The following is a 210,836-nucleotide window of genomic DNA, read 5'->3' as shown; positions in this document are numbered from 1 at the left end:
TTTTTAAACATATTCCAATTAACTATATATTATTATATTGGTATGTCACAAACAATGAATGGTTTGTTACTTGGAATGCTAGCTTTGTATCACTGCACCATGATTTATGGTACTAGGAAAATCTTAGGGCATTTGGATTAATAAAAAAGAGTTATTGAAAGTAGAACTCCAGACAGAATTTTTTTTTTTTACATTTTGAATTTAGTTTTAGAACCTTTGTTAGGTTTTTATTGCATTCTTTGTCCAGATGGGGGGGATTTCCCTAATTTTCCCCTAAGACAGACATAGAAAGCAACTGAAAACTCCCATTAAAGATTTCCCTATTCCAATAGCAACTGCAAAAATTCTAAATTTCCGGTTATAAATTTTGTCACTAGTACAGAAAGTGGGAGTAAAACTCACTAGTAAGGACACAGTGATAAAAAACAGACAGATGATTTAACCCCTGCCCACTCTATCCAAAAAACAGAAAATATAACAAAAAATATTTCATTTGTAATTTAATTAAAAAAACAATTCAATGCCATCCCTGACTATAAAGCTAATGCTTTGTTTTTTTTATATCAGCTTGAATAGATATTGCCTTATGTATATATCAAATAAATGTGACGCGCACTCAATTAAGTTGTTTCAAATGAAATGTAATAAACTATGCCTTCTACGCTTTCCTAAAGGGCATCTCACTTGATTTTTCTATTACCAAAATATATATGTAATATAATTATAAACTATTAAAGGTTTTTCCAATTAGGGTACATATCCCCAATGACTGTGACTCCCTTCCCCTGTGTAGTGTCATGGAAAGGGTTCCTGTTTTATGCCACCCTTGTAAACACCAAGACCCAATGTGAGGAATGTGGATGTCAGACCCTTGCCCTTCTCACCAACTTGTGACAAAGGGCTGACCAATCTCACACCACATTGTCACTTACATAACAATGCCACTGTCAGCTGTATCCTGCACTAAGATTTTCCAGTCTGCGGGACCACAATCTAGGTGCCAGCAGCCTGACAGCGATCGTCACTGGGTTTAGCTTACAAAGCAATCACCACCACCTTTTTATTGAGAAAGAAGAAACTCACTATCTTAGCAATAACAACTATGACTTTAGAAAAAACGTCTGTAACACACTGTCACTACAGACAGGTATACTCAGAGGGTTGTACTACAGTAGAGCTCTTCAAAAGACAGAGATTCTTTTAGTTTGCATTAGCGCACTTAGAGACAATTTCAACACTTTTCAAAATAGGGTTTAATAATGAAAAGGTCAAAATGGTTCAAATAATACATTAACAAAAACAAAAATATCACAAAGTAGCAAAAAAAACAAGCAACAGCAAGACAAAGAGATGAGAAAGGAAAATACTTGCAAACTCCTTGATGTGACGGACACAAGATCGTTGCCACCAATATGTGACGATCCCACAATCGCTGCCACCAATATGTGACGAATGCGGCATCAGACCCCAGCCCTTCTCACCAAACTCGTGACCGAAGGACTAGCCAATCTAAAACCGCGATGTCATGTGCGTAACAATGCCACACCCAGCTGTACCCTGCACAACGATTTTCCGGCTAATTGGACCACAATCTATGTACCAACAGCCCGAGCGATTGTTACTGGGTCAGGTTAATTATGCAATTAACCCTTCACACTGCTACCACCTCCTTTTGTACAAAGAAAGAGGAAACTCGGCAATATCAGCTATAACACTATAATGGTTGAGATAATCGTCTGTCACCGCAGGCTGGTTATAAAGAGGGTTAAACAAACACAGTAGCGTTCTTTTTAGAGGCAGGAATTCGTAAATTGCAATTAAGAGCTATAGAAACAGTTCAATACTTTCAGAAGGAAAGATTTATTACTAAAAGGTCAAAAAGGGTACAATAAAAATATTTACAGAAAAAAGATGTAACCAATATATATATAAATATGCAGAGAACAACAGCACAGCGAAGAGGTAACAGAAGGAGGTTAAAGGGTTAAAGTACTTGCCAGTCAGCCTTGGGTTTGCAGATCAAGTTTCAGAGCAAAAGGGCACGGGTTTCCCCAGGTGGTTCTGATGTTAAAATGGGAGACTTCTTCAACTTAACTTTTCTTAGGCCTGATAACCCAATTTGTAGTTCCCCAGCAGGGGGTGTCTCTGAAGTCAAGGACCAATACCCCGTTTAGGGCGGGAAGGTCTGGCCGTAGACATAAACTAGAGCCCACATCTCTTTAAGTTCATATTTTGGCTCACAACTTTTCATATGCACAAGTGACACTCCGCCTGCGGGGAGATTATTATGCAGACACATCTGAGGATTGATTAGATATTAAATATGAAATTCTACACTGAATGGTTCACGAGATCTACTTTTCTGCTTTCCTATGTATTCCAGCCAAGGAGAGTGACCTACCAAACTGTTCGTCTTCTCTTGGCCAATCTGAAGATATGCCTGGTTTTTATGTAAGTCTCTCATATTCCAAGATATGAGACATAGGGAAAAAATGGATTTTTAAAAAGGTTATCTGGTTTCCTGCTTCTCTGGAATGCCTTGAACTCCTGGGAAGGTTTGCGTTATCTTTTTACGAGGTGCTAGGTTGCACAGGTTCTTTGGACAGCTAGGCCCCAGCTCCCTTGGGGGTCTTATAGCTCATAGCCCCCTGCTGGGCTTAGGCCTCCTGTGACACTTCCAACACACATATGTCCCTGTGAATTAACAGAGAGGGAAGGGGGAGAATGAGGGGGAAATATGTTTATCAGGATGGTTAACCCCTTTGCCAAGATGGAGGTTGAAGCCAAAATGATTGAACCGCGTCCATCTCTGGGTGTACGCCTGCCACACCTCCCCCCTCAGGTGGTTGCATGGGAGGGAACTAGAATTTCCCTCCTGACGCAACCGACCTCTGCCCAGAGGTTTACCTTGGGTTGACCTGGTACCACTGCACTGCAGGAGAACCTAGTTCCTTGTGACAAGGAAGCTGTTCTCCCCGGCAACACTGCTGTGCCGACCACGTAAGTGGTCACGGGTGAGCCCCAGTCGGCTGTGACTATTCGGATATCGTGGCAACTGCCGGGGTGCCCACCTGTTCACAAAACACTTCGGCTCAGGGGTGTCATCTGCTAACATATTGATATGTAGCTTCTTGTCAAGGTAGAGAAGGAGATTTCCCTCTTCCATCTTCGTCCTCAGGCCTAGGACTACATCTGGCCTGAAGGTAGTAGCACCTGTGTGCACCACAACAAATTCTGGAACTCGCCTGCCAGATGTTTCCACAGGTACCTTCATCCAAGATGAACAGTCCTCTTTACCTGCTAGCATCCAGGACACCAGTTCCGCCAGTTTCCTGTCTGCCAGGTCAGTCACAGGTCCAGCTGAGCCAGGATAGTTGCACCCAGGTGTCTTACCATAGCCAGCTGCACCCACGACTGACGTAACCTGCTTTTTGGGCTGGGGAGTAGGCCAGGCCACAACTGCCTCAGTCTCCCCATGCCCAGACCTCTGGGGGTATCTTCCTATCGGTGGTTCCCAAAGTGGAACCACTGACATGCCCCTCTGACAGTTATCCTTCTCGACTGTCAGACTAGGCACGGGTAGTTGGTTCCTGACTAGTGACAGGGGCTCAAGTTCCCAGACAGGGCCGAACACCACAAGGCCCCTACAGTTGGCAACTGCACTGTCAGGAATGGACTTGCCAATAGTGGAGGGACTCACCTGCCTTGTGGGCTGCAGTACCAGGGCTGGCCAGCGGGTGCTCTCAACAACCAGAGGTTCACTTCGGCAATTAGCCATCACCTGGGGCTGATTGCAGGTGGTGTATTTAAGGGATGGCCAGACCTGCAGTCTGTGCCTTGGTGTGTGTTTTTCCATGGGCCCCTGTATCTTGTAACCGGCATTCCTGTTCCTGTTTCTGCCTGACTTGTTGCCGACCCTGTCTGATCCTGACCTCTGCTGACTTCTCCTGTTTGATCCCTGGCTTGTGACCCTGACCATTCTCTGCCTGACCCCCTGTACCTACCTGTCTGTTAGTTGCTGTACCCGGCTCGTGACCTTACTACTCTCCGCCTGCTCCTCCTGTACCTACCTGCCCGATAGTTATCGACCCGGCCTGCCTAACTACGTTGTGCTCTATATGTGTATGTACCTGTGTATCTATATCAGTTTAGGTTTGGGTTTGTTTCACCTTGTTGTATGTATTTGTGTTAGCTTGGGGTTTGGTGCACTGCGTTTATGTTTGTATTGTTAGTCTTAATAAATTGTCTTATTTATACCATATCTGAAGCTTGCGTTTCCCTGTGTCAGTCCACACACTTCTGGTCACACCCACATCCCTGACATGCATCCAGTTCCACTCTGCATTGCAGGTCATTCCTGACCCCTGGAGAGACAGTTGGTGCATTCTCAACCCCAACTAGCTTTCCTGCGAATTCAGGCAAGCCACATGGGGTAGTGAAGGCTGGATCGTCCTGAGCCTCTTGGGTTAGAGATGGTGGCCCATACCCCCTGCTCAGGTCCATGATGGTTAAACAGCGGGCACCTTCCGGATGCTTCATTACCTCGTGGCCCCTGGGCATGGGGTGTGCCACACCCACAGGGCTGGCGCTCAGTTTTCCAAGGTCCTCAAAAAGCCTGGTCATCTGATCCTGTTTGGGGATCAAGACTACCGGGGATGCCCAGACTCTAGCTGACCCCTGGATTCCGGACTGCGCCATTCCCTCTGTCTCTTTGGCCCATTCAGCCTGCACCTCCTGGGAGATAAGGTTGGCAGAAGGCAGGAGGGAGGCATGTATTCTGCCGTCTACCTCCTGAACCACACGGTGAGCTCTGCCCGGGTTTCCCAGAACCCAGACACCATCAATCATAGGCATTTCCAGCAGCTCCTGTACCTGAATGGAAAGGAGAGGTGATTGGAGCTGAGGGCCGCAGCCCCCTCTCTGAGTTGCGCTGATCAGCTCCAATGATGTCCCTTTCACTTCCAATCCAGGTGTGTTGTCACTGCCTAGGACACAGGTTTGTCTGCCTGATGACACACCAAGACAGATCAGATCAGATGACATGCTTTCAGGCTCCCAGCCCCCTGCGGATAGGCCATTCATTCCATCCTCCCTGTCAGGCCTTTGTTTACTCTTCCCAGCTGGGAAGCTCACATCTAGCCAGAGGCTGAAATCCCCATATAAATGGCTCTCCAGGGCTGCCTTACAGGTGGAACTACAAGGCCCAGCCGGCTGTTGTTTACGCTTCTCAGCAGGGCAGCTCACAGCTAACTGGCCTCTGAAGTTCCTTTGTGGATCGCTTTTCAGTGCTGCCTTATGCGTGGAACTACAAGTCCCAGGCAGCTGCCCAGTACCATGCAAGGCCAACGGCTGGGCACTTATCAAGGCACAATCTTTTGGGCCTGGGCAAGGAACAGGCCTATCCAGACTATCCCTTTGCTCAGCCCCCAGAGATTGTACCTCTGCCCCCTTCACAGCACTGTGGTTGACCCCCAACAATGAAAATGCATCATTTGTTTTATCAGGACCATCATCATCATTAGCATTACCAACATTATCATCAACATTACTGACATTACCATCATCGTCATCATTATCATTGTCATTGTCAACAGTCACATTTATAACATCAATGACACATGAGTCCGATACCTCCCCAGGCAAGGGGATTTCTTCTCATTCTCCAGCTAATGGAGAATCCAGTAGCCCCGCTTCATTCCCAGCCCCCTCCCTCTGTCCATCCAGAGGTTGCCCAGACATTACCCCAACATCTGCACACAGTACCTTGGCAGGTCCAGAGAGTTCCAGGGGGCCCTTCCGGGTATTCTCGGCAGGGGCATAAGGCACAAGAGTGCCTAGATCAGCACCCAACAAAACAGGTGTGGGAATTTCATCCGAGACCCTCATCTCCCTCATCCCCCTTCCCGCACCCCAATCAATGAATACCTTTGCCCAGGGTATGCGTGAACTCCTGTGAGGGTAAGGAACTTTCCTGGGATGAGGTTCCTTTGCTCAATCACCTCTGGCCGGATCAAGGTGACTTCTGCCCCGGTGTCCCGGAAACCAGTTACAGACCGGTTGCCCACAGTGACTAGCTGCAAGTTGGCGGGGGTTACCCGCATCTTCATGCGGACAAACAGCACGGAAGAAGAGTGGCTGGCCGGCTGGCCAGATGATGTCGTCTGCTTCTGCTCAGGACACTGCGTCCTGAGATGTCCGTCTTTCCCACAGGTGAAGCATCTGTGGTTGCCAGGCAGGGATGGCTTGGCTCCAAGTGCTGCAGGTGTGGACGGAAGGCAAGCTTGATTCACCGACGTAGGGGGGGTTGCTAGGGGCGATTTCCCTCCTTTCCAGCCGTTCAGAGGAGCCTTGCAAGGGTCAGACACCCGCGTATGAACGTAGGTATCTGCCAAATCAGCTGCCGCGTCGGCAGATGCGGGTTCTCCCTCCAGTACAAACTGTCTGACGTCTGCCGGGCAGATATGCAGGAATTGATCTCGTATCATGAGATCCTCTAAAGACTCATAGGAGTCAGCGTTCAGTTCTCTGGTCCACTGCCGGAATGTGGAGCGTAAGCGATCTACCATATCCATGTAAGAGTCCTCAGGTCTCTTTTGCGAGGACCTAAACCGCTTGCAGTACATTTCCTGGGTCATCTGGTACTCCCGGAAAATGGCTTCTTTTAGAGCTTCGTAATTGTCGTCCTGCTCCACTGACAACTCGATATACGCATCCAGGGCCTTGCCTCGTAGCCCTGGCCTCAGGTACCGAGCCCATTGTGCTTGGGGCAGCTGGTACTGACGGCAAGTTTTTTCAAATGACAGTAGATACGTGTCAATGTCACCGCCTTGTTTAATTGCTGGAAATTTGGCTGCTGGGCCTCCGGTCAGAGAGGCGTCCTTGTGCTCTAAGGACCAGAGGTTCTGAACCTGTCGCTGCTGGAGCCTCACCATCTGCAGTTTGTGCCGATGATCGGCTTCCCTCTGCACCGCCTCTCTCTCAGCCGCTGCCTGGTGTTCCATTCTGTCCGCCGCTGCCTGGCGCTCCACAGCCTCTCTGGCCGCTGCTGCCTGGGGTTCCACAGCCTCTCCTTCAGCCGCTGTCTGGCATTCTGCTCTGTTTGCCACTGCCTAGCGTTCCACAGCCTCTCTGGCCACCTCTGCCTGGCATTCTGCAGCTTTTCTCTCAGCACGTAAATCACTTTTGCTCATTTTCTTGTATTCTTGTATTCTGCGTCACCAGGCATAATTGCAAGCAAAGATAGAATAGAAAGTAGAAAAAGGAAGGAGCTGTTGCTATATGTCTCTCTCTCTCTCTCTCTCTCTCTATATATATATATATATAGCAAATATGCACCGCTTGTTTCTAAGGACTGTTTCCACAAAGGTTACAATCCAAAGCAAATTTTTAACACTGCACTGAAGCTCTTAATGCAACTATCCCACGTACGCTGCCAGACAATATGTGAAGGAAGCAAGATTGCTGCCACCAATATGTGACGATCCCACAATCGCTGCCACCAATATGTGACGATCCCACAATCACTGCCACCAATATGTGACGAACGTGGCATCAGACCCCAGCCCTTCTCACCAAACTCGTGACCGAAGGACTAGCCAATCTAAAACCGCGATGTCATGTGCGTAACAATGCCACACCCAGCTGTACCCTGCACAACAATGTTACTGGGTCAGGTTAATTACACAATTAACCCTTCACACTGCCACCACCTCTTTTTTGTACAGAGAAAGAGGAAACTCGGCAATATCAGCTATAACACTATAATGGTTGAGATAATCGTCTGTTTAACCTGGTCACCGCAGGCTGGTTATACAGAGGGGGCGTCTCTGAAGTCAAGGACCAATACCCTGTTTAGGGTGGGAAGGTCTGGAGTAGACCTAAACTAGAGCCAAAATCTATTGTAGTTCATATTTTGGCTCATAACTTTTCATATGCACAATTGACACTCCACCAGTGGGTAGATTATTATGCAGACACGTCTGAGGATTGATTAAATATGAAATTCTACACTGAATGGTTCACGAGATCTACTTTTCTGATTTCCTATGTATTCCAGCCAAGGAGAGTGACCTATCAAACTGTTCGTCTTCTCTTGCCTGGTTTTTATGTAAATCTCTCATATTCCAAGATATGAGACATAGGGGAAAATGGACTTTTAAAAAGGTTATCTGGTTTCCTGCCTCTCTGGAATGCCTTGAACTCCTGGGAAGGCTTGCGTTATCTTTTTAGAGGTTCTTTGGACAGCTAGGCCCCAGCTCCCTTGGGGGTCTTATAGCTCGTAGCCCCCTGCTGGGCTCTGGCCTCCTGTGACACTTCCAACACACATATGTCCCTGTGAATTAACAGAGGGGAGAATGAGGGGGAAATATGTTTGTCAGGATGGTTAACCCCTTTGCCAAGATGGAGGTTGAAGCCAAAATGGTTGAACCGCATCCATCTCTGGGTGTACGCCTGCCACACTTGGTTTTAGCAGAGTTCAGTCAAGGGTGGACAAGGTGTTATTGGCTCCCATAACTTGACAGATTTTACCTGTTTGATTGTATACAAAAGCTGTCAAAATATCCTGGCATTCCCTTTTCCTGTGGTATCAAAGGGGTGTTGACAGAGACTATCTGACCAATCCCCCCGGTTTAAGGGGTGGTTCCTGGGAGGTCACCACATTTATGACCAAGTCGCAAATACAGCTTACTATAAGTATTCATATTTCTGAATGCCTACCGTTTACAGACTGCTAATGTCCAGAATATTGTCCAGCATGATATTACCTTTGAATTGGATATACATATGACAGGTCTCGGATATCTATATCTCAGGAAGGGTGAAGAGGCCTAATCCATTCTGGTACCTCCTAGCACAGGGGTGTTTAGGTTAAAAATGCTAGCCAATAACTGATGAAGGGAAGCATGACTTTATTCTTGTGATACTGTCATAATTTCAGAAGTTACAACATATGATGATGATGGATCGAGAGACAGATATGCGTGTTCTATGGAATCAGGATAAGGTATTTATGACCCAACGTCTGGTAACTTTCTGGTCACTGAAGCGGCTAAGTCAGACACTTTTATGATCCTGCTAGTCCTATTACAGACTGATAAGGCTTGTCTCACAACAGCTAACAGTTTGTGGATTGTATGAGCTGAAAGGAGGAAAGGGGAGAGAGGAAAAGATCACTGCACTATGCCTTCTTATGACAAAATGGCAAAGGAGACTTATGACGTGAACAAAATGACTGCTACCCAAACAGCTATTCAGGTGCCAAATATGCATGACCATTACACCCTATATTTGATGGACTGAATCTAATCAGCGGTTTGATTGTTTTCTACAAGAAAAGTATACTGAGAGAATATGAAAGCTGCTCTTGGCTCCTTCTGAAAATGGTTGTTGACTGGTATCTCGTGGTGATCCCCTTATCCTTGACCTGGAACAATTATGGAAATGATTTCTGACTTTACTTTTCTTGCTGCATGGTTGTTTCTGATTTTGACTGAGAATGTATTCAATGTAGCAAAGTAGAAGACCAGGACACCCTGAGCTCCAAATTCAATTTATTGTTCCAGAATGCAAAGATTTGTTCGATAAAACTAAGTTACCTGTCCAATGGCCCTTTTGTAGTGTATTCTGACAATTCCCAAGAAATGCAGGTAAAACTGGCATGGCATCTGTGAGGAATGTGGCTCAAGTATGTCTATTTAGCCTACTTGTTGCATATTAAGCCAGGTTGAAAAAGACCATCTAGTTCAACTAAAAGAAAAAAAAATAAATAGAAAACCTCCCTATACAGAATCCTATACCCACCAAAAAAGTGGTAAAAACAGATACCCAACAACACATCCCCACACTATGAAACATAATATCATATAGCATGTATCATATAAACATGTGAAGAGATCCAAAAAAGAATACCACACTTGTAGACTTGGTTCTACAATGCTAATATTCTGTTGCTAGTGAGAAGAATTTTTTTTCAAACATAGATGATCCATATATGTAAATAAAGTTATCCCCTCAATACAGACCTGAATAATTAGGGGTGGTCTCAAACTACACATAGGAAAAAAAAGAAACCAACCCAAGTGCCTAACATTTTATAGAAGAAGCAGAACAAGTAGAAATATGAAAATTGATAAAAGATGAAAATATAGAAACAAAGAGAAAACACAGTGGAAATTTATTTAAAGCACCAAACCCCAAACTATGAGTGAAAAATAAAAACACCATAAAAAACTATATTTTTTTCTCAAAGTTTGGGGTGAGGTCCCTGAAGCCTAGATGTCCAGATCAAGTTTAGTAGTACCAGTATGCATTAGTTCAGTTGTGGCTAGTAAATGACTAATCCACATACAATACAAAAAGAAAAAGAGGCCGGGGAGTCCACCAAATATGTGAAATATGGTGAGGTGCCACCAGATGTAGCTGGTAGGATGTTGCCTAAAGCAATACAGAAAAAAAACAAAAGAAAAAGAAAGTAGGCTACACACCAATAAGGCTTCCCTCAAATTATTCTTTATTGTAGATCAAGAGACATAAAAAGTTAAAATACATTGCATCGGAGATACAGAACCCATTCCCGACTATGTCACATCCCCACCAACACAGGAGGGAACCTCCCAAGATGTGCAACCCTAAGATGGCAACCAGGCAAGGTGCCAAATTCACCCTGGTGGATTGGTTTTCTCTAATCCACATACATATCTTTAAATGCACATTATTTATTGGGTACCTATGCAGCCAGTTGCCAAGCTCCAGAACTGACACTTGGGAGGAAGAAGGGTTGGGTCACATGCTTTCCCAGGCAAACAGATCAGCAGGGACTGAAGGGATGATAAATATATATGCAACGGTGGGGTCCACTATTAAAGTGAGTCTGTTGCATGGCCCTACAGGAGCACATTACAGGCGCCCTTTAACCAAGATGTATTACTCAACTGCTGCAGAGGTAAGTGAGGTATGCTGTCTAAGACAGATTTGTAAGTCTGGAAAATAACAGAACAGAATTAAAAACCTACTTGTAGCTAAAACACCTGTACTCGAGTGTATGATGGGTATGATGGCTTATGGAGTCTGGGAAGAATGGCCCAGCATGGATGAGGCATGAGATGAGTAGAAGGTCAGTCTGTCCAAGATAGAACCACAAAAACTAAGCCATGAGGTCAAACCATATACAAGGAAGGTCAAACCAGTTGGGTGTAGGCTGTAACAAAAAGTGAGGCAGAATCATAATACCAGGAGTTGTTATCTCATAAAACAACTGCATCAAAGCCAATAAATGCAGCATAGTCATAGCCAAAGGTCACTGGTGAGATCAGGCAAACACTGCATGAGCAGAGTCTGCAAAATGGTAAATTTAAAAAGGTCAAAGAGAACAATACACACTGACAAATAAACCACACCCTAAAACTGGCCATACAAGATGAAATCATTAGAGCAAGGAAATATCTGATTGATTGAAAAGATTGTTTAGGCAGGTCGTCACATTACATTAGATTAGAGTGAAGACAAAACAAAAGGGTGCAGGAATGTGTTAGTTGTGAGTAAATTGTTTGAACAACAAAAACAGTATCCACTCATATGACTGGTATTAGAAGGCAAATATGATGATCTTTGGCTCAGTACTGCCAGAAAACTGTCCTGCAGTCTTATATGGAGTTGGCAAGCTATCACACCTGAAGCCAGCACTGGTGCACTGTACCTGCTCAGCTTCCAAAAGAAGCAGTGTCTGCAGCAGATGAAAATGCACATGGAGGAGAGAAGTCAATGGAAAAACAGGCAACGTGTTTCAGAGCCCCTGCCCCTTTATCAAGCCTGCCAGCTCCCAGCTATGGATTCATAACAGCTTTATCTGGGGAGGGGAATTAAAGGAACCAGATTGATGGAAAACCAGACTATATGAAAAATTACAAAATATACTCTGAAAACTATTTGCTAGTACATAGAGAACCATACTCTAACAGTTCTATAAATAAAATAAAAAGGGGGAAATAAAATATTAAAAGAGAAGTATGCAAATCTGCACTGAATAAAAACTGGAAAGAAAAAAAGGGGGTCCGCAGGGAGAATAAAGTGCATTTGCAGTTATTTAGCCACAGATTAAGTCAAAGCATCAACCACTATAGCGGCCTTGAATACCTAGCTGTATGAATTTACAATAACACCTCCATATCCTATCCTCTTAAAATTTTAATAAGCTCAACAGTATGGATGTGTCAGGTAGAAAATGGATCAGGTGTTGGACAGTGAGCATTTGTAATTATTCTCTGCTCTGCTGCTTCGGTGGTTTGCTACATAAAATGATTATTTTGACCAAATTATAGTGCATTGTTTCCATATGCAACGTAAGACACATGCATGTATACTATGTACAACAAATATATAATGTGAAAACAAAGGGAATGCTCTGTTCCAGATAATTATCCCCACAGCTACTCAATCTTGGGGCCACACTTCTGTTCAGTAATACGAGTAGTATATTGAACAAACTCCTAATACATGGATAGTTCACTTGCACTCTCACTCTGGGCTCTACCTCTGATGTGCTTCTAAGGATGAGCTCTACAATTAGGCCTTTCTTTCCTGTATAATAACAATAGTTTCAATGTGGAAAGCTGGAAAAAAACAATCTGCAATTGCCTTTCAGGACAAGGTAGGTAATACCTCTGGCACGACACTATCTTGGTACGTACAGCAGATGAAAAAAATAAAAGGACATCCCTTGCTTTCAGTAAAGTAACAGGTGGACACCATCAGTTCTGCTTACAGGTCCAGGTACTGACTATGCATGACACATTGATTTCTTGATATGATTATATACTTGTATTCTAAAATATCATTACACTGGGGTGTCATTGTAAGCAGTGGTGTATTTAGGCTTTGTGCTGCCCTAGGCAACACAAAAATCGTTTGCCCCCACGGACGCCAACCCCCAGCCTGACATTGACCAACAACACCCCTACCCCCCATCTGGGAGAGCCTTCCACTACCCTAACCCCCCCCCCCGCCCCGCAATAGAGAGAGACACTCATCTTCACAGCTCCAGACATCCCCGGGAACGAGAGTCGGGCTCTACATACACCATCAAGCAGCATGCAGCCTCTCTCGGATCCCACCTGGTTCCCATGGCACAGGTGTCCCTTTTTTCATCCTTTCTTCTGGGGGGAGGTGTTGTACCCCTGAAAAATGCCGCCCTAGGTTAGTGCCTTGTTTGCCTTGTGGTAAATACACCCCTGATTGTAAGCAATGCAGATCAGTGAAGCCAGTGAGACCTGAAAGGTATCTGCTGACTTCCCAATAAAATAAAACCCCAAAACCTATATGAGATATTTCGAAAGATAAAACATTAATAGATTCTTGTACTTCTAGCCCAGGAAAATGGAATATTTATATTTCTGATCTGCCAGGTGACAGATTCACATCTCCCATTAAAGTAATTCTACTTTATCATGTGCCAACCCCCTTACTACCAGTACCCTTTTTATATAGTTCAAAAGACAATGGAAAAGCCATAGACAGCGCCCAAATTGCAGTTTCCCATAGGAATATATAGTCTCTTAAAGACCAACAGAAATACACCATGTCATTTTATACTGGAGAAACTACAGCACAGACTACTCCTTCTTTATCATGGGCAAAATTTCACTTTCACAACATAATTCTTACCATGGCAGGGGTAAAACAACAGAGAATAACTGCAATTCTGATATAAAGGTCTTGGTCCTGATGATAATTTACTCATTTGCGATGCCACAGGAACACAACACATCAGAGCCAATGAGACCAGACCGATACTTTCTGGCTTTTGTTGTAAATTGTATCACAGAAGAAGAAGAAAATCTACATGAGAGAAGAAAAAGAAGACTTGAGGGTTAAGTTCACCTTTTTCAAACAATAGCTTATGCAGTCAAGGGGCCCTAATAGATATCAAAAGCTGTGCACGTCCTGCCTTGTTTCTACGATGTGAAGACCTTTGGATGTTCACTCCCAGCATTACAGGAGTACAAACCAACATTTTTCACATCTTAGCATTATGGCAGGACATGGGGAGTTACAACTCTGTTTTTCAGCCAGGCTTCCAGTGGGACCCAGATGTCCTAAGGGTGTGATAATAATATTAAACCCTAAGTACAGCCAAAATAAAAAACACAAAAATCAGTACAAGGGGTATAACTTACAATCAGTAGGGTGTGTCCCTTGTGCTGATGCCTCTTCCATTAGGTGAAATCCTCCTCTGTCCATGCAACCCCTCTGCCATAATCTTCTGGTGCAGCGGGGATCAATAGGATTAAGGGACGCCAAAGACACTTATCAAGAGAGTGTGACAATGCCTTCCCTCTCCACCCAGCTCTGCCATTCATAGACGCTGTATTACAGGAGGCGGATTTCACCTTATAACATATACCATGTTACCTTAAATGGCATACACACCATTTTAACTTATTTTTCCAAAAGTTTATTTCTTCTCAATCTGACCGTGGAGATTTTTCCCATTTGGCCTCATGTTAAAATTGTATGTAAACACTGCTGTGGGATTTGTAAAGTTTATTTTACTACATTGCTCATATTCTGGCATAATGTCCATATGTGCTAACTCTATAAAATCCAATTTGAAGGAAACTTCTAACAGAAGGTACAACACAGCATAAAGATTTGCATGTCATTACTTCCATCCCAAACACATGGTTGAAGAAGATCTTCAGTCTTAGGAAAAAAAAAAAGTAAAGTCAGAAACTACAAATACTGTGGCTGCTGACTTAAAAAGAAAGGACACTTACTTGCCCAAGGAACCAGTGCCATCCTCACCCGGGTCCATTCTTCACAGGCCTTAGGGTCCCTGGCGCAGGCAAGTTTTTCGCCACTACCCATGCTCAAGCTGTGCTGGGCTTTGTGAATGGTGCCCCAGCCTTCTGGGTCCTGTGACAAGTCCCAGTAGGTTGCGGGCCAGAGGAGGGAGGGAAGAACGTGCTCTCAAATCTCCTAGGCACCTAGTTTTGTCAGGTACCCGCTCCCTCTCCCCCCCTTAAAACAAAACCCTCTAAAAGTGGGAGAGGAGGGAATTTAAAAAAAAATTAAAAGTCAGAAACTGCAAATACTGTAGCTGCTGATTTAAAAAAGAACACTTACCTGTCCAATGAACCAGCTCTGTCCTCACCCTGGCCCATTCTTCACAGGCCTTAGGGTCCCTGATGCAGGCAAGTTTTTCGCCACTACCCATGCTCAAGCTGTGCAGGGTTTTGCGAATGGTGCCCCAGCCTTCTGGGACAAGTCTCAGAAGGTTGTGGGCCAGGGGAGGAAGGGAAGAACTTGCACTCCAATTGCCTAGGCACCTAGTCTTGTCAGGTACCCACTCCCCCTCCCCCCCTAAAAAATAATCTTCTAAAAGTGGGAGAGGAGGGAATAAAAAAAAAATAAAAGTGAGAAACTACATATACTGTAGCTGCTGACTTAAAAAAAAAGGACACTTACCTGCCCAAGGAACCAGCACCATCCTCACCCGGGTCCGTTCTTCACCGGTCTTTGAGTCCCTGGCGCATGCAAGTTTTTTGACCTGCAAAAGTAGGAGAGGAGGGAGGATGGGGGCGTTAAAGCAGAACATCCCTATTAGGCCGAAGTTCTAATTTTATTCTCTTTTTAGGATAGTAGCTATTCCTGTATGCTTCTGTGTTCAACTGGATACCTAGAATTGCAGCCAAGGCCATTTATTTCCGAAAACAGAATTTTTATGAAAAATAGTAAATAGCAGGGCACAATAACCATCAAAATTTCACCTGGAGCAAAAAAAAAAAAAAAACACCTGCCAGTTATTACACAAGATGCTTTTATTTTAAATTTAACTTTTATTTGATTTTCCAATATAAAAAGAACAACAAATTTACAAAAATAATTCATATATACCTATTCCATAATACCCCTTAATACCCCCCTTCCCACACCCTTCCCCCCTTCCCCCTCCATCCCCTTTCCCCCATCCTCATCCTCTTCCTGACCTATATCCTCTCTCAAGTTTATCTACTTGTCTCTGTATCTCCAACATTGCTCTCCCTCAAAACCACGATTAAGACTGTCTCCTGGCTTCTAATTTTCTCCACCAATACCCACCAGTTCCATATATCTTTCAGAGGTTTTAAATTTCAACCAACTACACCACGTTTTCCTGAATTTTTCCATTTTATTCTCCTCTATATGACATAACTCCTCCATCCTATAAATATTTTCAACTCTATTTATCCATTTATTAATTTTTGGTGCTTTAGGAACCTGCCAAAACTTGGGAATCAGACTCTTAGCAGCATTAATTATTATTATTATTAATATACAGGATTTATATAGCGCCAACAGTTTGCACAGCGCTTTTCAATATAAGGGAGACAGTACAATTACAATACATTTCAGTACAGAAGGAATATGAGGAATAGATGATAAAGTTCCCTGTTTTTATATAATTTCACTGAGGGCTCAAAGTTATAGAATAAATAACTCCAGGGATCTCTGTATAATTATCCCGCATATCTCCTGAATATAATGAATTATTTCTCTCCAGTAATCCTGTATTTTTGGATAACCCCACCATATATGTGCCATTGTACCCCTTTCTCCACATCCTCTCCAACACAAAGCTGATGTGTCTACTTGTTGTCTGGGAGCTATGTTTGGTGTAATATACCATCTAGTTAAACATTTATAGTTCATCTCCACTGTTACACAAGATGCTTTATCTCAGTTCATTAGCAATCTTCTAGTTCCCTCTAGCGGAAAAAAGAGATTGCAGTTTTTCAATGAACATCTGGTGACAGGAGGGGAAAGGGAATGCTGACGTAGCCTAGCAGAATGCAGGCCAAGCGGGGAGTAACTGTTCAGTCTGACAAATCTGCTATTCATGTTTCCTCCCAGTAGGTTGCGGGCCAGAGGAGGGAGGGAAGAACGTGCTCTCAAATCTCCTAGGCACCTAGTTTTGTCAGGTACCCGCTCCCTCTCCCCCCCTTAAAACAAAACCCTCTAAAAGTGGGAGAGGAGGGAATTTAAAAAAAAATTAACAGTCAGAAACTGCAAATACTGTAGCTGCTGATTTAAAAAAGAACACTTACCTGTCCAATGAACCAGCTCTGTCCTCACCCTGGCCCATTCTTCACAGGCCTTAGGGTCCCTGATGCAGGCAAGTTTTTTGCCACTACCCATGCTCAAGCTGTGCAGGGTTTTGCGAATGGTGCCCCAGCCTTCTGGGACAAGTCTCAGAAGGTTGTGGGCCAGGGGAGGAAGGGAAGAACTTGCACTCCAATTGCCTAGGCACCTAGTCTTGTCAGGTACCCACTCCCCCTCCCCCCCTAAAAAATAATCTTCTAAAAGTGGGAGAGGAGGGAATTAAAAAAAAATAAAAGTGAGAAACTACATATACTGTAGCTGCTGACTTAAAAAAAAAGGACACTTACCTGCCCAAGGAACCAGCACCATCCTCACCCGGGTCCGTTCTTCACTGGTCTTTGAGTCCCTGGCGCATGCAAGTTTTTTGACCTGCAAAAGTAGGAGAGGAGGGAGGATGGGGGCGTTAAAGCAGAACATCCCTATTAGGCCGAAGTTCTAATTTTATTCTCTTTTTAGGATAGTAGCTATTCCTGTATGCTTCTGTGTTCAACTGGATACCTAGAATTGCAGCCAAGGCCATTTATTTCTGAAAACAGAATTTTTATGAAAAATAGTAAATAGCAGGGCACAATAACCATCAAAATTTCACCTGGAGCAAAAAAAAAAAAAAAAACACCTGCCAGTTATTACACAAGATGCTTTTATTTTAAATTTAACTTTTATTTGATTTTCCAATATAAAAAGAACAACATATTTACAAAAATAATTCATATATACCCATTCCATAATACCCCTTAATACCCCCCTTCCCACATCCTTCCCCCCTTCCCCCTCCATCCCCTTTCCCCCATCCTTATCCTCTTCCTGACCTATATCCTCTCTCAAGTTTATCTACTTGTCTCTGTATCTCCAACATTGCTCTCCCTCAAAACCACGATTAAGACTGTCTCCTGGCTTCTAATTTTCTCCACCAATACCCACCAGTTCCATATATCTTTCAGAGGTTTTAAATTTCAACCAACTACACCACGTTTTCCTGAATTTTTCCATTTTATTCTCCTCTATATGACATAACTCCTCCATCCGTTAAATATTTTCAACTCTATTTATCCATTTATTAATTTTTGGTGCTTTAGGAACCTGTCAAAACTTGGGAATCAGACTCTTAGCAGCATTAATTATTATTATTATTAATATACAGGATTTATACAGTGCCAACAGTTTGCACAGTGCTTTACAATATAAGGGAGACAGTACAATTACAATACATTTCAGTACAGAAGGAATATGAGGAATATGAGGAATAGATGATAAAGTTCCCTGTTTTTACATAATTTCACTGAGGGCTCAAAGTTATAGAATAAACAATTCCAGAGATCTCTGTACAATTATCCCGCATATCTCCTGAATATAATGAATTATTTCTCTCCAGTAATCCTGTAATTTTGGACAACCCCACCATATATGTGCCATTGAACCCCTTTCTCCACATCCTCTCCAACACAAAGGTGATGTGTCTACTTGTTGTCTGGGAGCTATGTTTGGTGTAATATACCATCTAGTTAAACATTTATAGTTCATCTCCACTGTTACACAAGATGCTTTATCTCAGTTCATTAGCAATCTTCTAGTTCCCTCTAGCGGAAAAAAGAGATTGCAGTTTTTCAATGAACATCTGGTGACAGGAGGGGAAAGGGAATGCTGACGTAGCCTAGCAGAATGCAGGCCAAGCGGGGAGTAACTGTTCAGTCTGACAAATCTGCTATTCATGTTTCCTCCCAGCATACCCTGCCTGAAGAGGAAAACATCTCGGCCCCCATCTGCCTATTTAAAGATCTGACCGGTAAATAAATATTCTTAATAGTCTGTACACTACCGCTTAGTATGAAAGAGTATGGATTTTGATGCATTTGGTATTTAGGATGTCAAAAGAAGTGCAAAGATACTCAGCAAATCAAAGGTATTTAGTGTGATAACTGTTTACTTGTAGGGCCTGATTCATTGTCTAGTATCTGAATTCTGTGTTCGCTCTGAGTATCCATTCATATTTTGGGGAGGTTTCCTTGCACTTGATTGGATGCCTGAAATTAATATTGCTGTGCTGTACAAAGATCATGTGCTGAGATTAACTGCTGCTCATGAGGTTCAGTGAGCTCAAGGCTAAAGCCACATTCACAGGGCTGTACTACAGCGCATGTCTGTGCAGGGGCCGGGCTTACCTACACACAGATGCACAGGTGTTCAATGCATCTCTATGAAGGGAGTCCTATTCATGTCAGTTAGGACGTAGCAGCTGTACAGCTGTCACTACTGGGAGCGGCAGCTGCGTCTGTGCAGGTGCTGCATCCCACTTAGCATGAATGGTCTGGTCTGCTGGAAAATAACAGGTGAAAATAAGAAAAAAAGCCAAAAAGAAAAATAATGCAGCCATCAGATCCAAAAACTGATAAGCTGCAATGTGATACATTTTTGTATTTGGGTTTACCAGAACTAAAGTTAATGCAAACACTATCAAGTTAACCGCTTCCCAACTGCCCTATAGTAGAACTACTGCTACAGGGCTGAGCAAAATCATATATATATATATATATATATATATATATATATATATATCTGTGTGTGAATCTGTATTTCCAGGTAGGGGGCGCCACCCTACCCGCACCGCCATTGGCGGCTACAGCTGTCGATCACCGAGTCCCGGACAGAGACTCCCCGCTGGCAATCGCCGAGAAACACTGGTAGGGGAGAGGTCTGTATGTAAACAATACAGTTCTCTCCCCTGTCAGCACCAACATGCAGCAGAGAAATACATAGCAGCATGCTTACACAGTAAAACAGCACACAGCGCATAATGTGAAACACACACAGCACACAGTTAACCCTTTGATCGCCACAGATGTTAACCCCCTTCCTGACCAGAGTCATTAGTACAGTGTCAGTGCTTTTTATTAGCACTGATCACTGTATTAGTGTCACTGGAGATGTCAGTGGCAGTTAGTCAGTTTCCACCCAGTGTCAGAATGCCTGTCATAGTTGCTGATCGCTGCCATTACTAGTATTTTTTTTTTTTTTTTAATTCCAGTACATACACTGCCATTTGTAGATGCTATAACTTTCACGTAAACCAATTAATTTACACGTAGTGTGATTTTTTTGTAGCAAACACATGTACAGTAGCAGAGTACACTTTGGCCTACATTTATGACAGAATGATTGAATTTTTTAAATTTGTTTACTGCATATGTTTTATAGCAAAATGTCAATCAAAACTGTCTTGGCAGTGTTGATTGGCCCTGTGCTGATCACATGAACTCTCCAAAGAGAAAAAAAAACCTCTCTAGCAATACACACTAAACTGAGCTTGTGCAGTGTTTCCATGTGATATGTCTTATCAGGAGATAAGAGGGGGACACTGGAAGAAAGGAAGGATCAGAGAAGACAGGATCAAACACAATTTTTATATAATGCAGAAGATTAACCCTTTAGGTTCCACAGTGAGTATATGAAGCATGCTTTACTGCATATACGGATATTACTGTTGTGGGTTTAGTAACACTTTGGAGGAGATTTACTAAAGCTGGTTCCCTCAGAATCTGGTGCGCCTGTGCATGGTAGCCAATCAGCTTCTAACCTCAGCTTGTTCAGTTAAGCTTTGGCAACAAAAACCTGGAAGCTGATTGGTTTCTATACTGAAGTGCACCTGATTTTGCACTCTCCAGCTTTAGTAAATAAACCTCTTTAAATCTATTGGGCCAAAATTGCACTGCGACTGCACCCAATTAACACAGGACCCTTTTGCAAAAACCATCATGCTGTCCCTCATTGATGTGAACAGGCACCATAGAAAAGAATGTGATTTCCATTGTCATTTGATTCTGTGCAGCCTAATTTGCAACTGAAATCGCACTAGTGTGGAGGAGGACTTATACTTTCCAGATCACTTCTATAGAGTTTAGAAAAGCTAAACACATGAGCGAATGTGTGAATGTAGATGAGAGTTTGCAGAGCTCTGACCACCTCTTTTAATAATATTCTATTTTCCAGAAACAGTCATGGACCAGTCAATAGCGATCCAAGACTATTTGGACAAAGGAGAAAACTGCTCTGTAGTATCCTTTACATGCTGACTATTATGCTCAAGTGCCAATTCATTCTAAGGAATAGCTGAACAACTTGTAACATTAGGGTTTTGTATATATTAGATCATGTGTTACATGTTAGAATTACAAAGATTTTCATAGGATCGTCAACTGTTGCAAATCATGGATACATTTGTGGTTAGATGTTGATAAAGATCAAAGATTATGTATATAAAAGTAAAAACACACAATATATTAGTAAAGTGGAACAGTAAGGTGCAGCATACATATATAACCTTCACAGACAAACATCCATCTCTTTTTCTAGAATAACAAAAGGACAAGGGACTCCCCTTTCATCTTTACCCGGATGAAGCAGTAGGATTAACCCCTTGGCTGCCTCTTCACCTCCTGATGTGACATGTTATAATAGATGACTAACATTGTATATTTTCTGGTGAGAGTACATTAGTTCAAGGTGGTGGATTCCCTTTGTTAATATTCACACGTTCACACTCTGCACTTGGCAATATTGCACATGATTAACATAAGGACATTTTTAGGAATATTATTCACTGGATGGATAACATGTATTAAATTGATATATGCAATCACGGACATTATTATTGATTCACTATATTACACTTTATTGCTGTTTTCTTAAATTTCTATAGAAGCAAGGTTATATATATATGCTGCACTTTACTGTTCCACTTTACTAATATATTGTGTGTTTTTAGCTCTGCACTTTTATATACATATTCTCGTTGGGATTGTTACCTGTACCTTAAAGCGGAGTTCCACTCACCCTGTTAAAAAATAAAAGTCAACAGCTATAAAAACTGTGAACTAGTAAACACAAATGCTCCTGCACTTGGGGATGGACTCGATGCAGGCTACAACCACATTAAGAATGTCCTGGAACATGCACACCTTGCTTCCCTCAAATAGACCGGGGAATCCAAATATACTGAATGAGAAAAGAACAAACAGAGGGCGCACAGGCCTAGTGCATTACCATAAAAAATGTTTAATAAGAAATAAAGTAGGTGTTGTACTCACAAACGACAATAAAGTCAAGGCACATCATAAAGAACAGCTGGGTCAACATCGCGCTGAGTAACAGTCCACAATAGGGAGTGTAGACATCTAATAGGCTGACACGTTTCGAGGACTTGCCTCTTCCTCAGAGCCCTGACAGTTACAGCTGCCGGAGGGAAGGAGAGGAGGAAAGCCGGCACTGTGGGCCAGGTAGCTGGGTGAATCAGATGTGCACAGGGAGGGTGATTACTGGAACTGATCCCCTGTATGGCTCTCTCTGTTGCAGATGAAAACCAGTTGGAGGGAGACAAGAAGAATTCAGCTTTCAGATGCTGCAGAGAGAGCCATAGAGTAGATCCGTTCCAGTAATTGCAGCCTGACCCCCAACAGTGTCAGTCACCCTCCCTGCCCACATCTGATTCACCCAGCTGCCTGGGCCCCCCTGCTGGCCTGGACCCCGTACAGGTGTACTGGTGGTACCCCCTTATCCACGGCCCTGCGTGCGCTGCTATTAATATCAGAGCTTACTGAGCCTCTGTGACTGAAATTGCCATTTTACAGTATTTGCCGTGTCGCAAGGTACAGTATCAAAGATTATGACTAGAGATGAGCGAAGAAATGAAAAATTCGATTCGACTGATTCGGCGAATTCGTGGACAATATTCGATTCGAGTCGAATAAATTCGCTGTGAATTTAACTTAAAAAAGGGTGTTTCTAGGCTTCAGAGAGACTTAATATTAGTGCAGAACACTGTACCTTTAATTTAAATGCCCTTGGAGTCTGCTGGGGAAGAGAAATAATACTGTCTGTCAGTATGACATGCAGATGAGTGCCGTCGATCTTAGAATCACTGCACACTTCACTCCTTTGGCCAGTCACGGGGCCAAAACCAGTGTTTGGAGCCACAGTGTGGCGGTGGAGGCAGCAGCAATGGGAGGCCATACAGCAACCTATGACAAAATGGAAACCAGCAGGAGCGTGAGGAGACCTGAAAGTGGCACATGGCAGAGTGGGAGCAATGGGAGGCGGTACAGGGACCCAGGTCACACTGTGGGCCCAGCAGCAGCGTGACCAGGCGGTACGGGGGCCCATGGCCGATATGGGGCTTGGTGGCACCTATGGAAGGCCTGTAATCTGCCAGCAACCTATGACAAAATGGACAACCGCAGGAGTGTGAGGAGATTTCAAAGTGGCACATGGCAGAGTGGAAGCAATGGGAGGCCGTACAGGGACCCAGGTCACACTGTGGGACCAGCATCAGCGTGAACAGGCGGTACGGGGGCCCATGGCCGATTTGACCTCATTCATCCCATAGTCCTGCCGACTCACGAATAGCGTGGCCTCCTCAAAGGGCCTGAGCAAGCGCAGGTGTCACACATGAGCTGACAATGGCTGACATCTAAGTTACACAGGGAGTACCTTTATCCGCTTTTAACATCAGGAAATCTGTGATGGCCTTTAGCTGTTCGTAAAGGCGGTCTAACATATGTAGGGTTGAATTACACCTTGTTGCAACGTCACAGCATGAGGAGTCGGTACGGGGGCCCATGGCAGATTACATGTCTGGCAGCAGCAATGGGAGGCCCGTAATCTGCCAGCACCCTATGTCAAAAAATTTAACACACCAGCAGTGTGAAGAGACCTGAAAGTGGCACATGGCAGAGTGTGGCGATGGAGACAGCAGCAATGGGAGGCCGTACAGGGACCCATGACAGACTCTAGACTTGGCAGCAGCATGAGGAGGCGGTATATAGGGGCCCATGGCAGATTAGGGGCCTGGCAGCAGCTATGTGAGGCCCGTAATCTGCCTGCACCCTATGTCAAAAAATTTAACACACCAGCAGTGTGAAGAGACCTGAAAGTGGCACATGGCAGCAGAGTGTGGCGATGGAGACAGCAGCAATGGGAGGCCGTACAGGGACCCATGACAGACTCTAGACTTGGCAGCAGCATGAGGAGGCGGTATATAGGGGCCCATGGCAGATTAGGGGCCTGGCAGCAGCTATGTGAGGCCCGTAATCTGCCTGCACCCTATGTCAAAAAATTTAACACACCAGCAGTGTGAAGAGACCTGAAAGTGGCACATGGCAGCAGAGTGTGGCGATGGAGACAGCAGCAATGGGAGGCCGTACAGGGACCCATGACAGACTCTAGACTTGGCAGCAGCATGAGGAGGCGGTATATAGGGGCCCATGGCAGATTAGGGGCCTGGCAGCAGCTATGTGAGGCCCGTAATCTGCCTGCACCCTATGTCAAAAAATTAAACACACCAGCAGTGTGAAGAGACCTGAAAGTGGCACATGGCAGAGTGTGGCGATGGAGACAGCAGCAATGGGAGGCCGTACAGGGACCCATGACAGACTCTAGACTTGGCAGCAGCATGAGGAGGCGGTATATAGGGGCCCATGGCAGATTAGGGGCCTGGCAGCAGCTATGTGAGGCCCGTAATCTGCCTGCACCCTATGTCAAAAAATTTAACACACCAGCAGTGTGAAGAGACCTGAAAGTGGCACATGGCAGCAGAGTGTGGCGATGGAGACAGCAGCAATGGGAGGCCGTACAGGGACCCATGACAGACTCTGGACTTGGCAGCAGCATGAGGAGGCGGTATATAGGGGCCCATGGCAGATTAGGGGCCTGGCAGCAGCTATGTGAGGCCCGTAATCTGCCTGCACCCTATGTCAAAAAATTAAACACACCAGCAGTGTGAAGAGACCTGAAAGTGGCACATGGCAGAGTGTGGCGATGGAGACAGCAGCAATGGGAGGCCGTACAGGGACCCATGACAGACTCTAGACTTGGCAGCAGCATGAGGAGGCGGTATATAGGGGCCCATGGCAGATTAGGGGCCTGGCAGCAGCTATGTGAGGCCCGTAATCTGCCTGCACCCTATGTCAAAAAATTTAACACACCAGCAGTGTGAAGAGACCTGAAAGTGGCACATGGCAGCAGAGTGTGGCGATGGAGACAGCAGCAATGGGAGGCCGTACAGGGACCCATGACAGACTCTGGACTTGGCAGCAGCATGAGGAGGCGGTATATAGGGGCCCATGGCAGATTAGGGGCCTGGCAGCAGCTATGTGAGGCCCGTAATCTGCCTGCACCCTATGTCAAAAAATTTAACACACCAGCAGTGTGAAGAGACCTGAAAGTGGCACATGGCAGCAGAGTGTGGCGATGGAGACAGCAGCAATGGGAGGCCGTACAGGGACCCATGACAGACTCTAGACTTGGCAGCAGCATGAGGAGGCGGTATATAGGGGCCCATGGCAGATTAGGGGCCTGGCAGCAGCTATGTGAGGCCCGTAATCTGCCTGCACCCTATGTCAAAAAATTTAACACACCAGCAGTGTGAAGAGACCTGAAAGTGGCACATGGCAGCAGAGTGTGGCGATGGAGACAGCAGCAATGGGAGGCCGTACAGGGACCCATGAGAGACTCTGGACTTGGCAGCAGCATGAGGAGGCGGTATATAGGGGCCCATGGCAGATTAGGGGCCTGGCAGCAGCTATGTGAGGCCCGTAATCTGCCTGCACCCTATGTCAAAAAATTTAACACACCAGCAGTGTGAAGAGACCTGAAAGTGGCACATGGCAGCAGAGTGTGGCGATGGAGACAGCAGCAATGGGAGGCCGTACAGGGACCCATGACAGACTCTAGACTTGGCAGCAGCATGAGGAGGCGGTATATAGGGGCCCATGGCAGATTAGGGGCCTGGCAGCAGCTATGTGAGGCCCGTAATCTGCCTGCACCCTATGTCAAAAAATTTAACACACCAGCAGTGTGAAGAGACCTGAAAGTGGCACATGGCAGCAGAGTGTGGCGATGGAGACAGCAGCAATGGGAGGCCGTACAGGGACCCATGAGAGACTCTGGACTTGGCAGCAGCATGAGGAGGCGGTATATAGGGGCCCATGGCAGATTAGGGGCCTGGCAGCAGCTATGTGAGGCCCGTAATCTGCCTGCACCCTATGTCAAAAAATTTAACACACCAGCAGTGTGAAGAGACCTGAAAGTGGCACATGGCAGCAGAGTGTGGCGATGGAGACAGCAGCAATGGGAGGCCGTACAGGGACCCATGAGAGACTCTGGACTTGGCAGCAGCATGAGGAGGCGGTATATAGGGGCCCATGGCAGATTAGGGGCCTGGCAGCAGCTATGTGAGGCCCGTAATCTGCCTGCACCCTATGTCAAAAAATTTAACACACCAGCAGTGTGAAGAGACCTGAAAGTGGCACATGGCAGCAGAGTGTGGCGATGGAGACAGCAGCAATGGGAGGCCGTACAGGGACCCATGACAGACTCTAGACTTGGCAGCAGCATGAGGAGGCGGTATATAGGGGCCCATGGCAGATTAGGGGCCTGGCAGCAGCTATGTGAGGCCCGTAATCTGCCTGCACCCTATGTCAAAAAATTTAACACACCAGCAGTGTGAAGAGACCTGAAAGTGGCACATGGCAGCAGAGTGTGGCGATGGAGACAGCAGCAATGGGAGGCCGTACAGGGACCCATGAGAGACTCTGGACTTGGCAGCAGCATGAGGAGGCGGTATATAGGGGCCCATGGCAGATTAGGGGCCTGGCAGCAGCTATGTGAGGCCCGTAATCTGCCTGCACCCTATGTCAAAAAATTTAACACACCAGCAGTGTGAAGAGACCTGAAAGTGGCACATGGCAGCAGAGTGTGGCGATGGAGACAGCAGCAATGGGAGGCCGTACAGGGACCCATGAGAGACTCTGGACTTGGCAGCAGCATGAGGAGGCGGTATATAGGGGCCCATGGCAGATTAGGGGCCTGGCAGCAGCTATGTGAGGCCCGTAATCTGCCTGCACCCTATGTCAAAAAATTTAACACACCAGCAGTGTGAAGAGACCTGAAAGTGGCACATGGCAGCAGAGTGTGGCGATGGAGACAGCAGCAATGGGAGGCCGTACAGGGACCCATGACAGACTCTAGACTTGGCAGCAGCATGAGGAGGCGGTATATAGGGGCCCATGGCAGATTAGGGGCCTGGCAGCAGCTATGTGAGGCCCGTAATCTGCCTGCACCCTATGTCAAAAAATTTAACACACCAGCAGTGTGAAGAGACCTGAAAGTGGCACATGGCAGCAGAGTGTGGCGATGGAGACAGCAGCAATGGGAGGCCGTACAGGGACCCATGAGAGACTCTGGACTTGGCAGCAGCATGAGGAGGCGGTATATAGGGGCCCATGGCAGATTAGGGGCCTGGCAGCAGCTATGTGAGGCCCGTAATCTGCCTGCACCCTATGTCAAAAAATTTAACACACCAGCAGTGTGAAGAGACCTGAAAGTGGCACATGGCAGCAGAGTGTGGCGATGGAGACAGCAGCAATGGGAGGCCGTACAGGGACCCATGACAGACTCTAGACTTGGCAGCAGCATGAGGAGGCGGTATATAGGGGCCCATGGCAGATTAGGGGCCTGGCAGCAGCTATGTGAGGCCCGTAATCTGCCTGCACCCTATGTCAAAAAATTTAACACACCAGCAGTGTGAAGAGACCTGAAAGTGGCACATGGCAGCAGAGTGTGGCGATGGAGACAGCAGCAATGGGAGGCCGTACAGGGACCCATGACAGACTCTAGACTTGGCAGCAGCATGAGGAGGCGGTATATAGGGGCCCATGGCAGATTAGGGGCCTGGCAGCAGCTATGTGAGGCCCGTAATCTGCCTGCACCCTATGTCAAAAAATTTAACACACCAGCAGTGTGAAGAGACCTGAAAGTGGCACATGGCAGCAGAGTGTGGCGATGGAGACAGCAGCAATGGGAGGCCGTACAGGGACCCATGACAGACTCTAGACTTGGCAGCAGCATGAGGAGGCGGTATATAGGGGCCCATGGCAGATTAGGGGCCTGGCAGCAGCTATGTGAGGCCCGTAATCTGCCTGCACCCTATGTCAAAAAATTAAACACACCAGCAGTGTGAAGAGACCTGAAAGTGGCACATGGCAGCAGAGTGTGGCGATGGAGACAGCAGCAATGGGAGGCCGTACAGGGACCCATGACAGACTCTAGACTTGGCAGCAGCATGAGGAGGCGGTATATAGGGGCCCATGGCAGATTAGGGGCCTGGCAGCAGCTATGTGAGGCCCGTAATCTGCCTGCACCCTATGTCAAAAAATTTAACACACCAGCAGTGTGAAGAGACCTGAAAGTGGCACATGGCAGCAGAGTGTGGCGATGGAGACAGCAGCAATGGGAGGCCGTACAGGGACCCATGAGAGACTCTGGACTTGGCAGCAGCATGAGGAGGCGGTATATAGGGGCCCATGGCAGATTAGGGGCCTGGCAGCAGCTATGTGAGGCCCGTAATCTGCCTGCACCCTATGTCAAAAAATTTAACACACCAGCAGTGTGAAGAGACCTGAAAGTGGCACATGGCAGCAGAGTGTGGCGATGGAGACAGCAGCAATGGGAGGCCGTACAGGGACCCATGACAGACTCTAGACTTGGCAGCAGCATGAGGAGGCGGTATATAGGGGCCCATGGCAGATTAGGGGCCTGGCAGCAGCTATGTGAGGCCCGTAATCTGCCTGCACCCTATGTCAAAAAATTTAACACACCAGCAGTGTGAAGAGACCTGAAAGTGGCACATGGCAGCAGAGTGTGGCGATGGAGACAGCAGCAATGGGAGGCCGTACAGGGACCCATGAGAGACTCTGGACTTGGCAGCAGCATGAGGAGGCGGTATATAGGGGCCCATGGCAGATTAGGGGCCTGGCAGCAGCTATGTGAGGCCCGTAATCTGCCTGCACCCTATGTCAAAAAATTAAACACACCAGCAGTGTGAAGAGACCTGAAAGTGGCACATGGCAGAGTGTGGCGATGGAGACAGCAGCAATGGGAGGCCGTACAGGGACCTATGACAGACTCTAGACTTGGCAGCAGCATGAGGAGGCGGTATATAGGGGCCCATGGCAGATTAGGGGCCTGGCAGCAGCTATGTGAGGCCCGTAATCTGCCTGCACCCTATGTCAAAAAATTAAACACACCAGCAGTGTGAAGAGACCTGAAAGTGGCACATGGCAGAGTGTGGCGATGGAGACAGCAGCAATGGGAGGCCGTACAGGGACCTATGACAGACTCTAGACTTGGCAGCAGCATGAGGAGGCGGTATATAGGGGCCCATGGCAGATTAGGGGCCTGGCAGCAGCTATGTGAGGCCCGTAATCTGCCTGCACCCTATGTCAAAAAATTAAACACACCAGCAGTGTGAAGAGACCTGAAAGTGGCACATGGCAGCAGAGTGTGGCGATGGAGACAGCAGCAATGGGAGGCCGTACAGGGACCCATGAGAGACTCTGGACCTAGCAGCAGCATGAGGAGGCGGTATATAGGGGCCTATGGCAGATTAGGGGCCTGGCAGCAGCTATAGGAGGCCCGTAATCTGCCAGCACCCTATGTCAAAAAATTAAACACACCAGCAGTGTGAGGAGACCTGAAAGTGGCACATGTTTGAGGCATGATTCATGGCGGATTTAGTCAGTTGTGTCAGGAACTGGTGGTTTGAAATCCAGACTAATCCACGCCTGATTCATTTTCACAAACGTGAGTCTCTCCACACTTTGGGTGGACAGTCGTGTCCTCCGCGGAGTTACAATACCTCCTGCCGCACTAAACACGCGCTCCGATGCCACGCTACTGGCCGGGCATGACAGCCTTTCAAGGGCAAATTCAGCTAGTTGGGGCCAAAGGTCAAGTTTCGTTGCCCAGTAGTCAAGGGGATTGTCTACCTCGGTTGGCAGGGTGCTGTCCAAGTAGGCCCAAGCCTGTTGTTTGAGCTCCTGCTCCAGGTCCACCTGATGCTGCTGCTGCTGCTGCGGCTGGTTAGTAGTTTCCTCACTGCGCTGGTGAAGAAAGCTACTCATCATCGACTGCAGACTGAGGCAGCCACTGCTGGTGGAGCTGCCACTGCTCCTACCACCCCACCCCTCCCCTGCTGCCATGCCAGCGGAACGCGAGCGCACAGGGCCCACAGTGTCTGAGGATGGACGTTGGCGCACAAAGGCAGAGACCAACTGACTACATAGGTGGTTTTTATAGTACGTAATTTTGGCCTCCCTCTCAGCAGGTGTGAAAAAGGCCACCATTTTGGATCGGTAGCGAGGGTCCAACAAGGTGGACAGCCAAAAGTCATCCCTCTGTCTGATGGTTATTATTCGGCTGTCGCTACGCAAGCAACCGAGCATGCTATGGGCCATTTGTGCCAAGGAATGCGAGGGACTCCCTGCCTCCATCTCCACAGCATACTGCCACGGTGCGTCTGGGTCCTCTGTCTCCTCCTCCTCCTCCTCTACCAGATGCTCCTGCTCCTCCACTCCTGTCCGCTGAGTGGAAAAACCACCCATTTCACTCAATAATTCCTGAGCACAAATGTCCTCCTCTACCTCCTCCTCTTCTTCCTGTCCTGCCCCCACAGGGGTCATGTGGCGTTGAGATCTGTGCGCCACGTCTACCGCACCCTGACCAGCCATTGTTAACAGCATTTGTTCCAGGACGTGCAACAGAGGAATGACGTCGTTCATCCCATAGTCCTGCCGACTCACGAATAGCGTGGCCTCCTCAAAGGGCCTGAGCAAGCGGCAGGTGTCACGCATGAGCTGCCAATGGCTGACATCTAAGTTACACAGGGGAGTACCTTTATCCGCTTGTAACATCAGGAAATCGGTGATGGCCTTTCGCTGCTCGTAAAGGCGGTCTAACATGTGTAGGGTTGAATTCCACCTTGTTGCAACGTCGCAGATCAGGCGATGCTGTGGAATTCCGTTCTGCCGCTGCAGCTCAATGAGGGTGTTCTTTGCGGTGTAGGAATGGCTGAAATGCATGCACAGTTTACGTGACATTTTAAGGATGTCTTGCAGTGGGATGGTGGATTTTAGGAACCGCTTGACAACCAGATTGAACACGTGAGCCATGCATGGCGCATGGCACAACCTTCCTTGACGCAGAGCAGACACCATGTTCTTTCCGTTGTCAGTCAACATGGTTCCGATTTTTAGTTTGCGCGGAGACAGCCATCTGTCGATTTCTCTGTTCATTACACTCAGCAGTTCCTCCCCTGTGTGACTACGTTCGCCAAGGCATACCAGGTGCAGCACAGCGTGACACCGTTGCGCCCTGCACATGTGATATGCCGGTCGGGTAATGGGACTTGGCACGGGGGTGGCGGCTGAGGACACGGCGGAAAAAGAGGTGGTAGAGGCGGACATGCTTGCTGGACCAAGGACGTGCAAACGTGGAGGCAAAAGCGTCGTGACCTGTCCAAGTTGCTGGTGCGGCTGTGCCGGCACCACGTTCACCCAGTGGGCCGTAAATGACATGTACTGTCCCTGACCGTAGTTACAGCTCCACACGTCGGCGCTGCCGTGCACTTTGGCAGAGACCGACATGCTCAAAGACTGGCCCACCATCTCTTCTACATGTGAATGCAGGGCTGGCACTGCCTTTTGGGCAAAGAAATGACGGCTTGGCACTCTCCACCGCGGCGCGGCACAAGCCATCATTTCTCGGAAAGGTGCTGAGTCCACCAGTTGGAAAGGGAGGGACTGCAGCACCAGCAACTTGGACAGGAGGACGTTCAGCTTTTGCACCGTCGGGTGCGTGCTCGCAAACTGTTGTCTCTTGGATACGGATTCCAAGAAAGACTGTTGACGGAATCCGAGAAGAGGAGTAGCAGGAGAAGGAGCATCTGAACGAGCGGAAGATGCCAATGAGCGACAACTCCCCTCAGCAGAGGTGTTGGAGCCTTGACTGGCTGATAGAGGGCGATTGACGACGTCGGGTGACGGAGCAAGTAACGGAGCGGGTGATGGAGCGGGGGCTGGGGCAGGCAGAACCGCCGTATGTTTATCACGGTTTTCCCAGGCCACCGAATGGTGACGCTGCATATGCTGACGCAACGCTGTAGTCCCAACATGGGCCCCCTGGCCACGCTTGCATTTCTGGCCACATAGTCGACATACGGCTACGTTTACTTCCTCGGGCGGCTTGAGGAAAAATTGCCACACCACCGAGTAGGAAACTTTGCCCCCGCTACTCTTCACTGGCTGACTGCTACTTCCTCCGTGCGCACCGGCACCACTACTGGCCGTGGTGGTAGGCTGCAGTGGAGCTGGTGCTCTACTCCGTGGACGTTTGGCTCCACTGACACTGATGCGACCCTGCTGCTGTCTCCTGGGCAACCCACCGACTGTTTTGCTCGCTGCCAAGCTGCCACCCTCTTCTCCTGATGATGCGGAAGAAATTGCCTGATGACGACGAGGCTGCCAAGTGCGATCAACCTCCTCATCATCAAGTAGGGTCTCCGCCTCACTACTAGCCCCCTCGGCTGCGTCTGGGTCAGGAGACAGACCTGTCTCTAGACCGGCTACCGAGCCACTCTCCTCGCCAGTACTTGTTCGCTTGGCTGCTGAAAAGGCCGATGTCTCCCCCCGTTCCTGACCGCCCTCTGTTAGCTCTTCCTCACTGTACAGTGGGGCTGAGCCCACAGCATGCGATACTTCGCTTGGTGAGGGAACAGCAAAGGACAGGGGCAGGTAGAGGACACGTGATTTCAGTGGGCTTGGTCCCGGGCCATGCCAACTAACGGTTGTGTCTGACGTACCCACCGACCGTTGGCTGTAGGTGTCAGAGGTGACCTGGGAAGAGGAAGACGACCGAGCCAACCAATCAATGACGGCAGGGTTGTCGGTGGAGACACGACCGCTGGATGACACCGGGAGCACTGGCCTCTGGCTGCGAATACTGCTGCCTCGACCCCTTCCTCTGCTGCCACGTCTGCTCGCTCCTAAAACATTGCCTCCTCTGCCACTCCTCTGCATGTTGTCTGACATACTATTTAATTCAACGATTAGGTGTCCCTGAGTAACAATTCTCTGGCACTCAGTAACAATTCTGTCTGTCCCTGAGTATGAATTCTGTGGCCCTGAGTAACAATTCTGTGTCTGTGCGAGTAACAATTCTGTGTCTGTGCGAGTAACAATTCTGTGTCTGTGCAAGTAACAATTTTGTGTCTGTGCGAGTAACAATTCTCTGGCACTCAGTAACAATTCTGTCTGTCCCTGAGTAACAATTCTCTGGCACTCAGTAACAATTCTGTCTGTCCCTGAGTAACAATTCTCTGGCACTCAGTAACAATTCTGTCTGTCCCTGAGTATGAATTCTGTGGCCCTGAGTAACAATTCTGTGTCTGTGCGAGTAACAATTCTGTGTCTGTGCAAGTAACAATTTTGTGTCTGTGCGAGTAACAATTCTCTGGCACTCAGTAACAATTCTGTCTGTCCCTGAGTAACAATTCTCTGGCACTCAGTAACAATTCTGTCTGTCCCTGAGTAACAATTCTCTGGCACTCAGTAACAATTCTGTCTGTCCCTGAGTATGAATTCTGTGGCCCTGAGTAACAATTCTGTGTCTGTGCGAGTAACAATTCTGTGTCTGTGCAAGTAACAATTTTGTGTCTGTGCGAGTAACAATTCTCTGGCACTCAGTAACAATTCTGTCTGTCCCTGAGTAACAATTCTCTGGCACTCAGTAACAATTCTGTCTGTCCCTGAGTAACAATTCTCTGGCACTCAGTAACAATTCTGTCTGTCCCTGAGTAACAATTCTCTGGCACTCAGTAACAATTCTGTCTGTCCCTGAGTATGAATTCTGTGGCCCTGAGTAACAATTCTGTGTCTGTGCGAGTAACAATTCTGTGTCTGTGCAAGTAACAATTTTGTGTCTGTGCGAGTAACAATTCTCTGGCACTCAGTAACAATTCTGTCTGTCCCTGAGTAACAATTCTCTGGCACTCAGTAACAATCCTGTCTGTCCCTAAGTAACAATTCTCTGGCACTCAGTAACAATTCTGTCTGTCCCTGAGTATGAATTCTGTGGCCCTGAGTAACAATTCTGTGTCTGTGCGAGTAACAATTCTGTGTCTGTGCAAGTAACAATTTTGTGTCTGTGCGAGTAACAATTCTCTGGCACTCAGTAACAATTCTGTCTGTCCCTGAGTAACAATTCTCTGGCACTCAGTAACAATTCTGTCTGTCCCTAAGTAACAATTCTCTGGCACTCAGTAACAATTCTGTCTGTCCCTGAGTATGAATTCTGTGGCCCTGAGTAACAATTCTGTGTCTGTGCGAGTAACAATTCTGTGTCTGTGCAAGTAACAATTTTGTGTCTGTGCGAGTAACAATTCTCTGGCACTCAGTAACAATTCTGTCTGTCCCTGAGTAACAATTCTCTGGCACTCAGTAACAATTCTGTCTGTCCCTAAGTAACAATTCTCTGGCACTCAGTAACAATTCTGTCTGTCCCTGAGTATGAATTCTGTGGCCCTGAGTAACAATTCTGTGTCTGTGCGAGTAACAATTCTGTGTCTGTGCAAGTAACAATTTTGTGTCTGTGCGAGTAACAATTCTCTGGCACTCAGTAACAATTCTGTCTGTCCCTGAGTAACAATTCTCTGGCACTCAGTAACAATTCTGTCTGTCCCTGAGTAACAATTCTCTGGCACTCAGTAACAATTCTGTCTGTCCCTGAGTATGAATTCTGTGGCCCTGAGTAACAATTCTGTGTCTGTGCGAGTAACAATTCTGTGTCTGTGCAAGTAACAATTTTGTGTCTGTGCGAGTAACAATTCTCTGGCACTCAGTAACAATTCTGTCTGTCCCTGAGTAACAATTCTCTGGCACTCAGTAACAATTCTGTCTGTCCCTAAGTAACAATTCTCTGGCACTCAGTAACAATTCTGTCTGTCCCTGAGTATGAATTCTGTGGCCCTGAGTAACAATTCTGTGTCTGTGCGAGTAACAATTCTGTGTCTGTGCAAGTAACAATTTTGTGTCTGTGCGAGTAACAATTCTCTGGCACTCAGTAACAATTCTGTCTGTCCCTGAGTAACAATTCTCTGGAACTCAGTAACAATTCTGTCTGTCCCTGAGTAACAATTCTCTGGCACTCAGTAACAATTCTGTCTGTCCCTGAGTATGAATTCTGTGGCCCTGAGTAACAATTCTGTGTCTGTGCGAGTAACAATTCTGTGTCTGTGCAAGTAACAATTTTGTGTCTGTGCGAGTAACAATTCTCTGGCACTCAGTAACAATTCTGTCTGTCCCTGAGTAACAATTCTCTGGCACTCAGTAACAATTCTGTCTGTCCCTGAGTAACAATTCTCTGGCACTCAGTAACAATTCTGTCTGTCCCTGAGTAACAATTCTCTGGCACTCAGTAACAATTCTGTCTGTCCCTGAGTATGAATTCTGTGGCCCTGAGTAACAATTCTGTGTCTGTGCGAGTAACAATTCTGTGTCTGTGCAAGTAACAATTTTGTGTCTGTGCGAGTAACAATTCTCTGGCACTCAGTAACAATTCTGTCTGTCCCTGAGTAACAATTCTCTGGCACTCAGTAACAATTCTGTCTGTCCCTAAGTAACAATTCTCTGGCACTCAGTAACAATTCTGTCTGTCCCTGAGTATGAATTCTGTGGCCCTGAGTAACAATTCTGTGTCTGTGCGAGTAACAATTCTGTGTCTGTGCAAGTAACAATTTTGTGTCTGTGCGAGTAACAATTCTCTGGCACTCAGTAACAATTCTGTCTGTCCCTGAGTAACAATTCTCTGGCACTCAGTAACAATTCTGTCTGTCCCTGAGTAACAATTCTCTGGCACTCAGTAACAATTCTGTCTGTCCCTGAGTATGAATTCTGTGGCCCTGAGTAACAATTCTGTGTCTGTGCGAGTAACAATTCTGTGTCTGTGCAAGTAACAATTTTGTGTCTGTGCGAGTAACAATTCTCTGGCACTCAGTAACAATTCTGTCTGTCCCTGAGTAACAATTCTCTGGCACTCAGTAACAATTCTGTCTGTCCCTGAGTAACAATTCTCTGGCACTCAGTAACAATTCTGTCTGTCCCTGAGTAACAATTCTCTGGCACTCAGTAACAATTCTGTCTGTCCCTGAGTAACAATTCTCTGGCACTCAGTAACAATTCTGTCTGTCCCTGAGTAACAATTCTCTGGCACTCAGTAACAATTCTGTCTGTCCCTGAGTAACAATTCTGTCTGTCCCTGAGTATGAATTCTGTGGCCCTGAGTAAGAATTCTCTGGCACTCAGTAACAATTCTGTCTGTCCCTGAGTAACAATTCTCTGGCACTCAGTAACAATTCTGTCTGTCCCTGAGTAAAAATTCTGTGGCCCTAATAACGTTTCTGTGGCCCTAAGTAACAATTCTCTGGCACTGAGTGAAAATTCTGTCTGTCCCTGAGTATGAATTCTGTGGCCCTAACTAGCGTTTCTTTGTCCCTAAATAACGATTCTGTGGCCCTCATTAACAAGTCTGTGTCCCTGAGTAATGGTTCTCTGTCCCTAAGTAACTTCTCTCTGTCCCCAATTCTCGTTTCTGTGGCCCTAACTCTGTCCCTGTCCCTAGTACAGAGCGGTCTGCCTCTGTTCAATGACTGCAGGCAAATGAAGATTTCCAAAATGGCCGCTATATATACCTCGACCATTACACAGTGCTGGCTGGCTGGCTGCTGATTGGCTGATGCGATCACATGTCGTTGAGGAATGCATTATGGGGCAGCGCGCCTTGTCTGCGCGCCTTCCCCGACATCCCCGCTCCGTCGCCGCACATGTCAGCCGCCATTTTCGGAAAAATTTCGATTCGCGCGTCCGAATTAGGCTGTTTTTCGGATTCGGCACGAATCGAAATTTTTCCGATATTCGACTCGAATTCCACTTCGGATACTTCGATTCGCTCATCTCTAATTATGACGACACATACAGATTCTGAAAAAAAGTCTTCTGATAAGCATAATCGCAGTCAACATGGTAAACTGACTGAAAGAGACAAAAAGGTCATTGCGTATGATTGTGACTCAGAATAAGAAAACAACTGCTGCAAAAGTGACTGCAGAGCTCAATCTCAGTCTTCAATATTCTCTATGGAGATGGTTCTCATCTTCATTCCATGCCATCTGAAGCCCAAAAAAAGTTTTGGATCTACTTTTGTAACTTGATTCGGGCAGATTGGTGCATTTTTAAAGTTTTTTTATCTATAGAAATGCATTGAAACACAAGACTTGTGTGTTCAGAGCATTTTTGCGCATTTTTTTAGTGCATTTTTTGAGTGTTTTGTGCTGGTTGTAAAGGGGCCAGCACCTGCAGGCATCCTAACAACCAGTGCCAAACCTCATTCCAACTATATTTTATTAAAAAATGCCTATTATACTGGATTCTCTACCAAACTGTCCCACCAAAGCAATGACAATGAAAGTATCTATTTTTCAGTTTTGTTAAAAGGTTAATATGGCAGATGTAAGTAACCATCAAAATATGCAACAAAAATGTGCAACATGCGTAATCTGAATTATATTCCTTCATCTAAAATTCTATGCTGTACAAGGAATCTTAATTACCAACAACAGTAATGAAAGTAGACTGGTGGGACTGGTGGAGTGCAAGGAGACAGCAGCGTAAGTATAAAAGCAGAATTTTTAAAAAGATGTTTTTTTTCTAGTTGTAGCTTTATTGGGATTTTATCAAGCTAGTCAGTCTATTCTTTTGCTGTAATCAGTCTTTAATGCCTTAAAGGTACAGAGATTTTGTGGCATATTATACCCAGAATAGAAAATAATAGACTACGTAGATGAATAGTTTAAATGCTATATCACCCTTACCATGAACATTCCTACAGCCTAGCTGTGTGATAGGGTTTAAAGGTGAATAAATAATTTTTCCGCAGAGACTAGGCAGGACCATGTCAATTCTAAAGAGGAATGTACTATTTTCAGGTTAGTGGTTTGTACTCCAAGGATGTATTGCATTTTGTTAAATATTTTTAACAATAAATGGGAAAAAAACATAGTTACTGTAATGATTGTGTGCAATAGAGACATGGACACTGTACGTGACAGCCATCTTGTTAGGTCTCAGCCATGTTGTCTCTCCTGTCCTCCCCCCTCCCTCTTGAATGTAATTTATAGCTGTAAGTTGAACGGAGGTCAAAAGGGCCTCTTATCCTAAATAAAACACAACTAGATAAAGCTCCAGGGCTGTAAATCGCTAATTAGTCTGGTTCAAGGGGTCTGCTTTGAAAAGCACTTTCCTCTTTCCACTTTCAGTCAGTCATGACCTGTTAGGTCATTAGAGCTAGAACGTGGCATAAAACGTACATTCCACATTTAGACATTTTGCACAGAATAAATAAAGTTCAGCAGGAACTGGGCACATTAATATTAGGTATATATTTGGATAGATAATTTTAATATAAGTCAAACAAGACCTTACATGGCTATATTAGCACCTACAAGAGAGAAGAAAGCAGTCTCTTTCCTCCTGGGTGACAAGGGTACGCTGTGTTTGGTATCCCTGAGTTTAAATATAATTCTGAATATTAATCTGCCAGTTGCTAGGATGCTACCTGTACCTATTGAAGGTTATTAACCTTAGTATGAAATTGTAAGGCGACTTGATCATAACCTTAGTTACCTCCTAGCACCCCATCCCCAAATTAGATGATTGGTCATTTGTTCTCAGGCGACACCCCTTTAATATGACAGAAAAAGACTGAGAGGCTGGAGAAAAGGCAGCTCTCGTTTAACATCAATCAGGAAACATCTAACAGACTTGAGAGCCAAGGCAATCTTTTTGTTCGGACAATTGGACTCTGCTCAAACCAATGACATTGCAAGAGTTCTGCCTTCTCAATTCCTTTCTTTTATTTCTCTGTTGTTTTATTGCTTTTTATATCTTTGTAACATCTTTTTCTGTAAATATTTTACCTTTGTAGTAATAAATCCTATTTTGAAAAGTGTTGAAACGGTCTCTAAAGCTTTTAATGCAAACTAAAGAATCCCTGTCTCTTAAAGAGTGCTACTGTATGTAATAATCCTCTGAATATATCTGTCTGTGGTGACAGTGTGTATTACAGACGCTTATGCTAATATCATAGTGTCACTGCTAAGATTTGTGAGTTTCCTCCTTCTCTGTAAAAAGGCGGTGGTGGCAGTGTAAAGGGTTAATTGCGTAATTAACCTGACCCAGTAACAATCGCTCTCAGGCTGCTGGCACATAGATTGTAGTCCCGCGAGCTGGAAAATCTTTGTGAGATCGGCTGGTCCTTCGGTCACGAGTTGGTGAGAAGGGCAGGGGTCGGACACCGCGTTCCGTCACAGGGACTAATGGGTCAACATGCTGTTACTGAGAACCTCAATTGTTGTGCAAAAAGAATCTGATTGGTGGCGTCAGAGGTGTTGGTGATGGGTGAAAAGTAAACTCCAGTTTTTTTGGAACTATTTAGTGATACATAAGACCCAATAAACACTGGATTCTTGCATTTAAAGTGTATTTCCACTTTGCATACAGATTGGTATAACACCTGTTGTATATTTGTTACATGTTCTCATTCAAACAACATAACTGAAAAAAAAATTTAAAAATTGCTGCACACCATTTTAGATGCTCTTTTATGACAATTCTAGTTGTGAAAAAGCCTACTTAGTTCTCTTTGTTTATGAGCAAGCTGGAGAGCTGTGTTTGCCATAATTAACCCTGTATGTACTGCACTGGCAGATCTGGTTATCAGTTGTAAAGTATTTCAATACTGTCTGTCCTAACCAGGGGCAGACTGACAACTCATAGGGCCCCCGGGCAATAGGGGATCATGGGGCCCCTGTGTCCTTGCCCACACTCAAAGCACACCCAAAAAAGCCTATAAAAAGGTACTAGGGGCATTTCATGGGGCCCCCTTCTGACCCCGGGCCCTCGGGCAGTGCCCGAGTGCTCGAATAATCAGTCCACCCCTGGTCCTAACAAAGGATTACAGATTTGAATCCTACTGCATGTATGTTAATGAGAGGGAATTCAGTCTGTCCCTGAGACAGACTCACTTTGCATTTCTTCAGAAATGTTTGAAATCAGCCATGAGATCTTATGAAAACATCCAAAAGGTAAGAAATATTTTTCAACATTGTTTGAGGTGTTTTGTGTGAATGGGAATATATAACAAACATACAGTGAGTTTTTTTTAACATTTACTACAAAAGTGGAAATACAACTTAAGATGATATTAACCGCTTCCGCACTGCCCTATAGCAGAAATACTGCTACAGGGCGGCACAGTGCGCAAAATCACGTATATATACATGATTTTGCAGTTCCAGGTATTTGCGGCCTTGGCTATCAATCACCGGGTCCCAGCCGGTGATTCCCGGCTGGCACCCTTCGATCTCCAAGGATTTCTGACATGGGAGAGACCTGTATGTAAACAATACAGATTTCTCCCCTGTCAGCTCCTGCACACTGCTTTTTATGGCTCTGCATAGCAGAGGCATACAAAGCAGTGTGCATACAGTGTAACACACATACAGCCACCAGTAAAACAGCACACAGTTAACCCTTTGATCGCCCCAGATGTCAACCTCTTTCTGCCCAGTGCCATTAGTACAGTGTCAGTGCTTTTTGTTAGCACTGTATTGATCAGGAACACCAAGTCAGTTCCCCCCAGTGTCAGAATGCCCGCCGCAGTCCTGGTATAAGTCACTTATCCCCGCCATTACTAACAAAAAAAAAAAATCCAGTATATATACTGGCATTTGTAAATGCTGTAACTTTCACGTAAGCCAATTAATTTACACATATTTGGATTTTTTTTTTTAGAAAAGACATGTAGCAGAATACATTTTGACCTAAATTTATGGCAAAATTTGATTTTTAAAATTTTTTTGCTGGACATGTTTAATAGCAAAAGTCAAAAATATAAGTTTTTTCAAAATTGTCAGGTCTTTTTTTGTTTATGGCGCAAAAAAAAATGCACAGGCGATCAAATACCACCGAAAGAAAGCTCTACTGGTGGGAAAAAAGGACAAATTTAATTTGGGTGCAGCATTGAATGACTGCACAAATTTTTTTAATAACAAACATTATACTTACATGTTCTGTGCAATGGTTTTGCACAGAGCAGCCCCAATACTCATCTTCTGGGGTCCCCTGTAGGTGCTCCTTGCTCCTCCCCCCTTCTGATTACACCGCTAGCATGCGGCCTCACAGAACTGGGCTTTTTCCGTGGGGCCGCACTGCGCGCTCCCAGCACAAAGACACGGGTGTCACTGAGATCTAACGATCGGGACTCCCGATTCCAGGTCACATGATTGCTGTGATAGCCTCTGATTGGCTATCACAGTGATCAGTTGCTGTACAGCCCGGTCCCCTTGTTTTTTTTTTCTCTATATGAAGGAGGAGAGAGATACATTGTATAACTCTAAGTGCTGGCATAGAGGGAAAAAAATGTTTGTTTAAAATAAATAAATAAATATTAAAAAATAAAAGAAAAAATACCTAGCTCAAAGTTTGATCTAGTTCAGTGCCAGGGTAAGTGTTTGGGTCAAGGTCAGGGTCAAAGGTCAAGGTCAAAAAGGTCAGGGTCAAAGGTCAGGATTTTTTTTTTGATTGGTATTAGTGTCAGCTAGTGTCAGTGTCAGTGTGTTTTAGGTAAACAAAAAACAAAAAAAAGTGCACGATTGTTTCTGGGCTGTACTATGGGTACAAACAACAAATAACATAAACATCTATGGTATTGCTGCAATCGCCAAGAGCTGAAAAATGTATTTTGGGTTGTTCTTTGGTGGTAGGTTATGGTAGTAACAAGAAACATACAGCAAAATTAAAAAAATATATATTTTTTTTACTATTTTGGGCCAGTTTTCCTTTGATAATAAAAAAAATCAGGAGATATCCATTACCATTTACCACCAAATGAAAGCCCAATTTGTCCTGAAAAGAACAAGGTATAATTCACCTGGATGTACAAAGTAGTTGTGATGATATGTACAGTTTTACGAAAATACATGTCAATGTTGCAAAATTGTACTTAGGCATTAAGATTTGTTTTACCCTTAGGCATGAAGGGGTTAAGTAAACCTGTACCAAGGAAAATAGAGGGGTTGCCCTTTCTGTCCTACTTCTGAAATTCCTAGTTACCTGGCTTCAGTTACTGCCAGACAGCTAGTATTTTTAGAAGCAGAGGTTGCCATCAACAGCCCACCTATTTCTCCAAATACAGGTCCTAATAAAATTGAAATCTGACTGTTGGGAAATACTGTTTTTTGATTCAACTAATCCAAAGTTTTGTACTGGAATTACCAAAACAATCAGTTCTAAATGATAGTGACCTCATTTTTAATGTGTATACACAGATAGAGAAACCTGCAACCTAGACCCTGCCCCTGTGTAATTAAGACCCCATTAAAGACAAAGTCTCAGTATATCATTCACCAGTGATCCCCTCACTCATATCCCTGGTTTGATTAAAAAAAAACAGCAGCCTGCATTCAGTTGAAAACAGCAACCTGAAATTACAGTTTTGGTGATTATAATTTATTTAAATTGTGTGAATATGAAATATTTCATATTAAGCAATCTTGTATCTAATCAGCAGATGAAAATTTTTACAGAACTCCAGTGAGTTATGAGAGCAGTAACTTTTCCCTTATTACACTTCTCATTGCAAAGTTTCTATCAGATATAGGGATATGCAAAGCAAGCTGTGTCTGCTATATTGTCTTTAGCTGAGCCATAGTGCTCTGACAATCCTTTTCATGTAGTAAATGTTTCTAAAAACAAAAATGTATATATAGTTGAAAGTAAAGTTTATTTTAAAACATTTAAGTAAAAATAAATCTAAATCAAATTTCACCCAAAACTATTATAGTTTTCCTTTAACCGCTTCCCATCCACCCTGTAGCAGATATACTGCTACAGGGTAGCACGGGTGCGCAAAATCACGTATCTATACTTGATTTTGCATTTCTGGGTAGGAAGCGCATGCCCTACCCACACCGACATTCGTGGCCGTGGCTGTCAATCACTGGGAGATTACTTGCTGGCGCGCGGTGATTGTCGAGCATCTCCGACGGGGGGGGGGGGAGAACTGTTTGTTTTGAAGCTCGTGCACACTGCTTTGCATGGCATGGCACGTTGGGCTTTTTTTTTGCTATAGCGCAAAAAAAAGAAATGCACAGGCAATCAAATACCACCGAAAGAAAGCTCAATTCGTGGGAAACAAAGGACGTAAATTTCATTTGGGTGCAATGTTGCATGACCGCGCAATTGTCAGTTAAAGTAATTCAGCACCGTAATGCAAAAAATGGCCTGGTCAGGAAGGGGGGTAAATCCTCTGGAGGGCAAGTGGTTAATGTCTGCCTACTCCATAGTGCACTCAGCCTCTGCCTCAGTGCCTGCCCTCTGGCAGGCTGGCTGGCATATTGGGTGAACGGACCCTGTCTGTGAACTCTTTGGACTCTTCTCGAAGCTGCCTACAGACATTAGGTCGGTCTTTCTCAACCTTTTCAACACAGAGGAACCCTTGAAATGACTTTTTGGTCTCGGGGAACCCCTGGTAAAAATGACTGTATTACATTCGTGTGATGGTCAGTGGGAAGAATGTTCCTTACACTTGTGGTCATTGAGAAGAATTACCCCCTTATAGATAGCTAAAAATATCAATGGTGTCAGTGGGAACTTATCTGAGAGGCGGATATTGCTAATTGCTCAAGGAACCCCTGACAACCTCTGGAGGAACCCTGGTTGAGAAACCCTGCATTAGGTGAGTGTCTCCTGATCCAGCCTTCATTGGTTGGAGTGGCTTGGTTGGCTAGCTTTATAAAGTCACTTTATAATAATAGCAAGACAGTGGATTGTCACTGAAGCAGAGGACAAATGAACATCAGGGTGTGCACTAGTGTACATGCCCAAAGAAGTTTTTTTTTTTATTATCATGATATTATTGCAAATCTGCAATACAGTCAAATCATAGAGGATGTAGTAGGGGACAGGTCTGGCACATACCCTGGACCATCCCCTGGTGAGTCATTTGCACTGAATATTAGCCATTTAAATAGATAAATACCCGGTCTGATTTTTTTTTGTCTTCTGCAGGATCTTCTTATATAAGCACAGAAGAATGGCTATAAGTGCAGAGGATGTGTCCCTTGATACAGTTATCCCATTAGTAGAAGGAACCATGATTGAAGAAGGTGAATATATATAAATTACCAATATAAAGTGCAGATGATTGCTACTGTCACTAGATGGCAGAGTTTAGTTAAAGAGACACTGTTGTAAAAGCAGTACTAATCCGTAAAGGATAAATTCACCTTTCATAACATGTTACATTACATCCATATTCAGGATGTAACATGTTAGGAATGCACCGACCCCTGCTCCTCAGCTTGGACAGCTAGTGGGGGATCTTCTCTCCCCCCCCCCCCCCCCGCTAGCTGTCAAATAAAAAAAGTCCCGATGTGGAGCGCCGTGGTAGTTCATTGATTCTTCCTGTCCAAATATCTGCTTGTACATCTTGTATGGGCCAGCAGATATACTGACAGGTCTCTCCTGCATGGCAACAGTGATCTCCTTTAGTACGATGCTTTATAGGCTCCTGCAAACAAAAATAATAAATGTACATTGTTTTACCTGCAAAAAAATGTGCATTTATTGTTTTTGGTAAAAAGGTGAACTTATCCTTTAAACCAGAGGTCTCCAAACTGTGGTCCGTGGGCCAGATGTGGCCCTTTGCTGGCTTTATTCGGCCCTTGGGACAATAATCCTTCCACTGATACAATGCATTATTCCTTCCACTGACACCAACAATGGAGCACTATTCCTCCCACTGACACCAACAATGGGGCACTATTCCTACCACTGACACCAACAATGGAGCACTATTCCTCCCACTGACACCAACAATGGGGCACTATTCCTACCACTGACACCAACAATGGAGCACTATTCCTACCACTGACACCAACAATGGAGCACTATTCCTCCCACTGACACCAACAATGGGGCACTATTCCTACCACTGACACCAACAATGGGGCACTATTCCTACCACTGACACCAACAATGGGGCACTATTCCTACCACTGACACCAACAATGGGGCACTATTTCTTCCACTGATACCAACAATGGGTCACTCTTCCACCCACTGACGCCAACAATGGGGCACTAATCCTTCCACTGACACTAACAATGGGGCTGTAAGGGATTTCCAGCAAGAAGAAACGCGATTAGGAATGCGCATGCGCATAAAGATTCCCGCAGGAGAATTGCCAGTTGTGGGCATGCGCACAGAAATGCACGATTGCGCACACGCACGCATACGTGCACACGCACAGCGAAGATTGGCGCCAGATGGCCAGGTGGAATCTGAAAGAGGCTGCTTGATGGTGTATGCAGAGCCTGACTCTTGTTCCCGGGGATGTCCAGAGCTGTGAAAGTGAGTGTCTTTTCTGTCACCAGGGTGGGGGGGTTGCCAGTGTGTATGGAGTGGTGGTAGTGGAAGGCTCTCTCGGGTGGGGGGGGGATGGGGTGAGTTGTTGTTCAATGTCAGGCTCTTATTGTGGGGGAGGGGGTGTTTGTCAGTGTCAAGGTCTCTCCGTGGGGTGGAGACGATTTTTGTGTTTCCTAGGGCAGCACAAAACCTAAATACACCACTGCTATAGTGATGTAGTAGGTAGTAGGAAGAACAACAGTTAGCGGCAGAGACACATCATACAACACACCTTGTAGTGTCAGATAGGAGCAGTATCAACATCTTTAGAAGGATATGAAGATTTGACTTATAATTTATTTATTACAGGTACTTATATAGCACTGTCAATTTACACAGTGGTTTACATACATATTGTACATTCACATCAGAACCTAACCCTCAAGGATCTTACAATCTAATGTCCCCAACTCATATTCATACATACACATACTAGGAGCCAATTTTGACAGGAGCCAATTAAACAACCAGCATGTCTTTGGAATGTAGGAGGAAACCACAGTACCTCAAGGAACCCCACACAGGCACAGGGAGAACATGCAGACTCCAGTCAGGTAGGGCGGTGGTTGGGATATCTGACTCTTTTTCAGGCTAGCCTGCTTAACGTTCTCAGCAAATAACTAAAATACATACCAGGGGCGGACTGACAACTCATGGGGCCCCCGGGCAATAGGGGATCATGGGGCCCCTGTGTCCTTGCCCAAACTCAAAAAAGCCTATGAAAAAGGTACCAGGGGCATCTCATGGGGCCCCCTACTGACCCTGGGCCCTCGGGCAGTGCCCGAGTTTCCAAATGGTCTGTCCGCCCTTGATACATACTTTTTTGTGAAGGTACATGCTCTAGAATTGCTGTCCTGCCCTTGACGTCTGTCAATCAGAACAAGCATGAAGAATGGAAATTCAGACATTTCACATTTAAACCAATACATGCTTGTTCCATGTCAGTGACCCAGTAGGTGGAAAAGCAAAAATCAGGATGGCAGCCCTGAAACCAGTATAATTAAAAATAATCAGAAATGTCAGCTTCTAGAATTCTACCCTTGTATGAAAAGCAAAAGGAAAATGGCAAGGAAAACGACAAGATACTGTTGTTATCAAATCTCTGGTCAGTGGTGAAAGGGTCAATGTGAACAACAGAGGGGGATATTAATCCTGCAGACAGTGGAATGAGTGATGACCAGGAGATGTGAAAAATAAACCAGGTAGCATGAATAGACAGTATCAGTTTCTAAAACTCTCTAAGTGAAACACAGAAAGCAAGGGTCCAGGTATCAAATCTTTGTGGTTCAAACAGAGAAAACCAGGTTGCTGTGGTGGGGAGCAAAGCCAGGGCACTCAAAATGATTGTTGCAAGGTTGCTGCATTGTAACAGTCTTTCCTATTCGGGAACACTATGGATCTTTATTTTATTTTATTTTACTTTTCAGTCCTTTCTTCTGTTTTATTCTAATTGTTAATAATGCAATGTGCCCCTAATTTCCCTTACTTATGAATGATGCAGCTCATTAATAATTTTTCCCAAAATAATTGTTTACATACTTTCTCATATAATTTTTTTGCCGTTATGTTTAGCACAGTGTTATTAGACGTTTTGAACTACCTCCATTCTATGTGCGTATATGTATGAAATCCCCCAGTCTCCCTACAGTATTGAAAAAGGTGCAAATCTCTAAAAAGGCATTGCCTAGCAACCCCTGACAACACCCTGCAACCTGGAAGAACCTCTCAGTATCATAGTATGCATGCTGAAGATTGTCACTTTGCCCTACTGCTGTCTAAAATTTTTATCTTTCCCTGCCAGCTATTTGACAGCTTTCCCTGTTATTAAATCTGACTTTGGTCCCCGCCACAGTGAGCTGATTATCTGTGTTTGGACCACTAATATTTGATTCCTGGACCCTTGCTTACTATGTGTTTCACTTCTAGTAAGTAGACTTCTAGAAACGGTTTGATACATTTTTCTTGAGCAATCCACTGTCAGGGCACTGCCTATTCATGCTACCAGAATTCTACCCATCTTTACATTACTACTTGATTGAACATCATATCTTGTCTTTTAAAGATTGTTTTTACTTTGCAGTAGCGCCTTGTGACCGTTTTCAGGTTATTGGTAAGTACATTTTTTTAAATTTTTTCTGACTATATAGGCTACAACAAACCATAAATAGATAGGTGCTTGCTCAATAAAATATATATACTGTGACATAAATGTATAACTACAAAATTAAATATATAGTGCTCTCCCAACACCACATGTAACAATTATGTAAATACAGGGTATAATATAGTCCAAAGGCTGTAAATGAAGTCCCATAGCAGGGTGTCACATAAATCCAGTGAATTCTTCTCCACCACTCTTGAGTAATATGTGAATTTTCCACTCACCACCAGAAGGTGTTGACCCACACTTTGGGTGGTCAAATCACGCTAGATAATCAAATGGTGTATGGATTCCCAACTGCAGGCTCTCATACGATGGATCTCCAAACTCCCCTTCTTATAGTAGCTCTCAAGGAAGCTCAAATAAAAGCATGTTTCATAAAAATGTTCTAAGTGTAATATTTATTAAGAACCATGGTTCAAATAATGAGTAAAATTGCACTCACATATTATGGTGCCTATGTCCCGGCACCAGTCTGTGCAGCCGATATGAGAACATTGGTATCAATGTGGAAAGTCATGACATGATGGCATGCCATGACATGATGGACGCTCCAAGCTCCAAGCCCTATATATTTTATTTTGTAATAATATATTTATGTCACAGTATATATATTTTATTGAACAAGTGCCTATCTATTTATGGAGTGTTTCTGTTACTTAATAGGGGCAGCTGCCATTACTGCCTGAATATGGCAGAAATTACAATTTTATTCTAGCACATACCTACACTAGGTTTTACAGGCGCCACAATATTGCTTATTTTGATTCATATATTGGCTACAAGTCTAGGCTGATCACCATATCAGCAAATGTGCTTAAAGGGTAACTATCATGTTTTTGGGTCAATTTTTTTTTTCTTTTCTTGAAAGTTATACATTTTTAAACGAAAGAGACAGTGCAGCACAAACACAAGCTTCCTTTTAGACCCTTTTATGGAAACCTCAACTGGAGCCATATGGGAAGAGGGAAATGTGGCGAATAAGACACTGTTGTGTAATTACTAGATTTTTTTTAATGTACTGCAAAACTTGAAATGTGCGACAAAGACCCTAAATCGCCACCAGTTGGCTGAAAATGAGAATACATAATATTTATAAGCAAACTGAATTGATTTTCTTTTTCCTTTTCCTCTTTGTTCATTCTTTGAAACAGTGTATCACTGCCTTACTATGTGCTTCTGCCTATACAGGGCAAGGTTATTGGTTCAATTTATAGTAGCCATTGCCAGCAGCAAATACCTTCACTTTGTTCCTTACTGCCCAGTTCAACCACTTGGAGCAAAAAACACGCCTATGTAGGTAATAGCCTAGTGTGGCACATACTCATCCATGTCTGGATGTATGGGGTATATTTTTCGGCTTCTGTGGGAAAGTAAAGGAAAAGTAAGTGTATGCTAGGTATATTAAAGGGATTTGACAAGCCTGTTGTTTAGCTTTAAAACAATACTACCGTACCTAAAACCAAAAATTGCCTGTCACCCCTTCCTCATTTTTCTCTCCATTTGGTCACTCAGGTTCTGACATCACAGTGATGATAAAATCTGCAGATACAGAGCTGGTGATGAAGCTTCCATTTGGTTCTCACACACAAGAATTCCTGCAAAAAGTCAATCTTTTACTTGAAGGTGAGGCACAACAATTACACCAAAATGTTGCTTCTTCTTCTAAGTATCATTAACTATGACAACCTGATTGCTCTACAGACAATGCCTATGTCCCTGTTTCACTTGGCACTAGGGAGTTTATTTGCCCCAACACAGATTAGACCCCGAATTGTAACCTTAAGGTTTTAGGTTAACCTACACTTTAACAATAAATTTGTACTGTTGATAAGTTTCCCTTAGGGGCAGAAAAGCTCACTGTGTGAAAACCTAAGCTAACCTAAGTCGGGTAGCAGCAAAAAAAAAAAAAAAAAAAGAAAAAAAGATTAAAGGTAATTTCATTTTATAAAGTGCATGGTCATAAAATGTTTATCTTGAAAGCTGCCAAACTGAACTGAATGGCTTCTGAAATAGAGATAAAAACATGTATTGCCATCGGCAGAATGATTTTAGTTGAGCGCTGTTTGTTTCTGAATGTGGTGTTCTCAAACATATACTTTTTTATTGTGGATTGTACTGTATCTTGTTAATTTAAATTCAATAGAAGTGCAAGTTAGAAGAATAGAAACCCTGGGAGAATCTTATAAACTGAGATCTTTAAAATCCTAAGAATGTTTCATATTTTATTATTACACTGGTCCAGCTTTGCACAATGGAAGTATGCATACCTAATGCGCTACTACAGTAATAGTTTTGATCTTCTGGGTCTTGTTCAGGTTCTATGCAAGCAGCTTCCCCTCTGCACACTGGCTATAAGGGCTTCACTCACTTGGCACTGCTGCCAATAAAAGACCGCCTTGTGTTTTCCTGTGAATACAGGGCACTCTCTGGTTTGATTAGGTAGAGTGGAGGGGTGATGACATCACCATCTCCACTTCGTCCAATCAAAGAATGCTTTATATTCTCTGAGGAAAATCCAGGGAGTTCGGCAGAAGTGCCAAGTGAATGACAACTGTGGTCATTGTGCAGAGGGGAAGCAATTCACACAAGACCTGGAAGACTGTATTAACGTTGACTACTACTGTAAATGTCAGCTTCTCCAGCAACCCATCTTTGAGATAGTCATACTTAAATTATTTAAAGTTGGATCAATGTAATATACAGTGGTACTCAAAATGTTGCATTCCCTTGGAGAATTGATAACAGTTTGTACCAAAGAGAACATGAGTGAGCAGGCAAAGGAAAAATAGAAAGAGGTTGCCCAACTGCCGCACACCTCTGCCGGGCCAACTGGTAAGAAGGTAAAAGCAGCCTCAGCTCAATTCATCCAGGCTCATCCATGTCTCCAACATGTTTTGCCACACCCCTGGGACTTAATCATAGAGATCAGTGAGCAGACAAAACACGTTTCTTTTATTTCTTGTGGGATTCAAATTCAGCTGTAGGTCATAACAGAATGGCACAATCATAAAACAAAACATGGCAACAAGTAAACAAATTAAATGACTCCTGTTCAAAAGTCTGCATACTCTTAGTTCTTAATACTCTGTATTGCCCCCTTTAGCATCAATGACAGTGTGTAATCTTTTGTAATAGTTGTCTATGAGGCCCCTAATTCTTGCAGGTGGTATAGCTGCCCACTTGGCTTGGCAAAATGGCTCCAGGTCATGCAAAGTCTTTGGCCATTTTGCATGAACTGCACATCTCCCCAGAGTGGCTTGATGCTACTCAGGTCAGGAAACTGGTGTGTCCATTCTAGAACCTTCACCTTTGTCTTCTGTAACCACTGGAGGGTCAACTTGGTCTTGTATTTAGGGTCATTGTTATGCTGGAAAGTCCAAGAGCATCCCATACGCAGCTTTTCTGCAGAAGAATGCAAATTGTCTGCTAGTATTTTCTGAAAGCAAGCTGCATTCACCTTGCCATCAATTTTCACAAGATTCCCTGTGCCTTTAGAGCTACCACACCCCCAAAACATCAGTGAGCCACCACCAGACTTCACAGTGGGGATGGTATTCTTGTTGCTGTTGACCCCTTTCCAAACATAGTGCTTATGGTTGTGACCATAAAGCTCTATTTTGGTCTCATCTCAGATTACACTGTGCCAGAAGCTGTGAGGCATGTCAAGATGTTGTCAGACATATTGTCACCAGGCTTGTTTGTGGCACTGGCTCAGTAAAGGCTTCTTTCTGGCAACTCTGTAGAGTTCCTGTAGATCCCCAAATTTTCCATTTCAAGTGATTGAGCAGTACTGATTGGCATATTCAAGGCTTTTCCATCTTTATAAAGTTTAATTACTTTGTTACGCAGGTATTATTTTTTTCATTCTGTTTATTGAGTTTGCAATAAAGTACTAAAAGCGCCCATGCAGGGCAACAATTACCTTTGTGTGTGTGGCTCATGTAACAACCACAAAACTGTAGTAAGGAAAGGAAATGCTACCCCTCAGAGAGAGGCCAACCTGGCCACGGAGAACCCTCCCCCCCCAATCATCAAGAAACCATATCAATATGAAACAAATGGAGACAGCTTACAATCTAGCCATGAAATTATTATGAAGCCATTTGGACCATACTTTGGTAAACATTTTAGGACATCCTCTGTGAGAATAAGTATATTTGTATAAGGGAAGGGTTGTATTGACCAGCTGTTGCCAAAACACTACTGTTGGGGGAATGGGCTTTTTCCAGGTAAGGGTAATGGCCTTTCTGGCATAAAACAGGAGAAGCCCAAATAAAGTTCGCTCAGCTAATGTAGGGGCAAGATCTTCAACTAAGCCCAAAAGACAGATGCATAAAGAGGGAGAAAATTCAATTCCAGAGATGGAGTCAATGATGCTGACAACAGATCCCCAATATTGGGATAGTTGGATCTATTTTGTGAACTCTATAAGGGGTGCAGTAGGCTTTATGTACTATTTTAACCACTTGCCTACAGAGCACTTATACCCCCTTCCTGCCCAGGCCAATTTTCAGCTTTCAGCGCTGTCACACTTTGAATGACAATTGCATAATCATGCAACACTGTACCCATATGAAATTTTTATCATTTTTTTGAGACAGATAGAGCTTTCTTTTGGTGGTATTTAATCACCTCTGAGTTTTTACATTTTTGCTAAACAAACCAAAAACTGAAAAATTTGAAAAAAAAACCTTTTTTTTAGTTTTTGTTATAAAATTTTGTAAATAAGTGATTTTTCTCCTTCACTGATATGCGCTAATAAAGCTGCAGTGATGGACACTGATAGGCTGCACTGATGGGCACTGATAGGTGGCACTGATGAGGAGGCACTGGTAGGTGGCACTGATGGGCATTGACAGGTATCACTGATGGTCACTGAAAGGCAGCACTCATATATGGCACTGATAGGCGACACTGATAGGCAGCACTGACTGGCACTGTTAGGCGGCACTGATAGGCAGCACTGATGGACACTGATTGGTGGCACTAATGTGTACTGATAGGTGGTACTGACTGGCACTGATGATCAGTGTACGTGTCCCCTCTGAGGAATGCCAATTACCGGCTCTCCTCTCGAGCTGTCAGCATGACAGCTCGAGAGGAGAGAAATGCCGATAACCGGTATTTCCCTATTTACATGTGATCAGCTGTGATTGGACACAGCTGTTCACATGACTGAGCCGACATCTTTGGCTCTTTCCGTTGATCCGCTGTGTCTGAGGGACGCAGCGCACTCCCGGAGCCGCGCACGTGTGGTTGCAGTGAGAGGACATCATATGATGTCCTCCCAGAATGAGAGAACCGCCTTGCGCCTGTCATTTCCTTATATGGCGGACAGGAGGCAGTTAAATTGAATAAACCCATCCCCAAGGGAGACAAGCTGTTTAAATGGAAAATCCCAGATGTTCAATCAATTGTCCCCATCTAAATCTGGTATATTGGCCAGCCATCTATTTCAGAGGGAGGTTAGGTCTGTAAGAGTGACCATACACAAGTGTTTATACAAAACAGACACGGGTTTATCAGAACCATATGATCTCAAAACATCCTCAAGGGCAGATATGTTTAAAATCACCTGAGAATTAGAAAATTGACTACCAAAAGCAAGGGATAGCTGCCACTATCGAAAAAAATGTGTCACAGGGACATTGTATTTCATGTGAATACTTGGAAATGAAAGAAGTTTGCGCTGGTTGTTACGCAGTTATTTTGACAGTTCTTTTCTGATCCCCATGGCTTAGTATCTAGCCTGCTCAGTGCATCCATGTGAGAGCAAACAAACTCATTGACTATTTATACACAGACACTAATTGCAATTTAAAAAGTCACAGATGTGGGAAATTAACCTTTAATTGCCATATAAACCTGTGTCTGTCACCAAGGCCAAACATTCCAGGGTATGTAAACTTTTGATCATGGCCATTTGGGTGATTTGTGATTTAAAAAGAAGCCCAAATAACTATGTGATAATAAATGGCTTCATGTGATCATTAACCTTAAATAAAAGACAGTTTTTGGCATGATCAGTCACTGTTTCAATATCAAGGCCAAAATTTCACTATTTCTGCCAGGGTATGCAAACGTTTGAGCACAACTGTACGTCACTACTGGAGTTCAGCTTTAAAGGAAACTAGTGCTGAAGAAATGCATAAGCTTCTACTGCTAAATTCTACTTTTCAAAATTCAACATAATCTCAGAGTCACTTACCTGGAACACATGTGAGATTAGGAGTTGTGACTATACTGTCTGCATGCTTGTTCTAGGTCAGCGACTATTGAGGCTAGACAGCCAGGCAACTAGCATTCTCAGAAAGAGGTCAGCAATGACCTGCTCCATATTTCCCTTGGCACAGAGCTCCTTTAAAGGATAATCAATTTCTGGTAGGGGAAGGGCTCCACTGCCTGGCCTGGACCAACTTAGTGTATCTAGGCACTGACATACCGTACATAGCGGTACGGTCTGCACTGCCATTATACCTAAAGGACCATTTTAGCACAGACCTTGGGCCTATCAACTCAGCATTTAAAACTGCAATTTTCCTTTCAGCACTCTAGAAAGTTTGTCGTTCTTTGCTAAGAATCAGTAAGTTGCAACATATGAGCTTTGTTCAAGATCTAAATAAAATTACATAACAGTGTAAAATGTTATAGCAACTTCAGGATAGGCTGTTTGGCTAGGTGTTTTGTGTGTATAGTCTCATAATAACAAATTCAAGGATTCCTCTAGTAATGATTTCATTATGTCATTGAAATACACTGCTCAAAAAAATTAAAGGAACACTTTGAAAATACATCAGATCTCAATGGGAAAAAATATCATGCTGGATATCTATACTAATATGGACTGGGTAATGTGCTAGGAACGTAAGGATGCCCCATCGTTTGATGGAAATGAAAATTATCAACCTACAGAGGACTGAATTGAAAGACACCCCGAAAATCAAAGTGAAAAAATGATGCAGCAGGCTAGTCCATTTTGCTGCAATTTCATTGCAGCAACTCAAATTGGTACTCAGTAGTTTGTATGGATCCCGCATGCTTATATGCATGCCTGACAACGTCGGGCATGCTCCTAATGAGAGGACGGATGGTGTCCTGGGGTGTTTCCTCCCAGATCTGGACCAGGGCATCACTGAGCTCCTGGACAGTCTGAGGTGTAACCTGGCAGCATGGGATGGAGAAAAACATGATATCCCAGAGGTGTTCTATTGGATTTAGGTCAGGCAAGAGTAGTTGCCATTCAATGGTATCAATTCCTTCATCCTCCAGGAACTGCTTGCATACTCTCGCCACATGAGGCCGGGCATTGTCATGCACAAGGAGGAACCCAGGACCCACTGCTCCAGCGTAGGGTCTGACAATGGGTCCAAGGATTTCATCCCAATGCGTAATGGCAGCCAGGGTGCCATTGTCTAGCCTGTCGAGGTCTGTGCATCCCTCCATGGATGGATGGATATGCCTCCCCAGACCATCACTGACCCACCACCAAAACGGTCATGCTGAATGATGTTGCAGGCAGCATAACGTTCTCAATGGACCCTTTCACTTCTATCACATGTGCTCAAGGTGAAAAGCACAGGGCGCTAGTGGTGGACCTGCCAATTCTGGCGTTCAATGGCAAATGCCAATCGAGCTCTATAGTGCCACGCAGTGGGCACAGGGCCCATTAGAGGACGTTGGGCCTCAGACCACCCTCATGAAGTGTGTTTCTGATTGTTTGGTCAGAGACATTCATACCAGTGGCCTGCTGGAGGTCATTTTGTAGGGCTCTGGCAGTGCTCATCCTGTTCCTCTTTGCACAAAGGAGCAGATACAGGTCCTGTTGATGAGTTAAGGACCTTCTACAGCCCTGTCCAGCTCTCCTAGAGTAACTGCCTGTCTGCCTGTAACCTTCTGGCAATGGCACGTATTGATGTGCCATCCTGGAGGTTTTGGACTGCCTGTGCAAACTCTGTAGGGTCCAGGTATCTCCTCATGCTACCAGTAGTGACACTGACCCTAGCCAAATGCAAAACTAGTGAAAAACTGTCAGAAAAAGATGAGTAGGCCTCCAACTGTAAAACATTCCGATTTTGGATGTGGTCTCATTTCAGTTCATTAATTTCATTAACACCAAAGCAGCTGAAACTGGTTAACAACCCCCTCTGCTACTTAACTGACCAGATCAATATCCCAGGAGTTTAATTGACTTGATGCTATACTCCGATTAAAAAGTGTTCCTTTAATGTTTTTGATCAGTGTATATGCTATTTCTATGAATTACTGTGGAAAATACCAATAATGAGAGTTTTATAAATGGTACATACATAAAATCAGAACACAATGGCAATTATTTGAAGAAATAAATGTGTTACCAGTCAAGAGTTATCTAGGAATTACTTATAGCCATGCAATCAGAGAAACATCTTGCGATTTATAGAGCACAAAGCCAAAAGGTCAAAGAATTCCTTATTAGTTAAGAAGGCTGTCCTGTATTTTATTCCCAAGCCTGAGGGAGGGAGGGGGATCTTTCAGTCAACTCCCAAGTGGCTCTAGTAGCTATGGAATGCAAGTGTTTAACACTTTGATTGCTGTATGTCTTTTTTACATTTTACTTTTTTTTATAACATGACATTTAAATTTTTTTATAACATGTACATATCTGTGTTTAAATATAATGTCGGAAAACATTTCCAATTTATTATCCCCAAAGCACTTTCTTAAGTCGGCCATAAAAGAATATTGCTCTATTTCCCCTCCCTCCTAGATTGTAAGCTCGAAAGAGCAGGGCCCTTGAATCCCTTGTGTTTTGTATTATTACTGTATTGTCTCTTGTTCTGTCCCCCACTATAATGTACAGCGCTGAGCAAACCTTTTAGCGCTATATAAATGCTGTATAATAATAATAATAATTTCCCCATCAGCACAATCGGTGTTGATGGGGGAATCCCTCCTGCAGAGCGGAAGGGTGGGTGGGGAAGCCATCCCTACCGGGAGAACACAGTGATTACTACGAGCTAGCAATAATCACACATAAAATCTGTCAGACTAGTTGTACTTTCAGCCTGCCCATACATGTTCGAATCTCAGCCAGCCCCTACTGAACCGGCCAAGATTTAAACCAGCTTTAGATTTCAAGTTTCCCTCTGAACTATTTCTATAACATGACACATATAAATCAATTTACCATCACTTCCTGTCGAGTGAAATCATTGTCACAGGACATAAAGTTAGGAAAAATCTCAGAGCCCTAGATCACAGTTAAAACCTAACAGGGATTTTAACCTATCCCCTTCCTACTGGAGATTAGCTCATGTTCAGATGGTCTTCTGAATCCATATGGACAACCATATGTGGCCAAGGAATTACTAATTTAGCCATACATTAACACTCCCCTTGTATATGTGCAGCTACAGGGTGGGTAGTGCCTTCATTGCAGATGATTGGCCCATTACAGGTGACAGCTTCTTGGCAGGCTCAGCCATGTGGGTTCAGAAGAGCATCTGAACATGCCCAAGCACATCCCTACTCCCCACACCATGCAACACTATACAAAAAAAACAGTTTTTGCTGGACATATACTTTGAGCCTAGGTTACACTAGTGCTGCTGCACAATCACACATTATTTGAAGCCCGTTTATCACATGTTTTGAAGGACTTTCATGCAAATAGTCCTTAAAGTGAAATTTCAACCCTAATAGTTTTCTCCAGTTTTGGATAGTGTAGTAGAAGTAGAAACAAAATCTCACTTTGTTGTCTGTTGACACGGAGACAGAATGTGGAAATCCAAAATGTTATATTTCTCACTGGATCATGAAGAACATGATTAGAGGGGAAAATCTTCCAATGGAGACACTTGTTTTATTCATTACAGGCACTTATGTAGCACCGACCATAAACACAGCACTTTACATTACATTATATTGCCAAAAGTATTGGGGCACCCCTCCAAATCATTGGATTCAGGTATTCAAATCACCTCCATGGCCACAGGTGTATAAAATCAAGCACCTAGGCATGCAGACTGCTTCTACAAACATTTGTAAAAGAATGGGTCTTTCTCGGGAGTGTATTCAAGCGTGGAACTGTGACAGGTTGCCACCTGTGCAATAAGTTCATCCATGAAATTTCCTTGCTACTAAATATTCCACAGTCAACTGTTAGTGGTATTATAACAAAGTGGAAGCAACTGGGAACAACAGCAACTCAGCTACGAAGTGGCAGGCCACGTAAAATGACAGAGGGGTCAGTGCATGCTGAAGCGCACAGTTTTGCAGAAGTCCCCAACTGTCTGCAGAGTCAACAGTTAAAGACCTCCAAACTTTCTGTGGCCTTAAGATTAGCACAACAACAGTGCGTAGAGAGCTTCATGGAATGGGTTTCCATGGTCGAGCAGGTGCATCAAAGCCTTACATCACCAAGTACAATGCAAAGCGTGAGATGCAGTGGTGTAAAGCACACTGCCACTGGACTCTAGAGCAGTGGAGACATGTTCTCTGGAGTGACGAATTATGCTTCTCTGTCTGGCAATCTGATGGATGTGTCTGGGTTTGGTGGTTGCCAGGAGAATGGTGTAAAGTGTAAAGTTTGGTGGAGGGGGGATTATGGTGTGGGGTTGTTTTTCAGGGGTTGGGCTTGGACCTTTAGTTTCAGTGAAGGGAAGTCTTAAGGTGTTAGCATACCAAGACATTTTGGAATATTTCATCCTCCCAGCTTTGTGGGAACACTTTGGGGATGGCCCCTTCCTGTTCTAACATGACTGCACACCAGTGACAAAGCAAGGTCTATAACGACATGGATGAGTCCTGACTTCAACCCGCTAGAACACCTTTGGGATGAATAAGAGCAGAGACTGCGAGCCAGGCCTTCTCATCCAACATCAGTGCCTGACCTTACAATTGCGCTTCTGGAAGAATGGTCAAACATTCCCATAGACACACTCCTAAACCTTGTGGACAGCCTTCCCAGAAGAGTTGAAGCTGTTATAGCAGCAAAGGGTGGGCCAACTCAATATTGAACCCTACGGACTCAGACTGGGATGCCATTAAAGTTCATGTGCGTGTAAAGGCAGACATCCCAGTACTTTTGGCAATATAGTGTATATGTTGCACATATCAATCAGTCCCTGACCTCAAGGAACTTACAATCTAAGGTCCTTAACTCACATTAATACATATACAATGGCCAATTTAGACAGGAGACAATTAACCTACTGGCATGTCTTTTGGAGTTTGTAGGGAGAACTCCATGCAAACTCCAGACAGTTAGTGCCATGGTTTGGATTCAAACTGACGACCCTAGTGCTGCCAGGCAGAAGTGCTAACTATTTAGCCACTGTGCTGTGAAATTGTGCAATGTGGGATTTCCACTCACTTTGAAGACAGAATCCCTACACAAGCAGCAATAAATATCTAGAGGTTCTAGATCTTTCTCTACTTTATCTAAATCTAGAAAAAAAACTTTTTTGATGGAGTTCCACTTTGACTAATAAGGGTTAGTGACAGTTGTTTAACCTCATATTTCTAATAACTTGGTTTGTAACATATCAGAATACAGAAACTCAGAGTTAGCACAAGTATGCATAAATACATCATCACAGGTTATTTCACTTAAAAGGCTAGTAGGAAACAACAGAGCAGAGTTTTTTTTCTGAATAAAGACTTTTTTATCCTGAGTACATTCTGGAGATCTAATTACATAAATATAGAATACACATACACAATATTTTCCCCAAAGTAATCTAGAATTATATGTTTTAAAATGAGAGTTTGTAGCCTAAACTAGCACTAAAACACTGAACAAATCAATATACTGTCAAAATCAATTTACTACTACAAGTGCAAACAAGTGGTATTTACATTGCCAGGAATGTTTTTGAGTGTGCAGTGTGTGAGGAAGGCAAGGGATAGACATCAACTCTTGCCAAAGTGTCAGACAAAATTACAAATGCTAAAAAAAAGTGGGAAATATAAACCCTACATACAGTATATAATCCTGTACAGGTATAAATAAAAGATCAGAGTGCATTTAGGAGAGTGTTTGCAATAGATTTTAAAGTAAAACTATAGGCATTTTTTTTTCATGTTGGATAGAGTAAGCAAGTTATAACCTCTGTCAGATTATTTTTTACCACCTGTGTCCCATTGGGGCGATTTCCCCTCACTTCCTTTCTAATAGCCAAAACAGAAAGTGAGGAAAATAACTGAAAATTAAGGGAACGCCTTGGGGAACCCAAGGTCACCAGAACTAGTGTCCCCATTAGATGATTTCCCCTCTATTACTTTTCTGGGGGCAACCCAATATTTGGGATTTTGTTTATCTTTCAATTATAACAGGGCAGCACAGTGGCTAAATGGTTAGCACTTCCACCTGGCAGTACTAGGATCATTGGTCTGAATCCCAACCTCGACGCCACCTGCCTGGAGTTTGCATGCTCTCCCTGTGCCTGTGTGAGTTTCCTTCAGCACACCAAAGACATGATGGTAGGTTAATTGGATCCTGTGTAAATTGGCCCTAGTATGTGTATGTATGAATGTATATATTTATGTAAAGCACTGCATAAATTGACGGCACTATATAAGTACCTGTAATTAAAACAAATAATGATAAACAGGACAAAAAAGAGGGTACATTTTCCTAATGGGATCACAGACAGCAATGTAAACTGACAGGTGCTGTAATCGATCTCCACTCTGTCCAAAACTAAAAAAAAAGTTTTGCCTTTAGTTGTTCTTCAATAGTCTACATTCTAAGTACTGTCTGTTTTTTGCCCATGAAATTAGTTAATAGTAGTTGTTGTAAATTGCATAATCATAGCCTTCACAATAATATGTCAAAGAAAATGTTGCCAAAATGTCAGTTTAAGTGTCTACTTATTAAAGTAAATTAGTCATTTTGATTATTTTCAGCTTCTTAGTGTAGTAGTATTTGATATGATAGGGAAATATCATCCTATAATGCCGTTTTGCTCCATCAATAAGGAATGCATGGCACCTATTTCAATTAGTACAGATCTGGACTATGATCATGGGTTATTAGTATAAAAATGTGCCATTTTGGTGTTTCATGAACTAGCAAGTGATCCTAATGACCAAGTTACCTGTCCATTATTTAGAGTAGCCTTCCTCAGCTTTTTTAACACAGAGGAACCCATAAAATATGTTTCCTGTCCCATGGAATTCCTGTTAATATATACTACATCTACAGCTCATGGTACATTAGTGTGATGGTCACTGGGAAGAATGTCCCTTACATTTCTGGTCATTAGGGAAAAACTCAACCTTACAGATAGCTAAAAAATCATTGGTGTCATTGATTACTCGTGACACCAATAATCGCAAGGAGCCTCTAGCAACCTCTGGAGAAACCATAGGGTTCCATGGAACACTGGCTGAGAGGCTGATTTAGAGGAAACCTTTCAGACATTACAATACATATACACCATGGTAAAACAGACATTGTTGAATTTTAATAAAGGTATCTCATGTCAAACAAGTAAGGAGTCCAAAGGACGCCATTAATAGATAATTCTAACGATGAAACAATTTCTCTATTTTTATTAAAGATCTCAGGATCCATTTATTAAAAAAAAGAAAAAAAAGCTGTATTTAGCTGAAAATCCATTAACACGTTAATGTGAAAAAAAAAATATTTTCACTTTGCTTTGATGGCTTTGACTTTGATATTTAATAAACTACTCAAACCAGCACTGATAAAAGCGAAGTGAAATTTTGCAATCATAAGAATGCTCAAAGCTTTATTAATAGGGCCATTAAACTAACAATCTGAATATATGTGTTTCATAGCTTTCTCTGTTTTAATGTCTAAGCAGAAGAAGCTAATGGGGTTTATAAGAGCGTTCATTTTGAAGTGAACTGAAAGGCACTGTGTATTTCTTGAGCAGCTGAGAGGTTAACAGAGGACTGACTATCTGTAGCACTGTTTCCTTTTATTTATCTTAGCAGAGACAGGAGGGTAGGGAGCACTTTCTGTAAATACTCCACATTGTTGAGTACTTTCTATCTTTCCTTGTACTGCTACCCAAGGCATGATTCTGCTTGCATTGCACAAAAAAGCCTTCATGTCTCCATGCAAGGTGTAAGGATACATAGTTATTATTTTTTACAAACTTACTTGCTTTGTTCATCCTGAAAACAATGTTGAAGCCTTCAGAAAATGACAAATCTCCAGAGGGTAAGTTTAGAGAATGCCTAATAGGCAATGGGTAGAGACTTCTACTGTGAGGCTCTAATTAGACGTCTGTCCTGCTTATATTAACATGCACTAATATATGAATCGGATTTTGTTTTAAAGTTGTCTTTCTGTATGTTGCTCAACTAGTTTATAATGTAGGTCAAGTAATTTATAGCAAATTGTAGGTTATTTGGAGATGCAGCATCCTGTTGATATACAGCAAGTGGCAAAAACAAGGGGTTTGTGATAAAAGACTGTGTGCATTTTTTCTTTTCTTTAGATCATTTGGATCATTTTTCTTTTTAATTTCTAGGGCAGGTCAGAAAATAAAAGGGACAATGGAACGGATTGCAGTAGGCATCCTAAGCACATTTCTGCTTTCTGAAAGCTGAGCTGTTCATTTTGAATTAGGAAATTTTAGCACTTAGCAGTAATAAGTGGCAAGTGTGTCCTATTATTAATAGGCAACACACATGTCGTGGACAAGTCCAGAGATTGTTAATCAAGATGGCAGACAACAGTGTTAGTATTTGCATGAAACAGTGTGTCGTAATGAATTTTCTTGTGAACGAAGGCGTAAAACCCATGGATATTTATAGAAGACTTCAAGCACAGTAAGGTGATGAAGTGCACAGCCACAATAAGACATAGAATGGTGTTAACATTTCAAAGTTGCATATGATGACCATCAGTGATGATTTCAGCCATAGTGGTTTCCAGATCACAGCAGTCTTTCCTGTGAAAATGCAGCACGTGGAATGCGTGATCCTGGACAATCAACGCATAACCTGTCATGAAATTGCACAAGAGAGAAAAATAAATGCAATTTCCACTCCTTGAAATTTGCTCTTCTATTATATAAACTCAAAAGTCCCGATTTGACTAGAATGGCACTCGTATAAAGCCAAAATGTTTCCTCTTTTTGGAAAATGTCAGGTTTTTATTCCTGCCTGTGTTTTCTCCCTTCTTATTTGTCTTGGTGACTTATCACAAGGACAGAAAGTGATAGGAAATTCAAAATGGTTCAGTTCAATGGAGGGGCCATGGAAGAATCTTTCCATGGGTACACCTGTTCTGGTGATGCCTATCTAAAGCTGGCCATAGATGGGTAGAATTTTGAATGAAAAATTTTAATTTTGTTCAACCCTGTGGGCTGACCGAAAATACCTGAGAGATTGTGGTACTAGCACAAGTGATGATTGTGCAGCAATCTCCCTGCTGTGCTATTGTGTTCTGACATGGGGACCTTCAGTCGGATGCTGGTTTTCCAGCATGCTCGTTCAACAGAATCTGGTCATGAGATCAGCTTCTGTCTGACACGCAGCTGTAAACACGGGCCGAAAGTCGGCTAGCTTCTACTGTACTGGATGACTTTGGCCGATATCCGGCCTGTGTGTACCCTGCATTTGAAAAGTTTGTTCTTTTATCTAATCATTAGTGGGTCAAATTGACGTTCCTTTTCAACTGCTTTGATGAGAAAATTCGAAGGAGCAGGATGGGAAATCTTTCTTGAATGAACAACATTCAATAGTGAATGTGGTTTTCATTTAGTAAAGTCCAGTCATTCCAAAATTGAATGTTGAAAGCAAACAAAGTAGTTCAATGACAAACGAATGTTCTGAGAATGTTCTGTGAATTTTCATAAAATTTTTCCTAAGACTTTTCCTAAGAATTTTCATTTGAAATTCTATCCATCTATGCCCAGCTTAAGAGGGTATTTCCCTTCACTATTGTAAGATTTCCTCTCACTTCTTGTTTTGTCTCAAATCATTGTTAAAACCTCATCTGGAATATGCAGTTCTATTTTTTGGACACCAATTCACAAAAAGAACATTGGGGAACTGGAAAAATTACAGAGAAGGGCAACCAAACTGATAAGAGGCATAGAGGAGCTCAGCTATGAGGAAAGATTAGAGGAACTGAATTTATTTTCTCTTGAGAAGAGGAGATTAAGGAGGGGATAAGATCAACATGTATAAATACATCAGTGGTTCATATAATGAACTTGGTGTAGAGTTATTCACCCTGAGGTCATCATAGAGGACAAGGGGGCACTCTTTATGTCTGGAGAAAAAGAAATGTAATCTCCAAACACAGAAAGGTTTCTTCACAGTAAGTGAAAATGTGGAATAGACTCCCTCAAGAGTTGGTTCTGGCCAGCTCAGTGGATTGCTTTAAAAAAGGCCTGGATTCTTTCCTGGATACAAAGAATATAACATTTATATAACTAACATTATAGGTAAAGTTGATCCAGGGAACATCTGATTGCCTCTCGGGGGATCAGGAAGGATTTTTTCCCCTGCAGGAGCAAATTGGATCATGCTTTGCTTGTTTTTTTTCCTTCCTCTGGATCAACTGTGGGTTTAGGATTATAACTTTTTTTTTTGTAACGGTTGAACTGGATGGACTTTTGTCTTTTTTCAGCCAGACTAACTATGTAACTATGTAACACTAGTGAAGTAAATCTTGAGTAAACCCAAGACACAAAGCAAAAAAAAAAAAATGACATGAGTTTTTACCCTTTTTGAGGATTTGGAAATGTCTACACCAAAATCAAATGATCCAGCCTGATCAGTGATTATTTTTTTGTTTTTGTTTTTTACTTTTATGACACTAATGGTACAGTGTGTATATTACAAAGAGATAATTACTTCATGGCAAGTATGGATTGCATGATGATTAGTAGACTTGTTAAATGCATTACCTGCAGTGGTGGTGTAACATGATTTTTAAAGAATGTTGCTCTTGGTTTCCATGAAGATGATCTTAGCCCCTAGGAGGAATCGTGAGAAAAGATATAAATAAACACCATCCGTTTATGCTCAAATAGCTGCCTTCTATGACCATTCAGAGGTATCTTTGAAAAAAATCACATTGATGTCAAATGGTTCTCTAGTTAGGTTTTTAGCACTTTTTTACTGTGTATTAGCCACAGTGTGTCAGTAAAGCTAATTGTAAAAATCGAACATGCAGCGCTAATATAGTTCTATAATTGAAATAAAATGCAATGGTCAGAATATGAACACTGCTTAATAGTAATTAGTAGAGGGATATAGAAATATCTAAACGTCCAACATTATACTTATATTAATGAATGAGTATATCCAACACAAGTGTTCTGCGGTGCACAGTGCAAACTCTCAAAACAGGATGGTGAGAAAATCAGTGACTTCTGTGATCATGTTCATCCTACAGAGATGAATGTAGATTGCACTAACCAGAAAGCGCAATGGTAATGCGCATTTGAGTGTTAACCAACTCCTGGTCATCTGCCTATGGGAACTGGATCACAGCGAGGGTCATCTGGCCTGTGTCAGCTGGGCAAGTGTCGCAACCTCAGGGTCTCCAGGTACCAGGGGAAGTTTATTTCACCATGCATGTAGTGGCCACCAGATCATCATAATATGCCTTGAAGGAGGGGGGGATGCAGTAGTAAGAAGCTGGGCCCTTTGAGAACGTGCTAGCGCACAAAACGCGTTAGGGAGGTGCCCTATATCCTGTAACATCACACCGCACAGCCCTCGTGGACGGCCGGCGGCCATTTTTTGGATTTCTCTATTACCAGCTTCTACTTCTTACTACTGCATCCCCCCCTCCTTCAAGGCATATTATGATGATCTGGTGGCCACTACATGCATGGTGAAATAAACTTCCCCTGCTGGTGAGATGATTACATATCCCCTGGTACCTGGAGACCCTGAGGTTGCGACACTTGCCCAGCTGACACAGGCCAGATGACCCTCGCTGTGATCCAGTTCCCATAGGCAGATGACCAGGAGTTGGTTAACACTCAAATGCGCATTACCATTGCGCTTTCTGGTTAGCGCTCGTATCTTTTCTGTTTTGAGTAAAGCTAATTGCATTGAGCACTTCTTTTCTATTTCACTTGGCTCACACCTTGTGCTTCATGTGATGTCGTCATTGTTACACATCATACACAGGATGAGAATGTCAGACTAATGATCGTCCTTTTTTTACATGCTAGTCTCATAAAAAAAATGAAAAGGCTACTAAAGGTGTGAAAAATTCTCGTAGACAGAACACAACTTTAGAAATTATGTAATGTATTATATTGTAATATATTATTTCGTTTCTGAGCATGCGTGGTCTGGGTAGCTCAATTTTTTGTGGACGAATACTGTACTGATTAAACGAAAATTGTTTGTTCTGTTATTATATGAGAACATTTTTGTGCTTGTCCCTTCGGGTACTTTCACATGAACTGTTATCGCCTCTCAAAAGCTGTGTACTAAAGATCAGATTATCGGATGATCACTCAGAAAGCGGTATTTTTCTTCAGATTCTCTCATTGTGTGTACTGGGAATTTGTTTACAGCTTACTAGCTCTAAGCCTTGTTTACATGGACAGCAAAGGGGCAGTAAGGCAGGCCATAGGTTATGTGATTTTCTTTAGAAAATTGCTCCATTACCCCATCAACACAGTCAGTGGTTATGGGGGGAATCCTTCCTGTTAAGCTATTGTGTTCTCCTTGTGGTGGGGGGGGCTCCCTGCCAGGAGAGCATAGTGATTACTGCTAGGTGCTATAGCCACTGGCAATGACTACATGCTAGAAATCCGACATGCTGGTTGTACACAAGTCGGACCATCAATCGCCTTGGGTACAATTAGCATGCCCAAAGATGGATCAAATCTTGGCCAGTCCCTTCTAAACCAGCCAATATTTGAACCATCTATGGCCAGCTTAAAAACAGGCGAATGATCTTTTTTTTACCACCTCCCGACTGCCCATCTACAACCTACCCTGGCAGCTGGAGGAGTTTGTACACGTCATGGCAAATTTAACAGTGTGTCAGGGTTGACAGGTGGAACCACTGAAGTCAATAGGACTGTGGTTGCAGTAAGTTTGACTGGCAATGTTGGTTTGCAATTGCACAGTATTTAAATGCAAAATGCCCCTTCAGCTGAAAAAAAAATAGCATTCAGGTGGCATCAGTATCGCCTCCTGAATGCCTGGAAGCCGCTGCTCTACCACCCTCTGAAAAGTGAAAGCTTTTTTAGAGAAGCAGTACTGCCACCCATGTAAACAAGGCCTAACGAAGATACTCTGCATCATCTGGTATTTATATGTTTCATCTTCTGTATCCAAATTCTACATCATGTTTAAATATATGGCAGGTAATGCAGAGACTTATATAATGCTGAGGAAAGGTCCGTTAGCACCAAAGACAAAAAGCTTACTGTAAGTGCCCCATCCCCTGCCAATGCATAGGCTGTGAACTACGTCAGCAGCATAGGTTGAAGGTTCTATCCTTTGTGTGCCCATGGCCTGCTAAAGCTCTCAAGGCCACCTGTTCCACCTACCGCTTGACCTGGTCCTGGACATATACATCCACTGCTTCAGGAAAGCGACAAGCTGATTGAGATTACTTCACATTGTAAAGAGCTGAATACAATTAGTGTTTATTATCTGCATCTGTGGCTCTATGTCAACAACTAATTCATGGTCCATATGTTTATCTCCTTCAGCAAGACTTCCTGGGCTTACTTCGCCTCAGTTTTTGTGGCTACGAAAATACTGGCAGAGAAGCCTTCCAAATCTTAACAGTTTCTTCAATTTACCTCAGACAGAAGAGTATGAACAAAACCACATTTCCATAAGGCACAGCAAATCAGATGCAGGTAGGTTTTATGTTTTGGTAGCAAGCTTCACAGCCTGTAGCCACTAGAGATTCCTCTGTTCCAAAAGATGCTATGGATTCTTTGAGTTGTGGCTGATTTATTTCCTATTTATTTGTGCCTGCATAGTTCTGAACCCAATACCACTTGGCAAAGCCAGCTGACCTTTTTAGCTTTTTGTAAAGGTGGCAATCAGTCTGCCACTGTAAGAGGAGCATTTTTCCAACTGACCAGTAAGTAAACTGTTTTTTTCAGGGGTTCCCCAAGACCTAGAAATCATTTTAGGGTATCTTTGGGATAAGAAGGTTGAGAAAAGCTGGTTTAATTATAAAATCATATATGTAATATAGGCTCCCTATATCAGTAACACTAAGCTCTGTTTTTTCAAGTACCACCTGAAGCATTTTGCAAAAATCTGTTGATTCTGCCAGCAGAACAATAAGTAAGGACTTTCTTTGATATGGTTACAGCTCTTCTTCTACTGCCATTCTTCTACTGCCATCTACAATACTGTCATCTAATGGATGACGCATTGTCATCCATGCTGCTGCTATAGTTTCACAGATACTGGCTTCATTGACAGCCCTATCAATAAGAATAAGCATTTTTGCCCACAGCCCTTTAGATGGATAGCATATTGCTCTATCTGCAGAAGATTAGGCATATGATGTAAAAGTTCTGCTCAGTTTCTCCCAGCCTCATACAGCACTGATACACAAGAAATCCAACTTCTCAGGTACAGTATGCATACCATTAAAAAGAAGTAAATTCAATTCTTCTGAGCCATGTAATATGCATATTTGCCTTAAAATTCTGAAAATAAAAATGTGAGGATTTTAAATATTGGGCCTTACTGATGTGTTAAAGGAAGCATCTACTACTGACATTCCAGTTTTTTCCTATGAAAGGATCAGTGATTTAAATGGTAACTCCACTTTCATGGGTATAAAATTAGCAAAAAAAAAGAAATTGCATGTGCAATTGCTACACAAGTCATATTGTAATTAAATGTTTTTAAAAATTAAATTTCCTTTTCAATCTGCGGCATTGTAATTTTCTTTAAAATGCAATGCAATATGGCTACCTGGAGGTGATCTGTACTCCAGAAGTAAATCACATCTAAAGGGATGCAGACCTTGCAGCTTTCCTTAAAGCTCTGCAGTTACAGCAGCTGATTGATAATTATAAAACCACTCCCATACAGATTCACTCTGCACATGGACACAGAAAACAAACAACAAATTTCTTCAGAATAACAAAAGGTAGGAATCTGCAACACAGTTTGTTAAAATCCTTGCAATGCACATAGAACACTCAGAGGGGAATTTTTTTTTTTTCAAGCGTGAAATTACGCTTTAACCACTTCCTGACCACCCTATAACAGAAATACTGCTACAGGGTGGCATGGGTGCACAAAATCATGTATATATACAAATCACATATATATACGTGATTTTGTATCTCCGGATAGGGGGACCACGCGTCATGGCCATGGCTGTCAATCATCGGGTCCCGGACGGTGATTACTCTCCGGTGCCCGGTGATTGCCAAGCATCTGCAACAGGGAGGAGAACTGTTTGTGAACAAAACAGTTCTCCTCCCTGTCAGCTCGTGCACACTGCTTTGCATGGCTGTGCACAGTGACATGTTACAGTGAAGCACACGGACCCAGCTTATAGTAAAACAGCACACAGTAAACCCTTTGATCGCCCCACTTGTTAACCCCTTCCTGCCCAGTACCATTAGTACAGTGTCAGTGTTTTTTTTAGCACTGATCACTGTATTGGTGTCAATGGGGATGTCAGTGACACCAAGTCAGTTCTCCCCAGTGTCAGTCCCGCAGTCCTGCTATAAGCCGCTGATCGCCGCCATTACTAGAAAAAAAAATATATACCGCCATTTGTAAACGCTATAACTTTCACTTAAACCAATTAATTTACATGTATTGGGATTTTATTTAGCAAAGACGTGTAGCAGATAACATTTTGGCATACATTTATGACAAAATGTGATTTTTAAAAATCTTTTACTGCACATGTTTAATAGCAAAAAGTCAAAAATATTGTTTTTTTTCTCAAAATTGTCAGTCTTTTTTTTTATAGCACAGACAATAAAAAACGCACAGGGGATCAAATACCACCAAAAGAAAGCACAATTTGTGGAAAAAAAAGAACATAAATTTCATTTGGGTTCATGATCGCGCAATTGTCAGTTAAAATAACACAGCACCATAATGCAAAAAAATGGCCTGCTCAGGAAGAGGGGTAAATCCTCAGTAGGACAAGTGGTTAAATACCCTGTTATTGTATTATTATTATTATTATTATTATTATACAGGATTTATATAGTGCCAACAGTTTGCACAGCACTTTACAAAAATGACAATCTTTGCTGATTGACAGTAAACATAACATAGCAAACATACTTGTTGGTGTAATGCTTACTAAGCTGGTCCATATTTTGCACAGCCTACAGATCTATGGGCAGGAATAAAAGGAACTCCAGAAAAAATATGTTAAATATGGATAGAGTGGGGGAAAGTTACTTGCTCCATCACTGATTATAGTCTACATTCATCCAGCTGCTAAGGCACGTTAAAGCCTAGGTTTAGGAAATGTTGTTAAAAAGTCAGCACAAGGGACGTTACTTAACACTTAGTGCAAAGTATCCCTTGTGCTGGTGTCAGCTGTCATAGTGGAAATCTGAAGTCCTCTGCCCTTCTACCACACCACACAACTATAATCTGCATGGGGCAAAGTACTTCAGATTTCCACTGTGACAGTCGGCACCAACACAAGGGACTCGATGCACTAAATGTAAGTACTGTCCCTTGTGTTGATTGTTTAAAAAAAATGTTTTTAACTAAACTTAGGCTTTACTGTATACTTCATGTACGTTGTATTTACAAAAAGGTACTACACCAGTATAAAGCTTACCTGTTTTTATATGTGGTCACTGCATTAGGTTTTTTTTTATTTAATTAATTCATTTTTTTTTCTTTTTGTTTCTTTATTTTTTCATATGTGATTCCACCAGCAAAACATTTCCTGTCATAGGATGACATCATTCATTCACTGTACCGTATCTATTGAGAAGCAGAGTTGTTTACCTACTGTAGAACAGGCAGTGTTTTAGGACTACTCCTCTCCTTATCTTGACAGTGTTAACTGATAACAGTCAGCAGATGTAGAATGTAAAGAAAGCTCACTGAATTTTAGTGTTATTTTTTTTCACTTACCGTATTTTTCGCTCCATAAGACGCACCTGACCATAAGTCACACCAAGATTTTAGGAGGAAAACAAGAAAAAAAATTCTGAACCAATGGATTGCAGACATAGTACAGGAAATGACCAGAGACTGCCGACATAGTACAGGAGATGACCAGAAACTGCAGACACAGTACAGGAGATGACCAGAGACTGCGAACACAGTACAGGAGATGACCAGAGACTGCGGACACAGTACAGGAGATGACCAGAGACTGAGGACACAGTACAGGAGATAACCAGAGACTGCGGACACAGTACAGAAGATGACCAGAGACTGCCGACATAGTACAGGAGATGACCAGAAACCGCAGACACAGTACAGGAGATGACCAGAGACTGCGGACATAGTACAGGAGATGACCAGAGACTGCGGACATAGTACAGAAGATGACCAGAGACTGCGGACACAGTACAGGAGATGACCAGAGACTGCCGACATAGTACAGGAGATGACCAGAGACTGCGGATATACTACAGGAGATGACCAGAGACTACGGACATAGTACAGGAGATGACCAGAGACTGCGGACACAGTACAGGAGATGACCACAGACTGCGGACACAGTACAGGAGATGACCAGAGACTGCGGCCACAGTACAGGAGATGACCAGAGACTGCGGATATACTACAGGAGATGACCAGAGACTACGGACATTTTACAGGAGATGACCAGAGACTGCGGACACAGTACAGGAGATGACCAGAGACTGCGGGCATAGTACAGGAGATGACCAGAGACTGCGGACATAGTACAGGAGATGACCAGAGACTGCGGACACAGTACAGGAGATGACCAGAGACTGCGGACACAGTACAGGAGATGACCAGAGACTGCGGACATAGTACAGGAGATAACCAGAGACTGCAGATACAGTACAGGAGATAACCAGAGACTGCGAACATAATACAGGAGATGACCAGAGACTGTGGACATACTACAGGAGATGACCAGAGACTGCGGACATAGTACAGGAGATGACCAGAGACTGCTGACATACTACAGGAGATGACCAGAGACTGCGGACATAGTACAATAGATGACCAGAGACTGTAGACACAGTGCAGGAGATGACCAGAGACTGCGGACACAGTACAGGGGATGACCAGAGACTGCGGACACAGTACAGGGGATGATCAGAGAGTGCAGAACTTTGGGGGGGCAGGTACCCAAATTTGACAGCTACCCACTCCCACTTCCGCAGAGTTGTCCTCCCCCCTCCCTCCCCATAGTCTTGTGGGACACATGACAGGTCCTACAAGACTACAGGGCCATTCACAAAGCGCAGCGCTTCTCACCACAAGCTGTCGCAGCTGGGTGCCCACGCTGAAGATGCTAGCGCCAGGGAGATAAGACGGAACCAAGACACCGCTGGACCGAGGAACAGGTAGTACGGAGGAGCGGGTTCTTCTGCACAGTAGGGCCGAGCAGCCAGCCCGGTATTCTAACATGGCGGCGGTAGCTGGAATACCAGGATGGTCGCTCCATAAGACGCATAGACAAAAGTCTAAGACGCATGGGGGAAAAAAGTGCATCTTATGGAGCAATAAATACGGTACTAAATAGATGTAAATAAACCTTTCCAACTGTATATTTAGCCTTTAAAAAAAAAGCAGACATTTATTATTAGGGTTTATATACACTTTAAGGCATGCCAAAGTAGACTGATGAATAAGGCTCAAAGCTGGGGACCTGAAAATAGCCCTGCCGGTATGCACATGGTGGGAGCTGGAATCGTGACATCGATTCACGGCAATGGAGAAGGCAGACGCCGCATTGACTTCCTCAGTGTGAATAGCGGTGTTGGCTTCAGCTGCAGCTCCAGCCACACTCCCTGATGTGTTTCACCCCGACTTGGTCACAGAGAGGGACACTACCCTGCTGATTCCTATACACTGTGTTGCTGACCCCCTGTCCTCCACCATGCTGACCCCAGTTCTACACCCCACCAACTCCCTGCACAATTCCCTGTTGACCCCTTGCACATTACCTTGTTAACCCATGATTCTGCTCCCCTGATGCCTGTTCTCTGCTCTGCTGACCCCTATAATCTGCCCTACAAACTACTGACTCCTGTAGACTATCCTACAAACCATTAACCTCTGGACACTGCTCTACAAACTACAGACCCCTGGACACTGCCCAACATACTACTTACACTGGCCAGTGTCAGGCCAGCCAGTCGGATCAATTACTCTCTAGACATGAAAAAGATGTAAATGAAAGTGACTGCACAGGCTAAGTTTATATTTTTACAGTGACATTTGTTTTAATATATTTTTATCAGTTTTCTTCATGCCATCTTTATGCCTCACCCACATGGAAGAAAAACATATTTGAAATATATTTTAAAAATATTCTTCTCAAATATAATGACATATATTTGAAATGCTACAATTTTGGCCATATTCAACATATTTAAAAATATATTTCAATAAATATATATATATATATACACTGCATGTTGAAGTGTGTTTTTATTACAAAATATATGAAAAATATTTTTAAAAATACATTTCAAATATACTGTATGTCTTTAAAAATACAAACCTACATTTTTGGAATACATTTACAAATATATGTAAAAATATATGTTAAAAGGACTTTTGTATATGTTAAATAAAATCTGAAGAATATATTTAAAAAAAATATATAACATTTAACAAAGTCTATAGAAGCATAATGAGTCCAAATAGCAAATGTAATGTCAACAATATGTGAAATTATAGTAACAGTTACACTGTGGGGAGAATAAGGAGGTAAAGGTAAGTGGAGGTTAGGAGGTGGGGGGAAGAACTACTGTTCGCTTGCCTGAGAACATAAGTAAAGTCAGAACTGCATAAGGCTCCAAAGACCTCCTAAATCAATTTATTTTATGTAATAAGAAAGGGAGAAAAAAAGAAGGTGAATGACGGAGGAAGAAGGAAAAAAACAGAGTGAGGAAGAAGAGAAGGGTCAGCCCAGGACTCACTAAGGGACTGATATACAGTTGCAAGAAAAAGTATGTGAACCCCTTGGGATTATGTGGAGTTTTGCATGAATTGGGCATAAAATGTGCTCTGAACGTCATCTAAGTCACAACAATAGAAGAACACAGTCTTCTGAACATAATACTACACAAACATTAGATGTTGCCATGGTTTAATTGCACATAACATGTAAACATTCACAGTGCAGGGAGAAAAAAGTATGTGAACCTTTGGACTTAATAACTGGTTGACCCTCCTTTGGCAGCAATAACCTCAACCAAACGTTTCCTGTAGTTGCAAATCAGACCTGCACAACGATCTGGAGTAATTTTGGACCACTCCTCTTCACAAAACTGTTTCAGTGTAGCAATATTCTTGGGATGTCTGGTGTGAATCGCTCTCTTAAGATCATGCCACAGCATTTAAATCGGGTTGAGGTCAGGACTCTGACTGGGCCACTCCAGAAGGCGTATTCTGTGCTGTTGCAGCCATTGTTTTGTTGAATTACTTGTATGCTTTGGGTCATTGTCCTGTTGCATCACCCATCCTCTGCGGAGCTTCAGTTGGTGGACAGATGGCAGCAAAGCAGCCCCAAACCATGATGCTCCCTCTGCCATGTTTTACAGTGGGGATGAGGTTTTGATGTTGGTGTGCTGTGCCTTTTTTTCTCCACACATAGTGTTGTGTGTTCTTCCCAAACAACTCAATCTTGGTTTCATCTGTCCACAGTATATTTTGCCAGTAGTGCTGTGGAACATCCAGGTGCTCTTTTGCAAACTTCAAACGTGCTGCAATATTCTTTTTGGACAGCAATGGCTTCCTCCGTGGTGTCCTCCCATGTACTCCATTCTTGTTTAATGTTTTCCTTATTGTAGATGTGTCAACAAAAATGTTAGCATGTGCCAGAGATTTCTGTAGGTCTTTAGCTGACACTCTGGGATTCTTCTTTACCTCATGCAGCATTCTGCGCTGTGCTCTTGCAGTCATTTTTACAGGACGACAACGCCCAGGGAGAGTAGCAACAGTACTAAACTTTCTCCAGGGCCTCACATACTTTTTCCTCTCTGCACTGTGAATGTTTACATGTTATGTGCAATTAAACCATGGCAACATCTAATGTTTGTGTAGTATTATGTTCAGAAGACTGTGTTCTTCTATTGTTGTGACTTAGATGACGTTCAGAGCACATTTTATGCCCAATTCATGCAAAACTCCACGTAATCCCAAGTGGTTCACATACTTTTTCTTGCAACTGTATAGCAGACCCATGGATCCCATATCCTATCAAATTTCTTGGTATTATTATGACAAATACAGGTGAGTTTGTCATTGATAATGATCCAGTTAAGTTTAGTCTCTACATAGTTAAGTGGGACCACCAACTGTTTCCAGTATTCAGCAATAGTAATTCTTGCCGCCAAAAACATATATGTGATTAATTTCACTGATTTGTTAGCAACCTTGTCAGGAAGTTTTTGAAAAAGGGTCGACTCTGGGGATCTGTGGGTGTTCACACCCATCACTGAGTAGATAAACGTAAACATCTGAATCCAAAATCTAATCACTATAGGGCATTGCCACCAGTCTCCAGCTGGCCACAACTCCAGAAACAAGTGGAGGAAAGGGGGATTTTTGCAATTCAACTGGGAACCAGATACCAACGTAAAAGCTTTTTATAATTGCCTTCTATTAATATTAAATTAATTAATACTTTAGATAGAGCATAAGCAGTATTTTGCAACTCTGACAATTCAATTGTAAAATTCAGGTCTCATTCTCACCGGTTCCTATAGGTGTAGCACTACGTCCTTAAGGGTTGCTTAGTAATTTGTTTTGCATTACCTGCCTATCTGAACCTCTTGTTGCAAGACCAACCTTTGCTGCACCACCGTGCTCCTGTGACCAAATAAATCACAACTTTAAAATGGACTCACACACAGGTTAGGATACACCAACATGAAGTTTATATTGGAATTAAAGATAACTTGGTCAAAAAGAACAAAATGACACTGATATACTGTATGCAGCAAATATAATCACTCTTATCAGTTGTGAGCAAAAGTAACAACATTCACAGTAAAGTAACAATAATTGTTAGCAGGCCTGCTTTCAGAAATAATCCACTGCCTCCAATCTGAGGGGACTGCTGAATCCCCAGAATAACTATTAAGAAACAACTATCAAAAAACAAGTAAGCTCGCTGTGGGCCCTCAGAACTAGATAACAAGGATTAGATGTGAAGGAAAGAGAATTCTCACTTGTGATTGAGCACTGTCCCTTTAAAAACTCTAAAATGACTTATGTGCACTTGTTGGGGCCCAACTGGTATGAAGTTAAGCTGAGGTGTGGAATATAGTTCCTTGGGATGGCAATACAAAGATAGTGAAGGAACATGGGAGATTTAACACTTTTCCTCTTGGTGGTAGCAAAATAGTGTGGGGTCCCCTTTAAAGCACTCAACATAGGCAGGCTTGGGGTAATGATAGCAACAATTGGCATAAATGTCTATAGGTAAATACAGCTCCCTTTGTACATCAAAGGCAAACATTAACAGTAATAGGAATCCTGCTTTATTGAAGAAGGGAAACTTCTTGTTTCAGCTGGCACTTCTGTATCCTGGCCTGCAACTGTATGTCCTGCGGTCAGGTTGTACAATAAACTGCAATGTGGATGTATCTCAGCTATGGCAGCTGTGAGAACTAGGCCGAAAACTGAGGCAACTATATGTAATGTTCACAACTACATGTAGGCAGATAGCTGAGGTGACAAACTGTCAGTATTCACTTTATTAGTGGGTGCATGGGTCTCTCTCCCCTGATCAAAGTAATCCAGTAGATCGTAGCGGTCTGTCTTTTTCTGCAAATGAGATCAGTCCATGGACTGTCCGGCTCAGAATCAGCAACCTGTCTGGTCCGCTGCTGTCGGATTATCCTGCTGGGCAGCATGGCAGACCAGGTGGTCAGTAGGCTTTTTCCGCTCTTCTTCTCTCTCCAACTGCGGCTCCGTGGCCTAGTTCAGCACTGCAGCCAATAGCACACCTCTTTTAGTCTCTCCCCGCATTCTCCTGGCCAATCTCCTGGGCTTTGATACCGTCCACATGCTACCTCTCTTGGGAAATGTAGTCCCTGACATAGAAGTTCCTAAATGGCAGACCACTGCCATCTAATGTCCATTTTAATGTACTGCGAGTAGTAACATTTCAGTGGGCTACACAGGGAAGCTTAGATTTCAAGTCAGTGAGGGAAGCATACGCCACAGATACTCTGCCCTTCAAAGGGTTCCATGACTGACAAGATCATTCAAAGATCTTCAGCATAAGGGGACCATTTAGCAATTTAAAGCGGAGTTCCACCTACCCTGTCAAAAAATAAAATTCAGCAGCTACAAACACTGTAGCTTCTGACTTTTAAAAAAGAGCCACTTACCTGTCCCTCGGTCCTGTGGTGTGTCCCCCGCAGCCCGTTTCACCGGACGTCTTGTAATCCAGGAGGCCGGCATCTTCAGTGGTGGCACCCGCCTGTGCAGCTTACAGCTGCACAGCCGGGTACCCACTGTGCATGCGCGAGTAGCGCTGCGCTTCATGAATGGGCCTGTAGTCTTCCGGGACCTGTCACATGTCCCAAAAGACTGCAGGGAGGGAAGGAGGGAGGACACCTTCCGCTTTCAATCGTCTAGGCCTTGGGTAGGCAACCTGCGGCTCTCTAGCTGTTATGGAACTACATTTCCCATGAGGCATTGCAAAGATTACAAAACTGACAGTTACAGCTATGACTTGCAGAGGCATGATGGAACTTGTAGTCCTGCAGCTCTCAGGTTGCCTACCCCTGGCCTAGGCGATCAGACCAAAAGTGGGAGCGGGTACCATTAAATTTGGGTACCCGCACCCCCCCCACCCCCAAAGGTGCCAATCCTTAATGGGGAGCGGGAGAGCAGTCCTAAAAGCGGAACTTTCCCTTTTGGGTGGAGCTCCACTTTAAGTTTAGAGAGTATAAAAGAAAATCTTTGGTTGTACTGAAAAGATTCACTAGGGGGCATCTGTAATTTGTTTCTAAAATGCTGCAGGGAGTATGATTGGTCATCATTAAAGGATAACTTCACCGTTGGGAACATGTTGGGAACCATTTTTAGGGCGAAACATGTAACATGTTCCCGATACTACAGCCTCCGCCTGCTGCCCCCCTCTTCCTATGACAGAAGTACGGGGAGAAGTTCCCCGTACTAGCTGTCACTTTTCAAAAACAGCACGGCCATGCGGGGCTCCACCTATATGGCTGCTTCATTCTTTCCAGTGTTCTGTGACTGAATGGACTGCAGGTCTCAACAGCCTTAGCGGCTTTAAGCTTGTAGTCCTCAGTGAACTACCACGGTGCTGTGAGCCCTGTGGTAGTTAACTGATTCTTCATGTCACAAGTATCGACTTACTTGTATGGCATGTATGAGCAAGCAGATACATTGACAGTCTGCAGGAGACCTGCATGGCATCAGAGATCTGCTGATCGCTGGTGCAATGCTTTAGAGGCTCCTAACACAAAAAATATTAAATGCATGTCTTTTACCTGCAAAAAAAGTGTATTTATTATTTTTTGTGTAAAGGTGAACTTATCTTAATCACCAATTGTCAAAAGCCCCTTATTACTCCACCACTGGAATGATGTATGTACCAACCCTGGTGGGAACTCAGGATTACAAAAGATAGGTGCTAACGGTTTGTACGGAGATGATAAGGATGGTGTGCCCTATCCCAGATGGCTAATGACTGCAATAAAGTGGAACATAATATAGGATGGTGCACATGGCTAGGAAGCCACAGCAATGACCCAATGGTTAAGGAAAGACATGGGAAAGCTTCAATAGAGACCCAGAGGGGTTTAGACACTTCAGCCTTAGTGTATGCAAGTTGTGCAATTTGGGCAGCTTGAATATAGGCTTGTGAGGCCTTACTTTGGGACCTAGCTAGTTCATTTCTTTTTTTAAAAACGTGTCCCACCCCGGAGATATTTGAACTGTTCCATGTTGTTCAGGTAGATCGCCACCTCTCAAAGGTTGCCTACCCCTACTATAGGTGATATTTAGTACACTGAAGTGCTATTATAGTTTGATTACTTCTTCATACTATGCAGAGGGGAAACGGGAAGAGCAGCTCACAGCAACGCCCCAGAGCTCCAAACTTTTGAAATAAAGGGCCAATTTAGTGTCCTTCAAACTTTAGGGGGGCCGGGATGTGATCACTGGGAGTAAAAAATGCCCTGGCATTGGTGTGAGTAAACAATGCCAAAGGCTTGGTGGTCAGCAGGAGTAAAAAATTACACCGTTGGTGTCAGAGGGAAAATTAGTTCCCCATTCCCGTGTCAGTGGGAGGAATAGTGTCCCATAGTTGGTGTCAGTGGGAGGAAAAGTGCCCCATTGTTGGTGTCAGTGGGAGGGATAGTGCCCCATTGTTGGCGTCAGTGGGTGGAATAGTGTCCCATTGTTGGCGTCAGTGGGAGGAATAATGCATTGTATCAGTGGAAGGATTTGTGTCCCATTGTTGGTGTCAGTGGGTGGAAGAGTGTCCCATTGTTGGTATCAGTGGAAGAAATAGTGCCCGATTGTTGGTGTTAATGGGAGGAATAGTGCCCCATTTTTGGTGTCAGTGGGTGGAATAGTGCCCCATCGTTGGTATCAGTGGGAGGAATAGTGCATTGTATCAATTTAAAGGATTTATGTCCCATTGTTGGTGTCAGTGGGTGGAAGAGTGAACCATTGTTTGTATCAGTGGAAAAAATAGTGCCCTATTGTTGGTGTCAGTGGGAGGAATAGTGCCCTATTGTTTGTGTCAGTGGAAGGAATAATGCATTGTATCAGTGGAAGGATTATTGTCCTAAGGGCCGAATAAAGACAAGCAAAGGGCCACATCTGGCCCGCGGGCCGAAGTTTGGAGACCCCCTGCCCCAGAGCTAAAAAAACAGGAGCTAATCCTTTCTCCTTTCCCACTATGAAAACTAAAACCAGCATTTTGGCTGTATTTTTACTATAAGGTGACTTCACAGTATATGTGGTGACAGACATTTTACAAACTGGCAAAACGTATCACTACAGCAGTGGTTCTCAACCTTCCTAATGCCGCCACCCTGTAATACCGTTCCTCATGTTGTGGTGACCCCCAACCATAAAATTATTTTCATTGCTACTTCATAACTGTAATTTTGCTACTATTATGAATCGTAATGTAAATATCTGATATGCAGGATGTATTTTCATTGTTACAAATTGAACATAATTAAAGCATAGTGATTAATCACAAAAACAATATGTAATTATATACTGTGAAATGTTTCTTTCTAATTACAAATAAATGAAATTTTGTCTTGAATCATGGTGTAGCATGGGTAACAGTCTTAATATAACAACAGTAAACTTCATTTTTTGCAGTAGTTGATGATTTTACAGTACATGATTTTACATTTACCCAGTAATTATAATTCATGAAGTGTTGTTTTACCTCCAATACTGCTGCTTTCAACACAGTAGCTGCTTTTAACAGAGTAGCTGCTTTCTACACAGTAGCTGCTTACTACACAGTAGCTGCTCTTTACACATGTGTGACTGGTCCACATAAGTACATTATGGCGCCAACCCTGTCACATGCACCTGTATTTGTACGGGGTGTATGTGGTGGGGTTGGCGTGATAATGTCATCACTCCAGGTACTCATATGTGGGCGTATCTGCATGTGGGCGGACCAGCCTGGAGACGGATAGAGGAGCGGTGTCTCAGTTCCTAAGACAATCGGAAATATGTGTTTTCCGATGGTCTTAGGCGACCCCTGTGAAAGGGTCGTTCGACCCCCAAAGGGGTCGCGACCCACAGGTTGAGAACCGCTGCACTACAGGGACACATAGGAAATAATAGTTTCCTATTTATTCCATTCACACTGCAGGGCAGCCTAGCACTGCAATAAATTTACCACAGCGCACCATCGCACGTCAACGTACAGCACGCAGCATCCTGCACTGCTGTACATTACTGTGAATGAAGTGTATGTTTTGTGTATGTTTTGTACACTTCAAACAAAGTTCGTACAAAACATAAAAATAATAAAAAAGGGATCCATGTGATGTGCTGAATTGTGCACCACACTGCCCCCTACCATAGCCAGCAAGGGAGACCAGCAGGAGCTATGAATGGCTGTCTCTGTTGCAGTGTGAATTCAGCCTAAAGACCCAAGACCAATAATGAATAAGGCATCCTACCAAGGTGTGTTTGACACTTGCATGGAGAACTTTTATAACTACTGAAAGGTGTGAATATACATTCCAATGTGCAGTCCATTCTTGCACCAGGTCACAATTTAAAGGCACACAAGCTTGTGCATTCAAACCTGCAGTGTCACGTGAAAGTAGGATTGTGTACACAAGTGTATATATTTACGTGGATTGTAAACTTCTTATTACCAGACTGTAAATTCCAAATTTGATTACAGTAAATAGACTGAAGGCAAACACATTGATGCTCAGTAATAATGCGTTGCAAAAACACTTTTTGTAAAAACAAAAATCCATCTTCCTCAACCAGTTAGGCTAGGTTTGCACTAGAGCATGGTGCAGGAAACCGTGATGCGTGCGCATTTCCTACACTGCATTCAAAACACACTGCAGTTGCGATCTGAAAATTTTATGTTAAACTAATGACACCCCAAACACAGGTTGCAAATGCAGTGAGCTTGCCTGCATCAGATCACATGGTATAAATGTACCATGTGATCCAATCAAAAAATGAAGCAGCTCGGCATGCGTTCCAATGCTCAGACGTGACGTCAGAGGAACCCGTAAGTGATGTGTGCGGCTTGAGCTTCGATGCATTTTGCACATAGCGCGTCTTCAGGAAGCTTCCGGACAAAATGTACCATGTGATTCAATCAAAAAATGAAGCAGCTCCAAACCCAACCAAATAGTGAACTACAAAAGTTTAGCAAATTTATAATTAAATGTCTAATATTGAATAGGTAGCTGCCCTTTTAAGTGAAACAACACTTATCATAAATGTGCGATAAATAAAAGTAGGCACTCACCAAAAATGTGCAATTATGATAATCATAAACAATAATTATAAATAAAGGGAGTGCTGCTGATCTCATTTTGTTACCTGTATAAAAGCCACCTGTCCACAAGAGCAATCAAACAATCAGATTCCAAACTCAACCTGTGTTTGGGGTGTCATTAGTTTAACTTTCATTTTTCAGATCGCAGTATTTTTTGGTGAGTTCACATTTCAGCTATACACGGTGGTGGAACACAATTTTGGAGCTGCAAGAAGTAGTCATCAGTTGGGCTGTCACGTGTGAATGATTTTTGTGATTTTGGATTTCATGTTTTTATGACACATTATTATATGTTATGTTGATGTATAATTATTGTTTTGATTATCAGGATTGCACGTTTTTGGTGAGCATCTTCTTTTATTCATTGCACATAAATGTACCATGCAATTGGGTCGCAGTGCATGCACTACTTTTGGTGCAATGCAGTGCGTTTTGAGCCCATCCAAAATTAATGGACCCAATTTGCACCGCACTGAATTGCATGTTAATTAAAGAGGAATGAGCAGCTCATGTCTGTGCAAATCATAGTGTGAACCAAGCCTTCGAGTAAAAAATAAAAAAAACAAACACTGATTGGAATTATTATTGTTTCAAAAACACAAAATACTTTTGATCAAGAAAAGGTTAAGACTGTTTTACAATTCATTTTATCTCAAGAGCAGGGTATGCTTTTATTAACATGGAACTGGCTGAGTGTAATCATCCTGAAAGAACTTACTCCAGCCAACAAATATTATCTGACAGGCCAGCCCAACATAATAGTGCCATATATGGATAAGCTGAAAATAGTCTGCAATCTATTTATGCAGCATCATGCTGGAAAACAATACTAACTGCAACATATTCAGTATGTGTTTTACTTGAGCTATGAACACTAAGCACAACTTTTCAGAAAGTTAGTGGAATCTCACACAAGGAAGAGTAGACTTTGACACAGGAATTTAACATGACAGATACTTTTCACACTGGTAACTGTCTGCTTTCTCCACTTGCTTTGCAGCAACCATAGCATGGCCTGAGCCAACCTAAAATTGCTACATCTCTAAAAATACATAAGTAGTATAAGAAACCAATGTTGACACTTGCTGTAAAAGTTCTGGTAAATGGTTACAAAATAATAAAAGAGAAGAATGTAACTAGTAACGTGAACATTCTGTCAGACTTAATTCGTATAGCTTGTTTTCTTGGAGCTACAGTCTAAGGCAGCCTTTCTCAAGCAGGGTGCAAAGGCACCCTGGTGTGCCTTGAGGTTTCTTCAGGGGTGCCTTGGCAAAATGTCTAACAGTTGCACAAAACTTGTATACAAGCCAGCTGGTGGAACAAGCCTGTATTTTAAGTCACGGTTTTCATTGTGTGCCATTACGACCTTCTAGCGACCAGCATCCTGACAACCAATGACATCATCAGTTGATAAGGAGGATGTCAATTGACTGCACAGCATCCTTGTTTGACCCTCCTCTGCCCCTCTCCATCAGTGCTGGGTCACATTAGCTCAGTGATGGAGTAAAACTGAGGGAGAAGAGACACACTGAAATACTAGTCAGGACCAGTGTGAAAAAGTGTATTTGATTTGGAAGAATAAATTAGAATAGTTTTTTACATTTCAGGATGGGGTTCCTCGGAACTGTCCATAATTTTAGAGGGTGCCTCGGGACTGTCCATAATTCTAAAGGGTGCCTCGGGACTGTTCATAATTCTAAAGGGTGCCTCGGGACTGTCCATAATTCTAAAGGGTGCCTCGGGACTGTCCATAATTCTAAAGGGTGCCTCGGGACTGTCCATAATTTTAGAAGATGCCTCGGGACTGTCCATAATTTTAGAAGATGCCTCGGGACTGTCCATAATTCTAAAGGGTGCCTTAGGACTGTCCATAATTCTAAAGGGTGCCTCGGGACTGTCCATAATTCTAAAGGGTGCCTCGGGACTGTCCATAATTTTAGAGGATGCCTCGGGACTGTCCATAATTTTAGAAGATGCCTCGGGACTGTCCATAATTCTAAAGGGTGCCTCGGGACTGTCCATAATTTTAAAGGGTGCCTCGAGACTGTCCATAATTTTAGAGGGTGCCTCAGGACTGTCCATAGTTCTAAAGGGTGCCTTGGGACTGTCCATAATTTTAGAGGGTGCCTCGGGACTGTCCATAGTTCTAAAGGGTGCCTCGGGACTGTCCATAATTTTAGAGGGTGCCTTGAAATTGTCCATAATTTTAAAGGGTGCCTTGGCTGAAAAAAGGTTGAGAAACACTGGTCTAAGGCCTCTTTCACACAAGCAGTTGTTCTGCCGCTTGTAAATGCATGTTCTCACTTCTGGCACAGAGATCACTTGCATTTATTTATTGCGTTTATGTGCATTTACATGTGGCTGCATTTAGCTGCGGTAGTAAATTCTTGCCCTTTATATTTCAACTGTTTACTTATTTTTTCTTTGTACTGTGATTAACTGCGGTATATCGCTCCTGGACGCTGTCAACTTTATTTTTCCTTCACGCATAAAACTGCATGCTATGAAAACGTTGCTAAATGCAGTGTGTGAATGGAGCCATAGAGATGCATTGTCTGCATTTAGCTGTGGTAAATAAGTTTCTCTAACCACAGCTAAAAGCTGAAATCTAACCACCTGTGTGAAAGGGGCCTAATCATGTTTCTGCCATTCTCTTGTCAGGAAGCAATAAATCAAACAAGCAGTCACTGCCTGAACTTGGCCTCAATGCAGGGCCATAGATAATTTCTTTTTTGGGGGGAGGGGGTCAGCCTTGGGCACCCAGAAAAAAAATAGGAAGATGGTGTGCGCAGCACGCCGTGGTAAACTGTGGGTGTGACAAGTGTGCTAACACTGGAAGGGGCTTAAAATTTGAGACTACCTACTGCATACATAATAATATATACTGATGTGAATGCACAATATATATGTAAAGTGCTGCATAAATTGATGGCGCTATAGAAGTACCTGTAATAAATATATGCATAATCCTTGTACTCAAAATATATACTTTAATTACAGTGCCGCAAGCAGGAGTCTAACATACATGTACTGTACTGTATAAACCTTAGCACAATCACATTTTAAAATTACACTCTTCCATTATGTATGTTTTTCTTCACACAGCCTACCTTGAAGAAGAACCTATTAACATAGTCACTGAATACTGAGCAACTAGCAACTTTTATAAAATAAAGCATAATGAACATAGTGCAGGAGTTAGGAGTATGTCATATACAGGCCAGTGTCCAGAGGTCAGGAGTGTGTAATATACAGAGTGCAGGGGTCAGGTGTGCATGAAGCACAGAGCGCAGGGGTCAGGAGTGTGTAACGCACAAAAGACAGGGTTAGAAGTGCATAACAAATAGAGCGCAGGGATCAGGAGTGTGTAATGCTCAGAATGCAAGGGTCAGGCACGCATAATGCACAGCATCAGGATCTAGGAGTCTGTAATGCACAAAGAGGTCAGGAATGTGTAACACACAGAGCATAGGGGTCACGAATGTGTAATGCACAGAATGCAAGGGTTAGGATTGCCTAACGCTCAGAATGTAGGGGAGTATATATAGCAGAGAGCTCAGAAGTGCATAACTTACATAGTACAGGAGTAAGAAATGTGTGATTCACAGAGCACAGAAGTTAGGAGTGTGTAGTGCACAAAGTACAGTGGTCAGGAGTATGAAAAGAACAGAGATCATGATTCAGGAATGCATAATGCATAGAGCACAGACGTCCATTACACCCAAAGAGCAGGGGTCAGGAGTGTACAACAGTGCACAAATGCAAAGGGCAGATGTCAGGAGAGCATAATGCATTGGTCAAGAGATGGACTATGACTAAAAAAATTACCTCCTCCCAAGCCAAAGCCAAAATCCCCATTTCCAGTGCAATCCCCTCCCCCAATACAGCTCCCCCCATTAAACACACTCACCAGACCAGGTAGTTTAAAGCAAGCAGAAGTCCTCCCTCAGCTGTATCAAGTAACTGGAGCCAGAGAGGAACTAAGGAGAACCTAATTCGCTCTGAAATTCAGCTGCCTGTCTCTGAAGTCTAACAGGCAGCAAGGATGCTGATTCCAGTGCTTCAGTGTGTGGTGGATGTCAGCACTAGTTGCTGCACCACAGACATTCTGGTGGAGATTTGGACCCCCCTTCCCTATGCCCCTGCCTGAATGTTATCTGCGGGATTTAGGGCACACCTCCTCTCAACAGCTCGGATGTGTATAGACCAGGGATGGACTGACAACTCATGGGGCCCCCAGGCAATAGGGGATCATGGGGCCCCTGTGTCCTTGCCCAAATTCAAAAAAGCCTATGAAAAAGGCACCAGGGGCATCTCATGGGGCCCCCTACTGACCCTGGGCCCTCGGGCAGTGCCCGAGTTTCCAAAGGGTCAGTCCGCCCCTGGTACAGACCCATTCAGCTCCATCACTCAGGAGGTCTTGCCAAGCACTTATTCTGGCCCATGAGAACAGAGCCGTATTGTATCGTAAAGCCTATCTAAACCCAAGAACAAAAACTGAAAGTATTGCAGCTTACTGGCCCTTAAATATAGCGGTGTGATGAATGCGGTGCCCAACCCCTGTCCTTCTCACCATCTCGTGACAAAGGACCGGCCAATCTCACACACCGCTACCACTTACGTAACAATGCCACTCTCAGCTGCACCCTGCACAGAGATTTTCCAGCTCGCACAACCACAATTGATGTGCCAGCAGCCTGAGAGCGATTGTTACTGGGTTAATTAATTACACAATTAACCCTTCAAACTCTAAACTGCCACCAGATAGCTTTGGGACTATCAACCCTTCACAAGAACAAATGTGAACAATAAACATCTGTAACACACACTGTCACCACAGACAGGTATATTCAGAGGATTATTATATACTGTACAGTAGCACTCTTCCAGAGAAAGGGATTCTTTAGTTTGCATTTAAAGCCTTAGAGATAATTTTAACGCTTTTCAAAATAGGGCTTATTAATGAAAAGTTCAAATGGTGCAATTAAAATAGTTACAGAAAGGGATGTTACAAAGACATAAAGAGAACAGTAAAGCAACAGAGAGATTAAAGAAACGCAGAATACTTGCAAAGTCCTTGGTTTTAGCAGATTCCAATTATCCAAGCAAAAACGTTGCCTTAGCTCTCAAGTCCGTTAAGATGTTCCTTGGTTCATGGTAAACAAGAGCTCCCTTACTAGATCCGGTCAGTCCCTTTTCTATGATATCAAAGGGGTGTCGCCCGAGAACAACTGACCAATTATCCAGTTTAGAGGATGGGTGCTGGAGGTCACCAAATTTACGACCAAGTACCAACTACAGTTTCATACTAATATTAACAACTTCCAATACATGCACGTGGAATTCTAGCAACTGGTAGATCAATATTTAGAATTGTATTTTGAACCCAGGGATACTAAACATAGCATATTTTGTCACCCAAGAGGCAGAAGACTTTCCTATGTGCTAACATAGTCATGTATGACCTTGATTTGTTCTGTATGATATTCCCTATTCAAATATATACCTAATATTAAAGTTCCCTGTTCCTGTTGAATTCCATGAATTGTATGTGGAATTGTTACATTGTGGAAAAGACGTTTTATGGCACGCTCTGCATTCATAGAGCCTTAATGGCCTTATAGGTCATGTGTGAAGGCTTGACTGAGTTATTATTGTTTTACCATAGGGCAGAGGAAAGGGTTTTCCATGGTTAGTGGAAACAAACATCCTGCCAAGACTAATTATCTGTTTACAGCCTGGCCAGCTCTGTGTTTTAATTAAGATAAGAGGTTCTTTTGAAGTTTGTTAAAAGTTACAGCTACAAATTCCACAGTTTTCAGGAGGAGAGAGGGGAGGAAGGTCATTGCTCATGAAAAACAAAAATGACAGTTGCGTATAGCTTCTATGTCCCTATTGTGCGCAAACTTTACAGCTGCATTGTTTTTTTTTTTTTTTTGTTTCACGTATATTACACTTTTTATCCTACCATTAATTCACTTGCTGTCCTATTGTGACAACCGTGCTGAGGACTACTTAGCACTGTATAAGGACTACCTAACATTGCTCTGTCTTCTCCATAACAGAAGGGGGTGTTTTGTAGTCCACAGAGAAAGCAGGGAACCGTGCATACAGATAAGTGTGCAGATTAGTCAGAAAGCACAGGAGAGCATAGTGTTTTTGGCAGGAGCAACAGGTATTTTCAAGAGAAATACAAAAATTTGGCAGAGAATACAGGAAATTATCAGCTCAGAAGATGACCAGCTATTTTTTTTTTGTACTTGTTGAACAGATATAATAAAAAGCTTTTGATGGTGTATTTAACAAACCAAAATAGAACAAATAAGAGAAATGTATTATTAGAATTTACATACACTTTTTATATGGGTTGCAAAAAGAAAGACAATGTAGCATGGAAGTGATAGCTTTCAGGCTAGGAGGTGTGAAACATTTATGCATTTCCTTTGAGAACCCATGTCCATAAGTTAAAGAAGATCTAAAACCTTTAAATGTCTTAGTTAAATGTGTGAAAAATATCATTTAAATGTAAATAATCTTTTTAATATGTGTTATTTTAATATGTTGTATTTTGGCTGGTACCTAGTGAACTGGAGGAAATTCGCTTTATGGGTGGCCCAAAATCTTGATGGAAAATTGAAAGGAATGGGTGGAAAATTGTTGATCAAATAGCTCTCGGATGTCAGAATACAATAGTTGCAGTGAGAGATTTTTCTATCCATGCTGTATATGTATAGCCAGTGGTGTATTTAGGTTGTGTGCTGCTCTAGGCAGCACAAAAATCGGTGCTGCCCCCCGCAAAGAGAGCCTGATATTCACCAACAACACCCCAGCCCCCTACCAGTGAGAGCCTTCCACTACCACTGCCCCCCAACACCAGCCATCATCCCCCATAGCGAGAGAGAGACACTGACCTTCACCGCTCCGGACATCCCCAGGAATGAGAGTCAGGCTGTGCATACACCGTCCTGAAACCCACAGTCTCTCTCGGAACCCACCAGGTCCCCATGCTGCATGTGTCCCTTCTTTCGTCCCTTCTTCCAAGGGGCAGTGCTTCCCCCCTGAAAAATGCCACCATAGGCAAATGCCTTGTTTGCCTTGTGGTAAATCCACCCCTGTGTATAGCGTGGATGGAGGAATCTGTTAGATTTTTGCCATGCGTATAGACAGTTTTTTCTCCATTCACCCAATTTAAGGATAGAAAATGGAAATGACAGAAGAAGTGATGAGAAAACCTTTTCTGCTAAACTGGAATTTGCAGCAAATATGGCTAATATCAAGGTTAGCTGATTTGCTCCATCAGGCACACTGATCTTCTCTGTGAACCGTTAAAGGAATTGTTTGGACACCTGGCTTGAGCAAAGCGTGGGTCCCCTGCCTATCCTGAATAAGCCAACAGGTCATCATCTATCCCCTAATGATGGACTTGGTGCATGGCTTTAAGGATGTCCACATAAAGGAATTTAGATCATGGTGGAAAATGACACTTCATTTCTTGTTAACTTCCTAAAAATGTATAAGGTACTTCTTTTATTTCACAAGTACATCCAGAAAAGATAAAGTAGACACAAGTAAATAACTGTTTACTATGCTTTTTGTACCTCCTCTTGAATATGACGGAGTTTTATACTTTAACTGTGACAGGACACTGGCCAGCCTTATCCATAGATTTTTAGTATATACTGCATGTGCATGGGGCAGCCACATTTTCTCATGAAATGTACAAGCTCTGCTTCCTCTGGATAAGACCTGTTTGTATGAAAACAATAGACTCTGCTCAGTCTCTAATTGAATCAAACACTCAAAATGCACTTGCTAGCCAGAGGCCATGTCATGTTTGCTTTGAATTAGGCTATAAGTGATTGAGTGCCATGTTTTTTTTAAGCTAGGTACTTTGCTCAAAATTATAATGAAGGAAATGTATTAATAAAGTTGCATCAGTCACATCCGGTAATGTGCTGCAGTGTGCAAATCTGTCACAGATGTGCCATTGATATATTATTATTATTATAATACAGAATTTATATAGCGCCAACAGTTTGCGCAGCACATTACAATATAAGGGAGACAGTACAATTACAATACATTGCAGTACAGAAGGAATAGGAGGGCCCTGCTCGTGGAGCTTACAATCTAAAGGAAGGGGGAGGTGATAAAAAAGGTGATAGCTGCGGGGGATGATCTGGTGGAGGTGATTCAAGTACAGTTCTTAGGTGGAGGTGGGATAGGCTTCCCCAAAGAGGTGAGTTTTCAAAGACTGCCTAAAGGCAGACAGGGAGGGGGATGACAGGACATGCTCTGGTAGGGAGTTCCAGAGGATGGGAGAGGCTCTGGAGAAGTCCTGGAGGCGAGTGTGGGAGGAGGTGATGAGGGAGCTAGAGAGGAGGATATCTTGGGAGGAGCGGAGTGGGCGACTTGGGCGGTATCTGTGGATGAGGTTGGTGATGTAGCTAGGGACAGTGTTGTGGATGGCTTTGTAAGCTATGGTTAGTATTATGAATTTTATACATAGGGTTAGTGGAAGCCACTGAAGGGATTGGCAGAGAGGGGCAGCAGTCGCTGATCGGTTAGTAAGGTGTATGAGTCTAGTAGCAGCATTTATAATAGACTGAAGGGGGGATAGCCTGTGTAACGGTAGACTAGTGAGGAGGGAGTTGCAGTAATCGAGGCGGGATATAACCAAGGCGTGGATAAGTTGTTTTGTGGTGTCATTGGTCAGGAAGGGGCGGATTTTGGAAACATTCCGGAGGTTGAGGTGGCAGGATTTAGCCAGTGAGTGGATGTGGGGCCCAAAGGAGAGGTCAGAGTCTAGGATTACACCTAGCACCCTGGCATGAGGGGAAGGACCATTGGTTGTGCTGTTGATCTTAATGGTAAGGTCGTGAGTGGGGGACCAGGGAGGAGGAAATATTACAAGCTCAGTTTCTGAAAGATTGAGTTTAAGGTAGTGATGTGACATCCATGCTGATATGTCGCTTAGTAGATTTGTGATACGTGAGGAGATTGAGGGGGTGAGCTGGGGAGTGGAGAGATAGATCTGGGTGTCATCAGCATAGAGGTGGTATTGGAAGCCATAATGTAATGTTTGATATAATAAATGTGTCATATCACTTTGCATTCACTATGCAAATCTTTTTGGGGTGAGCAGGTATCTGGTTTTGACAGGTACCTGCTCCCACTGCCAGCTGAGTTTGCCATGGCAAACTCAGCTGGAAGTTCGGCACCCCCCGCAGCCCTCTGCAACATTTCCAAGGTCCCAGAGGAATGCAGCCTATTCACAAAGTGCAGTGTGCTTCGCGCATGCGCTGTTGGAAACTGGCACTGAAGCCACAAGGCTTCACTGTTGGTTTTCCTTAGTCAAGATGGCGGTGCCAGCAACCAACAGTTGATTAAAGAATTGGCTCGGGGTGAGGACACCGCTGGATTTCTGGACAGGTAAGTACCCTACTCATAAAAGTCAGCACCCACTGTATTTGTAGCTGCTGACTTTTAATTTTTTTTATGGGAGGTGGCAGAGGCCGGAACTCCGCTTTAAGTTATTTGAATTGTGGTGCTGGGGTACATTTTCTTATGTGCTCTGCCTATGTGCACACATCTGTACACCCTTCCTGCCCAGGCCAATTTTCAGCTTTCAGCGCTGTCGCACTTTGAATGACAATTGCGCAGTCATGCAACACTGTACCCATATGAAATTTTTATCATTTTTTTTTAGACAAATAGAACTTTCTTTTGGTGGTATTTAATCACTTCTGGGTTTGTTATTTTTTGCTAAACAATCCAAAAACCACTGAAAATTAAAAAAAAAATATTCTTAGTTTCTGTAATAAAATTTTGTAATTAAGTGATTTATCTCCTTCACTGATGTGAACCAATGAGACAACAGTGATGGCCACTAATAGGCTGCAGTGATGGGCATTGATAGGCGGCACTGATGAGGAGGCACTGGTAAGTGGCACTAATGGGCATTGACAGGCATCACTGATGGGTACTGAAAGGCAGCACTCATATATGGCACAGATAGGTGGCACTGATAGGCAGCACTGACTGGCACTGATAGGCAGCACTGATGGGCACTGATAGGTGACACTGAGGCGGCACTGATAGGCGGTACTGACTGACACTGATAGGTGGCACTGACTGGCACTGATAGTTGGCACTGAAAGGCAGCTCAGATGGGCACTGATATGTGGCATTGATGTGGCACTGATGGGCACTGACAGGTAGCATTGATGGGCACTGACAGGTTGCATTGATGGACACTGACAGGTGGTACTGATGGGGCTACACTGATCATCAGGGCATCTGACGATCAGTGTGCATATCCCCTCTGAGGAATTCCGCTTACCGGCTCTCCTCTCCTCACGAGCTGTCAGCATGACAGCTCGTGAGGAGAGGAATGCTGATAACCGGCATTTCCTTATTTACATGCAATCAGCTGTGATTTGACACAGCTGATGACATCACAGAGCATATGTCATCGTGGACACAGCTGATCACATGACAGAGCCGATGTCATCGGCTCTTTCCGCTGATCGGGTATCCACTGTGTCCCAGGGACACAGCACACCACCGATCGCTGTGCTGCACGCCCCTGGGGGCGCGCACACGCAGTTAGAGTCGTCATATGACATCCTCCCAGAACGAGAGAACCACTGCCTGCCCATCATTTCCTTATATAGCGGGTGGGAGGCGGTTAAGGACCTATGGGGTTGATTTACTAAAGGCAAATAGATTTTGCAAGTGCAATTGCTGTTATTTTCCCCAGTTGTTATTGAATGTGATAAAGCTCTGCTGATTTTCATCATCCAACCATGTGCAAGCAAAAATTCAGTTTTTTAAAAATTTTTCCTTGCACCTGACTAGGTATTTTTTATAAAGTGAAGCTTCACCGCTATCGCTAAGCTCTGGGAAAAATGAGTGCAACTGCATTTGCAAAGCGCAGAGTCTATTTGTCTTTAGTAAATTAACCCCAAATGTCTGTCCGCAACAAGTGACTGATCGCTAGCTCTTCAATTGTCAACACCTTAGCTACTTTTTTTTATTAATTGATGTTGTTTCCCTTCTTTTCCCCATACTTTGGAGAAAATTTAAATTAAGTGCAAGAACAGCGTGCAGCTTAACAACTCAAACAACTCTTGTCACTCACAACTCTTGTCACCACACCCCCATATCCACATAGCTATGATAACATTTAGGAATACACTGGTTAGTCCTATCATCCCTGGTTAAAAGTGTCACTTTTTCTGTATCCTATATCTTGATGTAAAGCCCCAGCTTGTGTTTTTCTCTTTTTGGGCTTAGGCTGGCCATACATTATATAATTTTCTTGAGACTTTTGCTTTAGATTTACCAAAAACCATATAATATGAGATCAGATCTAAACAACACTTTCAATTGTATCCAATTAGGCAGGCTCTTGCTCTATATAGTTGAAGGTAAATCTAAAGGAAATTGGGCAGAAATTGGACAGAAAATTGTATAATGTATGGCTAGCCACAGGCGGGGTGAAAACCAGCGTTTTTTATTTTTTTTTTTATAAAACGAAAAATCGGTCGTCCAATCGGCCGACGTTACCACAATTGGTAAAAAAAAGTCGGCTGATTTTCATCCCGTCTATGGCCGGCAAATATAATAGCGATGTCCCTGCAGAGAGCTCCACTATTATATTTGACATTTAAAAGTATAGTAAAGTTGCAATATTGTATCAATTTGTATCCATATCGGATACAGATGTTTCTATTCAGATACAAATAGATACAATGTTGCAACCGCAATACTTTTAAATGTCAAATATAATAGCGGAGCTCTCTGCAGGGACACTCCACTATTATTTTTGACATTTAAAAGTATTGCGGTTGCAACATTGTATCTATTTGTATCCGAATAGAAACATCTGTATCTGAAATAGATACAAATAGATACAGATGTTCTTCTTTTTCTTTGTCTTCATCTTCTTATTCTTTTCCTTCTTCTTGCAGGTCATGGCTCATGTGCATTTTTTTTAATCGATAAAAAGATCGGCCGATTTGCCCATCATTGCCGTGAAAATCGGCCGATCTACAAAATCGGCCGTTTTTTTTCCAACATAACCGATTAAAAAAATGTGTCAAAATCACGAAAAACGGCCGACAAATTCACCCACTAACAATCTGAAAATCGGCCAATTATTCTTTTGGACGAATTTTTGGCTGATTTTGACCCATCTATGGCCTGCATTAGTCCTGTTATTTAAATTTGTCCTGCTGATAGCCAATTTGACACTGCTGTGTCATCTGCAGTCTCCTAGTCTCACCTCATACTCCTTGATTAAGACCCAATCTGTGTCACAGATCAGCATCAAAGCTGATCTGTTACTTATTCTCCTGTGGCCTCTCCTTCCTTGCTAGGATATGCTTTTTTCCACGCCTGGGAGGTATAAGTGACACTGGATAGTACCTGCTGAGCCTGTCAATCAGACTCACTATTTAGCTGTGTTCAGACCAACACTTGAGCAAAAGGAGATACTTCACTGTGTATGGAATACAAACTTGCCTCTAATACTAGTGGGCAATAACCCAAACTCAAAAGGAAAAGGAAAAAAAAGAAGCACTACATGTACACTGCTGTTTTCTGATATCTCATAAAAGTTTATATATTATTTTTATAGTTTTTTTCCAAAACCTATATATTTTACAAAACCTATACATTCACAAAACTCCATGTATTTTTTTTTTGAATGAATACAAGGTGCTCCTTCATTAGATATGGAGAGACAGGGTGGTGACATCACAATCTCCACCTTGCCCATCTTAGAACACCTTGTGTTCATAAAAAAATAACAAGGCATTCTGTGAATGGCAGCAGTGCTGAGCCAGCAACTTCCTATGGTCACTATGCAGAAGAGAAACTGATCGGCGAGGAATCGGAAGATTGCAGCGATCTCTGTAGTAGGTATAACTTTATGCATATTTACATTGGCCCAAGCTGTACTGAACTTAAAACAATGTGATTAAGTTTATCAACAGATAACCTTGCATATTGCTGCTGTCATCCAAAGGCCAATATTCAGAAAGTTCCTCTATCTATAGATTGATGCACTGCCAGAGGAAGGAACCTCACTTTACAGCTATTTATTTGTCCTTGTTAGAACCACACACTGATCCACTGTGGTTTGTAACAGGAATCTGCATGCAGGACATTTAGTGCAGCTTCAGAAAAGACACAAAATTCGCCCAATGTAATAGAAGTCTATGGCAAAGTACAGGTAACCTGCACAAAAATGCTTGGGTACACTGTGCTACAGCCACACTGCGGTGAAACCGCAGCAGATCAGTGTGAAAGCAGTCTTGCTCAGGTCATTTACAGGATAGGTTTCCACAAAATTGCTCTACCTATAATCAGCAGCACGTCAGAATTCACCATGCAGCAAGTTCTTTTCAACTTTTTAAAGCAAATGTCATCTTGTTACTTCGTTTCAGGATTCTACCTGTGCATTTCCTAAAATCCAAAGCTAAAATCCATATTAGTTCCTAAATTCCTGAGCTCCTGTTTCTCCGATTATCAATTTCAGCTGGTTTCCAATTATGCTTGTTCCCCCATCTTTTTGCCTGCCATTGTTTCTGATATTGTTGATTGTGTACCATGTTCTAGTTCTGTTCCTGGTCAGCTGCCAATTGCACAGGTGTGTCTGAGGGCCACAGTCTGGTACACCTAGCAGTAAAGTCCATCACATCTTGCAGGGTGCATTGGTGAAGCTCTGGTGCATTTAGACCCTTTTAAGGGCTGGTTCACACCGAGAATCACACAGGAACATGCTGTGCATACCTTTGTGATTCGCATGTGGTTCAGTGTGGTGCGATTTGAGACCAGTTAATTTTGAATGGGCTCAAATCACACTGCACTGCACCAAAAGTAGCTTTGGAAACTCACTGCAACCTAATTGCATGGTACTTCTGTACCATGGGAGATACATAGTAGGCAATTACATGGCAACCGCAGATCGAACAGAGGCTAAGATGGCAACTCGCTTGGCTAAAAAGCATAGAAGGGTTTAAGTGATTCATTTTCTACAATAAGGTAAAAAACCTTCTGTGTTCAACCCCCCCCCCATACGTTCCTAAACCGGATCTTGATCCAGCGATGTGTATGAGAGCAGCAGTTCTCTCCACTCTCTCCATCCTCATTGGCTCTCAGACCCAGCAGCGGGAGACACTGGCTGTCAATCACAGCCAGTGAGAAGGGAACGGGGGGTTCTCCAGATAATTGGCTACCTCCTGTCCAATATTGGATAGACACCTTTTCCATGAACCTCCAGGCGGGATCCTCCCTTGACTTGGCTAAAAACTGCTTCCAGAAGAAATAGACCTCCAGCTCCCACTGAGCTGGGACCTCGGTGAATTTCCTACAGTAGGCTTCAACTACCCTGCCCAAAGGGCAGCAGCCCTTAAGGCTGGGATCTTCACTTCCTGGACAAGAACCCCACTGCTCCAGGCAACAGACTATTTATCTCCTTCACAGCCACCTACTGTTTTATGTTCGAGTCGAACGTAAGTTCAGCAAACACACGAATGGTAAGGGCATTTGGTGGGCTGTTTGCCCGCTGCGCCCCACAATGCACTGCACCCTGACAGTGCATTGCGATTGGCTAACCACAGCGCATGATGACATCACAAGTGGTGGGGTAACCTCGCCCCCTTGTGGTGTTATCACAGTATTTAAGAAATGTCATCATGGCGCAGCTGTCAGATGGCAACGTCCAGAGCAGATCGTTTTTTTTCTTTTTTTTTTCAGGTCAGCGGTGGCGGCAAGCATAGTGATTGATGTTGGATCTACTTCAGGGGGACATTTTTTAATTTTTGTTTTTATTAACCACCTCCCGTCCGGCCGTTGTATATAAACGACCGGACGGTGGCAGTGCAGGGTCGGGTGGCCATTTATAAACGGCCTCCCCACCCCCTGCTTGTGCGTGCTCCCTGGGAGCACGCAGCACCGAGATCCGGTGCCCGCTGTGTCGTCGGATGGGACCTCTGTGCGAGGTCCCAATCATGTGATCACTTATTGGCCACTTCTGACATCATTGCTTACTACGTGTGAAATCTGTGAATGATCACAGAGGTCACATGGTACAAGGTTATTCACAACAGCCTTGTACCATGTGACAAGCTGTGACCAATCACAGCTCACTCAGTAGTTCTCAATGGCTGCAAAAATGCAGCCAGAAAGAAGGAGAAATTGCTTTTACAGCCTTTATGGGTCTAAAAGCAATGTGTAAAAAAAAAAATCATCACCCCCCACAAGTAGTACAGTGTCACCATGGTGACACTGTACTGCTAGGGTGACAGTATGTAAAAAAAACCAAAAATAATATTATAAAAAAATAAAATAAAAATGTAAAACAAAATGTTTAAAAATTATAATTTTTGGTTATAAATTTTTTTTTTACATAATATGCAGCGGGCGATGTCGAGGCGCCCGCCTACACAATGTGCAGCGGGCGACGTCGAGGCGCCCGCCTACACAATGTGCAGCGGGCGACGTCGAGGCGCCCGCCAACATAATGTGCAGTGGTTGACGTCCAGGTGCCCATCTACATAATGTACAGTGGGTGACGTTGAGGCGCCCGCCTACATAATGTGCAGCGGGTGACGTCCAGGCGCCTGTCTACATAATGTACAGTGGGTGATGTTGAGGCGCCCGCCTACATAATGTGCAGCGGGTGACGTCCAGGCGCCTGTCTACATAATGTACAGTGGGTGATGTTGAGGCGCCCGCCTACATAATGTGCAGCGGGTGACGTCCAGGCGCCTGTCTACATAATGTACAGTGGGTGATGTTGAGGCGCCCGCCTACATAATGTGCAGCGGGTGACGTCCAGGCGCCTGTCTACATAATGTACAGTGGGTGATGTTGAGGCGCCCGCCTACATAATGTGCAGCGGGTGACGTCCAGGCGCCTGTCTACATAATGTACAGTGGGTGATGTTGAGGCGCCTGCCTACATAATGTACTGTAGCCATGGTTGTAGAGCTTTCCCATTGACTGTTATCTCTGGAACATCAACATGGCAAAGGCTAGTGAGGCGGTCACATGACCACGCATTCGCCAGAGCTAAGGCAAATAAATCAGTTTTCCGGGTTAGTGCGGGCCACGCCTTCTCAGTGTTGATTGGCCGAGTGCAATGACTGAGGCGGGGTTGTGTTGTGGCTGTGAGGTTGCTGTGACAGCCCAGGTTGACAGACAGCAGGGCTCAGTGTCAGTTCTCCAGGAAGAGGTGCGGAGATGTCTGCTCAGAGCACAGGAGGTAGGATTACAGGGAGGAGATCGCTGTCTGTGAGTGTACACTGTGATCAGACGTGTGTTCTCTGTGACAACTATTCTCGGACAACTTTCCTGTCTTCTCTGATCAGTGAGATTAGATTTCTATAATCTGTGTGAGCTGGCTGTACCTGCATGTAATGATTTCTGGAACGTGATTTCATAACTGTAATCTGTTTTTATTTCCTTTTTGCTGTTTGTATTTTCTTGTGTGTTGTGTATGAGCAGCCCTGCTGTGTTTACTGTGCATGTCAATCCTGATCTGTTTTGGGTTGATGTGTATGCGGTGAGCTCTAGCAAAGCATACAGGTTGCCTGTGGTGGCACTGAAGTGCATGCTAAGATATCTACACACATCATATAGCTGGTTGATGTCAGGGATTTCCACAGGTTTGAATGGTGACAGTGTATCAAATCTCTATATGAATATGGAGGGTCATGCCAATGGAAGGTTCAGTCATCCCTCTATTGTTAGGCCCAGTTGACACTACCTGTGTTTTAGTTGCTTTTTTTCTGCTTCCAAAACGCACAGAAAGTAGGTTATATGGTTGTCAATGTCATAGTTCACATCAGTGCTTGCAGTTCTAGTGAGTTCCGGTTGCAGAAAAAAAAGTAGAACATGACACATTTTTTCTGCACAGAACTGTACTGGAACGTGGTAAAACGCACTGGAATGCACATGTCCCTATTTAAATTGAAGAAAAAGGGGAGAAAATTAACTGGAATGCATAAAAACGCACTGGAATGCGTAAAATACGCACATGTTGGAACGCATCTGGACTGTGTTTCTATAGTGTGAACTGGCCCATAAAGTTGAACGCCAGAATTCAAATAATACTAGTGTGATACCCTAACCTGCCCGCTAAACATCAAAAAACTCCCTTAGGGCCAGTTCACACTACATACGTTTCAGTTGCTTTTTTTCTGCATCCAAAACGCACAGAAAGTAGGTTATATGGTTGTCACTGTCATAGATCACATCATTGCTTGCAGTTCCAGTGTGTCCGGTTGCAGAAAAAAAGTAGAACATGCTACATTTTCTGCACAGAACTGTACTGGAACATGGTAATATGCATCAAAAAGGCACCAGAACGCACTGGCACACATCAAAATGCATCAGAAATGCACTGGAATGCACATGTCCATATTTGAATTAAAGAAAAAGAGAGAGGGGGGAAATGGACTGGAACGCATCAAAAATGCACCGGAACATGTAAAAAACGCACATGCGGAAACGCATCCGGGGCTCATCTGGACTGCTTTTCTATAGTGCGAACTGAGCCTTTAGTGCTTATAGATTCTCCAAAAAAAAATTGGTGGCTGCAACCAGTTGACAGTGTTCCCACAATCACTAAGTGTACCAACAAATTATTATTTTGGTTGCGCCTTCCCTAAAAAGAAAACAAGTGTAATTGCTGCAATGTGCATTAATATATTCACTGACCAATAAAATTAGGCATACTCTAAACCAAGGGTATTGAATTAAACTTCAAGGAGGTCCGGTCACTAAAATCTTCTGGCCAAGGTCCGCAAATAAATTTCCCCATTAGTGTTCCACCTTACCTCAGGTTTCCCCCCCAGAGTAATTTATTACATTGGGTGCCAGCATCAAACTTGCCCCATAAATCAGTTGCCACCATCATAGTACCCCCCTATGTCAGCCATCCTCATCAGAGTGCTCCATTAAGTAATGTGTTCCCATCAGAGTGCCCCCATACATCGGGCATTCCCATCAGAGTGCCCCTTTACATCGGGCATTCCCATCAGAGTGCCCCCTTACATCGGGCATTCCCATCAGAGTGCCCCCTTACATCGGGCATTCCCATCAGAGTGCCCCCTTACATCGGGCATTCCCATTAGAGTGCCCCCTTACATCGGGCATTCCCATCAGAGTGTCCCCTTACATCGGGCATTCCCATCAGAGTGTCCCCTTACATCGGGCATTCCCATCAGAGTGTCCCCTTACATCGGGCATTCCCATCAGAGTGTCCCCTTACATCGGGCATTCCCATCAGAGTGTCCCCTTACATCGGGCATTCCCATCAGAGTGTCCCCTTACATCGGGCATTCCCATCAGAGTGTCCCCTTACATCGGGCATTCCCATCAGAGTGCCCCCTTACATCAGGCATTCCCATCACAGTGCCTCTTTACATCAGGTTTCTGCATCAGAATGCCCCCTTATATTTGGTGTCTCCCATCAGTGTGCCCCCTTACATCAGTTGTGCCCATTAGAGTGCCCCATTATATAAGGTTCCCCCATCATGGTGACACCTTACATAGGGTGTGCCCATCAACGTGCCCCCTTACATTAGGTGTCACCATCAGAGTGCAACTTTCCATCATGTATCCCCATCACGTCAGGTGTGGCCATCAGAATGCTCCTTTACATCAGTTCCCAGAGTGTCCCTTTACATCAGGGTTCCCCATCACAGTGCCACCTTACATCAGGTATTCCCGTCAGAGTGCCCCCTTACATTCAAAGTACCCCTTTCCATCATATTTCCCCATCAGAGTGCCCCTTTCCATGATATTCCCCATCAGAGTGCCCCTTTCCATGATATTCCCCATCAGAGTGCCCCTTTCCATGATATTCCCCATCAGAGTGCCCCTTTCCATCATGTGCCCATCAGAGTGCCCCTTTCCATCATGTGCCCATCAGAGTGCCCCTTTCTATCACGTGCCCATCAGAGTGCCCCTTTCCATCATGTGCCCATCAGAGTGCCCCTTTCTATCACGTGCCCATCAGAGTGCCCCTTTCCATAGTATGTGTCCATATCAAACATGTGTCTTATGGCCAAAGTTAATAACGCTATAGATAACAAGAAAAGAGCTTTTATTAAATATAAAAATGAAGGAACGCTAACATTGTTTTAACATATACAGAATATGCAAAAAGGAAATCGAGGCCGCAAAAATTGAAAACGAACAACAGATTGCAAAAGATAGCAGGACCAACCCCCAATTATTCTTCAAATATATTCATAGTAAAATGGTCCGGTGCAAGCATGTAGGCCCTTTACAAAATAATCTAGAGTGGGTGACTGGGGACAAAGAGAAGGCAAATGTATTACATACCTTCTTCAGCTCTGTGTATACAAAGGAGCATGGGGGAGCTCTTGTCCATAATGGGCATGGTATTGACACCGCTCCAGATGATCCACATTGGCTCACAATTGATATGATCCAGAAATATTGAGAAAGAATAAAGGTGAATAATGGACCTGGACCGGATGGCATACACCCACGGGTCCTTGAAGAATTGAGCTCTGTCATTTCAAAGCCATTGTTTCTAATGTTTAGGGACTCTTTAATGACTCTCATAGTACCACTGGATTGGCGTAAGGCCAATGTAGTGCCTATATTTAAAAAGGGTCAAAATCTTTATCAAGTAATTATAGACCTGTTAGTTTAACTTCTATAGTTGGAAAGATACTGGAGAGCTTAACCACCTCCCGCCTGCCATATGAGGAAATGACGGGCTCAGGGCGGTTCTCTTGTTCTGGGAGGACGTTATATGATGTCCTCCCACTCTAACCACGAAAGTGGTGGTGCGCTGTGTCCCTGGGACACAGCAGATCACCGATCAACGGAAAGAGCCGAAGGGACACAGTGGATCACCAATCAACGGAAAGAGCCCGAAGGGACACAGCGGATCACCGATCAACGGAAAGAGCCAAAGGGACACAGCGGATCACCGATCAACAGAAAGAGCCGATGACGTCAGCTGTGTCCAATCACAGCTGATCGCATGTAAATAAGGAAATGCCGGTTATTAACATTCCTCTCCTCATGAGCTGTCATGCTGACAGCTCGTGAGGAGAGGAGAGCCGGTAATCTGCATTACTCATGTACATTGTGGACATGTACACTGATCATCATAGCACTGATGATCTCTGTTCCTTGTTGATCAGTGTAGCCCCATCAGTGCCACCTGTCAGTGTCCATCAATGCCACTTGTCATTGCCCATCAGTGCCACCTGCCAGTGCCCATCAGTGCCACATATCACTGCCTACCAGTGCACATCAATGCCGCATATCAGTGCCCATCTGAGCTGCCTTTCAGTGCCGCCTATCAGTGGCAGTCAGTGCCGCCTATCAGTGCCCGTCAATGCAGCCTATCGGTGCTGCCTATCAGTGTCAGTCAGTGCAGCCTGTCAGTGCCCATCTGTGATGCCTGTCAATGCCCATCAGTGCCTCCTCATCAGTGTCCATCACTGCCTCCTCATCAGTGTCCATCAGTGCCGCCTATCATTGCCCATCAGTGCAGCCTATCAGTGCCCATTGCTGCAGCCTCATTAGTGCACATCAGTGAAGGAGAAAAATTATTAATTGATAAAATGTTATAACAGAAACAAAGAAAAAAATTATTTTTTCAAAATTTTCTGTTGTTTTTGGTTTGTTTAGCAAAAATTAAAAAACCCATAGGTGATTAAATACCTCCAAAATAAAGCTCTATCTGTCTGAAAAAAAATATAAAAAATTCAAATGGGTACAGTGTTGCATGACTGCACAATTGTAATTCAAAGGGCGACAGTGCTGAAAGCTGAAAATTGGCCTGGGCAGGAAGGGGGTATAAATGTCTGGTAGGCAAGTGGTTAATAAAAGACCACATAGATGAGTTCTTGCTGGAAAAAATATTTTAAGCAACAGACAGCATGGATTCATGAAAGACAGAAGTTGTCAAACAAATCTGATTTCTTTTTATGAGGAGGTGAGCAAAACCTTGTACAGAGGGGTGGCAGTAAAGGTAAGCTGCCAAGCCATTGTCAAAATCTTCTGAGCTGGCCTGCGCATGCACAGTACTCTCTTTATTCAATACCAAGGAGACTTCATACTACACTGAAGTACTGAGTATAAACTCATGTGCAGGCCAGGCTCACAAGATTTTGAAAAACGATTCTGTGGCTCTGTGGATGGGGCAGGCAAACAGAAAATTTGACTGGGGACAGTGCAATGTATGTGTATCGCACCAAAGATGCAGTTACAGTATTACGTAGTCATGGCCCATTCACACCTTATGAATTGCGCTGCACTGTGCAGCCTTGTCCAACGCAGTCCCAGTGCATAGTCGAGGCAATTTTCCTTATGTCCGATCAGTTCAGTGGTCTGTGCTGAAAAAAAGTAGGACTTGCTGTACTTTTTTTCAGTGCAGCGTGTTGTGACGCTGTACACCATATTGCAACTTACTGCTATGAATGAATATAAATTAAATGTCAGTTTGTGACATTTTAGCTCTGGTTCACACTGATGCAGTACAGAATTTGCAGCGTTTTTCTGTGCGAATTCCACACCGCATCAGAATCGCACCCCGTTCATGCTAACCGATGCGGTTGTATGTTAAGTTAACAGCACCCCGAAATCGGTCGGCAGAACACGGTGCAGAATTGGATCGCATAGGTGTGAATACCCATGCGATCCGATTCTAGTGTGGACCCAAAAAAGGGTCCTGCACCTTTTTGGTGCAGTGCGATTTGAGCCATACATAATGTATGGCTCCGATCGCACCGCACACAAATCACATGTGATTTGCACAGGAATGCGGTGCGGTTCCTGTGCGAATCACATGCGATATACAGAGCAGCACAAGTGTGAACACAGACTAAAAGAAGATGAAATGGTGCAATGCATCATTTACAACACATCAGCAGGTGTGAGAATAGTGGACTGGCAGTGAAAGGATTAAATACAGGATTAAAGTTAACCTCTTGGCGCTGGCTCCTCCCGGCCCTTTAAGAGTTTCAGAAGCTGGGGGGCGGGGTTTTAGGGTCACATGATCGGAAAAGGTCCTGATCGAAAGGGGAGATAGGGACCTTTCCGGGAGTCACGGAGACATGTGCTGGGAGCGCGCAGGGCGCCTGCTGTCAGCACATATGTATTTTCTAATTGCAAGCAAATATGCGGCCGCTCGGCGTCAAGGCCCAGGCGCCGAGAGGCCGCATATTTGCGTGTGATCAGCGTCAAGGGGTTAAGTTAAATTAACTTAATTAAAGATTAAGGCTGGCCATACACTATACAATTTTCTGTCCAATTTCCTTTAGATTTACCTTCAACTATGTAGTGCAAGGGCCTGCCTAATTGGATACAGTTGAAAGTGTTGTTTAAGTTTGACCTCTTATTATATGGTTTTTGGTAAATCTAAAGCAAACGTTTCAAGAAAATTGTATAATATATGGCCAGCCTAAGTTAAATAGACCCATTTTAAAGCTATTCTTAGTCCCAAACCAAGGCATATAACATTTTCTTTGTGTTATATATTATTATGGGAACTATTACAGAAATAAAGACTGGCTTTTTTTTCAGTTTAGTAAATGTGTGAAACATTTCCAATACCAAAAACAACAAAATGCTTTTAGGCTGGCCAAACAATTTTCTTGTACAATTTTTCTTTAGATTTATTATTATTATTATACAGTATTTATATAGCGCCAATAGTTCGCTCAGCGCTGTACATTACAATGGGGGACAATACATGAGACAGTTCAATAACTATACAGTGCGATACACGAGGGGTTCGAGGGCCCTGCTCCTTGGAGCTTACAATCTAGGAGGGTGGGGATAGTGGTACAGGAGGAAAAGCTGTGGGGGATGGAGTGGTAGGAAGAGTGGAGGAGATCAGCAATTAGCAGGGGGTGGGGTAGGCTTCCCTGAAGAGGTGGGTTTTTAGGGTGCTTCTAAAGGAGAGGAGAGTGGGTGATAGTCTGATGGATTAGGGTAGGGAATTCCAGAGGATGGGTGATGCCCTAGAGAAATCCTGGAGGCGGGCATGGGAGGGATTGAATTTGATCCGTTGGGCAATCGGAAGCCAGTGGAGGGATTGGCAGAGGGGGGTGGCGGAAACGGAGCGGTTGGTAAGGTGGATGAGTCTGGCCGCCGTATTCAGGATCGACTGAAGTGGGGATAGCCTGTTGTGAGGCAGGCCACTGAGGAGGGAGTTGCAGTAATCGAGTCGTGATATGATGAGGGAGTGGATGAGTTGTTTAGTGGTTTCTGGGGTTAGGAATGGGCGTATTTTGGCGATGTTGCGGAGGTGGAGTCTGCATGAGTTTGTTAGTGATTGGACTTGGGGCTGGAAGGATAGATTGGAGCCAAGAATGACACCAAGTACTCTGGCTTGTGGGGCAGGCTTGATGGTGGCATTGTTGGACGTGATGGAGAAGTCAGTGGGGGGGGGGGGTAAGCTAGGAGCTCGGTTTTGGAGAGGTTCAGTTAAAGGAAGTGGAGCGACATCCAATCTGATATGTCACTCAGTAGGCTGGTGATTCCGGCGGAGACTGAAGGGGTGAGGCGAGGGGTCGAGAGATAGATTTGCTTGTCGTCGGCATATAGGTGGTAGTTGAAGCCGTGAGAGTGTATCAGTTGGCCAAGGGAGGAGGTGTAGATGGAAAAGAGAAGGGGCCCGAGGACAGAGCCTTGAGGGACCCCAACAGAGAGGGGGAGTGAGGGGGAGGTGGTAGTGTTATAGGTAACGCTGAAGGAGCGTTGTGATAGGTAGGATGAGAGCCAGGAGAGAGCGGAGTCTCTGAGGCCAAGGGAGTGTAGTTTCTTGAGGAGGAGGGGGTGGTCGACTGTGTCAAATGCCACGGAGAGGTCGAGGAGTAGGAGCACTGAGTAGTGGCCATTAGCTTTGGCGGTTAACAGGTCGTTTGTGAGTTTGAGTACGGCGGTTTCGGTGGAGTGTAGGGAACGGAAGCCGGACTGTAGGGGGTCGAGGAGGTTGTTGTCGTTGAGGTTGAGATTTACCAAAACCATATAATATGAGGTCAAACCTAAACACTTTCAATTTGTATGAAATTAGACAGGACCTTGCACTGCATAGTTGAAGGTAAATCTAAAGGAAATTGAACAAGAAAATTGTATAGTGTATGGTCAGCTTTTCATCTGAAGGGTGTTCGGCTCTCAGCGCTACACACTCTTGCTGGATTGACCATAGTAAACCAAAAGGCTATGTGTGACATGAATATGGCCTCAAATTATAAATACAGCAATCAATAAACAATGGGAACTACTGAGCCGGGAGCCCAATACCTAGACATACAACTACTACACGCTAGAAGTGCTGCTGTGTAATCAGGGAGAGAGAACTTCACCTGTGAAGACAAAAGAAGGGAGAAAACAGCGCGGACCTCTAGTTAACCACTTGCCCTCCGGACGATTTACCCCCCCCCCCCACTTCATGACCAGGGCATTTGTTGCTGTGTGGTGCTGTACTACTTTGACAATTGAGCAGTCATGCAACGCTCCACCCAAACAACATAATTACAAGTATCCTCCTGCGCTCAATACAGGCAAGGTCCCTATCTCAACAGCTGCTGTCACTTTACCTTAAACCATTAAGTAGCCAAATATATACTATAAAATAGTGAAGCGCTAAATAAATAAATATATATATATATATATTAAGGTGCCAACAGTGAGTGTAAGTGCTATAGTGTTAACAGTTCCTTGTTAAACACTGGAACATTATAACCAATAGTGTATATTAAATAGAAAAAATCAAACTGAATCCATAATATATCAGTGACGATAAATAAATAAACAAACAAACCAGTGACAAATAATCTTATATCTCCAAAAAATTCCTTCTTCTCATTCACTATTTAGAGTGAAGAGTGCTCATCAATAATAAAAAGTGAACACGTGTATACAAAAAAACTTTTTTAAGTGCATATATAGAAAATATATATATGTATAAATAATATATCATATATATATATATAAATAAATAGAGTCCATGCAAGTGTAACTTGTGATAGAACGGTGGTCTTCACTTCTAGTGCTCAAACACAAATCCTCAAATGGCAGCAGTGCCTGCTCACCTCCCCGCACTGACCCTCAAGGGGCCAAAAGGCTACTGATCTCCTCTATGGCCAATCTTTTTTTTTTCTCCTCCTCCTCTCGGTAGCTCAGCAGGTGATCACAGGGTCTCCACTTCTCCTCCACTCATATGTCATATAGGACACAAAACAGAGCTTCCCATAGTGTAATATTGTTTAATATAAGCCACTTCTATTACATATCGGTTGTACTCACATTCGATTTCCTGGTTACAAAAGCCTTCCACCTCATCCCATAGGTGTATCTCATGAACACAGGGGGAAACCAATATGGCCGCTCCGTTCGGACATGCGTCCCACGTGACCGGAAGTGACGTAGTTCCAAACCGGATATGGCGTACCCATATTAGGTACGCCATATCCGGTTTGGAACTACGTCACTTCCGGTCACGTGGGACGCATGTCCGAACGGAGCGGCCATATTGGTTTCCCCCTGTGTTCATGAGATACACCTATGGGATGAGGTGGAAGGCTTTTGTAACCAGGAAATCGAATGTGAGTACAACCGATATGTAATAGAAGTGGCTTATATTAAACAATATTACACTATGGGAAGCTCTGTTTTGTGTCCTATATGACATATGAGTGGAGGAGAAGTGGAGACCCTGTGATCACCTGCTGAGCTACCGAGAGGAGGAGGAGAAAAAAAAAAGATTGGCCATAGAGGAGATCAGTAGCCTTTTGGCCCCTTGAGGGTCAGTGCGGGGAGGTGAGCAGGCACTGCTGCCATTTGAGGATTTGTGTTTGAGCACTAGAAGTGAAGACCACCGTTCTATCACAAGTTACACTTGCATGGACTCTATTTATTTATATATATATATGATATATTATTTATACATATATATATTTTCTATATATGCACTTAAAAAAGTTTTTTCGTATACACGTGTTCACTTTTTATTATTGATGAGCACTCTTCACTCTAAATAGTGAATGAGAAGAAGGAATTTTTTGGAGATATAAGATTATTTGTCACTGGTTTGTTTGTTTATTTATTTATCGTCACTGATATATTATGGATTCAGTTTGATTTTTTCTATTTAATATACACTATTGGTTATAATGTTCCAGTGTTTAACAAGGAACTGTTAACACTATAGCACTTACACTCACTGTTGGCACCTTAATATATATATATATTTATTTATTTAGCGCTTCACTATTTTATAGTATATACCCAAACAACATGTTGGAATTTTTCCCACACAAAGAGCTTTCGTTTAGTAGAATTTGATCACCTTTGTTTTTTATTACAAAAAAAAGACCAACAATTTTGATTAAAAAAATCATTTTTGCTTTCTGCTTTAAAACCTATCCCATAAAAAATAAAAATTTTCTGCTACATGCCTTTCATTAAAAAAACAAAAAACCCCAATAAATGTATATTTATCAGTTTTGTCAAAGTTATATCAACTACAAACTATGGGATATGCACTGGAATTTTTTTTTTTTTATACTAGTAATGGCAGTCACTCTTTGGACATTCTGACAGTTGGGGGTGTTGGCTGTCAGCGCTGTGTGGCGCTATGCTACTTTGACAATTGCGCAGTCAGGCAACACTCCACACAAACAAAATTTGGGGATTTTTCCACACAAAGAGCGTTCTTTTAGTAGAATTTGATCACCTTTTTGTTTTTTATTTTTTTATTACAAGAAAAAAGACCAACAATTTTGGAAAAAAAATCATTTTTACTTTCTGCTTTAAAACCTATCCCATAATAAATAAAAATTTCTGCTACATGTCTTTCATTAAAAAACCCCAATAAGTATATATTGATCGCTTTTGTCAAAGTTATATCAGCTACAAACTATGGGATATGCACTGGAATTTTTATTAATTTTTTTTTTATACTAGTAATGGCAGTCACTGTTTGGATATTCTGACAGTTGGGGGTGTTGGCTGTCAGCGCTGTGTGGCGCTATGCTACTTTGACAATTGCACAGTCATGCAACGCTCCACCCAAATAAAATTTTGGTGTTTTTTCCACACAAACAGCTTTCTTTTGGTAGAATTTGATCACCTTTGTTTTTTTTATTACAAGAAAAAAAACCAACAAATTTGGAAAAAAAATCATTTTTACTTTCTGCTTTAAAACCTATCCCATAAAAAATAAAAATTTCTGCTACATGTCTTTCATTAAAAATCCCCAATAAGTATATATTGATCGGTTTTGTCAAAGTTATATCAGCTACAAACTATGGGATATGCACTGGATTTTTTTTTTTTATACTAGTAATTGCAGTCACTGTTTGGATATTCTGACAGTTGGGGGTGTTGGCTGTCAGCGCTGTGTGGCGCTATGCTACTTTGACAATTGCGCAGTCATGCAATGCTCCACCCAAATACAATTTTGGTATTTTTTCCACACAAACAGCGTTCTTTTGGTAGAATTTGATCACCTTTTGTTTTTTTATTTTTTATTACAAGAAAAAAGACCAACAATTTTGGAAAAAAAATCATTTTTACTTTCTGCTTTAAAACCTATCCCATAATAAATAAACATTTCTGCTACATGTCTTTCATTAACAAAAAACCAAAACAAATCAATATAAACTATGGGATATGCACTGGAATTTTTATTTTTTTTTATACTAGTAATGGCAGTCACTGTTTGGATATTCTGACAGTTGGGGGTGTTGGCTGTCAGCGCTGTGTGGCGCTATGCTACTTTGACAATTGTGCAGTTATGCAACGCTCCACCCAAATAAAATTTTGGTATTTTTTCCACACAGCTTTCTTTTAGTAGAATTTGAACACCTTTGTTTTTTTATTTTTTATTACAAGAAAAAAGACCAACAATTTTGGAAAAAAAATCATTTTTACTTTCTGCTTTAAAACCTATCCCATAATAAATAAACATTTCTGCTACATATCTTTCATTAACAAAAAACCAAAACAAATCAATACAAACTATGGGATATGCACTGGAATTTTTATTTATTTTCTTTTTATACTAGTAATGACAGTCACTGTTTGGATATTCTGACAGTTGGGGGTGTTGGCTGTCAGCGCTGTGTGGCGCTATGCTACTTTGACAATTTCGCAGTCATGCAATGCTCCACCCAAATACAATTTTGGTATTTTTTTCCACACAAACAGCTTTCTTTTGGTAGAATTTGATCACCTTTGTTTTTTTTTTTATTATTACAAGAAAAAAGACCAATAATTTTGGAAAAAAAATCATTTTTACTTTCTGCTTTAAAACCTATCCCATAATAAATAAACATTTCTGCTACATGTCTTTCATTAAAAAACCCCCAAAACAAATCAATACAAACTATGGGATATGCACTGGAATTTTTATTTATTTATTTTTATACTAGTAATGGCAGTTGCTGTTTGGATATTCTGACAGTTGGGGGTGTTGGCTGTCAGAGCCCAATAGCCGACACCTGAGATTTCTCCATCTGTGCTCTTTAGAGTTGATGGAAGAATGTGATAAATTACCGTCTGCAGGCTGAACAAAAGAAATCTATAAATGTATGGCCAGTTTTGGAGTTTGAGTATCAGAACAGTGAAACTGTCTGTCACTTGAATTTATCAAAACAGGAGCAGCCATAATTTGCAGCCAACCAATCAACTTCTATCTTTAATTTTCAAAGCTTAACTGAACAAAGTGAAGCTAGAGACTGATTGGTTGCTGTCACAGCAGCTCCACATTCTGTCTGCTCTAGTTTTGAAACACTCCCCATCCCCCTGTATTTAAGGAGAGCCCCTTTGTCTTGGTAGAGGATAAGAAAACGGCATGCTTCCTATAAATCAACAGCTTTTGATTCACACTGCATAAAACACATTCAACACTGCACAGAAAAGAGAAGGTTTCCTAAACACAAAACCCATAGCCTTCACCTATCCTGCATTTGGAGGGACTGTCCCTCTTTTAAGTCCAAATATCTCTGCCATGCAGCCTCAGTTTGGTCTGATGGGTACATCTCTATGAAAATAAATTGATGCCCATTCTGCATGCAGACTGTTTACTATTGTGCCTGCATCTGACCCAGCTGTGTGCAGGTAGATGTGGAAACAGCAGGTGCAAGGGTGCAGTTGCATGTCAAAATTTCACATGCGTGCCAAAGTAGGCACATGGATCCATGCAGCCACTGCATCTGCATCCACCTCTACATACTGCCTGCAGCAGCAAATGCAGCCTGCATGCAGAATGGGTTTCAATGCTCGCCTGAATGAAGCCTTAGGCTAGGTTCACACCTATGCAGTTTGCGCTTGATCTGTCTCCACATGCGTTTTTGCCACGTTTTGCATTTTTTAACTTGTTGCTGGGTAGATTAAACCTCAAAATGCGCCAAAAACGCATAAAAAACGCACTACATGCTTTTCTGCAGCGTCCCTATTGAAATCTTTAGAACCAAAAACGCAACATTTTGCGTTTAATAAAGGCCCTGTCCCTTTTCTAAAAAAACGCACTGGGTGAAAACGCAGAGATGTGAACCTGTCCCATAGGAAATATATTAAATGGCCTGCTGTGTGTATACGCAAAATGCATAGGTGTGAACCTAGACTTATGGTGCACTAAACTTTTTATCCAATTGGTATTGTGCATTAGTTATATTGAAAAGACAATACACAGTGGATATGAAAAGTCTACACACCCCTGTTAAAATGTCAGGTTTCTCTGATGTAAAAAAAATGAGAACACTGCTACATCCCCAGTGATAAGAGGGTGTGCACACTTATGCAACCACATTATTTTAGTTTTTTATTTTTACTTCCCTTTTTACTTTTATGTCCCTCCCTTGTTGTTCAAGTTGTACAGTTTATAGGTTACATTAAAGGTGGAAAAAGTTCTGAAATTATTTATCTTTGTCTCATTTTTTTACATCACAGAAACCTGACATTTTAACAGGGGTGTGTATTATTCAGGGGCGGACTGACAACTCATGGGGCCCCCGGGCAATAGGAGATCATGGGGCCCCTGTGTCCTTGCCCAAACTCAAAAAAGCCTATGAAAAAGGTACCAGGGGCATCTCATGGGGCCCCCTACTGACCCCGGGCCCTCGGGCAGTGCCCGAGTTTCTAAATGGTCAGTCCGCCCCTGGTATTATTATTATTATACAGGATTTATATAGCGCCAACAGATTGCTCAGCGCTTTACGATATAAAGGGAGACAATACAGCAACAATACAGTTCAATACAAGAGGGTTAGGAGGGCCCTGCTCCTTGGAGCTTACAATCTAAGAGGGAGGGGCTGGTGGTACAAAAGGTAGTAACTGTGGGGGATGGACTGGCAGGAGGAATAAAAGATTTCGTTATTAGCTGAAGGCAGGATAGGCTTCCCTGAAGAGTAGGCGATAGTCTGATAGATTGGGGTAGAGAGTTCCAGAGGTTGGGGGAGGCTCTGGAGAAGTCCTGGAGACAACCATGGGAAAAGGAGACAAGGGAGGTCATGCGAGGAGCGGAAAAGACGGTTTGGGTGATATTTGGAAATAAGATTGGTGATATAATTGGGGCATAAAGTTATAAATGGCTTTATATGTTATTGTTAATGTTTTGAATTTTATTCATTGGGCAATGGGAAGCCAGTGGAGGGATTGGCAGAGAGGAATGGCAGAGAAGGAATGTTTAGTAATTTGGATGAGTCTGGCAGCAGCATTCATGAAAGACTGAAGAGGGATAGTCTGCGATGAGGTAGGCCAATGAGGAGGGAGTTAAAATAGTCAAGGCGAGTGAATCAGTTGCTTAGTAGTTTCCGAGGTTAAGAACGGGCGTATCTTGGAGATGTTGCGGAGGTGTAGACTTTTTATATCCGCTGTAACACCCCGGTCACATTGGATGTGACTTGGGGACTTGCAAATCGTATGCCAAATCACACCCTATTGTCCGCAATTAGAGCTGTCAAATCGTTAAGATTCCGACTTGGTCGGAGCCGCACCGATTTCTAAAGTAATACATGCACTACTTTTGGTTCCATTTGCATAGACATCTGTATCAGATGTCTTGCAAATTGCACCTGAAATCAGCATGTCGTCCGACTCTGAAATCCTGTGACTTTACTGCAAGTCGCATGATTTCAAAGTCGGGCTTGATGTGACCCAGGGATAAAGGAAACAATAGAAATAAAACAAGCAATCATTTTTTGCATATCGGATCTTTGTGGTCCCTGTAACCTGGCAGGGACATGTCCTTTGTCCTCCTTTTTATCATTTCAAAAAGTTGAGAAGTATGCAAAATCCATGTAGAGAGAGAGGGACTATTCATTCAGCTGAATATTTGTTTTTCTTAGCAAGTTTGTTTACATGTGTAGTACATTTGATGCTGTCATCAGTGCTGTTTCATGTTTTTAGGAATTTATAAGCCTTTGCATCATGGCAATTTCCGTTGTACGTCTTTATGTACATTTCAGCTGTAGGAAACTATTTTGTTTTGTTCTCAGTATCTGTTGTTTCTTTCCATTCTTTTGTTCGCAAAACTAGCTTATTCACACAGTAAATGGTCCATTTGGCATGTGTACATATACACTCTCCACATATACACTCTCCTGTCAGGTTGATCTCACCTTACTAATGCACAGTATACAGCAGTTTATGTATACCTCTTGCATTCACTGAACTTATATGCCCTAAAATTCCAGTAGCAGTACTTTAACAGTCAAGCCTTCTAGGAAACCTGTCAGCACAGAAAGCTAGGAGCTGTCATTGCTGAATTGTTTTTGAAGGTGGAGACTCCAGGCTGTCATCCTTCTCTTTGCTTTGCTGCGTCGGTGATCGGACAGCTGATATTTACGTGCTTGTTCCAGGTCAGCGACTCACAAAGGGTGATGGAAAGATAGCAAAGATGGAGCTTGCCCCTTAAAAAACAATTAGCAGTGACAGTTTCCATGTTTTTATTTTGACAGGTCCCCGTGACAGATATTCTTTTTTTGTTGCAATATTCAATTGGCCAATTGACCACAGTGTTCATTGGAAGGTCCATAATAGGCAGTATAATTTTTGGCTGATAATTAGGGTTGCCACCTCATCACTTTAAAATCAAACACATTATTTACACAGGTTCTGTGGCTGATTAAGGCGGTAATTAAACTCACCCAGTGCCTTATATGCATTAAATTAGCCTTAGAACCTGTGTAATTAATACAGTTCGGTCCATATATGTCCCCCTTTGTAATGTACAGCGCTGAGCGAACCATTGGCGCTTTATAAATACTGTATAATAATATATATTTGGACACAGGCACAATTTTAGTTTTTTTTTTAGGTATTTACCAAAACATATTAAAGCAATAAATATGTAATGATATGGACTGAAAGTGCACACTCAGGTTTAATTTGAGGGTATTTACATCCAAATTGGAGGAAGGGTTTAGGAATTACAGCAATTAAGAGTACCTGCCCCCCCTTTTTCAAGTGACCAAAAGTAATTGGACAATTGAATCAAAAACTGTTTCATGGCCAGGTGTGGGCTACTCCTTTGTTATTTCTTCATCAATTAAGCAGGTAAAATGTCTGGAGTTGATTCTAAGTGTGGTATTTGCATTTGGAATCTATTGCTGTGAACCTGCATCATGCATTCAAAGGAGCTGTCCATGCAAATGAAACAGACCATTGTAAGTCTTTAAAAACAAAACAAATCCATCAGAGAGATAGCAGCAACATTAGGAGTGGGCAAATCAACAGTTTGGTACATTCTGAGGAAAGAAGAACGCACTGGTCAGCTCAGCAACATAAAAAGGCATGAACGTCCACGGAAGACAACAGTGGTGGATGATCGCAGGATCCCCTCTATGGTAAAAAAAAAAACCATTCACAACAACCAGACAAGTGAAGGACACTCTCCAGGAGGTGGGTGTATCATTGTCAAAGTCTACAATCAAGAGAAGACTTCATGAGAGCAAATACAGAGGGTTCACCACAAGGTGCAAACCATTCATAATGCTGAAGAATAGAAAAGTCAGATTAGACTTTGCCAAAAAACATCTAAAAAAGCCAGACCAGTTCTGGAAAAGCATTCTTTGGACGAATGAAACTAAGATTAATCTGTACCAGAATGACAGGAAGAAAAAAGTGTGGAGAAGGCTTGGAACAGCTCATGATCCAACGCACACAACATCATCTGTAAAACATGGTGAAGGCAGTGTGATGGCATGGGCATGCATGGCTTCCAGTGGCACTGGGTCATTGGTATTTATTGATGATGTGACAGAAGAGAGAAGCAGCCGGATGAATTCTGCAGTGTTTAGAGATATACTGTCAGCCCAGATTCAGCCAAATGCAGCAAAGTTGATTGGATGGCGCTTCACAGTACAGATGGACAATGATCCAAAACACACTGCAAAAGCAACCCAGGAGCTTTTGAAGGAAAAGAAGTGGAATATTCTGCAATGGCCGAGTCAATCACCTGATCCAATTGAGCATGCATTTTACTTGGCAAAACTAAAGGCAGAAAGACCCACAAACAAAGAACAACTGAAGATAGCTGCAGTTAAAGCCTGGCAAAGCATCAGAAAGTAGGAAACCCTAGTCTTTGGTAATGTCCATGGGTTCCAGACTTCAGGCAGTCGTTGCCAGTAAAGGATTCTCAACAAAATATTAAAAATGACCATTATATTTTTGATTATATTAATTTGTCAGATTACATCTGAGCTCCTGAAAATGGAGGGACTGTGTATAAAAATGGTTGCAGTTCCTAAAATTTGTACTTGATATTTATGTTCAACCCCTTGAATTAAAGCTGAAAGTCTGCACTTCAAATTCATTTGGATTATTTCGTTTTAATTTATTCTGGTGGCATACAGAGACAAAAGTATGAAAATTGTGCTTGTGTCCAAATATATATGGACCTAACTGTATGTGTTCAGTTTTAAAGAGATGAGGTGGCAACCTTGATAGTAGCCAGTTAAATCAAACATTTGTCTCTTGGAAACTCTAGCAACATGATCTCAGCTCCCTAAGCTGACCATAGACCAGAATTGTGTATGGACATTCGGAAAAACTGTAATTGGAGTTTTTGATCATACCATCATTGATTCTACTCATTTTGTTCAAAAGCCCCCAAAATTTCATCCAGACGTTCACGCTATTTGTGGTGTCCAGCGTTTTTCCACACTGGGTAAACGTAGGTCACCGCTAGGGAGCATAGAAAATATGTGCCCTGTGTATGTGCCCTGTTCTCACCACAATGTTGGTGTGATGTGCAGTGTGGAAAAATGAAGCATGTCTGCATTTTTTCACACTATGCTGGATGGCACCTCAAGTCCCCAGACAGCAGAGTAGCACGCTACACTGTGGTGCAGTGACCTGAATAAAGTTGGGGAAAAAAGAAACAGTGCAATGCACTGGAGCACACATTGTACAGCTCCCAGTCGGAAACCATCATTGCACTAGCCAGCCTGGTGAAACGCTGCATTTTACAGTGCAGGCTAGTGTGAATGTAACCTTAACCACTTGCCCTCCAGAGGATTTACCCCCCTTCCTGACCAGGCCATTTTTTAATTAAATTAAATTTACGTGCTTTTTTTTTCCTCATGAAGTGAGCTTTCTTTCTGTGGTATTTGATCGCCTGTGCTTTTTTTAAAAAATTTTTTTGTGCTATAAAAAAAGACCAACAGAGTAAAAAATTTTTAAAAATCTAATGTCATAAATTTACACCAGAATGTATTCTGCGACATGTCTTTGCTAAAAAAAATCCCAATACATGTAAATTAATTGGTTTATGTGAAAGTTATAGCATTTACAAATGGCGGTATATATACTGGGATTTTTTTTCTTTCATTTTTACTAGTAATGGCGGCGACCAGCGACTTATAGCGGGACTGTGGGACTGCGACGGACATTCTGACACTGGGGGGGAACTTACTTGGTGTCACTGACATCCCCAGTGACACCAATACAGTAATCAGTGCTAATAAAAAGCACTGACACTTTATTAATGGCACTGGACAGGAAGGGGTTAACATGAGGAGTGATCAAAGGGTTAACTGTGTGCTGATTGTGTGCAGTCGCTGATCACCACCATTACTAGCAAAAATGAAAAAAAAAATTCCCAGTATATATATCACCATTTGTAAACGCTGTAAGTTTAACATAAACCAATTAATTTACACATATTTTTTTATTTTTTTTTTAGCAAAGACATGTCGCAGAACACATTTTGGCTTAAATTTATGAGGAAATTAGATTTTTAAATTTTTTTTACTGGACATGTTTAATAGCAAAAAGTCAAAAATATAGTTTTTTTTCTAAAAATTGTCAGTCCTTTTTTTTTTTTTTTTTTTTTTATAGTGCAAAAATGAAAAAACACACAGGCGATCAAATAAATTTGGGTGCAGCGTTGCATGACCACGCAATTGTCAGTTAAAATAACACAGCGCCGTAACGCAATAAATGGCCTGGTCAGGAAGGGGGGTAAATCCTCTGGTGGACAAGTGGTTAAAGTGCCCCGTCCCCCCGTGCTCGCACATAGTGGTGAACGCATACGTAGGCCACACCATGTAAACAGTGTTCAAACCACATGTGAGGTATTGCCATGAATGCCAGAGTGATAATTCTAGCACTAGGCCTCCTCTGTAACTTTAAACTAGTAACCTGTAGACTTTTTTAAAGCGTCACCCATGGAGATTTTTAACCAATGGCCGTTTGGTGGCCGGCAAAATCCCTCAGCGTTCCGGGTGGATGCCATATGGTGTCCTCCCGGGCATTTGTAGTTTGTGCGCCTGCAGAGCTGCGCAGCGGCACGATCTGTCACCAGCCGTGTACCTCGGACGTGGCCGATGACAGATCTGAGTACCGCCCCCCCCCGTTGCCGGTACCATGTGACCTGCTGTGACCAATCACAGCAGGTCACCAGACAGTTGTATACAATGGCTTCATTCATGCCATCCATTGTATACTAGTGTGCCTAGCTGTGAATGGTCACAGCAATCACATGCACAAGCTGGGTCAATCACAGCCCAGCTGTGTCATGTGATTAGCCGTGGCCAAATCACAGCTAAGTACAAAAAAAAAAAAACCCTGAATGAATCGATGTCATTCAGGTAAACGCTTGCTTATAGCAAAGTAATTCTTTGCTATAAGCAAATTGTCTAAAAAAAAAAAAAAAAAAAATACTGATCACTTCCCCAAAGTAGTACAATGTTACTATGGTAACATTGTACTACTTTAGTCATAGTGAAATATGAAAAAAAAATCTTAAAAAAAAGAAAAAAAATTTAATAAAAAAGTTAAAAAAAATTAAAAAAAATTATATATTTTTTTTTCATACTGTCAGTGTCCCTGATCACCGCCATGCCAGTTATATGATGACGCTGTACTGCACTGGTGACAGTATGTAAAAAAAAATAGTGAAAATAATTTTTTTAATTTTTTAATTTTCTGAAAAATTATGACAAAAACAACTTCAAAAAACTCGCCATGCCTCTTATGAAGTACGTCGGACTGTCTACTCTGCAAAAAGGGGTCATTTGTGGGATATCTGTACTATTCTGACATTCTTGGACCTCAAGAAATTAGATTGGCTGTCAGTACTTCAGGATTGATCAATATTCAGATCTATACCATAGTTTGTGAACTCTATAACTTTCCTACAAACTAAAAAATACATCCTAATTTGGGTTATTTTCCCCAAAGACATGTAGCAGAATACATCTTGGCCTAAATTTATGAAGAACAATTATTTATTTGTAAACTTTTATAACAGAAACAAAGAAAAACGTGTTTTTTTTTCAAAATTTGTGGTCTTTTTTTGTTAATTTAGCAAAAAATAAAAACCCCAGTGGTGATTAAATACCACCAAAAGAAAGCTCTAGTTGTGTGAAGAAAATGATAAAATTTTAGTTTGGGTACAATGTTGTATGACCGCGCAATTGTCATTCAAAGTGTGAGAGCGCTGAAACCTGAAAAATGGCCTGGGCAGGAAGGGGGTAAAAGTGCCCGGTATGGAAGCGGCTAAATACCGTAGTTTGACGCCATTCCAAAAGTGTGCACAATTTTAAAGCACGACATGTTGGGTATCTATTTACTTGGCGTCACATCATCTTTCATATTTTACAAAAAAATTGGAGTATATATTGTGGGTATTTTTTTAAGTGTTAAAGTGTATTTTTTTCCAAAGAAATAGCGTTTGAAAAATATATTAATTTTTAAAAACTGTTTATTTCTGTTTCGGTTTTCGGCACCAGAATTTCGGTGCACCACTAGTTTACATTGTGCATATTTCTTTTAAGCTCCATGCACACTTGCATTTTTTTAAGCATAAAAAACGCTGGGAATAGCATTTTTTTGTAGCGTTTAGGAGCATTAGCACTTTATTAGCATTTTTACAGGACATGTAGAAAAAAAGGGAAAAAGCTACACAAAAGCTGTTAGTAACATGTTGGTAGCATTTAGAAGTGTTTAGCATGTTTTTTCTGCTGGAAAAATGCTCTAAAAGACTACAAAAACATTTTTTTTTTCTGCTCCAAGAAGCTGAAGCTCAAGAAAACGCTAATGGCCTAAAGTAGTGTGCATGGACACATAGGATAACACTATTTAGATTCTAGGAGCAGAAAAAATGCTAATGACAGCTTCTAGGAGATTTAAAAAATGCTAGTGTGCATGGAGTATACATAGTGCGTTGAAGAACATTGTTAAAATGAGTGTAAAATGAGCTTTGTTAACAAAAGAGGATATTGTGTGCTTCTGCAGTTTTCAACTTGTGGTGTATAAATTGGGCTACGGTTTATTAAAACATCGTTTGTGGGTTTGTCTGTTTTTTGTTTCCTTTCCAACCACGTGAGATACCAGAAGCTGTAACTTTGTCTGTGCGAAGACTTCCACTCTCTTCTTCTTCTGAGAATAGGGAGTCCCAGGATAGCCGAGACTCCAGTGCACATTGCTGGATCCAGAGGGGGCTTAGGTAGTATTAGGGGGCAGGCCCGGATTTAGGGGGGTGATTTTAGTTGTGCCCAGATTTTAGTTGTGCCCCCCAGGCCTCTGAGAATGCATCCACAAATCCATGAGACCTGATGGGTACATTTGATGTAAGGGGGGCACTCTGATGGGTACATTTGATGTAAGGGGGACACTCTGATGGGGACAGTTGATGTAAGGGGGACACTCTGATGGGGACAGTTGATGTAAGGGGGACACTCTGATGGGGACAGTTGATGTAAGTAGGACACTCTGATGGGGACAGTTGATGTAAGGGGGACGCTCTGATGGGTACATTTGATGTAAGGGGGACACTCTGATGGGTACATTTGATGTAAGGGGGACACTCTGATGGGTACATTTGATGTAAGGGGGACACTCTGATGGGTACATTTGATGTAAGGGGGACACTCTGATGGGTACATTTGATGTAAGGGGGACACTCTGATGGGTACATTTGATGTAAGGGGGCACTCTGATGGGGACAGTTGATGTAAGGGGGACACTCTGATGGGTACATTTGATGTAAGGGGGACACTCTGATGGGGACAGTTGATGTAAGGGGGACACTCTGATGGGTACATTTGATGTAAGGGGGACACTCTGATGGGTACATTTGATGTAAGGGGGACACTCTGATGGGGACAGTTGATGTAAGGGGGACACTCTGATGGGTACATTTGATGTAAGGGGGACACTCTGATGGGTACATTTGATGTAAGGGGGACACTCTGATGGGGACAGTTGATGTAAGGGGGACACTCTGATGGGTACATTTGATGTAAGGGGGACACTCTGATGGGGACAGTTGATGTAAGGGGGACACTCTGATGGGGACAGTTGATGTAAGGGGGACACTCTGATGGGGACAGTTGATGTAAGGGGGACGCTCTGATGGGTACATTTGATGTAAGGGGGACGCTCTGATGGGTACATTTGATGTAAGGGGGACGCTCTGATGGGTACATTTGATGTAAGGGGGACACTCTGATGGGTACATTTGATGTAAGGGGGACACTCTGATGGGTACATTTGATGTAAGGGGGACACTCTGATGGGTACATTTGATGTAAGGGGGACACTCTGATGGGGACAGTTGATGTAAGGCGGAAACTCTGATGGGGACAGTTGATGTAAGGGGGCACTCTGATGGGGACAGTCGATGTAAGGGGACACTCTAATGGGGGACAGTCGATGTAAGGGGACACTCTAATGGGGGACAGTTGATGTAAGGGGGCACTCTGATGGGGACAGTTGATGTAAGGGGGACACTCTGATGGGGACAGTTGATGTAAAGGGGACACTCTGATGGGGACAGTTGATGTAAAGGGGGCACTCTGATGGGAACAGTTGATGTAAGGGGACACTATAATGGGGACAGTTGATGTAAGGGGGACACTCTGATGGGGACAGTTGATGTAAGGGGGCACTCTAATGGAGACAGTTGATGTAAGGGGGCACTCTGATGGGGACAGTTGATGTAAGGGGGACACTCTGATGGGTACATTTGATGTAAGGGGGACACTCTGATGGGGACAGTTGATGTAAGGGGGACACTCTGATGGGTACATTTGATGTAAGGGGGACACTCTGATGGGTACATTTGATGTAAGGGGGACACTCTGATGGGGACAGTTGATGTAAGGGGGACACTCTGATGGGTACATTTGATGTAAGGGGGACACTCTGATGGGGACAGTTGATGTAAGGGGGACACTCTGATGGGGACAGTTGATGTAAGGGGGACACTCTGATGGGGACAGTTGATGTAAGTGGGACACTCTGATGGGGACAGTTGATGTAAGGCGGAAACTCTGATGGGGACAGTTGATGTAAGGGGGCACTCTGATGGGGACAGTCAATGTAAGGGGACACTCTAATGGGGGACAGTCGATGTAAGGGGACACTCTAATGGGGGACAGTTGATGTAAGGGGGCACTCTGATGGGGACAGTTGATGTAAGGGGGACACTCTGATGGGGACAGTTGATGTAAAGGGGACATTCTGATGGGGACAGTTGATGTAAAGGGGGCACTCTGATGGGAACAGTTGATGTAAGGGGACACTATAATGGGGACAGTTGATGTAAGGGGGACACTCTGATGGGGACAGTTGATGTAAGGGGGCACTCTAATGGAGACAGTTGATGTAAGGGGGCACTCTGATGGGGACAGTTGATGTAAGGGGGACACTCTGATGGGGACAGTTGATGTAAAGGGGACACTCTGATGGGGACAGTTGATGTAAAGGGGGCACTCTGATGTGAACAGTTGATGTAAGGGGACACTATAATGGGGACAGTTGATGTAAGGGGGACACTCTGATGGGGACAGTTGATGTAAGGGGGCACTCTAATGGAGACAGTTGATGTAAGGGGGCACTCTAATGGGGGACAGTTGATGTAAGGGGGCACTCTAATGGAGACAGTTGATGTAAAGAGGGCATTCTGATTGGGACAGTTGATGTAAAGGGGCACTCTAAGGGGGGAAATTAATGTAAGCAGGCACTCTGATGAGGCAATTAATGTAAAGGGGCACTCTGATGGGGCAATTACTGTAAGGGGGCACTCTGATGAGGCAGTTAATGTAAGGGGGCACTCTGATGAGGCAATTAATGTAAGGGGGCACTCTGATGAGGCAATTAATGTAAGGGGGCACTCTGATGAGGCAGTTATTGTAAGGGGGCACTCTGATGAGGCAATTAATGTAAGGGGGCACTCTGATGAGGCAGTTAATGTAAGGGGGCACTCTGATGAGGCAATTAATGTAAGGGGGCACTCTGATGAGGCAGTTAATGTAAGGGGGCACTCTGATGAGGCAATTAATGTAAGGGGGCACTCTGATGAGGCAATTAATGTAAGGGGGTACTCTGACTTGGCAATTGGTGTAAGGGGGTACTCTGACTTGGCAATTGATGTAAGGGGGCACTCTGACTTGGCAATTGATGTAAGGGGGCACTCTGACTTGGCAATTGATGTAAGGGGGCACTCTGACGAGGCAATTGATGTAAGGGGGCACTCTGATGAGGCAATTGATGTAAGGGGGCACTCTGATGAGGCAATTGATGTAGGTGGGCACTCTACTGTAGACATTTTATGTAAGGGGCACTCTGTGAAGACACCTGATGTAAAGGGGCACTCTGACAAGGCAATTGATGTAAGGGGGCACTCTGATATAGACATTTTATGTAAGGGGCACTCTGGTGAAGACACCTGATGTAAGGAAGGATTCTTATAGGAGCTTTAATCTAAGGAGGAACATGTTCTGTTTAATCACCCTAAACTAATGGCAGCATTCCCATTTCACTCCTGCACTACCTGTCAGACAATACTTCTGGGTACAGAAGTGTGCCAAGTGAACAGGGAGTATTGGTTCCATGCATCCTTGTCACACTACTGACATTATGCCCCCTGACTTTATTGAAAGCAGCACCAGATCAGATAGGCTAGATCCGGCCTTGTTAGGAGGGCTGAGGGAGCTGCTGTACACAGAAGGTTTTTTATCTTCATGCAAAGAATGCATGAAGGTAAAAAAAAACCTTGAGCCTTTAGAACCACTTTAAGGCCTCCTTCATTCCTGCATTTAGGGCTGACTACGATTTCCTACATGAGACTTGGTGGGGTTTCCTGGGGGTAAGCCACATCTAAGGCTGACAGTGGCCACAGCCATTCACAGTCATTCGCATGCAAATGAACATGTACAGCTATTACCTGTGAAAGACTGTCCCTGAAAGCAAACTGTCTGCATTCAGGGCATATCATCCACAGATAGTCACATGTGAACAGCCATGAATGGCTGTGGGTGCTGCCAGTCTCTCAATGCTTTCAGTAGGGCTTCCCGCCCGTAACTGCTCACAGCCTGGTTTACACTGAATGCGATTTCAGAGTGGTTCAATTAGGTTCCCTTTAAAGAGTGGCTTCCAAAGTAGTGCTGATATAAACACAGGTGCGATTTCAGTGCCATTTACCTTATAGGCTATGAGAGTTAAATCGCACTGAAGTGGTAAAAAAGTAATGCAGGTACTAATTTTCAAATTGCTCTACTTGAAATCACACCTGTTAAGACGGTGCCATAGATATACATTAGATGTGCCTACAGCAGGGGCGGACTGACCATTTGGAAACTCAGGCACTGCCCGAGGGCCCAGGGTCAGTAGGGGGCCCCATGAGATGCCCCTGGCACCTTTTTCATAGGCTTTTTTGAGTTTGGGCAAGGACACAGGGGCCCCATGATTCCCTATTGCCCGGGGGTCCCATGAGTTGTCAGTCTGCCCCTGGCCTACAGATGAGATTTCTAAATCACATGTTTCATCTGAAGTCGCAGCGGTGTGAACCAGAGCACCGTTCAGTCTCCCACAGGGATTAGCAGTTAGCCCTCAATCCTAAAGGAAAACTCTAATGGTATTGTGTATGTACAATTTTCTTTTCTTTTGATTTGTTCATTGTAAGACATTTTGGTGAGTTTTCCCCCTCACATCCTGTTTTGACAAATTTCCTCAATGGATACATCAGCAGCAGGGAAAACCTAACAGAGGCTGTAATATTTCACCACTCTATCGAAATCTAAAAAAGAAAAGATTTTTTGCTGAACTTGATATTTGAAGGCAAAAGGAGGAATCTGATGGCCTTATGCAGGCCATAGGTGGGTCGAAAATCGGCCGATTTTTCAGCCGAAAATAAAATCGGCCAATTTTCGAATCGTTAGTGGGCTATTTGTTCGGCCGTTTTTCGGTATTTTGGCCGTTTTTTTTAATCGGGAAAGTTGGAAAAAAATCGGCCAATCGGCCGATTTTCGCGGCAATAATGGGCTAATCGGACGATTTTTACCGATAAAAAATCTGCGCATGAGCAGTGACCTGCAAGAGGAAGACAAAAAGAAGAAGAGGAAGAAGAAGAGGATGAAGAAGAAGAAGAGGATGATGATGAAGAGGATGATGAAAAAGAAGAAGAGGATGATGATGAAGAAGTAGAAGAAGATGAAGAAGAGGATGATGATGACGAAGAAGAAGAAAAAGAGGATGATGATGACGAAGTAGAAGAAGATGAAGAAGAGGAGGACAATGAAGAAGTAGAAGAAGAAGAGGATGATGATGACGAAGAAGAAGAGGATGATGATGATGATGAAGAAAAAGAAGAAGAAGAGGATGATGATGAAGAAGAAGAAGAGGATGATGATGATGAAGAAGAAGAGGAGGAGGAGGATGATGATGAAGAAGTAGAAGAAGAAGAAGAGGATGATGATGAAGAAGAAGAGGATGATGATGAAGAAGGAGAAGAAGAAGGATGAAAAATAGGAATTCCAGTCCGGCAAAAAGTGTCCCTGCAGAGAGCTCCGCTATTTCTTTGACAGTTCCTTGACATTTACAGCGGTTGCAACATTGTATCTATTTGTTTCTGAATAAAAACATCTGTATCCTAAATGGATACAAATAGATACATTGTTGCAACCTCTGTAAATGTCAAGGAACTGTCAAAGAAATAGCAGAGCTCTCTGCAGGGACACTTTTTGCCGGCTGTAGACAGGATGAAAATCGGCCGATTTTTTTTTTTTTTACCATTGATGGTAACGTCGGCCGCTTGAACGACCGATTTTTCATTTTTTAAAAGAAAAATCTGCCGTTTTTCTCCCCGTCTATGGCCTGCATTAGGCTCATACATGCAGAGATGTTAACAGTTTATATTTTCTTCCTACCATATCTAATGAGCTGTGTATTGGGCAGGGTAAAATTATTTTTTTGTGAATCATATTCATATCATAACATCCTGCAATGCACTGCAAAAAAAAACAAAACTCAACGTGTCTACATTTTTACACATGCGTGTCATCGCACTGCAGTGCATAGACCTGAATGGAGTGTCACTTTGTAGCACGTCAACCTCCCCTACACGTCATACACCAGCCAACATGCATTTTAGGCCTCATGCACACTGCAAGCTCAAAAAAAAAAATTTTCCCCTGAAGGAGTTTTCCTTATTTTTAAATGTGTGCTAATATGCATTAATGCTCATTCACATGTCTACTGTCAATGCATTTTGCTGGCCAGAATTCTGGCCATTAGAATGCATTAGGGCAGGAATGCATATACTCCACTGTACACATGCCACAGAAGAGATGTTTTGCTTTGCAGCTGCAGCAAAAATGAAAGTGTTACTAAACCCAGGACCCTTCATTCACTATATCTGGTCTCCCACAGTACACACAACAGGGAAATTCAATTATTTTAATAAATATAAACTGCTAAATTAAAAATACCTTTTCTCATGAGCAATTAGAGCTATCTTGTGACTTCTATCAGTGTCCAGCAGAGCACTGGTTAAAGCTTGTAGGAAGAGTTTTCATTCTGCCCTGATTGTACAATGAGGCTGCAGGACCCCTGGCCCACTGTCTGGACAGTGCTGATTGGCCCTGTGCTGATCACATGCACTCTCCCAAGAAAAAAAAACTTTCTAGCAATACACACCAACATTGGCATGTGCAGCTTCTCCCCAATGCTCTGCTTTACTAGCAGATGAATTGGGGACAGTGGAAGAAGGGGAGGATCAGTGAAGGCAGGATAAAACATCCTTTTTAACCACCTCCCGTCCGGCTGTTGTATATAAACAGCCAGACGGTGGCAGTGTAGGGTCGGGTGGCCATTTATAAATGGCCTCCCTGGTCCCTGCTTGTGCGCGCTCCCCGCGATCCGGGGCCCGCTGTGTTCTCCGGACACAGTGGAACACCGATCGTCGTACAGGACCTCTGTGTGAGGTCCTGATCATGTGATCACTGATTGGCCAATCAGTGATCACATGCAGAGTAGTAAGCAAGATGTCACTTCTGACATCATTGCTTACTACATGTGAAATCTGAGAATGATCACAGAGGTCACATGGTACAAGGCTATTGACAACAGCCTTGTACCATGAGACAAGCTGTGACCAATCATGGCTCACATAGTAGTTCTCAATGGCTGCAAGAATGCAGCCAGAGGGAAGGAGAAATGATTGCTTTTACAGCCTTTATGGGTGTAAAAGCAATCAGTGTAAAAAAAAAAAAAATCATCACCCCCCACAAGTAGTACAGCGTGTACTGCTAGGGTGACAGTATGTAAAAAAAAAAATAAATAATAATATAAAAAAACACAATAAAAATGTAAAAAAATGTTTAAAAATTATAATTTTTGGTTATAAACTAATTTGGGTTTTTTTTTTACTAAAAAGATAATGGAATACATTTTGGCCACCATTTATGATGAAATATTTATTTGCAAAATTTTATAAGAAAAATACTTTTTTTAAAAAAATTTGGGACTTTTTCATTTACATAGCAACAAAAATAAAAATCCACAGTGGTGAATAAATACCACCAAAATAAAGCTTTATCTGTCTAAAAACAAATGCTAAAAAATTCATATGGGTACAGTGTTGCATGACCGCGCAATTGTCATTCAAAGTGTGATAGCACTGAAAGCTGAAAATTGGCCTGGACAGGAAGGGGGTAAAAGTGTCCGGACTTGAAGTGGTTAATACAATGTGGAGGATTAACCCCTTAGGTTCCACAGTGAGTATAACAAGCATGCTTCACTGCATATACAGACTGATTTTACTGACTGTTGTGGGTTTAATAATACTTTATACCCCTTTATCAGGTTGAGTGGGCAGTACCACCACTGAACACAACCCATTCAAGCGAATAGGGCCATGTTGCGGCTGCCCCTCAACTGAGTGTAATGTGCCAGATTAAAAACAGGCAGTGAGGAAACACCCTCTGAAAAGCAAGTTACCACGTCATTTTTCAGAGGGGCAGCAAGGGATGCAACATTTCTGATTAAGAACTTTCTATGAAATTGTGGCTCTTTGCTTTACCTTGTGGGGCAGGGGGTGCAGAAATCAAAATTTGACAGGAGTAAATCTCAGCAATATATCTTCAAAGATGTGTAAAGTCATCAAGTAATGTAATCCACCATTACTACTTTCAAATTGTAATATCTGATTTGGGTGGAGTTGTCATTTTCAGAATGCTGGATATTTCTGTTTCCGGAGCTTGTACTTTTTGTAATTGTTTAATTTGTTTGCTTTTAATTCTTTGTACAAGCGCTTGGTTGTTATGTGACAGTGCAAGAATTGCTTAGAATTGTGTTTTAAGTGGTTAGCTGTGAATCAGGACAAGAGATTACTGTCTATATGAAAAAATGAGTCAATTGTTCTCAATGCAGTTGGGCTGATTCACAAAAACTGCGGCAAAAGTGGAGCCGTTACCTAGAGCAGTCTTGCTTCTTTGAAAATATCAAACCTGATTGGTTGCTCTGTTGTTGATCATAAGGGCACATGCACACAAAACTAAAAAATGCTGCGTTCAGAGCCACAAATTGTGTCGTTTTTTTACTGGTCTGAACACCTATATTGTATTGTAATCAGTAACATTGGGCTGGGTAAGGATCGTAAAAAAAAAAAAAGAAGAATAATCTGCATCCATGCCAATTTCTGCATGTAAGCATCTAACTCATGTAAATACATAGACATGCATCTAAATTTGAACTAGTGAATGGTAGAAGAATTTTAATGTCTAAATGCAGGGGTAATCAGAAGCACGGACCACTGGATGAATGTTTTTACGTAGGATTTTGCTGCAAGACTCTGCCAGCCAGATCTTATGTAGATATCAGTAAATTAATTATGGCTATGTACATGGGCCCTAAGTGCCCGGTCATACAAGTATGATTTGGAAATTGAAATCGCATCTAATGAATGTGAATGTCGGTGTCTTAACATTTGCGAATTGCTGTAGCGGGATTTCTAAAGTAGTTCTTGCATTACTTTTTCTGCAGTTTTGTTGCAATTTCACATACATAGAATATAATGGAAATCGCACTGCAAATTGCAAAAAATTGTTGAAAATCTTCGCTAGTAGCAATAAAGTTCTCTGAAATCGCACCAGAAATCGTGCTAAAATTGCACACAAATTGTGCGATTTTAAATGTGTGACAGGTTACTAATGCCCCGTACACACAATAAGAAAATCGTCTGAAAAATTTCGCGGAACCACGATTTTCTCTTCGTTGATGAGCAGGATGTTTTAACTGATATTGTGAATTAAAAAATCCGGTTGAACAACAGTGAAAAATTGTCGTTTCGCATACGAGCGACCGATTTTCTATGTGGTGGTATGACAGTCATATGAAAAAAATCTATCAAGCGCTATCACGCATGAGCAGAAACAGGAGATGACTCAGATGTTTATGTCCAAGGAATCTTCATAAACACGAACGAAAAATCCAAATGTTAAAAGTAGATTGGCCTAATGAGATCATGAAACCAGAATTATGAATAATATATTTTTATGTATCACTATTTATGCATATAGGTAATGTAGTAAACTATATTATACTCATTGCTGGTAATTATTGTGTATATCTCTCCTTCTGGCCGGAAGGGCGTGGCTACAAGGTCACACGCACACTGCATCACTTCCACTTGTACGGAAGACGTCAACACTACTTATTGCCCGACGAACGATTTTTTTAGATTGGTTAATGTGGGCCACGATTTCGACCAACGAATGAACGGATCTCGGTCGTCGGATGACCGATCGGTCGATTTTCTAATTGTGTATTCCCACCTTTAGTGTGATTCTTCAATAGTGGAACATCAATCACCAACACATTGAATGCTCATTCAGGAGCCCTTGTATTGATTATAGAAGATGCTTTCTGTGAAAAATAGAAGTACTCTTGTGTGAGCATTCAAAGTTTCAGTGATGCTTCACTATTAGGCTGACACTTGTAAAAGTATGTACTGCGTTTACACACATTTTCCAACGTCAAGCGTTTGGCCGTTAATTAATTTAATTGGCCAGAATAATTTTTTTTTAAATCAGAAATGCCGTTTATTAATGGTGAAGTCAAACAAATCTCAAAATGACAAAGCATATATAGAATGGTGTCAAAGACTCAATCGTTAACCTCCCTGGCGGTATTCCCGTGTGTAGCTCGGGGTAAAGTTTCAGTACCACAAGCAGTAACCCCGAGCTACACTCGGGCTTACCATGCGGCGCTCCTCCGTGATCCCTTGGTCACTTACCTTGTCCTGCGCTCCCGCGATGTCCCTCCTGCAGTGTCCCCGGCAATGCCGACATCTGTCATCTGGGTTCCGTCCCCTGCGAGCGTCAGGACGTACGGGGATGGAACGGCGGGAAATTTGAAAATGACAAAAAGTGACATTCACTAAAATCACTAAAATCACATAGTAAAACATTACTGTATCAAACCATTTCACATACATTTTGTCCCTACTGCTTTGTCCTGTGCCCTGCCTGCATTTGTACTGTTCTTTCTACCTGGAAACTAAGAATCGTCCATGGCATCCAAAAAGTGTTCCATTAGGTCAAAAGCGGTTTTAGACCGGCTAGAGAACAGCGATAGTAAATTAGAACTACTTGCAGAATTGAGTGATAATGATTCATGGGGAAATTTTGTCATCAGACACTGAAAACGATTTTGCGACTTTGCTCAGTGATGTGCGAACTTGGCGCTATATTTCAAATTTCAGTGTTTTTGGTTTGAATTTATTATTGAATTAAATTTATTATTATTATATTATTTTTTATGATTATTTATTAAATTATAATTTATGATTTTGTATTTCAAGTTTTTTTCTCCTAGCCGGGATGTTTACTAGACTCTTGCTTGGACAGATTTCAGTGAGTTATTCCTAAGAATTACAGGCCTACAATATAAAACGCCAAATTTCCATGCAAAATAATGGTACCGCTTTCAGCACCAAAAATCTGAAATAATCATACCGCCAGGGAGGTTAACAAACCGAACAACGTAATAAAGAAAACCGTCCAGAGCAATCAATAAGACAAAGAATAAATATTTTTATTCTGGTCATTGAAATAAATTAACGCTCAATCTCTAAATGCGCCTAAGACGCATTGGCAGTGTTTTTTTTTTTTCTTTCTGCCACTAAACTCTCCTGCAACAAAACGCTGCCAAAAGCCTGTGTGTTCATGGACACATAGAATAACGTGTGGGAGCTTAGAGGCAGTAAAAAAAACACCTGAAGCCTCTAGCAGTAGCTTAAAAATCGCTCAGCGTACATGAGGCATAATAAGTAAATATAGCAACTCTTATTGATAATTACATATTATACAGAGAAATTAGGTATTAATTACATTCATGTCCACAGAAAGGATTATTTACACAAAGCTACATTCTCGTTCTGTGTTTAAGACCTCGGTCACACCAATCCGACTTTGAAATCTTCCGACTTCGCTTGAAGTCACACAATTTCAAAATTGCATGTCTGTGCAACTTCAGGTGTGATTTGCAAGACACCTGTGCACATATGTCTTTGCAAGTTGCCCCTGAACTTGCAAAAAAGTAGTGCATACACTACTTTCAAAATCGATGCGACTCGGATCAAGTCGGAATGGCACCAACACAACCACTTTAATTTTAGAAAAATACAGTGCGACTTCTCCTGTAATTTGAATCCATCAAATCGCATGCCAAGTTGCACCGGTATGACCGAGCACTAAAAAAAAAAACAATTAAAAGACCTAAAGCTTTTTTTCAACCGGTAGGTTAAATGATGGAAAATTAATCGATTCCCCCATCCATGCATTTGAAGTGGATGGGGCCTATTTTCGTTGTAAAGGCTATTTCAGGAGTTACCGTGTGCCTTTTTCACACCTATGCATTTTTAGTTTTGCAGAAACACACTACAGTCCATGTAATATAATTTCCTATGGGACATGTTCTCATCTGTGTGTTTTTCAGCCACTGCGTTTTTTGAAAGGGTCAGGGTTTTTTTTTTAAACGCAACACAATGTGTTTTTGGTTCAATAGACTTCAATGGACATGCAGCAGAAACGCATGTAGTGCGTCTTTGATGCATTTTGTGTTTTTAGCCTTCATAACAAGAAAAAAAAAAAAGTAAAAAAAAAACACATGAAAAACACGTTTGCAAAAAGTTAAAAGCACTGCAGTAATGGATCAGAAGCAAACTGCATAGGTGTGAACTAGGCCTAAGGCTGTTATCCTTCAAAGACAGGTGTACCTCGGTTTACGAATTTAATGTGTTCTCCGGGACTTTTTGTATTGCGAAAAATTCATCAAATGAAACATAGGAATGCATTGAAAACCAATTAATCTGTTCCGGAGGTCAGAAAAAAGTAAAAAAAAAAAGTATTTTATCTGTTCAAAACTCTTTATAAAGTGCACTTTAAAGGCATAAATACTATACAGGGACATGATTAAAAATTTCCAGAATGGCTCCAATGCGCCATGCAAAAACCGCTCCAGAACCTCCACACTCAATGCCACGTGCTACCCACAGACTCCAGCATACACAGGGCCGGTGCTATAAACCTCCCAGGTGCAATTTATCTTATGAAAACTTGCTCTGTATTGCAGAAAAAAAAATTTAAATGCATTGAAAACCAATTAATCTGTTCCGGAGGTCAGAAAAAAGTAAAAAGTCTTATCCCTTCAAAACTCTTTATAAAGTCCACTTTAAAGGCACGGGGCCAGCGCTATAAACCTCCCAGGCGCAACTCATCCTGGGGAAACTTGCTTCGTATTGTGAAACAAATTTGTAAATGCATTGAAAACCAATGAATCCGTTCCGAAGGTCAGAAAAAAGTAAAAAGTCTTATCCCTTCAAAACTCTTTATAAAGTCCACTTTAAAGGCACGGGGCCAGCGCTATAAACCTCCCAGGCGCAACTCATCCTGGGGAAACTTGCTTCGTATTGTGAAACAAATTTGTAAATGCATTGAAAACCAATGAATCCGTTCCGGAGGTCAGAAAAAAGTAAAAAGTCTTATCTGTTCAAAATTCTTTATAAAGTGCACTTTAAAGGCATGGGGTCAGCGTTATAAACCTCCCAGGCGCAATGCATTCTGGGGAAACTTGCTTCGTAGTGCAAAAAAAATTTGTAAATGCATTGAAAACCAATTAATCTGTTCTGGAGGTCAGAAAAAAGTAAAAAGTCTTATCTGTTCAAAACTCTTTATAAAGTGCATTTTAAAGGCACGGGGCCGGCGCTATTAACCTCCCAGGTGCAATTCATCCTTGGGAAACTTACTTCGTATTGTGAAAAAAATTTGTAAATGCATTGAAAACCAATTAATCCGTTCCTGAGGTCAGAAAAAGTAAAAAGTCTTATCTGTTCAAAACTATAAAGTGCACTTTAAAGGCATGGTGCCGACGTTATAAACCTCCCAGGCGCAATGCATCCTGGGGAAACTTGCTTCGTAGTGCGAAAAAAATCCGTAAATACATTGAAAAACCAATTAATCCATTATGGAGGTAAGAAAAAAGTTAATAAAAAGTCTTATCTGTTCAAAACTCTTTATAAAGTGCACTTTAAAGGTACAGGGCCGGCATTATAAACCTCCCAGGTGCAATGCATCCTGGGGAAACTTGCTTCGTAGTGCGAAAAAAATTTGTATACCGAGCCATTATTTTCAATGGATTTTCATTCGTAAACCGAAAATTCCGCTAACCGAGGCGCTCGTAAATCGAGGTACGCCTGTATATCCAGTACGTACTGTATCTGGTAGCCACATAGCCTCCATTCCAGAAGCCTCTTCTTGCAGAAGAAACCCTATTTATTCCAAAGTAGAGGCTGTCTATTATGCATCCCAGTGGCACTGTGGACAACCTCTGCAAAAGGCTGAATAACCAGTTTTTTTTTTTTCATTTGCCATTATTTTTCTTTTTCTCCAGATTGACATGCAGGCCAGTCTATCCAAATGTAAATGTGTAAGGGAGTGGTGCAAAACTTGACACTGCATATTGTATCCTTATTGAGATTTTTGTAAATTGAACAGAGACCTAGTAATTAGAATGCATAGAAAAGCAGGCACAGCAGAAAAGTACAAATGATTGTCTGAGTTTTTTGTTCTCTTTTAGTTACCTTGTGGCAGACATTGTTTACTGCTGCTACATTGGATAATCCAGTGTGATAAGAAGGTGGAGCTATCATGGTCAATAAAACTTCAGTTCACCGAAAGAGAGTGTCAGATGAGTCTGGGATCCATCATGTTTGCTGCACATTCACAGATTCTTTATTTCTTCACAGTGCCCAGTACAGATCACATCCAGCAGAATGGACAGTGGCTGAAGCCTGGGCACAGACTGGACCCATCACGATCACCAAAAGCTGCTCACAGGTAAATGAAACCGTCAGAGCAAACAAATGGAATATTTATTAGGACCTGTTATGGCAACAATTCTAAATATTAGCCAGTTGGATCAGTGACTGCTGATTGATGGCTGCAGGCTACTTTACCCTTCACTTTGTTTTCTCTAAATACCACCATGTGACTTTTCTAATAAGTGCATATTTTATAGCTACACTTTATTGGGTTTAATAGGTTCACAGATCACTGCTTCCTAATAATAGGCAGGTGCAGATTCAGTAAGGAAATGCAAAGGGCAATGATGAGGTACAATGTATGGTACCCCCAATCAATGTACTGTATTATCATGATTGACCGCCGGTTCACATATATGTGGCCGTGCGGGGCGCGTTTTGCGCAGGCATGAGAACCCATTCATTTGAATGAACTCCCGTGCCCCGTGACACGCAGAGAAGAAGTCCCTGCACTTTGGAAAACGCAGCCCACACGGGAATCTCGGTTCCCAGTACGGTTGCATTTTCCAGTGTGGGGGCGTGCCATTAGAACCAGGGTGGATTTGATTTAAATCAAACTGATTTACATCACGATTTAAATCACTAGTCAGTAAGGCTTGATTTAAATCATAGTTTTCCACATAAAGACTAATTCTTGCTGGTATAACTTTAATATGCAAGTAGATGAAGATTTTGAGAATAACAACTTTTCATATTAGTTTTTTTATCCCCAGTTTAATAGGTTAATGTTAATCATTCATATTTGGACAACTTTTCTGTTGTGCTTAGGAAGGAGAAAAATAATCATTACCTTAATAATAACAATTTAAATAGATTTATTCAACTGAAACAATAACATTCCAGCATATGTTATTTGCTTAAACAAACATCCATGTTTGTTAACTAATTTGGCTAAACAAAATATATATATTTTAAGAAACTTAGACTGTCAGCCCCTTCCTCCTCACACTTAGTTTCACTTTCTTCTTGTGCAGATCTATTCCACTCCAAACAATCAGAAAAATATTGTTTCTATTCTATTCACTGAACTTCTTGAAACTTAGCACTGAAGGGGTTGATTCTGTATTCATAAGTTTGTAGAAGTTAGGATTAAGGTCTTTTTCTTAACTCTGTTCATGTTATAACATTTTTGCTGTGAAGAAGAGGCATGTGATCTCCGCTGAGTCAAATTCAGTTTTGAGAACTGCAAAAGTACACCAAGCATCTGTGATAATATCTTGTAGGCAGAGAAACTGCCCAATAATCTTACAAAAACCTCTGGAAGAGCATGACATTGTGAATGGATTAATGGAATTTATTTACCAAAAAAATTAAACATATACAGCCTTATTCTACATAATTAAAAAACTAATCTTTATTTCATGATGAAATAACCTTTGGATGGTAATATATTTTCCTCAAAAAGCATTTTATTTTAAAAAAATCCAATTTAAATAAAAATCCGATTTAAATAAAAAAAATCCGATTTTTTTTTTTTTTTTTTTTTTTTTTTTTTTTTTTAAATCATTGATTTTTATCCACCCTGATTAGAACTAATGGCACCCGCCCGTGGGTCTGTAGTCCTCTGTGCGGCTGCATGGATTTTCGTGCGGATCTGCAGCGGTACCACCCGCACAGAGGACTGCGGACCCGCAGGCGGGGTGCCATTAGTTCTAATTGAAGGCTTGGTTGGTTGAATTTTGAAATCAATGGTGGCCCCATTGGATCACAAAACGCACAAAATGTCCAATTTTCTAAAGAAAATTTGTTTGGAATTCGACCCATGTGTGGCCTGCATAAGTTGCAGAATAAAATATTTTACCTTTCCACGGGTTTGATGTTTTCTATCAGTTATTGCAATGTTTTTTTTTCTTTTTTTTCCATTTTGATAAATATAAGGCTCTAGCTACATTTCACTGTCATTCTTTATGCTTATAAAAAAAATTGAGACTTGTATATTTCTTGTGGTAGTAAATTGAGCAAAACTGGGCTTGAAGAGAAGCAAAGATTGTTCTGCTCTGAAAGAAAATGTAAAGACATGCCTTTCTTGTACTTGAAATGACCATGCAAAAATATTTTTTTTCAATAGAAAATGGTTAAGTACAGTGACAAATTGCTGTTAAAAGGATGATTGGAGGTTGTGTTTCTGATCAGAGCTGGTTTTTAAAGTTTTTTAACAAGCTGAAAAGCAAATGTTAGCCTCTTGCAGATGAATGGTAGTTTGCATACAGCATTTGCATTTGTGTAGACCTTTGCTCTTCTGACCTAAAAAAAGAATTTTCTAATGCTAACTAAAGGGTACATCCTGTTTAGATTGCCACAGTGTATTTTGTTGACATTTTTAATTAGTCGTCTAATCATTTAATTAGCACAGCTTTTGAATACACATCAAGGGCTTACATATGCCTGTGCATCAAGATTTAAAGTGATTGTAAAGGTTTTTTTTTTGCACAGAGCAGTTCCTATCCCCTTCTGGGATTCTCCTGCTGGTGCTTCTAGTTACTCCTGCCTTCCAAGTGACCCCATAGCAAGCTGCATGCTATGGGGGTACTCATGCAGGCTTGATCCCACATCTATTAACACACACAGTGAAGCTCAGCCCTGCCCTCCACTCTCTGTACACAGGATTTGATTGGCAACAGCAGGAAGACAATGGCTACTGCTGCTGCCAAGCTTCCTATGAGAAGAGGGGAGAGAAGCAGATGTGCACAGTGCTGGATCGACATTGGGTCAGGTAAGTAATTAAGGGGGCTGGGGGAGCTGACATGGAAAGGTTTTTTTACCTTATTGCAGAGAATGCATTAAGGTAAAAAACCTTTTACCTTTACAACCACTTAAGATGTAAACCAATAAGCTGTCATTTTTTTTTTTTGCTGCCAGTCAGGCATATTAAGATATGTGTGGAGGTCCAGCTACAAATAACCAAATCAACTAGAAATTCTTTTTTGGCTCAATTGACTTCACTCATTGTGCAGTTTATATTATATAAAAAGTGAAGGCTTGTTCTAGTTTGGTAGTATGTGTAGATGGAGAACACCAGGATCAGGAGCACCAGATTAGATTTGGGCTTTTATTCTTATTAATTCAAACGCAAACTCTGTCTCTTGGGATCTTAACAATAGCAATGCAGTCTCAAATATACACCTCATTGACATTTAGGATCCTATTATAAAATGCTTGTTCTTTCAGCTGGATCATGCTTTATACCATTCAGCATATTGTATTACTATTCATGGTGTGTTTGTATAACAGTCTATGCCAGGGGACCTCAAACAAAAGGGCAGTTCACTGTACTTTAGACATTAGGAGAGACAAACTGGGGGATATTTATTAAAGCTGCATGATGCAAAATCTGGTTCAGCTCTGCAATGAAACCAATCAGCTTCCAGGTTTTATTGTGAAAGCTTAATTGAACAAGCTGAAGTTAGAAACTGATTGGCTACCATGCACAGTTGCACCAAATTCTAAGTGCTGAAGTTTTAGTAAATCTCCCACACTGTGACCATTGAGCGTAAACAAATTTCCCAGCATCAGTTGTCAGTGGAAGTAAAGACCTCCTCAAGCTTGGTAGACACTGGGAGTAAAACGTGCCCCATGGTTGGTGATCAGTGGGAAAAAAATAATCTATCACCTGTGGTGGGAGGAACAATGGTGCCCAATCAATGGTATCAGTGGGGTGGAATAGTGCTCCATCATTGATGTCAGTGGGAGGAATAGTGCCCCATCACCTGTGGTCGGTGGGCGGAACAATGGTGCCCAATCAATGGTATCAGTGGGGTGGAATAGTGCCCCATCATTGATGTCAGTGGGAGGAATAGTGCTCCATCATTGATGTCAGTGGGGTGGAATAGTGCCCCATTATTGATGTCAGTGGGAGGAATAGTGCCCCATCATTGATGTCAGTGGGAGGAATAGTGCCCCATCATTGGTGTCAGTGGGAGGAATAGTGCTCCATCATTGATGTCAGTGGGGTGGAATAGTGCCCCATTATTGATGTCAGTGGGAGGAATAGTGCCCCATCATTGATGTCAGTGGGAGGAATAGTGCCCCATCATTGATGTCAGTGGGAGGAATAGTGCCCCATCATTGGTGTCAGTGGGAGGAATAGTGCCCCATCATTGATGTCAGTGGGAGGAATAGTGCCCCATCATTGATTTCAGTGGGAGGAATAGTGCCCCATCATTGATGTCAGTGGGAGGAATAGTGCCCAGTCATTTGTGTCAATAGGAGGAATAAATCCCAGTCATTGGTATTAGTGGGAGGAATAAAGCCCAATCATTGGTATCAGTGGAAGGAATAGTGTCCAGTCATTGATGTCAGTGTAAGGACTAGTGTCCCATCATTGGTATTAGTGCCCAATCAGTGGTGTCAGTGGACAAATAGTGGATCATTGTTGGTATCACTACAAGGAATAGTGCCTAGTCATTGGTGTCAGTGGAAAAAAAATCTACAATTGTTGGTGTTATTGGGAAGATTTGTGCCCCAATTTTTATGAGACAACAATGAAGGGCATACATTGTGTGTGAGGGAGTGCCCTTTCTAGCTGTAGTTCAGAGACCACTGGTCAATGTTTACCATTACATATTCACAGAATGTTTTTCAGTTACAATCTTATTTTTTTGTTTTCAGACTTCATAAAACAAAATCTGACATTACAGGCATGGTGCGGTCAGCAGATGTGATCTCCGTTAACAAGGCAGAAATGCTGCCTATCTCTAAATTTGGATTACGGGATAATTTAATTAAGTCAGAACTCCTGAGAAAAGAACATACGTACACCTACATCCAAGAGTTCCGGTAATTTGATCTTTTTCATTTTCTTTCTGAGGGAGATAGAATGCTTTTCCATGGATAATATAGGCTTTGAAAAAGTCTGTTTATGTGGTTCCATTTTAATGGATTGATCGCAAACAAATGTAGGACTAGTACTGAAAATATAGTATGTATATCCTATTTTGATACTATATGTTAAGATTTAGCAAGCTGTTAAATAGATGAACTACAAATAGCGGAGCTAATTCACCTGCCAAAGAACTGGTATCTTTGTCCATCCAGTTTTAAGATTTACAAAGCTCTGCCACACCATACAGCCCTGTCTGCTAATGAATAAAGAGCTCCATTTAGTTGTCTTTTCTATGTGCTGAGAATTCGGCTTTAAGACCCCTTTCACATGAACGGACGGATCGGGCCTGTTTTTTAAGTGGACCTGATTGGATGCTCCATTGCTCTCTATTGAGCAGTGGGTGTAAACGAACAAGTGTCCGTTTACACCCACCTGCATCTGATCTGATCCTGTCCTCTGAAAACATACAGATGGGGATCCGTTCCCCATCGTTCTTGTTGGTTGGATGACAGTCGGATGGAAGCAGACATGTGGTCTGTTTCCATCCGACAGCCCATAGAAGACCGCGAGCTGTGGCTATGTCCGCTTTGCATAAGTGGAGTCGACAGGGACCTTTCATCTGCTTGCTCAGCGGAGATCAGCGGGCAGAACCCCCACTGAGCAAGCGGATCCACTGACGGGGCCACCCTGTGAGAAAAGGGCCTAAAAGCCCAACTGCAGTTATATTTGTTGTTTTGGATCCATTAGGGAAGGGTTAAGCTGGTCATACGTGGATAGGAATTCAACCAGTTCAGCATGGACTGGCTGAATTTCTATCCATGTATGGTGTCTGTGGTTGAACAGAAGTTGATCTACCAAAACATAATTTGTGATAAAATATTGCATTGTGATAAAGCATCACAAAGCAGTAAACAGGCCCTAAAAATTAAATATGGCTTTTTTTAATGCAGCACACTGCAATGCACAGCATGTTTGTTGTAGTAGGTATAGTTTAGATGTATTGACTGCTAATATACCAGTAAATTGAGGTGCCATTCATAATCAATAGCATCGCAAGGTGCACACAGCAGTGGATGCAATAACAGTTTGCACAGATAGAGATGCATTGCAATGCAGTGTATTAATATTTGCACAATTGTTAAAATTAGGCCATTATGCATCCCTCTGAACATGTTGGTGGCCCCTTATATTTGCTAAGTTGACCACTACTGATTTAGACAAATGTGGTCTTCAAACTTGTAATAACAGTTTGGGGAAGATCCCCTTTCTGTTCCAGCAAAACAAAGCTAAAAGGTCTACAAGTACATGATTTGTTGAGGTACAAGAATTCACCTAACATTAGTACTTGACCTCAAATTAAAATAAGCGGATAAGTTGGCGCGTTTCGGGAGCTGAACCCCCTTCCCAGAGGAAGGGGGTTCAGCTACCGAAACGCGTCAGTTTATCCTCATCATTAGACACAGTTGTTTTGTGACTGTCCTTGTGGATCACCTATACTGCCTATAATCACGTTGGTTTGTGAGTATACATCCTTTTTATTCAATAAATTACGTGGTGTACCACGGTAATGCACGATGAGAGTGTTACCTTGTGTGTCTGTACCAAGGCCAAACGTTCCAGGGTATGTAAACTTTTGATCATAGCCATTTGGGTGATTTCTGTTATCATTATGATTTAAAAAGGAGCCAAACAACTATTTGATAATAAATGGCTTCATGTGATCATCATCCTTCAAGAAAAGAGAATTCTTTGGCATGATCAGTCATATTTTCAATATCAATGCCAAAATGTCACAATTTCTGCCAGGGTATGCAAACTTTTAAACACAACTGTATATATCTAAAAGTGCATCAAAAGTATATTTGGTGTTTATATAAATTTACTTTGCAGCTTTTTTTGTCTTTACTATCACAGGCTAATGGTAACCTACAGTTAATGTAACGGTTATCTTTTGGTTTGCTGAGCAGGAAGTCAGTGGTGTCAGAGAAACTCACTCTACCATATCATGTTTATATGGGTTCCGTTTATGAAAGTTTACTAGACTGATTTAGCCATGAATATTATTAATGAATACTGTTAAAATTGTTTTACACTAACATACTGTATATGTAGTTTACATGGTCACATTTATAATGCGTTTGTATCCCATGCCCAGTTATATAGTGAAATGTATTTAGATCAAAGATCTCAAAGGTGATATAATAAAAATATCTCACTGCTTGCCCTACTGGGATCCTGAACACAGCAGCAGGAATTGTACAGTTGTGCTCAAAAGTTTACATACCTGGTAGAAATTGTGAAATTTTGGCATTGATGTTGAAAATATGACTGATCATACCACAAAATTCTATTTTATTGAAGGATGATGATCATATGAAGCCATTTATTATCAAATAGTTGTTTGACTCCTTTTCAAATCATAATGATAACAGAAATCACCCAAATGGCCATGATCAAAAGTTTACATACCCTGGAATGTTTGGCCTTGGTACAGACACACAAGGTAGCACACATGGGTTAAATTGCCAATTAGAGGTTAATGTCCCACATCTGTGGCTTTTTAAATTGCAATTAGTGCCAGTGTATAAATAGTCAATGAGTTTGTTAGCTCTTACATGGCAGCACTGACTAGGCTATATACTGAGCCATGGGGATCAGAAAAGAACTGTCAAAAGTCCTGTGTAACAAGGTAATGGAACTTTATAAAGATGGAAAAGGACATATAAAGATGTCCAAAGCCTTGAATATGCCAATCGGTACTGTTAAATCATCTATTAAGAAGTGAAAAGTTTGGGGATCTCTTGATACCAAGCCAAGGTCAGGTAGACCAAGAAAGATTGCAGCCACAACTGACAGAAGAATTGTCCGGAATTCAAAGAAAAACCCACAGGCAACCTCAAAAGAAAAACAGGCTGCTCTGGAAAAAGATGATGTGGTTGTTTTTAAGGAGTACAATACGGTGATACTTGAACAAAAATGAGCTGTTTGGTCGAGGTGTCAGAAGCTTTTACTGCACCAATTCCAAAAAAAAGCCCAGTTACAATATGCCTGACAACAACTTGACTTGCCTAACCAGGCCTTCTGGCGTCATTGATGCAGTAAAGGCTTCTTTCTGGCACCTCGACCATGCAGCTCATTTTTGTTGAAGTGTCATCATATTGTGCTCCTTCAAAACAACCACACCATCTTTTTCCAGAGCAGCCTGTATTTTTCTTGTAGTTACCTTTAGGTTTCCCTTTGTATCCCGAACAATTCTTCTGGCAGTTGTGGCTGCAATCTTTCTTGGTCTACCTGACCTTGGCTTGGTATCAAGAGATCCCCAAACTTTCCACTTCTTAACAGGTGATTTAACAGTACTGATTGGCATATTCAAGGCATTGGACATCTTTTTATGTCCTCTAAATGGCATTTTAACCCGTGTGTGTCACCTTGTGTGTCTGTACCAAGGACAAACATTCCAGGATATGTAAACTTTTGATCATTACCATTTGGGTGATTTCTGTTATCATTATGATTTAAAAAGGAGTCAAACAACTATTTGATAATAAATGGCTTCATATGATCATTATCCTTCAATAAAAGAGCATTTTTTGGCATGATCAGTCATATTTTCAATATCAATGCCAAAATTTCACAATTTCTCCCAGGGTATGCAAACTTTTGAGCACAACTGTATGTAGCCACTGTGTGCAGAAACCCTATGACTTAAAGCATTAGAGCCATAGGTAAACCTCATCTACCATTCATTGTATCTTTAACCCCTGGCATGTAAAGGCTATTGTTGAGTGGGCAGAGCATATCCAATGTGTTCTCCTGAATCTCTCCCCCAGACCTGTGCCAGTACTACCATTGTGCTGTCTTGAAAATAAATTGTAGCCAGAATAAGGTAAAGAATTAACATATATAAAAATGAGTTCGCTGTACACTAAAAAATCATAAACAATAATAAATCAAATAAATACTGCTCCATAAAAAATGTGCATAAATTAATTGAAATTATATAAGTCCACATTCATATATTAAATAATTAAAAGTCCCAAAATCCAATAACCTAGTGCTATGTGCTAAAGAAATCCTCCAACGGAAAGTGCATAGGTGTCCACAAATGTTTGACACAAAAGAAAAAATCAGCCTCTTACCAGACACTTTGATTTCCAATCAAGAGATCAAACGAGCAGATGGTGTTCAGATCCCACACTGACACCCTAGTTAGCAATATCAAGGAGATGAATGGACAACTGCAGGTTCACTTGAACGAATCCATGACATCAGACAGCTCTGCACATCATGCAAGGAAAGGTTTAAAACAGAAGAAGAAAACTTCATAGTGCGACCCGATAAACCAGAAAAGAATTTATTAAAGTAGTGCACTTACACAGATACAGTGCATATGTTTTCTGGTGTTCAGGGAAAGAGTAGCAGTAGTTCACTAATTGTTTCACTATTGTTTCAGAATATATATTTTTTCACACATTTATTCACGTATTTTATGTATTTTTCCCCCTTTTTTTCTAAAGAATTAACATAGTGAAGACCTTTAAAAATAAAAAAACACTAGTCCATTTACATTACCTTGTATTTTCTGGATGGTTATAGTTAAAGCGGAGTTCCACTCATCCTGTCAAAAAGTAAAAGTCAGCATCTACAAAAACTGTAGCTGCTGACTTTTAAAAAACAGCCATTTACCTGTCCCTCGGTCCCGTGGTGTGTCCCCCGCAGCCATTTCACCTGCCGTCCTGGGTTCCTGGAGACCGGCATCTTCAGTGTGGGCACCCGGCTGAGACAGCTTGCAGCTTCACAGCTGGGTACCCACTGCGCATGTGTTAGTAGCGCTGCACTTTATGAATGGTCCTGTAGTCTTCTGGGACCTGTCACGTGTCCCAGAAGACTACGGGAAGGGAAGGAGGGAGGACACCTTCCGTTTCCGATCGCCTGGGCGGTCCGACCGCATTTGAGAGCCGGTACCTGTCAAATTCAGGTACCTGCTCCCCCCCCGCCCCCCAAAGGTACCAATCCTTATTGGGGACAGGGGGAGCAGTCCTTAAAGCAGAACTTCCCCTTTTGGGTGGAGCTCCGCTTTAAGGATGCATATTGACTGAACATTACAAGGGACTTCACTACTTCTGTAAAGTTGTCAGTAATTGTTACCATGTAGCACCTAATTTGTATACTATGGCTTAAATCTCAGTGAGCTTACATGATGACTAATATCTGTTCTTCAGTGGATTGTGCAGTTTTGTTGATAATTTGTTAGATTCTCTACCTTACTAAATATTCCATGGCTGTATTGTCTTTTTCTAGGTTTTTTGCAGGCACATACAATGTGAATGGACAGTCACCAAAAGAAAATTTGCAACCATGGCTAAGTACAGATGTTGAACCACCTGATGTATACTGTATTGGGTATGTATTATCAATTGCAATTTTAGTGAGGTAGCTGTTGACTAAATCTCAGTTGTACAGTGTATGCTACATCAGTACTGTAAAATCAATGGCAGACACTAGTTTGTGCAACAAAAAACCCAACCAGTCTTAGCGTATAGCTCTTACTGGACTGTTACTGAGACGTTTTATGGCTATCAATTTAACCACCTCAATACCGGGCACTTTTACCCCCTTCCTGCCCAGACCAATTTTCAGCTTTCAGCACTCTCACACTTTGAATGATAATTACTCAGTCATGCAACACTGTATCCAATTAAATTTGTGTCCTTTTTTTCATACAAATAGAGATTTCTTTTTGTGGAATTTAATTAGCACTGTGTTTTTTGTTTTTTGCGCTGTAAATTAAAAAAGACCGAAAAATGTGAAAATAACGCATTTTTCTCTGTTTCTGTTAGAACATTTTGCAAATAAGTAATTTTTCTTTATAAATTTGGGCCAAAATTTATACTGCTACACTGCTTTGGTAAAAAAAATCCCAATCGGTGTATATTATTTGGTGTGTGGAAGTTATAGAGTCTACAAGCTATGGTACCAATCATTGAAAATGACGGTGTATGACGGTGTATATTATTTGGTGTGTGGAAGTTATAGAGTCTACAAGCTATGGTACCAATCATTGAAAATTGATCAAGCCTGATGTACTGACGGTCTATCTCATTTCTTGAGACACTAACAAGCCAGGACAGTACAATACCTCCCAAATGACCCCTTTTTGGAAAGTAGACATTCCAAGGTATTTACGAAGATGCATGGTGAGTTTTTTGAACCTGTAATTTTTTTCCCCACGATTCTTTGGAAAATGAAGTAAATAAAATGTGTTTTATTTTGTTCATACAACTGTTATATTAACAGGTTATTCCTCTCAAACAGCATATGCATATTTGCATCTTCACCCCAAAACACATTCTGCTGCTCCTCCTGAGTATGGGGATACCACATGTGTAAGACTTTTCCACAGCCTGGCCACATACAGAGGCCCAGCATCCAAGTAGGACCTACAGGTGTTCTGGAGGCATAAATTACACATCTCATTTCCTGACTACCTATCACATTTGTGAAGGCCATGGAGCACCAGGACAATGGAATTATCCACAAAATGACTACATTTTGGAAAGCAAACACCCCAATGTATATTCTACGAGGCATAATGAGTCTTTTCCACAAGTTTTCAGAAAATCTGGAAAGAAAATGAAAATCTTTTTTTTTTTTTACACAAAGTTGTCCATTCATAAGATATTTCTAACACATAGCATGTACATACCCAAAATTGCACCCCAAAATACATTCTGCTACTTGTCTGAGTATGGGGATACCACGTGTAAGACTTTTCCACAGCCTGGCCACATACAGAGGCCCAACATCCAAGTAAGACCTACAGGCGTTCTGGAGGCATAAATTACACATCTAATTTCCTGACTACCTATCACAATTTTGAAGGCCCTGGAGCACCAAGATAATGGAATTACCCTTGGATGCCTGCCTATCTTCTGGGAGTGCTGCGCTGCTTGTACTCGCCACTGTGCTACTGGTGGGTGCCTGCTCCTCCTCAGATCTCCTGAACCTCTTTGTTTGAACTCTCTCCTCCTCAGAATCCGTTGCTGACCCACTGCTTTCAATTGGCTCATACTCAGAATCTGAGTCTAACAAAGAGAGTTTCCCGCTACTCTCGTCGTTCAAACTCAGTATCTGGAAAGCCTCTTTGCTGGTTTATAATTTTTTGACATTTTGATGTTCACTGGTACAGATGTTGATCTGACACTGGTACACTGTGACAGATGTGGATTTGACCCTGGAAGGCCGTGACAGATGTTGATCACTGGTACAGAAGTGGATGAGCACTGGTACAGTGACAGATGTGGATCACTGGTACAGATGTGAATTTTACACTGGTACACCGTGACAGATGTGGATCACTGGTACAGATGTGGATCACGGTACAGATGTGGATGACCACTGGTACACTGTGACGGATGTGGATCATGGGTACTGGGACAGATGTGGATCACGGGTACTGTGACAGATGTGGATCACGGGTACGGTGACAGATGTGGATCACGGGTACGGTGACAGATGTGGATCACGGGCACGGTGACAGATGTGGATCGCGGGCACTGTGACAGATGTGGATCGCGGGCACTGTGACAGATGTGGATCGCGGGCACTGTGACAGATGTGGATCGCGGGCACTGTGACAGATGTGGATCGCGGGCACTGTGACAGATGTGGATCGCGGGCACTGTGACAGATGTGGATCACAGATGCGGACCACTGGCACTGTGACAGATGTGGATCACTGGCAATGTGACAGATGTGGATCACAGATGTGGACCACTGGCACTGTGACAGATGTGGATCACTGGCACTGTGACAGAGTGATGTGTGGGCGATGTGCTTTTGTGTAAATTGCAGATCGGCTCTGCTTCTCCTCACTCATGGGCTCTGTGTGAGCAGAGGCAGAGCCGTTCACCTGAATGGCAGCTTTGTTGACATTACATGATGGCTGTGAGTGAACACAGCCATCATGTGATCCAAAGGGCCAATCAGGGGGCCTTTCTGCCGAGTGGTGTTGCGCTGTGTCCAAGGGACACAGGCAGTCTGAGAGCGCGCAGCTGTGCGGCCACATGTTCTGACGGACGTTCCTGAACGTCCACTCAGAACAGTGAAGCTCCAACCTGCCCATTTATGTGTAGTGGCCAGGTGGGAAGTGGTTAAAAATTTTCTTTTTTTTTAATGGTACATTTTCTCAGTTTAAACATTTGATATGTTCTCTACTTTCTATTGTGAATAAAATATGGGTTTATAAGATTTTACACAGCGTACCAACTTTTTTGGAATTGTGGTTGTATATCTATTAGGGAACAATAGCTCTGCTCCCACTCACTTTCACATTGTACTCCTGCTACATAGTAATGTGTCCTAGTTGTTCCCACACCTCCTGCTGTAGCCTATATAATGTAAACTAGATTAAAAACACATGTACAAATAAAATGGGTAATTTAAAACAATTGGGTCAATGCAGAAAAGATTTTCACCCCTCCAAAAATCATTGCTGATCTCAGCAATAGATAAAGAGTTCACAAAAATAGTTGTCTTTTCCATCAGTAGATCCTGCCATCTCAGTCTTGAAGCTAAAACTAAAATCTTTGATACTTACCTCAACTCCAGTGGTCTGATGCCCACGAGGTCTAGCATCAGTGTTGGTATCTTCTCCCTGGCTTTTTCTGGGTGCCGTTCATCATCCCGACATCTTCAACTTGGTATGTCAGAGATGGGAGACCCCAGATGTAGATTTTGTGGTCAGAACCAGGGATCCTCCAGCACTTTGATAATTCCCTGGTCTCAGTTTTTACTGATCTATGCCTTTCTTCCAGCACACAGTTTGCCTCACCTGCTGTACAAACTAGAGCAAGAAAAAAAAATCAAACTGGCACTGGAGAACCTGGTACACAGACATACTCAAACTATTAGGAGATGGCCCCTGGCCAGACCTGCTGTCTCATGGCACCCTCTTCCATCCTGCTTCTCAGTCACTGGTTTTAATGGCATGGCTGTTGCAGGTGTTAAGGGACAGAGGGGTCTGTGAGTATGTCATTCCTACTTTGCTAAAAGCAAGAAATGCCACTTACAGAAGAACCTACCTTCAAACCTGGAAATCCTTCTGCTATAAACACAGGCTCTTCAGTCTCAGAGATTACCTTCTGCCTCATATTGTGGCCTTCCTACAAACAGGACATGACCAGAACTTGAAATTAGGCACCCTGAAAGAACATGTTTTTGTCCTTGTCCATTCTTTTCCAAAAACCTCTGGCCTCACTCTTCCTTGTCAAAACCTTTATTTAAAGTGTATCTCGAATCTGGCCCTACGTAGAGTTTTGAAACCTCAATCTACTGGTCTCTGCCGCAGAAATCACCATTTGAGCCCATCAGGGAAATTCCTCTAGATCAGGGGTCCTCAAACTTTTTAAACAGGGGGCCAGTTCACTGTCCCTCAGACCGTTGGAGGGCCGGACTATAGTTTAAAAAAAACAAACTATGAACAAATGCGGACACAGTACAGGAGATGACCAGAGACTGCGGACACAGTACAGGAGATGACCAGAGACTGCGGACACAGTACAGGAGATGACCAGAGACTGCGGGCATACAACGGCGGCAGGAATACTGGGCCAGCCACTCCATAAGACGCACAGACATTTCCCCCCAAGTGTGTCTTATGGAGCGAAATAGTGCCCCATCATTGGTGTCAGTGAGAGGAATAGTGCCCCATCACTGGTGTCAGTGGGAAGAAACGTGCCCCATCATTGGTGTCAGTGGGAAGAAACGTGCCCCATCATTGGTGTCAGTGGGAACAATCGTGCCCCATCATTGGTGTCAGTGGGAGGAATAGTGCCCCATCATTGGTGTCAGTGGGAGGAATAGTGCCCCATCATTAGTGTCAGTGGGGGGAGGAATAGTGCCCCATCGTTGGTGTCAGTGTGGAGGGGGGAATAGTGCCCCGTAATTGCTGTCAGTGGGGAAAGGGGATAGTGTCCCAACATTGGTGTTAGTGGGAGGAATAGTGTCCCATCATTGGTGTCAGTGGGAAGAATAGTGCCCCATCTTTGGTGTCAGTGGGAGGAATAGTACGTCATTGGTGTCAGTGGGGGGGAATAGTGCCCCGTCAGTGGGGGGGGATAGTGTCCCAACATTGGTGTCAGTGGGAGGAATAGTACCCCATCATTGGTGTCAGTGGGGGAAGGAATAGTGTTACATTGTTGATGTCAGTGGGGGATGGAATAGTGCCCCATCGTTAGTGTCAGGTGGGGGGGAGGAATAGTGCCCCATCGTTGGTGTCATTGGGGGGAGGAATAGTGCCCCATTGTTGGTGTCAGTGGGGTGAGGAATAGTGCCTCATCATTGGTGTCAGTGGGAGGAATAATGCCCCATCATTAGTATCAGTGACACCAATGATGGGGCACTATTCCTTCCACTGACACCAATGACCCTTAACTTGCTGACCCCTGCTCCAGCATGGTGCTGCTGCAGCCAGCATACCTGGTTGCAGCAGCACCATCTGCACGGCACTTACCTGTCAGCTGTCGTTCTTCACTCCGGCCTCTCCCTCACTCGATGTTCGCGGGGCCGCTCGGCTCCGCCTCCTCGCAGGTGATTGGCCGCATGTGTGCCTTTCCTGAGCTACAGTTCTGGTGTCCAATCACCGGTGAGGAGGCGGAGCCGAGCGGCAGCGTGAACATCGAGTGAGGGAGTGGCCGGAGTGAATGAAGGAGCAGCGCTTCCTGGACTGGATCGTCGTGGGACTGGGACACGGAGCCAGGTAAGATACAGCAGCCCCCTGCCCGCCCCTGTACTTAGTGTCCCTTCCTCGCGGCAAATACGCCCCTGCCAGCGGACCGGATAAATGTCCTCGGCGGGCCGTAGTTTGAGGAGCCCTGCTCTAGATGATCCCTCATGCAAAGTAACCTTCTTGGTTGCTGTCAGATGTGTCTCTGAGTTAGCGGTTCTCTCTTGTAAGGAGCCATTTCTCATTCTTCACAAGGACATGGTAGTCTTACACTCTAGAACATCATTTCTTCCTAAGGTGACATCAGCCTTCCACCTCAAGGAATACATACAGTGGGGATCGAAAGTTTGGGCACCCCAGCTAAAAATTTGTATTAATGTGCATAAAGAAGCCAAGGAAAGATGGAAAAATCTCCAAAAGGCATCAAATTACAGATTAGACATTCTTATGTCAACAAAAGTTAGATTTTATTTCCATCATTTACACTTTCAAAATAACAGAAAACAAAAAAATGGCGTCTGCAAAAGTTTGGGCACCCTGCAGAATTTATAGCATGCACTGCCCCCTTTGCAAAGCTGAGACCTGCCAGTGTCATGGATTGTTCTCAATCATCGTCTGGGAAGACCAGGTGATGTCAAGCTCAAAGGTTTTAAATGCCCAGACTCATCTGACCTTGCCCCAACAATCAGCACCATGGGTTCTTCTAAGCAGTTGTCTAGAAAACTGAAACTGAAAATAGTTGACGCTCACAAAGCTGGAGAAAGCTATAAGAAGATAGCAAAGCGTTTTCAGATGTCAATATCCTCTGTTCGGAATGTAATTAAGAAATGGCAGTCATCAGGAACAGTGGAAGTTAAAGCAAGATCTGGAAGACCAAGAAAAATATCAGACAGAACAGCTCGCAGGATTGTGAGAAAAACAATTCAAAACCCACGTTTGACTGCACGATCCCTCCAGAAAGATCTGGCAGACACTGGAGTTGTGGTACACTATTCCACTATAAAGAGATACTTGTACAAATATGGTCTTCATGGAAGAGCCATCAGAAGAAAACCTCTTCTACGTCCTCACCACAAAAATCATCGTTTGAACTTTGCAAATGAACATATAGACAATCCTGATGCATTTTGGAAACAAGTTCTGTGGACCGATGAGGTTAAAATTGAACTTTTTGGCCGGAATGAGCAAAGGTACGTTTGGAGAAGAAGGGGCACAGAATTTAATGAAAAGAACCTCTGTCCAACTGTTAAGCATGGGGTTGGATCAATCATGCTTTGGGGTTGTGTTGCAGCCAGTGGCACAGGGAACATCTCACGAGTAGAAGGAAAAATGCATTCAATAAAATTTCTGCAAATTTTGGATGGTAACTTGATGCCATCTGTGAAAAAGCTGAAGTTAAAGAGAGGATGGCTTCTACAAATGGATAATGATCCTAAACACACCTCGAAATCCATGGGGGATTACATCAAGAGGCGTAAACTGAAGGTTTTGCCATGGCCTTCATAATCTCCTGACCTCAACATAATTGAAAATCTATGGATAGACCTTAAAAGAGCAGTGCGTGACAGACAGCCCAGAAATCTCAAAGAACTGGAAGACTTTTGTAAGGAAGAATGGGCAAAGATACCTCAAACAAGAATTGAAAGACTCTTGGCTGGCTACAAAAAGCGTTTAGAAGCTGTGATACTTGCCAAAGGAGACAGTACAAGATATTAACTCTGCAAGGTGCCCAAACTTTTGCAGACGCCATTTTTTTGTTTTCTGTTATTTTGAAAGTGTAAATGATGGAAATAAAATCTAACTTTTGTTGACATATTATAAGAATGTCTAATCTGTAATTTGATGCCTTTTGGAGATTTTTCCAACTTTCCTGGCTTCTTTATGCACATTAATACAAATTTTTAGCTGGGGTGCCCAAACTTTTGATCCCCACTGTAGTCCTTTGTGCCCTGCTCTAAAGTACCCAAAAGAAATTACTCTTCATTGCCTGGTTGAAGTCACAGCCATCAGAGTCTACTGCAAAGCAACAGCTTCCATCAGACAGTCAGACTCCCTATTTGTACTATACTTGGAACCTCACAAAGGACATCTTGTTTACAAGTTCATCATTGCTAGTTGGATAAGACAGCTCATCGCCAAAGCTTACACTTTAAAAGACAAAATTCCTCGCTTTTACACACTCACTCCAGGTTGGTGGGGTTTCCTAAAATATCAAGCCTCTGTGGCCCACCTTTGTAAGGTTGCTGCTTGGTCCTGTGTACATTCCTTTTCAAAATTCTAGTAGGTGGACGTCCTGTCCTCTGCTGATGCAGATTTTGTATGCAAGGTTCTTGCAGTGGCACTCTGAAGTTGGGTCTGTTGACCCTTGTTGTAGTTGGGTCTGTTGGCACAGTTTCTGTTTGCCTAGTTGTTGCCCACCTTTCACATTCATTGCTTGGGGATGTCTAAGGGTTCATGAATAATCAGCTTATGACTTGAACTGTACAATTAAGATAAAAGTATTTTTGACTTGCCCTTAAATACCACATTTTGGAGTACAGTACAAGACACGACACCGGAAAAGCTTGCCAATGTCCAGTCACCTGAAGAAACCATAAAATAACCCATAGACTATAAATAGTCAGCCTGTGTCCTGTACTGTGCTCCAAAATATGGGATTTACAAGCAAGTCTTTAAAAATCCACAAGGTAGTAATGTAAAAATAACAAAGAAAGAAATGTCAAATACAGCAATTCATTACAGAGCAAAAAGGTTGAACAAGGATAACGGAAAAAAATATAAAAAATGTGGAGAAAAGTAACACAGCTAAAAAAGAGAATAAGGGGAGAGGTGAAAAAAGGAACAATAATAAATAGAGTGATGCATTATGTAGGGTGAAAGTTACTGGGGGTGTGGGTGCTGCACAAAACAGGAAGCCCATAAAGGAGATGGGTAGCCCACTAAACCAGTTATTGCTCACATATGAGTAGTATACATTGGTTCCGGGGACATGGAGAATCACAGTGCTGTCCTACTCTGAGCAGGCCAGGAAGCCTGAATAGGGATAAAGTCCTGCTTTTGAGGCTTCTGCTTATGAAACCATAATTTATTCTTTTTTTCACAGGTTTCAAGAACTTGACTTAAGCAAGGAAGCATTTTTTTTCAATGACACTCCCAAGGAAGAAGAATGGTTCAAAGCAGTATCTGAAGCATTACACCCAGGAGCCAAATATGCAAAGGTGTGGATGTTATACACTTCAAAATCTTTATACAGAATTGCACCTTTCTAAGCATGTTTCATGGTCAGAAACTGCAGCCTCCACCCCCAGACCACCACCACTTCTTATAGAAGCCTGGGGGGCTTCTCTTCGTCAGCTCCTGTCACATTTGAAATTGGTGTGGCTGTGTGGGGCCCACAAAACTGAATAATTAATTCACAGGAATCTGTGAATGAAAAAACTACTTGTACTGTGATAGAGGAACTCATAGTCCACAATAGAGCACAAGTGCAGTAACGTCACTGTACTTTTTAGTCCATTGATACTTCCTACAGTCGTGCAACTGAAGGCTGTACCTCAGTACCAACCAGCAGCTGCAAGAGCCAGAGCCTTTCCAGGCTCCTATCCATAAATAATAATACACTTTTTAAAATTGAAATATGGGTGCATTTATTTATTTTTCAGAGGTTGGACTTAGCCTTTAAAGTACACCATGCCATTATTCTTGCTAGAATCTGAGTCTATTTAATACTTGCAACTTTGCCTAGTGCATACCAAAGTATTAGTATGAACTGGGCCTGTTGGAAACAATGGATTTTGGCCTTGGTGTGAATGGACCCTCAACATTAATTTTACATAGAATTTGTTGTAGCTCTTTATTGCTCTCTCTGCTCCCTGCTCATCTTTGGATGGCAGCTGTGAAAACTCACCGAAAATCAGGTTTTACACTGTTTTTCCTTTTTTTTTCCTGACTGGATTAACTATTATTTTTTCTATTGGCTGAGGTCAGCCAGTAGAAAAATTTGGTAATTCAGTCAATGGGGAAAATAGGAGCGAAGGAAGCTGAAGTGAATGTAAGTAAATTAGTAGAAAAGTTTTATCTCTACTTGTAACAGTTAGTTGCAGTATCATTTACTAAAGTGCAAAAACACTTTGCATATTCTTTTTCAGATCAAGCTGATAAGGCTTGTGGGAATTATGCTGCTGCTCTACATTAAGAAGGAGTTAGCTGTTCACATCTCAGAGGTAGAGGCAGAAACTGTAGGCACAGGAATCATGGGTAGGATGGTAAGTAGAGTGCATAAAATGCCCCAGAGTTTTGTATTGCTGAATGACCGTTTTACTGAATGCAAGCCAGCCTGCATAGGTTGCTTTTATTCATTCCACCAAATGTTTTAGCTGATATGTTTGAACCTTCATTTTTAAAGCAATCATTTTTGACTACATCTGTATTTGTTTGTTTATTACAGGTACTTATATAGAGTAGAGCCGTCAATTTATGCAGCGCTTTACATATATATTGTACATTCACATCAGTTCCTAACCCTTAAGGGGCGTACAACCTAAGGTCCCTAACTTACAATCATACATACACATACATACTAGGGCCAATTTAAACAGGATCCAATTAACCTACCAGCTTGTCTTTGGAGTGTGGGAGGAAACTGGAGTACCCGGAGGAAAACCACGTAGGCACAAGGAGAACATACAAACTCCAGGCAGGTGGTGCCGTGGTTGGGATTCAAACCAACGACCCTAGTACTGCCAGGCAGAAGTGCTAGCCATTTAGCCACTGTGCTGCCCTATAATAACATTTTCTACTGCGTATGAAATTGCTGGCTTTCTTAATCAAATTAGCACTTTTCTTTTACATAGCAAATAATCATCATTGGTTAGCTCAAGAGCCGCTTTTCTTTGTATTTCTGGTTATAAAAAATACAAATGTTTCTTTCTTGCCTAAAAGTGTAAGACTTACGGTATATGATCTAAAAATAGGTTAATGTTTTGGCCCCATGCACACTGGACATTTTCTTTTTACACTGATTTTAGGGGCCTCTGGCTTTTTCATTCTGCCTCTAAACACCCCTGTATGTTAGCCTATGAGGTTGATTTACTACACGCAAATATACTGTGCATTGAAATTACTCCAGAGCTTAGTAAATGAGGTAAAGCTAATGCAAGGAAAAAAAAAAACAGCATGTTTATTTGCACATGATTGGATGATAGAAATCAGCAGAGCTTCCCTTTATTTCAGAGCTTCCTCAGATCTAGAGTGCACTTGAAGTACACTTGTAGTACACAGACAATTTGCCTTTAGTAAACCCATGCACACACAGGCGTCTATAGGAGTTTAGAGGCAGAAAAAAAATCCCACGGCCAGCGCATCCAGGAGCTGCAGCGTTTTGGCAGATAAAACAATTGACAAATGTTATTGCATCTAAATGCACTTTAACGCTAGGCACTAAATTGAGTTTTAAATTATGTTAATGACCATAGTGTCACTATACTACTGTGGGGAATCGGGGGCAGGGATTTTTTTTTTTTTGTTACACTTGATTGCTTGTTACAGTAATGATCACTGTAACAGCAATCGTTTGAACTGTCATGAATGGCTTTCATTCTTGACTCATTGTTTACAATATGATGCTATAATTGACCCACAGCTATCACGTCGTACAGGGTGTACAGGGTGCTGTGATTAACCCAGGTACCATGTGATCAAGGGAGACCAATCAGAGATCATATACAGTATTCATAGTGTCATGACTGAATTCTATTTGTTACTCTTGTTTACCAGGTGACGTGATCACACAGCAATCACGTGGTATCTTAGCTGCTCACAGTTTGCTTTTAACATTTGATTTTGGAATGAAAGGAGTTTACCAAATGAAAACCACACACACTGTTTTTTTTGTAAATTTTAGGAAAGCTTTCCATTTTGCTTCTTTGAATTATCTTGTTACTGCAGTCGAGAATGAACATTGATTTATTCTTACTAATGATTAGAAAAACAAATGTACTTACAAAGAAAACTGTAGAATAAAATTCTACTAGTGCTTACCCAGCATTAGTGAGGCATAAATTGGGGAATTTTCTACGTATACATATAAACTGATATGATAAACAATTGTGAAAATGTGATTAAAGTAGTAAGTTCTGTTCTTGAAACCAGTAGTTTTTTTTAATTGACATTCTACTTATATGAGGATCAGTCAGGTTGCAATGGTAATAACAAGGAAAGGAGCAGCATAATCCAGCACATGAAGGTAATGCACATGTTACAACAGAACAGGAGCATAATACTGAGAACATAGTAAAAAGTATGAAAGTCAGCAGGAAGAAAGCCAGTCTTGGTAGTATCACACCCCTTTAAAAATTGAAAAGCAGAACCGTCTCATTGGGTCTTACGGGCCATCAACTAATCACGAAATGAGAAATTTTAGTTAGTGATCACACAAACACATTTTAAAAGGAAATGTTGGTGTACTTTCAGTGAGCACATAACTTTGAATTATTATTGCAGTATTGATGATACAACATTTTAGATGCTTTTTGTTTCATAGATTATGTTAATGTCTTTAATATAGGGATTTGTAGAAAAGCTATTGAGGAAAATTAGATTAGCTACTACAGCCACATTGTTTCATTGATTAACAACTACTTATCAGTCACATAGGAATGGCATAGTTATTAATGGATCATCTGACTCCTATACATTGTCTTACAAGAAGTGGCACTAATGCAGGGTACACAATAAAAGTTTTTTTTTTTTCAGCCCAGCACACTGAACAAAAAAAAATGTACAGATTGCCGTACTTACACAAGCATTGTTAATGCTCTGATCTCCCTGCTGAGCTATTGTGTTATGAGAGGGGGACTGTCCCGCCAGAACACGCTGATTAGCACTTGCAGCCGTCTGATACTGGTTTTCCTGTATGCTCTTTCTACAGAAGCCAGTTGTTAGACTGGCTTTTGTTGGACAGGCTGCTGTATACACTGGCCGAATGGCAGACAGTTTCTGTTGAAGCCTTAAAGCACAACCATTGTTTAGCACTGCAGAGCAAGAAACAGAGTATACATATGTGCTACATGTACAAAACAGAAACAAGGTGTTAAAACATTAACAGGTTTGTTATTTATATGAAGGCGCTTTATTTTATGTAAAAAAACCAAAAATGCTTTGTATTGTTTATTTAAAGGAGTGTCTATTTTTTCTTTACAGTAGACTTTTAGTTTTGACCCCTCCAAGAGTAAAATAAAAAGACCCCTTCTATCTTTATCTCCAGTCACTGCTGGCAGGCTGTGAGATTATATAATTTGACCAGCTTCAACTCCACATGATGTCGACCATAGGAGCGTATTCAGACCCATGTAATTGGGAACTTGTAAACGTTCTTACATCAACATGGACAGACATAACCCTTCATGCCAATGTAAACCGCTGTAGGACCAACAATCCACTTCTTCTTCAACTGCGGTTGCACAGAAAACAGAGAATTTTTAAAAACATGGACTTCATTCATTTGTGTAGAAGGCTTGCTTTTCCACTCTGACTATGTGACATATCTCAATGCTGTTTGTCTTTTTTGGGTCATTTATAGCACATTTGTTTTGCAGGGTAACAAGGGAGGTGTAGCTGTTCGGTTCAGATTTCATAACACTCACATTTGTGTTATAAATTCTCACTTGGCTGCCCATGTTGATGAGTATGAAAGGAGGAATCAGGACTTCAGAGACATCTGTTCCAGAATGCAATTTCCAGAGGTGGATCGATCACTTCCTCCTCTGACCATTCACAAACATGAGTATGTGTTTCTGTTCGGATATTTCATTGCTTTTGCTGTAAATATGTTTTAAAGAAAGGAAGGACATTAAACTAAAGCCGGCCTTAGATGACTTGAATCGCATCCTGTTCAGCAGAAATCAGCAGAGATTTGATCCTTGTATGGGCAAGCTGATTGTACCCAAGTCAGTCCATCGGGTATAACCAAAATGTTGGATTTTAGGATAAGATTATTGCTGTTGCCTCTAGCAGTAATCACTGTGTTCTTCTGGCAGGGATGGGTTTAACTGATGAGCTCACCCCTGAGGAGCTGCAGTTCCTGGCTATTGCTCCTAAATTAAAGAAAGGCTGTTCTTGAGTAATTGATGATGTGCACCACTGTGAAACTAAAGGTTCAGCCTGTTGCTTCGACCAGTGCTGTTTCCAGTCATGGGTCAATTCAAACTCTAGTTGTTCCCACTATGGGGATTGGAAGCATTCTGATAAACTGATATGGAGGTTGGATGCATCTGATAAGCTGTTTGAATGGTAGTGGATGGATGAATTAAAGGTCTGCCTCCTTCATTTATAGATTGTATTCATCCATAGAAACTATAGTACAAAGGAGGAGGAATATGAATAGAGGAGGGGGGCAGGCATTTTCAGCACTGTTTAACCTCTTTTTCACCAGAGGATTATGTATGTGGGGCAGGAGAGCATCAGAGAATAAAAAAATTTATTGAAAGCAGGTGCCAGCACCAGGGAACATCACAATGCTTGTCAGTAATGTCCCTTGTGTTTATTTTTTTTTTTTTTACTAAATTTAGGCTTTTAGCTCTGTGGAGGATTTCACTTATTTCTGCTGATGATGAGCACTATATGCTAGTCAGTGTCCGTATTAAATGACCTTTGGGTGTATAATATGTTAATAATGTAGCAACTTTTTGTTTTACATTTTATAGTGTTGTGTTATGGCTTGGAGATCTAAACTATCGGTTAAAGGACATAGATGTGGAAAAAGTAAAGAAACTTATTGAAATTAAGGACTATAAATCCATCTACGAGTTTGATCAGGTATGAGGTGATTCTTTATTACTTTAGTTCTTAATGCAAAAAGAAGATGTGACAGGTCAAAAACAAGGAAAGCAAGTATGTTTTTGAAATTTCAGTAGGTGATGTAACCAAATGTGAATCTGGTCAGCTATTTTGCGTTAGAAGTCCTGTATAAATTCAGCCAGCAAAATGTCCCTGTTAATACTTATGGTAGAGAGAAAAGCTTTTTCTGTGTCTCCCTCCAATCTTAAGCAGGGTATACTTGTACAACTGACAGATACCCGCATCATCACAAGTGATGTTAATGCAGGGTTCTTCCTCGCTGTGTTTTTGTATCCTGACAGGGAGACCCCCCCCCCCCCCCCCGCCAGAATACACAGATCTCTGATTGCAGCCATTGGCATTACATCATCAGTAGATTGGCTTCTGTTGAACAGTCAGTGGTACACACTGACCAAAAGTGGAACTGGCTGATTTTCAGTCTGTTGCACTGATATCTAGATCCATTCCTACAGCTGGGATGTTAAGATGGATGGTACTCAAGCCCCATTACGGTGGGATTGTTGAACCCTGTGTATATGGAACACTGTGCAGTTTTTTTACTGACCAAGGTGTTTCCAGTAGGGTACTGTACAGATTCAAGACAGTGGACCACAAAAAGGGGGGGATCGAGTACCTGGGGGTGTGGTGTGACATAGCCCACTGTGATGAGATGTAAGATTGGGTCCTTGTTCCATGAACAGGATTTTGTGGCAAGATATGGTGAGTGTCCTGGCAGTACGAGGGCCCTTTAAGTGCATTTTTATTTGACAGGTAGGTATTGAGTGTGGTTCAGCTCTGGGGTACAGGGTTTAGGAAGTTAAGGAAATCAAGCTCTTAGTAGCAAAGCAAATGGAGATCAGGAGGCTTTTCTGGCTTGAAAAGAAAGTCACAGACACATTGTGGAGCCTATTGTAGGCAGAACTTATAGAAGTTTATTAAATCTGATAGGTTGGCATCAAGTGATTTGTAATGAAATAATTCTGTTAGTAAGTGTCAGCATTATCTAATGTCTTGTATATTATATCAAGTTTTGCTTGAATGCCTTGTAACTCTAATCAGTTTCGCACTCATTTGAACTAACGATTGGTCTGTTATCTCAGCTGAATCAGCAAAGGGAAGAAAATGCAGTGTTTGATGGTTTCACGGAAGGAGAGATAAACTTTCAGCCAACATACAAATATGATACTGGTTCTGATGAGTGGGATACAAGGTAAATCCTTCAGACGGTAATTTTATTTTTTTCCTTGTACTCATCTATACAGTATAGTTTTTTTCATTTTCTGCCAGTACGTTGCTCAAGTTTAATTATTGGCTCCTCCCTATAGGGCCCCTTCGTTATTAATACCAATATTCAAATGAGTTTTGTACCCTGTCCAATCGAACTCTGGCAAGTAAGCTATAGATTTGATAAGAGAGTCATCTGGTATAACCTAGGGTGTGGTTGCCATCATCCCTATTTTTCTAACAAAGAGATTTATACTTTACCTTTGGTGGGATTTTTAAGGCAACCTTAAAATATATAAATCAGACAATTTTTTTAAAAGAAAATTTGACATTTTATTTGACACATCAGTACACATTTGCGCCATAAAGTATAACAATTCTCGAAAGCATACTTGCTTGACAATATTAGTAATTATTGCATAGAAAAATTAGTGATATCTCTTGAAGCTGATATTCATCTTGCAACCTCATTTGAGGGAACTACAAGTGCATTCAGCCTATAACCAACGCATTTCGAATACTTTAATGCAGATTCTTCCTCAGGCAAGGGATACCGCTCTACAACAATTGTCAATAGTTACACTTTTTGTACATATTATTTCTAATCCAAGAATTGGAAAACCAACTTTACAAGTTTTACATACCCCAAAAAACGATCAAACTGAGAATGCTTTGCTGTGTTTTTGGAGAATGAGTCCCCCCCCCCTCCCCCCTTCATATGTAGGATGAGAGATTGGAGAGATTTTCCCTTTCTTCCTGTCTGGTAAAACATTTGTCAGCGGGACAGGAAGTGAGAGGACATCTCTCTAACAGCTCTCTGGATAGCCGTAAAAAGCTGACAGAGGTTCTAATCCTACACCACTCTGTCCAAACCTAAGAAAACTGTTTTGGCTTCACATAAACTTTAAGAATTGTACTTTATAAATAGTTGGCCGTGTTTATAGTCTACCACTCTGGTAAACATCGCCGTGCTTATTGATAAATCAAATCAGAAACTTGTACCATTCATTAATAAATCAACCAATTCAGATTCTAAGTAGCAGTTATAGCAAGCTGCTGTGCTAAAAATGATTGCACAACATCACCCGTCCCTGTAACGACAGAGGAAATGAAAACAATAGATTAAATATTTTTGCTTAAATATAATGGCCCTTCCCTTTTTGCAATCTCATTTATCTTTTACTACAAGTTTAGAGTTGTTTTCCATACATACTGTATAACCCCGCTATTGTAACATTAGACTCTGACAGAATTGCATTTACAGCAATTACATCACTAGTTACATATTGAGGTTGTTCTCATAATTACTATTCACAGAACTACTTATGGTTGGATGTTGTGTTAGATCTTGTTTATCCGTTAATTCTTAAAATGCATGAATTGTATAATGCATTGAGGTGTATTTTAATGCATTTAAACAAGTGCTTCTATATGTGTTGTACAGTCATCTGTGCAGCTGTGGGCATTAAAACACGTATATAGTATATTTACAAATGAATTTTGCACATGGAACTATTCATTCCTGTAAGAAAAAAAAGCATTATGGAAAGCATCAGCAAGCAGGATTTTTTTAAAAGGCCCCCTACACAAGAAACAGAGAAGACCTGTATACATGTTAACAATGGTGCAGAACTCTCTACTTGTTTTAGATGCAATTCCAGGTGCAATATTTAGGTGTTTTAAACTTTTGCACCTAAGAAGCAGAAGCATAAATGGGCCCTTAAGGCCCTGCCACACCTTTGTGTGCACCAGCTAAGGTATGTTTCGTTAAGGCAGCCAGTTCACTTGAATGGGCTGCCTAATACATTAAAGCTCACCATAAATAGTGCATGTATCATTTCTGGCAGCACACTCTAATGAACGTCAGTACTGCAACAGATCTCCGTCAGCATTTCGGCGTTGGGGTGCCTTTCAGAAGGAATGGTGCCGCATTGCACAGCTGCATTTAGCGTACCCTATTGCAAAGCAGTAGTGTGAATGGGCCCTTACCATAATTGTTCCTACTCTAATAATATCATTATCTTCACTCCTTTTCTGTCTCTGTAGTGAAAAGTGCCGTGCTCCTGCCTGGTGTGATCGCATACTCTGGAAAGGCAAACACATAAAGCAGCTGGATTATCAAAGTGTTATGAGCTTAAAAACAAGTGATCATAAACCAGTCAGCTCTGTTTTCAATATTGGGGTGAGGCTGTTTCTAAAACTTATCTATAAAGTATCCTACCATCAGTAATTACCAGTATGTAAAAGCAGTGCATAGCAAGTACTGGCTTGTTAAATAAATGCATGTACAGTACTTTCAGACAGCAAAAACATTTACACTTATCTGGAGCCAATGCAGTGAAGTCAGATTTATACCGCTTAGGTAAAATGATATTGTGACATTTGTGAATATTTATTACCTTTGGATTTCAAAGATTTGTATGTAAATATGCTTGCCACTTTTCCTAATGACAACTCATGCAGGGCAATGGGGGAATATCTGTGGCCACTATGTACACATCTCCTGTGTACACAGAGCACCCACTGATACTCCGATCATATACAGTTGTGTTCATAATAATAGCATTCAGACATCACTAACCTGATCAATCACTGTTTTTGGTAGAAATGATATTTCTACATGGCAAATAATTTACTAGCAGGTGTAGTAGAGTAATAGAAATCCAACAGACACAACAGTCATGACATGCATGCTGCTGATCCTGTGTAATTGAATCACTAATTGAAAGGGGCATGTTCAAAATAATAGCAGTGTGGAGTTCTATTAGTGAGGTCATTCATTCTTTGAAAAACAGGTGGCAATTATTTCCCTTATTTAAGGAAGGAAGGCAGCAAATGTTGTACATGCTGGTTACAGTGCATTTCTCTCTGAAATTCTGAGGAAAATGGGTCGTTCCAGACATTGTTCAGAAGAACAGCGTACCTTGATTAAAAAGTTGATTGGAGAGGGGAAAACATATAAAGAAGTTCAGAAAATGATAGGCTGCTCAGCTAAAATGATCACAAATGCTTTAAAATGGCAACCAAAACCTGAAAGACGTGGAAGAAAGTGAAAAACTACCATTCAAATGAATAGAAGAATAGCCAAAATGGCAAGGACTCAGCCAACAATCAGCTCCAGGAAGATCAAAGAAGGTCTAAAGTTACCTGTGAGTACTGTTACAATTAGAAGACGCCTATGTGAAGCCAAGCTATCTGCAAGAAGCCCCCGCAAAGTCCCACTGTTGAAAAAAAGATGTGCTTAAGAGGTTACAATTTGCCAAAGAGCACATTGACTGGCCTAAAGAGAAATGGCGCAACATTTTGTGGACTGATGAAAGTAAGATTGTTCTTTTTGGGTCTAGTGGCCAGAGACAGTTGGTCAGACGATCCCCAAACACTGAATTCAAGCCACAGTACACTGTGAAGACAGTGAAGCATGGTTGCGTAAGCATCATGATATGGGGATGTTTCTCATACTATGGTGTTGGGCCTATTTATCGCATACCAGGGATCAAGGATCAGTTTGAATACATCAGAATACTTGAAGAGGTCATGCTGTCTTATGCTTACGAGGAAATGCCCTTGAAATGGGTGTTCCAACAAGACAACGACCCCAAACACACCAGTAAACGTGCAACATCTTGGTTCCAGACCAACAAGATTGACGTTATGGAGTGGCCAGCCCAATCCCCGGATCTTAATCCAATAGAAAACTTGTGCGGTGACATAAAAAATGCAGTTTCTGAGGCAAAACCAAGAAATAGAGAAGAACTGTGGAATGTAGTCCAATCATCCTGGGCTGGAATACCTGTTCACAGGTGCCAGAAGTTGGTTGACTCCATGCAACAAAGATGTACAGCAGTTCTCAGAAACAGTGCTTATACAACTAAATATTAATTACGTGATTCAAAGGAAAGCAAAATCTTCAAACATTTTTCAGTTTATATAGTGAATGTTTGCGTTCGTAAAGAAGAATACAAACACTGCTATTTTTTTGAACAGTCTAATATTCACTTTTCTTAAATTTTTTTAGAGGAACAACACAAATTTGATATATTTTTCTTCCTGTTTTGATTTGGAATAGAAAGTGTAGTGTTCCCAATGCATTTGTGTGTATGGAGATAAAAGCAGTTAGAAGGATTTTGAGCTTTATTCACTTTTTTCAACACACTGCTATTATTTTGAACACAATTGTAAGTGAATGTTACTGAGCATGGTCTTCTGAATCCCTCCCTCCCAAAGCAGTGTCTGTATTACTACTCTGCAGCCACACAGCTTGACAGCAATAACTTTTGACCAGAATTGAAGTCCGAATAGAAGGTAAACAAATTAACATTAGGGTTACGAAAAATTGGCCAGCAATGGCTTTTTGTAAATGGCTACAAATCACCTTTAATATGTCATACAACACTTTATCCAATGCTCTTGAGTAGTACTGAATCTTCAAAGTAACTTTACCCCTACTTTAGGCCTTGACTGTCTTATGTTGTATACTTATTCTATGGCATGCTATATTTCATCAATAAACAATCTCAAGTAACACTTAGGCCATGCCAATTTTCTCTTGCCGTTATGGTATACTTGCATATAGACGTGTGTGATAAATGGGTTGAAGCTTTCTTCTCTACGAATACAAAGCAAGCATTTCACTTTATACATTTACCCAGGTTGTCACAGTGTGGATCATTGTCGGTGTTAGGAAATGTAAGACACATCATATCTCTTTCAATCAATTTTTAAAGTGAAACTAAACCCTCCTATCTTTCTTAGCCAAGGAAGCTGTCATCTTAGCCTCTGTTTGATCTGCAACTGCCATGGTGCTGCACATGTGATCAGCTATGACCTTTTGATAGTTTGACAGTTTGGTTGAGAGCACCAGCAAATCTGACAGTTACATTCTGGGCACATGCTGGGAATGTAACTGTTTTTTGAAACTGGTAAATAAATGGGTTTAGTTCCACTTTACAGCTATTGGCATTTAACTGACCTTCATCCCTGTGGCTTTATATGAATACAAAACTCATTTTAAACCCTAATGTCCTTATAAATTACAATAGAGAAGTACACCATCCAGTGTATTATTCTAAACAGTCCATTCTATATAATTCAGTCACCATTAAGGTTGACACATGTATTGATATGGTCGTACAATTTGACTAAAATGACACAATTGAATAAAAATTGCAAACCAAAGATCCTTTATTTGATCGATTTGGTAAGGTCTTGATCAATTTTGACTCTACCAAGATGATTGGCAGAGTTTTGTCGATTTGTGTCACATTTGCATGTTTCGGGATAGCTGATCTAGACTCAGATTGGTTAAGTGATCATTTTCAATAGATCATTTACAATTATAACTGATTTATTGTATTTCAATATTTTCAGTCAGTTGCAATGCAGAATAATACCCTTTTGTTTGACAATTTAATCAATGTTCCATGGCTTGTTTGCAATCGCTTATATCTTAATTGATCACTTTGTGTGTGACCATCTTTAGATATTTGTGGTAATTACTATACAGAATATTCCTGTGATGATTGTAAGAGGAAGTCTTCTACTACTTCATTCCTTTCTCTGTTTCCTTTTCAGGTAAAAGTGGTTAATGAAGAGCTATATAGAAAAACATTCGAGGAAATTGTCCGTTCCTTGGATAAAATGGAGAATGACTGCATTCCTTCAGCTACACTTTCTCAGAGAGAGGTAAAGATGCTTCTTTACTGATGCTGGGTTGTGTTGTATTATAAAATGTCATTTTAAAGAGAAAACATGGTGTATTTTTAGTGAGCACATATTTTGAATTATTGTTGTTGTGTTTTACAATATTATATGCACCTATCGCATTATTTACTTTTCTGCTCCTCCGTATTTTCCTTATTACATTAAATAGAGTGCTTTGTAGATTAACTGCAGAGGGGAGAAGACACCCAATTTCTTTACCGTACATCACAGGACACAGAGCCTGCCGTGATGGGTGAAGGTTAGACTCTTTGTGTAATGCTGAGTCCTGCGGAGGGAATGGTAAGGTACCACCTCTTTTTCTCCTTTTTGATGAAAGAAGGAAAAGGAAAATGGAGGGAAAACAAGCGTAGTGATTGGTGAAGGTTGCCACTAGGGGGAGTGCTTCATTGCTTAGGCCTGGGTGGTGTTTTTTTTTTGGTGCCTCTAGGGTGAGCAGCCTGGTGGAGAAACGGCCAGCAACAGCTACAGGGCGTGCATGGGCAGTAACAGCTGGAAGAGGAAGTCAGCCATATTTATTTACAGTCAGGTCCATAAATATTGGGACATCGACACAATTCTAACATTTTTGGCTCTATACACCACCACAATTGATTTGAAATGAAACGAACAAGTTGTGCTTTAACTGCGGACTGTCAGCTTTAATTTGAGGGTATTTACATCCAAATCAGGTGAATGGTGTAGGAATTACAACAGTTTGCATATGTGCATCCCACTTGTTAAGGGACCAAAAGTAATGGGACAATTGGCTTCTCAACTGTTCCATGGCCAGGTGTGTGTTATTCCCTCATTATCCCAATTACAATGAACAGATAAAAGGTCCAGAGTTCATTTCAAGTGTGCTATTTGCATTTGGAATCTGTTGCTGTCAACTCTCAAGATGAGATCCAAAGAGCTATCACTATCAGTGAAGCAAACCATCATTAGGCTGAAAAAACAAAACAAACCCATCAGAGAGATAGCAAAAACATTAGGCATGGCCAAAACAACTGTTTGGAACATTCTTAAAAAGAAGGAACGCACCGGTGAGCTCAGCAACACCAAAAGACCCGGAAGACCATGGAAAACAACTGTGGTGGATGACCGAAGAATTCTTTCCCTGGTGAAGAAAACACCCTTCACAACAGTTGGCCAGATCAAGAACACTCTCCAGGAGGTAGGTGTATGTGTGTCAAAGTCAACAATCAAGAGAAGACTTCACCAGAGTGAATACAGAGGGTTCACCACAAGATGTAAACCATTGGTGAGCCTCAAAAACAGGAAGGCCAGATTAGAGTTTGCCAAATGACATCTAAAAAAGCCTTCACAGTTCTGGAACAACATCCTATGGACAGATGAGACCAAGATCAACTTGTACCAGAGTGATGGGAAGAGAAGAGTATGGAGAAGGAAAGGAACTGCTCATGATCCTAAGCACCTCATCAGTGAAGCATGGTGGTGGTAGTGTCATGGCATGGGCATGTATGGCTGCCAGTGGAACTGGTTCTCTTGTATTTATTGATGATGTGACTGCTGACAAAAGCAGCAGGATGAATTCTGAAGTGTTTTGGGCAATATTATCTGTTCATATTCAGCCAAATGCTTCAGAACTCATTGGACGCCGCTTCACAGTGCAGATGGACAATGACCCAAAGCATACTACAAAGGCAACCAAAGAGTTTTTTAAGGGAAAGAAGTGGAATGTTATGCAATGGCCAAGTCAATCATCTGACCTGAATCCGAATGAGCATGCATTTCACTTGCTGAAGACAAAACTGAAGGGAAAATGCCCCAAGAACAAGCAGGAACTGAAGACAGTTGCAGTAGAGGCTTGGCAGAGCATCACCAGGGATGAAAGCCAGCGTCTGGTGATGTCTATGCGTTCCAGACTTCAGGCTGTAATTGACTGCAAAGGATTTGCAACCAAGTATTAAAAAGTCAAAGTTTGATTTATGATTATAATTCTGTCCCATTACTTTTAGTCCCTTAACAAGTGGGAGACACATATGCAAACTGTTGTAATTCCTACACCGTTCACCTGATTTGGATGTAAATACCCTCAAATTATAGCTGACAGTCTGCAGTTAAAGCACATCTTGTTCATTTCATTTCAAATCCATTGTGGTGGTGTATAGAGCCAAAAATGTTAGAATTGTGCCGATGTCCCAATATTTATGGACCTGACTGTATGTATCTGGCGTTCCTGGGCACACGTGGCGCTGCTGCAACTGGAGGTGGCCGGGACACAGAGCAGGTTATTCAGTGGGCATGTGAGTACTCCCCTGGGGCAAACATTGGTCAGTTCAGACAGGAGGCTGTACCTTTTTGATGATCCCGGAAGTCAGCATTTGCAGTAAGTTTATTTGGTCACACTAGCTGGCATAACTGTATCACAGGGTCTCTGTTTTTAATTCAGATTGAGAGCTGTAGGAAGGGATGTCTTCCAGAAAGCGGGGTGGGGGAGGCACAACAGGAAAAGGCACATGTGCACCACCATCAGGTCTGGAGGAACGTAGTTGCAGTTCTGGTCGCAGAGTCTGCTTTGACGTATGTAACCAAGACGGATCTTGTTTCAGCCTTAGCGGGTTTAGAAGACAAGATCGCAAGAATGATTGCATCTGCTTCTCAGGTGAATAGGAAGTGGGAGAGATCCTTTTTGCCGGATCCATTGGTCCTTGACCAGGAATGGATGAAACCAGAGGATGAGGTGGCATTAGAGGACCTGGAAGAGGGTCAGGCAGTAAAGTCTCTATCTGCAGGGTTTCAGCCTGAGGAGAAACTGGTGGTTTTGGTTTCTCGGTCTTAAAGTTTATTAGTTCAGGACCTTACTGATCTGGTCCGTTTAGGATTCAGGTTACCTCCCATTGAATCCTCTGAGGTTACGTATTCTTCTCTTGGCTCTTTAAGGCCTCAGCAGATTACTCAGGCTTTTCTGGTGCATCCTTTCTTGGAACAAATTATGTATGCTGATTGGGATCACCTGGATAGGATTTTTGTCCTGCCAAAAAGATTTTCTCTTATATTCTATGGAAGAGAAATTTGTTTAAAAAAAATGGGGCATGCCTGTGGTTGATGCAGCTGTTTCATCCCTGAATAGGGCATTAGCATGTCTTGTGGATTACGTCCAGGTTTTGAAGGATCCAGCAGATAAGAAGCTGGAATCCCTGTTTAAGGCCTCCTTCTCTCTGGCAGGTTCAGCCACACAGCCAGCAGTAGCAGCTATTGGTATTTGGCAGTGTCTTTCAGACCTTGTCAAACATTGCAGGAAAGGCCATCAGTGCAGGAAGAATATTCAGCCAAGGATTTGGAGGATATTCTACATTCTTTATATTTTGTGGTGGATGCTCTTAAGGATTGAATTCAGCAAATTTCTCCCATGGCCCTCTTATGAGTTCACATGCGCAGGGTTTTGTGGCTGAAGAGTTGGTCAGCGGAACTGCCATGCAAGTAATTGTTGGCAGGTTTTCCCTATCATGGGGAGCTACTGTTTGGGAAGATTTTTATAAATATATCCAAAAGATTTCAGGAGGAAAGAGTTCTCTGTTGCCTTAAAAAGGAAATCCAAGCACTCTTCTTTTAACAGATCAATGGCTTTGGCGGCTGAACCCTCCTCTACCAGACAGTTGTTTCATTACACACAGGCCCTAGCCTCTGCGGATAGGACGCAAGGTCAGAACCCAAGCAGACCCTGGGTGCAAAAATCAGCCAACACAGAACCTAAGTCTGCCTCCTTACGAAGGAGCACCCCCAGTCGTTCGGGTAAGGGTGGGGAAGGCTTTTGAATTTTGCAACTGCCTAGAAAACTCTAATCCAGGACAGGTGGGTCATTTCTACGGTTTCTCAGGGGTACAGACTAGAGTTTCGGGCCTTCCCTCCTCCCTGGTTTCTACAATCAAATGTACCTAAGAATCCAGAAAAAAGAGCTGTTGCAGGCACTCGATCGCTTGTTGTCAGGGGTTGATCATGGAAGTTCCAGCAGACGAGAAGTTTCAAGGTTTTTATTCAAACCTGTTCATAGTCCCAAAGCCAAATGGGGATGTAAGGCACCATTTTGGACCTCAAGGCTCTAAATTGGTTTCTAAATGTCCGATCCTTTTGTATGGAATCCGTTCGGTCAGTAACGGCCTCGTTACTCAGGAAGATTTTTTTGCATCCCAAAACATCAAGGACACATACCTGTATGCACCATTATTTTATCTTTCACCAACATTTTTTGCGCTTTGCAGTAAGGGTTCGGCATTTCCAATTCATAGCTCTGCCATTTGGGCTGGCCGCGATAGTTTATGAAGGGTCTGGCTCCAGTGTTGGGGCTGCTCAGAATTCGAGGGATATCAGTCGTAGGTTTTCTAGACTATCTGTTGCTCAGAGGTCAGGCGGTGCCAGGTCTGGAGCAGGATGTGACCCTTACGGTTCAGGTCCTGGAACAACTGGGCTGGGTGCTCAACTTTGAAAAGTCAGCTCTGGAGCCAGTACAGAGCCTGGATTATTTGGGGATGATTCTAGACATGGTTCAGGCAAAAATAATTCTGCCTCCAGGTAAATGTGCCCTGAGAGACCAGGTCTGCAGTTTAAGGGCCAAGAGGTATCCTTCCATTCACCTCTGTATGAGATTGCTGGGGAAGATGGTGTCCTTATTCGAGGCGATACCCTATACACAATTCCACTCCAGACCGCTGAAAAAGAACATTGTGACTGTTTAGAAGAAGAAGGTTCCAGCCCTGTCTCTGTCTCCCAAGGTACTGCTGAGACAAGACTGGTTGAATTACATTTTGTCAGTGGTTTTCATTCAGGGCGTAGTGATTTGGCAGGGGGTTATCTCAGCCATCGACGGTTGATTCTGGGGTAATGGGCTTTGCTTCCCGAGGTTTTTTTGGCAATCTCCCAGTGAAGGGCTTGCCTGGACGTAGATCATTTGGAATACAGGTTCAACAACAAGGTCAACCTGTTTGTGGCCAGGATGAGAGAACCTCGTGCGGCAGGGGTGGATGCTTTAGTGGTTCCTTGGAGTCAGTTTTCCCTAATCTATGCCTTGCCTCTGGTTCAGCTGTTGCCATGTGTCCTACACAGCAATCAGGAGGAGTCTGTTCCAGTGATTCTGATCCCCCTGCCTGGCCCAGGAGGGCCTAGTGCGCTGACATAGTGAGACTGGCAGTAGTCGGGCCTTGGTCTCTGCCGTTCAGGCCAGACCTGCTGCCTTAACGTCCTATATTGCACCCAGCTTTACGGTTGCTAAATTTGATGGCATGGCTATTGGAACCCGGATTCTAAAGGATAGGTGGGTATCGTTTCTGTCATTCCCATTATGTTGAGTGCTAGAAAGATAGTTTCTAGGAATATTTATTACAGAACTTAAAAGGCTTACATTGCCTGTTGTGAGGTCCAGAAATGGCACCCACGGAAATATGTGATTGGTAGGATCCTGTCGTTTCTTCAGTCAGGTCTGGAAAAGAAATTGGCCGTTAGTACTATTAAAGGCCAGGTTTTAGCTCTGGCAATTTTTTTTCCAGAGGCCCATTGCATCTCACTCCCTAGTTCGTACCTTTTGCAAGGAGTAATGTGTTTAGCTCCGCACATACAGAGAAATCTAGAGGTGTATGTTTATGTTTGTGGGAATTGAACTTGGTCTTGGAGATTTTGCAGAGACCACCGTTTGAGCCTATTAGGGAGATTCCACTAGTCCTGTTGACCTGGAAGGTTTTTTTCCTAGTGGCAATCACTTCTGCAAGAAGGGTGTTGAAACTGGCAGTAGTATTTGTGAAACCGCTCCAGGAACGGCATTTTAGCAGGCAATTGCATTTACAGAGGAGGGCCCGTGCTTTGCCTTACAATACATTCCGTATGGTGACAGTTTTCCGAGCTCATACAGGACTCTGCTGTTCAGATGATACTGCCATCTTGTGCTTAATCGATATATTGCCAGATATTCATCATAGGTGGTGCAGATATGCACCTCCAGTACGTGAGTGCATTTCCTATGTTTTATGCTAATAAAAGTTTAAAAGGATAAAGCACTCTGTTGAGTTCTTTTTAATGAGGAATAAGGATTACACCAAGACGTTTATAAGGAGGAAGCATACTTTGGAGACCTCATTTAACAAGCTGATATTCTGAGTCCAATTGGGACCAAAAGTGCAGTTAGACCGTAACATTGTACAATGTAAGGTCACACTGCGTGAGGTGAGCAGATATATGGTGGAGGATGTTTTCTCACTGGAATTTGTGACAGCTGCACATATTTTCATTATCCACAGGAGGGTTTACAGAAGAACACTATTTTGATTAGACTTGAGTTTATAATGACTTTTTTTAGTTGATTCAAAATTATTATTCTTTGTTTTGGTTTGGGTGATTCTTGGTTTTCGTATTTAATTTTTATTTTTCACATTTTTTGATTCATATGTATTGTGCATTTTTTTTTTGATGTAGCGCAGCATTTTTTCTTCACCTTTATTCTTATTGTTTGCCCCACTGAGACATGGGTTGTGTGCACTAGCGGCTACAGTATTTATATTTATATATGTGTATTTTTTGTTTTTTATTCACCATAGTAAGTTCTTGAGTTATTTAATTCATATTGCAATATATGTTTAGGCTAGCCAGCCACATCAAAGTAATCCCTCTATGTCCAGTCCTACTTTGCTCTGCCAATGCAAATGTTACTGTGGACACAATGCCAACCTGGGACAAACAGACACAAAGTGGAGGAGAGCTACTAGGTTTAGGTCTGGCTACTGACCCACTGTGCGACAGAAACAAGATATACCTGTGGTTAAATCCCAAAAGCTTGTACATGCATTTACTGATCAGGTGCTAAAGGGGTGTAACCACATGTTAACACTAGAAATCCTGAACTTTTGCACATATACCTTGGAAATCAATAAAAATGTTATACATTCCATTTAATGTAGAACTAACCTGCCTCTGAGCACCAAAAACCAAAAAATGCTATTTGGTTATTTTATTTTACTTTCCTATCAATTTACTAATGCTAGCAGCATAAGGATTAAAAATATTCAATGTTGATTGGGTGAGTGAAGTTTAACTGAGAGAGTGAAGTTCTGCTTTAAGTAGCTGACTGGTTGGTGGAATTGATCTAGGTAGATAGACTGGCCAGTTGACCCATATGTCTTCATTTCTCTTGTATTTAGTATTTAGGGCCAAATTTCTGCTGCCTTTATGTTCTTTGACTGAGCTAAAGAACAAGATTGAGCAAGATGTACTATATACACTCACCAGCCACTTTATTAGGTACACCTGTTCAATTGCTTGTTAACACAAATTGCTAGTCAGCCAATCACATGGCAGCAACTCAATGTATTTAGGCATCTAGACGTGGTGAAGACAACTTCCTGAAGTTCAAACTGAGCCTCAGAATGAGGAGGAAAGGGGATTTAGGTGACTTTGAATGTGGCATGATTGTTGGTGCCAGATGGGCTGGTCTGAGTATTTCAAAAACTGCTGATCTACTGGGATTTTCACGCACACCTATCTCAAGGGTTTACAGAGAATGGACCGAAAAAGGGAAAATATCCAGTGAGTGGCAGTTGTGTGGACAAAAATGCCTTGTTGATGTCAGAGCTCAGAGGAGAATGGGCAGACTGGTTTAAGATGATAGAAAGGCAACAGTAACTCATGTCAATATGGACCAAAATCTCTGCAGAATGTTTTGAACACCTTATTGAATCCATATCATGAAGAATTAAGGCAGATCTGAAGGCAAAAGGGGGTCCAACCTGGTACTAGCAAGGTGTACCTAATAAAGTGGCCAGTGAGTGTATATGGTTTCCTTTAAAAGATAATTTGAACTTTGACTCCAAATACAAATCACCAAGTGCACAGTGTAATCTGGCAGAGCTTTTCTGAGTCCCTGTGTGCTCACAAAGGGGTTTATTGTTCTCTATGTACTGTACATCTGACTGTATGCTTATGCAAGTTAAAAGAAAAATAATTTGCTGACTATTTCCAGCTACACCTCTAGATTTCTCTGTATGTGCCAGGCATACAGTGAATCATCCTGACCAATACAATGCTAAAAGGTTGCAATAGGCTCTGTAGTCTGCAAATTACAGTGGAAGGATGGAGAATCTTGGTAGTGTGTGAGCTTCCCTTTTTCTAGACATGGCCCAAGCTGTATTGTACCGCTTTTGCCTTTATTTATGTCTTGCATAAGACAACCACAGTGTGATGTAGCCCGATTACATGGAAATTCGAGTCTGGGTAGATTGAATTGGCAATTCAGCGATAATTACAATGGTACTTGTGAAATAATATTGCATAAGTGTGTCATTGTCCTATGTATTATACACAGCTAGACAAGGGGAAAGTTTTTGTGTTTTATGGGTTACTTGCTAGGCAAGCTGAACGTGCTGATGTTTGTCTCTTTCTTAGTTTCACTTCAAGGATGTGAAGTACATGCAGCTACAGGTTCAGACATTCACCATTCATAATGATGGACAAGTGGCATGTCAGTATGAGTTCATAAGTAAGTTGGATGAGCCTTCTTACAGTAAACAGTGGCTCCGAGCTAATCCAAGCAAAGGATTCCTAACACCAGGTACACCTTTATTTATATTGTTTTTTTGTAAAATGAGTCTTTTTTGTGCGATGGTTCTGTCACCTTGAAACCGCTCCCATTGCTCATTTGTAGAGGCCACAGTACATGCATTGATTTGTGTTGCATTTTTGAAAGGTTCCGTTGGGCCTGATCTAGATGGCAACATGCAGGTTAATACCACAATGCAGCATACAGAACTTGCTTCTAATGCACTGCAATGCAACAGTGTGAACAGATTCTAATCAAAACAATAAATGTTCTGCAAATGCTGTACATGGAAAAAAAACTGTATATATGCAGTGCTCAGCATAAATGAGTACACCCCAGCAGATTTGTCAGAAAACCTTTACTTTCCTTTCAGAATTTTTCTATGGGACACTATGTTACAAAATACTCTCACAAATGCAGGCCATTGATTGCAAACAAGATTTGTTAATTTGCATTCACAAAAAAGTATTTTTCCTAACAAATTCATTCAAGACCATGTTGCAAAAATGAATGTACCCCAATGAAAGTCTTAAGAACAAAGCTAAATTTTAGACAACAAAATCTTTGCAAACAAGAATTCAACTATAGGTGAGTCTAATTATTCATTAAACAGGTGTCCAGCAGACAGTTGATTATTAAAGGGCATTATTTAACAAAGAAAACCCCTTCCCATTTCATGCTGTCAGCAATGGCACCACATGGAAGAGAAATGTCACAAGGCCTGAGAGAAAATAATTTCTTTACACAAGAAAAGTGAAGGCTACAGGAAGATCAGCAAAGCTTTACTTATCAGTCAGAATACTGTAGCAAAAGTGGTACAAAAATTTAACAAAGATGGAACTGCAACCATCTCACAGAGACGTCCAAGGCCGTCCACGGAACTTAACACCTCGACAGGAGCGTCTTCTGATGAGAATGGTTGAAGAAAATCACCATGCAAGTTCACTGCAGTTAGCTAAAGAAGTAGAAAACCAAACTGGGGTGATTGTTTCCCGTGACAAAATACGGCTTACTCTGCAGAGGAATGACATGCATGGGTGTCATACACGAAGGAAGCCTCTCCTAAAGCCCATGCACATAAAAAAGGCCACCTAGAATTTGTCAGGGCTCATTCTGAAAAAGAAGAAGACTACTGGGAATCTGTACTCTAGAGTGAAGAACCAAGATAAATGTTTTTGGAACGGATGTCTTCAAAACTGTACGGTGTTGCAAAGTTGAGGAGTACAAAGAAAAATGCATGGTGCCCACAGTGAAATGTGGTGGCAGTGTCCTTCTGTGGGGCTGAATAAGTGCTGCTGGTGTCGGGGAGCTGCATTTCATTGATGGTATCATGAATTTGCAGATGTACTATTGAAACAGAAAATGCTACCATCACTCTCTGGTCGTCGTGCATTTTTCCAACATGACAATGATCCAAAAACCCATCTAAGGCCACTGTTGCATTTCTGAAGAAGAACATGGCAAAAAGTGATTCAGTGGCCAAGTATGTCTTCTGATCTGAATCCATTCAAACACCTATGGGGAATTCTGAGGAGACAAGTTGAGCACCATTCTCCACCCAGCATCCAGGCTCTAAAAGAGGTGGTTCTTGAAGAATGGAAAAAGATAGATGTTGCAATATTTTGCCAACTTGTTCATTCTATGCCTAGAAGACTTAATGCTGTTCTTACAAATCATGGAGGTCATACAAAATACTAGATGTAGTCGGTTTTGTTGTGGGGTGTATTCATTTTTGCATCATTTGGGTAAAACTGAGATTACTAATATAATAATAATTAATATTATATCTAAGATTTTGTAATCTAAGTTATATTATTATCCTTACTGTCATGTAATGAGCTAAACAAATATTCTATAAAACTCAGTTTTGTCAAAATTTTGAAAATTGCTGTTGTGTTCATTGAGATATTGATTAAAATCTTACTTTTTGGGGGATGGTGGCGAAATGTTCATTCAATACAGTCACTCTTGAGGCAGCCTACAAAGTTCTCCTGCGGTGGTACTGGGTCCCGGCTCGGATTGCTCACTTTAATCTGACTGGCGGAGATAGATGTTTCTGGAACTGTGGTTTACGCGGGGACGACTTACACATATGGTGGTCGTGCCTGCGATTGACAGGTTTCTATTCTAGGGTTTTTGGTTTGCTACAAATGCTATTTCACATTACGGTCCATAAGGATGCAAGGGTGGCCCTTCTGCACTGCTCAATTTTGGGTCTGTCTAGATCTCAGCAGAAATTGGCATCCTACCTATTTATTTTGGCCAAACGTGCCATAGTTCAAGCTTGGAGAACCCCTTCGGTTGTCTTCCAAGGGGTGAAGACCCAGATGAATGATATTTTGATCAATTAACAGATGTCTAGCATCCTTCATGATTCTCACCTGAGATTCCTTAAGGTTTGGGAACCTCGGATACGATATTCCTTGCCATTCCTACCCCCTACTAGTTATGGCCCCTTGTAGTTGCTGCCTGTGCTAGCTCTGGATCCGTGATTCTCCTAGTTTCCCTTTCCTCTGTTTTTCTTTCTGATTTTTTTTTTTTGTCATTTTTATTTTCTTTTTCCTTTCTTCTAACCTTTTTTCCTTCCTCTTCTCTTTATGGTATTATGTTGGACTACTGCTGATAATATTCGATTCGGCTTTTTGCCATCCTCCCTTGCTGTCATTGGACATTTTGTTATTTGGCTAATACAAGTCAGCAGGATGTATCTGTTTCTGTGTTATTGTTATGATTGGCCCCTGCGTGGGAGTATATTGAGCTTCTTGTGTTCCTAAAACAAAACTTTCTTAATAAAAATATTGAAACAGAAAATCTTACTTTTTAAAAGAAATGTACTCATTTATGCTGAACACAGTGTGTGTGTGTGCGTGTGTATGCATGTGTGTGTATGTGTGTGCATATGTGTATATATATATATATATATATATATATATTTAATTTTGGAAATAGAACATGGGTTTGAGCCTAAATGATGTGATACTGCAGACTACAGAACACATGCCATGGAGATAAAGAGAAGGGAATGCGTTCTGTAGTCCTAGCACACTTCCAGGCTTAGGGAGACAATATTGATCTTCCATAGACACAGTATAGTGAGCGAGTGTTGTCATCCTAGGACACAAAGGGTATTATGGGCAGAATCAACCAGTGCCATGTACCATGTTCTCTAAATTGTGGCTATTAGCAATTGGTAGTTTTCATGGAAAAGCAGAAGCGGATTTATATCCACATGAAATCTATGTTTCTGCATTTCATGAAGTAACGCTCTTTATAGTTTGTATGGCTTCGCTCTTTTGTTACTGTGGAACTGGTGGATAACAATAGACGGAATACAAGTGGGCGTTTCAGAAATGTAGATGGAAAGATATTGACCCATGTTAGAGTAAATCAATAAACTTCTGTTTCGGTATCTTTGTAGCTGTTAGGAATTTATAGTCATTCCTCCAACAGTAATTGTGTTTGAATTTGGTTAAGCTTCAATTGTAGATCCAGTCACAAAGGTTGAAAATTCAGTTGAAACCTGTTGACAAATAAGTAGTGATGATCTGCACATACTTTTCACAGAAATGACTGAACTACATCAGACTAACATCTGGTGGTTGCTATTGGTTAGCACATTTTGCCTATCATCTCTGATTTCTCCTATTTTATTGAATACTCTTAATGCAATACATATTTACTATCAAATCCAACCTATATTCTTTTGTTTGTTTAGGCTCAGAAGCGCAAATAGAACTGGAGTTGTTTGTAAATAACCAATCAGCTGCCCAACTCAATTCTGGTGAAGAAAAATTAGAAGATATTTTAATCCTCCACTTGGATAGAGGAAAGGACTTTTTTCTCTCGGTGACTGGAAATTATCTGCATAGTTGCTTTGGATCCTCCATTCAAATGATGTGCCATATGAGAGAACCTATCAGAGATATGTCTCAAGAGGCAATCCATGAATTGGTATGATCACATAACATTGTAACAGCTTTACATTACCATACACTAATCAACATTAACATTATGATACCCAACAATACCTGTCGAGGCATGAACTCCACTAGACCTCTGAAGGTATCCTGTGGTGGTATCTGGCACCAAGCTGTCAGTACCAGATCCCTTAAGACCTGTAAGTTGTTTTACCAGTGCATCCCACTTGACCGGAATAGAGATCTGTAGTATTTGAAAGCCAAGTTATCAACTCATACTCTTGTTCCTCAAACTTTCCTTGAATTCATCAGACCAGGCCACCTTTTTCCATTGCTCCGTGATCCATTTCTGATGCTCACGTGCCCATTGTAAGCATTTTTGGTTGTGGACACAGGCCAGCAAGGGCACTCTGACTGGTCTTCAGCTACTAAGCCCCATATGCAACAAACTGCAATGCACTGTGTGTCCTGACACCTTTCTGTCGGACCCAACATTAATTCTTTCAGCAATATGAGCTACAGTGGCTCTTCTATTGGAATACATGGGCCAGTGTTCCCTTCCCTTCCCATGTGCCTTAATGAACTTTTGACCACCCATGACCCTGTCGTCAGTTCGCTGGTTTTCCTTCTTTGGACCTCTTTTGGTAAGTCCGGACCACTGCAGACCTGGAATAACCCACAAGAGCTGCAGTTTTGGAGATGCTCTGATCCAGTTGTCTAGCCATTACAATTTGGCAGTTGTTAAAGTCACTCAAATCTTTAAGCTTTCCCATTTTTTTCTGTCTTCAACACAGCAGCCTCAGGGACAACATGTTTACTTGCTACCTAATATATCCCACCCACTTTCAAATGTCATTGTAACGAGCTAATCAATGTTATTCACTTTACCTGTCAGTGGTCATAATTTTATGGCTGGTTAGTGTATATTAACTTTAGTGAAATAGGTATCCTAATGTTGTATGATTTTCCCACCTTCAGGCACGTATGCCTCTTCAAATGAAGGATAACTTTGTTGGTGCAGAAAAACCATTGGATATTCCAAAAGAGCTGTTCATGATGGTTGACCATTTGTATCGGAACGCATCACAACAGGTCAGACTCCTCCTTTCTTCTCATTCTAAGGAAATATTGGAAGTTCAAAATAATGGATGTTTGATTTAATTTTTTCAAGTATTTACAAATAAAATGGTGTTGATTGGGTAGCCTGTGTTAACATCATAGTATTTTAAATATTAAAGTATTTTCACTGTTCTCTCTATGCTGTTTTCCCCTGGTTAGGTGTGTGAGTATCATGCAGAAATTACAAATATGTTTGGAAACCAAATTGTAATGGGTGTGATCATTGTAAGGGTCCTTTTCACACGGGCGTTCTTGCTGTCTGTTTTTCATCCATCCATTGACGGATTAAAAACAGGCAGCAAATGCATATTAAAAACAGGCAGCAAATGCATATGGACAAATAGTTGTAAACGGATGATCATCCATTTCCATCCACATCCATTCAGGGTTGTTTTTTTTAAATGGATTAAGTCTTTATTTTATTTCTGTTTTATAAGATGGAAGTGTACCTAAATGTATGTAAACAGGCATATGGTCCATTTTTACATTGGTTTCTGCAGTGGTTGTTAGGAGCCAGCACCCTGCTGGCATCCTAACAACCAGTGACTCATCCCAGTGAATGTAAACAAAAGAGCTGAAAATAAAAAAAAATGGTGTGAGGTCTCCCCCCTCCAATCCATACCAGGCACTTATCCAAACATGCAGGCTAGGAAAGGAGGGGGGGGTGCACATGCCGCATACCAGGCCACATGCCCTCAACATGACCCTGCCCCCTTTTGACATTACATACAGGTCATGACATCATAAGAGGCAGGGGTCAGCCCCGCGGCTGAAGTAAACAATGGGTCAGAGTCTCCGGGGGACTCCTCATACTGCAATGTCATCAAAGGGGCGGGGTCACTTGGTGAAGGCACCAAGGGTTAGGGTTTTGGTTGTATTCGATATGTGCAAAGAGAGATCACACAAATACCTATAAGTATAACATTTATTACAAGTAATGACAGATATAGATGAAGAAAAAGAAAATATAACAAGAATACTTCACTAAAGATGCTGTTTCTGTCGTGGGTCCCTCCATTATATGGTGTGATTGATGATCAGAACAGACGCATGCTTAACGCCAGCTCTGGATTGAGAAAAATATTTCCAGTCTAGCTGTGTGTTATATACTGGACTTGGGTGTAAGCAATTTACAACACACCTGTCATTCAAGTAATCTGACCTTTTAAAGACTTGGTCAGTATTCAGTAATATTCCTTTGGTGTGAGTCATCTAAAGTGACCATCCTTGTCTCTTTATTAAATATTGTGAGCCAACAATAATAAGGAAATATAAAATATACAATTTCCCCATCCCACCCCCCCTTTTGTTTACTTTAGTGGTTGGGAGAATGGGAAAAGTTATGTGGCACTGGCAAGCAACAGGGGCTGTGCAAAATCACTATATATATATATATATATATATATATATATATATATATATGTGTGTGTGATTTGCATTTCTGGGTAGGGGGTGCCCACACCGCTATTGGCGGCTACAGATGTCAATCACCGGGTCCCGGCCAGAGATTTCCCACCGGCAGCCGGCAGTCCCCGAGTAACACTGAAGGGGAGAGATCTGTGTGTAAACAACACCGGTCTCTTTCCTGCCAGCAATAACATGGTGCTGTGTATTTCTCTGCACAGCATGTTTCCCTAGTAAAACACACACACACACAGCAGATTCTTAAAACAGCACACAGTTAACTTTTTGATCTCCCCAGATGTTAACTCCTTCCTGCCTAGTGTCATTAGTACAGTGTCAGTGCTTTTTATTAGCACTGATCACTGTACTAGTGTCATTGAAATGTCAGTGGCAGTTAGTCAGTTTCCACTCAGTGTCAGAATGCCTGCTGCAGTCCCACAGTCCCGCTATAAGTCGCTGATCGCCGCCATTACTAGTATAAAAAAAAAATTCAAATTCCAGTAAATTTACCAACATTTGTAGACACTATAACTTTTACATAAACCAACTAATGTACACGTATTGGGATTTTTTTAGCCTAAACTTGTGACGAAATTTGTTTTTTTTAAAAAACATTTTACGGGATATATTTTATAGCAAAAAAGTAAAAAATATAGGTTTTTTTTCAAACTTGTCGGCCATTTTTGTTTTTAAGTACGAAAAAAAAAACTGCATAGGTGATCAAATACCACCGAAAGAAAGCTCTATTTGTGGGAAAAATAGGACATAAATTTAATTTATGTACAGTATTGCAGCGCCGTATCACGAAAATTGGCCTGGTCAAGAAGGGGGCTAAATCCTCTGGAGGACAAGTGGTTAATAGATGAGTTATCAAAAACTGTCTTCTGTGTTTATTTACACTTGACACTTTTTTTGTGAATGAGTAGGAGTACTGTGTATCCCATACTCATTTACTTGGCGAGGGCCTGTATCTGGGGGCGCCCTTGTTAAAGGGGGCTTCCAGATTCTAATAAGTCACCCCAACACAACCACAACTTCTGGTCCAGGGTCCTGGGGAAAAAGGCCCTTGTTCTTACCAACAGGGGCCCCCCCAAAAGCACCCTCCTATGTTGAGGGTATGTGACCTGGTATGCTCTTTCCCCCGTCCCTTGTTGGCCTGCCAGACCGCATGCTTAGATAAGGGTCTGGTAAGGATTTTTGGGGGGACCCCACATTATTTTTTTTTTCGGTAAGAGACCCACCCAAAATCCATACCAGACCCAAAGGGCCTGACATGGATTGGTGGAGGGACCTCACACTATTTTTTTTCAGCTCTTTTCTTTGTGTGTACTGGCTCCTTGGCAACCAATCACTCATCTCTGCTACTGGCAGCTCCAATACACTCTTCCTCACAACTAAAACAATAGATGACATTTCCTACTGGCTGCAGTGCAGATCAAGCAAAAATTTTCCAACAAGCCCCTCATTTGTAGTTGGTCACTAGATTAACTGCTCTCAAATGGAAACGGGCGTAGAGAAATCAAAGTTTGGTTGGTTCAGCAGCAATTTCTGGCCATTTTAGGCATTGTCACCCTAGGGCAGGAAGTGTTTTAATGGCAGGACCTTGATGTTAAAATTAAAGGTAAAATCCTGAAAAATGGAAACTAATACATCCAAGATGTGATGAGAAGGTATAATATATTACATATTTGGGGGTTTTAAGATCCACTTTAACTGGTCGTGTAGGTGTAGAAGATAAAAAAGTACATGTTTCTAGTAATTTTATATAGATTAGAGGAATTAATTGCTTTGTCTGTCTTTAATAACATTTAAATGTTGCCTGATTATGATGTTGATGATGTTTTATGTTTAATTTTCATACATTTTATTGTTAAAATGAAATCACAATTTTTTTTTGTTTACTAAATTTTTAGGAAGACTTGTTCCAACAGCCTGGATTAAGATCAGAATTTGAAGCCATCAGAGACTGCTTAGACACAGGATTTCCAGAATCTATTCGTATCCTTAAGATGTAGAATTTGTACTCTAGGCAATGTTGCTGCTGAAATACAGGAAAGAATAATGCAGCACAAAAAGGTTTAAGTTAATTTTACCATAACATCACTTGTAACACACAGTACTGCCATAATGGAGCAGTCTATTCAAAACTGAAACTTCAGATCTGGGAGGGGGTAGCAAACTGAGGCTCCATTTACACGGTGCGTTTGGAGAACTCTTCTGAATGCTGAAAATTGATAGCAGGAAAACGCAGGTTTAAAAAACGTCAGTTTTGACGCGTTTGCATACCGCGTTTATGTGCGTTTAGCCGCGTTTATGAGTGTTTGCGTTCAGAAGCTTTTTTTAAAGATAAGCACAGGAGAACCTCCCAAATGTTCAGAATGCACTGGAAAATGGTAAATTATTAACTATTTCAGACTGAGAGAAATACAGAGAGTAGAAGCAGAGAGCAGTATTTGTTGAGATTAGCCGTCTTTTTTTTTTGTTTTTTTTTGTGGTGTTTGGATGTGATCCAGCTCATTTCTGTGCAGAAATTATTGCAGCAGTGTCTAACATATTTTCTCTCATGCGAAACCTCAAAGTGTGGTGTACCAGGTCCATTGGAGTACCGGGAAAACGCTTTGCATGCATTTTTCATGATAAAAAAGGCTCTGGACAGCATCTGGAAATGGAAGAGTTAAAAAAAATTTCCAAATGCTTATAAACGCTGTTAGCCATGTTTACAAGCATTTGAAACGCTGATAAAATCTACTCCTGAACGCAAGTTTGGTGCATTCAAAAAAACTACTGTAAACTCAACTGCCTGTAAACAACTGTAAACGACATATGTGCATGGACACATAGGAAAACATTAGGGAGAGTTCAGGGGCTGCTGAAAAAAACGCAGAAAAGCTCCTAAACGTGAGTTTATCAGCTGCAGTGTACATGGAGCCTAAATCCTATACCTCATTCTGATACATTTGAGGGATTTTTGCTATGAAATACAAGGTCACAGCTTCCCTCTTGCAGCCATAAGGACTTCCATTCTCCCTGCTGGATTTTTTAATTTTTAAAAAAGTGTACCAAGATGCAGAATGTGAAACGGCTAGCATACCCAGTACTAGTATGTTTAGCCCGCTATTGTTTTAACGTAAATGAAATATCACTTTTGGCTCAACCAGCACCTTATAGGGAATCTCTACTTTGGCCCTCAACTTCACTTTCTTGCCATCCCATTTTTGCTGAATGAAGTGAACAGAAACAGCTTTTTGTAAGCCTCCAATCAGTCTGGTTAGTGTTGACACAGGACTAAGGACACTCTCCAAGTCTCCATGTGACAGTGCTGGTGATTGGCCAGTCGAGTACCCAGCCCAGAATTATGGGAGGAAGGAGAGAAAGTCACATGTTTGAGACATTATACATATGGTAGTTTTGTTGGTGCAGGATTATGTCAGATGTAGAAAATTGGTCTTTGGAGGGTTTGGCTTCAATTTAGGTAGCTTTCAAGGAAGGTATAGCTTCACAAGCAGGGGACCTTCATAACTCAAAGTCTGTGCACCAGGTGCAGACAGTCTAGAAATTAGTGGTGCACTGAAATGAAAACTCTGGTGTTGAAACCTAAACCGAAAATTCAGAATGAACTTGGCCATAAACCAAAACGTAAAGTTTAAAAAAATAAATTATTTATTGTGGTTGGTGTTTTTGCATTGAAGTCATCATGGGGTGATTTTGCATTGAAGTCAATAGGATGCGGTTTTGCATTGAAGTTTATGGGACGCAATTTTGCATTGAAGTCATTAGGGGGCATTTTTGCATTGAAGCCAATGAAACACAATTTTGCATTGAAGTCTATGGGACTCAGCATGCCACTATCGGCACCTTTTTTTTCTGTCGGCAAAATGCCAATAACCCTATTTGTAGCCGATACTTTTCGGCGGCCGATATATCAGTGAATCAAACTGGAAATATTATATTTGGCACTAACAGATGCCTTCTGAAGTTCTGGCTTTGTTTCAGAAGGCATCTGTTAGTGAATGGGTTCCTTTCTCATCTAAGGGAGTGCTCCTGATTGTAAGAGGAACGGTGAAGATTGCATTAGGCATATCTGCAAGGGGAAAGCGACACATTACCCTAGAATTGTTGGAGATGCCTTTATAAGCTGAGAGAGGGTAATAGTGTGTAATCCTACCAGAGTGGTGGCAGTTGTTTTTGGGATTAGTGCACACAATCACAAGTTGAATATTTGCTGTGAATCTTATCTGTTAGAGTGGTGGCACAATATATTGCATATAATCACAAGCTGAGTTGTTTGCGGTGAATTTCACCTCACGAGTGTGTTGTGTAGCTGTATTCACCTATAGTATATTTATACGTGAGATTCACACTATAGAGTTGTAATATACATATTATATATATATATATATATATATATTTTTTTTTTTTTTTTTTTTTTTTTTTTTTTCCTTCTCTTCGTCACGAGTGTTTTGCATGGTATCACAAATATTGCTTTGAAATATTGGTTTAAGAAGTTAATGCACTATATTTAGTTTATATTTTTTTGAGGTATCTTGGATTTGAAGATTTTTTCAACGTTTGAAGATCTAATAGTGTGGATTTGTGGTGGACTAATTTTGAATTTATGCAGGACATTTTTGAGATAAGAAAGGGGAATAATTTTTTCATGAATGGTTTAAAGAAAAGGTTTTTTTATATTTGTACTTTAGAGGGTGAAAGGTTTACGTTTCTTCAGGAATATTTAGAGAATTTGAATTTGTGATAATAATAATAAGCAGGGCTCTGTGTGGGCCAAACAATCACTTCCAGGACTCCTTGTTCTTTACAATGAAGATAGTTCTTAATGACATTGGTTGGATGTTTGGGGTCCTTTTCCAGCTGCAGAATACATTTGTGGCCAACCACAATCCTCCCTGACGGTTTAGCATGATGGATAAGTATCTGCCTGTATTTCTCAGCATTGAGGACATCATTGATCCTGACCAAATATCCAAATCCTTTTGCAGAAATACAGCCCCAGACTTGCAAGGAACCACCACCATGCCTGCAGACACTTATTATCGCACGCTCTCCAGCCCTTCCACAACAAACTGCCTTGCTGCTACAGCCAGATATTTCAAATTTTGACTCATGAGTCCAGAGCACCTGCTGCCATTTTTCTGCTCCCCAGTTCCTCTGTTTTCTTGCATAGGACATGGAAACAAGGCTAAGTGACTTAACTATGCACAAAAAAACATAGGAACTGGCTGCAGAAAAATGGCTGAAGGTGCTGTGGACTGATGAGTCCAATTTAAAATATTTGGCTGTAGCAGGAGGCAGTTTATTCGCAAAGATATAAAGCAGCTACATCATTTGAAATTAAAAACTAGCCATAGTCTATCCTTATTACAGACTCAAGCTAAGCTGCTGATCAAGATTTTCTGATCAAGGTCTAGTCATTTGCATTTATTCGTGGTAGACGTAGTTTAAAATTGCTTCTGATTATGTCAATGATCTTTTCTGTTTGACTGAAGAACTTCTGAAACATATATATTCAAAGCATATACAGCGCGTACTAATCTACAGAGGTGCCCCTGTAAACTTTTAATGGGACAATGTTCTTGCTTGATCAGCTTCTGTATCCTGTCAAAATGCTGTTTTTCCTTAATGTACTGCAAAGCTGGAAGCAACCATTCTGTTGTTGAGGCCTTACTGCTCTACTTGGAGGGTCTTCCTGAGCCTGTGGTTTGTTATCATTTATATAACACCTGTCTGCAGTTCGCTGGAGATTATAGCCACAGTAAAGAGGTAAAGTGTATAGATCATTTATATATTTAATAATTTAGTAACGCATTAGAATAGTAGAGTGTTTCTTTTGGGATATTATGTAGTTTACTAGAAGATATAATATCTGTTTGCATTAAAAATGTCATGTATTGTATGTTTTCATTTTAAAAAAAAAGTTTTTAAGCACTTCATCCCTCACACCTGTACACCCACTATGGACCAAAGCAATTTTTACATTTCTGCTATGGGCCTGTTTATTCTGCAACAACTTTGTCATTACGTATGACAATAAATAATACATATATCAAGATTTAAAGGCTTTCTTCTGGTGATATTATCTTGCAGAAATTATTTTATTTTTTATGCAATCCATAAAATGCACATTTTCTCCACTTTGATCAGTGTTTAAAAAAATTTGTATTAATGTAGTTAAACGTATACTGTAAATGTCACTTTATATTTTGTCAGGTTTCTTTAAAGATGAACTCCAACAAATATTTGTATTGCTTATTTATATTGGTCCAGCTTGGCATATCTCATACCCGATGGGCCACTGGGGAAGCTGACAATCATTACAGTAGTTAGAGCTGCTGTAGTGATAGTGGCGATATTCTGGGTCCTGCTTGGGCTCTGTGTGAGTGGTATCCCCTCAGCACTGCCACTATTCACAAAATACCTTTTAATTTCTCAGTGAATACAAGGTGTTCTGTGATTGAGCGAGGTGGAGAGGGGCTGTAGGGAAAACTCCAATGGCATAGCAATCTTGTCCAACAACGGAATTTTATTAAAAAGCCACATGCATCATGTATATTACAAAAAAAACTCATCTCATAACATCATCATGTGGTGTACATGCTGATATAATATTCCCACCCCCCTCGGAACGTTTGGGTAGAATGAGATTACTTTGCCATTGGAGTTTTCATTTTTTCTTTTCTATATGAATATTGAGTTGGAGACAATATTTTGTATCTTTCTATCTCACATCTGGACAATGTTAATAGTCACTGTGTTGGACTGTCCATTTTTTTGACAGCAGCTGCTAAAATAGCTGCTGTACTTTCACGGAAACTCCCGGCTGTTATTTTGAAAGCTGCGAATTGCAGCCAAATATAAAGAGGGGAAGTGGAAACAAAAGAAAGACAGGGCATACTATAAATACCCTTCTTTTGGATGTGTTGAAAGCCCATAGCCTACAACTGGTTACAGTGGATTGATCATTAACTACAAATTTGTATGAAAAAAGCACCTATATTATACAGCAAGCGTATTGTAAAAAATGCCATGACATGGCAGAGAGGTGCAGATGTAGATATATTAATATCATTATTTTCTTCTTCTTAGGTTATTTCCAGGTTACCACTGCACCACAGAAATGTCTTCAACTACCTGATATCTGTCTTGCGAGAGCTGCTGAGCAACTCATTACAGAACCATCTAGATATTAACATTTTAGGTAACATGTTTATTGTCAGTGTTATTTTGTTTTGTTCAGTGTAATAGGAAAAACCATACACTCATGATGTCTACATAGGCAAAACGTTAATCAATCGACAAGCTACAGCACATGGTCCCACCCTCAGGACCACTCCTCACCAATGAAGACATAATTGATGTGTGGCATTTCCCTTGCTATGTGTTGAGGATTGACCAACCACAGTGATTTCCAGCTTCCATGGGGAACCCATATGCATAACACATACATACTTACATTGGTCCCAACTGGCCCAAATAGTGTAATAACAAAAACATAATAATAATGTAAAATGGGCCATACAAGGAATTGAACTGTAACTATATTGTGTGTTTGGCCTCTTGTCACTGGTTTTGTTTTGCAAAATGTGTATTTAAGTTTGTATGAAAAGTTACAAAGCAGAGCCTCTGGGCATTCCCTAGCTCAACATAAACAGTTAACAAAATATCCCAACAACAGTGGCTCAGGTACACCTCATGGTCAAAGAGAAAAATAATATATATGCACATGTAGCAGTTAAAGCAGTAATCAGAGTAGACCCTGTCAGGTAAGTGCATTGGCACTATAGGCAGGCATCAGAAACCAGGCAGGTACTACTAAAATGCAAGATGCTCTGATACAGCCTAAGTGATTCACTGAACCCAGCAGACATACAGCAATGGTTTGGGGAATTGATATCCTGGTTAGTGAGTCGATAAAATGAACAACAGCAGCCCAGAACTCTTGAATATGGGGGCAGGACCAACAAACATGGAAAAAATCAGCAGGTGTGTCGCCACACAGCCAGCAATAGGGTGCCACCGCAGGGCAGATTTTTTGAAGGCGTTGAGGAGTAAGATAAGCCATATGCACTATTTTAAATTGCATCGGCCTATCCGTTGTGGCAATTAATTGGGTAAACTGGTATTCACAAGCATTCTCCCAGTCCTCGCTATCTACTTTACGCAACAGGGATTCCAAGTCCTGCAGTAGTTGAAGTGACTGGGTACTAAATTGTGAATGGTAAGCATGGCAGAGTTGTAGGAGCCTGAAGAACAGAGAATTGGAAGTTCATAGCTATGTTCTGACCTATCAAAAGTGACCGAAGAATCCCCTGCACAAACATCTTTCAAATATTTAATGCCTTTCAAGCTCCATACAGTGGGGTCTAGAATTGTCATGAACTCTGGGAGCTGTGTGCTAAACCAAAGAGGATCGTGTGGAGACTATTGAGCAGAGGCCGAAGAGCCAGGAGGCATAATGATTTGCCAAACTTTAACCACTTGCCTACCGGGCATTTCCTCCCCCCCCCCCCCCCCCCCCCTCCTGGCCAGGCCAACTTTCAGCACTGTTGCACTTTGAATGACAATTGTGTGGTCATGCAACACCGTACTCCCAACATTATTTTTATAATTTTTTTGAGACAGATAGAGCTTTCTTTTGGTGGTATTTAATCACCACTGGGTTTTTTTTTTTCTAAACAAACAAAAAAAAGGCAAAACGTTTTGAAAAACAAAAAGGTTTTTCTTAGTTTCTGTTATAAAAAATTCCATAATAATAATTTTTCTTCTTCACTGGTGGGCACTGATAGGCTACACTGATAGGCAGCAATGATGGATACTAAGAGGTGGCACTAATAGGCAGCACTGATAGATGGTACTGATCAGTAGGCACTGGCAGGCAGCACTGACTGGCATTACTGATTGGGCACTGAAAGGCAACACTGATGGACACTGAAAGGCAACACTGATGGGCACTGATAGGCAGCACTGATGGACACTGATAGACAGCATTGATGGGCACTGAGAAGCATCACTGACTGGCACTGAAAGGCAGCACTGATGGGGCTGCACTGATAATCAGAGCACTGATGATCAGTGCCCTGGTTATCAGTGTAGATGTCTCCTGTGTGGACTGCCTCTTACCTGTTCTCCAATAACCAGCAAATCCTGTTTACAATGAAATCAGCTGTGACTGATCACATGGTAAAGGGCCACTGTGATTGGCCCTTTACACCGGAAGACACACCGATCACAAAGCGTGCCACGGGGGGTTCTGGGAGGATGACAATAGACGCACTCCCAGAACTGGACATAATTCGGCGTGGTTGGCAAGAGGTTAATCACAGACTTGATAGACAAAGTGAGGGTGAAATAAGAGGTCTGAGGACCCCGATATGGCAACTTGCGCAGGGATTCAAAGGAACCCAGATTTGCTGCCTCCAGGACCACAGACGCATTGGAGTCATCAGAGATAACCTAATTGTGTGCGTGATTAAGAAGGGTTACCAAAAAATATGTGTGCAGATCCAGACACGCCAGACCACCCTGTGTCCAGGGCCAGCAGAGAATTTTCATACTAAATTGAGAAGGGCAGGGATGCCATATGAATGAATTGACAAGGGAACTAAATTGAAGGAAAAATCACTAGGGAATCCAAACGGGACTGTCGTAAGGTATAAAGAAGAACCGGACGTATCTTCATTTTTACCAGATTAATACGTTCAATAATGGATAGGGGAACATTGCCCCAGGCTCCTAGCCTTTGCCTGACAGTCTGCACAGTGCATTCCAAATTAAGTCGGCAAAAGTTATGTACATTTGGAGAGCTAATGAGGCCCAAATATTTTATAGAATCTGCCCACTGTAGAGGAAGATTCAGATCAGCTAGCCCTCTGACATCCGTGTCTATGGGCATAATAAGGGATTTTTCCCAATTAGTACGAAGACCATAGAAGGTGGCAAAGGACAAGAGTATATCAAAGGCAGTCACAAGGGAAGGGCCAGGGTCATGCAGAAACAACATTAAGTCAGCATTAAGGTTTTTAGAGTTTTATTTGACCAAAAAAAAAAAAGTCCAAAAACGCTGGTTTGCCGCGATTTACCGCGTTTTTCAGTGTTAGAGCATTTTTACAGCTAAAAAACTCCACTAGAAACCCACTAGTTCTGGGGGGTTTTTCCAGCCAAAAAATGCCCCTGCCAAAAACGTTGATTATAGTCTATGTGTAGATGGACACATAGGATAACTGGGGAGTTTACTGGCTGTAGAAAAAAATGTGAAAAGCCAAAAACAGCCGCTGTAAAAACGTCCAGTGTGCATGAGGACTGATTGTCCTAGAAGGATGAATCTTTTCTTCAGCTCTCTTTACCACCATTCAGCATATAGAAAGCACAATCCTGCTGCTGCTCCTGCTTTGCAAAGCCCTACTTTGAACTCCAGTCTCTGGTCTGTTTATAGTACCTGCCAACAGTGAAATGGTCAGCTCTGACGGTCTGATCCTCCCTAGCAAGTTGGGTTTATGAGTACTTAAGGCCTTGCCTTGCACTTTTGGTGTAGTGTGATACTGCTACATGGGCGCAACTTGTCTGCACAAATGTTGGACATTCCTGCTGATATGGGTGAGCCCAGCTGATACTCTGCTGGGGATCAGGGGCATTTACTGGGTATCCTCTGAGGGAAAAGATGTCTGTAACCTGAATCCCATGACCCTGTAGTTATAGGGTCTACATCATCAGAGCCTCCTTCAGCTTCACTGGGTGAGTTTAAGTCCCCTTCCCTGTCAGGGGCCTCCATGTCAACTCAGGACAGCAGGGAATGATGCTGGGGTGAACTTACAGCCTGTATGGTTTGCATCCATGAGGAATTTAGTGAATTTGACTACAGAGTCTGTCTCTGGTCTTCCCAAAGCCTCAGTACAGGCTGAGCCACTAGTCTCTGGGATTATCTCTGACTCAGATTCAGGTCCCAACTGTCTGTCTCTGAAAAGACTGTTCTTAAGGCACTGCAGTCTCCTATTGTCACCTCAGAAATATAAGGAGACGTTTTGGTTAATGCAATGTGCAGTATCTGCATTGGGAGGATCAGCCTGCTTTCTCCAGTCTTGGGTCTTTCAGAGCTCCTACAGCTGCAAAGACCTTTGGTGAACACAGTGGAAGCATGTGCAGCATTATTTGAATCACCTGGATGTCTTTTAAGAAAATAACACTGTTACTTAACTCACTGAATACTTCACGGACCTTTAGATAGTGTTTATTATTTATTACTTATTTTAGGGATGGATTTTTGGTTGTTATAATCACATGGTTTCATTACTTGTCATATAGTATATATCACTTTATATAAATGTTTTTCTGGAGTTTTTGAACTTCATGCAATTTTCGCACTATTATATATAATTTGAAAGGGTTTGGCGTATTGACCTTTAACTGCTAGCTGCTATATATCTTTTGTCTGCAGAGCGCTGGTTCTATACATTTACTTGTCAGCTATTATTCATTTAGCAAATACATATTTGCGGCACATTTATTTGGTGTGTGTTTTCCTTGTAAATGCTCCAACTGGTCAAGTTGTAAAGGTATACCATCAGATGTAAACCATCTTGACCGGTTAAGCCATTGTTTCCATGTTTTTACAGATATAAGTGTAAAAAAACTACATTTTGCATAAATGAGAAAAGATTTATTGATCTTTTGATTGATGCCAGGTGCCTTAAAATATTAAAGATTTTTTCAAATTAAAATAAGAAACATGTTATGCTTATCAGCTCTGTGCAAGGGTTTTGCACTGAGCTGTCCCGATCCTCTTCTTCTCGGGTCCAACGTCGGCGCTCCTGGCTTCTCCCCCCTTTCAAGTGCCCCCACAGCAATCCTCTTGCTATGGGGGCACTCATGCATGCTCACCCCCAAACCCTGCTCAAGACATACAGAGCTGGGCTCGGCCCCACTCCCAACCCCGTCCTCATTGGCTGTGATTGACAGCAGCAAGAGCCATCTGAGCCAATGAAGCACATTGATGTTGGATCAAGAGAGGGCTCAGGTATGTTATTAGGGGGGCTGCAGGGGAAGCTGCATAGAATGCAGTAAGGTACTTTCTGCCTTTACAACCTCTTTAAATGTACTTTGTTACCCTTTTAATGGCCTTTAATGTGGTTTACACCACACATATTTGTTAATCCTAATACGGTAAGATTCATTTACAGTGCAAACACAATACAGCTTTCACTGGGCACTAATCATATTTATTGAAGTGTGAAATCCTCCAAACAAAGTGTTCCAGCTGGGAACTGCAAGAAGTTATTGAATTACTATGTTTGCCTGTAAAGCTAAGAGCTGCCACTTTTTTCTTAATGCTGGATATCAGAATACCTATGCGAGATGCATTTGTAAACTGCCAGTCAGTAAGACTCCCACTCCTTACAAGTACCCTGAACAAAATTAAATCACTGGGTCCTATACACAGTATTTACCTGCATATGTATTTGATAGTTTTGCTTTATGTTTTGGTATGTGTTTTTTATTAACTTTAAATTCCCTAAGATCTATTTTTTATACATTAAGTTATTCTAAAGCAGATAGTAACATGAGCATCGTAATATCTAGAGAACATAGCAAGTCAGGGACCAGAAATCACAAATCAATATCATATAGTGTAATAGATTTGTATGCAATGTAATATCTTGTAATGCACTTCTGTCTTATGGCATTTTTAGGTGGTTTTGGACTGCCCATAGTTATTACTGACACTTGGCATATTTAATGTATTTAGATCCCAGAATGGCATTATTTTAATTACAGTACTTGCTGTGTGCAAATGTATTTCAACAGTGAAGTGATCTGGGGACAGCAAGACTGTACTCTTACACACTTATTTAAACATGTTTTAGCTCTTGAAGGCCCAAAAATATTGATGTACACTGACTCTTGCATTTCATAGACCTACAGTTTCTCTACAAGATTTAACCCCCAGTTTGTAGCTTTCATGGTCAGAGCCTCCACCTCCTAGCTTTTCTGTCATGGCCGCATACTTATTGTCTCCATTTTGGTTTTCTACAAAGAGTCCTGTGAAATTCCAACTCTGCCTCCTTTCTTCACATTTACTTTCTTTGGATTACGAGTCCAGCAGGAACAAATTTCTATCAGTGTATGGCCAGCTTAAGTAGGATAATAATCTGCAGCCATCAATGTATTCTGACAGTGGTGTGTTCCACTGTCAGAATACAATGTCCCTGCAGGTGGATTCCTCCAACCACCTTGTTTGTGTTGATGGAGGAAACTAACAGGAAGAGCAAATGTGGTGCTGAGCAGAAAAAATTATGAGCTGTGTGGTAGAAATGGAAAGCAGTACCCTTTCACATTTTGGTTTTAGCTTTGACCAGTTCAGCCCCAGTTCATATGTATATGGCAGCACTGCTACTCAGTACAAGGTTAGTGCATAAGAAAATGCCTAGTTGCTGGTTATTTCTGTGGGTACTAGCATGTGTTATGAAACCCGAGGTTTGATTTCTCTTTCTTGTTCACAGCAAGTATATTTGGGAATCTTTTACTCCGACCTCATCCTGATGAACCAAAAGCCAGCAACTTAGAGAAGAGGAAATGCCAGGAGTTTGTTCAGCAGTTTCTCATGCACAGAGAGGATCCTTGAATTGCCTCTTGTCTGGGCATCAGCAGACTTTCAGAAGCCGTGCCAAGGTTTTGTGCCATTGAGCCATCTTTTCCATAATTTTTACAGCTATAAGTGTAAAAAAAACCCTACATTTCATAACTGAGAAAAGATTTATTGATATTTTTGACTGATGCCACCGTGCCTTAAATGTACTCTGTTACCCATTTAATGGCCTTTAATGTGGTTGAATCATATGTTCTAATATCTCATAGCACCATGATGGTCCAAAATTGTAACTCAACCAAGACTGTGTGATTGCGTAGAGAACCTGATTAGTTTAGGTTTTATTGCTGTCTGCTGAGTACTTCTGCCTTCTAGGTGTCAACATTGTCATATAAACAGGATTCTCAAACTGGGTGCATAGAGCAATAAAAACCTGACAAAGGTTTTAACCTTACGTGCTCTACTCAGCTTCAACATTTAGCTTCATTTTCTTTCCTGGAAACATATTGTCCCTGGAACAGGAAATGAGATAATCTCCCCAATGGGGCCACAGAGAACATAAAAAACTGTCCAAGGTTCTAAGCTTCCCCTTTAAATCCAAGAATGAAGAAAAGGAGTTTTTCATGGAAACTTTAAATTCTTTCACTTTCCTGGGAATAATGTGTAATCACACATAGGCCAAATTTCTCATTGTTATTTACGCTGGATATAACTGACTGAATGTTGTCCAGTGCATAGATAAAATATTTTTTTCTCGATCATTGTTACTGTAAAATTTTATGTAAAAAGTGAACTATTGTATTTTTTTCTATTGGTAAGGAATTTTAAACTGCTGTGTCGCAATTTAAAATAATGTGCATATATTTTCTACTTTGTACTTATTCTCCAGAGATGAGTTTTTTAAACTAATATTTAATGTTTTGTATTAATGCAAATGGATAAATATATTTTAAATACATTTGGGGTTAGCTATAGACACTAATTAAAAAAAATAAAAACCTTTTTTTTGTTTTATGTGTATTCTGTGTCAGACAAATACAGTTTACTATGTCTGCATGCCTACTTGTCCTTTGCTTTTGTTCTGATCTCAAATCAAATGGTGTTTTTGGTAATACTCCCTAACAAAACAGACTTGGGTTTGCAGTGGTTACGTTTCAAACCTAATTCACAGGATAACTACTGATGTACAACTCAAAATATGTATGTTACATATGTTATGTATGGTATATATCTTTAAAGTACCCAAGCTACAATTCCACCTGTATATTTTTGTGTGATATGTTAAATGAAACTCATCCTTGCTGCATCTTTGGTGTTATTTCCAGCAAAACACACCTGTCATTTGGATGAACATGTAAACTCCTAATATGCATAATATGTAAAATGAAGTATGACTGTAGCCCAATTCATATTATCTGTATTGGTTTTTATTAGGAGGAGTTTCTACTGCTTTTACCAGTGATATTGCCTAAAGCGGTAGTAAAGTCCATAAAAAATTGGGCCCCCAATGTCAGACTTACCTTAAAACAAATCCCTCCAGTGGCACCCGTCCTTCTTTCCGAGTTTGTGGACTTTGGCCGTTTGGCTGGGCCATGATGACGTCACTCCTGCACATGGGGTCACAGTCGCAGCACATCGCTCTGAATTGACGGCATACCGCTGTGTGCCATCCATTCAGAACACAGTGTGCATGCACCGATGATGTCATCAGCCTCTACAAATGTGAATATTTCCTAAACGGTAGGAGATATTCACTGTACCCGCAGATAAGCCTTATTATAGGCCATTAGCTCTCCAAAAATGTTGTCTGATCCCTGAATGGGTTTCTTGCAGACTTACAGATATGATTATATGTACCATTTTTCCAACATTTTTTTTTTTTAAATATATATAACCTCATATCTTCTGATACTAGCCACTATTCTTATATTATTTTATATTAATAAAGCATTAACATTTTGCACAGAGCTTTACAGACAGTACAATTACAATTCAAGACAGGACAGGGTCCTGCTCTCTTCGGTCCTCTCAAGACCTCCTGCTCTCTAGCTCCCTCATCATCTCCTCCCTTGCTCGTCTCCAAGACTTCTCATGTAATATTTCCCATGTAATGTGACTCATGTAGTGTGTCGCATGTAATGTTCTTCATGTAAGTGTGCCCCATAATCTGCCTTGCTGTGTGCCATGTAATGTGCCTTCCTCCCACGTTATTTTCCCTGCCCCCCCCCCCCTTTCCTCTGTACACTGTTTATCTCAAGTTGGACCCAGAATCAAGCAAGTTGCACATTAAATACAGTGGTACAGTGGGGATCGAAAGTTTGGGCACCACAGCTAAAAATTTGTATTAATGTGCATAAAGAAGCCAAGGAAAGATGGAAAAATCTCCAAAAGGCATCAAATTACAGATTAGACATTCTTATAATATGTCAACAAAAGTTAGATTTTATTTCCATCATTTACACTTTCAAAATAACAGAAAACAAAAAAATGGCGTCTGCAAAAGTTTGGGCACCCTGCAGAGTTAATATCTTGTACTGCCCCCTTTGGCAAGTATCACAGCTTGTAAACGCTTTTTGTAGCCAGCCAAGAGTCTTTCAATTCTTGTTTGAGGTATCTTTGCCCATTCTTCCTTACAAAAGTCTTCCAGTTCTTTGAGATTTCTGGGCTGTCTGTCACGCACTGCTCTTTTAAGGTCTATCCATAGATTTTCAATTATGTTGAGGTCAGGAGATTGTGAAGGCTATGGCAAAACCTTCAGTTTACGCCTCTTGATGTAATCCCCCGTGGATTTCGAGGTGTGTTTTAGGATCATTATCCATTTGTAGAAGCTATCCTCTCTTTAGCTTCAGCTTTTTCACAGATGGCATCAAGTTACCATCCAAAATTTGCTGAAATTTTATTGAATCCATTTTTCCTTCTACTCGTGAGATGTTCCCTGTGCCACTGGCTGCAACACAACCCCAAAGCATGATTGATCCAACCCCATGCTTAACAGTTGGACAGAGGTTCTTTTAATTAAATTCTGTGCCCCTTCTTCTACAAACGTACCTTTGCTCATTCCGGCCAAAAAGTTCAATTTTAACCTCATCGGTCCACAGAACTTGTTTCCAAAATGCATCAGGCTTGTCTATATATTCATTTGCAAATAATGATTTGTGTGGTGAGGATGTAGAAGAGGTTTTCTTCTGATGACTCTCCCATGAAGACCATATTTGTACAAGTATCTCTTTATAGTGGAATAGTGTACCACAACTCCAGTGTCTGCCAGATATTTCTGGAGGGATCGTGCAGTCAAACGTGGGTTTTGAATTGTTTTTCTCACAATCCTGCGAGCTGTTCTGTCTGATATTTTTCTTGGTCTTCCAGATCTTGCTTTAACTTCCACTGTTCCTGATGACTGTCATCTCTTAATTACATTCCGAACAGAGGATATTGACATCTGAAAACGCTTTGCTATCTTCTTATAGCCTTCTCCAGCTTTGTGAGCGTCAACTATTTTCAGTTTCATTTTTCTAGACAACTGCTTAGAAGAGCCCATGGTGCTGATTGTTGGGGCAAGGTCAGATGAGTCTGGGCATTTAAAACCTTTGAGATTGACATCACCTGGTCTTCCCAGACAATGATTGAGAACAATCCATGACACTGGCAGGTCTCAGCTTTGCAAAGGGGGCAGTGCATGCTATAAATTCTGCAGGGTGCCCAAACTTTTGCAGACACCATTTTTTTGTTTTCTGTTATTTTGAAAGTGTAAATGATGGAAATAAAATCTAACTTTTGTTGACATATTATAAGATTGTCTAATCTGTAATTTGATGCCTTTTGGAGATTTTTCCATCTTTCCTTGGCTTCTTTATGCACATTAATACAAATTTTTAGCTGGGGTGCCCACACTTTTGATCCCCACTGTAGGTACATTTTAATATTGATTCCATTATTTAATGATATTTCTAAAAATAACTTATGAAACAGCTCGCTGATCATACCAATGTTCTGTGAGCTGTAGATGTGAACATTGTTTCAGGGGTTCCCTGAGATCTCAAAATTTTTGCTAAGGGTTCCTCCACAGTAAAAAGGTTGAGAAACCCTGCATTAGACAGAATTTAAATTAAACAGGATCTGAACTCTGAAAGCTTTGCTCAGAAAAGTCAGGTAGAGGGGAAAAGGACTATTAACCAGCATTTCTTATGGTCTGCCTGTGACTAGCCTTTTCCCATTGTTTACAGTGCCTTGAAAAACTATTCACACCCCTTGAAATTTTCCACATTTTGTCATGTTACAACCAAAAACATAAATGTATTTTATTGTGATTTTATGTGATAGACCAACACAAAGTGACACAATTGTCAAGTGGAAGGAAAATGATAAATGGTTTTCAAAATGTTTTACAAATATCTGAAAAGTGTGGCGTGCATTTGTATTCAGCCCCCTTTACTCTGATACCCCTAACTAATATCTAGTGGAACCAATTGCCTTCAAAAGTCACCTAATTAGTAAATAGCGTCCACCTGTGTGTAATTTAATCTCAGTATAAATACAGCTGTTCTGAGTGCTCAGAGGTTTGTTAGAGATCATTTTGAGCATACAGCATCATGAAGGCCAGGGAACGCACCAGACAGGTCAAGGATAGAGTTGTGGAGACGTTTAAAGAAGGGTTAAGTTATAAAAAAAAAATCCCAATATTTGAACACCTTAAGGAGCATTGTTCAATCCATCATCTGAAAATGGAAACCATATGGCACAACTGCAAACCTACCAAGACATTACCATCCACATAAATTGACAGGCTGGGCAAGGAGAGCATTAATCAAAGGAGCAGCCAAGAGGCCCATGGTAACTCTGGAGGAGCTGCAGAGACCCACAGCTAAGGTGGGAAAATATTTCCACAGGACAACTATTAGTCATGCACTCCACAAATCTGACCTGTATGGAAGAGTGGCAAGAAGAAAACTGTTGTTGAAAGAAGTCCTGTTTGCAGTTTGCGAGAAGCCATGTGGGGGACACAGCAAACGTGGAAGAAGGTGCTCTGGTCAGATCAGACCAAAATTGAAATTTTTAGCATAAAAGCAAAACACAATGTGTGGCGAATAACTAGCACTGCACATCACCCTCAACACACCATCCCCACCATGAAACGTGGTGGCAGCATCATGTGGGGTTGCTTTTCTTCAGCAGGGACAGGAAAGCTGGTCAGAGTTGATGGGAATATGGATGGAGCCAAATACAGGGCAATCTTAGAAGAAAAGTCTGCAAAGTACTTGAGACTGGGGTGGAGGTTCACCTTTCAGCAGGACAATGACCCTAAACATACAGCCAGAGTTACAATGGAATGATTTACATCAAAGCATATTCATGTGTTAGAATGGCCCAGTCAAAGTCCAGACCTAAATCCAATTGAGAATCTGTGGCAAGACTTAAAAATTGCTGTTCACAGACGCTCTCCATTTAATCTGACAGAGCTTGAGCTATTTTGCAAAGAAGAATGGGCAACAATTTCAAAATACTTGCAGCTGGAATTGTAGCGAAAGGTGGTTCTACAAAATATTGACTCAGGGGGGCCGAATACAATGCATTTCATATATTTATTTGTAAAAAAAATTGAAAACCATTTTATCATTTTCTTTCCACTTCAAAATTATGTTCCACTTTGTGTTGGTCTATCACATAAAATCCCAATAAAATACATTTACATTTTTGAAGGTAACACGACAAAATGTGGGAAGTTTCAAGAAGTATGAACACTTTTTCAAGGCACTGTATATAACCATATGTACATTTGTGCATTTATCCATTGTAAGATTTTTTTTATGTTTTGCAAATAAAGGTAGCGCCCGAGTCATTTTCTTCTTTACAATCTACAGTATTCAGGTATTACGAACAGAAGTAGGCCCTATCTACACTGCAAGGAAGGTAGGGAAGAAAGCAGATGGATGGGGGGCTTATGGGGGAAGGCATATCAAGGAGTATGAAAGTTGGATAGCCAAGGAGAAAAGAGGGTTGGGGCTAAACAGAAACTGTAAGATCAGTAACAGAAAACAAATAACCTTGAGTTGTTCAGGTTAGTAGCAAAATGTATGAGATGAAGACTAGTTCAGGGAAGTTTTCCTCCACCTTTGTGTCAGTAAGATACTAGAAGGGCAGAGGACCCCCCCCCCCCCCACACCCCATAAGCTAAAAAAGAAAGATGGTGAAGCCAAGTGGCCCAGATGACTTACAATGCCTTGTTATGTGATGTGGGGAGGCTGTCATCCTGGGAGAGACTAGGCAGATTCCTTCCTTTAGCAAGAACAATAGTGAGCAACACAGTAGTGCCATCACTAAGGGTCCATTCACACCAGCTACTGCTTTATATTGCAATGGCTGGTGTGCGGTGAAGTCCTATGAGATCATCACAGTGTACTGCCCTGTTCCTTTTTTTTTTAATGAACTTTATTGAAATGTCAGATATTTCATACAGTTCAATTGGCCACCACACAGTGCTGATGCCTGCACACCACCACAATGCAGTGGTGTGAACTGGGCACACAGGAAACAAGGCATTTTGTCTTGTCATGCTGTGGGACTGTGCTGGACAAACCGCCCAGTCCCAACGCATCTGGTGTGAATAGACCCTAAATCTCCTAAGATTGGCAGCAGTCATACAGCTATTGGGAAATGTACTGCTATTTAAAAGGTAATTTTTCATTGTACTGTTTAACCACAATAAACATTTCTAAATTTTCTCTATAACATAGCAGTTCTTTTAATTTCCTTATTAAAGGTTCAAATATTTGTATTTCAGCTGTGTGTTGTGCTGTTAATCCAGAGCACCACTCTAAAGAGGTTCTCCTTCACTCTATTATTTGGAAAGCTCTATTCAGTGTAAAATACTAGTAAGGTTAGCGCTTTTCACATCCCTGCCAGTCACTTGTTAGAACAAAGCTACCAAGTATCCCAACTTTTTCCAGCACAATACAGCACACATGGGTTTTTCCAGGGCAGGCTGAGTCATGCAAGAAAAAAACGTTGAATGGTTCTAAGTAGTGGTAGCCATGGGCAGCAACATTATGTTTATTTTTACAGTGCGTGCCAGAAAAGACATTTTTACAGAGATGTTTTGTTGTAACTGTTTATACACATTGTAGATGTTTTTCTATTTGTTTTAACCGTTTTCTGCCACTGTAATGCATATATACAGTGGCAGGGCAGGTGCATCTTAACACTTATACTGTCACACATATACTTCCATGGGAGCTAAGGCTCTGACCAAGCATGTGACTGGTATGAGAGCCAATCACAGTGATCACATAATAGGGAAGCTGCCCCCTGGCAATAACACAGCTTAAAGGTATGCCAGGAGGCAGCGGGAAGAGGTTAAAGACTTATCCCGTGATATTAACTTTTCTGCAAAAAAAACATGGAAAACTCTTCCCTCCATCCCACTTTTAAAGCCATTGCAGGACATTGACAGGTTATTATTTTAAACATATAGTGGAGACTGGAAGAAAAAGTAACAGACACTACGTCCCAAATAGTAATTAGGAACAGTACAGAGAACACAGAGGGACTTTTCAGGTGCCAAAATTATACAAATATAAATAAAAGTATAGACAATTTTTGAGGTATTATAAAAGCACATTAAAAACGTGTTCAATTACCAGTAAGTCTGTTTTCAGCCTTGGTCAATTCAGTATCTGCCAGACGTTGTGCAGTGGGGTGGCAAAATGAAACACATCCACATCCAAGAACCAAAGATGTTTTAGTCAATTTCTGAAAGCTTTGTCAGCAAACAGATTTTGTGTCTTTATTTACAGGCCCTGCAACTCACTACCATGCCAGAACCAGTGTTCCAGCAATACTTTCCCAAAAGGATGAGCCTGGACATTCCATGGATCTCATTGACAGCCGCCAATGAACTCCCCATAGATGTAGTCTGGATTACCTAGATGAAAATGGAACTGTTAGAGCAGCACCTAGGCCAGAATGGAGCTGTGATCACATGTAGCTCTACGAAAGATATATAACTTTGGGCATGAATGTAATCTGGTAATTGAGGGTGGAGATGCTGAAGAGATGCCCTGCACACTTAGGTCCACCTAAAGAGATAAGGCAACTGCTGTGTGCTTTGGAAGCAATGACGGACCCTGATGCATGCTCTGTAGATATTTGGGGAAAAGCTGGCATTGTTAGGTTTCCCTTTGGAATGGAGGTTGTGGTACCACCTAATCAAGGCATCATTTTCCTTGTGGAATCTTTGCCCGCAGAAGTTGCGCCATTTTGTTGACAGAGCCCTTACAGTGGTCCAGCATGGTATGGTACTAGTTAGAATCTATAACACCCAAATCTTCTACTCCACCTGCTTCCTGGAACACCAACAGCAGAACTGGTCCTAATCGGGGATGTAATTGCCCCAAAATGGGGCACATACAACTCAGATTCCTGGTCATTGCTACATAGCAACAGTGAATAAACTGGAAGTGGGCAGGGGTGCAAATACTGCCACTCCTACAACTAACCACCAAAGAACTAACACCCAGAAACAGCAAAAAGTCTAAGTGGGTAAGTGGTCAGAGAAGTTCTCACATGCGTTTATGACCTGGGCTATTGTAATGGGACTGAACAGGAAAGAGCCCTCCCTTCTGGGGAACATGGTCAGACTTTGTGTAAACAGAAAAAAATTTATTTTCCAAAAATGTGTGGCAAATAATAAAATCTTCCATGGACTCAATATGACTCTCAGAAGATTCCTTGGGGTGTCTACTTTCCAAAAGGGGTCTCTAGATAATTAGCCGCTAGGATTGCTTTTAGAAGAAAGCTGACCGCCTGCAGAAAAAAACAATACTGCGATGTTACCTGTAGCTGCAGGCAGCATCTCAGTATTACTGCTGACATACCACTATGTTGCTGGTCGTTGTTGGGCATACATGTGTAGCACCCTCCTAAATAGTTGCTAGGTTTAGATAGATTTAGTTTGTGTTTTGATAGGTAAACTTAGTTGTCACACTTTAGTCAGTGTGGTTATAATTGTTGCTAGGTAAAAGCATAACTTGCACACTGTAATTAGTGTTGTTGAGTTCTGCGAGTTAGGTCTGTTCAGTTGTTCAGCTACTGCCAACCTGATAGCTCCTTCTGCCTCCAGAAAGCTTGAGAGGTTTCTGGATGATAGGTGTGGAACTATGCAGATGGCAGCATGAATATTGATACAGCCCTGGCCTATCCCAGAGAGAGGCTCTGATGGCATGCTGAGTAACTATTTATTCAGTGAGCACACTGAGTTCTGGGTCTTTTCTGTATAGGATTGTTGCAGCCTGGAGAGGGCATGCTGCCTTTCCAGGTAATGCTCCTAGATCTACTGCCGTTGGCCTCAGGTGGGCGACCTAAGGGCCTGATTGCTGAGACCCGGGTTCTGCTAAAGCTAACTGAGAGGCCATCTATTGAAGATCTGGTCTGGTAGCATGGAGGAAGGCAACCATCTGCTTTTGGGCCTTATGAGTGCAGACACCCTTAAAGGATCTTAGAGACTGTGTACTGCCAGTCTAGCTAATGTAGAAATATAATTTCTACCAAAAACAGTGATTGATCAGGTTAGTGATGTCTGACTGCTATTATTTTGAACACAACTGTATGCATTTTGGGATCAACACCCTGCTTCTGTCAGAATAAACAGATCAGTGCTGCAGCTGATTGGCGTTCCTGCAAAGCAAACAACAACAGTTAAAGCGGAGTTCCACCTGAAAAAAAAAAATAAAAGTCATCAGCTACAAAAACTGTAGCTGCTGACTTTTAAAATACTGTGTACTGCCAGTCTAGCTAAAGGGGACACCGGCTGGTGTTTCAAAGAGCTTTGTCCACTTAATCTCCTTACTAAAAGGACTCTGCTCTAGTTTGATTTTACTACTGCTGCCGTAAAGTTGAAGTCTACTGTTTGTTTCAAGCACTGTCTTCATCATGGCTATCCAAAAGAATATCTAAAGTCCTCAACTGTACACAGTTCTTGTTTTTGGAGAATCCCACCTAATTCCCTCTACCCTATCCAAGTTCTCCAAAAAACCCACAAAAACAACACCCCTAGACTGATCATTGAAGAAATGTGTAAATGAGTCTATGTGCCTGGCTGTAGGGCAAAACCTTTGAGGAGGACATGGATAGTATTCCTGCAGCTCCTATGGAAGTAGCGCAACACATGTACTGTTCTTTTTTCATGCAGCCAGTGGACCGAACAGGAAAAAAACCTGAACAGATTCCTCCATTCTAAGCGATCAAAGTGGATGAATACATTTCTGCCCCCCCAAAAAAAAAAGTGAAAATAAAATGCCAAAGCATATGAGCAATCCATCCACTGACCACTCCAGGCACCTCATGCTTGGACATATACGTTCTTTTTTAACTGCAGATGAGAAATCTCCTCCTGCAGGCACTGACATACAGTTGTGTTCAAAATATTAGCAGTGTGTTGAAAAAAGTGAATAAAGCTCAAAATCCTTCTAATTGCTTTTATTTCCATACACACAAATGCATTGGGAACACTACACATTCTATTTCAAATCAAAACATGAAGAAAAATATATCAAATTTGTGTTGTTCCTCTAAAAAAATTGAAGAAAAGTGAATATTAGACTGTTCAAAAAAATAGCAGTGTTTGTATTCTTCTTTACAAACTCAAACATTCACTATATAAACTGAAAAATGTTTGAAGATTTTGCTTTCCTTTCAATCACTTAATTAATATTTAGTTGTATAAGCACTGTTTTTGAGAACTGCTGTACATCTGTGTTGCATGGAGTCAACCAACTTCTGGCACCTGTGAACAGGTATTCCAGCCCAGGATGATTGGACTACATTCCACAGTTCTTCTCTATTTCTTGGTTTTGCCTCAGAAACTGCATTTTTGATGTCACCCCACAAGTTTTCTATTGGATTAAGATTCGGGGATTGGGCTGGCCACTCCATAATGTCAATCTTGTTGGTCTGGACCCAAGATGTTGCACGTTTACTGGTGTGTTTGGGGTCGTTCTTGTTGGAACACCCATTTCAAGGGCATTTCCTCTTCAGCATAAGGCAGCATGACCTCTTCAAGTATTCTGATGTATTCAAACTGATCCGTGATCCCTGGTATGCGATAAATAGGCCCAACACCGTAGTATGAGAAATATTCCCATATCATGATGCTTGCGCAACCATGCTTCACTGTCTTCACAGTGTACTGTGGCTTGAATTCAGTGTTTGGGGGTCGTCTGTCATCAGTCCCCAAAATGTTGCGCCATTTCTCTTTAGGCCGGTCAATGTGCTCTTTGGCAAATTGTTACCTCTTCAGCACGTCTTTTTTTCAACAGTGGGACTTTGCGGGGGCTTCTTGCAGATAGCTTGGCTTCACATAGGTGTCTTCTAATTGTAACAGTACTCACAGGTTACTTTGGACCTTCTTTGATCTTCCTGGAGCTGATTGTTGGCTGAGTCCTTGGCATTTTGGCTATTCTTCTATCCATTTGAGTGGTAATTTTTTGGTTTCTTCCACATCTTTCAGGTTTTGGTTGCCATTTTAAAGCATTTGCGATCATTTTAGCTGAGCAGCCTATCGTTTCTGCACTTCTTTATATGTTTTCCCCTCTCCAATCAACTTTTTAATCAAGGTACGCTGTTCTTCTGAACAATGTCTGGAACGACCCATTTTCCTCAGAATTTCAGAGAGAAGTGCATTGTAACCAGCATGTACAACATTTGCTGCCTTCCTTCCTTAAATAAGGGCAATAATTGGCACCTGTTTTTCAAAGAATGAATGACCTCACTAATAGAACTCCACACTGCTATTATTTTGAACATACCTCTTTCAATTAGTGATTCAATTACACAGAATCAGTAGCATGCATGTCATGACTGTTGGGTCTGTTGGATTTTTATTACTCTACTACACCTGCTAGTAAATTATTTGCCATGTAGAAATATAATTTCTACCAAAAACAGTGATTGATCAGGTTAGTGATGTCTGACTGCTATTATTTTGAACACAACTGTATGCATTTTGGGATCAACACCCTGCTTCTGTCAGAATAAACAGATCAGTGCTGCAGCTGATTGGCGTTCCTGCAAAGCAAACAACAACAGTTAAAGCGGAGTTCCACCTGAAAAAAAAAAATAAAAGTCATCAGTGGTAGCGGGTACCTGTCAAATTCAGGTACCCGTTTCCCCCCCCCCCCCGCTCCCCAAAGGTGCCAATCCTTAACGGGGAGCAGGGGACAAAGGCTTAAAGCGGAACTTCCCCTTTTGGGTAATAACATAAACTTAATAAAACTTTTTTGCTTTGTAAAATTTTTTTTTTTAACGTTTTTGTAACTTATCAGAATCGTAACCGTAAACTTTCCAGCTTTTGATTGTAGGGTCTCTCGAAATATGATAGTTTCTTGACTAATATCTTTTGAGACCCTTGTGTGTGAATTGTGTGTCCTAGACTGTGCTGTGCTGTACCCTATACTAATGCCTCACTAGTGTGTGGTAGTGATGGAAGCAGTCCTTTATGCAGAGACCAGGTTGGCCAGGGCAGGAGGGACAGAAAAAATGGGTGTCTTGTCTTATTCCGCGTCTAGTACAGCCTTTTTTGGAGTGATTTCTGGGTTGGAGTAACAGGGAGGACATCAGGAAAAGGCCTCTCATGCAGCCGGATCACTGAATCTGGATTTGGGGCTTGGGCCACAGCACCTTCTGGATACAAAAGGGTCATGGTGATCGCTTCCTTTTGCTTTGTAAATCACAAACATTATTATTTATAGCATATATAGCCAATTGAATTAAATAAACAGACACATTTTTTGTACCAGTGTCTAACGCTGCAGGACACTAAATACAGCTTCATCATTTGATCATTGAAGTGTACGCCTCCCATCCAAAGATAGTTGTGGACACAGAGAGACTTTTCAATGACACCAGATGCAAATTTCAAATGTCCTATGTGCATGAATGGAAGACAGGACAAAAATATCTTTTCTATCCTTCCAGTTCACTGCGAGAAGGTCTTCATTGGGCAAGCAGGCTTTCTCTCCCTAAGTTTGTTGTTTATGAGTCATTTACGAGGGAGTCTATGAGCCATTGGGGGAAACCTCTGCGATTAGGTCGCATGGTGCCACAGCAGCCAATTCCAAGATTGAATAAGTGTCTTAAAAAGTGACAAGCCCCACACTATCTTGCAACTGAACTGCTCCCCATGTAATCTGGGTAGTTGGGGGACTCTACTTCACTGTCCTTTACCTCATACTGTGATACTGAGATACTGTGTCAGGAAAGGACTCAGTACTGGTGGTGGGACTCACCTGCCGTGTGGGCTGCAGTACCAGGGCTGATCAGCGGGTGCTCTCAGCAGCCAGAAGCTCACTCCTGCAATCAGCCAACACCTGGGGCTGATTGCAGGAGGTGTATTTAAGGAATGGCCAGACCTGCAGTCAGGGCCTTGGTGTATGTTTCCCATGAGCCCCTGTACCTGGTATCCTGTGTTCCTGCCTATCTGCCTAGTTGCTGACTTGCTTTGATCCTGACCTCTGCTGACCGTCTCCTGTTGAACCCCTTGCTTGCCTGACCATCCTTCTGCCTGATCCTCTGTACCGCGCTTCCCGTGAGTTACTGAACCCGGCTTGTGACCCTGACTATTTTCTGCCTGCTCCTCTGGTACCACACTGCCCGCACGTTGCTAACCTGGCCTGCCTGACTACGCCTGACGCTACCCAGACGATCCATCCATCCCGCATGGATCCAGTCACTACTGTCCAAACCTGCCAGCCCCTTCATATCAGGCTTTCCCCCGGTACATACCCTCAGCGGACCCCTCTACCACAGTTGGGTGCACTCAGGGGCCGCGACCTGGTCTCAGTTCTGCGCCAAGTCCATCCCCACCATCAGGGGCTCTGGTGAAAAGGCAGACTGGGGCTTAGACTCCGCGCCCTGGGGAATCCTGTTCTGTGGGTCACTAGAGATCCCGCCGGGCGGTTCCTGACAGTACCTTATGGCCCGCCTGACCATTCCACCTCTCCAGCCCTGACTACGCCTGTGTTCCTGAAGCCTGCTACTCCCCTGTGTCAGTCCACACATTTCTGGTCACACCCGGATCCCTGACACTGTTTGACTGCAAGGTGGCCAGTGAAATGTATGAGGGACTCATCTACATGCATGAAGTGCATTGTCTCATATCTTTTCCTGGCCATTGCAGTAGAGAACATTTTCATATGATGAATTGGGTCTGTGGATCAATGTGACCACAATTCATTCTTTTTTGTAATGTCCTTGTTAAGAATTAGGTCCAGAAAAGTTTTAATTTCAGAAACCGTGACAGGTTTCCACGTGTATGGTCTGGCAAGAGTTTAATTTGGTTCTGGCAGGGATGTACTCTACAGATTGTTTGGTCCACAATCAGTTGATACAGATCTTCCGTGAAAAACAGCTAAAAAAATCAAGGGTTATTTAATTTGCTATTTCCACCTGAATTCCGGGTTGGCTGTGAATGAGGGAACAACAGGTGCTGCTGGATCTGGGGCTGCCAATCAGAATTTGCAAGCACATCTGATAGGACACTATGGGCTGTACAAGCTCATAGTACAATTCCTGGTGGCTGCGGGACACTACTAGTGCTAGCCACCTCACAAGCTTGGATTGCATTTCTGGGACTTGCCAAATCACCATGAGATACTGCAGTGCTGGTGTGTAAAGGGCCAGAATGTACTAGGCCATTGGCGCTTGCTAAAAGGTAGTGCAGCACTAGTACTGGCACGCTGGTGCATGTGAGAAGAATCCTGTGTTCTTAGCACTTCAAGTACCTGGGGTAAGGTACTCCTGATCTTAACAGGAGACTTCTTCTCCATCAACTTCTGCAAAAGTGACTGCAGAGCTCTATCTCAGTCTTCCAAAGCTTGTGTTCACTGTGCAGAGGAAACTCCATAAGCAAAAACATTCACATGTGAGCTGCATTTGCCAAACCACTAATGATCAATATTAATGCTCAGAAGAAGAGAGACTGGCGCAACACCCATAAATTGTGGAATGTCGATCAATGAAAGACTGTAATATAGTCTAATGAATCGAGCTTCACACTGTTCCCAACCAGCAGACATGTTTATGGCTGGTGAACACAATCCCAAGCTTGCGACCAAAACTGTCTTGTGCCAACAGTAAAGCATGGTGGCGGCAAAATCATGGTTTGGGCATCCATATCTTGGTATTCTGCAGGCCCCATCATCACCTTGAAAGGTAGAATCACTTTTCAGCACCTATGTACAAATTTTGGCTGACCGTGTGCACCCCATGGTGCAGATTTTTCCTGAAGACAACGCCATTTACCAAGACAATAATGCTCCAATTTACACAGCTGATTTTGTCAAATAGTGATTTGACAAGCATGCAGGCGAATTCTCACACCTTCCCTGGGTGCTGCAGTTGCTGGATCTCAGTATCATAGATCCACTATGGGTAATTTTGGAGAACAAGGTTTGGGCTCATTTTCCGCGTCTGGAACCTCTGTGAGTACTGGAACGATTTTTGCATGAAGAGTGCTCCTATTTATACAGTTGGTTTTGTCAAATCGTGGTTTGACGAGCAGGCAGGCGAATTCTCACACCTTCCCTGGGTGCCGCAGTCACTGGACTGCAATATCATAGAGCCACTATGGGTAATTTTGGAGAACAAGGTTTGGGCTCATTTTCTGCCTGTGGAATCTCTTCGAGTACTGGAATGATTTTTGCATGAAGAGTGCTCCTATTTATACAGTCAGTTTTGTCAAATCGTGGTTTGACGAGCAGGCAGGCGAATTCTCACACTTTCCCTGGGTGCCGCAGTCACTGGACCGCAATATCATAGAGCCACTATGGGTAATTTTGGAGAACAAGGTTTGGGCTCATTTTCTGCCCTTGGAATCTCTGCGAGTACTGGAACGATTTTTGCATGAAGAGTGCTCCTATTTCTACAGTTGGGTTTGTCAAATCGTGGTTTGACGAGCATGCAGACAAATTCTCACACCTTCCCTGGGCGCCGCAGTCACTGGATCGCAATATCAGAGAACCACTATGGGGAGTTTTGGAGAACAACGTTTGGGCTCATTTTCCGCGTCTGGAATCTCTGTGAGTACTGGAACGATTTTTGCATGAAGAGTGCTCCTATTTATACAGTTGGTTTTGTCAAATCGTGGTTTGGCGAGCATGCAGACAAATTCTCACACCTTCCCTGGGCGCCGCAGTCACTGGATCGCAATATCAGAGAACCACTATGGGGAGTTTTGGAGAACAAGGTTTGGGCTCATTTTCCGCGTCTGGAAACTCTGTGAGTACTGGAACGATTTTTGCATGAAGAGTGCTCCTATTTATACAGTTGGTTTTGTCAAATCGTGGTTTGCCGAGCAGGCAGGCGAATTCTCACACCTTCCCTGGGTGTCGCAGTTGCTGGATCTCAGTATCATAGATCCACTATGGGTAATTTTGGAGAACAAGGTTTGGGCTCGTTTTCTGCCTGTGGAATCTCTGCGAGTACTGGAACGATTTTTGCACAAAGAGTGCTCCGATTCACACAGCTGGATTTGTCAAATTCTGGTTTGACGAGCATTCAGACGAATTCTCACACCTTCCCTGGGAACCACAATCACCGGACCTCAAAATCATAGAGCCACTAGTACTTGTCTGTTAATTCACCAGATTTTTTTTATTTATATATAAATATATATATATTTGTAATATATTTATATAAAACATATAAAAAAATATATATATATATATAAATAAATAAATCCGGTGAATTAGCAGACAAGTACCGAGCCACTATGGGGAATTTTAGAGAACAAAGTCTGGGCTCGTTTTCTGCCTCTGGAATCTGTGTGAGTACTGGAATGATTTTTGCATAAAGACTGGTATCGGATTTCATTATCCACCATCCAAGACTTATATTTGACGATTCCGAAGAGAATTCAGGCCATCTTGGATGCCAAAGGCGGTCCAACACCATAGTGGGAAACAATTTTGTTCTTTTATCTGTCATTTCCATCATTTTGTCCCACTCCTGT

At 42.1% G+C, this 210,836-nt stretch overlaps 1 protein-coding gene across 2 annotated transcripts; it reads left to right on the top strand.

Moving 5' to 3' along the window:
- Positions 1 to 18,784: 18,784 nt before the first annotated feature.
- Positions 18,785 to 194,857, top strand: INPP5B (inositol polyphosphate-5-phosphatase B). Of its 2 annotated transcripts, XM_089688790.1 has the most exons (24): positions 18,785 to 18,919; positions 21,121 to 21,186; positions 37,603 to 37,681; positions 44,142 to 44,239; positions 47,620 to 47,649; positions 49,216 to 49,326; positions 67,365 to 67,517; positions 133,883 to 133,973; positions 138,566 to 138,733; positions 144,081 to 144,182; positions 152,609 to 152,723; positions 153,654 to 153,770; positions 157,101 to 157,288; positions 158,208 to 158,319; positions 159,441 to 159,550; positions 161,611 to 161,746; positions 165,136 to 165,246; positions 173,650 to 173,815; positions 177,519 to 177,754; positions 178,699 to 178,812; positions 182,157 to 182,241; positions 185,894 to 186,021; positions 187,345 to 187,456; positions 193,752 to 194,857. In XM_089688790.1, exons 1-24 carry the CDS (start codon positions 18,796 to 18,798, stop codon positions 193,871 to 193,873), a joined length of 2,874 nt encoding a protein of 957 aa, XP_089544916.1. In that variant the 5' UTR covers positions 18,785 to 18,795; the 3' UTR covers positions 193,874 to 194,857. The 2 variants fall into 2 exon arrangements, with proteins under 2 accessions (XP_089544916.1, XP_089544917.1); XM_089688791.1 differs by lacking the exons at positions 18,785 to 18,919; positions 21,121 to 21,186; positions 37,603 to 37,681; ... (2 more) ...; positions 49,216 to 49,326; positions 67,365 to 67,517 and adding an exon at positions 98,031 to 98,107.
- Positions 194,858 to 210,836: the final 15,979 nt, after the last annotated feature.

Source organism: Staurois parvus, unplaced genomic scaffold, assembly GCF_062004578.1.
Source record: "Staurois parvus isolate SC_StPar_1 unplaced genomic scaffold, SC_StPar_1.0 ptg000454l, whole genome shotgun sequence".
Lineage (NCBI taxonomy): Eukaryota > Metazoa > Chordata > Amphibia > Anura > Ranidae > Staurois > Staurois parvus.
Note: the sequence above shows the minus strand (reverse complement) of the source record. Positions and strands in the feature narration are given on the sequence as shown.

Excerpts from the sequence above, each read along its gene's own strand:
- INPP5B (XM_089688790.1), top strand. The coding sequence starts at position 18,796 with ATGCAGGCCAAGCGGGGAGTAACTGTTCAGTCTGACAAATCTGCTATT. Across the intron at positions 152,724-153,653 it reads CAGGAGCCAAATATGCAAAG|ATCAAGCTGATAAGGCTTGT; the intron begins GTGTGGATGTTA and ends ATTCTTTTTCAG. Across the intron at positions 153,771-157,100 it reads CAGGAATCATGGGTAGGATG|GGTAACAAGGGAGGTGTAGC; the intron begins GTAAGTAGAGTG and ends TTTGTTTTGCAG.